This window comes from Rhinichthys klamathensis, unplaced genomic scaffold (genome assembly GCF_029890125.1).
Source record: "Rhinichthys klamathensis goyatoka isolate OS25496 unplaced genomic scaffold, OSU_Roscu_1.1 h1tg000329l_1, whole genome shotgun sequence".
NCBI classification, from domain to species: Eukaryota; Metazoa; Chordata; class Actinopteri; order Cypriniformes; family Leuciscidae; genus Rhinichthys; species Rhinichthys klamathensis.
In genome coordinates, this window is record NW_026606844.1 from 1,102,451 (window position 1) to 1,390,808 (window position 288,358).

A 288,358-nucleotide genomic window follows, 5' to 3' on the forward strand; every position below is an offset into this window, starting at 1 on the left:
ATTCGTCTCAGTATTATAAGGCTGATCTGAACAACAGAAGATTAAATTTCTTAATTAAAATATATACTATATAGTATATATTTGTACCAAAATGATACCTTAAATTGCATACCTCAGGAATCAGTTCACACATTACAAGGTCGATATGATCAAGCTTTTTTTCCTTCTTTTGCTTAAACACAATGTTGTCAATGTGTCCTAGAAGTTCCTCAACATGTGCTGACAAGGCTGGATGAAAGCTCTTTGGTTGTGACATTTTCCCAGTCTTCGTTTTGCCAAATATTTAATATAGCAAACAATATCTAGCCATTTTAAGTTTTGTAAAGTCTTATATGTACCTGAATTTCAGTATCACTGACAAGAGAACAAATTCCCTTTTTTTCCACCTCCTCGACTGTCCTATATTTTAAAAATCATCGATCTACTTGATCTATTACACTTTTATGTTGATTTATTTGAATGAGGACACACATTTTACACATACCTTTTATACGTCATATGCTGAACAGCATATGCTGCCATTGATGAGGCGTGATATCTTCTCAGATGCCACAGATCGTCTCCCTGTATCACCTCGTTTTTCATAGAGGTCCATTTGTCCCTCACCTCCATTTCTGCCATCTAATGCAATAAACACAGTTGTTAAAGTAATGTAGATAAAAATAAAATAAATAAAAACATTTGTTTAACTTACTGTACAAACCAAAACCCCACAGTTGTTAGAGTCAGCCAGCCTCCACTGTTCTGGGTACTCAGCAGTCCATTTTCCCAAGTCCCAAGTATTTCGGAAGGCATTGCTTTTGTACAATAGAAAAAAGAAATTAATACATGTACATTAGTAAATAAAGATAACAATTTTGACATTTACAAAGCACATGGCAAAGCGTTCTAAAATACAAATCTACCCTAATATTTTTGTAACGATCAAGTCCACTGGAAGCAAGTTGAGGTGAGAACCCAAACGCAATTTATTCCAAAAACAAGATAAACACAACAAAAGCATGACAAGGCATGGAAAACTCTAAGCTAAAACAGGAACACAAACCAAGACTAGCGAACAAGATACTGGAGCCTGGGCATAGAACAAACAATACTCGACCAAGACACAGGGCAAACATGAGAGTTAAATACATACAGGACTAACGACGAGACAAGGGACACCTGTAAACATTTAAACAATCAACCAATGACAACATGACACAACAGACAAGGGAACACAAGGCAAGATCACATGACTAGAACAGGGGATCACATGACAGACAAGAACAGGAACAAGACACAAAACCCACACCGTGACAGAGCCCCCCCCCTATGGGCGGCTCCCGACGCCCCTTAAAACAAAAAAAATACACAAGTTCCGGAGGGTGGTGATGCGGAGGTTGTCTTGGGGGAGGGAAGGAGGGACAAGTCTGTGCAGGGGAATGGGACCAGGGCATTGCAAGGGCGCGCAAACGACCAGGGCGGAGCATGACGCGCAGGCGACCTGGGCGGGGAAGACCACTCGGGCGGCCAAGGCGGTGAAGACCCCTCGGGCGGCCATGGCGGTGAAGACCCCTCGGGCGGCCACGGCGGTGAAGACCCCTCGGGCGGCCATGGCGGTGAAGACCACTCGGGCGGCCATGGCGGTGAAGACCCCTCGGGCGGCCAAGGCGGTGAAGACCTCTCGGGCGGCCACGGCGGTGACGAACCCTCGGGCGGCCACGGCGGTGCCGAACCCTCGGGCGGCCACGGCAACTCGGGAACAGACACACACACTGGCTCGGGAACAGGCACACACACTGGCTCGGGAACAGGCACACACACTGGCTCGGGAACAGGCACACACACTGGCTCGGGAACAGGCACACACACTGGCTCGGGAACAGGCACACACACTGGCTCGGGAACAGGCACACACACTGGCTCGGGAACAGGCACACACACTGGCTCGGGAACAGGCACACACACTGGCTCTAGTGTGTGCGCAGCCCACACACACCACATGGCTGTGGCCATAATGGCCAGTGTTGCGGTCACTGAGGGTTCAGGTGGCGCACACGTGGCGTGACCAGTCTCTGGCTGAGCAGACGTGACGTGGACAGTCTCTGGCTGGGCAGACGTGACGTGGACAGTCTCTGGCTGGGCAGACGTGACGTGGACAGCCTCTTGCTCGGCAGGCCTGACGTGAACAACCTCTTGCTCGGCAGGCGTGACGTGAACCACAGCCTCTTGCTTGGCAGGCGTGGAGTCGGCCATCTTGTCTGAAGACACAGGCTCAAAAAGAGGAAGAGGATCAGGCTCAGGATCAGGATTGGCAGAAGTGATGTGAAGCTCAGTCTCTGGATCGGCAGAAGTGACGTAAAGCTCAGTCTCTGGATCGGCAGATGTGACGTGAAGCTCAGTCTCTGGATCGGCAGAAGTGACGTGAAGCTCTGGCTGGACGTGGCTGACGTGAAGCTCTGGCTGGACGTGGCTGACGTGAAGCTCTGGCTGGACGTGGCTGACGTGAAGCTCTGGCTGGACGTGGCTGACGTGAAGCTTCCCAGGCTCAGCGGATACGGTGGGTTTGTGGGGCTCATCTGCAAAGCCCACAGTAAATGATGAGCTGCTTAACAAAAGAGCAAAGTCTATATACTGTACCAGCGTGCATTGAGGGGTATTGGCAGGCATGAGATCATAAATGGATGCATCAAGTCCATGGTGAAACATGTCTTTCAAGAACTCATCATGGAGATCAACCCCATGACAAAGTCCGCAAAACTCCTCCACATAATTCTCGATCGGGCGACCATCTTGGCTGAGGCGATAGAGACGGATTGCTGGGTCCATGTTGTGGTCGAGGATTCTGTAACGATCAAGTCCACTGGAAGCAAGTTGAGGTGAGAACCCAAACGCAATTTATTCCAAAAACAAGATAAACACAACAAAAGCATGACAAGGCATGGAAAACTCTAAGCTAAAACAGGAACACAAACCAAGACTAGCGAACAAGATACTGGAGCCTGGGCATAGAACAAACAATACTCGACCAAGACACAGGGCAAACATGAGAGTTAAATACATACAGGACTAACGACGAGACAAGGGACACCTGTAAACATTTAAACAATCAACCAATGACAACATGACACAACAGACAAGGGAACACAAGGCAAGATCACATGACTAGAACAGGGGATCACATGACAGACAAGAACAGGAACAAGACACAAAACCCACACCGTGACAATTTTAATTGAAGGACAAATCATTTTAAATCAAGAACAGGTAAAATATTTAGGTGTCATATTGGAACCAAATTTAGGCTTTAAAAAACATATAAAAAAGTTATCAAATACAATAAAATTTAATATGGCACAATTCAGATACATTCGAAATTCCCTTACAATCGAGGCCTCAGGAGTCTATCTGAATGCAATGATAGTTCCTCATTTTCGATATTGTATGACAAGTTGGTCACAGGCTACTAAAACTGCCCTCAAGCCACTTGAGTCATTATATAAAACCTCTCTAAAGATTCACGATCAGAAAAGCAGACGATTTCATCACTGTCATATTCTTGTAAAATACCAATTTCTCAGCTTTGAAAATTTGATATTCATATCAATCTGTGTTTGATGTATAAGATCCTTTATGACAACGCTGCTCCTCCTCTAAAAGAATTTATCTCTTTGGGCTCTGAAACAACAACTCGAGCCACTAGATCTACAGTGCGAGGGGAATGCAGGATCCCTAAACGCAGGACAGCATTTGGAAACTCTGCTTTTTCTGGTGTGGCCGCTCGTCAGTGGAATATGTTACCTACAGAGTTGTTTAAAAGCACAAGTTCTTACACGTTCACATGCCAGGCAAAGAAATGGCTTTTATTAAATCAATTTTGTTCCCATATGTGACCAGATGTATGTATGTGTGTATATAAGTGTGTGCTCTAAGGTCTGTATATGAAAGGTGTGAACATTTCCTTTTGTACATTTTTATTTTGTCATTGTAAATCGTATTATTCATGTATGTTTTTTATGTATCTTAGTATAACATCAGCCTGCCCAGGGACTACGGGTGAAAATTAGCTCTTGAGCTAAAACCCGGTACAATGCATCTTCCCCCTTGAGGTTAATGTTTATTGTACGCTGTCCCTGTTTCTCTTAAAAAAACACACAAAAAAACAAACATAATACCATAGTATAGCCAGGTCCATCGCAGAAATTGACTTGTAGTTGCCAGTGGTGTCGTAAACGCGAATACGATTCAGCAAACCATCCAAGACCTTTACAACATAAACAGAAACCGCTGTAACCAGAGTAACAACTGTTGAGCAAAAACGTAAAAAAAAATGTATCCACACATACCCACAAAATGAAGTGGTTTCCCTTTTCGGGGCTCTGTCCACCAACAATTCTTGGAATAAGGACTGTGTCAATCTCACCAAGGTCCTTTAAAATATTTTAAAGTAAATAAGTAAGTAAATGTGTCCCCTGCCCCTGAAATGTATTTGATAGATTTTCATTTACCTTCAGACAAGAAATGTGACTGTCATCCACATGTTTCTTGATAGTGAAGGATCGCCACCAGAGAACGAACGTGTGCACCTGTAAAGCAGTTCCACCATGTGCTTTACAGAGCTGTGCAATCCTTGTGTCAAGAATCTAAAAGAAATAGTAGATATCAATAAAAATTTTGTTGAATAATATAAGAAGTACATATAGGAGGTTCGTGTACAAACGACCATACAAATAAGCTGCCATTGGACGGATATGGAGGGCTCGCCTGAGTCCCAAAATTTCTCCAATTATGCATTCATGTCTATGTCTCAGCACCCTCTAACAGAATCCACGGTTTCGAGAATATCCAAGAAACTTTCTTTTTCGACCCAAAAAAACTATAAGGTGTACTTATAGATATTTTGGGTCTAAAAAAAAAGTTTCTTGGATATTCTCGAAATCTTGTATTCTGTTAGAAGGTGCCGAGACATAGACATGAATGCATGATTGGAGGCTCTAGAGCCTTCCAGAGCTGAGATATGGAGATCCCACAAAGCATTTATTCCATTGGGGCAAATAGAGACTCGCATACAGTGAAATTTTGGGATGAAATTTGGCCCTTTTGCAGCTTTTTGTTTGAACAAAGACATCTCACACAATGTCATATTTGCATTAAAAATGTCATAATTGAGCGAATGACACTTAATGACAGTTGTCATAAACATGCATAAAACTCCTGCATATTCAATGGTTGGACTAGCCGAGGTGGGCTGTTCCAGGCGGGGTACTTGAGCGCTGAGCGTCCGGTGATCCCTCGGATCTCACATCTCCGAAAACGTCAGATCATAATTTTAAATAGGCGCTATCTGTATAAACAAACAACATATTTGAGATTGAAACAACTACATTGTCGACTGAAAAACTCTTAAAACTACATTTCATACACAATAACAGTAGTTTCGCGGTCTTTCTCCTCTGCTATTGACGCAACTTGAGATTTTAAATATTAGATATAGAATATACACAATTTACATATACAATATGCAATTTAATTTAATCTTACCTTGCATGTAGCAACGGGAGTTAGCATTCTACATAAAGCTACCACATAATAACACTAAAACAGCTCACGTTAGCTACAAGTTATCGCGAGAACAGATTCAGATCAGGCATACTACTGGCATACTGATGGGGTCCTACGCCCGGACTATTCACACCGAGTAACCGGATTATTCACCACACCGGCACGTCTCAGCCGGGTTCGTCACTTATTTGGTTCCCCTGGAAACATTTCCGTTGTGCTCTGTGTTATTTGCAGCGCGTTTATGTATTTGGTGGTGTTGTGAGTATTTGGAGCACACGTGTGTTGTGAAACTGATGAAGATGTTTTCTTAATTTGCAGGTGTTTTTTTTTTATTTGCACGCGTTTTTTTCTATTTGCATGCGTTGTTTTCTATTTGCATGCGTTTTATTTTATTTGCATGTGTTTTTTTCTATTTGCACGCGTTGTTTTCTATTTGCATGTGTTTTCTTCTATTTGCATGCGTTTTCTTCAGTTGCAGCGCGTTGAGCTCTCTCGGCCACCGTAGTTTTGGGTGCCCGAAAACGCAAACTTTTGAAAACGGGTTTCATCACCATCTAATGGCCTGGCAGCAGAATACAGGGTTTTTAGTAGTTTTCGTGGATCTGTGTGAATGTGAATCGGTTTGACAATGGTGTCGTCTGTACGAGGAAAACTAGTGAGTAGAATAATTTACCTGTTCAGCTGATGACGTTTAATGTCCCCATCAACCTAGTCCTAGTCCTAGTTCCAGTCCCATAGTCCAAGTCCCATAGTCCTAGTCCCCCTTTTTTCAACAGCGCTGGTTCAGGACGTAATTTATTTCATTAATTTCTTCCCATAGAGATTTTAAAATAGTCTTTGTTAAAGAGTTATAAACCATGAACCAAGCCAATCATCTACGAAATGAATCGCAACACTACAAACTTTGATTTGAAGCAAAAAAAAAATTGAAAATTGGACAAAAAAATAAAGGTTCAAGACAGTGTACTAAATGGCTTTAGTGAGGAAAAGAACAACAATCACATGAAGCATTGCGAACAGCATAATCGGATTAAAAACAATGGAGAAACATAAAACTATACTCATTTACAAATGTTGAGTATGTGTATAAAAACAATATTTTGAGTTTATTGCAAAATATGCATATATATATATATATATATATATATAAAACATTTCAGTAATTTGAGAACAGGGACATCGACTCAATTCCTTGATTCCCAGTGCCTCATGGAAGTGGGTGGAGCTAAAGAGCTATTTTGGAGCGTGTTGCTGTTGTCGACTCTCTTATTGGTGTAATTTTCTGTATAGCATCACGGGTAACACAGTTTTTCACCAGGAATTCCACTGTTAAACACGATTATTTCAAGTTTTAGAATGTGCTTCGGTACAGTATAAATGTTTTAGTCAATCCCACATTCAACATCTAGTTTCAGGGAGTATTTTGCGGTTTAATCCTAGACGGTTCTTTGTGTTTTCAAGGCAATATCCTTCACAGGAGAGTCTGCATATGACATGTCCTGTAATCCAAGCTGTTTATGGCATGGCTCTAATGACATGTTCTGAAAGATCCACAAATCATTAAGGTCTGAATATGGATGAATAATGACTAAATTCTTCCTCTTGTGTGACAAGGTTTGTTACTGCCCCATTTTTTTTTTGCAACTGTTATAGGCTCCATGATTTAAACCCTTATTTTTTGGCTTTTTAAAGAATTAATTATAAGGCCCCGGCTGCAGTATCTAGTGTGCTGTATATCTTTGGTCTCTATAGAGACAGTTTGGAAGAGACAAATGATCTGGTACTTCCTCTTCAGGACAGGTGGGGAGACTGAATTTTTTCCCTATCAGCTTGTGCATGAGCTTTGAGACCTGATGGAAATACATAAACATTAGCTAAACTAGGATTCTGTGGTTTTGTATGCCAGTAGTTTCATTCATGAACCACATATTAACTATCCCATATGTAAAGTATTTATTTTATTCAAGGGGGAATCACACATATTTTTATTTGACGTTCTAACAATAAATCTACATCAATATTTCTCCAATTTCTGGCTGAACATCTGGATTCTATTTGGAGTTCAGTTTGTCACTTTGACTTTGCATGTTGAAACGTTAGTAGATGGCCAGACTGCAGCTATAGATCTATGCTTTATGAACATTCTTGAAGTTCAAAATACCATTGGCCTTTTTGCAATAAGTATATGTAATGAATCAGGGTCTAAGTGTCAAGTGATATTTTTTTAATCTAATTAATTTACATGGTGTGCTGATTAATTAATCACACATCAAATTTGGCAAAGACATTACCCCTAAAAGATCATTTAAAGTCATTATTGTGATAAATGAGAAAAGCATGAATATACATTAGAAAAAGGTCCGTGTATAATCCGATCATTTGATTTCCAATTTGAAATGAAATAAGCAGAAATGAGAAAACGGCACCTTTATTCGTTTTTTCGTTTTCCACATGTGATGGTCACGAGATGCCCCCTTCCGCTGATTGGTCAAGTAAATCTGAGCATGTGATGTCATCAGTCGTCGCTCAGGTCTGTTCAGATAATAGTCCTCAATGGTAATCTACCCATTAAGGATGTAATTTGTCTTTTTGAAAACCCAAACAAATCTTTAGAATCTACTGGTAACTTCCTTATCCTTGTGGCAAACTTTTACTTTCACAAACAAAGGTTTCTTAAGAAAATGCCTACTTTTAAAGATTTCTTATGTGAAGTAAAATATTTAATCAAATCACTAAGAATAATTGATAATAGAAAATGTACTTATTTTTTTGAAGAAATATAGTTTAAGAAATATAGAGAGATAGTTTATGTACCATGATTATGATTAATATCTGTTTGCTGTTTCTTTTTTTCCCTTTTTTTCTTCTTTGTTTAGCTCTTTCCACTTTTGTGCTATGATTGTGCACGAATGAGTTTACTTGTTTAATACATTGTTGGAAATGTTTTAGATTTCTAAAAGATGTGTGTTAGCACTATTGTAATTTTTTTTTTGAATAAACATAAATAAATAAATAAATAAATAATAATAGTCCTCTAGTACCACTTCTTAAACTGTACAGGGCAGGTCCTAGATTGGGCTTTCTTCTGTGCAACTTAACACGTTTCACAGAAATATTTACATCAGAAATATTAAATATTAGTCTGCCACCAGCCTGTTTTATTTAGCTGTGCGGAGTTAAATCTGTGTGGTGCTGTGCTAGACAGCGCAGAGCGGGTGAGGCACAGACCAGTGTTCAGTCAGCAGTCACAACTTTTCTTTTCGACAGTATAAGCTCCGTTTTGGACATGGGATGGTCATTGCAAATACTGTAATTATGCCAATCGGCTGAGGGCTTTGTCTTTGTTTTATTGTTTTCAATAAAATAATAGTAAACGGTTGACCACAAACTGAGCCTTCATTTTAAAGGGCAATTTCCAAATATATTTTATTTATTTGTTATAATATGGGTATTTTGGGTCATCCGTCTTATTAATAGTATATTTGGTAATAAAAAGTTGTTGTTTTTAAAAAATTGTGTTTTCATTAAAATTATAGGCCTATCATAACAACTTACAAAGATCAAAATCTACAGAAGACATTAACATCTTGATGTTAGACTATGTAGACATAGATGTTTGACATTTTGAACAAATTAAATTGAGTTGGGCCAACTCAATTTTGGAATTTTTTTTAATTCTAAATATGAATTATTGAGTTGGGCCAACTTAATTTTGAACAATTTAAATTGAGTTGGGCTAACTCAATTTTGGTAATTTTTAATTCTAAATATTAATTATTGAGTTGGGCCAACTTAATTTTGGAAAAATTTAAATTGAGTTGGGCCAACTTAATTTAATTGAGTTGGGCCAACTTAATTTAGGAAAGTTTAAATTGAGTTGGGCCAACTTAATTTTGGAAATTTTTTATTCTAAATTTTAATTGAGTTGGGCCAACTTAATTTTAGAAAATTTAAATTCTAAATATTAATTAATGAGTTGGGCCAACGTAATTTAGGAAAGTTTAAATTTTGGACATTTTTTATTCTACATTTTAATTGAGTTGGGCCAACTTAATTTTAGAAAATTTAAATTCTAAATATTAATTAATGAGTTGGGCCAAATTAATTTTGGAAAATTTTAATTCTAAATATTTATTGAGTTGAGCCAACTTAATTTTGAACAATTTAAATTGAGTTGGGGCAACTTAATTTTGGAAATTTTTTAATTCTAAATATTAATTATTGAGTTGGGCCAACTCAATTTTGGACATTTTCAATTCTAAATATTAATTATTGAGTTGGGTCAACTTAATTTTGGAAACTTTAAATTGAGTTGGGCCAACTCAATTTTGGAAAATTTAAATTCTAAATTTTAATTATTGAGTTGGGTCAACTTAATTTTGGAAACTTTAAATTGAGTTGGGCCAACTTAATTTTAGAAAATTTAAATTCTTAGTATTATTTATTGAGTTGGGCCGACTTAATTTTGAACAATTTAAATTGAGTTGGGCCAACTCAATTTTAGAAAATTTTCATTCTAAATATTAATTATTGAGTTGAGCCAACTTAATTGTGAACAATTTAAATTGAGTTGGGCCAACTCAATTTTAGAAAATTTAAATTCTAAATATTAATTATTGAGTTGGGCCAACTTAATTTAATTTACTGTAACGTAGCCGACATTAAAGGTTCTCTAAGCGATCCTGGGTGACGTCACTTCTTGTTGACGCTCGAACTATTGTCAAACAAAACGGAGGCTAGCTAGACCCTCCCTCCTCCTCATCCGCACACTAACCCCCCAAACCCTTCTTGTCGGTCATTGGCTGGAACAGATTGTTATGTTTCGTGGTGCGGGTAAGCCTAGTTTGTTTTTGTTGCCGTTTGTGGAGCCTGGGGTGTTTGCAGAGACCGCATTTTTTTACAGTGTGTTCAGGGGCTAGGCAGCTAGCGGATAGTGAGGAGATGTTTGCTGTATGTGACAAAAAAAGTTTTGGCCTAAAAAACGCGTGACATCGCTTAGAGCACCTTTAATGGGTAGATTACCATTGAGGACTATTATTTTGTCTGAACAGACCTGAGCGACGACTGATGACATCACATGCTCAGATTTACTTGACCAATCAGCGGAAGGGGGCGTCTCGTGACCATCACATGTGGAAAACGAATTTTAAAGTCATGTATTCGTTTTTTGCCTGTAAACTAAAAAATGAAAAATCAAGCCAAAATCTCGTTTTTTCGTTAAAAAATAAAAATAAAGGTGGCGTTTTCTCATTTCTGCTTATTTCATTTCAAATTGGAAATCAAATGATCGGATGATACACGGACCGAAAAAGTAGCTTTAGAAAGAAATATTTTATTTTAATTAAACAGGATTTATAAATGGTAAATGGACTGCATTTATATAGCGCTTTCACAGACCAATTCATTCAATGGAAGTCAATAACCAAAACAGTTTGGTTACCAACATTATCTACCAACAAAATATCTTCTTTTATGTTCTGCAAAAGAAAGTAAGCCATTCAGGTTTGAAACAACATGAGGTTGACTCGATTTATTTTTTCAAATAAAATTATAAATGGCTCTCTTTATGAATGGGCCAATTGAATCATTGGTTCACCCGATTTGTTCAGTAGGCTAATGTAACATCAAGATGTGGTGCTCGGAGACGCACTGCAGTTCTGCTGTGGCTTTATAGGTAATATTTTATTATTGTCAGACGTCCAAAAGTAGAGGCCTCTTTCCCCAACCTGACTGAAATCTCATCGTCTAGAGTGGTATTACGGGTCACGGTAGATTCAAGATAAGTGAACTTTTATTATTTAACTGAAAGCAATCCATGTTGGCAGCGTGTTACAGTTACAGTTGTTGTTTTTTTTCAAGCTGATTGAGAGCCCAAAAACATCACATGATCTTGAGAAACAGTCAAGCAGAGTTTGACCTCAGATAGCTGTTGAAGGCGAGTCAGTAAGATGCGGGCCAGGGCTTTTCCTGTGACACACAACAGTGAAGTGCAGCGGTAATTATCACAATCTCCACGGTCCCTTGTTCTTGTAGACTGTGGTGATCTTTGCATCCTTGAAATCTTGGGGAACATGCTTAGAGCTCCAGCACTTTAAAATGAGTTGATGGAAATGGCGGGCTAGTGTTCAATTCCAGCTTGGAGAAGCTCACCTGGTATTGCATCAGCCCCAGCGGCTTTACCTCTGCCCAGTCCTTGTACTGTGGAAATTACCTCATCTAGCTCTGGTTCTGCATCTAAGCAATTTTGAAGTGGACAGCCTTGAAGGTTAGCTAAGCATGGTGAAAATAGGCTATATATTGTAACTTATAGCTTTTAACTGAAAAAAACAGATCAAATTTCCAATGTAGTTCAAATAATGTCTTGTTTTAGATCTAAAAGAATATGTAAACTTGTATTATCAACTCAGAATATACATATAATTAAGAAATAGATGATGTTTAAGGCTCATTATTGGAAATACATTTTAATCAGGCACTTTGTCAAATTCACACAAAAAAAAAAAAACCTCTTCAAAAGGTTTAAGGTGGAAACTGAACAAAATTAAGTGGTTTCTGGTCATCATTAACCGATAAAAACACCACAACCTACTGTATCATCAATGCCCTTTGGATTATATTGGGTACAAAAGGTAAGGCAAACAGCTGGCCATTTTTTTGGACCACAGTGCTCTTCAAAATTAATGTAAACAAAACAAACAATATGAACAGTGATTCAAACATTGAGAAACTTTTTAAATGAACACAGAACAACTGAACATTATTTATTTTCCTTCAAGGCAGCATGAGTATAACATGTTCACAGTTACGAGTGAGGAATTGTTTGTGTACAAAAGTGAAGTATCTGCCATAAATATAGGATTCTTAAACAAGTAGAGAGATATCCTGTTAAATCAGGCTAACCTCAAAAAAATGAATCGAACAAAGCATCATTTTAACAATCACTTATAAACAAAACGTTTTTCTTCAATAGGCACTGTCAATTTTCATAATTACAAGTCGAGCCTTTCAATGGGCATCAGGGGGAAAAAAAGCATGCTGACTTTTTTTCAGCACAGTATGGTCATATGGCAACATTTACAATCATCTTTAAAGTATTCTAAAATAATTGACCGAAAATGATTCACAATCACTTAAGCAAATTAAAAGGCTACAAATCAATCCTGTTAGGAGAATGTACAATGCTGCCATTATATAGTTTGAAATATTTGTACTTTATCTTTTAACTTTAATGCAAACTGTACATTGTAGGTGTCACTAAAATCAAATCACCCTGCGTTTTCTAACAAATATGAGTTTCATTACATTATGGAGCCATGTAATTTACATACACAAAAACAAAGTAATCCAGAATTTTGTGCTATAATAAACTTAACAATTGTTTACCCACAGCAATGTATGAAAGATGCTACAAAAAATTTACCTATACAGTACCTTGACTAGGGAGTAGTGGAGTCGTGAGAGAATCTTTTTGGTCAAATTATGTATGTTATTAGCTTGATGTATTTATTCAAACATTAACATCCAGTAAAAATGAGTTTAGCATAAGCCAAGAAATTTGAACATCAAATTGCTATTTGGAGCCTATTTATTGTAATAACAACATAACCTTTTCACTGGCCTTGAGGATTTTGTTAAAATCTGTTTTCAAAAAACCACTTGAGAACAAACATGAAAACAAAAAAGGACAACACGTTATTTCCAGTTACGTTATGGTGGTTGTAAGTGTCAGGTATTCAAAGGTGCTGATAAGAGCTGACATAAAAATGTTTAACATTTCTGTTATTGTTATTTCTTTTGTAGTTAAAAAAAAATACAGATAGCTTGTGTTCTTGCGTTAAAGTTGTTATGCTCCAACACTTAAAAACAATGAAAAAGGCCTTTAGTGTGTTAATTAAGTTTTTAGATTTTGAATTTTTTTATATCTATAGCTTCATAGCTACAATTGTGTTCCCATTAGTCAAGCTAAGGGAGGGGAAGCAGCATGTAGAAATGAATGATCACTGTGGTCTGCAGCATAACCTTCAAAGACTGTACAGTGGCATTTTGCAGATACTGTAACCTTTTTTTATAAATATTGACAGCAAAACATGTTCCCCAAACATTTAAGAGCTTAATACTGAACATACTTAGAACAATTTAGAATGGCAACCGTTAATAAACTAGAACAAGATCTGATAACAAACATACTGTTACAGCCACAAATATACAAATATAAATGAATGTCAATAAAATCACAGGTTATAGCAACCGCTTGACATATGTCATTCCTTTTAAACAAAAAACATCAGTACAAAAATATAGAATACAAAAGTGTTTTCTCTTACAAAACATTGACATCAAACATAACTGTCCTTTAAAATGTGCAAATGCTGGGCTAATAAAAATGTCAGTTGATCTTCAGGATCATTAGAACAGCATTATAAAAAAGTCATTTTTTACAACTCAAGTCAGTATGTCTAAAGAAGAGTGACAAAAGCACCGAAACCTCTGGCCAGCCAGTGGGGCGACATTACATACAACATGATGTTGAGGACCATGCCAGAGGAGAGGCATTTTTAGAGAACCTGAGTCAGGTAGGAATCCTTTCGGGAATCCTTTGATTAGACTGCATTAAATCCTCAGTTCTGTCTCCTCATGTTCAAAGGAGTGGTCAGTTGTATTGATAATGGAGGACGAGTGACCACCAAAAGGAGCGATGGCAGGGGAATGTGCTGAAAGTGGTGAAAGCGATGGAGAAAAACTTGGAGACATGGCAATTGAGGAAACAGAGCCATCATGGTCAATAGGGGATCGTCGCAATGAGGAAAGGTGGGGAAATGTTCGGCCTACAGCAGGTTTTGGCAAAACAGTTTTTGCCCCTGGATGAGCTACAGAGGTAATTAGGGGAGGAGGGTCAATTCTGGGCTTGGGGTCAGTCTTTGCTTTGGGATGAAATGGTCGCCGAGAGTTAGGTGGTGCGTTCTCATCTTTTAATCGTGCAATTTCTGTGAAGACATTAGCCAGAGGCTGAAACTGAGGGCACCAGTCGAGGAGATAGTCCCAGTTGTAGCTGCCTCTCAGTTCCTCGTCACTAGCCACGATTGCTGTAAGAGAACCATCGACAGCAGGCTTACCATCCTCCGGGAAAGCATAATCTTTCGGATGTGAGATGTTAAGCCCCCGTCCAACCCCAAGATAGCCACCTCCTTCATCCCGATAAGTTGGCAACTGGCTTGACAACATTGTCCCACTTAAACTTCCCAGTTTCTTTCCTTTAAACCATTGGTTTGCATCCATCCCCGGCTCACAGGAAATGTCAGACAGCTGATCTGCATCTTGCTGGATACCAGAGTCAGGCCCGCGAGCAGCTATGTGTTCCTGCATAGAGGAGGAGATGCTAGAAACTCGTGGATATTCATTAATCATCCGAATCTCATCATCTTCTGCTGCTTCAGCTTCGGCGGAACCACGTCCACTAGAGTGAGATGGGTCAAGAGACCCACCACGTGTGTAGGTACCTCCTCCGTTCCCAGTCTGGTCTGTTGCATACCCAGGAAGGGTCTGATGATATAGCTTATCATCCTCTTGAACTTTCGATTCCTCAAGACTCTCAAGAACAGTCCCGTTGTTGACTATTCTGGTGCAAGTCTCTTGTTTTTTGTACCTTTGGGATCTCAAGAGGAATATCACCACAACAACTATGATCAGGAACACGATGGCTGCCAAGGAAGCTGTTATAGCACTGGCAAGTACCACATTCATATCTGTGTTCAAGCCAAAGGATGTATGAGTGACATCAATTGTGATCTGGGCAGAAGCTTTTCGGGAATTCTCCAAAGGACTGTGGGCAATAACATCCAACGTCATCTGACGTGTCTCTCTTTTAGACCGGCTTATATGACGATGATAGGCATCCATCTTGAGGGATATCACTCCAGTAGATGTGTTGACCTCAAAGTAAGGTGAACTGTTTGTGAGTGAATAGAGAACGATGCCGTCCACCCCTCCATCCTCATCATTAGCATTTACTTGGCCGATGCTTTGCCCTTTCTTGGCACCCTCAGGTATACGGAAGGTGAAATCTGAGTTCGTGAAAATGGGGTCATACTCATCTTCACCAGTCACAAAAACTTGCACTGTGACTGTAGAAGAGTAGTTGCCTGCATCCATTGCCATGGCAATAAAATTGAAAGTGTTTATCTTCTCAAAGTCGAATGTAAAGCGGGTTCGCACCTCACCGGAGGTTTGGTTCACTAGAAAGGAATCTTTACCATTGCCGGAATTATACATCAGTAAATATCTCAGTTCTCCATATGCTCCTTTGTCATGATCAATGGCATGTAATATGGTTACTAGCGCATTCTGGGGCTGGTTTTCACGAATGCTTGCTGTAAGTAATTTAAGAGGAAAGTAAGGCCGGTTATTATTGATGTCCTTGACCTCGACAGTTACAGGAGCAAGAGCAAAGTGGCCCTGACCATCCGAGGCCTGAATAATGAACATGTAAGAAGACTGTTCCTCACTATCAAGAGACCTCCGCAGACGAAGGGACCCAGTCCACCGATCTACAGAAAAGAGCTCAGATTCATCTCCAGAACTGATTGAATACTGAACCTCTCCGTTAGGTGTCGAGTCAGGGTCCACAGCAAAAAGTTTAAGTATTTCTGTTCCTGTTTCTGCCCTTTCATTGACAACAACTTTGTATTCCGCCCTACTGAAAGATGGTGGGTTATCATTGGTGTCCATTACAGTGATTAAAACTGGAACATTTGAGCTTTGTTGTGGTATGCCACGATCTGAGACCACAATAGTAAGATTGTAGCCATTCACAATCTCAAAGTCAAGCTTATCAACTAATATCAGCGCTCCAACTGTCTGAAATCCATGGCCCTCAAGGAAGCGAACACTGCTCTCAATTTGGAAGGCATTACCGATGTTCCCACTGGCGATGGCAAAATCAAAGCCACAGTTGTCCCTAGATAAGTCCCCATCCACCGCTTCCAGGGTTAGAATGGTCGAACCAGGAACTTCGTCTTCAGATACAGATGCTCTGTACTCAGTCTGGTGGAATACAGGGGCATTGTCATTGACATCAGACACATGCACCTGAACTGTGCTAAGGGTGCTCAACGGTGGTGTTCCACTATCACTGGCTTCAATCACCACCAAAATGGAAGGGCGCTGCGAGTCAAACTCAACCTTCTGCTTGATGAACAGAGTACCTATGTAAAGAAATTGCAGGATAAGATTCAAGGTGAGAACAGGGCTTTTACTATATGCTTTAAAACAGTGGTTCTTAAATGGTGGTTGAAAACCCAATAATAATAATGAAAGGGGTCATGGACTGTCATGCATCTAAGTCTAGAGTCTTTAGGCAAAAATGTATCTGCCCTTGGTAATATGGGTAATAGCAAGTAATCACACTACTTCTGTTGTTCATAATTTACTACATTTCCAGTGATTTTCTTTTTCTATTCATTCAGTGTTTTTGTTTGACTAATAAAATTGATATAGTGTTGGATTGCCACTTGTCTTCATACTTTTGAAGAAAAACCATCTGAGAACCACTGCATCAACTGTCTTGTTCCTTACAAATAAATTCTACAAGACATCTGACAATGATTTGGATGAAGAACAATAAACACAAAAGGATAACAACAGGAACAAAAGGATAAATTACCATTGCTTGGGTCAATGTAGAACATGTCCTTTGTTGACACGATCCTGTATGTTATCCTTCCGTTCTCTCCAGAGTCCTTATCTGTAGCAGTTACTGTGATAACTGAGCTTCCTGCTGGCGAGTGTTCTGCTAGAGTCACCTGCCAAAGACATAAATCAGCCTTAACACTGACTGCTTTGAGCAGAACATAGCATCAATTTATATTTCTTTTTACTTCAAGAAATATTTTTTAAATGTGGTGCTCACAGGGAATATTTTCTGAATACAAATATGTCTCTTTGACATTTAAATAAACTGCAAGTGCTTTTAAGGATGTTAACCAGAGGAACTGATTCATTAAACAGAGAATAGAGTATCAAAGCTTATGTAATCTGCTATTATTATTACTCTGGAGTACCTAATTCTGATTGGTCAAATAACTGTTCAATTATCTTATATTGGGTTTAATTTCAAAGTAAACTACAGAAATGAACTTTTTCTATCAATGTTCATCCTAAACCTGTGATCTCTTCTGACGTACCTCGTAAAGGTCCTGGGAGAAGACTGGAGCATTATCATTCACATCCTCCACAAGCACGGTCAGATTTGCATAACTCTGTTGCTTGGTGTCTGAGGAGCTGACGGTCAGCATGTACCATGTTCTCTCTTCAAAGTCCAGAGAGGCGGTCAAGGACACACCTCCTCCAAAGCGGTGTATTCCAAACTTCCCTTGAGTGTCTGAGTCCAGAAGAAGGGAATAGGAAAGAGCAGGCCCAGAGTCCACATCATTCCCTGTGACCTGAGTGATCACGGTCCCAATCAAAGTATCTAGAGAAAGAAATAGACAATCTTGATAACCCTGTGTAATATGCAATTAACTTGTTTCCATTTGTGGTTGCACCTTTCAAAATTATTAAGTTTTGCTGGAAAATGGCAATCATTATTGGACACATTGTACAACATAAGTGACAGGAAATAACCATTGAGAACTTTGGCGAGAAAAACGCCTGGTAATTGAGTATTTTTTTTAGCACGGTGTGCCTCATTGTTCGTCTGCCAGAAAAAATAGGAAATTTAGTTCATTGATTACAGCAATGATATTGAGTTCAAACAGCAGTCAACTTACTCTCAGGGATCCGGATGTCATGTGGAACAGGGATGGTGGGACTGTTGTCATTCAGGTCTACAATGATCACCGTGAGAGTGGCAGAACCTGCTAACCGAGGACTGCCTCTGTCTGTTGCCATAATAACCAGGCTGGAGACACAACAATAAAATTAGTGTCAGAGTCTGGACATTCTCACAGACTATTTTCATGTTGATGGGAAAGAAATGTAAGATGTTTTAAATGCAAATTCTAAAATAATTAAAATAAAAATTATTTATCAAGGTTTAAGCCACATCAGTGCATCTGCCTCTACAGAAGTGTCTTATGTCATTCCGTCAACAAATACATGAGCATGGCTTTTTTTTCTTAGCTATTCAATATATATATATATTTATATATATAAAAAATTTAAAAGTGTATTTAAGACTACTTTTCAATCACAATTTTTTAAGGATCTACAGACTCTTTGTTCTTAGTTAACCCTATGGGGACGGCAAACGCACCGGTGCGTTTTGGCAGATTTTTTTCACATAGCAGAAAAATAGACTTAAACTACTCCATTTCTGGTCATACAGAGTTAAGACATATTAAAAAATAAACTGTTAAATGTCTACTTTTTTATGTGCCCACCTACAATCGAAATAAAATATTGTGCTTTTGTAAAATAAAGAAAATAAACAGGGTGTGCGTTCTGCCTCTCCATGTCCGTGAACTTTTTTTCTGGAGCACGTCTCTAAACTTAAACAAAACTCAGCGAATACTATTCACCCAGACATGAGCAATATATGTTTATGATCATTTAAGTTTAAAACTAAAATAAATATTCTCTGTTTATGTAATCTATATAAAAAGAGAGAGGTGTCAGCCGTTCTCATTATCGTTCTCGCATCTCATTATTCCGCTAATGTGACACGCCCACGGAGAGCGCGCGCTATTCAAACGCTAATGATCTGAAGCTACACATTGAGACGTGTAAACGCCCACATAAACTCGGTAAACACACTATATTTAGTCAGATTAATGTACTGTCGTCTTGCGCTGCTGTGAGGAATAATCCTGGGACATTTACCTAGCTCAGAACAAGTGCTGGTTTATTTTCACTTCGAGGAGCGAGCTGAGTTGTAAGTGTTTTTATTCTTGTGCTTTGTTCTAATCGCGATATATAATAACGTTAGTGTCTGTAAACGCAAAAATAGCCTACTGTTTAAATTTGAATCATGTTTCTGTGTGTGTGTGTGTGTGTGTGTGACTAGTTTTGGATAGATTATAAAGTTTTAACTCTAAAATAGACATCAAATAAGCTTTTGTTAGCAGTTTCTGCTCATATGTTAAATATATAGTATGTTTTGTCAATAAACTAATCAACTAAGATGTTATAGTGTTTGTTCCAATGCAAGCTATATCAAAATAATGAATCCTTAACTTTGAAATATGTATGATAAAATGTATTGGCCTACTAAGACATTTATGGAAAAAGACAATTTTCTTTTCAAGATGTTTCCAACTCTAACTTTGAACCAATTCTGTAGAATGGCCCATATAACCTATTTGAACAGGATTTGTTTCCAGGTATGACTAAAAATGTGCTTTTGACTTTCATTTTGATTTTATTATATATATATATATATATATATATATATATATATATATATATATATATATATATATATATATATATATATGTATGTATGTATCTGTATGTATGTATGTATGTGTGTGTGTATATTATCCTTGCATTCTTTCTTGTGTGACACACCTGAATGAAAGGCTCATTAATATGCGGGTCTTTGTCTTCTCAACCACCTAATTATTCACAATGGGGTTGGGCCGTTCACGCCCATTCGCATATTGCCTTGGCTAACAAAAAATGTTTTTCACAATTTAAAAGAATCTATTGTGTTATGTGAATGATTAGACAGGATGATTTTCAGATCATTTTGAAGCAAAAACTCTAGGCCACAACTTCCATTAGTCAAAAGTCTTGTGGACACATATTTAGTATGTGTTTTGTGGCTTTATTTCAGAAACTTTAATTTTTTTTTTTTTCAATAACCATGCAAAAACAATATTCTCTCAAAAATACAAACATGTACATACATGTTGCTCACATATTACGGTAGCCCTGTTTGTGCTAAATAGAATGTAATTTCACCTGTGCCATTAATATGTTTATAAGCAACTGAAAAAAGCACAAATGTCAGGGCATGTCAAAACATCTCAAGGACCCCAAAAACACCTTGGTCCCCAGAGGGTTAAAAGCAAACAACATAAACAGTGGAAGGAAGAACTTAGTACTTAGTCTGTGTCCAGATCTCTCTGTCCATGATGGCAGCGGTGGATATACTGCCTGTGACAGGGTCGATCTTGAAGAGGCCACTCATGGATGATGACCTTATGGAGTAGGTCACCTGCCCATTCTGACCCTGGTCCAGGTCATTTGCCAACACCTGAGGAAATTACCGGTGAAATTGGCAATAAAAACACAGGCAGATTTGCAACAGCTGCTCGAACGTAACATAACCCTCTAAGCAATGTTGGCTTTGGAACTCAAATTATTTAAAAAAAAAGTTGAAATGGGGAATTGGTTGTGGCTATGTTGGACAGCTAAGCCTTTATTCTCACCATGGACAATAAAAACACTGTGGAAACGCAAAGGAATCTCTTCTAGCTTGCACTGAAAATATGCTGTATTTAGGCCAAGGGATGTTGTACTCAACAACTTTACACTTTTATGAACACTCAGCCATTCAGAAAAAAGACGGGAGATTACTGCACCTGAATGATAGGATGATCATAACCCTGGGCTTCACGAACATAAGCAACGTAATTGTGAAGTTGAAAGCGTGGTAAGTTGTCATTGACATCCTGTAGGAGAAGGTTGACTGCCATGAAGGAGCTGGAGGATGCGGTTTCAGCCTTGACCACCAGGCGGAGTCGTGGGTTCTCCTCAAAGTCCAGACCCATGGAACTTTCTACCCAAATCTCACCTAAAATAATTAATTTATTATGATTAATTGCGAAACATCCTTCCCAATTCAAAAATATTGATGCAAAGACTTAGATTTACTATCATACCTGTGTGGGGGCTGATGCTAAAGGACTGCAGCTTGTTGCCACTGAAAATGCTGTAGTTGATGCCACTGCTAGATCCATCAGGATAGTGAGCCTGTATCTGAACAACTGCTGTACCTATGAAAAAGACAAGACCTTTGATGATTAAAGGACATTTTCCATCAACTTGGCATGTATGAGAGATTGTAGTGATGCACAATATTAATCCCATAAAGGGTGTCATCCAATAGTGCAATTTTTTATTTATCATATCGGACAACATTGGATATTTAGCCGTGCAACTCATTTCCCTCATTTTTATATTACACTGGCATTATGACTTGCATGCAAAATATACATTTTATCAGCTGGGAATCAAACCCATGACCTTGGTGTTGCTAGCCTCATGCTATATAGTTTGAGCTACAGCCGGATATCACTGATGAACAGCAATTAGACATTATCGTACCTTTAGCGGCATTCTCCTGCAGGCTCACATCCCTAGTGTTGCGCGAGAAGCGGATGCCCTGGTAACTCTGCTCTCGGATGTACACGACCACCACTCCCAGAGAGGACTGCGATGGGTTACCCTGATCCATGGCCTCCACAATGAGGGTCCGCTGGCTCTGGGTCAGTGCATGGAGCTTCTCAGTGGCCTGGATGTCCCCCGTCAAGGAGTTTATGGTGAAGCCTTTGACAGGATTCGCAAACCGATAAAATACAGATCCATTTGCACCGAAGTCCTTATCTTCAGCTCTCATGGTGGCAAGCACTTTACGGTTGGAGAGACTACTGCTGGAGACATTGATGATGAGCGGGTCTGTGATGAAGAAGGGGGCATTGTCGTTTACATCTAAGACCTGGACGGTCACTTCAGCGGAAGTGTTACGGGGATTGGCAGCTGAGGAGTCCATGGCGTAGATTTGGAAGCTGTAGGAGGCCACTTTTTCTCGGTCGAGAGCTGCCGCTGTAATAATGCGACCTGTGTGTTGGTCCACAATGAACATACCTCTGGATTCGCGGCTCAGGAAGTAGACCACCTGGCTGTTGGACCCTTCGTCTTTGTCAGAGGCTGAAACCTCCAGAACAAAAGACCCTTCTGAAGCATCCTCTGATACCTCCACAGAGTAGCTGCTGCTGGGAAACACTGGGCTGTTGTCATTCAGGTCCAGCACATTGATGTCCAAAGTGACAGTGCTAGTGAGGGGCGGTATACCCTGATCTTGTGCCTCCACGGTGAGGGTGTACTTTGCTTTGGACTCTCGATCCAAAGGCCTAGAGGTGGACAGCACACCTGATTTCCTGTCCAGGTGGAAATCACCAAAATGGTCTCCCTCTGAGAAAAGAAAGATAAAAAAAATGTTGTCATCTGGCCTGTTCAATTCATCAACACTGATCTGTGAAGTGTTCAATATATATTCCATAATCTCTTATTCTCATAATCTCTTATTTCATAACTACTATATCCTGTAATGTAATAAAGGAATGGATAAATAAATAAATAACTTATTTATAGTTCAGATAGTTCACAATGTTTGGCTACCTTTTTGTGGAATAATGAATCTTTTCTGCAAAATCATACGAAAGATATTTAACCAAGTGACTAAAAGTACATTACCATTTAAACATTTGGGGTTGTTTGTGGAAAGAATACATTTATTCTGCAATTTCAAATAAATAATATTCTTTTAAACTTTTATCAAAGAATCGTAAGTTTTCACAAAAATATTAAGCAACACAAGTGGTTTCAACATTAATAATAATAAAAATGTTACTCGAGCACTACATCAGAGTATTAGAGTGATTTCTGGAGTAAAGGCTGCTGAAAACTTCAGCTTTGCCATGATGCCATCACAGGAATAAATTACATTTACATATATATATTAAAATAGAAAATGATTATTTTAAATTGTAATAATATTTGTGGTTTTCTCTGTATTTTTGATCAAATAAATGCAGCCTGGATCATTCACTTCCATTTAAGCAATACTAACCTAGTCAATGTTGTTGTCTAGAAAGAGTTCTGATGAGCTTGTACCAATTATTGCAACAAGGATTAATGGGTATTTGTAGAACTGAAAATGACTTTGGGCAATACAAAACATGTGTGAACAATAAGCGGTTTGTATAAAATATATAATCATATTTAACATATACAACAACAATAATATTGCTCATGGCATAATACCAGTGATTTTGTAGTGCACCACCCCACTGTCCCCGGAGTCTTGATCTGTGGCTCTAATTGTGAAGAGTGTCACAGGCTCCTGGTTCTCAGGCACCTCCAGACTGTAGTACACTCTCCCAAAAGCCGGCCTGTTGTCATTCTCATCCAGCACTGTGACGCGCACTGTGGTCTTGGCGAAATTGGGAGGAGAACCACCATCTCTGGCATAAACTGTTTATGAGAAAGAGGTTATAAACTGGCTAAACAAACGCGTGCCCAACCGTGACATGACATTGGCAGAAACCAAAAATAAAATAAAAATTTTGCTATAAAAAATTGCTATAAAAGCACATCCGAGAATAAATTCTCTGTTGAAATTGAGCAGTTGCATTCGGTCTGATGTACCTGTCACAGCATACACCCCTTGGGCCTCCCTGTCTAAAGCTTTGGAGGTGGTTATGACTCCTGTCACCGGATGAATACTGAAATCATCTCCTACAATGCTTCCGTACATCACGATTCCATTAGTCCCTATGGAAAAAGCATAAAGACATGACATGACAGACGAATCTGCACAGTTTCCCCAAATGCAAGTTCAAATGATCACGTCTGAGGAAATAAAAGCCGTCATTCTTAAGAGGCTATGTTCACTTTTTACAATAGACTTTTCTCACGGAATGAATAAACACGGCAGCACACCCTGTTTTTATTTGTTTGTAGTTAATTCCGCTGTCTAAGCAGTTGGTCTCAATCGCCCTCCCCCTGGTACTTGGATGGCAGATCGCGTGCAAAAGGCGAGCAATCTGGCAGAGTGTCACCTGTTTACCTCTCTAATTGTTCATGGAGAGAAAGTTTATGATCCTTCTGTTTTATTTGCCCCTGAGTAAGTCCAAGAGAATGCAGCACTCCCCTTCCACCACCCCCCGGCTGGCACCAATTAAAACCACACGCTTTTATTTGTGATGGGTTTGGCTGTGGTATCCAGTGTTTTTAGGGAAATGTTAGCTGTAAACAAACATTCGTGTCACGTTTAAAGAGGATGGTGTAACCATCACTACTCTCACAAGGTGGAAATGAACTTTTCTCACTCAATGCGTGCATTTACAGACAGTACCGTTTAATATCAGACAAGTATATCTGAGTTGTTGTGTGGCAAGGATACAGGGGAATGTAAACACAATTTATTTTTATCTTCATTCATTTAACATGTAAATTTAGTGTGTTTAAAAAAAGACCATAACGGGATACAAAATTACCGTAATTAATCATGCTCCTGACTCATATGTACCTTCTGTAATAAGGAATTTTCCTATCATCAGACTAATTAAAGATTAAAGTACTAACTTCATGTTTTTGTAAGTCTTATAAATGTGGCACTCATGGCGCGAGATGTGACATAACGGCCAAAGACATGGTTTAATTATATTAATTAAAATTAATAAAATATTTATTAATGAAAATTAGAAAAAGTATAACACCAATGGCCCTTATATATATATATATATATATATATATATATCCACTAGTGGCCCTTATACAAAACTATATATATATATATATATATATATATAGGAGTAAATGTTACCTTATATATATATATATATAGGAGTATATTTTACCTTGGTCCATATCAGAAGCTGAAACGACCAGCACAGTGGTTCCTGCAGGCTGATTCTCTGCAATAAAAGCTTCATATTCACTTTCCTCAAAGTACGGCGCCTCATCGTTTACGTCAATCACCTGGATTGACAGTAACTGGGAGCTGCTGTGCTGTTGTAAACCGTGGTCTTCTGCCACTATGGTCAAGTTGTAGAGGTCTTGCTCTTCACGGTCAATTGGTCTAAGAATAGACAAAGAACCTAAAGAGGAAATAAGCAAAAGTGTTAGGCTACCATATGATGAATGTAATAAGCTTTGTGTCTGGTATTTCTTGTGAGTGATCGCCTGCTGAACTGCATTTAAACAATTACACAGTAATGAAGCCATGATGTAAATTGTTTAAAACAAAACCACTCGCGCTTAAGCAAAGCCTCATTCACACGCTCGCACGACGAATGCTTTCCATCTTGTAGCACACTTTGATCTTGCATAAGCAACATCACAGCACGAAGAGTTGACGCCTTTCTGCTGTGTTACAAATGAGTGTAAGTCATGCGACGTATTTAAATAATAATTTTTTTCCCATGCGGAGCCCTCCCTACCTGAACACTCGCTGAGCCACTGTAACAGCTCAACTATCTGGCCGCAGTTTATGGGTTTTTTCCACAGCAAACACAAAGAGCGCATAAACAAGCACTCTAGACACGCAACGGCCCTGCCTGCCGTGCCCTGCTCAAATTTGGGGGTGCCAGCGCCCCTGTCGTTAGCCTACCACAAGCGAGCGGTGCTCCTATTGATCCAATCTCAATTTCATGCTTTTAAAGAACCAGACAAAGTGATTCAAAGCAGGCTGTAAAGGCATGATGGGAACTAGGACACTAGAGGGTGTTTTCGTTCTGTCTTGATTTATTTTTCCCTCTCTTCTATCTCCATAACGCTGAGCTAACATGCCTCTGAGGCTTTAATCTGGTTAGTATTACCAGCTTGAATATTTTCAGACAATTTGACTCCTCAACATTTGTGCTACGATAACGTAAGGAGACACCAAGAGGAAGAATGGAGATGTTTTGCTTTTCTTTTCTCATGTTAATAGCTGAGAGGATTAATAATGAGCTTCCAAAGTAAGTGAAAGAGTTTGCACAGAGGGTTTGTCATTTACAAAGCAGACAAATGTTATTTTAAAGAGACTGCTCTCCCCAAAATGAACATCCTATCATCATTTACTCAACCTTGTGTCGTTCCAAACACGTATGCTTTTTTGCTTCCATGGATTACAAAAGTTTGATGAAAAGTTGATGCAGATCTTTTCTATACAATAAAGGTGAATGCAGACAAACAGCTTTCAAAGCTACAAAAATGTGATAAAGAACCACAAAAGTATAATATAGTTAGTCTATCATAAATGGTATTCAGAAGCCATAATGACTGTAATTTCACTCCGTTTCTCACACAAACCAACATATGACTTCAAAATATTTTAAAATACAATGCACTAATTTTATGGTGTTTTTGGCCTGGTTTCAAAGACAGGGCTTGTTAAACCAGGATTAGGCCTTAGTTCAATTAGGACATTTAAGTAGCTTATGAAAGTTCCTTAGAAAAAGAAAGCATTACTGGTGTGCATCTTGAGACAAAATAACGGCAGTGACATATTTTAAGATATGCCAGTCCAAGTTGCTTTCAGTTAAAACAGCTCAAACATACATTTTAGTCTGGGACTAGTTTAAGCCTTTTCTGTGAAACCAGGTGCAGCTTGACAGCCTCTGGTGACCATTTACTGTACTTTCACTGCATAGAAAACAGGTTCAATCTCACTTAAAATCACTTTAAGCTTATATAATATTTGCCTATATTTCAAAATCTATTTTTTATATTTATATATTTCAAAACATTTTTAAATATTTGATTGCACAATTATTTCTGTTGTCTGTTATTGCAATTACCAGTACAATAGGTTCAAGCACTGTGACTACAAGGTAAAGTACAGACTTGATCTAGTTCAATACATTTCGGATCCTTAATATCAAGTGTGGTATATCAAGTATATCAAGGTCCACAAAAAAGCTATATGGAACAGAGAAACACAACCTGAGCTTTCTGTTAGTGGCAGAACATGCTGTAAATAGCTACCAGCTGAGTGGTGTATACTGTCTTACACTCCTGCTTTATGTCATGAATGATGCACTGATGCACTAATGCACACACACACACACACACACACACACACACACACACACACACACACACACACACACACACACACACACACACACACACACACACGCACACACACGCACACACACACACACACACACACACACACACACACACACACACACACACACACACACACACACACACACACACACACACACACACACACACGAGAGAAACTGTTCAGAACTCACAGCACAGGACAGCATTTCTCAGAATGGATGAGATGTTGAGCTGGCAGTTTTTAGGATTAAGAGAACTAAAGGGTATTTAGAGAATTCTGACTTGGGAGGAGAGGAAAGATGCGAGTCAAGCAGAAATGCAGAATCAACATGAAGGTGCATTTCGCATGCGATGCAATTTTCCCTGGAAGTCTGGAACGACATGAGGGTGAGGAAATGATGACAGAAAACTAATCCCTTAATGTCCTGTTCACACATCAATTTAATCACTGCTGCATGTCCTAATGTTACTGGTAGGTTGAGTAATTGGCCATAGCATTTGAAAATCACTGCAAGACATGCAATGCAAGACACCTCAAATAACAAGGTTTCAAAAGATAAATAAACAATATGCACAATTATGGTTGCATTAGTGCTTTCTTATCATTTTACATACCCACCACAGCATCTTTGTGGTGTTGAACATTGTTTTATAAATTAGAATAAGTTAAAATGTGCTTAAAATCAGTTATAATTTTGTATTGTTAAATATTTTTCAATATACACACTACGTTCAAAAAGGGGTCTATACATTTTTTTATACTTTTATTCAGCAAGGACTCATTAAATTTATCAAAAGTGACAGTAATAGTTAGGGGTGTAACAATAAATCGATATGGATCGTGCATTGATATGCATTGTGTAAACTTGGCACATAATATCTAAATATCAATCGATATAGTCCTGAATCGAATCGTAATCGTATCGCAGAATTTTTTGAGGAATCGGCAAATATCATATTGCTGGCTGAGAGAATCGATATCGTATCGTATCGTATCGCGATGAACTGTCAGATTTACACTCCTAGTAGCAATGATACAAAAGATTTGTATTTCATATAAATGCTGTTCTTTTGAACTTTCTATTCATCAAAGAGTCCTGATTTTTTTTCCCCATAGAAATAATAAGCAGCACAACTGTTTGCAACATTGATAAAAATAAGAAACGTTTCTTGAGCACCAAATCAGCATATTAGAATGATTTCTGAAGGATCATGTGACACTGAAGACTGGAGTAATGATGCTTAAAATTAAATCACAGGAATATATTACATTTTTATATATTTTTAAATAGAAAACAATTATTTAAAACTGTAATATTATTTCAGCTTTTACTGTATTTTGATCAAACAAACACAGCCTTGGTGAGCACAAGAAACATCTTTAAAAAAATCTTACCGACCCCAAACTTTGAACAATATTACGTTTTGTCAAAAACCTTCACTAGGGCTGCAGTAAAAAAAAAAAAAAAAAAAAAAAAAAAAATCGAAATATATAAACTAAATGCAATTTTTAAGAATCTTCAAATTGATGTAAGGAGTATGAAAAGGGAACAAAAATATAGTGAACATCACACATTTCATTCAGACTGAGTTTCTGATTGGTTTACCTGTATCTGGGTTAAGGCTGAACTTTGCTCCGGTGTTGCCGCTCTGGATACGGTATGTCACTCGTCCGTTCTCTCCCTGGTCTGCATCTACAGCCATGACATAGACCACGACAAAGCCCACAGGCTGGTCCTCCATCACACTCACCACAGACGGTGAGATGAACACAGGGCCGTTATCATTCACGTCAGTGACAAATATGCGGGCTGTGACTGTCCCACGGCGCCGCTGACTGACATCGGGGGCCGAATCAGTCGCCTGGACCACCAAGAGTAGTGAAGAGGTCCTCTCATGATCCAGCATCATTCCCAGAGAGAGAACTCCTGTAGTTGGATCCAAGAACAGGAGATCTGGGACGTTTGGCCACTGTTGAAGGATGAAATAGTGTACTTCACTGTTGGGTCCACTTCCGTCTTTATCAATGGCCTGGAAGGTGTAGATAGTCGACCCAGGATCTGCGCTCTCAGGGACCACGATGATAACGGGGTCTTCGGGAAACTCGGGAGCATGATCGTTGCTGTCCTGGACATCAATTACCACTGTTACAATGTGACTTTTAGGGAGGGGCATGGAGAAGTCATCCACCTCAACCTGGAGAGTGTATCGAGGAGCTTTTTCAAAGTCAAGCTCACGGGCCAGGTAAACGTCACCCGTCTGACGTTCTACCACAAAGGTGCCGTCAAAGTCTGTTCCTCCCACCACGGTGTACGTGACCTGGCCTGCTTCAGGAAGGGTCTGAGAATCAGGTGAACGTACAGACCCCACGATAGAGCCAGGTTTAGCTCCCTCCACAGAATTCAGCGTTAATGGTTGGGAGTTAGCGGTGGCCGATCCTTTACTTGAGCTCAGAACCTGTAAAGAAAGACATGTATGTATTAGATTACAGGCTGAAATGATGAATGCCAATCATTGCTAAATGTTCGGCATGTTCATTTGACAACAGGAATGGAGTTCATTGGATTAAACTAGATTTATTTTTACAACTGTAAAAAAAAAAATATATATATATATATCCTATTTAGCTTATTTGTCAGTTTTGCATCATGTTAGTCGTATGCAGCTGTGGTAAGTCAATAAAAAACATTTTTGTAGATATTTTACTATTTGTACTTTTTCCTTCAGTTATTATCATTAACTAAAACAATAAAAAAATTCACTGCTTCAAATAAAATAAACTGAAATAAAATAAAACATTTTAAAAAATGTTTACTATAAAAAACTATTTAATTTCAGCTCGACGACAAGGCAACATTTTTGCATTACAAGTACTAAAATAATTAAAACTAATCTTTGAAAAACACACCACAAAATGACTAAATCTGTAACTAAAATTCAAAAACAGACAATATGAAAATAAAATCTAATTACAGATATTGACAACTATAATAGTACATCAATGATACTAAAACAACACTGGATCTAAAACAGTACCAACACTGTTTATAGTACAAATATATACAAAAGGGTATTTTTTTGACTTGCCTAAACCACACAGGACTGATACTATGCAAAACTGACAACCAAGCCAAATAGGAATGAAAGTAAACAAAAATGTCACATATTATTTTTTATTACTTTAAACTACAAAAGATCTAACATTAGGTCTTTTGGTTTATTATTTGATTTTTATTTTGAGTTATTTTAACTACATATCAGAACAGACCTACACAACCCATTAGTCCTGCCAGTTGACTACAAATCAAACAAAACAGGAACATATTGCAGGCCACATTTTCTATTCTTTTTACAGAGAATGAAAAATAAAGCTGTTTTGGTGGGGGGTTACAAGCTCAAACAACAAACCTGCTAGCATTAATCAGAGTTAATTTGATGGGTCTGTGCCTGCCAGGAAAAATAATACTGGATTAAAGTAAACATAATCAGAATAGGAAACTGTTCAAATGTGCAAATATTCTTAATAAAAATACAGAATCCTCATAGATGACTCACTTCAAAGCAAAAGAACCTCACTTCCTAATATGGAAGCCTGCACAGTTTCTTTTCACAGATGAGACATTGTTTTGATAGTTACTAGAGACTGTGTACGTGTGTATGTGTACAGAAAGAAAGAAAGACAGACAGATACAGAGAGATGGAAACAAACATTTAGATAAGGAAAAACATATACAAACTCAGAGACATGCAAGCTACTAATCCTTAGAAGCTATGTGTTAAAAGTATGCACTGCAATACAGGTGCTCATGAATAACCTATTAATTTTCTACTATGACTAAATCATCATTACGCAGCAGTGTGATTAGTATATTGGCAATAAAGAGATTCTTGAGGCCAAGTCTTCTAATGAAACATAATAGGACAGAGGAGTAATTAATCCCACATTAAGCGGTAAATGACACGTCAAAGCACGTTCCAACAAAAGATCAACTTTCCCCCCCTTTTTTTTTTCGCACAGCTGCTTTTAAATCAAACTGTTGATTTCTAAAAGAATCAAAACTTTGCCAGAGCTCTTTTTATTCTAATTAGATATCAATTATAAACTTCATTATTTGTCTTGGCACATACATAACAATATTAAATAGCCACACAGCATAAATGTGTTTTCCAGGCATTTGCAAGTTGGAATTTACTACCGTTGATGTCCTTTGTGTCTGTTTCCACTCTGTTGACAAGTTGGAGAAATATTAATTTGATCACTGGGGTATTTCACAAGGAGATTTTCTGTTCTTCAAAGGGCTACTGAACTGTATTACGAGACTTTGACACCACATAGCAGAAAGCACAGCTGGCACTTGTATCGGTGCAGCTGGGAGACGGTCACTCCTACTTTGAATGTTTTACACCGTAATATCACGCTTAAAATGTTGCAGACAACAACGGCTAGGGGGAGAGGAAAAAAAGTCAAGGCTAAGAAATTCATCTTTGAGTACCTAAAATTAGCCAGCTGAGAGTATTTTTCCCGGCATTGCTTGGGGAAGGTTACAAGACTTGGACTAGGAGAGATGAGCTAGCTATGGAAATTTGCAATGCAAGAATGTAAGCCTTGATTAGGCCAACTTGATCATTCCATATTTCCTTCACATGCTGTTTAACCTGAGAGTGGATGTAAACGGATCCATTCCTGTAGAGAATAATCTACAAGTTCATATTTTCATATAACAGTATTAAATAAATCATTTCGCATGTTATGAAAAGGTGATGAGTAGATCCATGTGGCAGAAGGTGTTATTTTTAACTTACGATGAAGCCAATCTCTGATATGACCAAAGACCCTTGTATTAAATTCCATTTTTGAAGGTTTATAGCCATAACTAATCAAGGCACAATATACATTGTTAGGAAATTTGTCAGGAAACCTGCCAAAGAATGAGGGTCCAGAGGGGATGTTTAATCCATCCGTCAACCAGTGGATTCAATTTGCATGATTTAGATTGGTTCACAGACTCCATCTTAACCTAGCCACTGTTTCATATGTCCCATCTGATTCCTGGAGGGAGACTGACCTGTATTTTCAGTGTTATGGTGGAGCTCTGAGGGGGTGAACCTCGGTCCGAGGCCAGAACGATGAAACTGTACTCAGGCCGCTCAGAATGACTCAAAGGGGAAGAGGACCGCAGCTCTCCGGTGTTTGGGTTCAGAGTGAAACGTTCAGCTCTAGGACCTACGGCAAAGACAGGATGGAACGGGCAATAAAAGACAAGTTTGTGCGCATCACTGTATGTCCTAAACAGTGTGGGGAAAAGTGACTTTTAAAAGTAATGCATTACAATACTGCTTTACTCCCTAAAAAAGTAACTAATTGTGTTACTTGGTTACTTTTTACAGAAAGTAATGCGTTACACTTACATCAGCAATAAAAAAATTAAACACAAATATGATGTTTATCTAAAAGTCACTTTTGCCTATTCATATGGTTGAATTTGGCCATCAAAAGTCAGCAGCAAATACATTGGTAAATAAAGTGAGATTAAATACATAAAGTATATTTGTGTTATATTTAATTATAGCAGGTTTGTGTACTATTCCGATTTTGCATGTCACTGTTTTTATTCATTTTGAGGAATACTGAATCTATTTTTGATCAAGTGAGATGAGTAAATGCTCACATTCAGTCTAGAACTACAATAAGCATCATGTTCACACACAACACCTCTGCATCTCACTCCCGATTTCTCTCAACATGCGGAACTGAGAGCTGTCAGTCAATATATGGGAAAACAAAGTAACTTGCGTTACTTATTTGGAAAAGTAACTCAGATATATTGTTGCAAATTAAAAAGTAATGTGTTACTTTACTAGTTACTTGAAAAAGTAATCTGATTACGTAACTCGCATTACTTTTAATGCATTACCCCCAACACTGGTCCTAACCAGATAAAGAATGATTGGATAGACCATTATTCTACTGTACAAAGGGTGCATATGACTTCCGTGTTGTTAGAGATCCCATCTGGATTTGATTAATACAGAATGAAATAGTTATGTGTCAAATTCAGTAAATCTGCTACGAAACATATTTAATGATCTCACGCATCAACACATTACCTTCTACACTTCACGTCACGCTGCCTAAACTGATAAATAGCAGAATATTATCGCATGGTATGATGTATTTTTGGTACCAGCACACTTTTAAAGTATAAGTATGCAGTGCAATCTTAACACCAACTAAAACAGTAATTTTTTTCTTAAATCAGCTGCAACGGAATTAATCATTTTAAGTGCTTGTTTTCTATTTGAGCGGCATCACAATGGGTAGCCCCACCCCGCCCTGCCAGTCCCGTCCGAATCTCATTGGTCTGAAATGTCTCTTCACAACACATTTACCATTAAATATCCTTTGATTAGCTGGGACTGTGTCATATTGCATAGCAGTTTCATGTTCAGTAGTCAAGACAAAATGCTTACCGTTGTAAACTTTGCATGTGGTTACAAGATGTTTTTGATTAATTGATTTATTCACTTATGCATCGTTCTTACCAGACATAGAGTAGAAAATAGTTCCATTTTCTCCTTCATCAGGGTCTTTTGCATGAATGGTTCCCAGTAGAAATCCAGATGGTTGACCTTCTAGCGCCTGTACAGAGATTTCAGTTAACTTTCTCAATTAATGCAGCTCACTACTATATATGAAATCTGTATAATTTTCCCAATGTAGTAGTCTGTGTAGAAATGTTAGAGCATATGGTACACTACCATTAAAAGCTTTGGTCGATGGTAAGATTTTTAAAATAATTTATTTGAATTATTTTCTTATATTCACCCAGTTTGCATTTAGTTGATAAAAAAAAAAAATACTACTACAATTTCAAATAACCGTTTTCTATTTTACCGTATTTAAAATGTAAGTTTCCTGTGATGACAGCTGAATTTTCAGCAGCCATTACTCCTGTTTTCAGAATCACATGATCCTTAAAAAATAATTTGTATATGCTGATTTGGTACCCAAGAAACATTTCTTATAATTACCAATGATGGAAACAGTTGTGCTGCTTAATATTGTTGTTAACTTAGCAAGATGTAACATATCTCAAAAAATCTAATCAAATTAAAGTTTTATTGCTATTAGTCCATGTTTATTAGATTTAAGGCATTACATGCTAGCGAACTCCTAAAAGTTGACACAATTAACCTGTAGAACATATGCTGTACACATTATAATGTAGTTTTTCTATTCTAGAAGATGTAGCTCTGAGGATTATGAAGCTAATATTAGCTCTCATACCTGCAGCAAGAGCTCTCTTCCTGTCTGAGCATGGCTGAAGGAGGGCGCATTATCATTCTCATCCAGAACCGTGATGAAAGCAGTGCCTGTAGCGCTGCGTGCAGGGGTCCCACCATCCTGAGCCACCACAATGAGCTGGTAGCTGGACTGAAGTTCACGGTCCATGGAAAGCTTTGTGCTTATCTCACCTTTAAAAGAGCAGGACAGATGGAAAACACGGAAAACGGGTGAGAAACTATTTCACTGCAGAGGAAAATGTCAGTGGCAGAAGGCACAGATGGCACATCCTGACATCAACAAGAGGAACCCCCACAGTTAGCAAGCTGCCAGAAGTCTGGAGCTGTGTGATGTCCAGTATGCTCAACAGCTCCACATTAAGGATGGGTCAGAATAGTCAACTAGCCGTTCAACAACTGACTAATGGATTACTGAGGTTGGCTAGTTCATATAGATTTTCTTGTTTTAGCTTTATGTTAGCAGTTGTAAAAGTTCTAAGATAGCATGCTAACAATCAGTAAATAACTGTTTTTGTGAGGATTGTGATCTATAGCTTTCTGAAATGTAAGGTTATAGGAATTATTTTACCTATTTATTAGCTGAATATCTGTCAGTATCCATGCTAACTTTCAGTACCTGTCATCATGCTGAAAGTCTCTTTAGAAAGCTGTTATTTAACTTTTAAGAAATGCTAATTGACATGACCCTAAACCAGCCAAATTATACAGTGCTTCCTCAAGACCAAATAGTTGATTAATTCATAGACAACTCACCAACTGGTCAAATTTGAACATATGTAGTTTTGAAAAATTCTTACTCACATACAGACAAACATGATACCACAAACCACTAGAGAACTTGTGTAGGTGCCAAGTTGACCTTGTCACTCAAAGTCGTTTTGGTCTGTTGGACTGTCTGCCATACAGTATTTGATTCTCACCTGTGTGGGAGTTGATTTGGAAGTGGCGATCCAGATGGAGCAGGCGGTAGCTCAACCGACCGTTGAGACCAGCATCTCGATCGCTGGCAGACACTCGGCCGAAACCAGTGCCTACCGGCAGGTTCTCGCGCAATGCCAAGAATGCTCTTTCTTGGGTAAATCGTGGGGTGTTGTCGTTTTCATCCATCACTGACACACGCACTGTGGCACTACCCGTCTTCTTCAGCTGTCCGTTGCCTGAAGTTGCCAGTACAGTGAGAAGGTACATCTCTTTGGCTTCTCTATCCAAAGCACTTTTCACAAACAGCCAGCCGCTTTCGGACACAATGCCAAACCCTGCAGCATCACCGTCTGGGTGCAGGTGGTAGGCTAGTGGGGTGGAAAACGTAGAAGATGGTCCAGCGGTGATTCCGCCATCTCGGTTTACTGCACGAACCTGCAGGAAGCGTGTGTTGAGAGGTGTGCTTTCCTTCAGCTCTACTCGGTACGTGAGGCTATCGAACATGGGACCTTGGCCGTTCTCGGCTTGTACGTGGATGACCAGGGTGAAGGTAGAACTTAGCTGAGGTGCGCCGCTATCTTTGGCAATCACCTGCAGGTCATAGCGGGGTATGGTCTCGTACGACAAACCGCCAATAAGGCGGATGTGCCCGCTGTTGCGATCAATGCTGAAGGTTCTCTGGGCACCGCCGCTAAAAATGTCAAAACTCAGAAGACCATTGGGTCCAGAATCGCGGTCTTCTGCTTGGACCTTGTACACCACTGTACCCATCCGTGTGTCTTCAGGTAAAATCAGTGACTCGGAGGACGAGGGCAAGAAGACGGGCGAATTGTCATTGACGTCGGACACTGTAATTCGTACCCTAGTCTGGCCAAATGCCGGGGGGTTACCGCAGTGCGCCTGGACTTCCAGATTCAAGCTGGGTTGGGATTCGTGATCCAGAGGCAAGCTTGTTCTCAAGGCCCCAGTTTCTGAATCCACGGTGAAGTAGCCCATTGGGTCACCGGAGCTAATAGTGTAGGAGATTTCCTTCGAGACACCTGAGAACCAAGAGGCAAATGGCCAGAGACACATCAATTCACAGTGTAGCAAGAAAACAAGACGAAGAGTTATTTTTCAACACATGAGACCAGAATTTAGTGCCTCAAATATCCAAAGCAAATTGTTAAAAAAACCAAGTGGTGAAACAGAATCAATGATTAATGTTGATTGTAAATGAGGTATGTACAATGGTTCCATGCCTATTTGTACAAGTGGTGCACCATGGAGAAAAAAGCCAGAAGACGTCTGTCAGTGCACTTGAACACAGTCCAACGTGACTGATAAATGTGGGTATGCATTAAAGTCTATTTTGTGTGTTTAAACATGTTGAATTGGGTTTTTTTTTTAGGGGGACTGAAAAACCTCTGAGATTAGCTCACCCACCATTCTTAGTGCTGGCCCGCACAACTCCAACTTGTGTTCCACGCAGGGCATCCTCAGAGACCAAGAAAAAGTATTGAGCTTGTTCAAACACAGGGGGTGCAACCAGTCCTGCCACTATGCTGATGTTGACCCTGGCATTGATTGGAGCGGTAAGGCCCCCACCATCTTGGGCTGAGACCACCATCGTAATGACTGAGTTTGCCTTTCCATGTAGAGCGCGTGACAGTGAAATCACTCCTGGGAAATGCACAACCAAAATAAATGTTTCTATTAAGTTAAAAGGTATTAGAATACATCAAGCCATACTGAATATCCTAAAACCCATACGATTCAAAAGTTTGGGATCATTTTATTTTTAAAGAAATTTATACTTTTATTCTGCAAGGACACATTAAAGAGACAGTAAAGGCATTTTATTGTTACAATATTTCAAATAGATGCTGTTCTGTTGAACTTTCTAATAATCAAAGAATCCTGAAAAAGAGTCCAATTGATCAAACAAAGCCTGGCTAAGCATAAGAGATTTCTTTAAAAAACAATAAATAAATAAATTACTGACCTCAAAATATATTTATATGGTTTTAAAATATTGTATATGATAGCAAATGTGGCTAATGTTTAAGTGCACTGATTATGGTCCTTGAACTTGTACTTTGAACTTTAAATGAGGGTAGATCTAATCTTCTCACCAGTGTCTTTATTGAGAGTGAAGAAAGGTGAGCTCCCTCCAGGTACAGTACGGTACGTCACTCTTCCGTTCTCCTCAGCATCTGGGTCATGAGCAGTCACCTTCAGGACGGAGGTCCCTGGGGTGCTCTGCGTACTCAGGCTCACTGCATAGCTCAGAGGGTAGAACGCTGGTCGATTGTCATTTATGTCTATCAGGTCCACCCGCACGTATGTCACTGAATTTAGTCCACCCTAGAATAAATCGGTTAACACTTGCTTTAATGGTCATTAAAGGTCTGATTGCAGAATATACAATCAAATCTAACTAGATAATAAATTATACAACCAACTGATGGAGGCTGGCTACATAAGAGACTTAAAAATCTTAAGAAACAGAAAACGAAAACAATCCCTAGAATATCTGTACAACTAAAAGAATTACGGAGTTAACATTTGCGAGGGGAGGAAGTAGATTGATTATATTCCCTGTTGAGAATTGCAATCTGCCGAGGGTACAATGTACACATGGGATATGGTTCTTGTCGCTAAACATCTTGCTTGCCAGGCATCCCATATGGAGCAAATGGCATGTCAGGAAAAAGCCCCAACTTATTAAATATTACAAGATGGTGCTCTTTAGGGCCCAGCTGCCTCTGAGCGCTTTAATGTGTCTGCTGAAATTTCCTTTAAAGTATTAAGTATGCTTTAAAGTATTACTTAGGCACAGGATGCTAAACCACTACGGAAGAATTACTATACATGCAATTTTTTTAACTTGCTGCCAAAATGGACATAATTTGCTGCACCTCTGAAAACAATCCAGTCATATTTGATGTCACAATTGTATTGATGAGGGATGTGGCTGCTGAGACACCTACCCCATCAACAGCTGTAACGGTGAAGTCGTAGTTGGCTGAACCCTGGTCACGATCCAGGCTGGTGGTAGTACAGATCTGTCCATTGTGCTTGCCAACTGTGAACTGAGACGGGGTGACTGAGCCTGGACCAGATCCCAGAGAGTAGGAGATGGAGCCAAAAGACCCACCATCAGCATCAGTAGCTGTAACCTGGAAGAAGAGAGAACACATTAGATTAAAGTTCAGCCAAATGTAACAAAAAGCTTAAGCAGAGAAGCCAGACACTTTTAGTGTTTGGGACCATGGCTTCATGGGGATTTAATCACAGGTCCTGATCTTTGTTCATGTTAACCAGTAATTGTTTCAAAACTCAGTAGGAGTAATTATATAAGGATCAATATCCCTTTTTTGGGGGGTAGGTTAAAAATAAAATCTCAATATTTTCAGCCCTTTGATGGTATCCGATATAAATATGTATGCATTTGCTCTGAAATCATTTAAAAGGGTGATACTTTTTGTGAACAATAACTTTTTAACAAACTGTTGTCAATTAATTTAAAAATGATGAAGTCAAGTTGAATGTAAAAAAAAATAATAAAAAAAACGGGAAAATTGTATTAAATAATTTTAATTTAAATCCACCAATATGATAATAGTTTGAACATAAACATCAATATTTACCTACATATATTTTTAATTAAAACATTTAGGTTCATAAAGTGTCTCAAAGAGACTTTGAGAACAAACGCAAACAAATAATTCAATCTGATTAATTTAAAATCAGTTCATTGAAACCACTTGAACTGATTAGCAGAAATGAAACATTGCTACTGAAATTGAAATAAGTTGAGACGTAAATAAAACTAGATATTAAAACATCAGTCTTAAATGCTGTCATATTTGAAAATCGCAAGCCGAAGAAAGATTGTGAAACATCAAATGATGTGATAAACAGGAAACATAAACCAAATAAAGTGCATTAACATTATTGCAATACTCAATGTTGAATGAAGTAAAAAAAAAAAAAAAAAAAAAAAAAAGCCTATACAATTATTTTTAATTATATATTTGAATTATAAAATGTATATTAATGAATAATATTGTGACTATTCAGTATACTCCCCAGCTTTAGTTTTATTTTAAATGTTCATATTCCAAGGCCACTCAGCAGTTTCCTGTTACAAATAAACCTGAGACTCCACTGAGCAATACCACAACACATTAATCTGACTTGGTTCACAGCCCTTGGCACTCAAACACTGCTCTGGTGCTCTGCAGCAGGTACATATACTGCGGTAAACTAAGAGAGCACATGGAGAGCTCTTCGGCTACAGTTGGGTTTGATCAACCAAGCCAAGAGGAGGGAAGCTACTGGCATCTTGCAGACATAAAGACTTTCCCAGCCACAGCGAACAGCTCAGGAGAGAACGACAGACAGATAAACAAATGAAGAGAGAGAGACAGACAGAAAGAGACTTGTATAGAGGTGATGCCTATCTGGGAGAAAATGAATTGCCATTCAACTGCAAACACGGAAAGCGAAATGACTTTCTATCCAGCTTCTTATTCATCAAATAAAAGGAAAAATACTGCTTCAGCTTCTGAAATTTACTCTCAAATAACATTACACCTCGACCATGAGCCGTCTGGAGTGGATGACGGCTGTAACAGATTCTAATGACATTGAGATGAGGGCATCCGAGTCTGAGATCGGGCCCTGGCAGAGGCTGTGTAGGAAAAATAATCATCATGAATACAAGAAGTTCCAGCCCACAGCGGAGAGATGTTCCACCTTTTAACCATCCAAGGCCCTGAAGCAAACCCTGACATTTTACAACCGAGCAGGGAGGGGGGAGGGGGGGCATGATATTCATAAACACCACACTACCTATATCCTTATTCCCTTCACGATAGCTTGACAGAAGTTGGACGCCTGAGGCTTGAACAGTGAGAGTTTGAGGTAACAAACCGTGGAAGGGCGGTTTGACCAAGGATCTGCTTCATGGACAAAGCCATTTTCCATGAAAGCCTGGCTTGAGCAGAGAAAGCAGGGAAATGTCTGGGGGACTTGTGGGTCTCAATATAGTTTAAATAAAGAGCTCCAAAGCAGCACTGTAAGATAAATATTTCCTCTCGGTCGTTGCGCTGTTCGTAGCAGCTATTGAATGGAAGATGTATGAGAAAAGGAAGTAAGTTGGTCACAATAAGAAATCATGTATTTGTACTCAAACATCTGTCAGGTTGACTATATGCATGGATGGTACATGTAATAAGACGACAGAAAACAATCCGTATTAAGCATGTAAACCCTTCAAAGGTAGAAGACTGAAACCAGAAGTGGGATTGAGTTTCTTTTTCCATCTCTCCAACAAAAAAGGATTTAAATAAAGTGGCTTCTCAAAAATGGGGAGAAACCCAAGCTCATAATTTCTAGAGTGTGTTTGAATATGTGGTGAGATGCCGGTAATCATGATGACTGATTGAATGATTGTCTTTTCGGATCCTAAAGGGGGTACCTAAAGTGCATGCATACACAAAAACTTGCATATACGTTCACACACACACTAACACAGGAGCCGAGGGATTTGGAGATGTACTGTTCAAAAAGCGGGTTGCCTTTGCCAGTACAATAACAGTTCATAAGAAGTTTAGTGGAATCTCAATCTTGACTGAATCATAAGTGGGTCAAAGTGTGCTTGAGCTGCTTTCTCAAAATCTCTGCTAAATCCTCTGTGCTTTTCCTCACCGTAACTCATGGAGACACGCATACCCAAGACACGCCAACTGTGCACAATGCACGAGATGACCTCAAAAACTGAATTTCACCTAATAAATTTCTCAAATCATCTCAAAAGCTACATATATTACATCACAGTTGTCTAAAAAAGTTGAAATGTGAACCACCAAAGTGAATTACAAACATTCAAACATATTCTTCCCATCTGCAATTGGTTGGACAAACAGACACTGCCGCCCCCAAACTCACACTATTGGTTGAGCCCAACGTCGGGATGCTCAAACAAACAGAGGTTTGGTGTTTATGTTGAGTGTGATTTAATCGTCATACATAATTTATTTTCAGAGTGTGAAAGTGAGGCAAGAGTGAGAATATCGAACACGTTCTGCAGCTCTTACAGTTCCCTCGTCTCTCTCTCTCCATGTGTGAGCGAAAGATGCGAACCGCCCTGAACGAGCCAAGCGAGACTTTGGCTGGGCGAACTGTAACTGCGGAACAAGCCAAAGGAATCCAATGCTAACTTGTGGAGTTTTGTGGTTCACCCACCATTCCTCTTGACTCCTTTTTTAGGGGAGAAAAAGAAACATTCAAGTAAGCGAATACAAGATTAATAGGGAGAAAGAATAAGAAAGAATAACTTGTCCAGTTCTTGTTAGTTTTTGCTAATGCAATGGATCTGGTTTCACTGCATTGGGTTTCCTCAAGGCTACACAGCTCATTTAGTGGGTAAGCGACCTGGCTGATGCTTTTCCAAAAGGAAATGCTGTGTATGATAATGAAGTTTTTGATTTGTTAATTGACCACCTTGGAATGAACATGCAATACTTTTACTTGGATGTCTGTAAAATGTCTGTCGACAAACCACTGATTTAAGGTTACCTGTAAGTTGGTCATATGATCACAGTATTGCATGGAACAGTGATTGATAGAGGACTTTGAAACTGTTCCGTGGGACAATTTCCATGCAAATTATGTCTAAGATCTATGATCCAACAACAATGCAAGATGTGTAGATTTGCTAAGTGTAGTTCATTTAGCATTCAGAACCGCTTAATTTAAATCTGTGGCACGTTCCTAGTCAAACAAACCATCTTACAGAATTCAAGACCAAACCATCTGATCAGGAAGCTTTTGCAGCCAAACTAAACACTGCAGCCGACAGAACAGTTTGTGAACTTGCTAACAAGCCAATCAGAGTCTGTTTGACAAACACTTCTGTAAGACCCGTTCTGTACTACTGATCTTCTCAGTGAAGACATCAATAAACATAAAACCAAAGATATCACAAATTACATCACCCGAACACAGACAAAAACCCCAAATAACAGCAGTACAAGGCAGCAAGTTGGTGTAACTTGGCACTGGGGTCATCTGGAGCGGCGTCTCGAACACAAACATGACATGGAGAGAGTACAGTGGGGACTTAAATAACAAGAAACATACAGAGTGATCCAACTGAAACAGCATGATCTCACGCAAAAAGAGAAGCTCAGCTTCAAGCATCTTCTTTGCAGCTAATGTTCAGAGTTTTGACCGAAAGCAAGTTCCACATATGGGAGCAATGGATTAGTTGGGAAACTATAAATGAGAAAATGCAAAATATTTCCTTTTTTTCATGGAAGAAAGAAAGTTATAGACATTTCTAGATATAAGAGTGAAATGACAGGGTTTAAAATTGGGGGTAAACTAACCAACTAAGGCCTCTAGTTCTAAAAGTGTTTAAATACAGGATACAAGTCCTGTCTAAAATCTAGAGTCTCTCAGTATAATCCACAATATGGCTTTCATATTTTCAATCTGGTGCTATATCTCATTTCATTCCATAGCGGGGGAGATAAGAGATCAAACAGAAAACAGCACATTCTTTTCTCAGAAGGATACTTACAGACAAAGCCAAGCACACCATGAACATATACTATGCTCCCAATAATTTCAATACAGCATTTTATTGAGGCTATCATTCACATCACATGGCTTCAGACAGACAAAAACAGTGATGGACGATTCCCAAACCCATGGGAGGACACGCACAAACACTGATGGATAAATACAAATATGAAAGCAGGCATTGAGTGAAAATATAGATGGATGGAAGTGTAAAGAGATGTGTGCAACTGACAGACAGCGGTGAAAGGTGACAGAAAGACATGGACTGATATATTGAAGGACATGCTATGAGTTATTACAGCTGTTTATTGAGAGATCGCTCTCTTTCTTTCTCTTCTTGGCATCACTTCAGAGAGCTGAGGAAGAGGGGGAAACTGGATACCTCCTACTACTTTCTGGCCCTCTTGACCGGCGGCCGAGTAAAAGCCGCACATCCCTCCGGCTCATTACAGCTACAGAGCTGAAGCATTTGACATGTAACATGTCTTGCCTGTTCAAGACCGAGACTAGAAACACAAATCTACTGGTGAGCATGAACAATAGCTATTTTTTTCTTCCAAGTTGCAAATTTATTTTATGTGAAAAATCAGAATATCACAAATATATTCACAAATAAAGTTTCCATCCCAAAATTACCACTGGATGGATGGATGGATGGATAGATAGATAGACCATTGTATTAAATTCAATTATCCCATTTTATGTTCCAGAAATTCATATGGGTTTAAAATGACATGAAGGTGAATAAATTATGACAGCATTTCGTTTTGGGGTGAACAATCTCTTAAAATACTTCTGTTTATCACAGTTTTTTTTTGACAATCACGTCTTCCAATATTCTGTCAAAATCATAAAACATAACAGATTCACTGCATTCACTCCATTCCTCAACAATCACCAATGGATGTCCATTTGGACAAAAACGGCTAATAACATAACACAGACACGTGTTATGAAACATACCAGATGCATTCTCTACGTACTAAATGTTTTTTATGACGCCCTTTCAAGTGGCTGGCAGAAACCCCAAAGTCACCGTGACCTGCATCGACTGCAACTTTACACCAAAGAACAAGCTGTCAATGGCCGCAATATGGCGGTATCGTATTAGCAAACATCTCTTGTACATATTTCCTTTGAGTAATGATTCCGATGGTCAGCATGACATCATCAGAGCGCTCCTCCAGATCTGTGAAGTACGCGGCACTCTCCAGATGTCCATTAAAAGGGATCTGCAGTATAATGGGATGCCTGTAAAACATCATATACATGTCAAGATCACTGAGCACACTAATTATTTCTTCATGCAAGGAAGCTTGGCTTCAACCTAGGAGCCGTGCCGGTATGAGCCGCCCGCCAGGACACTGTCATCAGGAAATGTCCAGAAAAGGGTCAAAAAGTCTTGGATCGACACCGACTGGTCTTGTTTCGCGTTTTTATCAGATGCAGACTTGTATTCTGGTACTCAACCACAATTTATGTCAGGTATGGTGTAAAGGCCTGAGTTTTGGATGTAAATATTGGGGTTGGAAGACTTTTGAAAGGTGTTGGTTTCTAAAATAACACAGCTTTGAGCTTTTCATCTCTGGCCTTGACGGTGACGGGGAGGGGTAGCAGCAGGTACTTTCGGCTGGGGTAAGGTGCAGATTTTTGGCAGGAGATCACAGGATGGCCAATTCAGCATAAAGAGGACTAATGACACCAGGAGGACTGGTGCGAAGGGACAATAGAGTATGGTTTCCCCCTTTTCTCTCATCTCTCCATAACTGTGAGTGCTTGTCTTTCATCTGGCCCTCACAGCTGGAGGTGATTAAGGCATCAAAATATGTACAGCGAAAAGTGATAGATTGGGGATCTCAGCGAGGAGAAGCAGAGACAGAGGGGTTAATGGCTGCAAGAGGAGTAATGGGCTCAAAATGGACTCTGGGTAATAATAACTTGATATGCTTTCAGAGAACTCGACAGTGAAATAAATGTTTGAAAATGCATTTGAATAAACATTGATGTGTTGACAATCTCTGAGCAGTTTAGTCAAGAGATCAAATTAAAGACTTGAAAATGAAGATTCTGTCAGTAATTACTCTCCCTCAGGATGTTCCAAAAATGTTATTTTTTCCGTGGAACATCGAGCTCTTTCTATACAATGACAATCTATAATGAGCAAGTCCATTAGGTCCATTGAAATAGTCCATTTGGGGGATGTGCTACATCCCCCAAAATATAAAAATAAATATATAAATGTAATATACACCAGTCAAAACCCAAATATAGCACAAAGAACGCAAACACTGCATCTCTCATCTTGGGCTCAATGCTTTAGTACGCATATAGCAGACAGATCATTGTTTTTGATTCAAATCTTTTTACAGGCAGGTCATCCACTTGTATAAGATGTTTTTAAGAGCTGACTGTTTTTACCAGTGACCCCTAAGGTATACTGAATCTCAGAGTGAACAGGAAGCCAACCTAACAAAACTAAGACTCGTGCCACCTCTGACAAATTTTACCCTTGAGAATTTAAAGCCCAAGCGTTTCCAGTGGTCATTTTAACAGGAACAATAAACATGCCAAAAGCACCTCTGGAAATGTAAGCCTGGTGACCCTTTGCACTGACCCCATCACGCCTTACAGAAGAAGCTCTATGCTGGAGTCCCAATCACTGTCAATTCAATGGCCTCACTGGTTATTTTTGAAATGCCACAAACAGTAAGAGACATGGCTCTTTTATGCTTTCACACCAAAAAAAACATGTTATTTATCATACAGAAAAGGAAATTGCAAAATCATATGAGAATATTAGAAGGTGATTATTTTGGACAACTTGAAAGCGGATGTGTATAATACGTACATAGAATAAAATATAATAAATAATAAAAAATAAAAACCACACTCATTTGGAAAAAGTTTTGAAACAAATAGCTTATTTATTTCCGGCATATTGGTGACCATTATTGCCTTTGAAGCTGTAAACCAGCTCCGCTTTTCAGAAATTTGAATGAACCCAGATGAATTGCATTGAGAGTTTAGTGGGATGCTGAAGGGACGTCAGCAGAGATGAAATAATGCGAACCATGCCCGCTATGGGATCTAACGGTACTGATGTGGCTTATGGCACCGCTCTGCTGGTCAATAACTCCCTCGCAGGACTGCATGCACAAACACAACACGCACACGGTAGCAAATTCCACCCGCAGCCCTGCCGCCTGGCACCAGTGTCAGATGGGTTGTTGAAAGGCCAGTTGCAGAGAACACCAGGGTTTTTCCGATGCATTGTGGCCTTTGCATGGTCTCCTTGAAAAAGTCAGAGAGCACGGCTTTTATACGGGTTAAATGTAGTATGGTCAGTGCTTTAAAGTATGAATGTGGTAAAAGTTTCTGTGGCCTACATGGAATGTAAGTGGACTTGACAGTATGTCCACATTATTTGACTGCTAGATATATTGCTTTCAGTGAAATGTCATTTTAGACGTGGTCAGTAGGAGTCAGTGGCCACATCACTCATAAATGTAGTCAAGGCAAAAGCTAACAGCCATTCTCCTGCACTCAGTCTTTTAATGCTGCATAGCTCAGCAGAGGGAGCCAGATCTGGTTGTCTACTCTCTACTGTCGTTCCAAAGTCTTCTGTGAGTGGCTAACGGCAGCCTAATAATTTGCATATTCCTAGCCTGGAGATACTGGAATTGCATCTAATGGAAAGGAAGGTAGTTTTTAACTATTCCCCTTTCCCTCTTCTCCTTAAACGCTGAGCAATTTAAACAAATGGAATTTTTTTAATGAGCAAACCCATTGGAAATTTCTTTATTTTGTTTTGACAATACAATTAAAAATTGCACATATCAGTATATATATATATATATATATATATATTGACCAATATAATACACGCACGCACGCACGCACGCACGCACGCACACACACACACAAACATTACATATACAAAAACTACTCGGTTACTATCGTAACCTCAGTTCCCTGAGAGAGGGAACGAGTATTGCGTAGCTATACGCAGTGGGGAAACTCCTTTTCCTCGATTTACTGAAACCTATATGTAAAACGCATTTGCAGCTGCACAGCTAGCACACTGAGCGTCTGGCACGCTCATAGGCTGTGCTGCCGCAACTGCACAACCAATGGCGCGGGCGACTCTGACATGCAGCCAATGAGCTAGCTCAACGTCAGAGCCCGTCAAGGGGGTGTGGCTTAGCCTATAAAAGACCCCCGAATTCGCCATTATAGCAGGTTTATACGACTGAAGCGACAACTTCACCAGTTACTAAGTGCGGCCGGCTACGCAATACTCGTTCCCTCTCTCAGGGAACTGAGGTTACGATAGTAACCGAGTAGTTCCCTTTCGAACGGTCACTTCGTATTGCGTAGCTATACGCAGTGGGGACGCCCTGTAAAACGCCGCACCCTTAGTAACTGGTTGCACTGCAACTCAGGCCCCCTGAGCTAACAGAACAAGCCAGAACCCAATATATGAATATATATATACAACAGACCAGACACTGTCAGGCCTGAATAATATATAAGAGTCAGTAACAACCAACAGAATATACTAACAAACCCCGACACTCGGGATTATTAGTACAATTCATAACCGGCCTAAGCGGGTTTTATATGTATGTGATTATGCACAGTAATTTTTTGTAGACAAGACCAGACAGCATCGAGTCTTAATCATACTGAAAGAACCTTCGCCTGCAGGGAAGGCACCTCCATATTATAGAACTTCATAAATGTGGAAGGCGAGGACCAGCCGGCCGCATCACAAATATCTTGAATGGGAAACCCAGATGACCAAGCCCATGACGAGGCCATGCCTCTAGTCGAATGGGCCCTGACACCTATAGGGCAAACCTGACCCACTGAAGTATAAGCCATAGAAATGGCATCCACTATCCATCTAGACAGTCTTTGCTTGGTAACTGGACCACCCTTAGATCGGCCACCAAAGCAGACAAACAGCTGTTCTGACTGTCTAAAAGACGCAGAACGCTCCAGATAGACTCTCAGCGCCCTGACAGGGCAGAGAGGATTAACCTCCCCATCCTCAGCAGAAGGGGGAAGGGCTAATAGCGTGATAACTTGCGCTCTAAACGGCGTTGAGAGCACCTTGGGTACGTAACCATGCCTGGGTTTGAGAATGACTCTGGAGTCATCCGCTCCAAACTCCAAACATGCCGGACTCACAGAAAGGGCCTGCAGATCTCCCACTCGCTTGATAGATGCCAATGCCAACAGGAGAGCAGTCTTAAGCGAGAGTTTTAGATCCACCGACCGGAGCGGTTCAAAAGGCGGGCCCCTTCAGGGCCCTGAGGACCGTGGAGAGGTCCCAGGGAGGTACTGATGGGGGCCTGGAGGGGTTAATTCTCCTAGCGCCCTTCAGAAATCTTACCACCAGGTCATTTCTTCCCAGTGATTGACCAGCCACCAACGCATGATGCGCTGCGATGGCTGCCACATAAACCTTGAGCGTGGACGGGGTGCGGCCCGCGTCCAGTAGCTCCTGCAGGAAGGAGAGTACCACCGATACCTCACATGACTCTGGGTCAACTCGATTTTTCGAGCACCAGCTGGAAAAACCCGACCACTTCAAAGCATAAAGACGCCTAGTAGACGGGGCCCTTGCTTCAGAGATAGTGCTTAAGACCTTGTCAGGAAGGCCCCCGGGTACCCGTTTAGGGGCCACACATGGAGGGCCCATAAATCGGGTCGGGGGTGCCATATCGTCCCTTTGGCCTGTGTGAGGAGGTCCCTCCTCATTGGAACGGGCCAGGGGACCGTGTCTGACAGCTGAACCAGCTCCGGAAACCATGGTCTGGATTTCCAGAGAGGAGCCACCAGAAGGACTGGGCATCCGCTCTCCCTGACCCGTTCGATGACTTGTGGGACCATCGAGATGGGGGGGAAAGCATAAAGGGGGCGGTTGGGCCAGGGATGGGCCAGCGCGTCCCTGTTCTTCGAGAAAAACACCCTGCAGTGGGTGTTGGCTCTCGAGGCGAAAAGGTCGATTTCGGCCTCGCCGAATCTCTCCCATATCAGACTGACGGTCTGAGGGTTCAGAGACCACTCGCTTAGGGGAGTGTTGCCCCGTGAGAGCATATCCGCGCCCAGATTTTGGACGCCCGGGATGTGCGCTGCTCTCAGGGAGCTCAGGTTGGCCTGTGCCCATTGGAGGAGGTCCCTCGCCATAGCATGCAGGTTGCCCGACCTGATGCCACCCTGGCGATTTATGTAGGCCACCACTGACATGTTGTCCGTACGGACCAGGACATGGTGACCCCTGAGGTTTAACAGAAATGCTTTCAGGGCCAAACCAACTGCTTTCATTTCCAGACAGTTGATATGTAAGCTCTGCTCCGTGCTCGACCAGAGGCCGGAGGCAGGCTTGCCCTCGTGCAGCGCTCCCCAACCCAGGTTGGATGCGTCTGTAAAAACCACCTTCCTCCTGGAAACTATCCCCATGGTCACCCCCTTGCGGTACCAGTCCTGAGCCCGCCAGGGAATCAGTGTTCTTAAACACCCGTGATTCACCATAATGCGCAGGCTGCCTGACTGCCATGCATGGGTTGGCACACGGCGTTTCAGCCAGTGCTGCAGCGGGCGCATGCGCAGTAATCCCATGTGGAGACTGATGATGCGGCTGCCATTAGACCAAGCAGTTTCTGAAACCTCTTCAGAGGCGCGCGCTCGCGCGCCCTGAATGCGGCTGCCAGTGTCTGCACAGAGAGCGCGCGCTCTTGAGTGAGCCGCGCTTTCATTGTCACCGAGTCTAAAACCGTGCCCAGAAAGACCACAGTCTGGCTGGGGTTCAGTTCGCTTTTGGCAACATTGATTGTGAGACCCAGGCATTTTAAATGGCCAAGAATCAAATCCCTGTGAACTATTAGTTCGTCTCTCGACTGCGCTAGCACCAGCCAGTCGTCGAGATAGTTCAGCACACGCACTCCCTGGCTTTTTAGCGGGGAGAGCGCTGCATCCATACATTTCGTGAATGTACGGGGTGCCAAACACAGACCGAACGGCAGAACGGTGTATTGATATGCCCTCCCCTCGAAGGCGAATCTCAAGAATGGCCTGTGACCAGGGTCGATCTGAATATGAAAGTATGCATCTTTCAGATCCATTGAAACAAACCAATCCCCCGGGCGAACTTGCGCGAGAATTTGTTTGAGTGTTAACATTCTGAAAGGCCGTCTCATGAGAGCCCTGTTCAAACGTCTCAGATCTAGTATGGGTCTGAGCCCGCCGTCTTTCTTTGGAATTAGAAAATAGCGGCTGTAAAACCCCGAATACATTAGCGCGGGAGGGACTGACTCTATCGCTCCTTTTGCTAATAAATTCTGAACTTCGGTGCGAAGCACGTGACCCACGCCGCTTCTCACCGATGTCTCGATAACCGCCTGGAATTTCGGGGGTCTGCGAGCGAATTGGAGCGAGTAGCCTCGCTTTATAGTGTTTATGACCCAACTCGACACACCAGGGATGGCTTGCCAGGCCATCGCCCGTGTGGCTAGGGCTTGACACACTGAATGGGGGGGACCGCCTAACATAGGGGGACCTGATACCCTTACACTGTGATTTGTGCACATACTGAGTGTTTAACTGATTATACAGGCTTTTGCCCGGGGGGATTTCAGTCTTACAACAGGGCGGGGGCCGCCTAGTGAAGGGGGACCGTGAACCCGTGTGTTGTGATTGTGAAACATACTCTTTTTGTGCTTTAGTTGGGTCGCCGTGAAAACGGCGTTTGTTTGCAAAGACGCGCTCACTGCTGCGGGCCTGTTTACAATAATAAAATCCCCAGCAGCCTGAACTGAACAGGGAGCTGTGGGAAGTTTTGCCGGTTTTTTCGAGGGTGGTCCGGCTAGCGCGAGACACGAGCCCTCTCTCTTTCCTCTCCGTGCTAGGACAACTTCGGAGGCACCTGGTCGGCCGCGGCGCTGGGTCGAGGGCCTTGACGCCTGGGGAGCGGGTAGCGCTTCGCGGGCCTTGGCTGGCGTTGGCTATCAGCCGCAGGGCGGGGCTGAGAGGCCTGTTTCACCGGCTTGGCTGGATGAGGCGAAGGCGGCGGCTTGGGCTTGCTGGTCGCGGAGCTCGAACGTTTCGGCAAGAAGTGTCGCATGGCCTGGGACGCTTTCTGTGCCTCTGTGTACCTCTCCGAGAATCCTTTCACCGCCGGGCCGAAGAGACCGGAGCTGGACACCGGGGCGTCGAGAAACCTCGTTCTGTCGGCGTCCTTAATCTCGGTGAGGTTAAGCCAAAGATGGCGCTCGAGCACGACCAAGCTCGCCATGTTTCTTACGATGGCCTGTGCTGTAGCCTTAGTAGCACGCAGCGCTAAGTCTGTAGCACTCCTCAGGTCTCGAAAGGTCTCCGGGTCCGGGCCAGTCTCGTCCATGGACCGGAGGAGTTTGGCCTGGTAGACCTGCAACACGGCCATCGTGTGCAGGGCCGATGCAGCCTGACCGGAGCTCCCGGAGTACGCGCGTCCAGCGAGGGCTGAGGTGTTTCGGCAGGGTTTGTTGGGATGAGCGGCTCTAGCTCGCCAGCTAGCTGCAGTGCTCGGTCACGGTTGCCGTTGGCTGCGACGCTTCTTCTTCCTCGGAATGGAAAGCGTGGTTGAAGCGGCATCGCCGTCTCGAGAGAGAGCTAGCCGATTGCGCAGCACGGAGATAGGCATGCATTCGCAGGCCGCACATCCGCCGACAGAGAGTGCATTCTCCGCGTGGTCGACACCCAAGCAGGAAATGCAGCTCTCGTGTTGGTCTGCCTCGTGCAGACGGCCTCCGCACGTGGCGCAGGATGAACGAGGCATTCTGAAACAAACACAATAATAGAAAGGATATAGGATGTCGCCGGATAGCCACAGGTGAGACGGCGTCAGGAGACGACGGCGTGCAGGCGAAGTCTGCTGAAGAGAAGCTCGCTCAGGCTGAAAGGCTTGTTCGACGGCGAATTCACAGTAAAAAGCTCAGGGACATGTGTACTGTCGCTGAAGGAGTAAAATCTGCTATAATGGCGAATTCGGGGGTCTTTTATAGGCTAAGCCACACCCCCTTGACGGGCTCTGACGTTGAGCTAGCTCATTGGCTGCATGTCAGAGTCGCCCGCGCCATTGGTTGTGCAGTTGCGGCAGCACAGCCTATGAGCGTGCCAGACGCTCAGTGTGCTAGCTGTGCAGCTGCAAATGCGTTTTACATATAGGTTTCAGTAAATCGAGGAAAAGGAGTTTCCCCACTGCGTATAGCTACGCAATACGAAGTGACCGTTCGAAAGGGAACAACTGTTTTCTATTTTAATCTATTTTATTCCTGATGGGAAAGCTGAATTTTCAGCATCAATTCTCCAGTCTTCAGTGTCACATGATCCTTCAGAAATCATTCTAATATGCTGATTTGATGCCCAGTTATTAGGGGCCAAGCACCGAAGGTGCAGAGGCACCTATTGTAACTGTTCCCATTTTTATTATTATTCTTCATTCTTCCGACTGGGCGTCTATGGCAGCCCATAAAAACGTTTGCGGGAAAGTTGTTTTGGTTTGACATTCTGATAGAGGACAGTCCAAACATTCAATACACCAATTTTGGTATCTCTAACTCATTCCCTCTAGCGCCACCACCTGTCCAAAGTTTCACTTATATTATGCTAATAACTTTCAGGCCTATCAACAAAATTCTTTTTTCCTCTGATTCCTGAGCTCATGACGATTCGATCGCACCCTATGACGTCATTTTCCGTCATAAAAATATGGCCGCCATTTTGAATTGTCCAAAAAACCTACTTTTGCGAACTCATCCTTAGACGGTTTGTCCGATTTTCACCAAAATTGCACCAGATCATCTCCAGGCAGTGCCAACAAAAAGTTATTGAATTCAAGTTGATTCGCTTAACAGTTTTCGATAAACGCGCAAACTAATTTTACGTAGCGCTTGCGAAAACAGACGTAAGGCTGTATCTCCGCAACGCTTAATCGTATTTAGACCAAACTTGGTACATGTCATCACAAGCATGACCTGAGGCTACATGCTGAGTTTCGGCGCAGCGCCACCTACTGGTCCGGAGATATGAAAAATGGCTATTTTCGCTCATAACTTCTGAACGGTTTGTCCAAAAATCATGAAAGTGGTCTCGTTAGATTCAGGGCGTCATGCCGAGTCGACTGATATCCAATTTTCCCAGTTTGGCCAATTTGGCTGTCGGCCATTTTGAATTATGTGCTAAAACGCTGTATTTTTTGAACGCATGAACGAATTGTTACGAAACTCGGTATGGGTCATCAGTACGATGCCCTGAAGGAGCCTGAGAAGTTTCGAAACAGCGCCACCTAGTGGCCAAATTGATTTTTCAAATGCTTATAACTCTGGCTGTGGTTGACTTATTTTCACGAAAGTCATATTATTAGACTCCTGAATCCTTGCCGAGTCCAACGATACCAGACTTGCCAGGTTTCGGCACATGGTTTATGCAGCGTTGTAATTTAGCGCTTAAAAAACAAATACTAATGCCCAAATGCCAAAATATTGATAGTAAGGGGTAGTAAAATTCAATCAAAGTCACGTGTCAGTCATTTTTTACGTGTTTTTTCATATTTATGTCTATAACTCTGAGGCAAATTGAAATATTTTCACCAAATTTGGCACACACATGTATGGGCTCATTCCAAGGACACATGAAAAAAATTGTGAGATTTTGCCTCTTGGTGGCGCTATAATAGAACAAAACATGAAATTCCCATTGACTTCAATACAATTTTGTGATGTAAAATGCTATACTTAACAAATGCATTGCTGTAACATTGTGAAACTCAGAATTTGCCACCAGCACCATCCCCTGAAGGTACTCAAAAGATTTCGAGACAGCGCCACCTGTTGGTCAAAAGTTAAAATTAAATTTCCAAAAATGCTTATTGTAATGACACTGGTCTTACTCGATTCCTTGGGTCATGCCAAGAACATAGATACCAAGATTGACGTATTTGGACGAACTTCCTGTCCGCCATCTTTATTTACTTTCAAAACCTTCTTTTTCGAACTTCTCCTAGACCATTCGTCCGATTTTCACCAAAATCTAATCATATCATCTCCAGACCATGCCGACTAAAAGTTATGGATTTCGTGACGATAGACTAAACCGTTTTCGTATACCGCAGCAGCAAAGTTGAGGCATGCTGACAAAATGACTATTAAGTCTTTATCTCTGCAATGCCTTCACATTTTGACACCAAACTTTGTATGTGTCATTGCCACCTCACTCTGACCACATCAAATTGATTTCATAACTGCGCCACCTATTTGTCGAAAGTGATAAACCATTAAATCATCTTAAAAGTTACTGTATATATGATTTTTCAGCCATTTTGCCAAACTTCTCTTAAAATGTCTTTAATTGCTCCTTGCTGCAGTTGGTCTGCCACTCCCACCCATGATGGCATCTGTTGCCGCTTCTTGCGCTTGGCCCCGGTAATGGCTGCTTGCAGCTATATTTATCAATTATTATTGGTGCTTAATTATTAATAATGGTTACATTATAAACTATTTGTTTATCAAACAAACAAAGCATTTATTTAAAATAGAACTCTTTTGGAACATTATACATGTCTTGACTGTCACTTTTGATCAATTTAACATGTCCTTTCTGAATAAAACTATTATTATTATTTTAATATTACTTACCACAGACTTTTGAATGGTAGTGTATCAGAGTACCCCCCCCCCCCCCCCCCCCACCCAACACAACCACAGCACCACCCCCACCCATTATAATCTTATCTACTTCATATGCATATGTTTTGAGTGTGTTTTTGAGTTATAGCAATCATGATTGTGTTCCCCTCCTAAAGAAGCATAGATGCTGTGTTGTTTTCGCGGCCAGATGTCTTTGATTTGTTCATGGTTGTTTCCAATTTGTAAATCAACGTTCAAAGTATATATTTATGAGAAAACAAACAAAATCAACAATGCCTACAAAAATTAGGCCCATGCCTCTGTGGTATGGATCTTATATTTATTGAACAACTGCTATTATGAGTTTAAAGGAAACCATAAACATGCCAAGTTAAGTATGCATTTAAACATTTCAATCAAGAAAGATCTTCTATAAAAGATCTGTTGTTTTGACTTTACAGCTGTCATCAAACACATAATACATGGCATCACTATGGTGAGCATCACTATTGCTCTTACTTTTGAACAAACCTATAACCATTAAACCATTTAATATAATTCGTCCCACATTGTGAGATGAAAGTTGGCACTCAACTAAGATTTGGTACCTAGCAACCACCCAGAACTCCCAAGAAACTGCATATTATCAACACAGTAAAAACCTCACAGAAAGTCTTATAATTGTGTTTGCAAGTTTTGGGCAAGCACAAATCATATTCTCTACAGACAATGTAAAAATGTAGTTTGAAATACCTGTTGATTGAACTTTTTTGCCACTTTATTGCTAGAAACAGTGAGAGGGGAGACATGAAACAAGGAGAACTAGATCAGAAAAATAACAAGATCAACTCAAACTATGTCACAATGTGTCATTCCACATGCAAAAACCTCTAAGCTCAAAATACTGTGTATATCTATTCTCTTCTGACTGAATAGAAATATTCAGCTCATAAAAATCCACAAGATCTCATCAAAATGTCAGAATGATCTCAGCATATTCCATGGTTTGTACATGACACTCTGAAACAGTGTCCAACAAGCTCCCAAAATGGAACACAGTAATAAACACTTTCTCTCTCTCTCTTTCTCTCGCTCTCTGTGGCTGCAGGCACTTCATGGTCCAGATACAGATGACAATGGAAAGGTGCTTTACTGTTGCGCAGGGACCCAGGAGACACTTCACAAACATGCTCTTTAATTTCACTAGCCTTTAATCACAGTCTCTGCTGGAGAGCAAAGTACTTGCTTGCCTCAAGCTCATCACAAGCTGGCACACTGAGTTCATATTTGCTGCATAGTATGGGAATGGAAACTTCTATTTACACAGCATTTGTTTAAAAGCCCCTTTGGTTTGGTTTCTGTCTTCTGTGAAACCCAAAAGAAGACTCTTTGAAAAATTTCAGTTTTTTTGTCCATACTAAAGAGTCCAATGGCATGGACAGCCCGCTTTAAATCATACCACACACTTTCAATAATATTCAGGTCTGGGGACTGAGATGGCCATTCCAGAACGTTGTACTTGTTCCTCTGCATGAATGCCTTAGTAGATTTTGAGCAGTGTGTTGGGTCGTTGTCTTGTTGAAAGATCCAGCCCCGGCGCAACTTCAACTTTGTCACTGATTCCTGGACATTGTTCTCCAGAATCTGCTGATATTGAATGGAATCCATGCGACCCTCAACTTTAACCAGATTCCCAATCCCTGCACTGGCCACACAGCCCCACAGCATGATGGAACCGCCACCAAATTTTACTGTAGGTAGCAAGTGTTTTTCTTGGAATGCTGTGTTCTTTTTTCCGCCATGCATAACGCCCCTTGTTTTGCCCAAATAACTCTATTTTAGTTTCATCAGTCCACAGCACCTTATTCCAAAATGAAGCTGGCTTGTCCAAATGTTCTTGAGCATACCTCAAGCGACACCGTTTGTGGCGTGTGCTAAGAAAAGGCTTTTTCCGCATTACTCGTCCATACAGCAACTCCTTGTGTAAAGTGCGCTGAATAGTTGAACGATGCACAGTGACACCATCTGCAGCAAGATGATGTTGTAGGTCTTTGGAGCTGGTCTGTGGGTTGACTGTGACTGTTCTCACCATCCTGTGCCTCTGCTTATCTGAGATCTTTCTTGGTCTTCCACTTCTGGCCTTAACTAGAACTGTGCCTCTGGTCTTCCAATTCCTCACAGTTGAAACTGAGAGCTTAAATCTCTGAGACAGCTTTCTGTATCCTTCCCCTAAACCATGATGTTGAACAATCTTTGTTTTCAGGTCATTTGAGAGTTGTTTTGAGGCTCCCATCTTGCCACTCTTCAGAGAAGATGCAAAGAGAAGAAATACTTACAATTGGCCTCATTAAATACCCTTTCTCATGATTGGATTCACCTGTGTATGGAGGTCAAGGGTCACTGAGGTTACCAAACCAATTTTGAGTTCTAATAATTAGTGCTAAAGGTATTGAAATCAATCAAATGACAAGGGTGCCTAAATTTATGCACATGCCTAATTTAGTTTAAATAATTCTTGCACACTTTCCATAAATCATATAAACTTTATTTCACTTCTCAAATATCACTGTGTTTGTCTCCTATATGATATATTTAATTGAAATTTCTTATCCAGACAACCAATGATTTATAAAAGAAAATCATGAAAATTTACAGGGGTGCCCAAGCTTTTTCATACCACTGTAATATTTGTTAACAAAAATAAAAGTATTAAAACATTCTGCTTATTTGAAATTAAATATAAATATTATATGTTAAAATTAAACTGAACAAGTTCAAGCACTAAAAATTACTAACTGGAAATAAATGAAAACTGAAACTATAAATAAAAATAAATAAATACATAAATACATAAAAAGTAAATATATATAATATATATATAATAAAGTACCATATTCTTTAAATAAGCTTTAAAGTCTCATATAATGTCTGGTATTTCTTGTCCTTCATTAAGAAAAGTTCTCATTACCAATTCTACAGCTCCTTTATTCTTTCATTATCATTTTTTACCCACATCTTTTTATCCAAAAAATAATACATGTTGGATTACAGTGTAGGACGACCCCTAAACAGTTTAAGAGTTGAACCAGCAACATTCAATATAGAGGGGCGTTATTGTGTGTGGCGTGGCTGGACGCTATCGTTTTAAAATAACTGTTTAGGTCACACAGTTAATATCAGCTCTCTGGAGCCATCCCTATAAACACACATGGGCCCGTGCCACTGGCCGATAAACACGGCTTTCTGTGAGGCCCGCTGGGGCTGGTTACTGGCGTGTGCCAAACCGTGCTACGACGCTCTGGGCCGCAGCCCTCAGACGTCTGTTTTTAGAGCAGTGGGACGGTCCCGGCGGAGGTCATTCCTCCTCCGGTTCAAGCCGGGGTCGAGTGTAGAAAAACACACAGTTTAGTGAAGGAGACGGCACAGGCTAGAGAGTGTTTAGATCAATTTCTTCGGTTTCGCTGGCACTTGTTTGCGCAAGTAAACAGGCTATTCATTTAGCAGCCTACACACTGTCGCTAGAAGAATAATAACCTCTGTGAAAAATGACAGTGGACTTGCTTTTAAAAGCGAAACAGAAAAACAGAATCTGTTTGGGCCAAAAGGATTACAGTCGGTAGACATCCTGTAATAAAAAACATGTAACAGAGATTCCCAGTTGCTTAGAGCTTGGAAAGTATTAATGTTTGGCATATTATAAGGTGTGACACGGATCTGGGTGGTGAACGTTATGATAGATGAGGTGACTAATGCACATTTGTATGTACAAGGCGAGCACAGCTGCAAATGCGTTTGAAAGCTTAAATGAAACCTCGCTTCTCCCAGATATAAAATAATTAAGCCGTCTGCATCAATGGACCCATTTATGAACTTTTGCATGTATGTATGCATTGTGAAATATTTAACTTAAGCCTCATTTATTATGATGTTTGTAATTTATGTAACAGTCACTCTTAATACAGGTACACATCTTCCAGTAAACTCTAGTCTTTCACCTAAAAAATTTAGTTAACTGCATAATGATATTATTAAAATAAGCTATACATCATATATAGCATTGAGAGGAGAGAAATAAATCATTCTCTTGACAAATAAATCCATTAAACCGGATGTAGCCCATCAACAACTGTGCAGTTTGATGCCTTCTCTCTTATTTAAGATAATGTTTTAGTCATTCATGTTACTAAGTCTCACTGTATTGACGGGTGAAAAGAGTTTACGGCCTCTGCTATGTGTTAACTTCTGGATTTGTAACCAAAATGCTATTTTTAACACTCATGAAGATCTCCAAAAGCTCCAAGGCTCAACTCCTACAGAGTTTTTGCTCCATCATCTGCACAATATTCAATCTTCTGCTAAAAAAAAACAGGCTTGGTGGTCTTAGATGGTCTCAGTTCTGGCCCAGGTTCAGTTCTGGTCAAGAACAATCGCCAGCTGATGGTTATGCTGGGAGACGATTTGACCAACCAGCTAAAAACCAGCCTGCAAGGCCTGGAGACCACCTAGACCAGCTTAAACCAGAGCAAACAAACAATCTTATGTTTGGTTAAGCATGTGTCATGTGACATTGAGACGCACTTGCTGGTTGAAGACGTCAACATTACATCACTGGTGAGGAAAACTAAATGTTTAGTGGTGTGATGAAATGAATAAACCAAATATTCTGTTTTTTGTTGTACAGAACAAGCCTTCAAGGCAGATAAAAACAGCCTCCTCAGTGAGAAAACAAAAAAGAAATGCAGTGTGTTTTCTTACGAAACAACAGCTGGTGCCCAGATATAACTGCTATTTCCAGCCACTGCGCTCCAGATCTGAAATATTTAAACATCTTTTACACAACCTTTGACTCTTCCTGCAAGCTTTACACTTATGTTTATATTGGGGTATATATATCTTAGCGTAGATAAATACAAAAGCAATGCAGGAGACTTTGGACGGTGAAATCCTGGAAACCCGGAAATGGTTTTCTATGTTATGGGGATTTTTGCCATGGGGGATTTCACTCATAGAATGAAGACAGGTCTTTCTTATAAAGATAGTTAAAGCAACAATTAAAATTATAACTTGTTTTAAACTGGACAGGCTTTCTTCTGTGGAACACTAAAGACAATTTTTTTCATCAATGTTGGGATCCAGAAAAAAAAAAAAAAACCTTGATCCCCATTGGCTTTTACTGGATGGACCAAAAAAAAGATAATACACAGACATTATACACAGACTCAAAACAGAATATTTAAAAAAATATATATATTCTCTTTTGTGTGTCAAACAAAAGCCCTATCTGATAATTCACTTTCAGCCACGTTCGAGATGATCAGGGTTATTTTAGTTAGCTAAAACTACAAATAAAACCACATTGGTACTAAAATAATACTGCTGATTTTGACCATTTGAACCCTTTCAGGACTGCTTTCACACATCTTATTTTGTGCACAGAGCAAACTGGTGGAAAATGCTGTTAGCCTTTGCATGTACTTCACCCTAAATCAACTAGACAAGCCCATCGAAGTCTCTACATCACTTAATTCACCCCCTGTTAATTTACAGCACAGTTATAGTTGAGACACTGAGATGATGCACATCTTGAGGCATTTAAAAAAAATAATCATCTCTCCCATCCTGGTCCAGATCTACATAAAACATCCTCAAATCCTTAGCATCCTCCCATTCCATCACGTTATCACTCCAGGGGGATTTTCTAAATATGAAAAAGTATCACTAACATATATTTTACACTTAGACGGAAATATATATATATTTTTTTCTCTGTAGCACTGTCTTATGTTTTCTGTCTGTATATAGATGACACACAGTAACATGCATGCTTTTCTTCCATTGATACTGATGAGTATCCTAAGCATTGACCCACATCTGATGTATAGGCCTACTTATACTCAAATAAACAGATCTGATTCTGATTCATGATTCTTGTGGATATGGAGTTTGTACATACAAACTGCCTGCTAGTCTTTCAAAAAACGAAGCCAAATGCACTTAACCCGAGGGTCAGCCATGAGTACACGATGGCAATAAATACTTTTGAGTTCAACTGTAAAAGGATATGACCGTTATTATGGGTCTGTGTCTGCAATATCCAGGAGATGTCTTAAAGATTATTTTTTTAGCTGCAAAAACAATTAAAAGAAAAAAAGGTTCACACAGAAAATGAATGACTGAATGAATGAATTAATTTACTATTACATTTTCTATCAGTTTTCATAAAAGTAGTTTGTTTCATTTACATAAACACTAATAATTTAAACACTTTTGTCATTTCTTTAAAATTCTGTAAAAAAATGTTCAAGTTAAGCTTAAATATCCCATTTTTTGATGAGAAAAGTCTGAGAAGCAGATCATCACAGTATCCTTCTCAGAGGAAACTTTTGACACTTACAAGCTTTCGGGATTCATGTTACAAACATAAGCTTATCTACAGCCTAGTGTTTTCTGCTGTGTGTTTTCGAGGAACGTCACACACTGTACGCTTTAACACTGTTTCCTCTGAGGTTCAGAGCTGCCCGCAGTGAGAGATGTAACAAACCTTCAGCATAAGTTTATTTAATAAGAAGACTGTGCGCTCTGCATCATTTATTAGGTTGCCTAATGGTATATACAAGGGGTGATAACAAATCCCCTATGATAAACAAACTGAGGCACACCAGGGCGTCCACACAGTCAAACCTAATTTATCACAGATCGAATGATATAACATTTATCTGATCGCACATGTCCAGAGAATGTGTCGGACACAAGTGGGGATTGTGATATCACACATTTCCAAGATAGAGAGATACGTCACTAAAATTGTTCTGGTTATACGTGCAGACGGAAGAATAGGAACGATCTGTGAGTTATCAGATTGGCTCATGAATATCAAGGTGACCGTGTTCGCTTAAGTAGTTTTTGCTATTTGCTAAATAGTAATATATATTATACATTTTCAACCATAATTGATAGAATATCATAACTATTATCACATAACCCTAACCCACACAAACCACAATCTCATCTAATACTTTTAAAAAGACATAAATATTACTTGACAGTGTTTTTGACCATTTATTATTTTTTAACAGATAAGGCATGTCAGGGAACTGAATAATGAACCCATTTAATGATATAAAACTATTTAGCTGCCACACTGCTAAGGCTAAGTGCTCACAGTTATGTTTTATATTCGCTCCTCGTGGCAGATTTTCTACACAGATGCATAAGCGGGGTATATTCCCTCTAATCTGATCAGTCAGTGGGTGTGACTGCCATGTGAGGTCTGAGATCAAAGGTCACCTAAACGGCCACCTGCCCCCCATGACCTTTCACCTCAACACTATCCATTCTGTCTTTTATGTGTGACCCAAGCATGTACCACATGTGGGCGTCTATACCTACATTGAGATGGGATAGTTGAGACGTCTAGATCAGTTTATACAAATGAAGGTAACACACACAAAGTAATATTGTGAAATATTATTCCAATTTAAAATAAGAGTTCTCTACTAAAATATATTTTAAATGTAAATATATATATTAAATATATAATAAATATATATTAAATAAATAATACATATATTTTAAATATATAATAAATATATTTTAAATGATATATATATAATTTAAAATATAAAATATATTTGATTTGGAAAAAAGTTATAATAGGACTCAGCTTGTGGATTTGTACTGGGTTATACACTACCCATTTTATGATTTTTTTCCAAATCAAATATTCTTCCATGAAATACAGCAAGCAAATCCATGGTAATATAATGATTTATTTGATCAAACTTTCAATTTTTAAAACTAAAATGCTATTTTCACAACCTTGTTATTTCCATCTGCCTCTGTAATTAGGTGTATGTAATATCTCATGCCTCTAAATAAAGCAAATGATCTTCATTATTAAAGGAGAGACCCGGCAATGGAAAGTTTTCAGGGAGCAAAAATACAATTTTTCAGCCTTAATATGAAACAGTGCTGTTTAAAGCCTAATCCTATGGTGGAACCATCAGAATGATTTCAGAATCCTTGAGGATTGTCTGAACCACACAACCCCATCCCAGGCTGGGATGAGATTCAACTGTTGCTGTGCCGTTTTTCTGAAGTGGCTTTTTTCAGTCTAAAAGCATTTCTTTTTCAATGAGCCTTGTGTTTCTCATAAATCAAAGTCTCTGTCACAGCCTGCTCTATTGTTATGAGTGAATCGTCACTCAAATGACTTCAGGCAAGTGACAGTTTTGAGTTAAGACATCTGGGCCTTTTAATGTCAGGGCATATATTGTTATCTCCAGAAAAATATTAAATGCAGCAGCTTAGGCATATGAAAGAGATGACCATAAAAATCAAGTCAGGACGCGCGTGTTTGATTTTCAATGTTGACAGGGTGCACGCAGTGACCCATGGCAGGCTGAGAAATTTGTCTTTATGACCATATCTGTCACAAAACACTCAAGCACTACATGTACAAGGAAAATAAACATGCACGACACACACCTATACACACAACTAGAGGTCGACCGATAGTGGATTTTACCGATACCGATATCTAGGTTTGACCGTACATGCCGATAACCGATAATTCAACCGATATTTTTTTTTATGGATACTGGATTAAAAACAAACATCATACTCACAATAAAACAGTGCTGAACTGAAATGTGCTCAATTAAATAAATAAATATGAATATATTAAAACTTTATACAGAAAATAATTTAAACATTAAAATATTACAGGTTTCGTTAGCTATAACCTAGAAACATACGTAGATTTCATAGGTAACACTTTGCAAGTCCCATTTATAAACAAGGATGTATTAACTAGCTTTCATGAACTATATGCATAATGCAATATACCTTTTTACTGCATGTATTAATATGAGCAATACAATTGTACCTTTATCATTCATGTTAGTTCATTCATAGTACATTAACTAAGGTAATAAAAGATAAAATAAGAATTAAAACTCCATTTCAAATGCATTAGTAAATGTTGAAATTAACAAACTACCGTAACAATGAATAATTCTTCTACAACTTGTATTAACCTTATTTAATGCTAAAAATGGAATGTTATTGTAAAGTGTTACCATTTCATATTATATGATTCCAAAGGGTCGTGCTTAAAGATGGCCATTAAAATGTAATCAAGACCTGTAGTATCATGTATACGTAATATAGCCTCTATAGTCTCTCACTTTATTTGCTTCTATATTTTAGAACACTTGATGATTATCTAATCAAAATAACAAGATCTATTGTAGTGATTAAAAAGATCTTAAATCGAACGCGTTTCTGATTAGTTTACGTTTCTGTCGGCTGCATGAACATATCAATGTTGAGAAAGCAATCACGTCACTAGTTTTAAATATGCAACTTCGTTGGCTAATGAATGCATAAAAATGACCAGCCGGATAAAAATAATGCAAATAGATGGTAACAATTGCGCCATAAAACATTTGGGTCAGGTCTGCGTGTGTTTTTGTCACATTGCATTAACGGTTGACTGAGGTAATAGTCCTCACAGCCTCAACGGCAAACTACTGTTCTTTCTCTGCTGATGCAGCATCTAGTCAACAAATGAATTAATTTGTAATGATATGGCAATATGTAGCTACTTTAGTGTTATGTATTCATACCGTTTCGCTGTCGGTGTTTTAAATGTCAGCGCTCTCGCTGCGTGTTCTAAATGTCAGCGCTCTCGCTGCGTGTTCTCTCCGTGCTGCGCGCTGCCTCACGTGTTAACGTAAACAACTCAGCCAGTGATAGTTTGTTATTTGTCCTCTAGAGGCCGCTCTCACTCTGTATAATGCCAGCAGTCTCTTCTGTTCTGAGCGCTCTCGTGCTGTGTAATGACCGCGCGCACTTCTCAGCCACTCCAGAAACAGACGCAATCCGGAAAAACTATCGGTGTGAATTTTTGCCGATAACGATAGTTCCACCAAACAACTATCGGTCCCGATTAATCGGCAAAACCGATGAATCGGTCGACCTCTACACACAACCTCAATAACCAATTGAATTAATTGACTCTTTCCCCGCCAACATTTTTTTAAAGTTGCCAGTCACCGCCAGCATTTTTGATTACTTTCACAACATATTCAAGGCCCCCAAAATATTTTGATGTATGAATATTTATTCTAACGTCATGCATTCTTTTTTTAATCAACACTTGAATGTAGGTAGGCTTAATAAATAAAAAAAAGCAACTATTTTGAACAAAAAGCTGAGAATCGCATTTTTGTCAGACTACAACATGCTTCTATCACTTGTTTCTGCTTCTTTTTCGCCTGTGTTTTGCCCCTGAGATTCTCTACTCTTTCAGAAGAAGCTAAATTACATCCCCCACCGTATAACATGGATTGCCGGGAAATTCCGTCATTGGTGGGGAGGCTTTGTGACATGAATTATGGAAAATTCTGTCGATGGAGGGGAAAGAGTTACGTCTAGTTCTTCCTCATCTTGACTTGGCTAGGACACATTCTACTCTGCACCCCTAAAAATAAAGGTTCTTTACTGGCATCGATGGTTCCATAAAGAACCTTTAAATGTAGAGTAGGTGATTTTCGAAGCATCAGATCCCACCCTCCCTTCAGAGCGTATCCAAAGCCATGACTCCTTCAAAACACATGAATGGGTACAGCAGGGAACAAACAAAAGTGTCACAAGAGATAAACTCATGCATGCGTCGTGGCGCTCTCGTGAACTCACATCAGAGGCCCACACAGAAGAAAATGAATCGTTGAATAAAGTCGTTATTTTAGGGGTTTTTTGCGCACAAAAAGTATTCTCCTCGCTTGATAAACTTAAGGTTGAGCCGGGTTTAAATTCGTCTTTGTGCTAATGTCATAGGATGTGACGTTTTCTTGTACCATAATATATCGATGACTCAACTGTGTCTCATAATTATTCATGAGACTGCGTGTCCTTATCCTTACCCTTAAGGACTGTTCACTGAAAGGTTCTTTGGGGCACAAAATATGGTTCTCTTATGACATTACTGACCACCCTTTAGAACCTTTATTTTTAAGAGTGTATGGAAAAGCTGAAGTTAAATCTCTACCGGTTGACACACACACATTTTCATACCACCCAATCCAGCATACACACGTTCAAAAGCTCGCTGACAGCCGGCTCGCAGCTCTCCAGGGACTTGACCTGTAACTTGACTCAGTGGCCTATTCCACTTCTGTTTAATTGAGTCGAGATCCAATAATGACAACATGTCCATGAGGTTTATGCTGACTAAGACCACAATAAATACCTTGTGTTTGCTTCAAAGAAGCTTTATATGAAAGTATAATGCTGAATCACAAGAAATCCTTGTCTTAGATCATAAAGACAACAGGAAATGTAATTGAACTTGCATAATGAGACGTATTTCCAAATGAAACAAAATAATCAGTGATGAGTAAAGTTATAAAGACTTATTTACTGGGATTTGATTGGAATTGGATTTATAGGCTACGACATTGTTGGTGGAAAATGGTTATTGGTTAATAATATTTCGCCTCTCCCACATGACCTTGATTACGTCCACAGAAAAAAATGGCTTCAGAGAAAGTTATTACACTTTGATGAAAGAAAATAAGCATTTTTATTTCATTTACAATATTTACAATTTTGATTGTTTTTTATTTGCACAGCATACTTCAACTAGACATAAAAAAGGAAAAAGTGGCAAAAGTACCGTTTCTGTTGACATGCTCCATATCTACCTCAACCACTTGATTTTCCCTGTCCATCTCAAAATCTTTGAGATATTTTTATTCTCCGTTCTACTTATTTAAATCATCTTATTTCTAACCACATGAATATGTATATTACAATGTAAAAGCAATTATTTTGCTAAAATGGATTTAAGGTGAAAATACGTTTTATTTAAAAAGAATAAAAGTTTTTATTGAAGAATTTTTCGTAAAAAAAACAAACATATATTTTAAAATAAACTAAATGCAATTTTCAACTGAATTTATTTGCTTTATTTTTTCAACTTTGAGGGGTCAGTAGGTTCAGCTAAGACCACATTCCTACAAGATCATCCTTTTTGCTTCCTCTTTCCCTTTCATCCTGACATCCATCCATCTGTTCTCAGGTTACGCAATACTGTGAATTGCATTTTAAGACTTCAAGCACAAGCATAAATGTGCATAACAGAGAACGTGGTCTCAAGACAGGAAGATTTATGCCGTCTGTAATACACCTCTATATGGACATCCACGTGAGGCCACATATGGTATTCATATCAGTAGCGGTAAACAAGCTAGATTTCTAAAGCACCTGTAACATGAAAGGCGTCCACATTCGCGTGTGTTTTGCTCTGGCTTTGTGGGGGCAGCTTCTCAAGCCTCTTTCCAAAGCAGGCCTCTCAGTATAAAACTGTCAAATATGCTTCCACATCGCGGATGAAGGCTTGCTATAGTGCAATATTCAAAGGTTTACTGACCCAAACCATCAACAAGCAGAGACAGATGAGAAAAAAAAAAGGATGAAGGCATTGTTTTGTTTTTAAATAAAAGCATATTTAATTTAAATACTTTTTATAATATATATATAATTTAATGTACTATTTTAAACAATGTATAAACATAAGTTTATTTTTGGTAGATCAGTATAATTTCAACAAACAGTAGACAAACTCTAAAATATGAAGCAATAAAGGAAGAAAGGTTCCAACTTCCACTTGGCATTGCAGACATTATAGTTCTTATGGGAAGATTTGAGAGTGTTGGACTGAAATCTACAGAAGCTTTGCTACACTTTAGGGAAATTATGTTTTTTCTATTTTTCCGGCTTACTGGGGAAATCTGCTGATGGGGCAGAGAAAAGCCACTAGTTACAGGCACTAAACCACATTAAAACGCAAGTATGTGACCCTAAATTACATGGAGCCAATATTAGGTTGAGGTTCACTTTAATAATTTAGCAGAAATTGCAAATCTACAGCATTGCATTTTCCAAAAAGGAGAGTAAGAACCATTTATGTAGACTACTGTACGCATTACGCTGCATTTAATTGCAACTTTAGCAGTGATAATCATCATAGGTCACTAACCACCACCTATAAAAACATGGCAGATCAGTGAACCTGGGAGGTCCAGGTCTGTGTTTAATAAGACATGAAGCATCTTTTTTTTTTTACTAAAATAACATGTTGCGAATAACATAATTTTGGATTAGTTTATTAAACCCAAAGCATCACCAATAGCTAGTCGCTTCTTAAATTAAAAGTATGATTCTGTTCCAAAACCTTGTTGTGAGCCATACATGTGCATAGAGAAAATAAACATTAAAATACATAACACAAAGTGGGTAAAACAGTACATTTTCAACTAGATTGAACTATTTTGTATCGAAATGTTTTAGTACTGAATTAAATGTGTATTTTTTCTTTTTTTTTTTATAAAAAAAACATCAATACTTCTCTTGACTGATCTCCCTACAGTGCATTCTGGGATTGTTTTCTCAGCAAAAACATGCAATTCTGTTTTAGATATTTGTCAAAAGAAGGGTTCTTCAAGAACAGCCTTCGCATCAGGATTGCTTCTGATGATGCCTTAAAGGGATAGTTCATCCAAAAATGAAAAGTTGCTGTTCATTTACCCACTCTCAGTGTTTTTTCTTCAGTAGAGCAGTAAAGAAGATGTTTAGACAAAAAATGTATATAATTCATATAATGCAAGTCAATGGCTACAGTCACTTTGACAGTCAAAAAAACATATACAGGCAAAACAAAATTAGTTCATAAGATTTCAATGCGTCGTCAGGAGCCACAGGTATTCATTTTGTTTTGCATGTCTATGTTTTTTTGACTATCAAAGTGACGGTAGCCGTTGACTTGCATTAAATTAATCACCAAGGACTACAGTTTCAGCTAAAAATCTTATTTACTGTATTACTAAAGAAATAAAAGACACATACATCTTGGATGGCCCAAGGGTGAGTAAATTAACAGCACAATTTCATTTTTGGGTGAACTATCCCTTTAAATTATGCCAAAAGCCCTATTCGCACGGGATAAGTATTACCTGGTGACCTCTAGTCATTTGTAATAATTGCGGAGGTTGTCTGTGCGAATCGGCATCTCTGTGATTTGGCGGGGTCCTATATAATTTTTTCAAGGTTTTTGTTTCTGGTGCGCTTTTTTATCCATCTTTCGCGAATAATGGAGTGTTTTGATAGTATTTTGGGTGCTGGGTCATGTCGCTATACACCATACAACTATACAATTTGCAGAAAGAGAAACCTGAAAACCATCAGAAGAGCAAAAACGAAAAGAATGATTAGATGGAGATGAATGACATGTATAGCAGCATCCCAGCACATGTATAGAGGTCCCCAGATAATACTAATCCAGTGTGAATAGGGCTTAAGTTGGCAGCTCACTATAGGGCTGAATTTGGAACAGAATACTACTCTTACTACCACTGCCATATGATATAATGTAGTATAAAAGATTTAGTACGATTAGTATCAATATATGCTCTTCCAAATTCAGTTATTTGGAACGACACTGGAGGGGGTCAAAGGTTATGAAGGAAATCGTCTCAGGTTACGACTGTAACCGTAGTTCCCTGAGAAAGGGAACGAGACGATGCGTCACTTGACGCTTTGGGAACGCCCCCAGCGTGCATGCGTCTGAGCATCAATGTCAACTAGTCCAATGGAAAGAATGAGCGTCACGGGCGGGTGACGTCATGACCAGGAAGGGATAAAGGCTCACCCGGTGAAACGCGGCATTAGCTTCAAAAAGTCGAAGCAAGCCGATCACAGGGAAGCAGGAAGTATGGCAGGGTGACGCATCGTCTCGTTCCCTTTCTCAGGGAACTACGGTTACAGTCGTAACCTGAGACGTTCCCTTTCGAGGGAACTCTCGATGCGTCACTTGACGCTTTGGGAACGAGAATACCCAAAACGCCAGAATTCCAAGTACCTGAGTGTCAGTCTGTTGAAACTAAGCACTAAGCACCTGAGAACCTGGGGCAGCATCCAGGTCTAAGCTGTAAAACCTAACGAATGTGAGCGGTGAGGACCAGCCTGCCGCATCACAAACGTCTTGAAGAGAAACTCCAAATAGTAAGGCTTTAGAGGCCGCCATACCCCTCGTAGAAAGAGCTCTGACCGCCAAAGGACACGGCAGGTCAGAGTACTCGTATGCAAGTGAAATAGCCTCAACTATCCACTTACTAACCGTCTGTTTAGAAGCAGGAAGACCCTTCTTAGGTGATCCAAAGCAAATAAATAACTGGTCGGACTTCCTCATTGACGATGTCCGATGAACATAAGTATCCAGTGCTCGCACTGGACACAAGAGGTTCAGCCTTTCCTGGTCCGCAGATGTAAAAGGAGGAGGACAGAAAGCCTGCAGCACAATAGGCCTCGGAGTCAAGGTCGGCACCTTAGGGACGTATCCCTGTTTTGGATATAAGAATGCCTTGACCATCCCCGGTGCAAACTCAAGGCAAGTGGGGGAAACCGAAAGGGCCTGAAGGTCTCCAACTCTCTTAAGGGACGAAATAGCTAGCAGAAAGATAGTCTTAAAGGTAAGAAACTTCTCTGAAACCGAATCTAAGGGCTCGAATGGAGCCCTAGAAAGGCCTTCTAGTACTAAAGCAAGATCCCAAGCTGGCACCCTAGTGCGAGTTGCAGGCCTTAGCCTCAAAGTGCCACGAAGGAAACGTGTAATCAGGGGGTCTCGACCCAACGATGTACCCCCCACCAGGGCGTGGTAAGCCGCAATGGCCGCCACGTAGACCTTGAGCGTGGAAGGACATAGACCTGACGTAAAGCGCTCCTGCAGGAACTCGAGTACTGTGTTCACAGAACAGTTAACTGGATCCCACTGATGTCGGTGACACCATACAGAAAAAACTCTCCATTTAAGCGCATATAGTTTCCTAGTAGCTGGAGCTCTGGAGCTTAGAATGGTCTCAGCAGCCTCAGCTGAGAGACCACTCTCTATGAGTTGGGCCCCCTCAGAGGCCAAACCCACAGGTTCCAAATTTCTGGTCGAGGGTGAAATATTGTGCCCCCGGCCTGAGACAGAAGGTCTCTCCTGATCGGGATCTCCAAGGGAGGACCGTCTAAGAGATGGATCAGGTCCGCAAACCAGATCCGACTCGGCCAGCGTGGTGCTACTAGCAGTAGGCTTATTCCGTACTGGCGGACTCGTTCCAGAACTCCTGGGAGCAGAGCAACAGGGGGAAATGCGTACAGACGTAGCCTCGGCCACGTCTGCACCATAGCATCCAGCCCCAGGGGGGCTGGGTGAGTAAGGGAGAACCAAAGTGGACAGTGCGTCGTATGCTGAGACGCAAACAGATCCACCTCTGCTTGGCCGTAAAACTCCCAAATTTTCTCCACCGCCTCGGGGTGGAGTCTCCAGTCCCCTGGCCTCAGCTCCTGCCTCGACAGGATGTCTGCCCCAATATTCTGGTCCCCAGGAATATACACTGCCCTCAGGGAGAGTACCTTCCCCAGAGACCACAGGAGGATCTGGTGCGCCAGCTTGCAAAGCGGACGCGACCGCAGACCCCCCTGACGGTTCAGATAAGAGACCACCGATGTGTTGTCTGTACGGACGAGCACATGATGGCCCCTCAGGTCTGGGAGGAATTGCTTCAACGCATTGAAGACGGCCATCATCTCCAGGCAATTTATGTGCCAAGAAAGATGATGACTCCTCCACCGACCCTGAACCGAGCGGCCTTCCATTACCGCTCCCCAGCCGGTGAGGGAAGCATCTGTCGAGATCGTAACTCGATGGCAGAGAGCTCCCAACACCGGACCCTGGGTTAAGAACCAGTGTTTTCTCCATATAACCAAGGCACGAAGGCATCGCCGCGTGATCTTGATCATACGAAGTGGGTTTCCCCTCGGGGAGAACCCTCTGGTCCTGAGCCACCACTGCAAAGGTCTCATGTACAGCAGGCCAAAAGGAATCACGTTGGACGCTGCCGCCAAAAGACCCAACAGTCTCTCGAACTGTTTTACAGTGCGTGACTGGCCTAGCTTTAGCTCTTTGGTGGCTGTCAGGATAGCAGCTACACGAACGGGCGATAGAGTGGCCCGCATCGTCACTGAATCCCATACCACACCAAGGAAAGTGGTTCTCTGTACTGGAGAAAGCACACTTTTCTTGGCATTGAGCCTCAACCCCAACATCTGCATATGAGCGAGAACGACACCTCGGTGCCGAACCGCCAACTGCTCTGATTCCGCTAGAATCAGCCAGTCGTCGATGTAGTTCAGAATACGTATGCCCTGAAGCCTGAGAGGGGCTAGAGCTGCATCCACGCATTTCGTGAACGTGCGGGGTGATAAAGCTAGACCGAAAGGAAGAACCCGATATTGGTATTCTTTGCCCCCGAAAGAAAACCTTAGGAACTTCCTGTGCTGAGGGAGGATGGAGACATGGAAGTAAGCGTCCTTCAGATCTATCGTGACAAACCAGTCCTCGGATCTGATTTGAGTCAAGATCTGCTTGAGTGTCAGCATCTTGAACTTGAGTTTCTGTACTGAACGATTTAACAGACAAAGATCTAAAATAAGACGCAACCCTCCATCCTTTTTTGGAACAATGAAATAACGGCTGTAAAAACCCGACTCTCTGTCGGGTGAGTACACCTGTTCTATAGCTTCCTTTGCTAACAGGGCCTTTACCTCTTGCTCCATTACCAGAGCCTGCTCGGGATGCACCACTGTGGGCAGCACCCCGTTGTAACGAGGAGGACGAGAACCAAACTGGATTCTGTATCCTTTCTCTACAATCTGCAGGACCCAACGAGAAATATTCGGCAGAAGCTTCCACGCTGCCAGAAAATTTACTAAGGGAACCAGCCTCTCGAGGCTGGTCTCTGGTGTTATCGAGACGGCTAATTCCGGAGCCTGAAACATAATGGCAGGAACTACCTGAACTGGCCGCTCTAAGGCCCCCCTCAGAGGGCGCGAAACCGATGCTGTGCCGCAGCATAGCATCAGCGACTCGCTGGAGACCGCTGCGCCCTGAAGCACCGAGGGTGGCAGGGTTGGCAGAACGGTCTCGTGAGGACCCCGAAATGGAACGGGCACCGTATAATGAGGTGTACACCGCTCCACTTCGGTCGGGGCTGTCCTCACAGGCCTGATGCATGAACATCAGGACCTTTTTTTTTTAACCGAAGCCTTCTTCGCCTGAAGAACGGTCCTCAGATCCGGCTTCGACTTAGAAGACTTCGGTTGAGAGGGTTGCGTCCGTCTCCAGTCTCTACGTGGAGGTGCACGAGACGCAACACTCTCTTTCTGATGCACACGATATGATGAGCTCGACGGCTGGGGCTGCTCACGCCCAGCAGCCCCAGGGGGCTGGACCCGGCGAGGGATAAACTTTTTAAAAACGTCAGCTTGTTTCTTTGACTCCTGAAATCTCTCGACGACCGCGTGGACTGCGTCGCCGAAGAGACCAGAAGGTTCAAGCGGAGCATCTAATAAAAAAGCTCGATCTTTTTCTTTAATTTCAGACAGATTTAACCATAGATGTCTCTCAGTAGCTACCAAGGCTGCCATAGACCGCCCAATTGCTCTGGCGGTCTCCTTAGTAGCCCTGAGAGAAAGATCGGTAGCCCGACGAAGTTCACGAATATCGTCATGACTGACTCCCTCACTACTATCCAGATCCCCCAGCAGGTCAGCTTGATAAGCCTGGAGCACTGCCATAGTATGCAGACATGCTCCAGCTTGACCTGCTGCCGTATAAGCTTTGCCCACTAACACCGAAGTGGCTTTGAGCGGTCTAGTGGGCAAAGCCGAGGCTTTCAGAGACGATGCGGGACCAGGGGAAAGATAACTGGCTAAATTCTCTTCCGCCTGGGGCATCGCCTCATAACCATACTCTTTCAGCCCTCTTATTCTCGAATAAGTGTTAACTTGAGGGCTGAAAAGACATGATGAGTAAGGTTTATTCCACGATTTAGATATTTCATTGTGCAAATCGGGAAAAAATGGAAGCCCTCGTGGTGGAGATAATGTGGTGGAAGATAAAAAGCGCTCATCTAATTTGCTTTTAGGACGAGCGCCCTTCTTCTCAGATGGCCATTCAATATTTAATTTCTCTACAGCCCGCGACATAACATCCACCAGCTCATCATATGCTGGGGAAATAAATTGTGAATCTCTTTCCCCCATGTGTGTGCTTTCACTCTCCAAACTCATCGCATCAACCTCCTCGGAGAAAGAGCAATAAAGTAATGGAGGGCTCTCTCCCCGGGCGGAAGAAACCGCAGAGCGTGCTTCCGACACCGGGGGGAGAGCGTTGGATCTCTCGGGTAAGGAAGGAGAAAGAGCCCTCGGACCCGTCTCCAACCCCTCCGAAAGTTCCTTTTGCGATCCCCAGGAATGCAATCTCCGCGCTGCCTCAGCAGACGCGGGTCCTGATCCCTGCGGATCGCGAGCCTGCCCACTCTCTTTATCAAAGAGTGACAGGCGAGAGCGGAGCATGCGAAGCGGTAACATCTCACAATGCTGGCACTCAGCCCCCTCGAAGGCTGAGACCACATGCTCCACTCCCAAACAAACGACACAAAGCTCGTGTGTGTCCCCACCCGTTAAATAACGCGGGCAGGGAGAAGCACACTGTTTGTACACTTGTTTAGTTTCCATCCTTTTCCGCAACAGACAACAGTAAATAGACAGAGACAAAATGACACAGATCGCTTGCTGAGACACAGAAGCTAATGCCGCGTTTCACTGGGTGAGCCTTTATCCCTTCCTGGTCATGACGTCACCCGCCCGTGACGCTCATTCTTTCCATTGGACTAGTTGACATTGATGCTCAGACGCATGCACGCTGGGGGCGTTCCCAAAGCGTCAAGTGACGCATCGAGAGTTCCCTCGAAAGGGAAGTCAAAATCCCTGCTATTTAAAGTGTAAATTGCAGGTTAAATTTTTCACGAAGGTAATGCAATGTGCTTACTAAACATAAAGATAAGAACCGCCCACAATTGTTTTTTATGTTTTTTTTATACCAAAATGATGCATATAATATGAAAAGTTGGTACGTTTTACAGTGGTTTAAGCACGCCCCATCCCTTCCACTAGGCTCATAAAAGGGACTCCAAGCTTTTACTGTCTATGCCTGGTCTATGCTCCAAGCCTAGAGTTACCGTTAGTCTAAACGGCAAGTAGGCCGTTGAAGACCTAGCTAGCAAAAATGGTTAACTATTGTGTTTGTGCAGGATGTACGAATACATCAAAAACGGGGGAGAGGCTCCACAAGTTCCCCAAGGACATTCGACTGATTCGTGCCTGTAAGTGTTAGCATACCCGAGGACGAGGTAGATCACGGGTATGCAAGCCCGACCCTACCCGAGCACGTTGTGTCCGAGCCCAGCCCGGCCCGACACATTAACTGTAATTATGAGCCCGAGCCCGATTTAAACCCGACCATTATTTAATACGTGGGTCATTAATATACCTGATTTCTCAACTAATTTCTATGTTACTTTCTCCCGCCTGCAACATTTATGTTTTGTCCCGCTCCCGCCCGCAAAAAGACTTTTTTTCTGTACCTCCAAATACTTTCAAGTTAGCCTACGTGTCGCCACCATACACATCAGCATAAATGCTCCTAATCAATTATTTGTTATTAAAGCATTAACACACAAACCACACTGTTATAACATAAAAACAAGCAGGCTAACTTACAGTCATGCATGGTTTGGCATGACTGCGCGCAAAGTGCGCTCCCATAATAATTCCTAAAAAGCTGACATCAGTTCATCGCGATCTCACACATCTCTGTTATTATCAATGAATCTTTCATAATATCTACACTTTGTTTGTTATAATTCGAGGATTTGCCAGCATACAGAATTCAGCACTGAACAAAAAGTCCGTTTTGAGCGGTGAGGGGAGTCTATCGTAAATGCTTCTGATTGGCCATTGCGTTCCTAGAAATCAACACATGTCTGTGATTGGCTACATCGCTCAATGCTGCAAACATGTTAGAAATAGAAACTCTGGCCTGTAAATCGTTTCTATTTTGTTTTAGTTGTTATTGTTGCTTTTCTGCAACAGATGAATAAAAATGTATTTGTTTTTATGTTTTATTCATAGATATTTCTAGTTTGCGGGAGTACCGCGAATCGTTTTATTCTCCCTCAACCCGAACACACAGAGTGAGTGCATTACCGCCCGCGCTCCCTCTTATGACGTCATCACCCAGTTACTGTAAAAAACATGCTACCTTTGAAGAAACCCCAATAAATGTTATTTTAACGCATTTTAAGACAGACATTTTTAAATATATACATATTGAGCACTTTAATTTACACATTAATTGGTTGTGGTGGTTAACCTGCAATTTACACTTAAACTGCTCTCTGGAAGTTTAAGTGTAAGTTTTTTTCTTTTTAAATTCTTTCTTTCAGCTAGATGCAAAGTGTGTTAAAATGTTCAATTATTCTGCATCTATAAGAAATTATTTTAAAAAGTTCCTAAAACACAAACAAGTGGAATTAAGGTCCTTATCCATATGAGCAGCAGTACTGAGGCTAATGAGGGATTTGTACATGCATGCTGTAAGACAGAGGGAGCGCTCAGGACAGGGGAAGTGTTAAGTAGAAAAGCTGAACTTGCTCAAAAAAATGTATTGTACTTGTAAGCGAAAGAGAGCGAGAGAGAGAGGGAGGGAGAGAGAGAGAGATGAAGAAAACGAAAGGAGAGGCGGATTTATAATGAATCATGGGATCTAGCGGACTTTGCCTCACCAGTAAACCTAAGCTCATTTGATGGGTTAAAGATTCAGGTCTCACATGATAGCCAATGTTCTTTAGGTGGAAAAAACAGCAGAAAGTGTGTAAAGGGTATGGAGAGGGAAAAGGGCTCCAATCAATGACTAACCAAGAGGATTACGTCTCATTTCTAGTAGCCTACAGGCAGCCCGACACCACCAGATAAAGGCTACGAGGAGCTAAAGAGTTGAGGCTCGACTTTTATAATACGTGAAGACAGAATGGAGGGCCACAGCTGTCATCCCGGCGGTCTGGTTGCATTAAAGATGGGTTGAGCTGACATAAGTCCAAACTTTTGAGCCTTCACGACTAATCTTAACTTCAAAACCGCACGGCGCACGCACCATTTAAAATCAAACTGGGCTGTTTCATAAGCTACAGCGAGGTTTTATTTTTCATAATGGCATAAAGACATACATTTGAATTTGAAATAAATTCAGCATTTAACGATCTGCAATTGCAATACGCTTTGTATCCCATTAATAATCTGTGCCCAGAGAGCTAGCTCTTTGTTTTTGAAGACATAAAGGCCTAATTAGAGCCAGTAGAAGTGTGAAAGTACTGTTTGAATGGCATCTACTGTACTTTTAACAGTGTGTGTAACACATATTCAAAGCAGAATAACAATAGGAAGACTTCTTACACCTCAAATACGAGTTCCCTTATTTTTAAACCGAATAGTTCTTTCTCACGATGTTTTTTTCAACATGATGCAAACATGAAAAGATTTTCTGGGTGGTGTGGATGGAATGTTTCTTACATTTTTTTCTCCTCATCAATCATGAACACAGCTGACACCACACTTTTGTCCATTCACGGATACATCCAAAAAGAGATCTATCCAAGGAGAGCAACATAATGTGAATAGAAACCGCTATGGTAGGGAAATCACTTTAGTTCTGTTCCTTCGCCTTTTCTTGACAAAGTCACGGAAAAAAAGCACTTGTCCTGATTTATTTCTGCTTACAGAGACTATTTCTGACAGCCTATATCTCACGTTTAACTACACATTTAAGGAGGCAGGACATATGCAACTGTGCTAGCAGTCCTCAAACAAATCTTTTGTACGCAATGGCCAAAAAAAAAAAAAATTCCTTGGACTGCCCAATATCCACAAGTGCAGAGTTAACCACGTTTCCCATAGAAAACAGTACAGTTTATCCACTCTTCTTGATCCATGTTCAAAGTTCTCTGGTTTTACATGATATATCAAAAAAAATACTAACATAATACTATTTTCTTGTCATTTGAAACTGCCTATACCAGATATTCAGAGAGAAACATTGTTAGTTGCGGTAACACGCTTATGTAAGACTAGACTCCATTTACATACAATACACTGTACTAAAATCTGTTGTGCAAAATAATAATAGTAAAAAATATGCATCCTAGTGGGAAATTTTCCTTTCATATTTTTAATTTGACACATCCTAAAATGATGCTGAACAAAATGCAAATTCAAGTCTGCCACAATATCTATGAATTATCTTCATTGCGGCATTTTCACATCAACTATTGACTATTGTGATTATTTTAAAATAATAATAATATAAGGTACTTCGTAATTTGATTCAAATTGTTCAAATAAACAGTAAATGGCAGCCGAACAAAATATTTTAGACATTTCTATTTATATTTTTGCTACATTCAAAAAGAAAATCTAAAATATATACAGAATTTGTCAGTTAAAACTAACCTTTAACAAAAACCTTCTCACCTGTAAACATTTATATAATCATCATTCCTTCATGGCTTTTGCAATCTGTCTTGTGCAATCTTCATATGCTTTTTTCTTGTTTTCTAAAGCAACACGGTGTTGTTCAAGATCAAACTGCTTATTAAACAGGCTTTTGAGAAGAAGATGAAATCACAAATTGGCAGAGAGCACTGGGTACAGCGGTCAGTGAAAACCAACAGGAGATTTGGCAAGGGCGTATCGGTGACAAACGAAAAGAGTTGCAGGTACACTAATAAAAGCATGTGTAGATATGTTATGACAGGTGAGATATATCTACTGGGAAACAAACCTAATACAAATGATGCAAAACATGTCATAACATCTCAGGAATATGAACTAACCACAATTTATTGAAACCCTTGAACCTGAAACATGAGCGGCTATAACCTGAATCTGGTACAAATTAGATATTAAATAGCCCTTAAAAATGATAAATGAGTATTTACATCAGCTCCTACACGTTTCTAAATCTGTATGGTATGTACTCAAGCTATTGAAAGTGCATGAGGTAATCTTTACAAACAAAACCACAGTAAACCCAGCGTAACCTTTCCTGAACTATCAAGCCAAGTATATTCTCTAAACAACTTCCCCTCCGAAGACAACATGACCTCTTGCAACCTTTCTAACAGGAATGTGAATAATGTTCACTTAACTGTAATCAGTGACGTGAAGAATGAAGATGTATGCTACATTTTGTATTAAGGCCTATGCAAGCATATGCCTTTCATAAAGACTTGGGACAACTCCATGAACACGGTGATCCAAGATTGGGTTCACTCTGGGTTCAGGGAGTCTTGCATTGTAAATAATCCACATGTAAAATAAGGTCAACGTGAATGGAAATATGGTCCCAAGTGTACTTGAGACACTGTTTGTCTGTACTCCCAAAGATCCTGGAGGTAAAATGGGAGGTAACTGAAGCTTGGTGGAGTAAAAGGGACAGTATCATGAAGATAAATTCAGCTTTTAAGTAACTTAATAGCAAAGTTTCATCTGCGGTACACATGCAACAAACCTGAGTGTTCTTTTGACCTTTCTGTACAGCACATTAAATAATTCTCAAACTTGGCATTAATAAGAAATGTTTCTGGAGCAGCAAAACAGCATATTCGAATAATTTCTGAAGGATCATGTGACACTGAAGACTGGAGTAATGATGCTGAAAATTCAGCTTTGTTATCACAGGAATAAATTACTTTTAAAATATATTCACAATCAAACAATTAACCTATTTTAAGTTGTAGTAATAATACTTAACGATATTACTGTTTTTGCTGTATTTTAGATCAAACTACATTAAAAGAAAGTGACAAAAGAGAGAAAAACTTTGAAGTTGGCTTGAGAAAGCCTGACCAGAAAGTTTAAAGAAGTTTTAAAAGCTTTGGTTTTCAAAAGTTTTCAGTTTGAAATAGTTTGAAGTAGAGTTTGCAAGACAGACGGAAGGACAGACAGACAAAGAAATATTACATTTAAATTTTTAGGAAAACCGTAAGTCGGATCAGTTAGAAAAGATCAGAACAGTCTGAAAGTCTGAGCCGAGTTTGGAGGTTGTAGAGTTAAAGATCTAGGAGGTTTAAATAGCATTTTGGTAACTTGCCTTTCTCAAGCCAACTTAATAAATGCAACCTTGGTGACTTAATAGAACATAAGAGACGAAAATATTTTTAAAATCTTACCAACCCCAAACTTTTGAACGATAGTGTATATTCTTTTGTGTACTACAGAGGAATGTCCAACAGGTTTGGAATGACCTGAGGCTGAGTATAACAGTTTAGGGAAACAGTAGGAAACATAATTTCAGAAGTTAAATTTAAGAATGGTCAATCCAAAGTGTGATCATGCGTGAAACCACAGTCATGAAACTTTGGTGGTGATGCCGAAAATTACACCATAGTTCTCCCATTCTGTAAAGACCGAATTAGGTTATAATTACAGCTGACTGACCAGTCTTTGAACTTCAGTATCCTTGATGGCCGTGTACAGGAAGAGGGGCTCCAGATGTCTTTGGCTTCATTGATTCTCCAGATGTTACATATAGAATGGATTTGCTGGCCCTGAACTAAAATCTTCAGAATTTAAAGTAACCAGCATCTAAAGACATACAAATATGCAACCTCTCCAAGGGATGGGTTTTAATAACATGCAAGTCAAAAACGTATTTCCAAGAAAACACTGGCGCTTTGGTGCTAACTTACACCTACACTGGCGTGCATCAATTCATATACATTTGCATATGAACTGAATGTTAAAGCAAGGCCCTTTGAAGCCAACTCTCAAGCTAAAGTACACAAGGGACTGTTTAAGAGAACAGAAACTCCTCTGTCTTTCTCCAAACCCTGGGAAATGGCCTTCAGAAAAGGCAGATATGAACTGTAGCATTACACCAAATTCTTTTGATGCACTCTACAATGTCTGTATTTTCCTTTATATCTCTGTCCTACTCACACACACACACACAAACAAGACCTACTCATTTGCTTATTGTAGAGCGCTGTGAACTCGTGGAAAACTGCCCAACCTATATCACTTGGGACCCTCATTTTGTTACACTGTAAAAAGTGAAGTTGTGACCTTTAAAGGGCCATTTTGAACCAATCCGACCCATAACTTTTGTTTGTGTAATCTAATGCAGTTGGATTGATTCTTTATGAATGCTCGAGGTTATATTTGAGTTAAGCTCTATCAACCAATCATTTCAAACTGTCTCTCAGTTTGGAAAAAAACAAAACAAAATAATGTGCTGACAGTTACGTGGTTACAATGGAAGTCAAACGTTCAATAGCCACAAAGACTTCCATTGTAAATGGATTTCTGTCAACACGTTGGTTTGTTTGTTTTTACAAACTGAGGGATTATTTACTGTGCAGTCGAAATGAATGCATTACAATGTGCAACAACAAAGTATGTTTCTGATCCTAAAATCATTTATAAAGGCCATATAGCGCTTGTCAGAACAACGACAACAAAAAATTTCAAAAAGCTTTCTTTCAATGGTTACATATAAGAATGCACACTCTTTATTCTACCAAAGGTTGGGTTCATTTTACCTCCCAAATGCTCTTATATTTCATATTTTGTGTCCTGAATGCATCAAACCCTACATTAGCTGTGTAGGGCCTCTTTATAGCAGTCATTTTACACTATCAATGCCAAAGAGAAGCTTATCCCAAACAATACAATATTCATTCCTGAAATGTTTAGTAACCATTTTGAAATGTCATTAATCTGTGTTCTGAGAAACAGCAATGAAACCCTATAACCGCAATACATTCTGGAAGCGTGAAAGCGCTTTATGCAATTATAATCTCAAATGGGAGGATTATCTTAGAAGAACTAATTAAAATGCCTGAGGAAAGACCTTGATTTGAAGTCATTTAGAGAAATATATAAAAAAAACAAGGCAGATTAAGTCCAAGTATCAAACTACAGGAGAATGTTGAACAACTTCACAGACTTGCACTGAAAATTGGGTTGCACTTGTCAAAATAAATGTCAAATAAAGATTAACATCAGAATCTGACCCTCAGAAGGTAAAGTCCTACAAAATGGTTTCATGTCACAAGTATATATGCCTGTATGTCTAAATATGAAAAGTTCATTCAACTGGTTAAACAAGAGTCTGCTCAAGTGTCTCACATCTGTGGTAGTTTCTTGTGTGTTTATGTGACTCATGGGAAATCTTTGGATGTAATGTAGCCTAGTGTCGGTTTGAGGCGACTCACAACTGTGTTACATCAACCAGCAGGAGGAGGCAGGGGAAATGTAATCCAATCAGTCTGGTTTATTTTGTGTTTTTAAATAAACTTAAGTGTGTCTCAAACAAAAGTCCAAAAGGAACAAAGAAATACAGGGTAACAAAGTGTCCTTACCAGACCCAACATGATAAAGTGATAAAAGTTTTGTCTCTACCAGCAGTGACCAAAACGAGTAAAATGAACCATTGTAAAAGAAGGAGATAAATGTAAAAAAGTATAAATGTGAATGTCTGCAGGTTTTGTGACATCAGCAGTGAGTTGCTGTGGTAATCTGTCAACAGTTGCCAGGGCGATGGGTTGTCATGCAGAGGAAACAGGCAGGTCTGCCCAAACTAGTGAACCATGATGATGAACACACACAAAAGCACCTTTTTTTGCAATTACTTCAATGAACAACGCAGATTCCAAGAATTCCTCTTAGAGAATGGATATCATCTTGATGGACATGTAAACGGAGTAATAAATCACCACAGCGATGTCCATTTATCACAATTAAAAGATTTTCAGAATAACCATTGCAAAATTCAAACCCATATTTGCACAGCCCCTAAATACCTATAGAATTAAATTAAGGCTTTCAATGAAGAAAAAAAAAAATGTATGTGGTACACCAGTTAATTGACTAGATTAAATCACAATAAAATAATATGAACTATATCAATATTACTACCAAATTGATCATCTAAAAAAAACGAAAGCATTTAATATACATTAAATCCCTTATATTTAGTACAGACATGGCTTTTTATCACATAATTTTAATGATTTTAAAAATAAAGTAAAAACAGCAATATTTCTTCAATATGTTTTCTATTTGAATAAAATGTAATTTATTCCTGTCACATGATCCTTCAGAAATTATTCTAATATGCTGATTTGATGCTCAAGGAACATTTCTTATTATTATTTTTAATGTTGAAATGAGTTATTGTTATATGTTAGTTAATATTTTTGTGTAAACCATGATAATTTTTTTATGAATTTATTTGAAATAAATGTATTTTGTAACATAAATATAAATGTCTTTACTGTCACTTTTGACCAATTTAACGCATCCAAGCTGAAGTATTAATTTAAAAAAACAGCACACAAAGCTAATCCAGCCTAAACATCCTCATATATGTAAACTGTTTTGGAATCATCTAGTAGCATGTGTTGGGTAACATTGTAAGCTATTTCTGTACTAATGTTGTTTATCAACGCCTTACCTGACAGCCTTGCATATTTAGTTGCTCTTACTGCAGGGTTTGTGGTGAGATGAGTGGGTTTAATTGTCAGGTAATCTATGGTTACAGCATTCCACCGAGATGAATGCAACACTCTGGAAACCAAGCAAGCCATTATTCTCAGGTCAGAAGAACTCTTTGGGGCTCCATTCTCACACGTAGAGCTCTAGAAAGTGTGTGTGTGTGTGTGTGTGTGTGGTAGTGTTGAGTGGGAGAGCAAGAGAGTAAATGAAAGAACAGAAAGAGCAAGATCTGAAAAACGTCATCTATATTGCAAATACGTCAACATGTCTAGCTGGCAAATCAGCTCTTTTAATTAATAAAACAACATCAGAGAACCCATTGTATGTGTGTGAATAATTGGTGTGATCAGAAACCTTGGGGGTTGTTAAATAATCATGACATTACTAAATCAAAGGCTCAAAGAGACCATATAGAAGTAACAGCACCAGTCCAAATCACAAGTCCCATTTGTTTTCAATCACATAAGTCAACTTTCCTTTCATTACATTTACACTTAGCTTTTTGGGGTTGGCAGCGGCTGATTAATCTACCACAGTAAAACCAGAACAAACAGCCCGCTTCCGAGCTTGCTTCCAGCGGACTTTGACAGTTTCCCGGGCCAACAAATTAGGGATGGATGGCGTGTGTGCAGAAATCCTGTTAGGCTTTCTGTTGATGGCTTGAGACTTTGTGACAGCGGAGACAATGGCTCTGCTCTCCGCACCGGGGTCATTTTCATCAATTAGCCCACGTAGTGCTCAAAGGCTAATCCAATAGCACGCTAAAAGTGTTCTCACGGTTACAGGGGGCTGTCTGAATTAGCCCGGTGGGCTGGCGGCCCAGGAGACGCAGACACACAACAATGCAGTCTTCAAAATGAGAGAATAAATGAGATTTGGACAGAATGAGAGAGCGCTGGAGAGGAAATACAGTGGCCACAAAACACATTGGGCACTTAAAGTATTAGTTCACTTTGAAAAATTTTTTTGCTGATAATTTACTCACCCCCATGTCATCCAAGATGTCCATGTCTGTCTTTCTTCAGTCGAAAAGAAATTAAGGTTTTTGATGAAAACATTCCAGGATTTTTCTCCATATAATGCACTTTGCTGGGCACCAAACGGTTTCAGTGCAAACTGCAAACTGTTCAAATGGCTTTAAACGACACCAGACGATGAATAATGGTCTTATCAAGCGAAACGATCGCTCATTTAAAAAAGAAATAACAAAGTTTAAGTTTATAAGCTCAAATGCTCACCTTGCTCTGTTCTGTGTGACTCTCCTGTTCAAACTCGTTCATCAGAATGAACGAATCTTTTTCCGAGTCAATTCATTCATTTCGTTCGTTAAATTAACCAAATGACTCGAAAAAAGATTTGTTCATTTTGATGAACGAGTTCGAACAGGAGAGTCACGAACGTGCATCACAGAACAGAGCAAGGCGAGCATTTGACATTATTAAACTTAAACTTTGTTATTTATTTTTGAAATGAGCGATCGTTTCGCTTGATAAGACCATTATTCATCGTCTGGAATCGTTTAAAGCCCTTTGAACAGTTTGCAGTTTGCACTGAAACTGTCTTTTGGACCTTGAACCGTTTGGTGCCCAGCAAAGTGCATTATATGGAGAAAAATCCTGGAATGCTTTCATCAAAAACCTTAATTTCTTTTCGACTGAAGAAAGAAAGACATGGACATCTTGGATGACATGGGGGTGAGTAAATTATCAGCAAAAGTTTTTTTTTAAAGTGAACTAATCCTTTAAGCCACAATTAACAATAGGGCTGCAGGATTAATCAAAATAAAAATCAATTAAATATTACAATAGTAATATTTATTATTTTCTGTAATATGTTAGAAGTCATTTAAAAAAAAAAAAAAAAAATTAACACATTGCAGCAATTACACCAAACCTGGAGCTTAAACACACACATTGGATTTTCATGTTTTATGGGGACTTTGCATAGACAATCATTTTTATACTGTATATTTTATGTATAATTTAAACTGTATATTCTATGCCCTAACCCTACCCATCACAGAAAACTTTCTGCATTTTTATATTTTAAAGAAACATCACTTAGTATGATTTAGCTGTTAAAGGACCAAAAAAAATTAAAATACTAATAAATCCCCACAATGTCAAGGATTTCACAATTAGATTTTTTTCCCCACAAATCGCGCAGCTCTACTTAACAATGCCCGAATCTCACTGGATTACGCGAAATGCATATTTTGTATATTTAATATGATACTACTTGTAATGAAAAGGCATTCATGCAGTTTTAAGTGTGGCTTTAGTGTCCAAATACTTTTTGGGTTGTGAAAGAAAAAGAGCTCCAGAATGAGTCACACAAACCACTCTTGGTTTTTTTATTTGAGGATTGTGCAGAGGTCAGCCGGGGTCAGGCTGACGTTTGCCTCCAAGGCAATAACTCATCTGCACAGTCAATCTAATACATTGAATGAATTGATTGAAAATGATGGAACACTGAAATCTGCCAATGAAAATGATGCTTCAATGTCTACTACTTTTGAAACAAGGAACCAGTCATCATGAATGTCCCAATTGTCCTTTTTTTTTTGGCTGGCTAACGAGACTCTATTTACAAAGGCTGTGGAAACAGAAGATAACTTTTGGAGTACAGCCCACTTTTTTTTGGAAAGACGTTAGGTAAAACACTGAGTCACTATGTTGTATCACTCAGACTGGACCAATACCATATTACTTCACTTTTGCAAGAGCAATAAATACATTTCCAATCAACACAATTACAGTATAGGAGATTCTAGATTTAAACCTGTTAGCATTTGGCTAAATATCACAGAGAACCTAACAGAACCAGGATAATAAATAACTTTCAATTATTTGATCACTGATTCACATAACAACTCCAGATTGGAGCAATGCATTGAAACAAGGCATGCAAGGCATTGATGGAAATCTTGCTTGTTTTTAGCATCACCGCTAAAGCTGGCATTACAGTGTGATGCACTCCCAACTTCGTGCAAAGGGCTCGACGGATCCGCCAATCTGGACCAGAATATGCAGGCAGCTGGGTCTGACTGCGTGACTGCCAAGCTAACAACAATGCTAACTGGCAGGCACAACCGCACAATTCCTTCCAGGAACTGAATAATTTGTGTTACTCAACAAGTGTCGTGGCATTCAAGGCCAGGTGCTTCTTTCCAAAGGCCGCAAAATTAGGTTCGACTTGGGCGAGTATAGATGAATCAGATTCTGTGATTTATTAACAAAGCAAAAGAATAGCGGGATTTGGTAGTCAACACGTGAAGCTCAAAGGATTTTGTTTGAGAGCAAACAAGGCCCAAATCAGTGAGCTGGGAAATTGCATCAGTCTGTTATTTTAGAAATCTAATTATTACTGTTACTGGGAATATTGATGATCTTATTTATTTCTCTGCAGACATCTACAGGAGGTATTTCATTCAAAACTTTTATATGAGTTCAAATAACAACCAGACTGTTACATTTACTAAAGGGAATGCAAGTAGTTAAGATCGGTTGTTGCTAAAAACACCCAGATCAATGTAATAAGTTGCTATGTGGTTGCAAGAAGGTCCTGGATGGTTGGACATTACTACTATAAATGGTCACTAAGTTGTTCTGAATGATTTATCATCATGTTGTTTTGCAAATTATTCCAGGTGGTTACAAGGGCATTGCTATGTGGGTGCAAAAGATGTTTTTTGCAAGTTGCTGTGCAATTGCAAAAGTGTTATGGTTGCTTACCGGACCAAATCAAAAGCAGCATAATTTGAGGTATCATTCATCTCATTGTGTGAGAGAGTTGCATTCTGAAATGTAATATTTAAATAATTTTATTTTTTAAACGTGAGTATCAGTAATAGTGATGTTCACCGTATCAAGCACCAACAAATAATGGTGAAAAAGGCAAAAAGGTGACGCCTTGACAAAGTGAATTAAGATTTGTGAGGACAACTACATTGCACTAAAACGAATAAAGCAGCAAAAGTCAAAGACTTCTAAGATAAGGCTGGACTTTATTGCAATGGCTGCACTGAAAAACCTCCCACACACACACTTTATCAGACTGGTGTATCCTGAAGATACCAGTTACAACTGAATAATTTGTAAACAAGCTGAGAGAAAGCAGAAACAAGACATTTGCAAAAGTATCTTGACGGCAAAAAAATTGCTTGATTTAAACACAAACATTGTGATTTGATCACAAACATTCAATAGTATTTCTATTTTGTAATCCAAAGTTCAGTCGGGGTCATGGGAAGCCCTCAGTGTGGCTCTCAACTGAAGTGTTTGAGAAAGGCGGACGCAACTGCCAAGCAGTGAGAGTGAAAAGATTAAAATCAGCAGAATCTAAGCCCTGCGGAGAGCCTCGAGCGTATCGCTGGATTTGGACACGATTTATAGGAATGTGAGGAAGCTAACAGACCAACTGAACCTGTCGGACAATCTTAGAAAAATATTGTTCCCCGGTCTAGTCAGACCACAACAGGCAACTGGACTAACTCACTCTGACATTCGCCGCTTATATGCCCGTTCATCCACTACCCCCGCCAGACCACAATTTGAACCTGTGGGATGATAGTTGTGGGTCGCAGACATCCCTCCTCTCCATTTCAATCCTCTGGGATTCGTGCTCTCCTAGCATTTCATAAACAAGCTCAAGAAGTGTGATTCAGGTTGTGGGGGTTGGGAAGTGAATGACACCGTAGATGAATGAAGACTAAGAACGGGAGGGCAGCACGGTTCTCAAGACCCAAGAGTTTGAAACCCAACAACAATCTCTCTTTGTTAGGCATGAAATGCAAAGAAAATTCAAACAATTCCCATTCAATCTATACACTCAAGCTGTTGACTGATATGTTTGCACACTCGTTAACACACTCATTTGTAAGCGGCTTAGCAAAGGTGTGACTGAAGTGTGTGTGTGTGTGTGTGTGTGTGTGTGTGTGTGTGTGTGTCTCGGGATGTGTGAAGCCGACCAAATGTGTCGCTGTGTGTGGTCATATCGGCTACGGCATGTGTGTGCCTTTGTTTGGGTGTGGCAAATGATCTGCGCTACATAATAGCGCACACATCCCACCAGGCTGAGCTCAGACGACCAGACACAACTGCATGAGCAGGCCAAGCACTGCGTGATGAGACTCATATTAAAAATCTGAGCTGAGGGAAAAACACATGCCTGCTGGGGGAGTAAGAGTCAGGACAGCTGGCCTCGAAAAGCCTTCGGACGCTCAGACTGTGTTTCCGTGCAATCGCAGAGAGTTATGCTAACCTTTCCCCTGAACAAACAAAATGAAAAAGAGGTCAACACTCTTGAGGTTGACAAGTAAAGTATGTTGTTGAGGTGTTATCTAGTTAAAGGGATAGTCCGTCCAAAAATGAAAATACTGTCATCATTTAACTCACATGCCGTTCCATATCTGTAAAACTTACTTTCTTCTGTGGAACACAAAAGAAGATGTTTTGAAGAATGTTTTAGCGTGTTTATTCTTTCTTATTTGAAAAACTACTGGTCACAAAAAACATATTATAAATGCCCTAGCAACCTCACAAAATCCCTAGAAACCACATAGCAACATCCTGGCAATGCACTGGCAATCACCAGAACACAAAGTCTGCATGAAAATCTGTTTTGTAAATGCATGTTATAGATCCTATTGTGAATGATTCACTCATTTTTGTGTTTCATATTTTAACATTTTCTTTGACCTCGTAATTTTTAAACACAATGTCCACATCCTACATCTTTTGGATAATCCATTACACAATATGTAAGAAAAGATGACATTACTTATATATAAAGACATATAAGATCTGTCTTGATCACACACACACAACAACAACCATCTAGAAAGAGCTACGGTAAGGTCACTAAACTTGTTGTGAAATGAACTGCAATTATGCATGCTGTTTGCTATGTTATTCAGTTGGAATTCTCAATTCTATTTTGAATGGCACATAACTCTACACTGTAACATGAAACGTTTGATTGTTTTGCTTTAGAGAAAGGTACGAACATATGCACTCACCACTGAAAAACCTGACCCCTGTCTAAAGGAAGTTCACTGCTTCCATGGAAGAATTTTGTACCTCCTTCATCCATAATTGCTCATGACAGCAGAACCACTCAAAGCTGGGTGAAAGTGGCCTTCTTGACGCTGTACGCTCTGGAAAGTTCTCGGAGGGTTGAGTATCACCCAGGCTAGTATAAGAAAAGAAGAGTTTCACTCCACGGAGGATTGTGGGAGCACACAGATATTATAAACCAGAGGGAGATTTTTGTGGTACACATTGGTGCCATCTCACATGATGTCTGTCACTTGGAGGTCAAGGCCTTTAGCGAAGGATATTAACCTCTGGCACTGCCTGGCTTTCCCCAGGAGATATTTAATAAGGAAGGGGAAATCTGTGCACCATCTCTGGTTTCCATGCCAGGCAACTGAGTTTCTGACATGGCTCTATACTCTCTAACTAATCTCAGAGGACCATCTCTGGCCTATTGACTCTCAGAGCTTCGGCAAGGAGGGCCCTTGCATGCTCGCTTTGCCCAACTCATTTTGGGCGGCTTTGCGAAGAGACTCTTAATTTCCTCCCAAGTGCACAACTAAGAGCAGACGTCCAGTATCCCACAAACCCCAGGGGCAGGACTGCACTAAACTTCCCCCGTTCTCCTTGATGAGGAACTTTCGAACGGCTCACATCGGATGTATTTGTGAGTGTCTCAGACAGATATTAAGTTCAGAGATGGGCGTTTTATCTTCACACAAGACCCGTTCATATTACTTGGGATCCTGGTGCTTTAGGTCTTTCGGGCTAAGCGGATTTGATTGGCTCATATCTTTTAGATAGCTACAGTCCATTTTAAACTTCCACAATCCTTTGTGGCATTAGTTTTGACCCAGATAAATTCAAACTATAAGACGTTGAACTTTCTTCCTCCGGTTTGGCTCCATTGGAATTTCGATGCTAATGCATCGCTTTGATGTCAGTTATTGTGTTTTATTTTAAAGCTAGCGTACTATTGATTCTATAAAACGTTATCTTTAAAAACATCCACATTTAAGATTCACAGACATTCGGCTTCTATTTAAATATTAATATGTATAATATATATGTATTTAATATATCAATATGAATTAAACAATATAAAAAATAATATTAAATTAACATATGAAAGTTTATTATCATCCATTTATTGGCTTTGGCATTATAAATAATAGTCTATATTTTAGTGATTATGGCTGAGAGACACTAGTAGATCAAAAACAAAAATCTCAAAGTACTGCTAAAGAGCAATACTGACCAGGATCTCTAAATAAGGATCCCATCTTTGATCTTCTGCATGCCATTCATCAAGGCTTGCACCTATTCACACTGTTTTCTCAGGAGCCGCTGCAATCCGTGGGCAATTTAATTCTACTCTAACCAAACAGAGCATGGTGACAGCCTGTCCAACATGAAAAGGCCGACCCAATCAACTCCACACTCAGTGTAGGACTAAATTAGACTCATTACCCTCACAATCCATTGTTTTCTTAAGAATAATGAGCAGACAGTTACTGCTGACCAGAGGTTGCATGTCGCATTAAAGAGGTCGAGTTCGTCTTAAAATAAACACACTGCATTTACAAATCCAGACCTGCATCTGCTTCATCCTAAAGCAATTACATGCAAATGGCAAAGCTGAGTTGGTGTTTTTCCATTTTAAAAGATCATCTATTTCTCCCCATGCTTACACTCAACGTCCTGCCCCCTTCCATAGGCTTTTTTCACTATTCCACGGGCAGATGACAGTTTCTGATGAATTGGACTGTGGTTGGCTGAAGCGGGCTCACAGAAAGATTGCTACCAGATGAGAGGGTCTTAACTTCTGCCTGGAGATAAAGTCATCGGCCCCCTGCTTTCCTTCAAGAGATGGTACACTCAACTCTCAAATATCAAAATGAATGGTGTCCCGACTCGGCTCGCTTTAGTAATGAAATATTTAGGCAAACAAAACCCCCATTTTGGTGGAGCCACGTCTAGTCCACAAACTCAGACAGGCTTCCAGGGAAACACATTATGTGGCAGGCTTCACAGCATTTAGTTGACTGGAATAGCATGCTAAATATTCATAAAGCTCATCCAAGAATTTGCAATGATGAAACGTACTCACAACCTGCGGCTTGAGAGGATTTTTAGGAAGGTGTTAAGGAGAAAACAAAAAGACAGTGAAAACAGTTCACTGTTTGAGTTGGAGAAGTCAATAAGAGGTGGCAGAAGAATGAAGATGGTGACAGATATTCCAGAACTAGACCAACAATGTAAGAGAGGATACTGGCAAGGGGTTATAAAGTAAAATGAAGTACTTTTTGGAGTATCTGAGGCCCCATCCACACTACTGCGTTTTAGTTCAGAAACGGATAATTAAAACGAATACGATCTCAGTCCACACCAGCGTTTTAGCTGCGTATTAGAATTGATCTCCGTCCACATTAAAACGACTGAAAACGCGGATCACGTGACCATTCACCAACACTGGGCATGCGCGTGCCGGTGTAAACACAACTTCATTGATAAAATTATGCCACCATGCTCTGGGTTAACCCCAAACCGACGCTCCATGTACGGTCAACGCCGCCGCTGCACACGGGAATTGTCACAGATCGCTCGAATAATAGCTTGACTCCGGCGCATGTAGGCAGTTATAGCGTTGTAAAATGCCGAATTTACTTGTACAACAGCTGCTAGCAAAGATATACGCCATGACTGATGACACCCAATCATAGAGCCGAGCGTGAGCCTCTACTACGTCATTGTTTCTAAAATCCTCCGTTTTGACCCGTCTACACTAAAACGCCCTCCGGAGATTCAAAACGAAAAACAGATCGGCAGCGTTTCTAAACTTCTCCGTTTTGGGTCTCCATTTTTGACGTTTTAGTGTGGACGGGAGGTGCAAACGTAGCAAAAGGTCTCCGTTTTTAAACGAAAACGCAGTAGTGTGGACGGGGCCTGAAACAACCAAAAACTATCCACATTAATCAAACGACACAGAGGAAAAACACCACAGCAAATCAAAGAAAGACACAGAAAGGCAGACACTCTAAACCATTATCTACGTAATGAGATCCAACTGTTCATAGGACTGCACAAAATGTGTCTAACTGAAGAAGAAATCTATAGTTTTCAGGTCAGATCGTAAAGAATACATTTGCAAGTATGTATACATTTGCAAGAGCAATGATTTTGGGTTACTTTTTGATGTTTAGCTTATGAAACAAAGGGTAATATCACTTTGATAACAACCGGATACGCAATACATAATTCTCAATGGCTTTAACTGCTAGCTAGCAGTAGCACCACTGATCTATATAATGTCATTCTATATAGATCAGTGAGTAGCACACATTGGCATTTATGTATTTTTAATATAAATATACAAATTACATGTTCAATCATTTTGTTGCATTATGTTTTTTCAGAAAAAAAAATCCTTGTGTTTCACAAACACATGTTGTAAAAACCCAGCAGTCCTTCTTTAAACACATACAGACAATCAAAAAAGCAGTGTCAAGATGACATACGGAGAGAAATGACATATTGTCCATAAAGAGCTAAAGGGATCCAGATGTCCCTTGGAAAAGAGGAGAGAAAAACGGCATACAGCCTCCTTAATCCACTTAAAATCTAAAATTTCCAACTGTTATGAAAATATTTTTCCTTTAAATGCATTCCATATGAGGAAGCATACAGTTCTGTTGCATTTCCCTGCTGCATGGACGTTAACTGCTAAAATTCTCTAATGCTACCTGGCATGCCCTAATGGAGTAAACAAGTGGCTCAAGCCAAATCTAAGTGAAAGACTCTTTTCTACTCATACACAAAAACCTTTCTTTTCTGATTGAAAGCTTATCTAATATGACGTTTTCCTTAATGCAAATCAAATGATGCTTTCCTCCAGCTGTTTCCTATGAGAAGAACCTAAAAGCAATGTTGTAAGTGATGAAGTCATCAGCTGAAGGGTCACCGCATCCACGCTGGGTTGTGTCAGGTGGAACAGGCCCCTCAGTACAGAAACTGATGCTATGCTGAGCTTTTTTTTTTTTTGCCTGCTTTAAAAGCCATGAGTATCAGTCTGACTCATTTTATCCGTTCACAGCCTGCTGGGTAGAGACTCTTTAAGCAAATGTTGGACCGTTCCTCTGTGACGTCTCTTTGAACCTGGGTTAGGAAGACTTTCTGCTCTGCTGCTATCTTAGCCATTTACAGAAGTAGATACGACACTACACCATTAAAAATAAAGTTTCTTTATTGCCACCTATAGTTCCATGAAGATCCTTTTACATCTATGGAGCCTTTCCAGCTTTTCTTTATGGTTGCTGAGGCTGTTGTATTTCTCCACTTGGGGGTCTACAACTACTGAAGAGGGGTATTTTGCTTGCGTTACACCCAATAGACAGCACTACACTCCTAAAAATAAAGATTCTATGGTTCCATGAAGATTTGTTTACATCCATAGAACCCTGCCAGGTTCTTTATAGTGGAAACAGGTTCTTCCAATTATTAAAATGTTCTTCACACTAAAAACAAATAAACTAGGAACCAAAGGTTCTTCTATAGCATCACTGCAAACAAAAACACCATTTTGGGTTCCCCAAAGAAATTTTTAGTGAACAGGTTTTAAAATAACCACTTTTTTTGAAGAACATTTTAATATTCTGAAGAACCTTTTTCCACTATAAAGAACCTGGCAGGGTTCTATGGATGTAAACAAATCTTCATGGAACCATAGAATCTTTATTTTTAGGAGTGTAGTGCTATCTATTGGGTGTAACGCAAGCAAAATACCCCTCTTCAGTAGTTGTAGACCCCCAAGTGGAGAAATACAACAGCCTCAGCAACCAGATGGTTTTGTGGTCTGGCCCCTCCCGCTGCTGGGGCCCGCCTGAGTCGGGGAGTGTGGCGCCTGAGAGGTTAGCGGGCGGCCCTCATCAAGACACCATCTCCATCCAGAGTCTATTTTTATTTCAGTTGCTATCAGACCACATACCCCTCTATTTTCTTCAGTTCTCGCAACTTTCTAGCTCTCTCACTCCTCTTTATCCTGATCTCGTGAATTGGGATTCAGTCTCTGAAATTTTTTTTAAAAAAAAATTGGTTTCTGGATCCCAATACATTTTAGCAAGTATTTATTTTCCTTGCCAAACTTTCTCTCAAACTATCTTGGCAGCTGTAGCTGAGTAAATACATTACATCGAGTTCTGCCGCACTGCATGCGCTGATGACTTTTCTGTCGGTCTTTCTCGACGTCTATGCTCCACAATGGTGTGCATTCACCAAACGAGGGATGTCTCAAAACTTCCGCATGTGGCATTTTAAGTGTACGCTTTCAGGGTTGCCAAGCACGCCGTTGTGATCGTCGATGGTGTGAATGGTGCGGGGAAACTGAGCTGGCGGATACTGAAAGGACCGTGGTGGCCTTTTTTGAGACCCGCATTCAAATGCGTTAAATGTCACGATTGTGCGTCTGAGGGAAAGGATCACTGTATTTAACCAGCTAATCCAACATGAGGAGTCAATTCACGTACAATGCGGTTATGTGTATGACCCCAGTTGGGGGTCCCTCTGCTTTCAGACGGGATGTTTACCATCACAATATGGCTGTCTTACATCCATTCGCCTGGGAGACCGAGACAACCTGGTGTTAGTGGTTCAAATATAAAGGTCTAAACAAGAGATTTACCTCACTTCAAATTATTTCAGAGTTGCGCATGTCATAGTTTGTGAAATTATACGTTTCGACAAAATTTGTTGAGGTAAATTTCAGCCATTTACAGATCAAATCCACTTTTTGTATGAGAAGTGGATTTGTCACAGCACACTCTTTGTGCCAATGAAGTCTTAGTATTGTGTGTTTAAAGGATCATGTACACGTAACATACAGCTCAGGATTTAAAGTTCTCATTGTTTGCAACAGGGTGAAAGGTCATACTTGTGAGGCTCAACAGGGAGCATTGGAAGTAAAAAAAAAAAAGGTCCAATCGGCAGAAATCTAAAATCTTTAGAGTTTTATTTGAAATTATTTATTTATGAAATGGTCTCATAATTATCAAAAGCAGCAAACTAATGAGCTCAAATCAAAGAATGTAAGATCTTGAGATCTTCTTGCTGTCGCTTGAGAGACATATTCACACAATTTACACAACCCTTCAAAAGTTCTGGATTTAAAAAAAAAACATTTTTTAAATAAATGCTGTTATTTTAAACTTTCTATTCACTAAAGAATCCTGAAAAAAAATATTAAGGGATGTTTCTTGATCCGCAAATCAGCATATCAGAATGATTTCTGAAGGATCAATGATATCAAACCCAAACTTTTGAAAGGTAGTGTACCTTTAACATATATACACATAAAAAAAATAATAGTAGGGAATAAGGAATTTATGTGATTCCATTGGTAATGTATCTGACAACCTCTAAATAAGGATTTACCACTGATTCATCTACACAGCCATGGTAAATAATGCAAGAACAGAACTCTCCAATGCTCACTTGCATTCAATTAGCAGATTAACACTGAGCTTATACATGAGGAAAGACCAATGCAAACAATTGAAATGTAGTTGTTTGCTCCTCATCAAAATAGTCTCCATTGATACCATGCCCAAACAGACTCTCAAGCTCTGAGAAATTTTAAAAGTGGAGCTAAAGAGAAGGGGCTTGGGTTCGGCTGAATTCATTTGAATGAATTAATTATGTTGTAAGAAACACTTGCTGATTGTTCTCTTCATCACGAATAAAACAAGTGAAAATAAATGCAACAAGGAAGAGACTGGGGCTAGTTGTCACCCTTTTTACTCCACTTAATTCTCAAGGTGAGTTTATGTTTGAAAGACCATTTCTGTGGCATATAAAGTCTTGTCTACATGAAAGTTATTTTTTTAAACAAATATTGCCCACACCAATAGCTCGGTATGTTGTCGGATTATATGGAGTAAGCAAAATTGAAATGAAAAATGCACAACAGAAGCAAATAAAAGGCTGTAAAGTAAAAAATAAATTAAAAAAGTAGGAGTAAAATCCGATTTTTTGGCAAACAAATATTATAATATTAACATAATATAAAAAACATTTTTTATATAATATATGTATTACTATAAAATAATATAAAATATTTTATTTTTCATGTTTATTTTGTTGAGCTAAATAAAGGATAATACAGTTATTTTGGAAGACAAAATTCCCCAAAAAATATTCTATTAAAAAATAGTTTGAATGAAACAAACATAAATATTTGTGTTCTCTAATTAGACTTGACAACTTATGTGACAGCAAGCCTTGGTCTTTCCTATATGGAGTCAAAACCATGCCACATAGATTATTTGCTAAAGAATAAAGTTTTGCAAAACAAAAATAAAGTATTGAGCAAAAAAATAAGTATAAAATAAATTAGTGCAAAAATAAAGATATAATTAATAATTGCAATACTTTAATCTTTTGCAAATCTATGTCAAATCTGACTCATCCCCTATATTTATAAAATTCATATAAATAATTAAAAATTATTGATATAGTACAGTACATACTCTGTTATTTAACATGCCCCATTAAAAGTGCTAACATCCTTTGCTAATGCTTGTCCTTTGAAGACGAAGAGCAGCCACTAATAGTGTCATACTACAGAGAGAACGCAATTCTTTCCATTGTTGATCCTCTGACGTAACTTCGATAATACCGTCACCACACCACCCAAGCTTTTCTCAAAGACCACACCAAACCCTGGTGTCTCCAGCATTACAGAATCTAAGCTACCAGTTGAATTTAATGAGCTCTATTATTTGAGCCAGCCATGGACAGTGATATGGAAAAACGATAGGTGCTTAGCAGGAGAAAGCGGTCGCTGCCAGTGCCACCACCGCAAGTCATATCAAAGCACCGACAGCAAAAGCAGAGTATGAAGTGTTCATTAAAACTGTGCTAGTCTCACGACTAAAGCCTCTGAGGCTAATGAACTCAACAGGGAGCATACACATACAGTGGAAAAAGAATGTGACATTTTCTTAAAAGCTTCTAGGACTGCATTTCTTATTATATCTCAAATAACATTAGTTCCCCAATAGTATGCACTTCAAATCACCTGCTTGCAGGAAACAAAGAGGCAGCTTCTGTAAATGAAATAAACGAAGGCATCTTCAAGTAAGAAAGAATGAATTAGCTAATCTGTGGTAGTTAGAGGGAAAGTTTGACTTTAACTATCTTAAGAAAAATCTCAGAAAAAAACGTCTACTCATACAATGGGTATTAATCAACAGTCTGCATTTTACTTGCAGGTCATGAAAAAAAAAAAAGAACTAGGCTAATCTTCTACAAAACAACAATTTGCCTGCATCAAAGGTAGCTTGTAATTTATTAGCTACCAAGTGCTATACATATTTAAGAACATCTCTGATTACAATCAACACTTTCTCTGAACAAATTAAAACAGATGGTCTGTCTGATGATCTGTGCAAGTATCTTTTCTACTTCTAAATGTCCAGTGCAAAAAGAAATGTCCATGAGATGAGAGCTCAACTGTACTAAGGAATATTGTCAGGGTCTCAGGCCCGTATTCAAGTCCTTGACTAACAAAAGGTGACATATAATCAAATCACTTAAGCTTCACTGGTTTCTCTCCAGGGAGAAATTCAGAGAGCTAATTAAAGGATGGATTGTGAGGTGTTTCTAATGGTCGCCAACTCTATAGCCACCTTGATTGACACTCTAGTCAAGTGTTTATCATGCCAAAAAGTCCTCACCGGTTGTGTGTTTTGGCCAATCTTTTGACAATGTTCATTTGTGAACCCAAAGTACAGGCAGCAAGGAAAAAGCATAACTCAATGCAAGCTATGGTGGAAAACAAAGGTCTAGCTAACAAGTCAATATTGAATTTGGTGTGCTATTGAATCTGCCACCAAGAAGCATGAAATACCACTGATATTATTGACATATGTCAAAAAAAGAAAAAAAATCTTCTCGATAGCGAATTGTTTTCAATTGAATGACTCTAAAAGTGTAATGTGGTGTAACCATCAGGTAAAAAGTATCAAAATATTTCTAAATAAATCAAAAAATCTAATAAAAATACGCGTCATAACTTTGACCCATCACCAACCCTACAGCTGGCAGTGTCTCATCAGTGGACACGAATAAGAGAGACTACATTATTTAGGTGTGAGATTAGTCTCTTTCAAACGTACAAGTGTTGTCTGCTCCAATAGTGTCTCATTTCTTCCATGTCTGGCGGAAATCGGATAATAAATTTAATCTAATCACGCTGGCACCTCATCAGACCACCCAGATCCCTTATCAGGACCCCAGGGAGACAGATCCGCCCGAGACAAGGAAGTCGCCTCGTATGTACACAAACCAGAAACAAAGAGGAGAAAGAAGCAGAGGAGGAAGAGAGGGGGGAGGATGAGTCTGCCGGTGTGTCCTTTGAGTTTGGCTCTCAGTGACCCGTGCCCTGGTGCTGCCACTGTCGGCCAGGCATACATCACACATACTAGATAAACACACAGGGCTCTCCAAACGCAGCAGGCTTTCCTTCAGACAAACCTTCAACAGACTCAACAAACGTATGTGCTCTTAAACAGCTCATTGATTTTCTGTAGAATAAACTCACTCACTTAGAGACACAATCCACTAATAGCTAAGCAACCTTTGATGAGTGCACTGAATTAGACACAATGATAAACTCCCCAAAATGCGGACATTAGCCACAGTGAAGCATAACTAACAAACAAAATCACAAGAAATGGCACACTCAAACTAAGAATTAAGTCCCTATCATTCACACTCAGTGGGTCTGCATTTATTTGATCAAAAATACAGTAAAAACAGTACTATTGTGAACTATTATTATGATATAAAATAACCATTTTCTATTTTAAAATGTAATTTATTCCTTATATTTTCAGCATCATTACACCAGTTCTCAGTGTCCTTCAGAAATCAGAATTTTCTTTCACAAACTTTTGAATGGTAGAGATGAATCCTGATTTCTGCGTGAAAAACACATACAAATAGAGAACGAGTTCCAGTAAAGTAGCAAGCAAGCGGCAAAACTGCCAAAAAAGAAAAGCTAAAAAAGAAAAACCTCTACAGGAATAAATTGGTTGGCAGAAGACACAGACAAAAAGTCTGTTCTCATTGTCATGGCAACCAATATTGCAGCCCAAATCCTAAGATAGCTATTTCTCATCACAGTGAGAAGTACCTCTACCTTATTTTCTCTTCTATTCTCTAGCTGTGCCTCCATCAATCAGTATTGATCTTGTCTTTTTGGAGCCTTCGTGACTGTGTGCCAATCTCCCTTCTTCCTGCTCTTTGTTCTGTTCTCTCACATTTTCGGACATCCATTTTTCTCTTTGTTCTCTTTGCCTTCAGCGGCCACTCCATGAACTACCGGTGCCGAGGTACGTCATGTGCCCGTGTGCCTCTTCACATGATGAATAGCTGTAGTTCATTTCATCGGTGGAGAACACAGATTAATGGTTATATTTAAAGACTTTACTTGTGTTAAAATCCATCGTGAGACACCAGCAAAAACACCCATGAGCTTCTCTTTTAACCCACGTCATTAGGCCCAGATTCAAACATCCCGCAGCGGCACCTCTCACTCAATCATAAACCTTTTCAGCACAGCCGCCAATGGTCATTTTTCCTCCAGGCGTGCTAAATGTGGTTCTCTGAGAAGACGTGCTGACAGAGCTTCAATTAAGAGTGGAATAAAAGGCTGAAACGTCTTCTTTTTTTTTTTATCTGTATACTTGACCATTTATGTGCGTGCAAATCAGCAACTATAACAAACCTTTTCTAATGTCGTTCAAATGATCTGGACATTTGAATTGCGACCCAAGGTTCATATTTTCCTTCTCAGCAATGAAAGGAAGCATGCATGGAGTTTATGGATGATACTTGGATAAAGAATAAATGAGAAATAAATGCCTCTGTAATGGATCCTCCAGGATACTGAACTCGGAAAGCTAGGAGAGAGAAAGCCAGAGAACGAGGTCATAAATAATCACATTTGAGTAAGCATAGATGGTGGTTAGCAGTGTTAGAGTTGATAGACAGTGACACCACAGTACAGATTTATGCCACACTGACTTATAGAAAAGTAAACCGGTCCCTCTGCCGAAGCGTCCAAAGCTTTCGAGTTACACTGCACTGGTGTGTTTACTGTAATACAGTTATAAGCAGTGCATGTTACCGCACAGTCACAGCACTGAATGCATCTGAAATATTGAAAGTCAACATGAAACGCCATTCATAATGTGACATTTCAGACCGAAGCAAGACATTAAACAAGAGAAATTACTAGTGGTAGACTGATGTTGGATTTTACTGATAACAATAACTAGGTTGGCCCACGCTGGATTAATATGGCCCCATAACGGATTAATCATTAATCAACCGATAGTTTTTTTAAATGGATACTGAATTTTAAAAAAAACATACATAAAATAGTGCTGAACTTTATTACAAAAATTTAAAAACAGTACTGAACCATGAAAATATTTTTTACTTATACTTATACCTTGATCATTCATGTTAGTTAATTGTGCATTAACTAATGTTGAGATATAACTTTAAAATGTAAAAATGTATTAGTGAATGTTAGTAAATGAAAATAAATTCTGTCATCATTTACTCACCCTCAAGTTGTTTCAAACCTGCATGAATTTCTTTCTTCTGCTGAACAAAAAAGAAGATATTTTGAAGAATATGGGTAACCAAACAGTTGATGGACCCCATTGACTTCAATAATATGGAACAAAAAAATACTATGGAAGTCAATGCTATGGAACTGACATTCATCAAAATATCTTCTTTTGTGTTTAGCAGAAGAAGGAAATTCATACAGGTTTGGAACAACATGAGGGGTGAACTATCCCTTTAAAAAATGTCTAAATATCTATTTGGCTTTGGGTTCACTTTAACCAAAGAGACCATGCTGGGCTTTTCATGTGATGTCAATGAAAAAAAAAATGGTTATTAGTTATTACATTTTGATGAAAGATTACAAAGACAAATATTTTTTTCTTTGAAATGAAGAATTGTGAGCAAAAACACCAGAAATGTGTATAAAGAAAGTAAATAAGGTCTGTTTTGATTTCATGTTGAGAGATTCTGGATGTCATCCAGGAGATGAGGTGATCAGGTTCGTGTCTTGACTTAAAAACATTGAGGATGCTGCTAAAAATGTCAGAAGCACTTCTCAAACAGAAAAGGAAGGCTTTGATAAAGCAGTCAGGTTTACACTTGAACCAGACTTCAAACAGAAAGAAGAATCGCTATTGCATCAGAACCCTGTAAGTCCGCATTTCCATCCCTGAGTCAAACAACAGTATTCTGACAGGATTAATGTTTTTGATTAGAGACATTTGAAAATCTGTGCCATGTACAAAGTCCATTAGCTATGCATTAACCATTTTGTGTGGGATACCTCACACCTCTGATGTGAGAAATACATTTGAATGAAAGAGTTAGGTTGATCAAAGAATCTAAGAAAAAGCTTCAGAATATGACAGTGCACCGAAGATTTTAGTCTTTGGATTCCAGTGGGGCACCTGATGGAACACATTTCTAATTTCAAAATTATATGCAATTTTAAAGGGTTAGTTCAAACAAAAATTAAACAATTGTCATCAATTACTCAGCCTCATGTCATTCCAAACCCGTAAGACTTTTGTTCATCTTCGAAACACAAATGAAGATATTTTTAATGAAATCTGAGATATTTCTGTCCCTCCACTGACGATCTACGCAACTACCTTGGTTCTTGCAGAAGCTCAAACGTGCTGCGTAACATGAGAATGAACCCCATTGGTTCTTGCAGAGGCTCAAACGTGCTGCGTAACACGAAAATGAACCTCATTGGTCCTCGCAAGTCAAGCAGGCTTGCTTGAGCTTCCATTTAGCATATCTGATGTGTTGATGAATGTTAAGGCTATATGTGAATAAAAGCCTAAATTTAATCTGGTCTTCATATAAAGCGATGGTGTCTCTTCAGAAAATTTGGACTGAACCACTCAATTCAATTAAATAGTTTGCTATCTCATGTACTGGCCATTGGCCACCCTGCTCTCTAAGACATTAGTTATTCAAAAAATATTGGTTGACCACTAGTTCTGATTTGATCACAGGCGGAAAAAAGTTTGAAAAGGACTGCATTAGACAGTTCATCTACTCTCCAGCACTCCATCATAAAGCCCCAATGGACTCTGACCTGAGAGTTGTTTCAGAGCTGGAAACATACGTCCAACCCCTGCTACCCTCTCAGCAACACTGCGCCAGAATCATTTTTTACAGAATCATTGACAAGCCCTATGCGCTCTTGGCTACCGCCTCCAGTTTTCTTTAATGGAGCTGAGGAGGCTTCGAGGAAGATGAAGGTGCTGTCATTGAAGACCACGTTTCTGGGCAATGCACCATGAAGTCCTTCGAGGCTGACTGTACTGCCCTGCTCGAGAAAGGGAAGAGGGAAAACAGTTACTCAAACACCTAGTAAAATCTCATGAGCGGAAGGTCAATGGTTTTCCATTCGATCGGTGAAAAGTCCTAAAGAACCTTCCACCACAAGGGGGGACGGTTTAATTCCCCTTGTATTTATGAGCTGTGAGGGAGGGCGGATGTATCATCGCTTTCGAGAGAGAAAAACCTGAGCGGCTAAGATCACTAAGCTCGACGCTAGTTCATTCGCAAGCTTGCAGACTATCTGAGGAGGTTCCCTGCTTACATAAATCCAGTTCTCTCCTGGATTCCTACTGGACTCCCACAGATGCATTTGAGTCAATCTACTGAGGAATCTAGGGCAGTGATTATGATGCCTCTTCCCACTTTTATACCCCTTATGATTATACAAATCACTTACAAAGAGACTCGTAAGATATCTTCTAATGATGATTTATAACACAACAATATGATTTTTTTCACTTCTGATTTACTGTGAAACTATATGCATTTGATTTACAGCACAATTATATGTGGTCTTCGTGGATTCACTTCTGCTATGCCAGAAACATCCTTGGACAATAGCCATTTGGTTTCTGGAGCAGCAGATAGACATTTTTATTAATATAATCAAAAAGCAATGCGAGCTGTGAGTGCACAACCTCTAAAATACATAAAGAAATCAAGTGTAAAATACTGAAATGTCAAATTTCCCGTCTCCTTCCTCCTGTTCTGACACAGGACATCTTGAGTGTGTATAGCGGCCCTAATAAACCTTTTTCATTGCAGCTGAGATTTACAGATGTGCTTCGCCCAAGTAAGCAACACATTTGCAAACATCTTATTCTCAGAGTTATTCAACATCAACCTTAACTCATAAATGAAGCAAAGTCAAACAAAATTATGTTCTTTCACCTTTACACTAACAATTACTCATCTCACTAAACTCCAAGTAATCCTATTCAGAATGAGAACCAGGAACATCCGACTTTGGTTCAGTTCCCGAGCGCCGCCTGCTTGGTAGCATTATTGCATTCTCGTTATTGCAACTGGCAGAGTTTAATCAGGGGCCTGAGGTTGCTGGCAGACATAAGGGATGCATTCTTTAAAGCAGCGATGCTCTGAATATGGAGACAATTTGCTCAGCGGTTATGATGTTTAGGCCGGAATATATATAAAAAGACAAGATGAATTACGAGAGGGCACTTCCATAAAATTACAGTGCAACAAGATGTGCCTAAAATGTAAGGAAGCCTATTTCCGCCCCAGAATGAAATATAAAACAGATAATTCTGAGATCTTTTTTTCTATTTTTGGTGAGACAGAATAAGAAAAAAAAAGTCCAAATTATGAGTAGCATTTACCGGTTTCATTTATTTATTTTTTATTTTATTTAGAGGTGGAAACATGCTTCCAAAAAAAGTATTATCCATCCTTAACAATTATTTCTTAAAGTAAATTTACATTGTTTAATACAAGATATTTTTTTGATGGAAAACACGACAAAAATATGAACATAAAAAATATGGTTAAGAAAAAGATTGTTCCTGTGAGAAAAAGTTGGTGAGTGAAAAAAAGGAAACATAAATAGATGCCACACAGACATTTAACAATTGGTAAACTCCAACTCCAGCTGCTGGTTTGAGGCTTCCCTCCAACTGCTCAGACACCACTTTCCCTCTAGAGATGATGCTTGCATTTTCCTTTCCCTCTTTTCTATCTCTCTGTCTCTCATCCATCACTATTTTCACAGAAACTTGGCGGTGATCTTTAGAGGTGCTGCTCACCTGCTAACTAGACCATCTAATACAAGCAGGACGGACACTCACCACCTAAACAGCACTACCATGATTCCAGATGTGAGCATTGGACCCCCAAAACCTTAGTAAAATCCTGTCCCTCAGCAGCCATAGGCTTCAAGAAAAATCAGATATGAAAGGAAAAACTACTGCAAATCACACTGGCATCAGGTTTAGTGGTACTCAGTAGACCTTAGTCTCTGGGTAGACAGCATATTTAACTTGATGTCAACAAGTCTGTGAGGGACAGAAATATAGTTTGTTCAATTGGCTGTAAAAATTCTGGCCAATACGGACAGGTCGATAATTATTTTCATGTTATGGCTGAGAACTAATAAAAAATAATGGTTTTAAATGCTACACGTAAGCATCACAACATTATAATGTACAGTATAAAAAATGTATTCATTTAGATATTTGCTCAATATTACATTAAACTTTCATTAAATTATTAGTTTTTAGAGATGAACTAAGTTTGCGTTAAAACTAGACTTTAACTAGACGTTAAAAAGAACCATAAGACAGTACAACGATTTGAACGGTACTCCTATCCCTCACAGCCTCATTTTCATTTGTGTCAAACTAAATATGGTGTCTACCCTCACTAAGGGCTAAAGCCTGACAGTGAATACCAAACAAATATAATGAAAACACAGAACAAACCACAAAACAATGAAAGACTTACTATTCAAAAATCGCTAATACCAAAACCATCACATAGTCCACAAGTCTGTCTTCTCCTTCTTTCTTTCTGTTGTCTTACCACAGACACACATCCTAAATTTGTCACTGTTAAGCAGTGCACTTGAGCACTTTTCTTCACACCCTAGTAAGTCACACATTTCCCCCCCTGCTACAGTTGGACAGATGCATTGGATTTGAATTGATGGGCTCTGCGTGCTATAAAAACATAGGCAGTTGCCTCAAGTGGAGCAACTCTGACCTGGACACCCACAAAATGTCCAGATGTGTGTCCATGTTTATATTCGCTTCAGTGCGCCCGCTTGGCCTCAAACAAAGTGCTCGAGGAAGTATTATATTTGCAAACACATTAAGTAGTGCATCTCGTTTCCTGCAATTTGGCTGCTCTGTGTAAATACAGTGCTAAACCACAGAGCCAGGGTAGCAGGGGTACGGCAGTTAGCGGCAGGAAAGAGAAGCACGGAGGAGAACTAAAAACAGCGGAGGCTTGGCCCAGAGCAATAGAGCTCCTGCAGAGGAGAGGACAGAAGTATGCCACCAAGACTGTCTGACTGGCTTTCCCTCTTCTTGTATTTGCTTAGCTGGTTACACTGATTGCAAGGTATGGCTGTAAACAATTGCAAACAACTAAACAGGGAGCTCAAAAGTTAATATTAGCAAAGCGACATTCAACAACATGAAGAAGAGCACTTGGAACTGTTCGATGGGCCATTTTTTTCTGTTTACGAAAAAGCATCTACAAAACTTGCAAATATTTGGAGGCTACTTGTAATTGTTTAAAAAATGCCTTGTTTAACCTGCATTTTAGCTATGTGCAAAATTGCAGCATTATATACACACAATAAATATCAAAACAAAAACAAAAAAAGCATGAAAATATAAACAATCCAACAAATATTGAATCAAAAAAGCATAATACAGAAAGCAAAACATTTGATAAAAAATTTTAAAAACTAATTTCAGAAAAAAATATATAAATTGGTCAATAACTAGTTGACCGTTGTGTTTCATCATTATCGCATTTAAGCAAATAAACTGCATTCAAATGCGTCAATTCAATATGAATTTCTTTATTCTTAACAAAACGACTCTATAAATAGTAAACTTCTATAACCAAAAGTGGTCATGTTGAGCTCTCCTGGCATTTTCTACTCAGTTTAAGAAATTGTATCCCAAAAAAAATAACAAATACGGTTGCTATGATTCTTTTATTGAAGGCCATTGTAAAAAAGAGCACAAACTATGCAAAGTTGTCTGGCATCAAACCAGACAAGAGAAATGATCGCCTTTTGTGTGCACTGAAGCAGTGTGACCAAGTCATTTGAAAAGTGGAGAATGGCTTTTGGAGACTAGTGGAAAAAGGCAGCATCTAAGGCATATTCTGAAACAAAAAAACTGGACATCTGATCAAGAGAAAAATGCCATATGGTAGTGTGTATGCAGCTTAATGAGGCATGCAGACATCCACTCCTCCTCAGACCAGGAACCAGGTCCATGCAAAGGCCTGCTGAGCTTCGCTTGTTGATGTTTTGAGTCTCGCATTCAAAGAAGAAAAACCAAAGAAGAGTCAGTGAGTAAAAGCACAGCAGTAACATCAATGTAAATTTGTTCCAAGCATAAATCTTGATGCAATAGGCTACAACAAAATAGATTACATTTAAAAAATATATATAAAATATTTATAGCATTTAACAACTTTTGACCATATTCCTTCAATGCATATATGTATTGAGTAATGAGTATTCCTTTAGAGTGCCTAAAGACAATATGTCAAATTAATGTAAGGCCAATACTGTGAAGATTCAGAAACAGACACACACACACAAATAGATATATAAATAGATAATAAAAAGGCCTTATTGTATGTCCTCTTTATGTTTGTTTATATGTTTCGTAGTCCGGCTGCATTATGGATCTGCACCGTGTTCCGCTAATTGGTGTGTAAAATAATCAGGTATCAGGAAATATCAGGTTTTTGGGGGGGCAGATGCTGTCAGTATTCGGAAACCTCTTTCTGCCTCTGACATTTCAACAAGTTGGGTGATTTAATGTCTAAAGATGCAGGAAAAAAGGCACAGCTGGAGTGCACTTGTCTGATGCTGTGATATGAGTAATTTGCCCCAAACTGTCCCGGACACGAATACACCTTGGCAATGAAGCAGAGAGATTTAGTGCTGCCCTTGAACAAAGAAAGCCCTGCAAGTGTATTTTTTAAAGCACAGGGGCAATCAAAGACTGTGGAAGATAAATGGAACAATATCAGTGATGTCTTTTCAAGGACATTGCAGGACTTGGAGTTCACTTCCAGCAGAGACTTGCCAAGAAACGACTGAGACAGGAAACGTCTTTGAGGCTAAAGGGAAAACTGATAGACGCACAAGTTGTCGTCAGAGCTCTGAAACGGGCAAATGCCAAAATATTTTGGTTTGGCTCAAATATTCGGACTCTCAAGTTCTTAAAGGGCCTTCAGTGTTGACAGATCTCTCTAAGAAGGATTGGGGGTGGTGTGGTTGTACTGACACCTTCTTAATGAGCTGTGAAGTTAGATCAGATAAGAAGCTGTGGAGGCACACAGCTCCCCATGAGGAAGGAAGAACATCCCTAAAAGTCAAGTTAACTTTTGCCATTACACCTTTTTAGATGACTAGGGCTGAGAAATCAAAAATCAAATCAAATCAAGAAATCAAAAATCAAATCAATACTTTTTTAGGCTCTTTTACAAAAAGTGCAAGGAAAAATAATGACCAAACAAAAAGTGCAAATGCAATCAAATCATTGCAATCATAATATTGTTTAATTTTATAACACCTGCAAAATCACTGCTTATATATTGTAAATAAATATTCAATATATCTCCCAGCCCTACTGCGCATGAGAACAGTACTGTTTGCTTGAGCCCATATCAAAGAAAAATAGAGCAACAAGCACAAAGATGAGTGTTTCAATGAAAAAAAAGAAAAATGGCTTTAGAAATAAAATGCAGCGCTAACAAGACTATGCTAACTGATGATTGTTCAAGGCGTTCAATGAATCTGAATGGGACAAAGGCCTTTCCTGCCTTATTGTGCTGTGGAGACCTGTGGAGCAACCACACTCCATCTTTTTCACAGCTCTCTCAATTCAAATCATAAAGAAAAAGGAGACTTGACTAGATGTACCAATTATGCAGCTGCCTCACACAGAGTGAAAAACTGTCGTCATCCCGGTGGTGAACATGTCCAAGACCGCAGTTGGAGTGTGTTGTGAATAGCCTAAAAAAGTGAAGTGTCCTTGCAGAAGACAAAACAGCAGCTGAGCTCAAGCCATTCTTACGCATGTACCAAAGAGAACCCTTTCATCTGGGTCCTCCATTACAGCTCCAAACTTTCCAAACGGTTAGAGGGTTCACAATATCAAACAAAAGCAGGGATGGGATTTGGAATGATACCAGCTGGGGGGAGCAATATTTAGGTATTAATAAATTACCTCGATTGATGAAATGACTGTTGAAAAAAGTTTACAAAAGTTTGTAAACTTTGTTTGTAGTAATTAGTACAGCACAAAACATAAGAACATATTCTACGTGATATAATAAATAAAAAGAAAAACTAGCATACTAACTAAAATAAGATAAAAATAGCAACAAAAATAATTTTAGTTTTGGATACACAATATATTATAAAAATGTATAATGCGCCTCCATTAAACATGAAAATGCTACTAGATACAAATAACACTAGAAAGTGCTGAGAAATTTAAAATGTAAACATTTTTGAATGATACCAGTTAGCACATTAACTTTGGCAACCCTAAAATTCTGAAACTAAAATAAATAGTAAACATTCTGAAAGTATAAAACTATAAAACTAACAATGATATCATGAAAACTAGTGAAAAGTAACTTGAGGAGACTAATTTAAAATAAAATGAAATAAAATTAACTAAAACTGACTTGATAAAAACATTTATTAAAATTATAAACTATAAAAACCCTGCCCAACCCAACACTGATTATCAACTTAGTTGTATGCCTTATAAATAATAGAGTAATAATTGAAAGCAGGGTTTTGGCCATTTTAAGAATTTAGTAACATGTCTTATAATTTTAGACACCCTTGATTCCAATGCCACAAGTCTTTTGCATGTTATCTTTGCGGTTAAAACAAAACTGGAGAGAGTAGCTAGAGTTTTCACACTACAAAGAGTGGAAATTCCACCAAAAGAGAAATAAAACCAATTTCTCCAATTCCTCAGCCCAACGGCAGTGACGCACAAGCAAAGTGACAAAAATTTTAAATGTAGTAAACCGCCAGTGCCAGTACAAATTAAACTAATCACGCTCTGCTGAGGGATACACTGGAAAAAATGAAATCAAGTACGGTTCAGATGTTAAATGAATGATCACAATAGACCCATTGTAATGGCATTTGGACAGAAGCTTTGATTCAGAAAAAGGGAGGCGGTGGGAACTCTGCGCACAGGGATCTCTGATGAAGGGAAAAAAGCAACTCATCAAGTGCCGTGCTGTGATGCTTGGATGTGGATTTGGCAGTGATTTCTGCAGTCTGTGCATCATCAAACTCCCAACTGCTCTTGAGTGGCATGCCAGCTCCCATCTACAGCAGTCGTTTGTGCCACAGCCTGAGAGACAGTTGGATTGGACCTCGTCCTTGGCAAGTTTGCTTTGATGGTTGTAAGGATAGACTTAGTAACTCCTTATATTGTTCTTATGTTGAAAACTCAAGTCTTTTCGCAACTGTCTGTGAACCATTAGCACTCATTGAATGAGGATGAAAACTGACAGCAAGACGGGAGCCACAATCAGATTTGATTTGCACTTGATTTGTAGACCTGAGTGCTGCTGATCCGATTCCTAATTCCGAACTTAAGTAATACCACTATAAACTTCTAATTTTACTCCCAGACCTCCCACTTGACCCTATGCAGCTCCTATTCCCACTCTGTAGCAGAAAGCAGTCAGTCAGTCCCAAAATCTCTCCCAGGCACGATCCTCCCTCTCTCCGGAGAAACCCCAGGGCCAAGTTCCCGTCTGCTGGGCCCTCTGTCAGCTCGCTGGAGTGTGTCTCAACCCCCGCCAGCACAAATCCACCACAGAGAAAGCATTAATGTGCCTTCACTTGATATGTGACCATGTGAAATTACACATTTTGATTTACTAGGAAATGTATTACGAGCTTTGTATTTGCCTGTGGAGAAACTTATTAGAAAAACACTTTGAAGTCCCTGTACAGACATTGATAAAACGCAGAATGTGCCTTTTATAGTAAGCAGACAACAGGGACTAAGAATTCTTGGCCAGATGAGACCAAAGTCCAAACCTCAACTGACCCCTCACACTTTATCCAATGTCATTTTCACATGAAAAGTCAGGTTGTGAATCTAGAACCGGTTCTTTGTAAATACCAGTACCAGAATTATTTTGCCTTTAAATGTGCACTTATCTGAATCACCTTATGCAATACAGAAAAACCATTGAGAAGTGTAAGTAAGAACAGCTAGTAAAAAACAATCTCCCACAGCCTGAGGACAAGAGAGTAACTCCCTACTGAAGTAGTCCAACCCAAACAAAGCTTACTTAAGCTCACTCTTCAATATCTTACAATTCATGATGCTGGTTTCCAAGTCAATTTCCTAAAACGACTGTTTCCATTTACTTATTTTACACACTGTAAAAGAGCACTCTAGCAATATGTCTTAAATATACACAAGTCATTCCACATTGGGGGTTTCACACAGGTCAAAGCCCCAACATTTGGCATATTAATCAATACAAATTAAGCATTTGAAGACAAAGAAATGATAGTCCTACCTCCATGAAACAGGTCCCTGCTGCGGCGTTCTCCTTGATGGATGCATTGTAGAACTTGCTGGCAAACACAGGTTCGTTATCATTAATATCCTGTAGGATCACTTTGACCACAGCTGTAGAAGACAGTGGCGGTCGACCCCTGTCATTGGCAACAACAGTTACACTCGGTATAGGGTCAGTTTCATAATCTAGCTGGGTCAGGGTGGTGACAATACCAGTAATTGTGTCAACACTGAACCAATCTGAATGAGTTCCTTCAGTCTGTAGGATGTTGTACTGAACATCCCCGTTGGGTCCCTGGTCTTTGTCCCGTGCTGTAACCTGTACAACAAAACTTCCCGGAAAGGCCACCTCTGGAATAACCTGGGTGTATTCCTGCTGGTCAAACAAAGGTGGGTTGTCATTAACATCTGTGACTTGAATGGTAAATGAAGACTCTGCCCGTAACGGAGGGGTGCCAGAATCTGTGGCCATGACTCGGAGTTCATAGTGGTCTTGCTCCTCACGATCAAGTATCTTATCCACGCAGATGAGATAAATTATGCTGTCCTTGGTGGTCAAAGCAAACTTTCCATCGCCCCCCTCCAAAGATACATTCACATTGGCATATTCTCCATAATCAGGGTCCGTGACTGAAATCCTAGCCACATACTGTCCCGGCTGTGCTCCTTCAGAGATGTGTGGAGAACCATCCTCACTGAGGAAGATGATGGTCATGGTGGGCTGGTTGTCGTTGTAGTCTCGCACCTGGATGGTCACAAAGGCGTTGGTGATCTCTGGTTGACTGGCATTGTCCCGAGCCTGTATCACAAGCTCATGAACTCTTCTCATCTCAAAATCCAAAGGCTTGTTCACAGTGATAACTCCAGTTCGAGAGTCAATGACAAAGTAGCGATCAGGATCACTCTGTCTTCTGTTGATGTCATAGAGAACCAACCCATTGTCACCTTCATCGGCATCTGAAGCAAACACCTGCAGTATATTGTTCCCAGGTTGAAGGTTCTCGGAGATCATTGCATGGTAACGACTCTGGTTGAAGACTGGGGCGTTGTCGTTGATGTCCTGCACAGTCACGTCCAGGATCATCTGTCCTGTCCTCTTGGGTGAACCACCATCAAATGCTTCCAAGAGTAGAGTGTACGAAGATCTTGTCTCTCTGTCCAAAACCGCATTGACCACCAAATCCAAGTAAAGGACTTTGTTTGATCCTCGTTTGGTTTCAAGAAGAAAAGCTTGTCCTACATTTCCATCTGTTATGATGTAACCTTGCGTAGTGAGCTGGTCCTCATCTGCATCCACAGCCGGATCAAGAGGAAACTTGGTGCCTATGGTTGTCTGCTCTGGGATTTTAAAGGTGGCTCTTTTTCTGGGGAACACTGGTGCGTGATCATTGATGTCATTGACTAAGATGGTGACTTCTACTGTTATACCGGTCATGGTGACTGCTATGAAGCTGTAACGGTCCCGTACTTCTCGGTCCAAGACCTTTGCTGTTTTTATGATCCCTGTACTCTCGTCGATATCCAGATCAGTGCCAACACCTGTACCCTGATGATCTGAGATGAAATAGTGGGTTGCAATCATGTCAGGTGGGAGGCCAGCACTGATGTCACCTACTACAGTTCCTGCAGGCTGTTCCTCATCTAGTTGGAGCTGCAATGTCCCTGGCGCCATAGATGATTGGATGGTCATGAGGTGTAGTGCCACATAGAGAATCACCAATATCCACCACTTCAAAGTCCTGTTTTGATGCAATGGATCCATAATTGTCCTTCCTTCTCTCTTCATTGAAAATTCTTCTTAAAAAACCTGACAGGACGAATGGAAAAGGACATTAGTTAGAGAAACAAAGATAAGTGAACTAAGAGAAAGCAGTCCAACATTATCAAAAAAAGAAGCATGCATTACAGAAAGATGGATTACACAAGCAGGCTCGGTTACAGTTATGACAAGAATGCTTAAGTGGCTTTCCACATGTTGCATGGGTTCTCTTTTTAATAATGCAGCAGCACACCATGTGCACACATTGTTCCTGCATTTTACTGTCAGCTAATAAGTCAAGACGTTATTGCTACAACTTATGCGCGAAGCTTCTCTAGTCTGTACTAAAATGAAAAGAAATTCAAAGTCTTATTGTTTTAGTCATAGTTTGTGTCTTTTGATGAACATATCCTTTGAATTGAGTTAATATTTCATCCTGTTATATTGATTATTTTAGTAAATTTTGGCATGTATGTTAGAGAGATCCAAGCTTGAAACCCTCATTGAAATACTCAGTACATCAAAATAGAGACTGTGGCTAACATGAGCCCCCCTTTTTAGTAAAACTATACAACTGCAACCCACATTGATGCAAAAGAGAGCCAAGAGTACCCTTTAAAGCCAACTCAGTTTTAACCCTGTCATATATTAATGCCAACACTAATGCACAAAATGAAGCTAGAAAAACGCTGGTGGGCCAATTCTAATATATTAAAACCACAAAGGTCTCCTCTGAGTGTTCCTCCAGCTCCTTTTTAAATTAGCAATTCCTCATCCATAAAATTGTAGCTTGTGGACCTGCAAACTATGACGACCTTATTGCTGAAATTATGAAACAAAATCTTTTATAGATGATTCCTGGAGTAGGATCTTTCTGGGTCCAAATGAATTATAAACATTCTGTAAGACACAGCTTAAATATGTATGCTTGTTAGAGGAACTTGACTCATCTAGGCCAGCTTTTCAAGTATTAAGGATCTGCAAAGCAGAAAGGAGATGAAATTTCGAAAGTTATGAGAGAGCTTATTATCCGAGGAATAATGAACTGAGTGGTTTTCTGGTTCCTTTTGTGGAATAAAAGTACTACAGGAAAATTGTATTCACATCCAAAGGTACAACTGAAGCCCATATTTGACTGCCTTTGACTAAATCTCTTGAAACAACACTGTAAATCACACTGACCCGCTTTATTTACAAAAGCAAGCTAGACAGAGGTTACCAGTGCCTTTTAGATTTAAACAAACACATTATGGACTGTATGCAGACTCATTTTCAAAAGCTGCATAATTTCAAGCTACTGTGTGTGTATAGAGTATATATATATATATATATATATATATATATATATATATATATATATATAAACTGTTCATGTTTTCATTTTGTCCTCATGTATATATATATATATATATATATATACATACATATATATATATATATATATATATATATATATATATATATACATATATATATATATATATAGAGGCATGATGACAAAATGAAAACATGAGCAGTTTTAAGATGAGCCTGTCACCATCTGCATTACTACCAAAAGCCACAAAATTCAATTTCAGGCAAAGGGAAAAAATCATGTCATTCTCAATCACTTCAAAAGAAAAATAACTTCACAATAAAATTCTTTACTATAAACCACAGAATTTCACGTTTTCATAAAGTAAATAAAAACAGATTCACAGGAAATACGTTTGCTCTGTCATACTGTAGGAATCAGAGAGGCTCCCTCCGGTGGTGGACTCCAGCTATATATTTTTTCCCTTCTGCAAAATTCTAATGCTAATTCTTTTCACTCTCTACCCCACAGGGTATTTGTTTTAAGTAGGCAAGTATTTCTCAATGTGTGTGTAGGTTTAACTCGATTAATTTCAGAATAACTGGTGGTGTTGAATCTTGCACACAGCTGCACATGTGGTTAATCTAAAATGTGAGTGAATGAGTCTGATGATGCAGGTGTCCATATAAAAGTGCGTGTAAGCGCCAGTGTGTGTGAGTCAGATCAGTGCGTGCTGTGCGCCTCATTGCGGTAGACTGTCAAGTCTGTGGTAGTGACAGTGTGTGTGTGTGTGTGCCTGAGCGACGGAGCAGACCAGGAGGGCTCCACACAGTCTGCCCTGCACCCTCTCTGGCTTTGCTGCATTGTAATTGGGGTCTGCTGGAAGCCTGCCCTGTGCATATGGGAATCCAAAGCTAATTTCAGTCTGTCAGCATCACAGGGACTGAGAAACACACACACACAAGCAGGAACACTCTCATATGTTTAAGAAAGTACAGGCAAGCACACACACACACACACACACACACACACACACACACACAATACCTCCAACGTAGATTATGTGCACCAAACCTCTAAATACAACGACCATAAGTCTTTGTGTGTGTGTGGTCTGGGTAAACCCTACGTTATGGGGACAAAATATCCCCACAAAGATGGCAATATCCGAAATCCCTGTCCTTGTGGGGAAATTTTTTGGTCCCCATGAGAAAAAGAGCTTATAAATCATCAAGTGATGTATTTTGAAAAGCTACAAATGCAGAAAGTTAGCTATGATGGATAGGTTTAGGGTTATAATACAGTTTGTACAGTATAAAAATCATGTCTATGAAATATCCCCATAATACATAAAAACCCAACGTGTGTGTGTGTGTGTGTGTGTGTGTGTGTGTGTGTGTGTGTGTGTGTGTGTGTGTGTGTGTGTGTGTGTGTGTGTGTGTGTGTGTGTGTGTGTGTGTGTGTGTGTGTGTGTGTGTGTATTTTTATGTATAGCCTATGTTAACATAATATGTGAATTCGGTAACACTTTATTTTAAGGTGCTTGTAATAAGCAGTAATTAACAGTTAATAAGACACTTATAAGACCTTATAAGATGCATATAAGATGCATATAAGCATTAACTAATTATAATAAATAAATTAAATTAAATAATACATTTCTCAAGTATCAATACATTGCACTTTTAGAACAGCCGAACAAACATAAATGGTAACACAAACTCCCAGGCCCTTAAAAGTTGACCTTCCCAAGAGGGAGTAGTTTCCCTGATCTCTTCAGGGCCTGGACCTTTAATTAACCCTTATATGAAGTAGTTAATGCTTATATGCATCTTATATGCATCTTATAAGGTCTTATAAGTGTCTTATTAACTGTTAATTACTGCTTATTACAAGCACCTTAAAATAAAGTGTTACTGTGAATTCTATTTAATTTTGTTTAATATGTGAATTTTATTTATTAGGCCTAAATAATTGACAGAATATATTTTAAACACACTGTACATATTCACTGAGGTTTCAAAATTAAAAATTTGACTGTGAACAAAAATATTATGATTTGTTCTCCAGACAGTCCAAAACATTGTCAAAGGCTGAAAGCAAGTTACACAGATGTGTTCAATGGGCACTGCCACTTTTACTAACGGCTGGAGCAGACCTCCAAAGGGCTGGACATGTACCACAGCAAACGAACCTAGACAACTGCTATTTTGTCCAAGATAAGTTTCTTATTCTTGCATTTAATGCCTCTGAATCCAAGGGTATTTCTCTCTCCTCATAAATCTAAATATAAAGGTTGACTATAACATATTATTCATAAACCATATTTATAGTAAGGTGCATACAGATCAAACCATTCAAGACGTTGGCCATACAGTATATCTTAATATTTTGCTACTTTTATAATAGCATGTTAGAGGTGTTACATCACTGTTTCTGACTTTCCATCTTTGGGCATCTTTCCAGCGTTCTGGGTCATATGTTTAACCCAGACCACTTAATATGATAAAGGGCTCATGGTTTAATTATAGAAAATGGCCCATTTGAAGAAAAAAGAAAACACTTTGTGTGAAAGGCACAGTCTATCCCTTGACACAATCTGACACAGATGAAGTGAAAACAAGTCTGCCCTATCTAATTTAAAGAATGCCCACAATTACATTTAATAATGGTCTCCAAGCTGTTCACACCTGCTGATTCCAAGCACCTCAGGGCAGTTTTGTACTTTTTTTTTTTTTTAAATAATCTTCCATTCCAAAGAAGAGAAGATAGCAGGTTTGTGGGTCTCTAGACCACTAATATTTCTGACCAAGTGTTGCAGCCTTCCTCCATTAGCCAGAACTTGCATTCCACACAACAGTTCCAAAGATCTGACAGAGCAGAAAACTGGAGTTAAACAATCCCAAAGAAGCTGCTCTGTTAAACGCTGAAACCACTTTGGCCAAGACGCTGGGGATGAAAACAACCACAGCTGGCCAGACCAACACTGATCATCTATCACTCGATGTCCAAAACGTTTTCCCAACCAGTGGAAGACGTCCACGTTGCTCACGACACCTCAAACAACACTCACGCTGGAAGACTGTAATGACTGCAAACACGGCTTTAAAGAATTATGTTTTTTCTAAAGTTCATTTTGGTTAGATTGAGAGGGCGAATGAGGTAAAGACAATACATTGGCCCCTTCAGTGTAAATGATGAGTGAGAAAAGGCCCTGAAAGCCAAAAAGACCTAAAAAAAAGAAACCCTAAGCAGCCATAAAGTAACACCATCAATCTCAACATTGGGCAACTCAAATATTTCCATTTTAAAGCATGTTTAGTGCTGGGCCAAATTAACTTAACGTTGACTATCATTTGATCTCAAGCAAACATGCTGTCACACTGGGATTATTTTCCTAATATTTTTTTGCTTTTACAAGATAACCAAAAGAAATCAAAGAAAACAACCAACCTGGCCAATCGTGATCAATTCCAATACAACTTCTGGGTGTTTGAGCAAATCACTCAGATCCAGTGAAACTTGGCAAGAGAAGCCTCATGTTGAAGCACTTATCCACAATAATGGAGTATCTTAAAGATCTGCAAACACCACCCACGCACACACTGCGCCTATAACTAGGGTTGGGAACCAAGAACCGATTCTTATTCAGAACCGGATCCTTATAAAACAATGATAATAATAATTCAGGAACCGACTCCCGAACGAATGACTCTTTTTAGTTCATAAAATACAAATAGCGCAACCTGTGTAGTCTGATTAAAAAACTAATAAGTCTAATGAGTTGATTCTTTGTTGAAGCCAAAATCATACAGCAGAACCAGTACACTCCAATGGGGGTACAAATGAGGTTTTTTTTTTTTTCAAAAAGTTTACTTTTTTTAATACATTTGTGTGCAAATATCTATTCCTTGCAAATACTATAAGAATTGTGAATATAACCAGAATCATTAAGGCAAATCAAAAAGATTTATTTGTGGCGGCCGCCATTGCGCTCAAACAAACTAAAATCAGAAGTGCGATAAGGCTTTGTGTCCTTTTCAAAAGACTGTCAGTTTGCGCTGCGCAAAGAGAAGTGTGCACTTCCCTCACGTGATCAGCTCGGCGTCTCAGTTCACAGTGAATGAATGCAGTGAACTCTATCTGTGCATGTGCTGAGTTTAGCGTGCATTTGGAAACACAGCAGGCACCAGTTACGCATTATTTTCACATTCGCATAGTTGACGATTGCAGCATTTCACTAGATTTGTAATGAGTGGCGTTTGTAAACTTGTTTTACGCCAAAATAAAAGCTTGACTTTTGACGGCAGTTTCCGTTAAATTAAAAGCTCACGTGTTTAACTCTTTCAAGTATAGAAATTTGGACAAAATTAATTATGAAAGTTTTATTTATTTTTCAGTGCATTTGTTTTACAATATATGGCTATCACAGTCATAATAATAATAATAATAAGTTATTCCTTATTATTCCTATGTAGTGTAATCAGAGGTGGGTAGAGTATCCAAAAATTGTACTCAAGTAAAAGTACAAGTACTTATAGAAATATTTACTCAAAGTAAAAGTAAAAGTAAAAGTAATAATCTTAAAAGTTACTAGAGTAAGAGTAAAAAAGTATCCAATGAAAAAACTACTCAAGTAGTTAGTTACTAGTTACTTTGGATCACATAGGCCTATATATATATATATATATATATATATATATATATATATATATATATATATATAACATGATATTATTTAGATATTTTTTCATTTAAATGACTAAAATTCTGATAATTAGATAAGCTATCTTTGCAAAAACAGAAGAGACAAACATTATTTCTGTATATCTGTATATTATATCTATAGCCCGAAAACCATTGCCTGTCCTTTGGTTTGTATAATAGTATAATAACGTATACAACTACATTAGACAATGTCGGAATAAAGTGACTCTATGGAGTTTTGCATTCAAATGTAAAGGGATGGCAGTCATGTCATGCCCAACACAAACAACGATCAAATGCAAGGATCTTCTTCTGTCTGTTCTCCAAAATGTATTTAAATGTAGGCTATATTTATGAAAGCATCTTTAAACTGGTTAACTGTGTCTAATAAGGCAGGCAAAGGCATTGGTTTTCAAGTCGAGTTCGCACGCCACTGCGCAATACACACATTGTGTGTGTACACTACACACATTCATAAACTGGACGATGGTAGCTTATTTAATGTATAACTATAAAGTAATGTATATGTCCAAAAAAAGGGTAATGTCATACTTTGTAGTAGTGCTATATGGAATAATAATCTGTTTGGTTGTAAAATGTACCTGAATGAAATCGAATGTATCGTCTTGTGGAATAATTCATTCACAGACAGCTTACGAAGTAACATACGAAGATGTTCAACTAATAAAGATCTTCATCGCTGGCAAAAAATATGATGCATTTGCAGATTTACTTTCTAGACTGTAGGCCTACTGTAGACTGTGGATCGCCACTTCATACAACGCTCTTGATGTTCTTAAATCTTCCTGTTACGACTCCGAGACGATTCAGTGCGTGCAGGAAACTGAACCGATCATTCAAACTGATTCGCGAACCGATTTAGACATATCTGCCCAACTTGTTTGATGAAGTCTTTGAACAGAATCGACTCAAAAGAGTGATTCATTTGTGAATTGAGCATCGCTCATGCCCAGAAAAAAGAGAGAGCGCGCGCTTAGAATAAACTACGCTTTTAACAACATATTGCATTCAAATAAAGTAACGAGAGGAACATCGCCCAACGTAACGAAGTAAAAGTACTGTTTTTTCATTAGAAATGTACTCGAGTTAAAGTAAAAGTACCCACAATTAAATCTACTCTTAAAAGTACAAATTTTCCCAAAAAATACTCAAGTAAATGTAACGAAGTAAATGTACTTCGTTACTACCCACCTCTGAGTGTAATGTAGACTAGACTGATACAATTTCACAACTAAAAAGAGGTTTGAGACTCCTTTAAAGTTCAGGTACAAGTCAATTACTTTTTCTTTGTTCAATTTGCACACTGAATATGGGTTGGAGCTCTTAATTTTGAACTACCAAAGTGCACCAGATTGATGAATTTAAATTTTTGCCTTTAAAATTTACTAAATTTTCAGACAGGGGGGCATGCCTCCAGACCCCCCTAGAGGAACCAAGGTAGGGGTGGGCGATATGAGCAAAAATTCATATCACAATATTTTTCACTGTCCGGACGATATTGCTATTATATTGCGATATGAGAGAAAAAAATTGGAATCACATTTTAGTACACCTTAGTTAAATTACAGGCAAAATATGTATTTTAACCCAATAACTAGAAAAAGGTGAAGGATTTAATTGGACATAGACCTGAAAAATCTTTTTTTTTATTGTGCCATTGTTTTTCTCAAAAAGTGCAAACGTGCAAATTGAGGTAGGCCTGAATTCACTTATCTCTTTCCACTTTTTATTTTGCGGGGGTCGTTAATAATTCGTAAGATGAGTAACGCTGGAGTTTGGTTTATTGAATACGTTGTAATCAATAAATATGAAATAGAGTGATTTCAGAGAGGTTTGACACTTAGGCCTAATTGAAGACAACATTATGTTAACTGAGAAGTTTTTGTATACTGACCAAAAGAGAGAATTTAATTGTTGTTTTTATTTATATTGTTGTCCATTTATCGAACTTCCATACCTAGTAATTATATATTACTATGTATCAATTTACTAATGCTCGGACACACGCGGTCTCTCTCGCTGTCGCTTGCGGAGTTCGCTTCGCTTTTATCGCCTTTTATCCAGTCCGGCGCCTCATAGACAGACGCTGTGTGTGTGTGCGTGTGCGAGAGGCGCGTGTGTGACAAGACGGAGTGATACACTGTCACAGTGACAGAGAACGAATACACTGCGTGTTTTAAATAGCGTAAAAAATAATAATAATAACGAAACGCATTATATGGCGGCCGGTGTTGATTCTGTGCATAGATATGGATTCTGTGGCGCACAGCCACAAATTAGTCTGTGAGTGGTGGGAAACACTGGACTGTTACCATGCTCTCAGTGTTTGATTATTAATGCCTGTGCATCATGCGAGTTGGACACAAGAGGAAAAGGTTAAGTCGCAAAATCCATATCATGGTACCACATAATACCGGTAGTCACTTTCATACCGGTATAGCGCCCACCCCTAAGGTCCACCCACCACAGATTCACAAAATCCTGTGGGAAACTGCATTTTGCGCCACCATCCCTTTACCTTTACTCAATGGTTGAGCTGATCCCACGTTCTCAGTACAGTAGTCCAACATAAGCCATGGTAGATGTGCACCACAGGAGCTGGTGGGAAAGAAGAAAACCACCTGCAGGCCTCAGATACGTGCACTGCTAATCTACATCATATACATTTGTGCCATGGAAAAAAAAAACAAGGCCCTATCAGCCGTGGTTTGGCCAGCATTTAGGATGTTCTGGCTTCAGGGGACCATCTTTTTCCCACACTCTCCAACCTGCTGAGTGTGTTTGTGGAAATGTTTGTGGAAGAGGTCTGCGCGCTGAAGAAAACAAAGAACCACACGTGCTGCTGGGTCCTTTGAACATGACACCAGCTGATACAGCTTCGGTTACGGTGCGAAATTGGAAACATCTGGCTGCAGCAAGCGGATGAGTTCAGTACAGAGTTTATGAAATTCACTGTGTGTAGTTTTAACTGAACACAGACTGTACCATCCCATTTGCGGATAATTTCAAAGAGAGGTATAGTGTCCGGTATGCCTGTTGCCATATGGAGAACCATATATATTTGAGTTGTTGTACCCACAGTCAAACAAATCCATATCAGGTTGGGACGTACAAGGCATAGCCGCAATATTTTGTCTTCCTCTCTCCCTCTGGAGATTCAAGTTACGCCTATTACAAATGCTATTTTGACAGTTATCCATTTTATGTTTATGTACCATCTTAGGCTAATGGTGCGTTCACGTGCTATGGTAATTATGGTAAATACCAAAAGCCGACGTGGAAAATGCACATGAACACCCCCTCATGTGGTATTTTCCACTGGGCAGCTCGTAGAATATTTTGATGCACGAGTTGCCGAGATGAGATTACCTTTGACCTTTTCAAAATGGCGGAGAGCAACGCGAGAGTCGTGAATGGTAAAATATGTACTATTCATGATCTAGAAAATATACAGCATATTATTTACCGTTTGAGTTTTGATAAATCATTTTCTTGCTGTAGCAGGCGACTTAAGCAATCTAAAATAGTTTTAGCTAAATAACAGGTCTGGATCTCCATCTTTTTACCACATTACGACAACAAAAGCACTTGAACTAAACACACTGGTAAATACCAGTTCACAAGTGGAAAATATCATATTTTCCATAGCACGTGAACACACCATTAGTCTTTGTCGCTTGGAAAGACAGCTACAAAATACATTGTCATCAGATTTTTTTGCACTGATTTTGGAGGCTAATCTGCAGAATTCCACAGAAATCAACACGAAACAACATTCACAAACCTGATATATTTCATGGTGAAAGTGAATTTTCAACAAGAAAAAAGCATTATGAATTAATTAGACAATCATATGAAGTCATAATAAATCATAAGAGATGGCCTATAAGAAGTTGGGTTGTGTATCTTTGTAATTCTGTTGATTTGACTCTGAATCATTACAGAAAACATGTCAGCCATGTATTAGACTTGGCCCTAGAAAGTACAAAACCATAAATTATTGCAATAAATTATTTATCAAAGGAATAGTTCACCGTAAAATAAAATTTAAGTCATAATTTACTCATCCTGGTGTTGTTCTATTGGCATATGTCCTTCTTTCCTTTATGGACCATACAATGAGAATTTTTATTTAAAATGTATCGCTCACGCTCATCCATATAATGGCAGAACAGCGACCAGCATCAAGCTTTTTAAAAAAGACGCAAAAGTATCACAGAATGATCCCATGCGACACGTGCTGTAGGCTATATTCCAAGTGTTCTGAGGGTATACGGTAGGGTTTGGAGAAAAAGTAACTTTTTGTACATTAAAGAAATATAATGTATTATTTAATGAAATTCCTGACCTTGGCCATTGGTCTTTTGTGCACGGCTATGGTCCCAAAAAAAGCTTGTGAGAAATCAAGATTATCAAACACGCGACAGGAAATACAGTCCATGTACCCATATCCTTTGTGTTTGTCGTAACAACAAGAAGTTAATGCATTCCGTTCACACCTGTCAACTGTCATTCTGAACAGACTGTCATTAGACAAATGGAATATTTACCTCAGTAAAGAAAGTGCACGGACACTTGCATTTCATGTCATGTAGGCTATTTATTAGTCTTGATTTCTCACAACTTGTGTGCTTTTTCTGGGCAAGGAGTAGTGAACTGCGGCTCTAGTGGAGTCTCATGAACGCACACGTTGCATAGCCATGAACAGAAGACCAATGGCCAAGTTAAATAATACATACAATTTCCAAATCTCCAAACCCTATCGTATACCCTCAGAACACTTGGAATATATGGCACATGTCGCATGGGATTATTCTGTGATAATTTGCATTAATAATTTTTAAAAAGCTTGATGCTGCCATGCTGGTCACTATTCACTGCCATTATATGGACCAGAGCGAACGAGACATCTTTTCTTTTTTTTTTATTCTCCTTTTGTGGTCCGAAAAAGACAAGGGATAAGGCATTAGAACAACACCAGGGTGAGTAAATGATGACTTAAAGGGGTCATATAATGCCATTTTTGTACAAGTTAATATGAATGTTTAGGGTCTAAATGAAAACTTTGTAATATACTTTTATTACAAATTCTCATTAGTATTTTAAGAAAAACACTAATTTTACCTGGTCAAAAACAGCTCTTTTTTCAGCACGCCGTTTCAGTGCATATGACTTTAAATGATAATGAGCTTCGCTCACTCCGCCCCTCTGTTCTGCTGGCGTTTTGATACAACGCACGTGGAGTGTTGCCTTGACAACAGTTGAGGGTATATTTTGGAGAAAGAATGGCAGCGGGAGTCCCTGAGGACACATCTGTGCAATCGTATCAGTTTGAACCGGAGTCGCACCCGGAACAAGATGACAGCCGCAAAGAAGTTCGAAAATTAAGGCTCGAACAGGACGTTTCTGAATGGTTGGTTAACGTAATGTCACTTTGATCTATCTTTGTATGCACTGGCAGGGTAGAGTAACTTAATGAGATGTACGAACGCTATGTGTTTACTGATGTATAGGTTAGTTCATTGACAGATTGACATTACAACTAATGGTCATGAAAAACTTTTTTTCGCGATTTGCAAAGATTAAATATAAAGGTTAATAAAACTTTTCACTTACTTCTTCTGGAGGTGCAGAAGGAACATAAATAGTTGCTACCGATTCTTTTTTCATGAGCAGCTTCTTAGCAAAACCAGCTTTAGACTGACCCTCGTTTATAAAGCAGTCTGGTGAGAAATGATTTGCGCAAACATGAACGCATTGACGTTGATCGTGGGGAATATTCCCTTCGAAAACAAAACTCAGCCACTGTGTCTTCAGCGGTTCGGATTTAGGAACAAAATGACTGTGTTCGTTATTACACCCAAGAACAGAACGCCACAATCGCTTAGACGCCATTCTGCTCCAGCGTATCAACAATGACGGACTATGATGACAGCTCGCTCAGTGCGGGTCTGTGTTGAAACGCTGCTGTCAATTAACAATCGTGGGAGGGGCGTCCGTTTTATTGACGTCACAAAAACTAACGGCTCAATTTGAGGCAGGGGAAAACATTTAAGGAGATTAAACACACATTTCAGTACAAATCAACTTGTAAAAGTGCATGTACCATTATATGACCCCTTTAAAATAATGAGTAAATGACTGACATAATTTTCATTTTAGGGTGAACTATACCTTAAATAAAAGTTGCAGGGCAGCGTTGATAAGTTTCTGTACTCTTGAATGTTTGTGTGTGCGCAGCATGATCTCCCATCTCTCTGTTTCAATGAATGTATAATTCATGCCATAATTATAAGGCATGCTAAGGGCAACAGACATGTACTGTATAACTATGCAAAATCCCAGCTACAGGTGTTCATTATCATATTACAGTTGTCATAAACTGTACACTTACTACAGTGGCAGTCCCCTTAAAAACAACCAGCAGCAGGGCACAAAGGCATTTTTTCAGTAAATACAAGAAGGTCACAAACTGACCCTACATGGCTTTATAGGACATGTGTACAGACACACCGCCCTTCAGAACCTAATGAGAAATGCAGATGAGGGGCAAGAGCCCTCTGGCATGCAATCTCTGCACACCACTCTGGAGACCAGATGCTGCAACTGCTTACGGTTTTAGAGCTCCACCAGAGACCTGTAAGGATGGGTTTAACTACACCACAGCAGAGGTACTGGAACTGTCTGATCATCAGAGAATCCTTTCCTGAGCCAAAAGCATGAGATCAAGAGTGATGTAAAGTTGTGAGTGTGTGACTGCGCAACGACCCCGCTTTTTTCCCCCCAACATCCGCATGGATCTCAGCTCACCCGAGACAGTCCGAGGTCAGGGACGGAGCTGAGAAATTAACCGATCGTCCATTGGGATGAGAGTCTGGTGACATAATCCCTGGAATGTCTTGAAAGCCCTTCAGCATTCGATCTGGTTCTGCTCTGTCTGAGGGTCAGACATCAATTCGGCTGCTATTTTCTTAGCAAACTTTATACATTTCGCTTAGTCTAGAAACTAATAAAAAATGGTTCAAGCTCTAAACCTTTCCTCAGCCCGGCTTGCTCCAGATTCAACTACACTTCCTGTCTAGCACAGTCGCCTTCTAGTTTTATCTTTGATTTATTAGATTCTCAATGTTTCATTGTGGCTGTTGAATCAAACATGTTGTTCTGATTTAAACACCATTATAAACGACCTGATGCAGTCTGCTTATTTGCGTGAGGAACACGATTCATTTTCAAGCTCATGACTTCACCTGAACAAACTGAAACATGAATTAACTTGGGGTGTGACTGACTAATCTTATGGATAGATCCCAAAACCGTGAGTGCGAACATGTGGAGTTTAGCAAACGGATGGTGATGGGCGGGTCGTTATAATCTAATAGCCTCAAAATTCAACGAGAGAGGTGGAAACAGTAGCTTTATATCTGCAGTATCGCACTGGCAACCAACGAACCAGAGAAATGGAAGTCAACTGAGCTGAATGAGTGAAAACAACCTTATTATCTTGATGAATATTAATTATTCTCATCCTCAGAGGGAGATTTGGAATGTGGTCTAGATGAACCCCAGCCAGTCACCAACACAAAAGCACAGCACTTCTCTATGGCTAACAAAAGAATTCCACTGATCAACCAATTTAAGAGGAATGTCTTGCAAGGAGAGAAAATCTATATGCTCTGCCGTGTCAACCAAGTTAAATAAATGACCACTGGACATCTGCCCCTGTTATTCTGCAACTGATTTCCTCTGAGGTCAAACACATTGCCAAAAATATAATCTGAGATACACTGGCCAAGAAAGGTCAGGCTGTGGGTGACATTAATAATACATTAAAATTGCAATTTAATTGGAAATTTTGCATGTGATATAGTGGATGCAACACTTTTATTTGTTGAATTTGAAATCAGATACATTCATTTTGTAGGGATTATTCTTTAGTTTGATAAGTAACCTTCCGTTTTCTATACACTGGAGGCGAGATTTATAAAACTCACCTCTCAAGGTATACACACAGGCTGCCACAGCTGCTCCTCTGGCATTTTATGTATTCTCTAATTCATTCTCAAAAGCAAAGAACTAAAGTTATGCAATACAAATCACCCCCTCAATGAAAATAAACGTTTGGGAGGCTTTTGCGGCCTTGCACATGGGTTACACCAATACAAGGCTAGATTAAAAACAGCAGTGCAGAATATACAAATAACTGTAGCTCAGTGGTCAAACTGCAGCAGTGAACCACAGAAAATCTCTTAACCAACCGACTTCTACTGTGTATTGTGAGTCATGGTTAAGAAATATAATAGCTCTCTTAACTTAGTATTGATATTAATATCAGCTCAGCATTATGACAGATTGTCTTAAGATTAATTGCATTGATTCATTACTAACAGTATCGGTGCAGGTCTGATTCATTCCAAGAATTTTTTTTTTTTTTGATTGCCTAACCTCCATTTCTACCCCGTCTACAAGAAACAAAAACAATGCATGCACTTCCACTTCAGAAGGATTACAATAACCATCTTACACATTTACGATAACCATACAATAACCACAATAACATGTACAATCACCATAACCATCATAAATATAAACTATAGATGCAAACAACTGACCTGAAGATGTATTAAGCACAAAAAACAAACGCAATGTACTCAAACAAACAATTTTCTCAAGTCTGAATTACAACTTCTTCCTTGACATCTCAATGATCTCACCAAAGCTTTGGATTGCACATGAAACACTGCAGTAAAACTAAATGCATGGCCATGGACTTCTAAACTTACGACAATGCTCAATAACCGCAGTGATTTCAATGTCTATTGCAATGAGAAATTCAAAAATCTGTGTTAATGTATTACAGGTACCCAACATGCACAGCGACAAAATTTGACATTATTCTATGCTTCCATTCTAGTCCACAAAGTATACACTGCAAGCGACTATGGCAAGCTGTGTTAACATGTATTCCTTAAAACTCACTAATATCTATCTTTAAGTTACTATTAATTTAATAAATACTAAGTAGTCCAATTGCACATAAAATCTTGTAATTTTTGTACTAATAAAATATTCAAATTGTTGACCGGACGTTACTATTTCCAGTAACTAATCATGAGGTCTTGTTCTTTAGTTAGCTATTCGTTATCTATAGGCCTACTCTTCTACACGATCAGGGTTTTTCCAATTTTTACCGGTTATTTTTTTTTAAGTTACAGTTGCTTTATTTAAGACTGCTATTTGTAACAGTAAAACTGGAATAGTTATGGAACAGTCTAACTGTCCAAGTTAATAAGTAGCAAGTATTGTCCAAATAGTGTCCAAATTAATAAGTGGCTTATTAGATAGATTGGGTAACTATTGGCTTATTGGGCTATTTAATACAAGACAAAATATAAGTATTAGTAATATCAAGATAGATACTAGTCAGTTTTCAGGAATAAGTGTTAAAACGGCTTGCCATAAGCGCGCGCGTGGACTAAGATGAAAGCGTTGTAGTTTTGTCGCTTAATTATGGGATTTAAATTCAATTTAAATGACCATGAAACACTTACACTCATCTGTTCGTGCTTTTCAATGAGAGAGATCCAGTCTGTTTCAACGTTCAACTGCAGGAAAACCACCCAAAAATGAAATGTCGTTTCAAAAAATCCGTTTTAGATTATATCCATCTTCCCACAAGTTAACTTTCGCGTGCCACAATAACTTCCACTAGTATATTTCCAAGTTTTTTGTATTTCCCTTGTTGTTGTCAAGCTCAGAATACGCTGCACCAGGTCAAAACGGCTCTGTCCTCCGAACTGAGCGCAGACAGGATGAAATCAGTCCGTCAGCCTCGACAACAGCATCCAACTCCAGAATCCACACTTCCAACACACGCTCCCAACCTCCTGGAGTGAAACTCGACACCAGCCGTCCCACTCCCGCGTGAATATTCATGAAGCACGTGCAAGAGCGTGGTAATAGCGTGACCTCAACGAAAGGGGGCGACAGCGAGCCAAAACATTGTGACGTGATTTGCTCAGACTTTGGTGCCACCAGTCTTTTTCAGAAGGAATTGAATGTATGTCTTCTTTAAATTTAATCTAAATTTAAATGAATTCCATCTATCTATCTATCTATCTATCTATCTATCTATCTATCTATCTATCTATCTATCTATCTATCTATCTATCTATCTATCTATCTATCTATCTATCTATCTATCTATCTATCTATCTATCCTACCTGACAAACTTTTAATTTCACTTTTAGTACTGTTTATTTGTTCAGAAATATTACCAGTGAGAATATTTTAGTTCACCTTCTGATTTATACTAATTCAAACCATGCAATCCATATTATATAATACACAGTCATGACATGACAAAAATAAACACACAAATTCAAAATATATAAGAAAAAAAAGGTGTAAAAAAAAGTAATCTTGAGAAATCTGTCATACAGGTTTGCAAATTGCGCTGTGGTCTGGGTGAGAGTGAGCGAGAGAAGGCCAAGACAACAGTCAGGTCATGTAACTTCCTCCCATCTGGTGGTTGTCTAAGAGAAGCATGCTGAACGCCCTGGAGGACGTTTACTTTCATCTGCTGCAGAGCTGGAGCCATGACCTTGAATCACTTTCTGACCCTATCAATCCTAAGAGACAACAAAAGTACAAATCACTGTCTGTTTGCATATAAATCCCTTTGACACAGATAAAGGCAAAGTACTCCTAAGGACCTTGTACTGTACAGAACCTACTCAATAGTTTCATTATGGTGCAAAACACCTTTCCAAATATTTGTATCAATACATCCATCAGAAATGTATTTTAGCCTCTTATAGGAAACCTCACTGCAGTCTTACTTGGATGATTTCCCATTCAGTATGTATTAAGAAAAAAAATCATGGAAAGTTCCATTCATCTTATTTAAACTTTAAATTGACAGATATTTTGTTCCATATACACTGTAAAAAGTGATCAGTTGACTTAACTTGACAAAAATTGAGGAAACCCGTTTGCCTACCGTAATTTTTTCAATTAAGCATTAAGTTTATTTACTTAATTTTAAGGCAACGGGTTTACTCAATTTTTTTCAAGTAAGTTAACTCATTCTATATTCTAAGTCTTTCAAGAATAAATATGCAACAAACATTGGTTGTGAATTTGTGTAAAGCCTCTTAAAGAAATAATGGTGCAGTATTTCATGTTTTATTTAAAACATGAATGTATACATAAATAGTTTGGAATCAATTAATATTTAATATTTCTCCATTACTAAAAGAGTACAAACAAACCTTGACAATGACTTGAATGCTCAGAAGCGATATGTACTGCAGTCTACGTGGTATATCAAGTGATAACGTTTAAGAGCCCATGGGATCGCAAGGCCATGCCAAAATCTAGATACAAAAATACATTAGACAGGAGATGAAGTTTTCCTGAAAAAATATACTATATAGTTTATTTATATGAAAGGAGTTTAGGGAGAAGACAGGCTTGGCAGTCAGCTAGGCTGAAAGATGAAGAAAAATCTGTCTCATACACCCTCGAGTCCAAAAAACCTGCAAATTTTCATGTGTGCTGATGGGAAAGAAAATAAAGATACAGATGCTCTTCCTTCGGCTGAGAGACATCTGACTATTATGGGGACAGGAAACAAGGTCAGAAACCTTTGTATGTTTCACTCAGTTATACTCCTTAACAATATGTTTACTTAGTGGTGATGTAACTATTATCGACACAAGGCAATAGAGCTGTTCAGTTCGTAGTTTTATAAGCTTAGGATAAGAAAATAAGTCTGTGGTTAACATTACTTCAAGAAACTTTTCTGTTTTATTCTACAGCTTACACAATCATTCAAAAGTTTGGGGTCAGACTCTTATGCTCACCAATGCTGCATTTATTTGATCAAAAATAGTTACATTTGATTTCAATTTAATATATTTGAAAATGTCATTATTCCTTTGATGACAAAGCTGAATTTTCAGCAGTCTTCAGTGTCATATAAATCATTCCAATGTTGAAAACAGTTGTGCTGCTTAATATTGTTTGTGAAAACATGCAGTTGCAACATGCTACAATAACATGTTAAATAGAAAGTTCAAAAGAATAGCATTTATTAATATTTTGTAACATTACAAATGTTTTTACAGTCACTTTTGATCAAATTAATGAAATCTCGCTCAATAAACGTACTGTTTTTCAAAAATAGAAAAAGTTGGTATACTGTTAAACAAAAGTTGCTGCCTTAAATTTTTGAGTACAATCAACTTGGATTTTTAAGTCATTTCAACTTAAATTACATTAAACTGACTTTAAAAAGTGAGTTGAATCTTGTATAACATAAAAAAAAGTTAAAGCAATGTAAAAACATACATTTTAACTTGGTCAAGCACGTAAATGCATCCTTGTGGTAGTCCTTGTTAGCATTTACATTATTAAACCATAAACCATTTCAAAATTAACATTTGCTGTAAATAGGTGTCATTTATAACTATCTTCAAGTAATGTTAACCACAGACCTTATTATTCCTATAAATTAAAAACTGGTATGCTCAAAACCCATTATAAACTCCCAAAGGAACAAAATAGCTTTCCAAGATAGCCTACAAATTGACGTCAACACTGAAAAGCCCAAGGTATGTGCACCAGGTTAAAAATGGCCTCCAAAACAGCTATGAATGTATCTGAGCTAATGAACGTATGCCCACAATTTGGTAAACTCTCAATTAAATGTTTACAACATGACTAAATGTTATTGGGATCTGCAGAGAAACCAGAACATTTGTATCTGGGTGGAGCGGAACCCATCAGGCAAACAAGACCAAGCAAACCCATAAGCTCATTTTCGGCATGTAGTTGATTCACGATGTCTGAGCGACCACAGTTATTTCCTGTTGAATTCAAAACTGTCATTCTGTTGTATTTATTTGTTTGCGGGTAAATATGTTAAAACTGAGGCGGGGCAGGGTCATTCTTTTACTCTGTATGATTCGGATTATGACTTTAATGGCAGTTCGCACACTACACTTTGCACAATGAGGTCATGTTTACAATGTTTATTACATGTCAGCTTGATGCATGCTAGAAGGGAGGGTAATGGGTGCAGAGAAAAGTACTTTCAGTACAACATCTTTGATTTGACCGAATAAAATGAAGTGGAAATTAAAATGTATAATTTAGCAGACATTTATCCTAAGCAATTTACTGTAAGTCAATTGCAAACACAGTCCCTCTGAAGCAATTTGGGGTAATAAAAGTCTTAGTTGTTGGACTAATATCACAAAATAAATCCCCACCAGCACTGCACAAACCGCTTTAATCAGAAGAATTCAATCCAGGCCCTCTGCTGACAGGAGAAATAAATAAATAATATAGACTTAATATAGATTTTTTAGATAGATTGTCACACCAATTTTAATTTCAAAGCTGAACCATCGTAAACAGGATACTATGAAAAACCGAAAAGATTCGTCAGTCTAACGTTGCCGCCAGCAAACTACAGCAAGATACAAAACACACACTGAAAGATTAATCTTACGTTGGAAATGTTTACGGTCTGCACAATGCTAACACTGATTAGGATGATCTATCAGGGGAGCATATGTAGCCAACATGTCAGAGAAGTAGTGGAGACGGCCGAGCTCTCGTGAATCTGCGCAACTGTCTCGAAGCTGTTGTGTAACCACAGGAAAGCACAGTTAAGATGCTTTGAACACATTGCAATGTCACTGTCATTCCTGGAAAAACATTTAAATGCCCTTCCACAAACACATAAATATAAGCTAATTCCTTATCAAATGTATAAAACCAACTCATATTCAGTGAGAATTCTTTGCTATCTGTTTAAATGTGTTTATATTGGCTGATTTACATCTCTTACTGGTTGTCAACAACATTTTTCCATTGCCATCTTGGTTTTTTTACAGCAAGGAATCCAAACAAACTCTGTTGCTTATTTCGAATGTTCACATCTCATGCATTTATCAGCCAAACATCGAGACGTGCAAAGCAAAATTGTTTGTTAACTGAGGGATATTGCCCGTTTTAGCTTATAAACCACTCGAGTGGAAAAGCCAGGTAATGTTTTGAAGGATCTGCCGCAGTACTTTGTGGTCAGTCCTTTGGCCACATCACACAATCACAGACTTTGAAATTGCTCCACCATGGCTATTTCTGTGACAGTGGTCTGAATTATGCTGGTGCGCTTATGCAAGGGTCAGTTGTGATCGGTGGTCTGGCCTATTGATTTGTGATGATATGCTGAGAGATTTATTACAAGGGAACATGAAAAGTCATTTCGCTAATACATTTGGTCAATTATTTCAGTCTTGTTACCTCGCTGTTCTTGGCTTGGGATTTTTTTTTTTTTTTTTACAAATCACAAAAGTTCAAATGTCTGTTTAAAAAAGCCTCCAAAGCACCTGCTAGTCGAGTCCCTTCACATAACATCAAACTGTCACTTACCTCATTCAAACTGGCTCCCTTTACTGACTGTTTTTCTCTTCTCTTGGCCAGTTTCCCTGCAGTCCACAGCACTGGCGGGTGTGTTTGAGACGACTTTTCATAAGAGAGTGCCTGAAACCTTCCCATCTTGCTGTGAAATCACAAGAGGTAGATTTAGATGTCACTTGTGAACATGTACAGAAAAGGTAATGAAGTAATGTTTAAACATATCAGACTTTTTAACAAACAGTTCAGTTTTATTCTTTTTAATATTACCTTAGAGAAAATGGTCCTTACATGCTGCTTGAGGCCCTTATTTGACGGCTCTTCTGTCTGTTTACACAATCCCTGTCATATCAGAGAGACACATCCCTGGCAATCTCAACAGGTCTGTCTGCAGTGATTTACAACTCTGTCAAAATACTGTAGCTTAATTGATGTAATGGATACAGTGTGATCCAGACAGGCTTGATCTTGGTTTATATTTCATTCTTCTCTAACTATGCAATAATGGAACACACCAAAGTCTTGCCAAGCACCCATCTAGTAGTATTGCATTCAACCGCAAATAGATGTAGACTTAAACCTTAAATAGTGGGGCATACTGTCACAATGTCATCATGTGCTTTTCAGCTAAATATAAGTAGGTAAAACAAATATGAATCAATAATTTATGAAACACATGTTGGAAACACATAAAATGAACAAATTATGTAAATCATAATATTCAAAATAGATGTGACAACTTTACTATTGTTATAATATAAAATATAATATTGAAGTTTGTACAAAAATGTAACAAAATAATTACAGTTACAATAACAAAAATGACAGTTTTAAAGTAGCTTGAAACATACAAAACCACTGCTACCAAGCAAAATGAAAGCAAGGCAAAGCAAACCAAAACAAAACAAGTCTAGGCAAAGCGAAGCAAGTCTAGGCCAAAAAAAGCAAAGCAAAAAAAAAAAAAAAAAGCAAAACAAAATAAACTGCAAAGCTAAACAAAAACAAAACTAAACAAAATAAAGCAAAGCAAAACAAAACAAAATGGAAAGAAAAAAACCGAAACAAAATGCAAAGCAAAACAAAATGCAACACAAAACAAAATACAAAATACAAAAGCAAAACAAAATGCAAATCATATCAAAACAAAAAAACAAAACAATGCAAAGCAAAGGAGAACAAAGCAAAACAATGCAAAGCAAAACACGTGTAGTTGGACTTTTAACTCACAACTGAAATATAACTATTATTAATATTATTAAGAAATATAAATTATTATCAAATTATATCTAACTCAAATCATTACTGAAATAGCCAAGTGTGACAAATAGCCCTGTGCAACAGAAATATAGGCTAGTGCATGGTCAAGCATACCATTTTAGTAACAAAGACAACAAAAAAACAGCCAGCTGCAGTTTGTACCTATAACATTATTTATGACAAGGAAATTTGAGCTTGGGTCCATTATTTCTACATGCTGAAACCAGGAAACACATATTTAAACAACAGTATGGTGGCCTGGGTAGATAAAAAAGGCAACACCTGCCCTTTTATCTTTACATTAGTCTTAAAAGGGGTCTAAACAGTGTACTGCATTCATCCACTGATTGAACATAAATGGTAGATTCCATTTTTAAGTGTAAACAAAAGCCATTCAAATGTATATTTACTAGCAAATTACCAAGTAATGGTGTATGTGTGCGTGTCTGCATGTGTTGACAAAGTACATTTAAGCAGGGGAAAAAACCTTAGCCAGACCCCAAACGGCACATGGGTTCACAGCTGGCTCAAATCAAGGGGAACCGTATACCAGCCCTCGTGTCATCTTTTTGTTCTCCGTCTTTAGACGAGAACACTTTTACAGACTCCCTGTTTAGTGTTGCTTTACTTTGGCTCTAGAAAGTGAGGCACTAAAATTGAGCCGCCGTATTTTCTAAAAGCCATTACCGGGGTAAATACATATAATGAATGACAAATGACAAGTAATCATGAATAGACAAAGACTATAGGATGAAAAAGGGTGGGGTGGCTTAAAAGCCTGAATATTGCACTTGAATACTGTTATTTCCAGATGCAGTTCATGATTAAAGCAAATCCTCCATTCTGACCTGAAGGCCTGATAATTTGCCATCATTTTGCGAGTGCTGCATGGAATATTTAGGTATGGATTTGATTTGTAGCAGGATTAAAGTAGGCTAAGCAAAGAGGGTATACAATTAACACTGCTTGTTTTCAATGCACATGATGCAGAAGTGCTTAAAATGTCCTGGCCTAACGTGCGATTAGTTTGCCCACTTTAATCAAGGGCTAAATGTTTTGCTAACCCTATGAGAAGGGTGAACCAAAAGCGCTTTTACATTTTGCCTGCCAAACCAAAAATGTTCCAGCAAACATGAAGGATAATCAAAGTCATGTAACAAATGACATATGACATATTTTCTCTTCACATGGTTTCACAGACCTGAAGAAAATATTCCTACTGTCCTGATTTCGGCCTCTTCTAGTTATTCCAGAAAAACAACTAACTTCATTATTTTATTCTCAGTTATCTTGGGCTGTTGAAACAGGAGAGAATTATTGTTTCCTCAGTGAGGGCCAGGCTAGGGTTCAGTTACGTTTGGATGGAGATGTAGAGATCGCCGTTTCACAAACCCACGAGGGCTTTGCATCACTTCAAAGCGTGAGGCTTATCGAGTGTATGAATCGAATGGCCCTTCCTTATTTTGTTAAGATATACAGTAGGTTAATGCAGAACATATAAACAAACACTGTAGCCTGCTGTTATCAATTTATTACAAAAATACTTTTTCCTGTATGTTTTTCTTTCCATAAAAAAGTCTAGTTTTTCAGTAGAACAGTATATGACATTGATAACACTTTACAATAAGGCTCAATTTGTTAAGATTAATGCATTAGGTATAACAGACAACAACAAAAACCTTTAGAGCATTTATAGGTTTATGTTAATTTCGACATTCTCTATACTAATAAATTTGTCATTTTTCAAGTTGCATGAATTATTATGAATTGATTAAAGTCACCATGAAATCAAAATTGACCATTCTTTTTCTCTATTTGTATGGAATATTGCGATATTTATTATCATTTATCTGTGCACACTTTATTGATTTATTTTATTTGTGCCTTTGTGATATTTAGTCAAAATGACTTCCACTCCCTCTTCTCTGCAACTTCTCTTCTCTGATGACCTATTACTGTTATTCACATGAGATGGACCAATAACAAACCACAACCATCCAACGATCCAATCAATTCCACATGGACCAGATCAAGTCCCGCCTTACATGTTCGAGAATCCGTTTCACTTGGAATAAATAGGGAAGAAATCATGCCAACTTCAATTTAATATTTTTAAAAGAAGCCTCTTGATCAGCAGTACAGTAAAAACAGTAAAATGGTGAAATATCATGATATAAAGTAACCAATGTAATTAAATCCCCATTATTCCTTACAACTGTTTACGAGAAGCCAGTGTCTGCCCTCATTCCCTGAAGTCAACAGGTAAATTACACTGGTTCTAAAACAATCTAAGAAACTAAATGGAGACAAGATCCTCAAATACATGTTGATTAAAGTGCATTTGTTCCTATTTTGTGCCTTTCACTTAATTTGTATTCTAAACAGACATTTCTCTCTCTGGGTTAGGGTTTCTACAGGACTCCCATCTGTTTGTGACTAAATGGATTGCAGAATTGGCATTTCAAATGGATGCCTGTTATCCATGTTGGATGATCATGGAAGGACTTCGACTGATCTTTCCCGCTATTGGCTCATATAATCCCCTACCATTTCAGTCATTGTCTTCTCAAGTGTTCTGTTGGCTGGACAAACAGACCTCACAATATCTGACAAGGCAAAAGGAGTGTTTCAGAATCAGCAAGATACATCATCCAGATGGCTGGGTTGATTCGGTGCAACTATATGCTCTTGATTACCACATGAACAATGCCATCATTATGATGAACTAACTTGGCCAAGTTAATAGCCTACCGTGAAGAGTTCTGTGTTTTATTTTACTCTTGAAATGTAAACAACGACCATGAGAACGCTGTGAAAATATTGTCCATATGGCTTCGCTTTGTATTGAGGATCTAGAAGTCCTTACTGGCTGATATCACAGATCTGATCATGAGCCCCTTTCTTTTCCAGGATTCCATAAAGAAATATGTCCGGGAATCAGACTACACTGGTCGTGCTGGTGCTGCAGGTTTCTGATTCACTGATTCTTTTTTTACAGTCTATGGAATATGTATTGCTGCAGTTTATGATTCACGCTCACAAGAGTCATTTTGTTCAGGAATCGGAATACACTGGCAGAGATGGTCGTCTTATTGGTATTGTTGGTATAGATACGAGTGTCTGTGGCTCTACCATTGGAAAAAGCATAACGGCTAACTTGGACCATGTGTGCCTTGATAACCAATCAAATTACAGCCTTGATGTCACTGGCTGCATCTGGAAACTTAGACAGCTGACTTATAGGCAATGACTCTGAAGGCAGCGTTTGCGCACGAAGGCACCTCACGAAACGGACAGACTTCTGAGACAGCGTAACGGTTTAATGATCTACAGCAAAATAGAGAGAGCTTTGGTGAGAACTAAACAAATATTTAATTACTACCAGGGCCGGCGATTGCTATAGGCGAACTAGGCAATCGCCTAGGGCGGCAAATGTGTTGGGGGCGCAGGCGCCCTCTAGTGTCGCCCTTTGCCTACTTTCCATTAATCATAGAATTAGAATGACAAGCGAAATAAAACATGTTTATTAAACATGATCATCATAAGGCGCCCCTCAGCCACACGTTTAATTACTTGTCAACTTGATTATTAGATTGAATTGATGATTATTGTCGATCATTTCCTAATGGGGGGAGGGGGGAGTTGCGTTGCGTTAGGTTAGGCAAGTGCTGGCGCGTTGATCGAAAATGAAGCGGTCAAAACCCTCTGGTGCACAGGGAAGAAAAGGAGAAAGGAACAAGATAAAAAGAAAGCCCAGTATAGAGGTAAGTCTTCTCATCTCAGCCATTAAGGTGTCAAACGAAATAAATTTACTTAGTATTGTGCAAAGGCATGTACTGGCCATCGGGACTACCGGGAGATTCCCGGTGGGCCGACGTGCTTTCTGGGCCGATACATCTCGAATACTTTTATTTAATTTTAATTAATTTATTTTTTGTTTGAACGGCCCATAAAACTCGTACATCGGCGGCCCATTCGTTTTGTTTTGTTTAATTGGTGGCGCTGGGTTATAACTTGTTTTCAAGTATAGAAATGTGTACAAAACTTATTAGGCTATGAAATTTTCCTTTATTTTTATTATTGCATTTGTTTTACAATATATGGCTATTACTGTCATGGGATTAATATTATAACTATTATTATGCAGTAGTGTAATGTAGACAGACACTGTAACAAAATAATAATAATAACCTTTATTTTATAAAGCGCCTTTAAAAGCAGCTTCTCAAAGCGCTGTATAGGCCTAAACAATGGGCAATTGTTAAAAAAAAAAACACATCAACAAGTGAATGCAAGTTTAAAAAAGTATGTCTTAAGTTGACCTTTAAAAATGGTAAAAGACTGGGCTTCCCTAAGTTCAAGAGGCAGAGAATTCCAAAGGACAGGTGTTAAATTCATCAATCTGGTGCACTTTGAGAGTTCAAAATTAAAAGCTCCAACCCATATTCAGTGTGCAAATTTAACAGAGAGAAAATTAAAATGCACAAAATTTTCTTAAACCCCCTTAGCCTTGTAGCAGCCCATTAGATTAGTAATAATGGTGGTAGAAATTTATCTACTACAAGTTACATGGTCAGATAAAATGTATTTGTACAATGCAACTGGGGGGGCAAAACTCAATCTCGCCTAGGGCAACCAAAGGGCTAGAGCCGGCCCTGATTACTACAGTAGTGATTTTTCGTTAGAAATGACACCAGAAGTGGAAAACATTGGTCAAAAACATGCAGTACATTTACAGACAAACTGACCACCAATCGCAACTTTCAGACGCCATCTTTATTTTTTAGCTCAACTGTCACAGAAAGGAAAGAACAGAATTGTGGGATATCAAAGGCAGTGAAGGATACATCTATGCTGCCTTCAAAAATCAATCAGATGAAGGTCTCTTAGGAGAGAGGAAGTGAAGTTAGGTTTGGATTCGGACGTGCCCTGATGCCTTCCTACCTAGTCTCGCGTAGCCAGACCTTCAGACTGACGGCTGAAGGCCTGGAATTCATAGCAGCTTTCTTTGGCCAAGGCCCGCCCATAAGGCCGTTTGACCGACATGTCAAACAACCAATTACAGTTCGTTTCGTTCAGAGTCACGTTTCGGGGCGTGGAAATGTCCCCACAACAACAGACCAGCGTGCAACAAGTCAGTCAGCATAGAAAATCAAAGAAGGAGAATAAAACTTCAAGAGTCTATGCCCTGAACCCAGGGCCGGATTAAGAATTCAGAGGGCCCTGGGCACAATGTCTGGTAGGCCCCCCCCCCTTAGGCAGGCCAAATGTAGTTTGTCCAAGGACATTTTAATTTGGCATTAACTGTATTACTGACTTAAAAGGAACTTTGTTGTACATATTACTTCATAAATGATCTGTGTTTCCCATAGTATTTTCTAAAACTATGTTGGGTGGAACTCTATCCCTCTAGGGGGGTTCGGGGGCATGCTCCCCCGCAAGAAAATTTTGTACATTTTAAGGTTAAATGCATCAATCTGGTGCACTTTGAGAGCTCACAATTAAGAGCTTCAACCGGCTTTAACCCATGAACTGTGCACATTGAACAAAGAAAAAGCATTGACTTGTACCTGGACATTAAAGAGGGCTCAAACATCTTTTTAGTTATGATATAGAGTCTCAGTCTGCATTACATTATCACTGGTGTTTTAGGATGCCAAACAATTATTATAATAATGATTTATATAATTATTCCTATGACGTAAAATCATATACCTCCTATAAATGTAGCCTAAAAGTATTTTGCATTACATTACACAGTATAGGAAAAGTACAATACTTTTGTCCTAATTTCTTTAATTGCCAGAAATAAACCCTTGAGCTTTCATTTTGGAGAAAACACCAGATCACCATGCTGATCACGTGAGCAAAGTGCGCACTTCTATTTAAATCACGCAGCACAAACAGAATAGGCTACTTAAAGTCTTTTGCTGTTTTATAACGGCACGAAGCAATATCACAGTTTCAATTTGACTTCGTTGGCAAAATATAACGCTAAACAGTCGAGACCTTTATGTTAGGCAACTGCTTCTCCATCACAAATTTCAGAGCGTCAAGTCACGCGACGCGAGTCGACATTATAGCTCGCTCTCGCTCACTGCGCAGGAATACAGACGCTGTTTTTGACGCGATTTAACATTATATTTTGATCGAATGGGTTGCAAAAATATGCATATAATTAGGAAAGTGAGGACTGCGTTTATAACGTGATCTAACATAATATTTGACGGTGCGCAGGGCCCCTTAGATGTCATGTGCCCCTGGGCAAGTGACCAGTTGCCCTAATGGTTAATCCGTCCCTGCCTGAACCTCGCATACTTTTGAGAATCCTACGTTTAGCTGATCTTGATAAATGCTCAGTGTCACTCATGTAAACACAACAGTTTTTCTTCCGCAATCACACGTCTGCGCTTTGTTTCCCGGCGGACCGAAAATAAATGCGACACGCGCCCCCCGGAAATCCGATAAAATTCAACCAATCAGATGACGACTTCGACGTTCCTGAAGTGTTTCCAGTTAAGTGTACCATATGCATCAGACGTTTAGCCAACGTTCCGTGGGCGTGACGTCTGAGGCTGAGACTACTTCCTACCTTGCAATGAGTCATCCGAAGGCAGCATTTTTAAGCTTTCGGACCCAGCCTAATTTTTGATTCACTATAAAGAAACGGCTCATTTGAGTCATTTTCTTGGTCATTCAAGCTACAATCATCACAATGCTGTTATGAATTAAATATAAATATTAAGAAAATAAATCATTCTCTCCATTTATTCTCACCAGAAACAATTGAGATGTCTAAGGGTGTATTCACACCTGCCTTGTTTGGTTCGATTGAATCGAACTCTAGTTCGTTTCCCCCCTTGGTGCGGACCTTTTGGGCAGGTGTGAATACAGCAATCGAACTCGGGTGCGGACCAAACAACCGAACCGAGACCCAGCTGAAGAGGTGGTCTCGGTACGGTTCCAAACGAACTCTGGCACGGTTCGTTTACGGTGTGAACATGAACCGACCCAATTGCAAGAAAGCACTGCGCCTTTGAGTTAACAGGCTTCCGTAGTCGGAGATTTTGGCACAATGGTTTGTGTTATTGTTGTTCAAGTGCAAAAGAGAATTCCATTCCGGCGCGCTGTCTGGCCACACGATACTGTTGCGCGTCTTTCTGCGCGTCGTGTGTACATCATTGGAATGGAATGAATGAATGAGTGTGTGCATCAGGACATTCACATACAGAGCGTTCTCTTCAGTCTAATCGCGCATAGATGCAAAAAAAGCTTTTGCAGTTCATATAATGTAACGATAGTTACAATACAAGGATGATGCTGCGTTAAACTGGACAAACTTAATCGCAAGCGTTAACATTGACAGCACTTGTTAGCAGTATATACAATAAGAATCTCATTATTTGAATGTGTGAACATAGCCCCTCTCTATGAATGAAAACTTTATACCTTATCCGTCTTCTACGCAGTTTCTTCATATTGCGTTTGTACAGAATAACACAAAATTAGTAAAATAACAAATATTGCAGTACGAAATGCTGAGCCTTTTTTTGCACTTCCTGATTTCCCTACTTGAGAATCCTTGTCCAATGAATGGACGACCTTAGCACACGTGTGGTTTTGTTTACAAATTTTGGTTCACTTGCAAAAAGAGCAGTGTGAAAGCGAACCATACCAAAAAAAAAAAAAAAAAAAAAAAAAAAAAGATTTGGTCCGGACCAAAGCAAGTGCACTATCGGACTTTCCTGGTGTGAATACACCTAAGAGATCTCTTTTTTCCTATTGACACTCAGCAACTGGAAAAAAATATCACAGCATTTCTACCAGAAAGACTCGGGAGAATAAATACTGTAACAATAAATACATTTATTGATAGCCCAGCAAGCAATAAAATTCTTTGGCGTAGGCCCCGTCCATAGCTCGCAATCCGAGGGTCCGTACTCTGCATTTCCTGCCTGAAGACGAAGGCAGGGGCGCAGCCGACCCCCCGTGAGGTATAGGAAGGGGCCATCCTGGTGGTGGTGGGGAGGATGGAGGATGGAGGGGAAGGGACCATCCTGGTGGTGGTGGGGAGGATGGAGGTGCATGAAAGCGTCAGCATCTGCGAACTCAGACATGTGTAAGTACTGGTCTTTTATACCACAAGTCTTAGACACGATTGGATAGATGAGAAGGTAATAAGTGTGTCACGGTTCATGGATTCACTGTCTCGCCCTCGCGCTGTGAGTATGGTTATGTGTATTGGTAGGCGTGGCTCGTGATTGAGGTTGATGAGCGGATCAGCGTCAGCTGGTTCTCATCACGGCACCCTATTTATTGTGTGTGAGTTTGTCCTGTCTTTGTCAGATCGTTGTCGAGGCTCTCTGGATTCACCCTTGTCTTTTGTCCAGTATCCTGTCTGTTCGTTTGCCCGGATCGCCTGTTTTCCCTGCCGGATTGCCTGGAGTCTGCCCATCTGCGTCCCTGCGTTGCCAGTGTCCTGCCAGAGACTGAGACTTCCATCTGAACCTACTACTTCTATTCTTTTGTGAATAAACAGTTGTTCATTGCACTTGAATCCTATCGTTCTTTCTGGTCCCCCTGACAGAACGATCTGACCATTATGGATTCAGCAAGCACAACGGAGCTACAGAATTTCCTCACGAGCAGTGCTGCACGGATGGATCATCAGGAGGAACAAGCGACGGCGACTGGTCGTGCCATGCAAGCACTGGTAACGCAGGTGTCCGAGCTCACCACTCAGATCCAACAAATGAGAGCGTCCCCTGCGCCACCCCCGCCGACCGTTCCCCAGGACCCTCCGAACTTCCATCTGCACGAGCCGCGCATCCCTACCCCTGAGAGATATGCGGGTGAGCCCAATCTGTGTAGAGCATTTTTAACGAAGTGTTCCATTTTTTTCTCTCTTCAGCCACTTACCTTCGCCACTGAACAATCTAAGGTGGCCTTGGTGATGACATTGTTGTCCGGACGCGCGGCTCAATGGGGAACGGCGGTGTGGGAGAATCAACATCACTGCTGTTCTTCGTTCCAGGCACTCGCGGACGAGATGAGACGGGTGTTTGACCGCGCGATCGTGGGCCGCGAGGCGGCGCGCAGACTCACTGAGTTGCGTCAGAACAACAACACCGTTTCGGACTATTCCATCGAATTCCGCACCCTGGCGGCCGAGTGCCACTGGAACGAAGAGGCGCAGTGGGACGTCTTCCTGCATGGGTTGGCTGACCGTGTTCAAAGAGAGATTTACACCCTGGAGTTACCGAGGAGTCTCGATGAACTCATCAGCTTGGCGTTACGCGTGGACGCTCGTCTTCAACAAGGAGGGAATCGTTCACGTCGGGGTTTGGTTCCGGAGTTTCCGGAGTTCGCCAGCGCCAGAGAGGAGAACACGGTCAGCCCCTCATTCGATCAAGAACCCATGCAGGTTGGTCGAGCTCGGCTTTCCCGGGAGGAGAAGGAACGTCGGAGAGCTAGAGGGTTATGCATCTACTGTGGCAAGGCTGGACACTTTCTCGTCAACTGTCCAGTAAAAGACCCAGCCCGACAGTAGAACGGAGGTTACTGTTGGGTGGGCTTTCAGGTATTAAATCCTCATCAGCGACTCTCCTCCCGGTAAGACTGCGATGGGCAGACCAGGCCCACACCTGCCAGGCCCTGGTGGATTCTGGAGCGGAGGGCAATCTGATGGACTATGCTCTGGCTAGACGTCTCCAGATTCCGGTCATCACACTCCAGCACCGCATCACCGTTAACGCCCTGAACGGCCAGATCCTTCCAGGGATTACTGAGGAGACCGGTGTCCTTACTGTCATTACCTCTGGTAACCATACCGAGAGAACTTCATTTTTACTCACTAACTCTCCTTTTGCACCTGTGGTGTTGGGTCACCCGTGGCTAGTACGGCATCAACCTAGGATCGAGTGGGGTCAGAATTCTGTGTCGGCTTGGAGTAATCATTGTTATGCCTCTTGTCTTGTGTCTGCGTGTCCGTCTGTCTCTTGTTCTATGTTGCAGGAGGAGTCGGTGAATCTGTCTAACGTGCCCCCGGAGTATCTCGACTTGAAGGAAGTGTTCAGTAAGTCTCGGGCTGCTTCTCTTCCTCCACATCGTCCCTATGACTGTGCTATAGATTTAATGCCAGGTACGTCTCCGCCTAAGGGCAAGTTATACTCGCTCTCCGTACCTGAGAGGGAGGTCATGGAGAAATATATTTCTGATTCTCTAACAGCTGGGATCATCCGTCCTTCTTCATCTCCCGCGGGCGCAGGATTTTTTTTCGTGGGTAAGAAGGATGGTTCTCTGCGACCGTGTATTGACTACCGGGGGCTGAACAACATCACGGTAAAGAATACTTATCCTTTGCCGTTGATGTCTTCAGCTTTCGAGCGGTTGCAGGGAGCGTCTCTTTTCACGAAATTGGATCTGCGCAACGCTTACCATTTGGTTCGGATAAGAAGGGGGGATGAGTGGAAGACGGCATTTAATACCCCCAGGGGGCACTTTGAATACTTGGTTATGCCGTTCGGCCTGTCCAACTCCCCCGCCGTCTTCCAAGCACTCGTCAATGACGTGTTGAGAGACATGGTCGATCAGTTCATTTATGTTTACCTGGATGACATATTGATATTTTCTTCGTCTCTCCAGGAACACGTTCAACACGTCAGACGAGTACTCCAGAGGCTGTTAGAGAATGGGCTTTTTGTCAAGGCGGAGAAGTGCGCGTTCCATGCACAGTCGGTTCCATTCTTGGGGTATATCGTCTCGTCCGAGGGAATACGCATGGATCCTGACAAGGTTAAGGCTGTGGTAGATTGGCCAATTCCGGATTCCCGCAAGGCCCTGCAGAGGTTTCTGGGATTCGCCAATTTTTACAGACGTTTCATTCGTAATTTCAGCCAACTAGCCGCTCCTCTGACCGCCTTAACCTCCACCAGAACGACGTTCAGGTGGTCTAATGCTGCTGAAGCGGCATTTACCAACCTCAAGAGCCGCTTCGTTTCAGCTCCCATTCTCGTAGCCCCTGATCCTTCACGTCAGTTTGTGGTGGAGGTTGATGCGTCGGAGGTGGGGGTAGGTGCAGTTCTATCCCAGCGTTCTTCCTCGGACGACAAGATGCACCCTTGCGCGTTTTTTTCTCATCGATTATCGACTGCCGAAAGTAATTATGATATTGGTAACAGAGAGTTGTTGGCAGTCAAATTAGCATTGGAGGAGTGGCGCCACTGGTTAGAGGGTGCGGGGGAACCTTTTATCGTCTGGACCGATCACAAGAACCTTGAGTACATCAGATCCGCTAAACGACTGAACTCCAGGCAGGCTCGGTGGGCACTTTTTTTCGGTCGTTTTGATTTTTTACTATCGTACCGTCCGGGTTCTAAGAACATCAAGCCCGATGCATTGTCTCGTATTTTTGACCGCTCCGAACGCCCAGCTACTCCCGAGTGCATTCTTCCTGAGAGACTCGTTGTCTCTACACTCACATGGGAGGTCGAGTCGAAGGTCCGCACGGCCTTAGAAGGGGTAACACCTCCGCCCGAATGTCCACCGGGTCGGTTATTTGTGCCGGAGGGGGTCCGGTCAGACGTAATACGGTGGGGTCATGGTTCCAATGTGGCTTGTCATCCAGGGGTTAAACGTACCAGTTTTTTGGTTAAGCAACGATTCTGGTGGCCCGTGATGGCTCGCGATATTCGGGAATTTGTTTTGGCTTGCTCGGTTTGTGCTCGTGGCAAGACTTCCAATCGTCCTCCAGATGGGTTGCTCCAACCGCTGCCTGTCCCTTCGAGACCCTGGTCTCACATCGCACTTGACTTTGTTACGGGTCTTCCACCTTCTCAAGGTAATACAGTCATTTTGACGGTAGTGGACCGGTTCTCGAAGGCGGCACATTTCATCCCCTTACCCAAATTACCTTCAGCTAAGGAGACAGCGGTTACTGTGGTGAATCACGTCTTTCGCATTCATGGCCTCCCGATTGACGTGGTTTCCGACAGAGGGCCCCAATTTATATCCAAATTTTGGAGAGAGTTTTGTAGATTGTTGGGGGCGAGTGTCAGCTTGTCCTCTGGGTTCCATCCCCAGACCAACGGCCAAGCGGAGCGAGCCAACCAAGATCTTGAAAGGGTATTACAATGTTTGGTGTCCCAGAATCCTTCCTCCTGGAGCCAACAGATCTCTTGGGTTGAGTACGCTCACAACTCGTTGCCAGTCTCATCCACGGGCCTATCTCCGTTTCAGTGTAGTATAGGTTACCAGCCACCCATTTTTCCTGGTCTGGAGTCCGAAGTCGCGGTCCCCTCTGCTCACGCCTTCGTCCAAAGGTGCCGCCGCACTTGGAGAAGAGCCCGTGAGACTCTCCTCCAGGTGGGAGCGCGCACCAAGGCTCAGGCCGATCGCCACCGGCTGAAGCCCCCCGTATACGTCGTTGGTCAAAAAGTGTGGCTTTCTTCTAAGAACATTCCTCTCCGCTCCGTCAGTAATAAACTAGCTCCAAAATTTATTGGCCCGTTCTCTGTCACAAAGATTCTTAGCCCTGTGGCAGTCCGCCTCAAACTTCCTCCGGCGTACAGGAGGGTTCATTCCGTTTTCCATGTGTCCAAATTGAAACCTGTATTTCATTCTCGTATTAATCCGCCTGCACCGGTTCCCCCCCCGCCGCGCCTCGTAGATGGGGAACCAGTTTATTCGGTTCGTCGTATTTTGGACGCTAGACGGAGGGGACGCGGATTTCAGTACCTGGTGGACTGGGAAGGTTACGGTCCGGAGGAGAGAAGTTGGGTTCCGGCTAGAGACATCCTGGATCATTCCCTTATTGATGTTTACAATCGACAGGTAGGTTCTCCTGGGAGCGCCAGGAGGCGCTCCTAGGAGGAGGGGTACTGTCACGGTTCATGGATTCACTGTCTCGCCCTCGCGCTGTGAGTATGGTTATGTGTATTGGTAGGCGTGGCTCGTGATTGAGGTTGATGAGCGGATCAGCGTCAGCTGGTTCTCATCACGGCACCCTATTTATTGTGTGTGAGTTTGTCCTGTCTTTGTCAGATCGTTGTCGAGGCTCTCTGGATTCACCCTTGTCTTTTGTCCAGTATCCTGTCTGTTCGTTTGCCCGGATCGCCTGTTTTCCCTGCCGGATTGCCTGGAGTCTGCCCATCTGCGTCCCTGCGTTGCCAGTGTCCTGCCAGAGACTGAGACTTCCATCTGAACCTACTACTTCTATTCTTTTGTGAATAAACAGTTGTTCATTGCACTTGAATCCTATCGTTCTTTCTGGTCCCCCTGACAAAGTGACGTAGCAATTGAGTCTTCCTGGCAGAACTTAACGCTAGAGCTTCCATTTCCATAGATTTACTGACGGTAAACAGTCATGATGTTAATAGCTCACTTTAGAGATCACGTCCTGCTTTGATGTTCATTACAACAAAAAGCATTCCCAACCAACCGCAGATGCCCCCTGTCCTCCTCCACCACATCCTGACAGACAACATAATCCCACTCACAACATAAATCATCACCAACCTCCACAATGAGAATCGTCACCGGATTCATAAAGCATAAACAGAGGGACAGAAACACTTTACTCCTGCGAGGGGGAGGCTATTAAACTCAGGAAAGCTTATTCTGCCTCTTTGTAGTAGCCTACTTCATACGGGCTACAGATGCCAGCACTTCTCAGGGTGAGACTAACAGTAGAGGAATGGTGGGACGGAAGGGAACGATTAACAAGCTCATGCTCTGCTCAGCATCTGTCGATTGATTCTGACTAACTGCCACTGCTCTCTACATGGGGCCGTGGCGTTCGGTTGTGAGCAACACATTCGTTTGTACCTTTACACCTTTAATTCACAAGTTCAGGTTTCAAAGCCACTTTATGGGGAAACTTAGTAAGGTGTTGCATAAAATGCATGTGTGAACATAAACAGGGATAAGAGTTAAAGCTTGAATGTTTGGAGGACATGCTTTCATGTGACGATAATAAAACTGGAAGCTCACAGAGCACTTCTTTGAATGTAGGGTAGAACGGGACTAAAAACATCCCCCTTGTAAAACATTGTTTTTTTTTATCTGATTTACATATACACATATATCTACATATATCTGCAACATTTAAAAATATTATTTATATATAATATCATTTGTATGTATGTGTTTACTGTATATATGATATTTTATTATAAATAAATATTTTCAATCGCAAATTTGATGTCTGTTGCTTTTAATAGTGTTTTAAATAAATTCAATTATGATCAAATAAAAAAGAATATTATATTATAAAAAGAAAATGTATTATTAACTATTATAGTTCTATATTATAAATAATATATTTATTATTTACTTTATTTAAATAAAAAATTTTGTTATAAATAAAACAAATACAATACTACAATAAAAATGTAACCATAATTTTGATAATGGTGTCTCGTTTCTTTTTAGAGTTTCAAGAGAAAATAAAATAATTTGATATTTTATTACGAAATAAACAAACAAACAAACACACAACCAAACAAACAAATAAATAAATACATAAAATGTTATCACAATTTTGATATTATATATCTGTTTCTTTTTAGAGTTTCAGGGGAAAATAAAAAACATAATATGTTATTAATATATGACATTTAAATAAATACATTTTAAGTGAAAATCTAAATAATAGTTATAGTACTGTATTTAAATGTTACATTTTATTATAAATAAACAAACAAATACACAACCAACAAACCAAACAAATAAATAAGTAAATAAAATGTAACCACAATTTTGATATTGGTGTCTGTTTTTGTGTGTGTGTGTGTGTGTGTGTGTGTGTGTGTTTTGGGATGAAAAAACATACAAAAAACTTTAACCCTGTTGAACCCCACTTCATTTAGAAATGTTTTTTCCACTAGAGACTAACAGAGAATTACAGATGTGGACTTCCGTCATGTTTCGAAACTTTAAAGGTGTGATTATTCCTGCAAAGAAAAGATTAATGAATGAAAAGGGAATTCAGTGTTAAATAAACAGGACAGTGGAAAGGAGAAAAAGAAAACACGTTCAAGACTTCTCTAAACACATCATGCTAAGAGCAAGCAGGAAGAGAAAAAGTAAATACAATGTAAGTACTATTGCATGAGTGCCGTAATATACACTGACTGGCATGTGAATTGAACCTTTTCAGAGAACGTATGGAAAGCCTCGCAGGAAATGTATATCAGCTCTCAAAGGTAAGAATTCATGAGCAACGATGCCTCTTCGAAATATTCGGACTGGTAAAAAAAAAAAAAAAAACATACAGCTGGCAAAAAGAAGACTAATCAACTTCCAATCTTTACCCGAAATGCATTTTTCCATCATGATTGCCAACAGTCCTCTGATTGACAAAGCAAACTGCAACACAAAACCTCCTTCCACTAATGCAACAAACCACAATGTGGCATTAAACATGTTCCACAACAATTTCTGCGTTCCCAGTGCTTTTGCAATTTATTTTAATATGACACATTTGCTCTTGCTGAAACGGGTGATTCGATTTTCCTGAGCAAACGTCACAGGACATTAACATACTCAACAACATCGGACGGTTTCCACTCGAGTTATAGTGCTTTAGGCTATGACGGAAAATTGATTTTAAAACTGGTCAAAAGGGGTACAGGATAGTTGTTTGAGTTAATTAAATACTACTTGGAAACGATCATCTTTAATGAAAAATGAAATAAATTGGAAGAGTCTGCAAATTTAGCACAAATCATCCTGATACCCAAAACTATATGCTTCTGTGATCAGACCTTCCAGTCTCCTACACAAGTGCATCCAGGCATAAAAACATATAAGGACTGTTTTTTTTGTTGTCGTTTTGGGCATCCAGACATAAATTAACCGAAAGAAAAACAAGCAGCAGCATGTATGACTAACATCCTCATTTTGCTACTTACAAGATATATTTGAATATACAAAATGAGACAACGACCTCTGTGTAGCAGTATCCCAGACGGATGCTCCAGCACTCATGGCTGTCCTGGGTCACTTGCATGTGTTGGTAGGTCTGCGGGGATCTGACTGAGTGATGTGTTTTTGGCTGACTCCCTGAGAGGAAGGTGAGGAGACAGATGTGAGTGGGGTGCTGAGAGTGGCTGGAGGACTTCCTGAAATTAAACCTAATCTATTCCTTAATCCAAATGTGCCGTTCTTATCTGGAATGATAAACTGTTTGGTATCCATGTGTACAACTCCATTATTATTATTATTTTTTTGTATAAATGCATTTGTTTAGATGCCGGAAGACACTAGCCTGGCATGCCAGACCTACATCAAGATGTTAGGTCTGGGAACTCTCCATTGACATGCCTCAATCCGAGGGGCGGGATAAACGGTTACCTTTCAAAATCCCTCTGCACGCAATAGGATAACGCTACAACCAACCAGAGCAACGAACGGTTGTGGATGAGTGAGTCCCATGCGTTTTTCCACCAGCGGAGCTAATTGATATATTAAACTTTTGCCGTATCAGGTCGGCAAAACTCCGAACACATCTTCCTTTTTTAAGAATGACTTAAGTGGCGTTCTCTTAACTCCAAGTCCTCCAGAGTCGCGGCCAAAGCCGATTCGAAAGACCGCTCATTGTTTTCAAGTAGCAGGGAAATCACCTATGGAAATCACGCGGAACGTCATGAACTGTGCCGTCATTGTGTTAAGCCCGCCCGCCGACTCTATACACGATGTGATTGGCCCGACCAGTTTTTGGTTTTCCAGCTCAAAAGCCTATGGAGAGTTGCTAGACCACACTGGCTGCGAAATAATTTTCGCTGCCGCTAGGGTGCGTCTAGATTTCTAGGCTAGGAAGACACCGCAGGTTTGTACACATGCACTTTGTTTACTAGAAGAGTGGCGTGACATGAATGAAATACTGCATGTTTTTGTGTACGGAAGTACGTACATTTGAGCGTGAATTATGTGCAACAAAATGAGGGAGGTTGGGTAGAACATTTTCATTTTAAGCAGGTAACAAACAGCCTAATACATATAAAAATGAGAAAAGCGTCCAAATGGCGGTTTAAAAAAAAAAAGTGCGAATAATCAAAATAAAAGCAATTAGATTGAATTTGATAAGAGAGTTTGCCCAAGTAATTCCTTACTCTAATTCGTGGTATGTAAATGCTAGTGACTTTAAATACTTTAGCATTTTTTTGATGTTCAGAATGACAATCCCCATATGATTTTTTTTTTTTTTTTTTTACTATAAACCACTTTAAATATATTCTGTAAATAGTGAGGCTTGAGGAAAGATGGATGGATGGATTTACGGATTGGACAGATATTCCAGAGGTGCTTCGCCTAGTGGTGCTACTATTTCAACATCCATTTAGACAACTGATTTTTTTTCCATTCACATAATTAGGATTAATAAATGAGAAGAGACAACAGTATGTAGTTCAGTAGATTTCAATATCAGATTTAAGACTTAGATCATTTGAACTGGTCAAAAAGCTTCGTGATCTGCTGTGCCAGTTCACTGTTAGCCACGTCATGCCGTCAGCATTACCCATAGACATGTGCGGCAGCAATGGAGGAGAGCAGAGGAAATCACTCCTGTAGCAGTCCATGGATCATATATTTGTTATTGTGTTCTTCTAACCCCCTGTAGAACCAGAGCCACATATCCCAATAAATCACAGTGAAAGCTTTTATGTCTTTTACTTAAATCCAATTTCGGATTTAACATCCAGCCAAACATTGTAAGCAAAGGGAAATCCTTGCACAATAGTATTAGCAAGTACATGCAATCTTTATCCCTGGTGTTCAAATAGTGAACAATCACGTTCCATAAAGTCTATGGAAATTAATGGGATTTTTTTGGATGACCATACCTTAATGTTCAAAGATGTTTATCTAAGACGAGCTGGTTTGTTGTTTAAACCAGTTAGTATGTATGTACTGTATGTGTGTGTGAGAGAGAGAATGGCATTGGTTGCTCTTTTCAATGCTTTCAACATTTAAAAATAACCATAAACCTTATCAAAGTGGTCAGAATTCCTATACATTTGAATTGATGTATATTATGGTTTTGTGAGGAAAAGCACTGGGCTGCACCGTTCAGAACCAAACAACCCTGTTAGCTGTGCATGTTGGACCTGAATCCAGGGTGGGGTTGAAGTAAATCTAATAGACAGCCCATGGGAAGTCCACTCAGTCACGTCACGTAACAACATTAGTCATGCACAGATGTTTTTATGAGCAGCGCACTTAGACTGCATTACGGCTGAGGGCGAGTTGGTTTACATAAATACTATAATCAGTAGCAGTCAATTAGGTCTGCTGACCAGGCCGATCCTAAAAATACATATCCTGTGTCATCCGTCAGAGGTTTACCTACGGTCCTGTAAACATAGGATGATTTGAAAGGAGATGCCGATGTAGACGTGGACACAAATCAGAGAATCTTTGGACCATTGATGTCAGGATGTCTATTTTCCCTCCACAGTCTTTCAGGGTTTTGGACAGTGCTGCAAAACATGAGGAGACGGGAGCCATGACTCACTACTTTGGAAAAGCATCATATCTGGCGGGCCAAGCCGTAAACAAATGAAGGGTTTCGGTCATGAAGGAGATCAAATGGGCCAAAGATCAGAGACGTGTATCAGGGGTCGGCGAGGGACGTTTGGTTATCTGCCAAAGTCATTATCTGAGAGAATGACTGCCTTTCTCCAAACAACGTACATTTCAGAAAGGAATTCGAGAGGAAGAGAAAAAAATCTTTAGGGGAGGCTGGAGTAAGGTGTGCTATTTTTTTAAGTTGCCTAATATTTCAGGATGTGGAAAGCATCAACAAAATACTAGGGTTAATAAAAATATAAATGATAAAAAAATATTTACTAATGCACAGTCTATTATGAAAGTCATATTGATGCACATAAGTCACATAGCCATTAATCAACCAGGAAAAGGTTCAGTATTTAGAATACTATGTAGGGACAATTTAAAAAGTTTTGTTAAAAAAAAGGGAAAGTTCACTAACAGTTGATCCACTAACACAGCATATCCCAAAGCATATGACACATTAATATACAGTAACTTACTTTGACATATTATAGCATAGCATAGCATAACATATAGCTTAGCATATAGCATAACATAGCATTGCATAACAGCATATCATATAACATAACAACATAACAGCATTTAGCATAGCATATAACATAGCATATAAAATAACATAATATTGCATAATATTACACAACACAACACAACATAACATAACTCATAACTCATTTTAGCATAATAATTGTGCTCCATCACAGCTGTGGAGCTACATATATGAATAATGTAAACACATTAATACTACTGCTACTACTACTACTACTAATAATAATAATAATAATAGTAGTGGGTTCAGAGATTGACTTGTGCTGTTCTTCCTCCTGACCCAGACACTTGGGTAATTATTCTAATAGCCCAAAGACAGAAAGAGGTTGGAGGGACTGCGGAGAGAAAGAATAACAGGGTGTAATATCCACCAAAGTGTTTTTCCAATCCCTACAGGGATCTTACAGAAACGGAAGAGCGGGATCAGCCTGGACCGGATCTGGTGCAAACATCACTCATGAACAGCACATTAAGGTACAAACCCTTCAATGAGGTGTAACGCATCTCATCATGTCTCCACTCATCCCGACCACAACACTTAGTTCTCAATGAACACAATCTAATCCAATTACATTAATTATAGCCTGTAGAATTATTTACACATGTTGGAAGGTAATTTTGGTTAATGAAGTACAAATGAAAAATATATAGTAATGCTGAAGGACAAATTGGTTGTACACATTTTACAAATAATAACAAAAAAACGATGCTTCAGAAATCACTCTAACATGCTCAAGAAACATTTCTTATTATTATTATTAAGGTGGAAAACAATTGCGCTATACTTAATATTTTTGTGGAAACAGTGATACATTGTTTTCAGGATCTTTGATAAATAAATGTTCAAAAGTACAGCATTTATTTGAAAAATAAATATTTTGTGAAATTATAAATGTCTTTAATGTCAATTTAATGCATCCTTGATGATTTTTTTTTTTTTTTTTTTTTTTTTACATCTTGAGAACTTAAGACCAGATTTCCCACACATCGGACAGTATGAATTCAAATTAGTCCGCAGGTGTTCGTCTACATCTCATGTCTAATCTAACATGCATGATATTTGAAAAAGATAAATTAGCACTGTACAGCAGGAAGGTTGCATAAGGTAAACCCATAATCAGATATATTTGAAACAGGAAGTCACCTCGGTAATAGCCAACACAGGGAATACTGATTTGGCTACTTTTTATGTCCTTTGAGACTCAGCAATTTCAGGAATTGACAGTAACTTGTGGACTGATTGAGACATATTGGAATGATTTCATTTGCACCTGCACTTCATTAGATTCCCACTTGCACCTGTGAGATTTCCCATCTGCATTAATCCAATTTAAAAACATGTCTAGTCTCGAATGGGAAGTGCTTAGCAATTTTGAATAGAGTGAAAGTGAGACAGAAACGAGGAAAAATATTATTGAAGGCAGATGAAGTTTGGGAACATAGCACTTGTACTGGTTCCTGCAGGTCAACTGGAGGAGAATGGCACTACAAACACCATTGTCCTAAGTTTTGACAACAACACTTTCAACGGTAGCATTGTTGACATTACTAAATTTTGCAAAATGAGTCAATGTCAAATCAGTTTGAAAATGGAATTGAATCACATCAATCACTTAATTGATGCTAACATTTAGCATTATATGTTGTTGCTCACTCATACTTCAGCCTGATCAAATGCAAGCCTAGCAAAACAAAGCCAACAGTACTGATGTAAAAATCGCAGATTCTCAATGTTGTTTTGCTAAACAATCTTGATCAAATGAATGATTCAATTCAATTGAAATCAATTCAATTCTAATTGAATCACATTCTCAGTTGCTGTTTGTAGCCTGTCCCACAGCTTCACATGCAAACTGGGTGTAGCAAAACAATCTAAATTTAAAAAGTACTTCAGACAAAAGCACAGTTTGCCTTATGGTGGTCTGAGAAACAGCAACATCTGTAACTTACGTGAGATGGACCTCTTCACATCTGGACCGCATCCTGATGGTTTTAGCGGTGTGGGCATGGCCTGACATCTGTACCCAGCTGACGCCAGATGTTGTAATTGCAATGTGTTGGGCTGTTTGTTAGGAGGAAACTCATCTTTGATCCCTTTTGCAGATTTGGCTGCCGTGTTATCATGACAGGACCCCAGCTGCACACAGTGGAGGCAAAACAACGTCACTGTAAAACTAGTGGTACACTGCGATCGGGACAACTGCTTCTGTGGTGTCACTTCCGTTTACAAAGAACACTGCCTTCTGAAAAGAACCAAGTGTTTAACAACAAAACTGCAGAGCCTGATTTCACCAAGTGCAACATGTTCCTGGATCAACATTCCAATCAACCAATCAGATTTTTTTTTTTTTACAGTTTATGTCAATTTTAGGTTTACAAACAGGGTTAGGTGTTTCTTCGTCAGTGTTATTCACCTATCATTTCCCTCTGATGTTAGGGATAACTTATGGATAGGGTTAGGATTACATTTTCGGACAGGAATGTTGTTCCAGGATCAACAAAACATGTTGACCCAGGAACGCGTCTAAAGCCCTATTCGGACGGGACTAGTTTTCCAGGGGGTCGTTAGAGAAATTCGTGTTTCACAGACGTTCTTTGCGATTTTAATTCCGTCCGAATCTGCCAAGTCAGTGTTTTTCTCACACAACCTCTGCAAAAATTCCAGAGCAAATGACCTACTGTTTTTCGGCAAACCCAACGGTCCTCCGAGAAATCTAATCCTGTCCGAATGCAAATGTCTGTGATTGCTGATGTTGTTTTATCCTAACACTTCTCCTCATGTGTTTTTGACCTACCAGAGCTACCGTTTGCGCATAAATCTTCGGCATGCTTTCATTTAGTTTCGGATGGTATCCGACAAAAAATAACATATACAATCAATAAATAGAGCCAAATCGAGGAAACTGCGAAGACTGCCCATTTTAAGAGTAAGATACTTGTCTAGATTTCTCTGCTCACTTATGCAAGTTTATTATAAACAGCCACTGCTATAAACTCGTGAAGTTTACTTAAATAGGTTTTTTTTAATAATAAATTAAAATCATATAAACAAAGATTAAATTAAAAGACATATACGTGACTCACGCACAGCACATGCCATTCTGTAACGCCCACATCTGGAAAACACACCAGTGTACACTCCCACTTCTGTAATAAACATGGAGATGAAATGAAATCACAGACGTCAAGTGATAAGAATTGGAACTCAAACGTTGTTTAGAAAACTAGCCCCGTCAGAATAGGGCTTAACTCTGCAAAATCAGGACGTGCAACAAAACTAATGGCAAAAAAACAAAAAACAAAACAAAATGGATTTGGTGTGGTACTTATAATTAAGATGACAATCACAATTATATAAACAAAAATTTAAAATTTTAAATTTGAAACTGTAAGTGCAAAACTGTGGGGCATTAGAGTTAAACTCAAAAGAAAATACTATGCCTGCAAAAGATCCATCCCAACTGGGAATGGAAATCATAAAGAATTGAATGATTCTGGTTCCTTAATGGTACCAATTAAATCTTTTAATACTTGTCAGGAATAAACACTTACAAATACAAATGATGAAATCATTGAAATCATCATACACTCAAAACAGTTATTAAATTATTAAATAACTTTCATGGTCATTTTTGATGCAATCCAATTATTGGCCATAGCTATATATTAAACAACAAAACAGAAAAAAAAGAGGTAGCATTTAGTATACACCACTGCCAAAAGCGCACAGTGTGCATCTCAAATTTCGTTGTAAACTGTATGTTTTTGATTCCCTAAAAAGAACCGGTTCATAAGAGTCATTCGTTTTGATTCACTAAATGAATCAGCTTAGTGTCATTAGTTTGGGAAGATTCAGATGAAAGTGTTGTGACATCCCTGAATAATGAAAGCAGGAAACTGTCAGAATATTTCAGCAAAACAGTCCTTTCTGCAGTTCTTAATAAAAACCGGTTCTCTGTTCCTGCTCCCAAAACTCTCACCAGATTACAACATGTCACTTCTCAGACGTTCTAAATCCGATTCAACATGTTCAATCGGCGAAAACAAGCTCTGACAGACGCCAAATGGGGTAACGCACACTGATCCAACAAAACCCGATGAAGTGTCTGTTGCAGTCTGTCGTTGTAGAGTGAATTGGCCTAAACACTACATAAACTCTTTTTAATTTTAACTTCCTTTTCTTTTATTCGTTCTTTCTCTACATCTTATGGTAGAATGGTTCGAGCTTGGCAGTCTTTCGGCGCGTGGCATCTTGTTTTAGAGAGGAGATATTTCTGGAAGAGAGCATCGAAAATAAATGCAGCGTTTACAGGCCGGAAAAGGCTGCACAGGCCACACGGTTTCCTCTGGTGTAGGGCTTAAGAAAACACCTCCAGGGCCCTTTGGGAGGCCTGAATGCTCTGGTAACAGGTTCTAATGAGGCACAACGGCCAGGAGCGAGACATAATGATGCTTGGCAGAATTACTCACAGCTTGAGTATTTACTGTGGAAGATATGAGATCACTCATCGCAAGAAAGGTGTGTGGGCATCCAAGACAGTGACTGTAGAGGGTATAATAGCAATAATAGCAAATCACCATCTGTTAAATAGAAACTATAAACTGAGGAAAATGAGTTTAAAATGGGGCAAAAATACATTTAGATTCATATAGGAAGGCGTTTAGGATTTCGTGCAGGATTCTTTTTTTTTCTTGCCAACACAATTAGCGCTGGATTGAATAAACAGCTTGAGTCCGGAACTGTTAGTCTAGTCTCAGAGTTTCACTTCCAGGATGATATTTCAACCTTTCTTCCACCCTGCTGAAGGGAATGTGTCATGCTGATGTGCGTCATAAGATCTCATGCTGTTTCTAAGAAGCTAAGACATCATCCCCCGAAGATCTCATGCTGTTTCTAAGAAGCTGAGACATCATCCCCCGAACTTTCCGCCAGCTTTTTTTTTTTAATCCTGAGAAGAGTCAGGATTTTTTTTTCCATTTATCGACACAAAAGGCATATTTAATATTTGCTAATGTGACTACAAACGTAGGTGTTCCAAAACTATTTCAAGTGAACAATAAAACACCAGTGTTCTGGCTGGAGGAAATGGTTTTGGGGAACAAAGGACACATTGAGGTCAGGAGAAGATTGAGTTCCATTAAAGTGGTATTTATTTACAAGGACAATCTGCTCTAAATGCATGGTTCTGATGGAAAAAAATGAACGATGCCCAGGGAATGAGACTCTCAATTTAACAGCTCTGTTTAATTTGAACGTTTTATGACTTCCAGCATCTTCGAATCCTTTTCACCGCTGGCTGCATGGACCATCGATACTCTACTTCCTTGTAAGTGAATCAAATGGGACTTTCGTTCAGGATGGAAAATAAACTGATAGTTAAACTAAACCAGCCACAAAATCCCAAACTCCTAATCCTGGACAAAATTGCACATCCTTCTCTCCTTGTGCATGTTCATAGGATTAATGTTGAAAAAAGTGAGCGTAAAAAGATTTACAGCGGGGTGAATTTGAGGGTCACTCTGCAAGCTCTGCTGGTCCAGACCTCAGGTGGTGGGTCTACAAGGTCAACAGCCTGTGAAGCTCATTTCCACTGCAAATCTGCTGGAAGAGGTGCGACGGAGGGTTATGGAGGAAGAGATGGAAATTAAATAAAAAGAGGAGGAGTGAAAGGATGACTTAAGAGTGAAAGTTCAAAGAGTCAATGGTATGGAACAGGAAGATCAACGTGTGCTTGACCAAATGCCAATCACAGGGCCTGTGATCCTGAAAAGAATCCGAATTAATAGAAAGAGAACAGCCTCATGGAATGGGAATCATTAAAAAAGAAAAAAAAAGAAAAAAGATTTGAACCATTCTAGTTTCTTAACCGTTTCATTATCAATTATTTTAGTTTTTTTTAAAGCTCCAGTCCGTAACTTTAAGTTAAAAATAATCCAAAATATTTATATAAAAAAAAAACGTATTCTGCCAGTGGTCAAAACTATTTGCTTGCCATAGCTAGATTCAAAACGGTTAGCTTGTAATAATGATTTTAATTCCAGTGGTACTGGTGGGTTTCCGCGGGAAATTCGAGCATGTTTTTGCGTCATTACGTCACACCCGTACACATAAAGAAGGAGTTTCGGCTAGCCGGCTATACTGCGCGTGACGAGATGTTTAGATGTATAAGCTTTTCTCGCAGCACTTTACATAATTAAACTTATGGCATCCAGAAAGATACAAACAACAATCATCAGTGTCAACTGGAGATTCAGCAGTTATAAAACCCAAAAGACTTCGTACTTCGGATTTAAGGTGGCTAGAGAAAGAGAAAGAAACCGTCTCATGCGAACACAAGGATTTAAACATCGGCGGGGCTTTTGAAAAGTGCGTGAACTCCGTGTTTTGAAGGGGTTCAAAACGGAAGAAGAGACGGCTTTTTTCTGCTGAACAAGTAAGACATTTCAATAGTTCAATCGTGTAACAGTACGTTTTCTTAATTCACACAGTTATGGAGTTTCCTTTGTTGTGCCTTTCTCGTTTTGCTATTATGGAGAATATGAATTCTGAACTACACAGGTAACCATAAAACACATTAAATTTAACATTAGTCACGCAATGCTGATGTTGTTAACATGAACAATTTGAGAACAAAGTAGGCTATAATTTGCACGGCTGCTGTAAATCGCGTTGATTAAATCTAACGAAGCTTATCATGTCGAATGCTTTTTTCCCCTTAGTTGGTCAGAACAAAAATGGATGTTACTTACTTGTTCAGAAGACATTTTCTTATGAAAATTCTTATGTTGGTCAAACTTTCAAAGAGTGAATCTGTGATTCTGAATGACAGTAGGCTATCCACACAGCGCGGTGACTGACAGCAGCACTCGCCTCGCCTCAAAACACTGTGTTCATCCGCGCTGTTTCATGCCGATTTACAACCCACGTAAAGATGATAATTCCGCGAATCACTGCAGTTACAGATTTCGAACAGAGAGATGGCGACAAAGAGGAAAAGCTACGGACTGCAGCTTTAAATAACTGTATATAAATATTTGAAAAAAGATGAGATAGCCATGGAAGTTTTTTTTTTTTTTTTATTGCGACTATTTCTCAGAATTGTGAGATAAAAAGATACATACCTTTTTTATGCCATGGTGGAAACAAGCTTCCATAGAAAAATATAATAAAAAAAAAAAATTAATTAAAAAAAATTCTGGAAATTCTGCTGACAGACTTTTAAATTACTTTTCAGTTGTTTTAGATGCAGCATACCGTAAATACAATCTAATAATTGAGCAAACAATAATGTGCTAACTTATTTCATTCATTAATATTTATAAAATACTACTGACAAAAACACAATGTGCATCTTTAACTACCAGTTCGTAGGCACAGTAAGTCTCTAAATTAACCCCATTCAGACCCTGTGACCATTGCAATGGACATCACATGGTTTTTGGTTTAAACCAATAAGATATTATGTTTTTATAATACGAGTACTGCCTGGTCACTGATTAGTCCCTGAACCAATCACAATGAAAGTATGACCCCTAACTTAACTGAAATTCAGGCATCACGTAAGACGTGCATGACTAACCAGCTAGACAGGAGGAGAAGGAGCTCCTTTTTACCTTTTATGCAGATTTGTGTTTATGGTAGCATCATCAATTTGCACCTATTATAATCGTCATAGTTTCAAGTGATAATATTAAAAGTTAATTTGAAGATCTTTAAGAGCTGTAGAAAACAAGATCTTTTTCAAGTTCAATGTCCATCGCAATGGACATTAGGTTTTATTAAAATTAATTATTAATATTATTAATATGATTTTGTCTTCAATGTTGTGACCATAAACTGTCATTACGTTTTTTATTAATTCTAGTGAAAAACAGCAGATGTGAAATGAGTGAAAAACAGCAAGACACACTATTAGACACATGCATTATTCATGTCAGTAGTAGAACAAACTGCAAAAGTTTAATACTATCACATCACACACACACACGCACGCACACGCACGCACGCACGCACGCACGCACGCACGCACGCACGCACGCACGCACGCACACACACACACACACACACACACACACACACACACACTGATGCTATATGCTCACTATCAGCTATTTATCAAACCAGCATGTACACACAAACACACCAACAAACACCCACAGAAATATACACACATACTCAGATGCAACTATCAAAAACAATCAAACAAGTTTTTTGATACTTCATCTTACCTTTTTTCTACATTCTTATTGCGTTGCTCATTGTTACAGTACATGTTCTTGTCAAAATCTTCAATGCTAGTTTACATACTGTGTTTAAACTCTTAGTTCGTACTAAATGGTTAAAATAGTTAGTTTGTTTTTAAGACTCATTTATACATTAGAGAAGAGCAAAGTACGGTGAAAGAGAACCATTGATGGTTCAGCAATGTTTGCAACACTGTTTTAAGTAAGTTTTTACAATTCTGTAACATTGCAAATAAAAAAAATATATAAAAAAATCCACCTATTTTCTAAAAAAAACAAAAAAAAAAACAATCATGTCTAAGACTGATGATATACATGTACATATAACTCTTCAACTATTTTCACTTACGAATGCTATAGCTATTTGCCAATCCACCACTAAAAATTACATTTGAATGCCACTCTCTGTATTCTTGGGTTAAAATACTTAAAGCTTTATCTAATGTGGTTTTACAGCTGCTGCTAAAAGTCTGCCATGACAACAGTCCCTGAATCACTAGTTATTAGATAAAGAGTCTAGTCTAAAGCACAGCTCCGGGATCTGGCTAAACAGGACCCTTAATTTGTTCAGTGTGCTGGGATTGCAAAGAGGATATGGGCCTATCAAATGTCCACTCCACATCACCGTCCCCCTTTAGGATCTTTCATTCACCTCTCCATCAGGTCTCATTCAGCAGAGGGCAGCCAGAATCAGGCTAAGAGGGTGGATTAGGGCAGCTCACAACGGATGAAGACGGTCTTAGGTTTTATGTTGTAAGAGTGGTAATTAAACCATACTTTATCTACTCTCTCGGAAAGTACAAATGTACTGATAGTCTTAGATCATGGGGCCCTGATAGTATAATGGGTTAAGATCAAGACTACAAACACAAAGGTTTGATTCTGGGTGGGACAAATGGCTGGGTGACCCATGAAAGAACATTCTCCAGAAAATGAAAAAATAAATAAAAAATTCATGCCTTAAAATAGTTTGAATTTAACTCTAAACCCTTCATTCATTTAGTATATGCGGACCCATGAATTGCATCCTCTCGGTCAACTTTACTTTAGTAAACGCGGCACAATGGTATCACTCTTTACAACCTCAGACACATAACGGCAATAAATATGATTCACTTTTGCTTGACTACGTTAACAGCTAATAATGTGTTGCTAATGTTACACAAACCATGTTCCTGTTCGCCATCGCTGTTTGCCTTCTAAAAATCAGCATCCTTGGAAACGCTTTGAACAACTTAGCATGTCAGCGGAGAAAGGCATATAGTTCATTATAACATCGTAATATACATCATATACATAATTCACCCGCTATATTGCTAAACGTACCCGATTTTTCATATCAACAGAAAAATATACCGGGATAACCTGGCTTCTCTTGAGACTCCCATGACTCAAAGCATACTAGCATACTGAACAAACTGTTTTCCAGAGGAAATTTGCTTAGCTTTGTTTTATTTATTTGTGTGTGATTTCAAAAAATATTTGAGTGATTCAATTTCCGATTTATTTTTTCATTTGTCTTTGTGGTCCCATAACTTATTTTACATTCAGGTGACATCAATGCAACACAAATATGCTGAAAGTTCAATTTGTCCTGAAAAAAAAGAGGTGTGTCAATTGTCTGTGCACAAAAGGGTTGATGTTTTACAAGCTTTTTTAGTGAATAACACCAGACGGAAAATTTATTGTAAAAATACCCTTAGGTCTCTGAGGGTTAATGATATGCTAAAGTCTTCCCACACGTTGATGGGATTGGTTACAAGGTAGTTTCTGTCTTTGGTTCACTGTAATACTCAGAAATGGTGTTGACTAATGCATTTGCACATGGTTTGTCTTACTCTTAAAGCACCACATGCATAAATAAACAACATTAAAAACTTGACTTTCACCACAGGGGGTCTTTAATATTTAGAGCTATGAAAACGTCTAACATAGTAATATTCATCCTTGCCATGGCAAGCAGTATGGGACGGATATAAAAATATTCAGAAGTGCCAGACATTATGGACATACAGTATGCATTAATTTGAATGGCACTACAAATAAAGGAAACACAATTCTGAGCAGCTGCCTGAAAGCAGACCATCAGGTCACAAAAATAATGACTATCACATGGAGAGACAGACCTAAATGTGGGAAAACATGACAAATATTAAACAGATATTAAAGCTACAATATGTTTTTTTTTTTAATCGCCGCTAGGGGTCGCTAACCTCTTACAATAACAAAGTAGGCTGATGACGCAGTGAAAGCGGAATGATGGGATTTGCTGTCAAGCTGATGGATCTAATAACGTTTATGGATGAGTGAAAACATTCATGTTCTCTTACGAGAGTATCTCTCGTACTGCGTAATAGCTTACGCTAGGGGAAAAACTCTTTTCCACGAGATATTGAAGCCAAAAATTATCCTTAATTTTTTATTAATGTAAAACGCTTTGCAGCAGCAAGCAGACATAGGCGAAACAGCTCGCGCGCGATCCGGAGTGAGAAGCCGCGCCGTCGAAACAAGCATTTCAGCGGGACGAGCTCTGGAGTCGCTGGCCTCACCGCCTTCAACTGCCGTACCTGCTGCGCTTTCCGGCGTTCTATATCCTTTTATACTCTGTGTGTATTTACTCTGTTGAGAGTGTTTGCTCGCTTACTTGACGCGACTCACACTTCTCTCACAAAAGAGCTGCGTCTTTTTAAAGATGCCTTCCTGTGGCTCGTGCCGCGCCCCGCTCAGCGATGGAGACCGGCACGTCATCTGTGTTTCCTGCCTGGGTGAGGATCACGCGGCTCTCGCGCTCGCTGACGGCGGATGCCCTCATTGCGAGCTTTTGCCTATGGTGACTCTGAGGACTCGCCTGGCATCATTCTCCGAGCCTTCACCGCAGCCCGCCGTGGTGCCGCGCCGCAAGAAGCGTCGCGCCCAGCGCGCTCCCGAGCTCTCTCCAGCCCGCCAAAGCTCGCCGGTTCGCCCGCCAGCTTCGCCGGCTTCGCTCGAATCGCTCACTGACGGACAACGGCCGCCGCCTGCCGCCGCGTCCATCCACGAGTTTGACGAACCCACCAAGGCGTGTTCTCTTCTGGCATCCGATAGCGAGGATTGGGCGAGCTCCGTGGACCTCCCCTCCGCTAGCGTTTCCCGCCAGACCACTGGTAAGAGAGCCGGCATTGAGACTGAGCTGATGCGTCTGCTCTCTCAAGCCGTGGAAAGCATCGGCCTCGATTGGGAGGCGCCCGCGCAACAGGCGAGCTCTGTGGACCTCCGCCTTCTGTCCGCGAGTCGTCAAGGAAACGGGCCAGCATCAAGACCGCGAGCCCTAAAACCGCGGCTAGCTTTCTTTACGTTATAAGAAATCTACCCCGCCCCCCATGGGCGTGCGTCACCGGCAAATGAGAAAAGAGTGTGTTTTAGTCCCCGCCGAGGCCGGACTAATCTCCATTTCTTAAACATTTCTCAGCTCCTAGTTTGAGCGGCTGAAAATGTCATTATTGCAGCAATGAGCCTGTTGTATAACACGCACACCTGCATATAAACGCCGACACACACAAAACTGTGATGACGCTCTCTTATCTGCTTGCGCTAGTGTAGTTCTCCCTGTGGCCCAGTGGCGGAACCCGAAGCTTTCACGCGAGAGACCCGTGTTCGATCCCGGCTCTCGCAGCAAATAAAAATTTAGTCTCGCCGCGGCCAGACTTCCACCAAAAACTTTTCGCTCGTTCAGTTCCAGAAAATGCGACTGTTCCAGTGTATTTTGCAGTAAACAAGCTGGTACCACGGCCCGCTTGCCTGCACATAAAGGCCGTTTCCACGGCGACCCAGAAAAATCATGTAATCATTGTATTTCTGGTTTTCCGGCCACAGCCGATGGTGTTATAAGTGTAATAAAATGCTCACAGCCCAGTGTTCATTTCTACACACAAACACAGCCCGCCACGGTACAGGGCTCGCACAAATGAAATCGACCCATGTCAATTGTGCATTAAATGTAGTAATTGTGCCCACAACCCAGTGCCCACAAACACTACCACGGTTTCTGTAAAACGAAACCAACACAAGTCTTCCTAGCCTCCTAGGAAATCGACGGTGTTTCAGTCTCGCCGTGGCCAGACTTCCACTGAAATTTTCGCTCGTTCAGTTCCAGAAAATGTGACTGTTCCAGTGTATTTTGCAGTAAGCAAGCCAGTACCATGCCCGCTTGCCTGCACACAAATGCTGTTCCCACGGCGACCCAGATAAATCACATAAATGGTGTATTTTCTGGTATTCCGGCCACAGCCGATGGTGTTATGAGTGTATTGAAAATGCCTACAACCCAGGGCTCATTTCTACACACAAACACAGCCCGCAAAAATGCAGGGCTCGCACAAACAAAATCGCCTCATGTCGATTGTGCACTAAATGTAGTGAATGTGCCTACATCTCAGTGCCCACAAACACTACACACCACATGTCCCACGGGTTCTGTGAAAACGAAACCAACACGCATTCAGTCAGCTCAGGCCGACGGTGTTTTTCAGTGCAGTAAATGTGCCCGCTGTCCTGCGCCCACATTCACTCACAGACATGTTAAGCCCCACGGGGCTCGCCCCGCTCTCTCTCCCTGCTCTCTCTCCCTCAGCAAACTGCTATAAGGGTTTTGAGCGCGGCCAGGCTGCCCGCCGCGATCGGCGCGCCCCCCGCCTCACACACTGTAAACACAGTGTCTGCGTTACAGCACGCCGGAGCTCTCTTGCCGTCACTATGTCTCGGCCAGAGCCCAGATCTCATTCTACCCCTAGCTATTCACGCGAAAGTGTGGGCACAGCTTCCTGGGGTATCAGAATGTGTGCTGAACACTATAAATAGAGGATATTCGCTACAGTTCGCTCGACGTCCCCGCCGTTATACGGCGCGCGTCGAGACGACGGTGGAAAACGAAGTATCTCCTCTACTTCGAGCCGAGATAGCGAAACTACTGAGCAAAGGTGCTATAGAACCTTTATCTCAAGCTCAGAGCAAAGGGGGCCTACACAGCAGATATTTTCTGGTACCGAAAAAAGATGGAGGTCTCAGACCCATTTTAGATCTGCGACAGCTGAACAGAGCGCTTGTGAAGCGCCAGTTCAGAATGCTTACGACCAGGAAAATCTTCGCGCAAGTGCGCCACGGGGACTGGTTTATGTCAATAGATCTGAAAGACGCCTATTTCCAAATACAAATTGCGTCCCATCACAGGCGATTCTTGAGATTCGCTTTCGAGGGCCAGGCTTATCAATACACAGTCCTGCCGTTCGGCCTGTCCCTAGCACCTCGTACATTTACGAAGTGCATGGACGCGGCGCTCGCACCCCTGAGACTTCAGGGCATGCGAGTCCTGAACTACTTGGACGATTGGCTGATTCTAGCTCGATCACGATCTGAGCTCATAGAACACAGGGCCGCATTACTCGAGCACCTCGAGGAGCTGGGCCTCACAGTCAATTGGGCGAAGAGCTCACTGTCTCCCAGTCAGAAAATTTCCTTTCTGGGAACCGTGTTGGACTCGCTGTCCATGACAGCACGCCTGTCACCAGAGCACGGGCTAAATATTCAGCGCGGCGCGAAATCCTTCCGCCACGGCGCGATAGTTCCGCTCAAAAGGTTTCAGAAAATGCTGGGGCTGATGGCCTCAGCAGCCTCTGTACTCCAGTTGGGCTTGCTCCGCATGCGCCCACTGCAGATGTGGCTGAAAGCGCGGGTTCCACCCAGGGCATGGACAGCGGGTCTGTTTCGCCTCAGGGTCGACCTTCAGTGTGTTTCAGCTCTGGAACCTTGGAAAATAACCGACTGGTATCAGTCAGGTGTGAGTCTGGGGACCGCTTCGAGTGTGAAGGTGGTGTCTACGGACGCCTCCACCTCGGGGTGGGGAGCGCTGCTCGAGGGCAGACCGCTAGCTGGCCTGTGGTCAGAACGGGAAAAGCTCCTTCACATAAACTGCTTGGAGATGATAGCAGTCGACAAAGCGCTACGGCGTTTTTGTCCCCAGGTAACAGGCCACCACGTCTTGGTCCGGTCGGACAACATGTCAGTGGTGGCATACATAAATCGCCAGGGTGGCGTCAGGTCACGAAACCTTCACAGGCTGACGGAACGCCTCCTGGTCTGGGCTCAGCACAACCTGCTCTCACTGAGAGCAGCGCACGTGCCTGGTCACCTGAATGTGGGACCAGACAGACTGTCCAGGAACAATGTTCCAGCAGGGGAATGGTCGCTGCACCCGCAGACGGTCCAGCTGCTGTGGAAAACGTTCGGCAGAGCACAGGTGGACCTATTCGCGTCCCATGAAAACGCTCATTGCCCGGGGTTTTTCTCGAAAAGCAAGGACGCGCTGGCTCATGCTTGGCCCCGCTGCCCCCTATATGCTTTTCCTCCTGTCTCGCTCCTGCCTCAGGTGTTGGAACGAATCAGGGAGAACGGATGCCCAGTGCTGCTCGTAGCTCCGCTCTGGACAAACCAGACGTGGTTCCCTGCCCTGATGCAGCTGACCAGCACTGCCCCATGGCCTGTACCATTGAGGAGAGACCTCCTCTCAGGCGGAGGGCTCGATTTGGCACCCTCGCCCGGAGTTGTGGTCCCTGCACGCATGGGCCATCAACGGGTACCCGCTAGCCTCCCAGAAGGAGTGTTAAACACGATCGCGCAGGCTAGAGCTCCGTCTACCAGGCGGCTCTACTCCTCGAAATGGTCTGTTTTCTCTGCATGGTGTCAAGCCCAGAGCTTTTCACCTGTGGAATGCGGGGTTTTGGAAGTGCTTTCCTTCCTTCAAGAGCTACTGGATAAGGGCAGGACCCCATCCACGCTCAAAGTATATGTGGCGGCCATAGCAACGTTTGCAAAACCGGTGTCTGGCCAGTCGCTGGGGAAAAACAACTTAGTCGTGCGTTTCCTTAGGGGAGCTCGGAGGCTGAACCCTCCCAGGCCCCCTTCAGTCCCGACGTGGGACCTTTCCACGGTACTGGAGGCCATGAAAGGCGCCCCGTTCGAGCCAATCCAGCTGGTGGACATGAAACACCTGTCGTTCAAAACAGTGTTTCTCATGGCTCTCGCTTCAGTGAAGCGCATAGGGGACTTACAGGCGCTTTCAGTAAGCGCGTCGTGTATGGAGTTTGGGCCTAATGACTCGAAGGTCATTCTCAAACCAAAGCACGGGTGTGTCCCGAAATCCCTCAATACACCGTTCAGGGCCCAGGTAATTTCCCTGTCCGCCCTTCCGGTTCTCAGTGAGGAGGAGGATGCGAGTCTCCTTTGCCCCGTCAGGGCATTGAGAGCTTATCTCGATGAACCTTCCCTTCGATGAAGGGAGCGTACGCAGGCACGTCTGGCTGCCGCTGCTCACCGGGAATAGAGTCCTCTTTTTAGATTGTTTTAGATTGTTTTATATCATTTTATATTTTACTTGAATTGTTTTATGTCAAGCAAAGTTCGACCAACTTGTAAAAGCCCTCTGTCAGTGTTTTCCACGAATTCGATTGGAGTCTTTTCGATTGTTTATACCTGTCAAAGTTCGACTAACCTGAGGGGCTCTCATTGTCATCAGTCTGCGGGACTCATGCACGGGGCTTGCTATCGGTGCTGGCACACAAAGACGGGCTATAGGAAGACAGGCTACCTTGTCGGCCAGCGGTTAGCGAGGTTAGGTTGCATCTGTCCGTGTTTAGCATGGCGTTCAGTTATTCCTCCTCACAGCTCCACAAACTCAATTCTGCATTCACTTCAGGACTTAACATCCCCATTATAAGTGAACTCAGAATTTTGCGTCGCTCCCGTTATGTCCACCGGAGTACACGCAAATGCTTTGTTCACCATCAGCAGGCTGAGCAATACATTCCGTCAATCTGGACGCCCGTCGCAAAACTGACACGTCATCAGAGCGCTGCCACCAAGAGGCTATTTCATTCCAAGCAGGACATAAAACGCGGAGTGGATCACAGCCTACTCCGGCCCCTACAGAAACACTCTGCTACCCTCAACCCAGCACCCCCAGTCAAAATTGAAATTTTAAATGCACAATCCGTTAATAATAAGGCATCTTTTATCCATGACCACATCATCAATGAGCACATACACTTCATGTGCCTAGTTGAAACCTGGCAACAACCAGAAGTTTATTCTAGTCTAAATGAAGCCTGTCCCCCTGGCTATACCTACCTAAGCAAGGCCCGCACCACTGGCCCCCAGGAAATATCATCATACTTGGCGATTTTAATATCCATGTAAATGATCCCCAATCCTACTCGGTAGCTGAATTCACTAATCTTCTTGATAGTCTCAATTTCATTCAACACGTCGATGTCCCAACACATTCCAGAGGCCATACTCTTGATTTGTTGATCACCAATTCCATCTCTATCAGCAATCTCTCGGTGCACGATCTGGGTGTGTCCGACCATAAGGCCATTTCAATGGAGTGTCCCATCCTGTCCCCCCTCATTAAGTCTAGCAGACAAATCAGTTTCAGGAACCTTAAAAACATCAACCCACTCACCCTGACTATCGACCTCCATCATCTTTCTGCTGCTAGCCCCCTTTCAGTCATTGAATCTGTGGATCTTTACAATTTATCACTTAGCACCCTCCTAGACCGTCATGCCCCAGTCAAGTCCAGAACCGTCACCTTCAAACACTCAGCCCCCTGGTATACCAGGGAGCTGCGGCTGCAGAAGAGAACAGGGCGTGTCCTTGAACGGCGTTTCAAAGACTCAGGGCTTGCTGTTCACAAGCTAGCGTACCGGGAACATCAGAGGGCCTATAGCAAGTCCCTCAGTGATGCCCGGTCCCGGTTCTACTCCAACATAATCAACAATAGCCCTGGTAACTCTAAGCAACTTTTCTCAACCATAAATCATCTCCTCAAACCTCAGATCCCCCTATGCTCAGAGAACATGCAGGAGCGTTGCAATACCTTCATCTCCTTCTTCAAAACAAAAGTTGAAAAGATCCGTTCCCTTCTCTCCAGCCCCCCGGCCCTCCAGCCCCCCGCTGTATCTGCTACCTCGCACCCGCTCCCTCTTCTCCCTAGCCCCTCTGCTCCCCCAGCTACATCCACTGATCATCAATCTGGGACTACACAGCTCCTCTGCCGTTTTACGGATATCACTCAGCATGACATCGAAGACCTTCTAAGGAAGATGAAGCCCTCCACCTGTGACCTGGACCCATTTCCCTCAGCCCTGATAAAAAGTCATTCCTCTGCAATAAGTCCCATGATCACCAAAATCATCAATCAGTCTCTCCGATCTGGCCATGTCCCTAAGTCTCTGAAAACCGCGGTCATCAAGCCAATACTCAAAAAGCCCTGCCTTGACCCCGAAGTACCTGCCAACTACCGCCCCATCTCCAACCTCCCTTTTCTGTCAAAGGTGCTGGAAAAGGTAGTCTCTGCTCAACTTCACAATCATCTAATAACAAACAGTCTTTATGAGAAGTTCCAGTCTGGTTTTCGCTCTGGCCACAGTACGGAAACTGCCTTGGTCAGGGTCACCAATGACCTGCTGATGACGGCTGATGCTGGCTCTCCATCACTTCTCATCCTTCTCGATCTCACCGCAGCATTTGATACCGTGGACCACCATATTCTTTTACACCGCCTCCACTCCTCCATTGGACTCTCTGATATTGCTCTGGCCTGGTTTACATCATATCTCACGGACAGATCTGAGTATGTAGCCCTGGGTGCTGCTAAATCGGACACACACTCTGTCACTTGTGGTGTCCCTCAAGGATCAGTCCTTGGCCCCACCCTCTTCACGCTGTACATGCTCCCCCTTGGTCATGTCATCAGCCGGCATGGAATATCTTTCCATTGCTACGCTGATGACACCCAAATTTACATCAAAACAAACCCAAACCCCTCTGCAGCCCCTTCCACACTTTCAACCTGCCTGGAGGAGATAAAGACGTGGATGGCTGCTAACTTTCTACAACTCAACAGCTCAAAAACGGAAGCCATCCTTGTTGGCACTCCGCACCAGACCCGGTCATCCACCATCACCAGCATCACGTTCTCTGGTCATGACATCCCCCTCTCATCCTCAGTCACAAACCTTGGTGTTAGAATGGACCCTCACTTGACCTTTGAGGCCCAGATTAAATATCTTTGTAAAACCTCCTTCTTTCATCTCAGGAACATTGCAAAACTCCGCCCAATGCTCACTTTCCCCGATGCCGAAAAACTTGTCCATGCCTTTGTTTCCTCCAGGCTGGACTATTGCAACGCACTCCTCATCGGGATCCCAAGCAAGAACATCAAGCAGCTGCAGTACATTCAGAACTGTGCGGCAAGGATCCTGATGGGTGTGCGGAAGTACCACCACATTACTCCCATCCTCAAATCGCTCCATTGGCTTCCTGTCCAGTACAGGATTGAGTTCAAAGTCTCCCTTCTGTCTCACCAGTGCCTCCATGGCACTGCCCCCCTATATCTCAAACAACTCATCACCCCCCTTTCCTCATCACGTCATCTCCGCTCTGGACAGGCCAACCTCCTCCAGCCTTTGAGGACAAGGCTTCGTACTGTGGGTGACCGCGCCTTCTGTTCAGTTGCTCCCAGTCTCTGGAATGCTCTCCCTGTCCATCTAAGGGCCCCACAGACTGTGGACTCTTTTAAAAAAGGCCTCAAAACCCATCTTTTTAGAAAAGCCTTTTGTGGCTAAAAGTATAATTTTAATGTTTCTGTTTTTATTCTGTTTTGCATTGTAGCACTTTGAGGTCATTGAATTGATGTAAAGTGCGTTATAAGTTAAATTAATTATTATTATTATTATTATTATTATGTGTCACGCTCGTCTGTTTTCAGACAGACGGAGCAGCTTTTTGTTTTGTTTGGCGGGCGTTCCAAGGGACTCGCCGCCTCAAAACAGAGCCTATCCAGATGGATAGTGGATGCCATTGCGCTCGCTTACTCTGCGAAGGGCCTACAGTGCCCCTTGGGTGTCAGAGCGCACTCCACGAGAGGCGTGGCCTCTTCGTGGGCGTGGTCGAGCGGGGTTTCCCTGCAAGATATCTGTACGGCCGCGGGCTGGGCCTCGCCGTCTACATTTATAAAATACTATAACCTGGAGGTACCCGCCTTACAAGCTAAGCTTTTGGCGGTCTAAAATTCAGTGCTATCTGCCCCGCTGTGCGGCCCAGATGCTGAGTTTACTGCAGCCCCATGAGTGTTGACACACGTATGGCCACCCAGATCAGGCTGAAAGCTTTCACCCTGGCTGCGCGTTTTATTGTCATATGATAGCCCCGCTGGGTGCTTTTTTATAGGGAATGACGCTTCCAGCCTCTCTTCCTCCACTCTATGTGAGTTTATGGTGATTATGCACTACATGAGCCCTGGGCTTCGGCCCCCGGGACTTTGGTGTTGGATCCCTGTACGCACGGCGTGTTGCATTGTGTTCCCCTAGCGTAAGCTATTACGCAGTACGAGAGATACTCTCGTAAGAGAACGTACTCGGTTACTAACGTAACCTCGGTTCTCTCTAGAGAGGGAACGAGTACTGCGTATCTTGCCGTGCTTGGAATACGCTCTGGTTCGCTTCAGCGATAAAAAACAGCTTGTACCAGCCTAACGAGCATATTTATAGGGTGAGACCACGCCCCTTCTGGCGGGACGTGACGATATGGGCGCGAATTGCCCCCATTGGTCATTACGTCACGCAGAGTCTCTCTCGATAGGCTGCTGCATTTGCTGCAGAGCAACCAATAGGCGCGCGAGCTGTTTCGCCTATGTCTGCTTGCTGCTGCAAAGCGTTTTACATTAATAAAAAATTAAGGATAATTTTTGGCTTCAATATCTCGTGGAAAAGAGTTTTTCCCCTAGCGTAAGCTATTACGCAGTACTCGTTCCCTCTCTAGAGAGAACCGAGGTTACGTTAGTAACCGAGTACGTTTTTTAACATTACAGTGGTATGAAGCACGTCGCGATTGCTAAAGAGACAGATATCACACGCGAGTCCCGCGGATATAAAGGAACAAGGACATTTAATTCTACCGAACTACCCGCAAGTCCTGAATTAGTACTAACGTTACTCACAATTAAAAGAATTAAACTTGTGAGGTAACGCAGCGCTGTTTCATTTGGTCTAACACATTACACTATCATACTAAACAGCATTTGAGTGTGTTGAAAGTTATAATGTTATTCTGTGTGTTAGTTTGTTGGCTGTATGAGACTAGCAGTGAGCTAGATCAACATTAGAATAACGTTAACATACTGATCATATTCTAACATTTCATCATGTTGAGCTCATTGATTTGTTTTATGTACATTTGCTCACCTGTCTTATAAAGTAGGCTAAGTTACATGCAAGAGCAGTCTCTGTCAAGTTCAATTAGTCGCGGAGGCGGAGCTCTCGGCATCTCGAAAACGCCACGCTGATATTGATCCTCGTTTTAGTTCTCTTTTTGTCCCAGTCTGCTTTCCATGGTCCATAATGTTTGAAAGAAACAACAACAGCGTGCCGCTAGACTTTGCACTACGCAGTTGTCCACGTCTGTCGCCATGGTTACTATGGTAGTACAAGCGGAATCTAGTGATAACGCGGATATTACGTCATTGATAGGCGAGAAGTGAACAGGGACGGGCACTTTTAAAATTGTGAATTTCTCTGAATTTACAAATTCTTGGAAACATTTAGGATAATGGAAATACACAATTAAAAGAAATATATAACACTGTGGAAGTGGTTGTATTTTAACTTTACCTTTAACTTACCTTGTCTCATGCAGCAAAAAACTATGAGAGTCAAAAGTTACAGTGAAGATATGTATGTTACAAAAATATTTCTTTTTTTTTGTTGTTGTTTGTTGGTTTTTACAAAAATAATTGATAATAACCGAGCACCAAATGAGCATATTAGAATGATTTCTGAAGGATCGTGACACTTAAGACTGGAGTAATGATGCTGAAAATTCAGCTTTACCATCACAGGAATAATTTACATTTTCTCTCGAAAACATTAAAATATCTTACAGACCACAAACTACAATACTGTATATCAGGCCTGTTTTCTACTAGTAAAAAAAAAAAAACAGACTTCAGACTTCATTATACCACAAGTATTTTCAGATCCAGGCTCATGGGGAAAAAAATGTGACCACAATAATTATATTCTCTGTCAACCACTAACAGATATCATCTTTGCTACACAACAGGAGTGTCAGCTATCTTTATCATTGTGGGCCAAAAATCTTAAAATAGAGCTGGATGTGTGCTGAATCAGCACATACCCAATGATAAGATGATAGATGTAAAACTGAAAGCCACTGATGGCAGCTAACTGCAACTGCAAATCTGGCATGTCTGTGGTTTTCTGAAGCATTCCTTGACGAGTGAATAGATTTTGGGGTTGCTTTTAAATTTCAAAAACCCTTAAACTGATTTGAAAAGCCAGTCAGTGGCCACATTCTATTATTTCTCTAGAGCAAATGCCTGGAATTGTAATATTATGATCAGAGATGATTCAATATGACACAGTTCTGTTTGGAAAAGAAACCCCTTTTGTCTGCCTTTGCGGTCTGTTAAATAAGCCTGCCAGCGAGTTTGCCAGGAAGATCAAGAAAATTGTCAGACTTGTGTTTGTCATACCCATTGCTATCTATGATGCCAATTTTTTAGTGGTTATTAAGAAATATATTCATATTACTTGTTCCATTCTCATTTCTTCAGATTTAATATGAAAATGGCAGATAGGACTTCAAAATCTTCCAACAGACTGCAGCTAGTAAAGGGCAAGTGTTAAGGCTCCACCTGCTGTTCATTAATAGACATTTCTACACAACGGATTGTGAAATCAATTTTAAGATCAATATTTACATTTTCTGAAGAAATAGCGAGTGGCTGCCTATGTAAAATTTGTCACTACGATGCTAGGGCATTCTAGGTGATCACTATCAAGTCAATATAATATATGTTCAAATCTTTCCTTAAACATTTTTTGTTTTGTTTTACAGTCATTCAGGACAAAAAAAGAAGTCTGAATAGTCAGCTGCACATTATTTATGTCAGTTGAACAAACTGTGTGTTATGTGCAAAAGTTTAATATTTTCAGTATTATCAGTGGTTTGTTTTATTCAAACATAGTGCATGTCTTGGCAAATGTCATGAATGTCACCTCTGCATGAAATTACTTTCCATCTTTTAATAAAAATTAAAATATATAAACCATTTTTACATATACTTTACATATACTGTTTCCACTGAACGTTGCTAACTTCAGTACTTTAGTAGTACAATCAAGTACAAGAATAGTACAAGAAAGAATTTTTAAAATGATAGCAGCAGTTGTAAAAAGGTGCATACCTTGCATATCATTTACAATTAGAGAAACACAGTAAACCAGTTAACCAGAAAGCAAAAACATGCCATTTGCTTTCTCTGCCAACACAGTGTGAACAGTACTTGCATTACCCATAGTTCTCAACCACTTGAATGCTGGAATTGTTCTTGTGTCTTAACTCACATTTAGTGTTTCACCAGGAGAGTCACACTTTTCCCATCAGCCTTCCCTTAGCCCATCCAGTAACGCCTGGGTGTCAATCATCACCAGCTCTTCATCATGCACCCACTCCTCCTCTCCCGGTGGGGGACGCGAGGCTCGAGGTGACTCATTCTGTGGAGGTTTAGGAGTCACAGATCTCCTTGGAGGATTAAAGGTGTTGCTAACACAGGGAGAAGCTCTAGTTTTCAGGGGGATGATTGGTGGAGGGGACGGGATACGTGATAAGTAGTCCAAACCTTGTCTTCTTTTCAAGTTTTTGGGGTCTTTTCCCTCACTGTAACTTGCAGACACAGGTGTTCTTCTATTCAATGGGGTGAAAGGCGAGAAACCGCTGCTTTTCTGCTGCGGGGTTACCTGGGAATTTCAACACAGGGCATAATAGATTTTTTGCATCTAATGAACATACATGAGTGCATTTATAAATATTGGCCATTAAAAAACTTAAAAAGATTTAAGTCTATTATGATTATGCTCACCAAGGCTGCATTTATTTGATCAAAATACAGATAAAACAGCAATATTGTAAAGTGTTATTTACATTTAAAATAACCTTTCTATTTTAATAGATTTTAAAATGTAATTTATTCCCGTGAAGGTAAAGCAGAATTGTTTATAGCATTACTTCAGATGTCAGTGTTCACATGATCTGTCAGAATAATTCTAATATCCTGATTTGCTTCTCAAGAAATGGTTTAGTATTATCAATGTTGAAAACATTTTGTTTTTGTGTAAACCGCAATCGTAAAAAAAAACAAAAAAACTAATAATATACTATTACACTAGTAAAACACTAATAATGTTAACTATTAATGATTATTATAATAATTATAACATGGTTAATGTAAATTATAATATTAATTTATTAATATTTTTTTATTAGTAATTGACAACAGTTACAACTACATTTTTTGAAGATGTAGGAGCTTTCATGTCTACAGAACAAACAGTGTGGAACAAAGTAATAATTATAGTGAAGCTTGCCTTAACGAGCACCACTAATAAAACCAATACTTCACCACATAAAAAGAAATGAATACTAACCCTGCCGTTAATTTTTGGATAAGACTGCACACTAGGGGTTCTTGGAGACTGAAAACAATCCAAGACACCTGAAGGAACCACATCTGAGACTTTCTCCTCCGCAATGCTGAAAAACTCCTCACAAGTCTGTGTAAAAAAGCAACAAGTCTAATCAGCAAAAATAAAAGACATGAGGAATCACTCTTTGATACTGCATGTACTTAAATACAAAAGTTTAAAAGCTGATTCATTAACCTGTGCAAAAGTCTTCAGATGGGCCATAGCTTCTTGCAGATGGGATTCCTTGGGGTTTACGGAGAATAGTGCTTGTTCTCCTGCACAAAGGCTTGGCACAGGTCCAGAGAGCAGTCTCACCTGAAGATTACTAAGAGCAATCAGTGCTCGCGGCTTTACCAGCTCTTCTACAGCCACTTGCTCCAGACTACTGTAGGTTCTCACAGAGACCAGATCGAAGTTCTCATCCACAAGATGCAGTACCGGGCAATTTCCTGAGAAGACATTTAAACAGTCAAAATGTGTCTGAAAATATTAAGGATTGATGAAACATAGTTTGAGGAAACAAAAACAGCTTTTACACAAGATGACAGACGTTTTAATGCAAATTAATGCAACTAACCTTGTTTGCCCACTATGGAGACAATATATCCCACAATGTCCACCTCCCCACAAGGAGAGCTGAATTGAGAGTTTTGAAGTTCTCTGAAGCGTACGCACTCTCGAGCACGGAAATGCTGATGCACCCATTCCGGAGACACCTGCATCAAACAGATTTTTTGTAAGACCATTTCAGATGTAATCATTAAAGAGAAAGTAATCAGCCTGTGGTGAGAACAAAGTTGTTCAACACTTAGTTTACCTCAATATCCTGAAAGAGTGTTTTCTTGGTGGCAGTGAGTTGTATGTGAGCAATGCCTGAGCGTTTCTTCCCCTCAGATGTGGCGAGGTGATACGCCCTGTATCTGTGGCCCTCTCTTAGCAAGCCATACAAGTCCCGCGACGGGCGCCAGATATTCAGCGTGTAAACTAGGAAATGTATGGCACCCAGCCATAACAGGTTAAAATGGCTACTACAACATCTAACCAAAGAGTAAAGAGGATATCCATTTGGCTCACCACGGTCGTTCTGCAGGTCATTGGCGTCGGTAATGCTGAGCTTCCAAACAGGAGTGACATCTCGATTGGGACACCCACCCTCAGCCTCTTGGGCTTCCAATACAGCCTTCTGCACACGCTCCTGCAGCTCCGCCTGACTTCTTTCCTCTAGACAGCGTCTGTACTTACTCACCGCCTCCATCTGCCTCTCACTTACATGGGTCTACTCAATAGAGTTAAATCAATTATCTTTTATTAAAAGGATCCATGGTTTGACACAATGCCAATTTATTTGTTGTTTCTTTGTTTGTTTACTTTCTAATGTCAAAAAAATATGCATCGGTATAATGCACTAAAATTAACTAAACTTCACCTCAACAGCAGGATCCTGTTCCATTGCCTCATGCAACTCTTCCCCATCCTGCAGAGCTTCAATCTCATGTCGACTAAATGTCCTCCTTTGCCTTCGACCTTTCTTATTACCTTTTACATGGAGGAAAAACACTCATCAAAAGTTCTTACATACAAACCTCCAGATAAAGTTTAATGTCTAAAAATTCAAGTAAATATAATGAACCCCTACCTTCCATTTCTTTTTCGAACTGGGTCTGTATTTTAGAAATAACGAGATCCATGGATTTGTGCTTTGAGTTGCTGTGTTTTCTGGCTTCTCGCTCTTCAGCACGATCGTTGCGAAATATAAAGACACCGTTGGGCTTCTTCTCCATCCACTGTTTGATGAGAAAGTCAATCAATTGTTTGGTTCATAAGCAAAATTATGCACTCAACCTTTACAGATGATAATGTCTCATTCAGAGCTGTTGAGTTGGAGCAGACCTGAGTGGGGTAACTTCTCAACACCACAATGTTCACACAGCTCACAACACCGCCAGCAGGGTACATTGAGGATAGCTGGAGCCTGATAGGCCGAGGGTCACGATAATACCCCAACTTAGTGTCCCATCGAGCTCGTCTTGTGCTGTTGGCTGAAATCTGAAATTAAAAAATGACAAATCAAACAAAGTCTGACAGGATGTATATCACATGGATCATCGTTGTTGAACTCAAACTTTACCTTTAGCCTCAGAGATTCAGGAGCTTCCAGTGGAGAACAGGCTTCTTGGGAACCAACCAACTCTGCTCCACTAGTAACAATCTTATCACCGATTCGGAGACGGCCCTTGTTCAGCATGGCAGAAAGCGGAGGGTCCAACATGCCTTTGATGGCGTACCAGCCGTCTGTGAGCCAGATCACACAGGACTCCATCTTTGCATTGGGTGTTTTTTCATCTTTCACTGGCTTCTCTGGATTTTGACAAGTTTTAGCAACACCACATACACAAAGCACTAATGTCTTAGCTGGAGTGTCGTCCCTCTCCATGATCCTCCTAAGAGCAGATCTCTGACTGTGATCCACCTCCACATCATATCTAAGTGCAAATATTAAACAGTTACAATGGTTTCATTTTTGGGTTCAAAAATATGAGCTTTACAAAGATTCAATACCTGAATTTCAGCTGCAGAAGTACTTGCTCTGGAGTCAAACACAGGCTACCCATCAAAACGGGAAAGGATCTTTCCATGGAGGCCCCTTTCCATACAATCCATCGGTAGTGGTTGAACACCCAGGCATCACTGATCAGTTTGGGGTCAACACCAGGGGTGTCACACAATGCACTGCCAAAAAAAAAGGTACTAAATGGTACACAAACTACTTCAATGAACAATGTTGTTGTGCAAGATAACAGTGCCTTTTAGTATGTAGATTTCATTGTGCCGTTGTAAGACCACAAGCTATTATTTGTAATGATAAGTGTTAAATGCACCATATGCATCAGCATATAATGTGTTTACCTATAAAATTCGTCTCTGCCCACAGTACCCTTACTGTCTGGAACCAACCAGCCTCCATCTGCCAGCTGGACAGCACCAGACTCAATGAGAAGCTCACGTTTGAAGAAGTCATTACAGTCAAATCGGAATGATTCAGCATTTTCACTGGTTATTTTTGAGACTTTCTGATGAACACCATGCTGATAAAGCTAAGATGGACAGAGGGGAAAAAAAGTACAAAGTGTAATTTTTCAATGCCTTAAAAACAGTAAAATAATTAGCACAACAGTATCGAAAAATGTACCTCTTCCTTTGTGTATTGACCAGGACATTTGCATCCAACTGCAAATCTCAAACCTATTCTGGGGACACCAGAAGTCTTAGCAAGGTAAAGGCTGCCAGGTAGAGGACGAATAGTCTGCCTTTTCTTCTTTCTTAGCCTCATGTCTTGCATATCCCTGGCTAGGTTCAAGGTCTCCTGCCCTACCTCAGGGTCTATTAACATCCCAAGAAAAAAAGTATTGCTGTATTAAAATGATTCATTTCTATCTCTACATTTGTTTTGGACACTGCCGTACAAATACCCTAAGATTATGAGACATTTATTTGGAGAGATATATTAAAAAGATAAAATTAGAAGAGACAGTAAATGCATACCTTTCTCTTCAGAGTTCATGATTTTCACTACGCTTTCCACTGAAGTGGTTGATTTAGGCTTAAAACCCTCATGTAGGTCACTGTCACTATGTGATGTAGAAGCCTTCATCTTTTGGTCCATCTGATTGCAATGATCAGTTTTTTCTTTGTTTTCCTTCTTGAAAGGTGGCATAAAACCACTGGACACTTTAGAGACATTTTGACAGTTTGATGTACCAGTCATCATAACCTCCTGAATAGGGGACACAAACACCCCTCCTTTGGTGTCTGAGTTGCGTCGGTTTTGGACAGACACAGTAGAACAATGTTTTTCGAGGTCATTTGACTTTTCGCCAACATGATGCCTGCATATATAAAAGAAAATTTGTAAGAATTAAAGATGTCTGAATACTCTGAATACTTAACTCTAAAACCAGTAAAACATACAACCTACCAATCGGGAGCAGTGACATTCGGCTTGAGGAGGACATTATATTTGAAGACACGTCTGTCTTTTAGAGTTCCTGTAAAAGGGAATTTATGAAGAAGATATACAAGTTAGATAGTTCTTTATCATAAAATAAACAGAAGTAATATATCTATCAAAAAAAGAAAAACTAACCATTCGGACAGCTTTTTAGTGGTTTGAGGCCAGAGGATTTTGCATCTAAAGTCTGGTCAAATTCAGAGAGAAGTTGTCTTTTCAAAGGAGGCTGCCCTGAATCTAAACAAAGTATTTAACATAATGAGAGGTTAAAATATCAAATGTATTGATTCATACAGTTGTATGAATAATAACATAATAAAACCGAGCCATACCTGCTATACTGCAGGAATCAAACTGACGTTTTCTCCTCCTGTTCAGGTCAAAAGACCCCTGTGTCTGTCGATCATAAATAGATAGACGTTTTTGGTAATCAGTGCCCTCTGACATCACCAACTTGGCCGAATCATTCAGGTCATCATCTGCCAGTAAAGCTTCAGTGCAAGCCATCGCTTCCTGCTCAAAGTACTCCTGCTGGGTGTCTGTGCAACTGTTAAAATCCAAAGAGTTCAAGTCTAGTTGTGCAGGTATATTTTGAGTAACTTTAGATGGCAAAGGATGTAGAGTGGTTTCGGATCGTCTCTCTTTATGTTGAGTACAGTGTTTTGAGAAATCACTCTGTAGCAGTTGGTTATCAGTAGCCGTTACTTGGGCATCACAGTCTCCGAATAATTTAGAAGCTTCCTCAAGGGCAACTTTTGATACAGACACACCTTTACCACTAGCAGTGCTGAAACCACAGTTTTTCTTTTTTAGTTGTTCAAACTTTAGGTTTTCATCCACAATGTCCTCACTTTTTCTATGAGAACTCTTAGTCTGAGGCAGGACTTTTTCTGATGAAAGTTCCATAGATGCGACATTTTCCTCTTCACAATCGTTAAAGAGACTTTTGGCCCTGTGAAGTGCAGTAGCAGAGATGGCCACCTTCTTCCCACCTGCTGTAGAGAATCCAACATTGTTTCCTGAAGAGTTTTTAGGCTCATGACTGTACAAGGCATCCTCACAACCTGCAAATGCCGCTCTAACCTCCCTCAGTGCATTTTCAGAGACAGTAACATCTTTGCCACTGGCAGTGCTGAAACCTTTACAGCCTTGGTGCTGAAGACTCCCAGAAGCTAAATTCTCCTCTTCACAATCGTTAAAGAGACTCTTAGCCTTCTGAAGTCCATTGGCAGAGATGGCCACCTTCTTCCCACCTGCTGTAGAGAATCCTACATTGTTTCCTGAAGAATTTTTAGGCTCATGACTGAACGAGGCATCCTCACAACCTGCAAATGCTGCTCTAACCTCCCTCAGTGCTTTTTCAGAGACAGTAACATCTTTGCCACTGGCAGTGCTGAAACCTTTACAGGCTTGGTGCTGAAAACTCACAGAAGCTACCTCCTCTTCACAATCGTTAAACAGACTCTTGGCCCTCTGAAGTGCAGTGGCAGAAATGTCCACCTTCTTTCCACCTGCTGTAGAGAATCCTACCGGTTTTCCTGAAGAATTCCCAGTTTCAGGCTCATGGCTGAAAGGGACGTCACTGGAACCTGCAAATGCCGGTTTTACCTTAATCTGTGTCTTTTCTGAGACATTGCTGAAACCTCTACAGTTTTGGTACTGAAGATCTTTGGATGATAAACTCTCCTCTTCACAATCTCTGAAGATATACTTTGCCCTTTGTAGCCCAGTAGCAGAGACAGCCACCTTCATCCCACCTGCTGTACAGAATCCTTTGTGTTCTCTTGAGGAAATATAGTCTGTTTTGTTATCGACAGCCTGCTTTGTCTTTGGAGAACTATTAACACATTCGATACCATCAACTGACTCAGAAAATACATCCTTAGCTCTCTGTAGTGCTCCAGCTGAGATGGATACCTTCTTACCACTGGCTGTACTGAAACCACAGTTGCCGTTAAGAGGAAGCAACTCAGAGTGATGCTTAGAGAATTCATTTTGAATGCCTTTTTTCTCACATACTTTGTCCTGAGGGGGTTGCTGGTGAGAGGGTTGCAAAGAGGACTGCAATGAGAAGTCATTAATCAGATCAGTGTCCCTGAGAAAAGTTTTGGCCTTCACCACATTTGAAAATGAAACACTTTTACAATTTGAAATGGATGCATTTGTTTGTTCAATGATTTCAACTGGTTTGTCATTCTTTCCCTCCATATTTGCAGATTCCAAGCTGTTAATATTTAAATCACAGTCTTTGAATATGCCCTTTGCCTTCTTAAGGGTGCTGGCTGAAACAGAAACTGCTTTCCCACTGGCGGTCTGAAAACCATAGCCTTGCCCTGACTGAGGCACAAAAGTTTCTGAGGGAAATATATTTGCACAAACTTCTTTAGCATCATTGCTAGATTTTTGTTCTTGGAAGACATTCTCACTGCTGAAGGAAGGAATATCCGGAACATCAGATATTTGATTTACCACCACGGAGTCTGGCTGATTCATTTTTATAGAGGGTTCACTCCAAGAAACAGCTTTTGTTTTCTGAAGGCTAGTCGTTGACATAGAGGCATCGTGTTTTCCAGAAGCGTGGAGAGCGAGTACGCAAGTTTGCGACTCAAAGCTGTCAACATCGTTAAGTTTTCTTGCTTGCAAAAGCGCCTTTTCAGACACTTTCAGCTTCGCTCCCTTAGCTGTAATAAATCCAAGATGACTATACGAGTCAACACAAACAACACCTGTTTTTTCACCTAAACAATTCTGCTCCATTCCTGCTTTTACTGCCACTTGCTCATTTATCTCTTTACAAGCTGCATTTACATATACACAGCCGAAATGTGAATTTTTTACATTGTGGGTTTTATTTTCTGTGCTTACACTGTCAGAAGTATTGGCTGAAAGCTTTGTTTCAGAATACTCAGATTTGACTTCTTGATCATCCTCTTCAAAAAAGTTATTTGCTTTGTTTAAACTCTTTTCTGAGATGCTTATAAGTTTCCCTTCAGCAGTTTTAAAACCAAGGCAGTGGAACTGAGTATTATCAGTAAAATTAGACACATTCTTCAATCCATCAACTAAAGAATTGTCTTCAGTCACTGACAAAGGCACAGTACCATTCCGTGTTTCCTTTGACATGGTGCATAATTTGGCAGCATCTACAATTTGAATATGACCAGAACTGTTTACCAAAGAAGCGTCTTTCTTGACTGGATGCTTTCCTTTCATAAAATCACAGTTAAAACTATCATCAAAGTCGATGCCGTTGACTATGTCAGGATCCCACTCTCTCTCTGCAGTGGTGTTGTTCTCAGAGCCAAGATTTGTCGGTTTGAACTGGGTAAATTCATGTTGACTATTTGCTTCCTCCAAAAGATTGCACAATTCTGTAACATCAGCCTTTTGAGAAGCTGTCAAAGTGCCATTCTTCTCAACATCATCACGGCTGGAGTCCACTGCAGTGGGTTTGTGTGTGCTGTTAATGTTGGACACAGTCTGTCTTTTAGCACTTCTTTTAAAATCCAGTTTTTGATTAACGCACTTTGATGAATCTCTCCACAATTTCTCTTTCAAAAGAGTCTCTGTTTGAAGGCTAACATCTAAAGCTGTACTATTCCTCTTTGAACCCATTTTATAATCAGATTCATTTGACTGTGGTGAAGAGTAACTTGAAATGTTCATTTTAAAGCTATTTGGACTGTCACTTTTTGGCGCATCACTAACACACGTTATTGATGCATGGTTAGGGAAGATGAACTGTCCTACAGGAGATCTGGTTGCATTAGTGCTTCCTGAAACGGAGTTGCACAATGTTTCAATTGTTTGATAATGTTTTGGAGTTGTTTGATTTAAAGTGATGCTCAAACCGTCCCCTGCAGCTTCATCCAATGATGCTTTAGCCTTCATTACAGCCTCACTTGGTACGAAAATGGCCTTGTTGTTTGCAGTTTGAAATGTAGGACAAAACTCCTTGATGTCTGCGCATGAGGCTGTCGTACCATCCAAATCTGAAAAGGTGGTGGGGCAACCACTGTCATGACTGATATCAAAAGTTGTGAGCATGACCGTTGACTTGTTTGGGGAGTTGACAGACATTTCTGCTAAATTAGAGATGTCATTGTGATTCCCAACTTTGTTCTCCTCAAACTCAGCTTTAGGTTGCACTTGGCCATTTTGGTCACTCTTCACAGGCACGTCAAGCAGCAATCCAGGCCTTATTTCTTGTGTGAAATCCTCTGCAAATGCTTTGGAAAGCTGTGTCATATCCAATCCGGGGTCGAAATCATGGGGTTCTGTAGATAACGGTTCGACGGCTTGCAGCTGTGTCTGATTATTGATTGCATACTCACTGGCGAATCTGGATTTGTTAAGGTCACTAGACTCCTTTTCAACTGAGGAATTTTCTGTAAAAAGCAAAGTGAAAAAGCCGTTCAATAATATGTAGGGCTGGACCCAAATATTCGAATATTCGTTCGGTGGGTTGGTATTCGATTTGAAAATGTGACATTCGAATATTCGGGTTTTTTTGTGTTTTTTGCACACCTGGCAACCCCCTCGAAACGGTTCTCATTCGCGCTTGAATATGTTTTACACTATAAAATCTGGTGAAATATAATACTTAACATATAACTTCGTTATAGCTACTAGTGCTGCACGATTAATCGTATCGCAATCGTAATCACGATGTCAAACCTATGCGATTATATAACGCAAAATGCCGCGATTTTATATGAAATAAACAAATTAGGGCTATTAACACCGCATCTCTTCTTTTTTGTCATCCTTTAGTGTTACATGATCCCGCTCTTATTCGTGCAAATGCCTAAAAACCATTTTGCACGAAAAGAAGTCAAAAGAGAGCGCGCTGCCTGTGAATGTCCTGAATGTGACTCACAGAATAACGCGCGCCCGTATAATGCGCATGCACAGACCGCATGCCAGAATACAGTTCTCTTTCGAGCTTGAACGAACAATAACACACAATTATGCCAAAATGTCGTTTTGTCGATTATCTTCATAACATAAGAGCAGTCTTATGATGGACGAAAAGAGTTGTGCTTGTGAGAGAATGAGGCGCGTGTGAGATACGCGTCTCTGTCAGCAACGGCTGCTCTCAAAGGGCCAGCAGCGAATAAAGCGTTCCGTCAGTAAAGTTAATCAAAGAACAAAGGGAACAGAAAATTACTCACTGCTCTTGACTAAAGAAGTTTTGTAGCTTTAATAAGGATTAGTCTATATATAATTTATAATTCATGCAGCGCAGACTGTTTGATAACTTTATTCAATTTATGTATATAAATCTGTATATAAATCCTCAATCCTACTTGTTAAGACAGGAAGGGCACAGGTAAATATGGAATTTATTATGGGTTTATGTGAGGATTGTTTGAAGTTCACTTAATTTAAAAGCTGTTATTTTTTTTAAGCCTAATAAATATTTTAAAAGTTGATAGCTTTCAATTATATTGATGGAATCACTGTAATGTTGGATGGCTATAATTAACGTTTAAAATGTGGGGGGTGTCGTCATTTTTACATCAATGGCTTATTGATCATTATAGGTGTTATCAATCATTTAGTTGTTGTTGCTAGTTTGAGTTGAGAAATACACATTAATACACAGAATGATCACTAATCTGTGTGTGCATTTTACTTTAGAACCAAGCAAGTTGACTCATGAAACCATTTGTTTATTATATCGCAATCGCATATCGCAATCGCAATATTGACCTCATTAATCGCAATATGACATTTTCCCCAAATCGTGCAGCCCTAATAGCTACTTAATAAATATATTTGCTTCTTCTTGGACTACTAAAAGTGTTCCTGCAATGGGTGTATTCTCAGGCTAGAGCGCAGAACAGCGGAGTTTGTATGGGCAGAAGTGCATGCCTGATGAGCTTGTGTTTTGGGTTAAGCTGCGTTGCTTTGACATTGTGGAAAATAGAATAATAGAAACAAAATGTATTTTCCTTTTTACCCGTTATTATCAATCTAAATTAATCTACTGCAAAATATTAATAGAAATTTGTGATGTTGTTATTGAAATTGTTATTGCTACCGTGTTCTTTATTTAGGCTATTACAGTTCGTTCATTTATTTTTCGTTTGTCTTTATTTAAATTTCTTTTTTATTTATTTAAATCTACCCGACTTTGTCAGTGAGAATATTATAAGACTATACCTTATTAAAAATATTGCTTAAGTTAAAAGACCTCGTGTGTGTGTTTTATAGTGTCCATTCTCGGAACATATAAGCCCTGCTCGCGTGAGGCGCGCCGCTTCTTTATTTAAATCTACCCTACTTTGTCAGTAATTTGTTAGTGAGAAAAATTATAGAAGGCTTATTAAAAATATTGCTTAAGTTAACAGACCTGTTTGTGTTTTATATAGTGCGTGCAGTGTCCGTTCTCGGAGCATGTAAGCCCTGCTCGCGTGAGGCGCGCCGCTTCTTTATTTAAATCTACGCTACGTGGTCAGTAATTTGTTAGTGAGAAAGATATTAGACTACCTTATTAAAAATATTGCTTAAGTTAACAGACCTGTGTGTGTTTTATATCACTAGCAGTGTCCGTTCTCGGAGCATATAAGCTCTGCTCGCGTGAGGCCCGCGCGCTTCCCGCTTGCACTGTTCTGTAGTTTATTAAAAGTTTATTAATTCTGAACGTGTCGCGTCTCGCCTGTCTATATCTATATTGCACCAAATACGACACTGCACTCCTTGTGAAGTCGTTTGGATGAACGGTTCTCGAAATAATCAAAATGCAAATGGACAGACAGATAGAGATTCCGAAGCTTCGAATATTCGATGTTCATTACTACCGAAGCTTCGAAGCTCAAAAAATGGTATTCGGACCAGCCCTAATAATATGTACACAGTACTACACACACAAAATTTGTAAGAGAATTTAATACAAGAACAATCTTACCTTTGTCAGTATGGTCCGAACATACTGGTAGAGCTGCATTGTGCTCAATTACAGTCTTTGACAAATCGGAACTTGGCACTTGATACACAAACTTCCTGGACTTTCTAGTGAGCATGAAAGCAGGTGATTTCATGAAAGCAGGTGAAGTCTTCTGACGCTCAGATTCTTCTGGATAAGATCTGAGTCTTACACTCTGTGAAAAAGTTTGGCTACTTTCTCCAGTGCAGTTGAAAACAGTAAAACCATTAGTTTCACTGGATGCTACAGTGTTGTGATTGTTTATCAAAGACGCCCCCGAACAGTCTCCGTCTCCATTCAATAGAATAGATTCTGATAAACTTAGTGGGGTCCATTGAATGATGTCTTTAATATTGTTTAGGCTTTTTGTTTCTACATCAGCCTTTAATATCTCTTCTGGCTCTGTAGTTAGAACAACCGATTTGACATCCTTTGAAGAATCAGATATTCTCCTTCTGATCCTCTCTTTGGTTTTGATTCTCCGCAGAGTTGAAGTACTGTTGCTGAAGAATATTGATAACGCATCCTCAGCACCATCAAGAACATTCTGCACTGTGGTCCGGACATCCCCATCCTCTATAGCGCTGGGAACAGTCTGCTTCCACAGACCACTTGTATCCAGAGATGCATTTGAAGAGCAAACAGGATTTTCTCCCAAGTCATCAACCTGAATAGTCTCACTTTTGGCTATCATTGAAGAGAAAAGTACAAAATAATCCCAATTATTTTCTAATCAGAGTTACTGGTATGTGTATGCATTTCACAATAAAAAACAAAAACAATAATACAGTGTCTCACTCACCATCTTGTTTTAATGTTGTATCATTTAATGATGCAGTGCTTGCAGAGACTTTTGAAAGAGATGGGAACAGTTTCCGCACAAACTAGTGTGAATAAGGGAATGAAAACAAGCCATCAGCCATCAGGTAATTCTATGTAGGTAAAAGCAGAATCTCAGAATATTAGGAACCATAATACAAAAAGCAAAAACACAATTACAGCCATAGAACTTCAGAACTTCAGATTTGCACTTACAATTGCTTCCTTGTCTTTGAGGCCACTTGATGAAGGACGGCGATCCTCTGTTTTTGCTAAAGCAAAAGAAGAATAGCTCATTCGGAGTAGCTCATACCTGATCAGGAGACCAGGGTGTAATTGTAACATATTTCTTCAAATCACAAACATGATATAGTGACAATATATCTAACATACCATACAAGATTTGACCTAGTTGTTACAAGATGTTACACCAGTTGTCAAACAAAATTTGTGTGACAGAATTGAATCTTTAAAAATTTTCAAAGTATCTGAAGCATTGATTACCTTTTCACTCGTCATTTGATCAATATATATATAAGGTTTTTAACTTATTTCAAAATATATGTTGTTGCCAATTGTATCATTCTAATGTAGGACTTTTGAAATAAATTTATATTATCCCTGACAACCTTATAAAGGTAAAAAACAGCCGAGAAGCTGTAGAACATCTGCGGCAAATACTGAAAACGTTTGTAGATACTTTGATGCGTAAGCTCAAAAACATATCAAGGTTCAACAAGAAGAGGAGCTCATTTGGACTCGAAATAATGTATTTTTTGGTAAGAAATCTTCTACTATTATGTGTGCGATCTCATCTTCTTGTTGAAGCCTAATAAAGGTGAAACATATTCAACAGTAAGTATTAATAAAAAGTTATTAAATTACAGCTGTGGATTAACAGTGTGGAAATAATGTGGAGAAATTCGACATTATGATCTAGTGTTTTTAATTGTAAACCATAAATTATTCACTTCTAAAGAATATTCATACATACGCAATATCACGGTGGGAGTCAAAGATGATGGTGTGTTAAAGGAGCTGGTCCAAGATAAGTCAGGGTTGATTTGTGCCCCAAGGCTCTCAGATATCAGCTTTGCTGAACGTGCCTGGAAGAGATCAAACTCAACATCATGAATCATGTCTAGAATGCCTTCTGAAGTCAATGTGAAACTGTGTTCGCAACCAGTTTTCTTTATTTTTTTCTGTAATGTGACACGTTCCTAAAATGGGTGGTTGAAGAGGAGGGTTTGAAAGAAGAAGAAAAAAAAGAGGGCTTGGTGAACCAGCCAAAATGAAAGTTTTAACATTTTGATGAAAGGCATTTTTTTTTTCATTAGATAAACATGCATGCCATGAAAAGCATGACCAATAACATGAATTAAGAAAGTAAATATGATATGACCAGTTTTGTGATTTTGTGTTGACTTACCAAAGACCTTTTTGGTGTCTCCAGAAGGCCTGTGATGTCACATATGGAAATAATTAACAAATAAAGTACAATATTTAATATTAGGACAGGCTTATTTTTTGTTTTACTTTTAAAGAAAAGAGGAAAGATAATCTAAAACTTTCTTACCAAAGCAATCTCTAGGTTTTTCACAGGATCTATCAAATCTGTGACCATAAAGGAAAGGAGAGAAACTTACATTTAACCGTCTGCTTGACTTTCATATTTTACATAAAATTCATAGAACTCATAAACATAATTACCTGTCTTTGGCTGAGCCAAACAAACAAGGGCTCGATTCTGACCAGGGAAAAGCTGATAAGTCTGCATTAGTCACAGGGTGGAAAGAAAACAATTGTACAGTACATGGCTATGTCCTTTATATACACATACGTCATACATAACACTGCAATTACGATACCTTCATAAGGTGACTCTTCATTAGGAATGGAATCAGGGGACTGAAAGTGTTGTTGCTTAAATATTTTGGGTGTAGAATTCAGCTGACTGGCCAGGGCTGATGTCTCTGGTGCTTTGACAGTGTCCTCTTCCCACTCAGCTTTCAAACTGTCAGGACGTCCTTCATCTCTGGAAGCTTTTGCAGTCAACTCCTCAAACCAGTCTGGATTGAGGGGTCCAAGCTCTTAATTCCCAATAAACCAGAGTCAATCATTTAAAAATAATATGACTATAGTTATAATAACACTAGTAATAATCATAATAATATATTATACGTATTCATATTATTGAAGTGTCTACCTTTGTCAATTTGATGATAGAAATTTTCAAACATGCTGCCATGAGTGTGATGGGGTTAAATCTGAACCAAGCACAATAATATTGTCACTGGACCTACAGATAAACAAAGAAACACACTTAAAAACGTAATTGAATGTAACATGTATCTCTAGCATCAGTGTCTCTGACTTTTATATTACGTAACTTAGTTCTCAAGTAACAGTTTGTCACTAAAAGTAGCAGTTCTATCTCATGATATTACTATGTTTACAACGCTAGCTACAATCAACAGGAAACAGAACTGGAAGTTCTATAACTTACGACCGTAAATGAACATGTTGTCCCAAATAAAAGCTTTTTGAAACTTTTGACTTCTCGATATTCCTGGAAATGTCTTCTTCATCGCCGATCGAAAATATTTTATTCCCTGAAGTCTTCTGAGGGGATCTGTTTATTCTGCGCGTGCATAACGCTGGTTTAACACATCCCGCCAATAAGCGCAGTGTCGTCAACGGAAGAGCAGTTGTCTCGACCAATCAGAACGCGCGCCTGAGTTCAGGGGCGAGCTTACGTGCTTGTGTATTTTATAAGTATATTAAAGATGGAAATGAGTCAACTTTGTGTTATTTCAGATAGATATGAAAAACTATATTGAGTTACTACTTGGGTTGAAAAATAGTAAAGCAAAACGTGAAGCTTTTACGCTATTTGTATGATGATCTCATCCCTGTTCCCTTTTCTGTTTATATTATTTTCTTTCTTTCTTTTACTTGTATTATTATTTTATATATTCTGCTGTATATTTCCTTTTTATATTTTTTGTAGTCAATATTTGTTAAATATTTTTCATACTATATGTTGGATACGACTATTGTCATGTTCATTGTTTGTAATGTGACTGGCATTTAATTTAAAAAGTATGGAAATGAGTGTTCATATTTTTGGACAGTGCTTGCTTAAAATATATTGGTAGTTTATAGTCAGCAAGACCATTCACACTAAGTAAACGTCAAACTTGTTTTTTATTCTCATTTGCAGCACATGTACAGTATACCTCTTTACAGATTAATATTTTATTATCACCTGTTATTTTACTTGTTACTTCTTAATACTTACAGCTTATTCCAAAAAATATTTTATTCTAACAAAAAAAAAATAAAGTAATTTACCAGAGTTTGTTGAATTTAATGCTAGTTTAATTTTAATGTAAGATAACAATGGATCAAACACATATAAAACAATGTTAATTGTCTCTGTAATGCAGTCTTGGGCCACCAAAATTGACATAGTCGTGGAACTTGTCAAGTCACTGTCAAAAAGCACGGTTGTTTGCTGTTCCACAACTGGCAAAAAAAAAAAAAAAACTTTTGATCTTGAGTGTCTTTATAATTTCCATTCTGGTAACACCAGAGGGCGCACAACCATAGAAAATAAATGAATAATAATGCATTGCTAGAATTCAGTTCTGATCCTGCCATTTAAGATTCCCTTTTGTAGAAAATATGTTAAACATTTTGTAATTCATTCCAGAATTTAAAACAAACAAACAAACACGTAGATGATCATAAAAGCATGGACACTCAATCACTCTCATTAAGTTTTTGAGATGTATTCAAATAATTCAAAACTAAATTTAAGAACTGTGACTATGTTCTTAATTAAATTTAGATTTGTATCATTTGAATGTATTCAATAAGTATTTAAATAAATACAAACACTCCATGACTGAGCAGATATTAATTAATATTATTTATTGTTCTATTTATTGCATGCACACTTTCATACAGCAGACAGCAAAATAAAATCATAAAAATAAAATCTTACAAGTATGGGCTACACTCCCACTACTATGTACAAATGTATCTTTCATTTAAAATATTTTTTATTCCATAAATATCTCTATTTTGTCTTATGGTACATACCTTTGCATGCTTGGCCATTTCAATAGACAGAATAGACATAATTCTATCCTATAAAACTATACCATTTTATGATAATCAAAGCATGATGATCTTTCTTTTGAGAATATAAATAAATCTACTAGGAGCAACTAAACAGTAGAAAGACATTAGTAAAATCAAACACCCCCATAAATACAGTAAGTGCTGGATGACCCCTTTTTGCATCCAATTTTCTCTGACAGTAGCATTGTATTGTGTTAGAGACATTCTATCTGTATGGGTAAAAGCAGATGCAGGGAGTGAAAAGTCTGATCTTTCGAAACCATTTAGAAAGCCACATTAACAACGGCTTTCGGCTTTTATCTGAAAAAAACTAAACAAAAACAAGAACAGAACATTTCTGTATCATCAAGTAGCCGAGAGCACAAAACATTCTCTCTAAGATGAAAAGTTTCACTTGGTGTGAGGCATTGCACATTTTCCCGTAGCATGTATAATGGTAGATGTGGGCAGGAGGAGCCATTCGTGGAGCTTTGGTATACATTTGATGCCTGCAGTAGTAGAGGCCCCATTTCAGAGGCAGGGGGCGGCCCCATACATACATACTAGTGCAAAAAAGCCAAGGCGTCGACTTTTTTACTGTCCCCTGTTGCATTTTTCCCAGCTATTTAAGCTATACATCCTGCCAGCTCTTAAGCAGGACAGTAATGCGTGTGCTAGGGGAGAACAATGAAGGCAGCAGCATCTTCAGACAGGAGTGGTGGAGAGAAAGCCAATGCCGGCCTGATCCCTTAAAGTGCGCCTCAAAGGCTGATGCCGGTCACGCTGGAGTCAGGGAGGAAGGCAGTGATGGCCCGATAGCCCTGCGCCCTTCGAATCATGTCTCGGATCTCGCAGTTAAGCTCAGTGAGTCGGTTGCAGATCTCAGACAGGTCTTGTTTGGAGCCGACCAGGGCAAAGGTTCCTGTCTGACCCAGAGTTTGGTGCCGGAAATAGATGTTGAGCAGAGTCTGGATCTCATTCTCGGAGCTGCTGCCGAAAATGTCACTTGGCCACATTTTCCTGAAAGATGCCATTAGAAAGGTTATTATTTATTTCAAATAATTAAAGAGCAAAGTACTGCATATAACTCCAAATGCTTTATCTCACTTTTAATGCAATAGTTCACCCAAAAATGAAAATTCTGTCATCATTTACTCACCCTCATGTTGTTCAAAACCTGTATGCATTTCCTTCTTCTGGGAATGATAAAATAAGATATTTTAAAGGAATGTTGGTAACCAAACCATTTCGGTTCACAGTCTTCACACAGACTTCCATTGTTTCCCTTTCGAGAGGTTCCTCTTATTGCGTAAGTAGCTTACGCTATGGGAAAACTCCTTTTCTCGAGAAATATTGAAGTCTTTATGTAAAACGCATTGCAGCTGCACAGCATACAGCAATGAGCGAGGGAGCTCGGTCATTGGCTGTGCTGCGGCAACTGCACGAACCAATGACGGGGCGACTCTGAACCCGCTTCCAATGAGCGTGCTTCGCGCCCGCGCGCGTCAGAGCCCGCCAAGATGGGCGTGGCCAAGGGCTATATATTGAGCGCCCCGTCGTCTGAGTTCTTTAGATTTAATCTCCTTCAGCAAAGACCTTCTCTTCGCTGGATCCTCCGGATTTCTTGGAGTCTTTTCGCCGCCGCCGTCGACAAGCCTACAGCAGGACTGCTTCGAGGACGCCGGCGCCTTCAGCCGCCTTCGATCGCCTTCTGCTAAGCCATCCGGCGCGCATCATCTCATATCCTTTTTACAAAGCTTTCAGTGTTTGCCCCCGCGACACTTCTAAAAGAGCAAATTAACAAGGCGTTGTTTCAAATGCCTTCCTGCGCCTCGTGTCGAGGCCCTCTTCAGGACGGGGATCGTCACATCATTTGCGCCCGCTGCTTGGGACCGGACCACGCAGAGGCTGCCCTTACTCGAGGCGGATGTCCCGAGTGTGACGCCCTGGGCCTCACCGAGCTGCGCGCTCGCTTCGCCGTTTTCACCGCGAAAGAGCCCACCTCTTCCGTGCTGCCATCTCCTCTGGTCGAGCCGCGCAAGAAAAAGCGCCGCTCACAGAGGCCGCCAGAGCACGCGGTTTGCAGTGATGTCACGCCGGGCCAATCCCCGCGTGCTTCACCACCACCCGAAGACTCCCCGCCGCCAGTCCAGTTCACACAGGCGGACCAGCACCCCTCCAGCGGAGCGATGGGGCTCGTCTCGTTTGGCGCGTCAGGGGATGACGATGACAAGGATGACAGCTTTTCCTGTGATGCTGCATCAGACGACTGGCCGGGTTCGTCCTTCGACCCCGCGCCATCGACATTAGCGGGCACGAGCGCGGGCTCCAGCATGGACTCGGAGATCGTCCGCATCCTTTCTAAGGCCGTGGAAGACCTCGGGCTCGATTGGTCTTCCCCGGAAGAACCCGCCCGCAGCCGACTGGACGAGTGGCTTCTGCAGGGGCGCCGGCAGGCCCCTCGACAAAGGCCCTCCCCCTTCTTCCCGGAAGTTCACGACGAACTCACGAAGTCGTGAAAAGCCCCGCACTCCGCTCGCCTAAAACCTTCTTTTTCTTTGTCGCTCTCCTCTGTGGACGGCGCGAAAGAAAAAGGCTATGAGGGGACTCCGCTCCTCGAGGAGGCTGTGGCCAATCATCTGTGTCCACCCTCCAACGCTGGATGGAAAGCTAAAGCTTTTCATCCCTCGAAGCCTTGCCGGTCTACTTCAGCTCTCGCCGGTCGCGCATACGCCGCCGCCGGCCAAGCTGCATCATCGCTTCACTCTATGGCTGTCCTCCAGGTGTTCCAAGCTAAACTTCTCCGCAGTATGGACGAGTCTGGACCCGATCCTGAGGCATTCAAGGACCTGCGCAGCGCCACTGACATAGCACTGCGAGCTACAAAAGCCACCGCCCAATCCATCGGCCGTGCTATGGCTAACCTGACTGTCCTTGAGCGCCATCTGTGGCTAACGCTAACGGAGATGAAGGATGCAGATAAGGCGTCATTTCTCGACGCGCCTATCTCCCAAAGCGGCCTGTTTGGACCAGCGGTGAAGGAGTTCGCCGAGCGCTTCACCGAAGCCCGTAAGGATTCACAGGCTATGCGTCACTTCCTGCCCAAGCGATCTAGCTCATCGCAGAGCCGCCAAAGGCCGCCTCAGCAGCAGCGAGCTAAGACGGCGCCTCCCGTCTCTCAGCCCAGACCTGAAACGGATTTTCGACGCCGCTCGCGCTCTGCCAACAGGAAGCAACCGCCCGAGCGACGGGGACCTCGGCCCAAGATTGTGCTGAACCCAGAGCCTCGTAAGTCCTCCTAGCTACAGGGAGAAAAAGGGAGAGCGCGTGTCTCGCAAGAGCTGGACCGTCCTCTCCAAAACGTTTAAAACATTACCCAGTCCCCTTACAGGCGGCTGGAAATGTCTATACAGCAGCCAATGTGCCAGCCACACAGCTCGCCCACCTGCAAACAAACGCCGTTTTTACGGCGACACACAGAAATCACATAAAGAGCCATTTTCTGCCTGTGTCATTAAAGGGTCACGTGTCCACACCAAAGTGCGCATTCCCACATATCAAAACTGTCAACGCAGTGCCAAATGTTTTCCCGGCTCAGGCTGGACGCCCCATGAATGTAGATTGTGTGCCAACTGTCACGTATGCACCACTACACATAAGCACTGTTCCCACAGTTATAAACACTTCCCCAGTAAAAGCGGGAAGTTCTATAAGAGTAGTGCGTGTGCCCGCTGTTATGCACTAACCCCAACTCACAAACACTGTTTATATGGCCAAAAACCTCCCGCCACGAGCGGGAAGTTTTATGAAAGTGGCGCGCGTGCCTACCACAGTCTATGCACCCCCACCCATAAGCACTATCCATACAGTGTTAAACATTTCCCCATCTCACTCTGTGAGCATTACGGCGAGCGCGCCTGTAATCTCACACGCACCCCTGCACTCGGCATTCAACAAAGCTGATCAGCGCGCGCCCGCGCCGCTGAGAGCTGTAAGCTCAGTATTAGCACAGGGCGATTCGCTGGCGGGAGCCATACGTCACTGCGACACGCCCCCAACCAGCATTCAGCCCATATCTGTGCGAGCGAAAGCTTGGGAAAATATCCCCGACATGCCGAAATGGGTTTTGAACATAATAAAACACGGTTACTCGCTTCAATTCGCTCGCAGACCGCCCCGCTTCACAGCAGTGGTCGAGACGAAAGTGAGAAAAGATGTTTCACATGTTCTACGCACCGAGATGCTCAAACTGATAGAGAAAGGCTATAGAGACAGTTCCTCCCTCTATGAGCGAGGCAGGTTTTTACAGCCGCTATTTTCTCGTCCCGAAAAAGGATGGCGGTCTCCGCCCCATTCTAGATCTCAGACATCTGAACAAAGCTTTAATGATTCGCTCGTTCAGAATGTTAACAACCAAGCATATCCTCGCGCAAGTTCGCCCGGGGGATTGGTTTCTATCAGTGGATCTGAAAGATGCTTACTTTCACATTCCGATAGCGCCTCATCACAGGCCTTCTCTGAGATTCGCTTTCGAGGGACAGTCATACCAGTACACAGTACTACCATTCGGCCTGTCACTGGCACCCCGTACATTTACGGAATGTATGGATGCAACACTTTCCCCCCTGAGACAGCGGGGAGTGCGAGTACTGAATTATCTCGACGATTGGCTAATCCTATCACAATCAGAGAGCCAGTTAGTGACACACAGGTCTTGGATTATCAGTCATCTAGATTGCCTGGGTCTAAGAATCAATTTGGCAAAAAGCATGCTATCCCCCAGCCAGAATATTTATTTTCTGGGAATAGTGCTAGACTCAGTGCAGATGACGGCGCGTCTCTCATCAGAGCGCGCGCTCACTATCCGGCGCCTTGCAACATCGTTCAGAGCGGGTGCGCGCGCCCCCGTCAAGCGATTTCAAAGGATGCTCGGTCTCATGGCCTCAGCATCAGCTGTACTCCAGCTAGGATTGTTGCACATGCGTCCTCTCCAACGCTGGCTCAAAAGCCGTGTCCCCACTCACGCGTGGCGCTCGGGCCACTTTTTAATCAGAGCAAATCACGGCTGCATAAAAGCCCTGACACCCTGGAAAGCTGTCGACTGGTATCAGTCCGGGGTGAGTTTGGGCGTGAACACAAGGAGAAAAATTATCACGACAGATGCCTCCAAAATAGGCTGGGGGGCCCTTTACGAGGGCAGGCCTGTCTCCGGCTTGTGGTCAAACCCGGAGAAGCGCCTACATACACTCACCGACCACTTTATTAGGTACCCCATGCTAGTAACGGGTTGGACCCCCTTTTGCCTTCAGAACTGCCTCAATTCTTCGTGGCATAGATTCAACAAGGTGCTGGAAGCATTCCTCAGGGAGTTTGGTCCATATTGACATGATGGCATCACACAGTTGCCGCAGATTTGTCGGCTGCACATCCATGATGCGAATCTCCCGTTCCACCACATCCCAAAGATGCTCTATTGGGTTGAGATCTGGTGACTGTGGAGGCCATTTTAGTACAGTGAACTCATTGTCATAATCCAAGGCACTCGAGTTGTGTATACAAAAAAGTAAAAAGCCTTTATTAAATCATGGCTTCTATCATTAAAATTGGTGACAGATACACCTACGCGTTGCGGCTATCGCCTTCGTCAGGGTGTGTGTAACAAACAAAGTCACAAGTGCATTTTAAATAGCAGTTCATTAGTCTAAATAGCAAACACCTGGTCACACACTACGCAAGGTAACCAGCAGGGAGCAGAATTCAACAAATGAAATAGTATATTGCATAATATCAAGCCAAATCAAACTCAAAAAAAAAAAAAAAGATATATACATATACATATATATATATATATATACATACACATACATATACACATACACATACATACATATATACACATACATACACATACATACATATACACAAAAAAAAAAAAAAAAAAAAAAAAAAAAAAAAAAAAAAAAAAAAAAAAAAAAAATTATACATATATATACATATACATATATATACATATACATATATATATACACATACATATACACATACACATACATACATACATACACATACATACACATACAAAAAAAAAAAAAAAAAAAAAAAAATACAAAAAAAAAAAAAAAAAAAACTTTAATTGAAATATTTTCAGCAATATCTAGATTACATTATACAAATCAAAACATAACAATAAAATAAAGTAGAGCAAAAAAAACATATCAAAATATACACGTCAATGGATGTATACATCTAATGGTACACAATACAACTAATTTCATGAAAAATTTCACAGAAATGGTACAAAATCTAATTCTCCATTTAAACCTGGAAATGTGGTGGCTTTCAGTGAGTAAATCCAGAAAGATTCTCTTTGTAGTAACTTCTTAACCCTATCCCCTCCTCTTATGGACTTGGGGATGTGTTCAATACCGATTATCTTGAGTGTATTAGGACTACCATGGTTTGTATCTCTGTAATGAATGGCCATAGGATATAGAGGGTTACAGATTCGAATGGCGTTTTTATGCTCTGATAATCGTATCTTTAGTTTTCTAGTCGTCATCCCTATATAGAAACATCCACATGGACACTCTAACCTGTAGATCACAAATGAGGTATTACAATTAATGAAAGATCTTATTTTCAGTTCGGAGTCAGAGGTTACGTCTCTAAATGTTTTTGTCCTGATCATATTATCGCAGTGATTACAGTTGCCACACCTGTAATTTCCTGCACTTGAACTTAACCAGGTATTGGCTTTCTTAGGAGAAAGATGACTTCTCACTATTTTGTCTTTAATTGTTGGTGCTTTCCGAAATGCAATGGAAGGAGATTCGGGCATGACTTCCCTGAGATAAGGGTCACTCATAACTATTTCCCAATTCTTCTTTATAATTTTCTTAATTCTGTTTGCCTCTGTGCTATACTGTGTCACGAAATATACAGAGTTATCTGGATCCTGTGATTTACGTTTTTGTTGTAATAGTTCGTCTCTACTGATGTTTCTCACTTTATTGTATGCTTTGTTAATCACGCTATTTTTGTAACCCCGTTCCTTAAATCTTTGAGTCATGTCTTGTGCTCTGATGTTAAAATCTTCTTCCTTATCACATATTCGTTTCAGCCTCTGGAACTGGCCAACAGGAATATTCTCGGTCATCCATAAAGGATGAAAGCTATCTGCTCTCAATATAGTGTTTCTGTCAGTTTCTTTTCTAAATATAGTAGTATGCAGCGCACCACTACTTTCTTTGAAGATTTTTAAGTCCAAGAAATTAATCTGAGTATGTGAATAATCAAGACTCAGCTTCAGATTTACATTGGTATTATTAAGATAAGCGTGAAAAGCTATTAAATCCACCTCCGATCCTGTCCATATCAATATAATGTCATCTATATATCTGCCCCACCACTCCACATATTTTAAATATGGGTTTAAGTCAGAAAATACAAAATTCTTTTCCCAAAATCCCAAAAACAAATTTGCATAATTAGGGGCAAAACATGCACCCATAGCTGTACCTTTAATTTGTTTATAGAATTTATCTTGAAACAAAAATATGTTGTTTTTCAATGTCCATTCCGCTAGTTGTATAATAAAACATGCAGGTGTCCTTTCGGTAGATGATCTCATATCCAGATAGTATAATAGTGCTTCCAGTCCATCTTTATGGTCTATGTTTGTATACAGTGATTCAACATCCATGGTCACCAAAATAGATGATTCAGTAGTTTTAGTCTTTTTAATGGTATTTAATACATGGGTAGTATCCTGAATAAATGAAGGAAGTTTTCCAACCAATGGTTTGATAAAACTGTCAACAAATTTTGAAGCTGGCTCTGTAATAGATTCATTTCCACTAATTATAGGTCTCCCTGGTGGATTTTCAAGATTTTTATGTATTTTAGGGAGCATATAAAATGTAGGAATCCTAGGATTTTTACAGGAAAGAAAATCACATTCATTTTTTGAAATCCATCCCTCATCTTTAGCATGTGATAAAATATCAGTCAGTTCATTTGTCATTACTTCTATTGGATTGGATCTCAGGCACTGGTAGTACTCACGGTTTTGAAGTTGTCTCAAGGCTTCTTCAATATACTGATCTCTGCCCCATACAACAACAGCACCTCCCTTGTCCGCTCTTTTTATTACTAGCTCTTCATTATTAGAAATCCAGTTCAAAGCTTCTCCTTCTTCTTTTGAAAGATTATATTGTTTTCGTTTTTTTGAAGTGAAGATCTTGTCAATGTCATACATTACTTTCTTGTAGAAGGAGTTCAAAGTTGGATTAGATGAACCTGGCATGAATGTTGACTTGGGTTTGAATGTTGTTGCCTTCTTGTCATAGGTACGAGTAGCTGCTTCAGAAGTGTAGTACAAAGCTTTCAGTTGAAGACTCCGATGAAACTTGAATAGGTCCACTTTAGTTTGAAAATCTTTGGCTGTATTTATAGGGGCATAGGACAAACCTGAACTCATTGTCATGTTCAAGAAACCAATTTGAAATGATTAGAGCTTTGTGACATGGTGGAAGTAGCCATCAGAGGATGGGTACATGGTGGCCATAAAGGGATGGACATGGTCAGAAACAATGCTCAGGTAGGCAGTGGCATTTAAATGATGCCCAATTGGCACTAAGGGGCCTAAAGTGTGCCAGGAAAACATCCCCCACACCATTACACCACCACCACCAGCCTGCACAGTGGTAACAAGGCATGATGGTTCCATGTTCTCATTCTGTTTACGCCAAATTCTGACTCTAACATATGAATGTCTCAACAGAAAGCGAGACTCATCAGACCAGGCAACATTTTTCCAGTCTTCAACTGTTCAATTTTGGTGAGCTCTTGCAAATTGTAGCCTCTTTTTCCTATTTGTAGTGGAGATGAGTGGTACCCGGTGGAGTCTTCTGCTGTTGTAGCCCATCCGCCTCAAGGTTGTGCGTGTTGTGGCTTCACAAATGCTTTGCTGCATACCTCGGTTGTAACGAGTGGTTATTTCAGTCACTGTTGCCCTTCTATCAGCTCGAACCAGTCTGGCCATTCTCCTCTGACCTCTGGCATCAACAAGGCATTTCCGCCCACAGAACTGCCGCTCACTGGATGTTTTTTTTTTTTCGGACCATTCTCTGTAAACCCTAGAGATGGTTGTGCGTGAAAATCCCAGTAGATTAGCAGTTTCTGAAATACTCAGACCAGCCCTTCTGGCACCAACAATCATGCCACGTTCAAAGTCACTCAAATCAACTTTCTTCCCCATACTGATGCTCGGTTTGAACTGCAGGAGATTGTCTTGACCATGTCTACATGCCTAAATGCACTGAGTTGCCGCCATGTGATTGGCTGCTTAGAAATTAAGTGTTAACGAGCAGTTGGACAGGTGTACCTAATAAAGTGGCCGGTGAGTGTATAAACTGTCTGGAATTGAAAGCGGTCGCTTTGGCTCTCAGAGCCCTGCTCCCGTACTTGAAGGACGAGCACGTCTTAGTCCGAACGGACAACATGACGGTAGTTTCGCATATAAATCGTCAGGGTGGACTCAGATCGAGCTCCCTGCACTCGATGGCCAGGGAGCTCCTCCTATGGTCCCAGCACAACCTGCGCTCGCTGAGAGCAGCGCATGTGCCAGGTGCTCTGAACCAGGGAGCGGACATGCTGTCCAGAGACAAAGTTCTCCCAGGAGAATGGTCTCTCCACCCCCTGACGATTCAGTGGTTATGGCAAACCTTTGGCAGAGCAGAAGTCGACCTCTTTGCCTCCATGGAAAATGCGCACTGCCCTCTCTTCTTTTCGAAGAGCACAGACGCGCTCGCCCAAATCTGGCCGAGCCGCCCGCTGTATGCCTTCCCTCCGGTCGCGATGCTACCTCAGGTCATCAGTCGGATCAGGGAGGAGAAATGTGCAGTGCTCCTGGTAGCCCCACTCTGGAAGAACCAGACGTGGTTTCCAGAACTGATGCAGATGATGCAATCTGCCCCATGGCCGATTCCACTGAGGCTAGACCTCCTCAGGCAGGCCAACGGGATGATCCTCCATCCCCGCCCCGATCTGTGGGCCCTCCATGCGTGGCCCCTCAACGGGTTCCCGAGAACCTCCCCAGTGGAGTGTCGAGAACCATCACTGAGGCGCGAGCGCCCTCTACGAGGCGCTTATATGCCCAGAAATGGAAGGTGTTCAGTGACTGGTGTAAACCCAGGAACCTGAACCCTGAGACATGCGAAGTACCGAGTGTGCTCGTTTTCTTACAAGAGCTGTTGGAGGCAGGCCGAACCCCCTCCACGCTCAAGGTATATGTAGCTGCCATAGCGGCATCACACGACCCTGTAGAAGGACGCACACTAGGGAAAAACTACCTAGTCGTTCGTTTCCTGAGGGGCGCCAGGAGGATAAATCCCCCACGCCCCCCCTCGGTGCCGATCTGGGACCTGGCCACAGTCCTGGACGCACTCAAGAGTGCCCCGTTCGAACCCCTCCGAACCGTGCACCTCAAACAGCTCTCGCTCAAAACTGCTCTCTTGCTGGCTCTCGCCTCAGTCAAGAGAGTGGGCGACCTGCACGCGCTGTCATCAAGCGCTACCTGCCTGGAGTTTGGACCTAATGACAGCAGGGTTGTCCTCAGGCCAAAACACGGGTATATTCCTAAGGTGCTCTCTACACCTTTCAGGGCACAGGTGATATCTTTGGCCGCGCTATCGTCTCCAGCAGACGAAACCGACGCTAATTTACTCTGCCCGGTCAGGGCGCTCAGAGTATATTTGGAACGTTCTGCCCTGTTCAGACAGACAGAACAATTGTTCGTATGCTTTGGCGGCCGCACCAAAGGTCTCGCTGTTTCAAAGCAGAGAATATCGCGCTGGATAGTTGATGCTATAGCGCTGGCTTATGAGGCCAAGGGCCTTCAGTGCCCCTTGGGCGTCAGAGCTCACTCTACGAGAGGCATGGCCTCCTCGTGGGCGTGGTCGAGTGGGATACCCATTCAAGATATTTGTGCGGCGGCAGGCTGGGCCTCGCCGTCAACATTTATCAGGTTTTATAACCTACAGGTCCCCTCTTTACACTCCAACATACTGTCGGTCTAGCTGTGCATAGGCTGGAGTGTGTACATGCTGAACATTATCTCCTCCCTTATAGGGTCCGTCTCTGACTGACTTAGAGGATTTTTCATACATATCAGTACATGAAATTGTGCTTATGTGTGTTTCTCTGGGCGCCCATTGGGCCGTTCCACATTGTCCCTTATAAAACCCGCCTTCGGCCGGCTCGTGGATAATTACTTTGCTTAAAGGCTCAGGCATCTGCCTCCCGCTTATTAGAGCGAAGTCAGCACGCACGGCGTTTTACATGGCGTTCCCATAGCGTAAGCTACTTACGCAATAAGAGGAACCTCTCGAAAGGGAACGACTCGGTTACTAACGTAACCTCGGTTCCCTGAGAAGAGGGAACGAGTATTGCGTAAGCTGCCGTGCTTGTGCTTGGTCAGTTCGCTTCAGTCGATTGAACCTAAAGAACTCAGACGACGGGGCGCTCAATATATAGCCCTTGGCCACGCCCATCTTGGCGGGCTCTGACGCGCGCGGGCGCGAAGCACGCTCATTGGAAGCGGGTTCAGAGTCGCCCCGTCATTGGTTCGTGCAGTTGCCGCAGCACAGCCAATGACCGAGCTCCCTCGCTCATTGCTGTATGCTGTGCAGCTGCAATGCGTTTTACATAAAGACTTCAATATTTCTCGAGAAAAGGAGTTTTCCCATAGCGTAAGCTACTTACGCAATACTCGTTCCCTCTTCTCAGGGAACCGAGGTTACGTTAGTAACCGAGTCGATTTTTTTGCGCATACAATGGAATTTAATGATGAACCAAAACTGTTTGGTTACTAGTATTCTTTAAAATATTTTGTGTGTGTGTGTGGTCTGCAGAAAGATATGCAAACAGGTTTGGAATGACATGAGGGTGAGTAAACGATGATGGAATTTTATTTTAAAACATTTATGGTGGTTCCATTATAGAACAATAAGTTGTAGTCATTTCTCCCGGTGGGAAGTTTACCTGCATTCCTGTATATAACGGATGGCTCTAGAGAACTGGTTGGTTTTCAGGCTCTCTAGAATGGCCTGTACAGCAGCCTCAGAGGAGCTGTAGGGGGATTCAGTGGTGGGATCTCTCTGTTCGGCTGCTGTCTCACTGGCCACTGAGGCTGCTGCTGCCCGCAGGTTACTCCTCAACTCACTCAACTCTCTGGACATATTCTGCAGCTAGAATGGACAGCAATTACACATAAATGACAATCAAATGGACTCTTTTGTGAGAAAAAAAACTATTTTAGAACCCTTCCAAAAAGATACAGTGGCGGTACCATAGTACAGTGATGATATCAGAGTACAGAATGATTACTATATTCATGTATGATGGCATTTATATAGTACGCCAACAAAGTTCAAAGTATAATGGTATTAACATTGTACATGTCCAAAAAAAACAACAATGCTAATTGGTACCTAATTAGTAACTAGTAAAAACATTACAAACATACACAATGAGCAAATATTGCTATTTTAAGGAGCCCCGCACATGATATGAAAAAAAATAATAATAATAATAATTAAAAAAAAATACAGATATTGAGGCCAGGAGTTTTTTCCCACCATTTATCAGTTAGTACCCGCATTTTATTGACTTGTTTCCTCATTTGAATTATCTCGTTGCGACATTATACTAATTTGTTTAGTAATTCAGTTATATTTGTTTAGTAATTTAGTTAAATCGTGGCCATATTGTACTTATTTATTCCCTCCTTTTATTTTATGGTCAGATTTACCAATAGCTTGCGCCTGCGCAAACCCTCTTTTGGCGTTAAAAAAATACTGTCAGGATTTACTTAAAACATGCAGAGAAAAATTTGCGCTAAAAAGGCATGGACAGGGTTATTTTTTGTGGCTGACCTTATTGCATATACATTTGTAGGAGTTTCCCTTTCAGACGCAAAATGAACGGGGAGGAGAGTATTTAAATGAATCACGCAAGGTGATTTACTAAAGTTTGTGCTAGTCGATTTACTGGTATTTGCGCCATTATTTTCTGCCCAAAAAAGCATGTCTTGAAGCAGAATCAAATTTGCGCTGCTCTTGGTAGATTGTTTTGGTTATTATGGAAATTATCTGACGATTATCTGCGTCTGTGTTCTTTTATGTGTGCGTCGTCAGTAGATCATGCACAGATCTTTCCACTCCCATTGGCGCTTTTATGGGATTATGCTCTAATGCTAATTTGTTTAGTAAATCTAGACCTTAGTTTCTTAGTTTTGGACACAAGTTTACAAAAACAAGGGAACAAATTAGAACAATGTGGCCATGACTGAACTAAAACAAGCAAGCTAATGAAGCTGTGGGAACAAATTCTTAATTTGTGGCCACAAGATTTCCCCATTTCATGTATGGGGCTCCATTCTATTTCATAAAGATTTGCAAGCTAGACTTTTCAGATGAGAAGACACTGATATCCACATACCTCTGGTATAGAGTTTATAGCGTGAACTTGGCCGATCAATTTACAGTAAGACTGAAAAAGCAGCAGCAGTTGAAAGTGGAGTTTGTAGAGTCTTTGACAAAGCTCCAGTTGCTGTGAACAAACATACATAAATAGAATAAATACCAACATTTGGTTTAAGACGTCTCGTAAGTTTCTTGGGATATAAGAAAGAACTACAGAACAGTTCTAGCATAGAAGACGAAACAAATCATTAACAAGGATACAAGCTTGTTAATGTTAGCAAAACAGCATTTTCATTTAGAAAATATGAGACCTTTGAAAGAAATCTGATTTGCTTTATAATATTTGGGAGTGCTCGTATAATATGGGTATTTGGAAGAAGGGAAAAAGAAGATGTGACGTTAACAAAAAAGATTTTGTTAAACTTACTGCAAGAGATTCCATTTGCTATAAAGCAGGCATTGCAAGACAAAAGGTGAGAAGTGAGAGAAGTATTGAATATACAGTATTGTGAAAACATGCAGCCCAGTGGCACTGGCAATATAAAGCATGAGCAAACAACGGCTCCAACATGCATGAGCAGAAAAAGTTCATGGACAAGCAGAGAAAGAAAAAAAGGCTCACAACTATGTCCTCTTATTTTTATTTTTGCATGGGGACTGTGCTGGGTGACAAAACAAGATGCCAATTATTCACAAATCCTAAATGCCTTTTTTATTGAGAGCTTAGTGTTTTAACTGGTCGTCTTTGTGGATCTTGAAGGGATGAAAACAGTGGCCGGTTGCATAAACTGCTTAGACTAGTCTTAAAAGTTAGTCATCTCATTTTTTTTTAATCTTCCAGACTGGTCCTATCTTTTTAAGGTCAGTTAAAGAAAAAGGTAGATTGGTCTAATTGGAAAAGTGAGACCGATTACTCTTGTCTAACTGCTACTTGGTCAGACTAGTTCTTAAGACACAGTCTTAGCATAGTGCTGGCTAAGTTATTGCAACTGGTCCCTGGTCTATAGAGTCAGGGAAAAAACCTTTTCAGGGTTTTTGCAAACTTCATCAATGCCCAGCAGAGAATAACCCCCAAATCAAACATAAGAATAAGGGGCGTTGTTGTGAAGTAACACAGCTAGCATTTGAAACAGGCGTAAAGTTAAAGAGCAGACAGATAGAAAAGAGATGTCACTCACAGAGCTATCACAGAACAATCGAAACGCAGAAAATATAAGAGGGACATTGAAATGGCATCTGAAACATTTGATTCAACTAATCTCACTCATATCTCAGGACACAATGGACATTACACTGGCATCAATCAGTAGACAATGCAACCACACTAAAACATTCACATAGAGTATTACTGTATATTTGCTTTAGGAAATAAAGACAGAAACGCATGCAATATTTGTGGTACACTGACGCACTGCCGTTTTAAGGTTGTGTCAGCTGAATTGTTAGTTAAAGTTCTAGTTTGAACTATATTATTATTCTTTTTGGAATGGCAGACAATCTAACTGTTATGATATTGAAAAGGCAGAGTTTCATACCTTCTCCTCTGTTTCAGCGGGCTGGTAGGTGATCACTCCATCTTCAGTGCATTTGGGGAAGCTGGCCTTGCAGTTGCGGAGCCACTGGAAGAGTCATAGGCATAACAAAAAGTTGAAAGGAACAAGCTGTAGCATTTTTATTTAAAACATCTACAAAGATAATCATATATATATATATATTGCTTATATTTGTATATATAATCTTATAAACTACCGCTCAAGAGTTTGGGGGTCAGTAAGATTGTTTTTAAGAAACGAGTACTTTTATAAGCATTCTTTATTTTAGAATGATTCCTGAAGGATCATGTGACACTGAAGCCTGGAGTCATGATGCTGAAAATTCAGCTTTTTGCCATCACAGAAATAAATTACAGTATTATATATTAAAATATATATATTTTTTAACTGTTTTACTGTATTTTTGATCAAATAATTGCAGCCTTGGTGAGCATGAGATACTTATTTTAAACATTAAAACAACATTACATTTTACAATTTAGAAATTGTATTTACTGAAAAAAATAGAAAACGACCAAAATATTGCTTTTGTAAAATAATGCTTGTTGGAACATACTGATATGACTCCCTCCTTTTTGTTGTTGTAGGTCTCTAGATACTCCTGCAGCTCTAACACACTGAACTTCATCTTCTCCAAGAGTCCATAAGACACAATCTGAAACACACATTTAAGAGATACTTTTTGTAATAAGTGCTTTACAAAATGGCATGCACACATATACAAATTGTGGTTGAAAGTGTACAAAACACTAGGGCTGGCACTTAATTGATTTGTATTCTAGATATAGCATGCACATACATATATAAACGAGAAACTCACAGTGTCTGCATCGACAAACAACGTGGGACATTCAGAGCAGGATGTCAGCATCTGGGACGACCTTACAAACTTCGCTCCAATTCCACGAAGGCCATCGCCAAGGTAACCAGCAGCGTCACATGTCAAGGTGCAGAACTTGGTCTGTATACTCTGGAGATCAGAAACAACATATCCTGTTTAATCAGCCCCACACCAGCATGCTGACAGCATCAATAAATTACTATCAAAGACGCTGCATGTCTTCCAAAATTTTGGCACTACTTAGTTGTCAGCTTTGTGTGATGAACCAAAGAAAATCCAAGTTAATGAAAAAAAAAAAAAATCAAGATCAAGAAAACAGCCAACAAAAACAGCTCTTGCCACTATTAAGATGAACCACATCAATTAATCATTTATGTATATTATATTATGTATATGAGCATAAGTTGCAAACACTGAGTGAACATGGTCAGTCAGGTGAAAACCCCAAACGCCAACAGGGGTAACACACTGATCAGGCAAAACCCATCAAACGTGTTTGTTGGTGTTTTGTCTGTGCGGTGTGAATTGGCCTTATGGGTTACCTGAAAAAGTGAGGAGAAGACTTGAAAGGTGTAAACTGCACAGGAACCATCCGAGTCGGCCACCAGCTGGTTGAGATGATTGCGCCAAGCCTCCTCTGCATCATCACACACAGTCGGCTGGAAGGCGGCCAGGATGGCGGAGAAAAACGGAGAAGGCGGAGGGGAGGAACGGGACTCTAGCAACAACTCTTCCTTTTCCTCCTCTGCCTGTGCCATAGAGCTGAGCTGGTCTCCAAACCCACTGGAGGAAGTTAATTATGTGGTCAGTTTGACTTTTCCAGACTTTTCTACCAAGACTGAAACAGAATTATGCACGTTGGGAGTTTGAACCTCACATACAGTACCTGGGTACACGGCTTATCTCATCAATAAAGCAGTTGTCTTCACTTTGTGGTGCGTCCCCTGTTAGGATGTCAGAACAACTGCAGGTAGGCGGCGACTCACAAATGCAGAGCGAGATATCGTTCTCATTAACAATGGCTTCCTCTTCTTCAGCTGAATCCTCAGCCTAGTTTGGGACAGGAAGTAAGAAAATCTTAATAAGTATAAAGCATTTATGGCCAATGCAAATGCATTACAGATTAGTTACAGGAAAAAAAGCTGTGGCAACAAAATATATTATTTTATAAATATAAATATTATTATGAAAAGATCAGATTATGTGGCTAACTTTCTCAGTCTGAGCAGTAAGTTGAAATATGGTGATCTTGGCCAAAATACAGAAGTCGATAAAAAAACAGAGTAATAAAATAAAAATAAAAAATTATTAAAAACAACAACATAATTTTACAGATAGATTTCACTGACCTTTCAAAACTAAAACTCTTCATGACGAGAATTGGTTCTCTTTTTAGTCTGTGTTTTTTTTTTTTTTTTTTTTTTTTATAATGTCAGATTCAGATATATTAAGAGACCTTTAAAAATAAGGACCAACACCTGATTGGTCTGGTCTCATGTTTATGGCCACAGGCAATGGGTACACTCTCTTTATTTGCACCCCTAGCATTTAGCATGTGAGTGATGTTACAGCCTTGCCACCCAGAGAGAAGCCATACACATTGCTCTAGTGGCTCATCCAGAGCCTCTCTCTGAGACTGTGGTAGGCAGTGGTAGGCCTCAGAGACGAAAAGCAGTTAGCGGAGAAATGGTTAGCAGATAGAAACAGGGAGCTTTTGAAGAGCAAGAAGTACTTGCAACTCTATGCTGCTTTGCACATTAATCTAATGCCCCATTCTAAAAAATTTAAAAAAGCCTGCAATCGAAAAAGAGTATCAGCCAACTACTACCTAAATCATTTAATGCTAAAAGCAGAGCCAGACAGATAAAGCAAGCACAGAAAGATATTATTCTTTTTTAGCCATGTTAATGGAAAAACTCTAGGACAGAGGTACGGTATGAGTAAGAATGTGTCTGCCCCCAAAGGTCAGCCATTTTGAAGCTCTTATTCACCCGATGGTTTGAGCCCTCGGGTAGTGAGATCTCAAAGCTGGGTGTTGGGGTGGAAAGAGGAATTGGGTCAGCTTGGGTGTTGTCAAAGGAGATAGGCGGGGAGTCCATGGGGTTAAGTTCCTCAGTAGGAGACAAGCTGACATTCTGAAATGAGAAATAGAGTTTATTTAGACTTTATAGAACAGTGGCCGAGATAGCTCAATGCGCTGCAACTGAAGAAAACACATGCAAATAGAAAAAACACCAGCAAATTAAGAAAACATCTTCATCAGTTTGGCAACACATGTGCTGCAAATACTCACAATGCAACCAAATACAGAAACACGCTGCAAATAGCACAGAAATGTTTCAAAGGGAGCCCAACAAGTGATGAACCTGGCTGGGACTGCGTATTGTTCAGTGTGTACTTTTCAGTGGTGTTGTCAATGACCTGAGTTTTTGTTTTATTTTAACATCCTGATTGTATATGCATTGGCCCTCATTTATCAAAAGTGCATACACCAAATTTCCAGCGTACACCTGGCGTACACCCAAAACCACGGTGACTTTGAGATTTATCAAGATGGACGTTGGCGTACGGCACGCTCAAATCCTACGCCAGCTCAGGAGGTGGTGTATGCACGTTTTGAGTTAGTGCGGGAATGCGCAGAAAAACAATTCCTAACACCACAAAATGCACTGACAAACTAAAAGATATTATATATTATGACCCACTGTAAAACAAAAAAACAACAACATAGTAATTATAAACTTCAGTGTTTATTTTTGTGCAACATGGACTTCAATGTTTAATTTGTGTGACTTTACCAAAGCATTTGATTTGTAAGCATATGTATTCCTTCAGTTGCGAGCCTGTGCGCTTTACCCTGACGTTTCATGGTTAGGCCCGGCAGGTGCGCACGGACTAGGTTCGGTAACGAAAGGCTTTCAATGACCAAAAAATAATTCAGACTGACAAAATAATAAAAAATACATTCTTCTTCTTCTTTTAAATAATAATAATAACACAAATAATAATAATGACATTCTTCTTCTAAATAACAATAAGCGTCATTAATAATACAAATCATACTAATAATAAGAATATTACAAATTGTCATGCAATTATTAATGTGAATGAATGGTAGGCCTACTCCACATCACATCATCATCATCACTATTGTACACCCCAATACATGTAACGTGATTCGAAATTGAATGCTAATTCAAAAGACGTGCTGTAAAATATTGCATTGTGATAGGTCATTTCGGCTCCACGTCAGAGAAGTTTCTCTTCTTTGCCGTCTTCCGTGTGTACATGGCGTAAAATGAGGGCGTGGGGGAAGCGGAGACTTGAATATATAGGGGCGTGTTATTCTAATGACGATCGTTTTCAGCCGCGGGATTTATCAAGGGCAGGCATTGCGTACACCTGGATTTCAAAGGTACGCACAGCTTCATAAATCAGGCGGTGAGAGGAGTGTAAGCATAATCTTACGCCAACATATACGCCCGTTTCTACGCAAGAATGATAAATGAGGGCCATTGTGAGTATTTGCAGCGCGTTTCTGTATTGGGTTGTGTTGAGAGTATTTACAGCGTGTTTCTGTGTTGGGTTGTGTCGTGAGTATTTCCAGCGTGTTTCTGTATTTGGTTGTGTCGTGAGTATTTACAGTGTGTTTCTGTATTTGGTTGTCATGATAATTTGCGACATGTTTCTGTATTGGGTTACGTCGTGAATATTTGCAGAGTGTTTCTGTATTTGGTTGTGTCGTGAGTATTTGCAGCGTGTTTCTGTATTTAGTTGTGTCGTGAGTATTTGCAGTGTTTTTCTGTATTTGGTTGCGTAGTGAGTATTTGCAGTGTTTCTGTATTTGGTTGCGTAGTGAGTTTTTGCAACGTGTTTCTGTATTTAGTTGTGTCGTGAGTATTTGCAGTGTTTTTCTGTATTTGGTTGCGTAGTGAGTATCTGCAGTGTTTCTGTATTTGGTTGCGTCATGAGTATTTGCAGTGTTTCTGTATTTGGTTGCGTAGTGAGTTTTTGCAACGTGTTTCTGTATTTAGTTGTGTCGTGAGTATTTGCAGTGTTTCTGTATTTAGTTGTGTCGTGAGTATTTGCAGTGTTTTTCTGTATTTGGTTGCGTAGTGAGTATCTGCAGTGTTTCTGTATTTGGTTGCGTCATGAGTATTTGCAGTGTTTCTGTATTTGGTTGCGTAGTGAGTTTTTGCAACGTGTTTCTGTATTTAGTTGTGTCGTGAGTATTTGCAGTGTTTCTGTATTTAGTTGTGTCGTGAGTATTTGCAGTGTTTTTCTGTATTTGGTTGTGTAATGAGTATTTGCAGCGTGTTTCTGTATTTGGTTGCGTCATGAGTATTTGCAGCGTGTTTCTGTATTTGGTTGCGTCATGAGTTTTTGCAGCGTGTTTCTGTATTTGGTTGCGTAGTGAGTATTTGCAGTGTTTCTGTATTTGGTTGTGTAATGAGTATTTGCAGCGTGTTTCTGTATTTGGTTGCGTCATGAGTATTTGCAGCGTGTTTCTGTATTTGGTTGCGTCATGAGTATTTGCAGCGTGTTTCTGTATTTGGTACATGAGTATTTGCAGCGTGTTTTTGTATTTGGTTGCGTCATGAGTATTTGCAGCGTGTTTCTGTATTTAATTGTGTCGTATAAATTTATCCCCCCCTCAAAGTGATCAGTGCTACTACACTAGTGGCGAGACGGATCACAAAACTTATTACGGATCCGTGGTTTGATTAAAGTCAATTTTATTTTAAAAGGCGCTACTTTGGCTGGCATTGACATAGCTGCCGGCCTGCCGCAGCCTCTCTGTAATCACCACTCTGCAGACTTGCTCAATGTCCCGCCCACGGCGCTATCTGATTGGTTACACCTCACGAGTAATAGCCAATCAACACTTGCGAGACGGTTGCAGGTCCGCTGGGCAGTGGAGCTGTGTGTCGAAAGGAAGCCAGCATATTCAGAATAAACATCACAATCTGATTATCTGTTTCTATGATGACAAGCAGAGTTAGTGTCCCAGTCACACCACTGAGAATGGCCGAAGTTACACATACGGTGTTTCACTCAATTGAGGCTAAAGCGAAGATTTTTTTATTACTCACTCACTCTTGAGCATCTGGCGCGAGTGATTTCAATGTTAAGTCAATGTAAAGACGCGTTTATGTGCGTCTAGAGGTCTTGCGGCGCGAATGAGGCGAATTGACTAACACAGATAATGCATCTGTCTTTTCTATCATTTCACTGTAGCTCAGCATCAATCCGTGGTTCAGCAGAGGCTGATATATAGAAGTAGCCAAGCCTATTAAACTAAGTAAAGCGCTGTTATGTGAACTGTGCATGATCAAGTTCATATGTGTGGAGAAAGATAAGCTATTAGAGTAAAAATATTGCGTTAGGCTACTTCATGAGTTAATAAGAAAAAAGATTTTACAATTCCTGCAAATGCAGTGATGAAGTTCATGTTCATTTATTTTTATAAATAAAAAAATTTCAAAACATCCCCCCCCCCCCCCCCCCTCTTTTTTTTTCACAAATCGCACCCTGGTCGTGAGTATTTGCAGTGTATTTCTGTATTTGGTTGCGTCATGAGTTTTTGCAGCGTATTTCTGTATTTATTTGCAGCGTGTTTCTGTATTTGGTTGTGTTGTGAGTATTTGCAGCGTGTTTCTGTATTTGGTTGCGTCATGAGTTTTTGCAGCGTGTTTCTGTATTTATTTGCAGCGTGTTTCTGTATTTGGTTGCGTCGTGAGTATTTGCAGCACATGTGTTGTCAAACTGATGGAGATGTTTTCTTAATTTGTTTGTGTTTTTTCTATTTGCATGTTTTCTTCAGTTGGAGTGCATTGAGCTCTCTCGGACACCATCTTATAGACATAAAATGGACAAAATCCTATGGATAAAATCCTCCCTACATTATTTTCCACTGAATATTCTGTTTAAAGTTGGAACAAAATGGAAGTTGTGATAGTCTTTTCTTTCCTATATCTGAGTGAAATAGCTTCTCGGACAAGAACAAATGGGGTGGGACTTAATTTTGTCCATCGAGAATAGATGGGATCATTGCAGTATGCTAATGCTGTGATCTCATGTGAGTGACAGGTTATCCCACCCTTGTGCCGGTGAACACAACACCAGAAAAGAGATATTGTTGCAAGATTTTAAATTCATGCTGAATTTAGGCTAAATGTGCTAGAAAAGGCATGTTATGCTTTGTCCTCAACTTTAAACAGTTAATCTGAAAGCAAAACTATGTAGGAAAACCAAATTCAACATTACTAGCTGTGAGGCTGTGAGGATCTGGCTGGCTGTGAGAGACTCTTCCTCAGAAGACTCGTCAGAATCATCATGGACGATTGGAAACAGGCTTGGTGAACTTCCTGAGAGCTGGCTGTCCTCCTCCATTGGGTGGGCTTCAGCCTGGTCCAGACTGTCAATGGAACGCCTACGCGCACCCCAGTTAAAGCTGTCAACTGTCTCACCCTGTCAGAGAAAGAGTGGGAGAAATAAAGAGTCCTCTGAATGGGTATATTGTGCAAAACCATATTTCAAAATGGACAGTCATAGGCTACAGCATGCTCTATATGTGAAGGTGCTCAGTCAGTGAGTTTGTTATATAAGGCCATATTTCATATTACATATATCTCTCTCTCTCTCTCTCTCTCTCTCTATATATATATATATATATATATATATATATACTGTATATATAAATATATATATGTATATAAAGGATTAAAACAGTAGTGAAACAGCAATACAGGAACACATTTGTGTATCAGTAAAGTAAGTAATAAAGTGCCTGAAGGCCATTTCCTTTGGAAGAGGCTCAAGTTATCACTGCAGCCACATGCCTTGACATCAGAGTCAAGAGTCAACATTTACATTCCTACACAGATCCAGTTCAGCAGTTGGCAGCTTGCTTAAACACTGAACGTAAATGCAAAAAGTTAGGAGTATACTTTCACTGCACAGTCATTTTTAATTACTTTCTTTTATAATCATACTTGACAAATACAAAAGGTTTTGATACTGTTACATCTAAGTTTGGAATGAAAATATGATGGCTTCAAACAGCCATGAAATAAAACTCTTCAAATTTATAAGGCTGAATCTGCCTTTTTGAATGTGTCTCTGCGGCATTGCAGCCTCAGCAAATTTGCAGAATGACCTCAATGCACTGACTCGCATGATTTCATAAGACAGCCAAGCTGTTAAAATGCAGACATGTTGAAATCTAATAAAAACTGCATAAGGGGTGACAAAACATTTTTTAGATGTTACCCACCAGTTAATTCTTAAAGTTTCTCAAATACACTATCGTTCAAAAGTTTGGGGTCAGTAACATTTGTTATATATAATAACATGATCACCAAGGCTGCACTTATTTGATAAAAAATACAGCAAAACCAGTAATATTGTGAAATATTATTACAATTTAAAATAACTGTTTTCTGTTTTAATTTTTTAATGTAATTTATTCATGTGATGAATTTTCAGCATCATGACTCTAGTCTTCAGTGTCACATGATCCTTCAGAAATCATTCCAATATGCTGATTTGCTACTCAAGAAACATTTCTTATTATTATCAATGTTATCAATGAAACTGTGATACATTTTTTTAATTAATAGAAAGTTCAAAAGAACAGCATTTATTTCGAATAGAAATCTTTTGTAACATTATAAATGTCTTTATGGTCAGATTTATGAATCCTTGCTGAAAAAAAGTATTCATTTACACTAATTTGACATTGTGAGTTAATGGGTATATTATGAATGTACTGTATAAAAAAAAAGAGAAACAGGACTTACTGACCCCAAACTTTAAGTGTGTTGTAAAGAAATAATTCATAAAAAAATAAATAATTCTGTGGGAACTTTTGCACATTTCATTGGTGAGGAAATGGTCAAAATCATTTATGTTTTTGTAACGCAACACAACATTAAGTTTCTAGGCAGTATTATGGACATGCATCACAATATGGTCTTGTCCTACTGCACACAGCACAACACTGGAGGATTCCTGGGCTTACCTGCATCTCCTTGATGGCACAGACATAGACAAGGAGAGGAGATTGTATTACAAAGAAAGTTAAAGAAAGTTACAGTTGTATTGAGCAAACAGCACAATAGTTTAACTCTGACTAACGCTTTTTAAAAGTTTAATGCATAGCATTGCTTTCCCCAAAGATTCACTTTACTGCAGTGAAAAACAAAGTTCGACCCAAGTCATTTGGAAGTCAAAAGTCTTCACAAGCAAGAGGGATCAGATTGTTTTGGTTGAATTTTTTAAAATATGTTCTCACCTCTCCATCTTCCAGTTCTACGTCCAGGAAGTCAAAGTCCCTGAATACACGAAACTGCTGTTCTGAAGTGGTGTCATCCATGTTTTCTGTGTCCCGTGAGCCGTCCTCAGAGGACACCAGACTGGGCTGGTGCTCAATTAGGTCCAGTTCCCCACAGGATGAGAAAATCACCTGTAGGAAGTGCTTCAGTATGATTTCTCAAATAACACGGTGACATTGATACAATGTTGAGTTTTGATCCAAACCATTATTTTGGTTGAGATTGACATTTAAATTTTTAAAGTGTGTTGGATCAGCATTGAACTTTTTATGAAACCCAGTAGCACACATGGGTGGAGACATTGGACATAGCATTTAACTAACAGTGATTTGTAGTTGATGACCACAAGATCATGCAGGTTTGTATCTCTGCAGAACACTCGTGGGTGTTTCTCAATTAGTGGGGCATTTTCAACCACTTTACCCGATTTGTTCTAATCCACTGGGGCTTGGTTTAGGGGTGGCCTTCATGATTTTAGCAAGTCTAGTGAAAAATTGTTGAAAACCACCAATTGTAGTTTGAAAATGCGCACTGATGTGCATTTCTCAGTAGTTTAACTGATGCTTTCTCAGTAGAGAGAAAACACGGTTGCATCCTATATTGAAGTCTTGTTTGTTGAACCACTTGACATACATGACTTCTATGGGTTTCAAACAATGGTGCATCTATCTTATTATTTATCTGTTTCTTTGTTTTGCTTGCTTGTTATTTTCTTTTGATTTATTGTTACTGAATCTAATGAAATACATTAATTCATCACTTCATAACGTTGATTTAATGACATTAGAATAGATTTTTTTTGTTGAAATCTCACCATTGTTTCAACATTAATTGTGGGTGCAAAAGTGATTTTAAACCAACATCACTTTGTAACATTAATTCAATGCAATTAGCATTGCCGAATCAACATTGACTTTGCGATCTGGTTCTGACATATTTTCTAACATTTAATACTGGGTGGATAACATTTATGTCACTTACAGATGGGTTTTTGGTGAGTCCAACTTCTTGGCCACACAAGGTTAATACATTCACCAACTTCTCACGAGTCCGTTTCTAAATTGGGAGATAAATTACACAAAAATAAATACATTAAAAATAATGAACAAAATAAATAAATTAAATTACATTTAAAATAAAAACAATTACATTTAAACAAATTAAATAAAATAATAAATAAAACATTCAAATATAGGGAATATACAAATGCAAAAGTATGTTTGCACTGTTCTATAGCAAACTTTAGAAATTCAATGAGCGTATCTGTGAGTGCTCACCTGTGAGGACTGGGGTCGTTTCCAGCTGACAGGCACCAGCACGTGGTTGTTTTGATAAGAGCCCGAAGATGTAGAGGAGGTACTGCGAGTCACGGCAACCCCTCCTCCGTTCTTCCCATCTTGCCTCGGGGAACCGTGAAGCTCGTCATACCGCCGGCCGATCACCGGTGTCTAAAACACACACAAACGCACCATTTAAGCCCAGAGATTTCACGTCTGCTCTTTTCTTTTCATATCCTAATATTGTGGCCCTCGGCCCAAGAGTCTTTATTTCAGAGCACTCCTTTTGATAACTTCAAGTTGCCTCAGATCCCCACCAACAATTCAGAACCTGCTGGAAAAAGTGGATGTCTTTTCTCAATGGTCCTGCTCCTCTGTGTCTCGTTGAGATTTAGAAAAAGAGAACTTCAATAAAGCAAGCCAAACAAAGCTTGTGGGAATGTCAGGATTTCCTTATTGAATTCACCTGCCCTTAATTCCTGTGAAATCCTTTCTGCTGGGATGGGATCGAGCTTGTTTTGAGTTCCCTGTCAGAACTGAGGTTTTTTTTCTACTGTCTCGCCCACTTGCAAGAGCCAAAATGTGTCCCAGAGGTATTTGACAGAGGGCAGAGGAGTCTGCTTTAAGACTTTGGAAGGGCTGTCCAGCCCTCGCCGCTCTGGATGCAAAAACGCCACAGCCGGAGTGACATCATTTCCTGGAATTCATGCATTACACAAATAGCTCCCTGTTTGGTTCCCAAACTTTAATGAGACCAGGTCGTTGATATTTCCATCAAGTTTCGAACAGAAGACCGAACCTTCAGAGTTTGCATTAAAACAACTGTTACTGTAAAATAATATTAAAGGAGAAAACTAATACAAAGGAGAAACAACATAAAAAAAACTGCACAGCTCCACCTTGGAAAATGTGGACAAACCCAGAGAGGATGCCAGTATTTGGTGGTTTGCTGGCATGACTCACTTTTACAACCTTTATACCAACTCTCACTTCACTAACTTACATCATACGTCATCAACGTACATCACCACTCAAAAGAACATCTTTCGAATTCTATAAAGTAATTTTTAAAATGATAAAATTAATAACAAAAATATTATTTAGTGTTTTTTCGGTCTTAGAATTTCCTGTATTGTACAGCGCTTTGAGAGTGTGAGCAATTAAAAGCGCTATATAAATTGAAATAATAATAATAATGATAATTACTTTGCTAATGCTAATTAATAACTATTATTATTATTTTCATTATTATTAGTAGTAGTAGTAGTTTTATTATTATTATTATTATTATTATAAGACAGAGAAAAACTATTAAATAACGGAACTATAAAAGGAAATTATATTGTGATGAAAAATATTTTTAGCTCCTTCAAAGTCACCACCCTTTTCCTAGAATCCAGTCCTGCACAACCAACTTTATGAGGTGCATCTTGGGATGGTTTATAAACAGTATTAATATGCATGCTAGGTACTTTTTGGTTGCTACAAAACTAATTTCAAGCTTTGAAGGATAAGTCTTAGGGTTTTACAGATCATGAGACAAATTAATTCAGCCAAACTTTTGACTTGTACTGTATAATGACAATAAAGAAGGACAGAGAGAAATGTCATACCTCTGAAATGTCAAAGTGAAAGTCAAGGGTCTTTCCAGGCAGGGCTTTGGAGGGCGTGTCCCACACACGCCTGACATCCACTGTGGATGCGTTACTCAGCGGGGACGAAGGCGAAACCAGACTAGCCGAGCGGGAGACCACCAGCTTTAATATGTTCAAGGCTTCCTTCCAGTGTGCAGTCTAAAGTCACAGAAACAAACACAAAACAGCTAAGTTATTCCTTAAGGACGAAACATGCTCACCTCCCAAAGCATTACATACAGTCAATCCATCTTCACGAGCAGTAGCCGTCTCTTCTTCTGCCGAGATAAACACACGAGCCCGGCGAGAGCAGCAGAAGTTCAGAGGAGCGTCTTTGCTGTGAGGCCACACTGAAGGCCTCAGTAATGTGGACAGCAGCCAATAGGACTGACTGTTTATAGACTGCTGCTGGGTGTGCCTTTGGATTTATAGCCCTGGCACAAGGTTGTGTTTTTTTTTTTCTCTATTTTTTTCTCCCTTTGAATGAAAGGTTGAGAGATGGAAAACCAGTGGTTTTACCAAGGATGTAAGACAGCTTAAAGTTTTACAGTAGAAACCCTATAAAACACTATTATGCAATAAGTACATTTATTTAGACTAGATGATATGAACCAGTTAAATGTAATCATTGAGACTAATTTTAGAAGCACCCACAATAAATATGTGATTCTCAGAGAACACACAAACTGGTCAAATGCACTGTTGTTATTTTGAAGTAAAACTATTCAAATTGTTTTCATTTATTGAAATAAAGATCAAAAAGTCAAAAATAAATATTAGCTGAATAAACTTACACAAAAAAGTAAAAAAAAAAAAAATAAAAAAAAAAAAAAATATATAAAAAATGATGCCTTGGCAACTAACTGAAATTAAAAAAAAAAAATTAGAAAATAGAAACTAAATAGATAAATAAAGAATTAAAGCTAAACAGAAAATGTAAAAAAAAAAAATCTATATTAAAATACATACAAAATAAAAGCTATAATATTAATCAATAAAAACAATAGTATTTTTCTATAATTGTACATAATATAACACTACATTGTAGGTGGATAAAAGCATCTACCAAATAATTAATTTTATAATATATTTTAAGTTACGAAAAAAATTCCATAAGTAAATTGTGTATGTGATAAATTAGCGGTGTCACACCTGAACAAACTTCTCTATGGTTGTTAGAACCTCCATGTTGAAGAGTTTGGCTTGAATGCCACTCAGGTCCATGTGACTCAGTAGACTGTAGATGATTTGCAGAAGAGTTTGTTGCATGCTGGGTAATCCTTTCTCCAACAACTGTTTACAAAACACAGAAAGTATTATAAAGTAAAGTTTCCCTAAACGCAAAGAATGTGCATGTCCGCAATTCCTTCAAATTCTTGTCTTATAAACACTTTTTTTTTTTTTCTTAAAATTTTAAATGTTGTATAATTCACTTTTATTTGCTTCCTACCTCCGACATGTAAGTAACCATGCTGAGTGTGCTGTCGCTGAAGGCTTCATGTAGGTAGCGGCACACCACATTGACCCAGGAGAAGCAGTCTCGGGTATAAGAGTGTGTTTTATACAGTGTCATCACATGGGCGAGGTTGGACAGCTTGGAGTTCTTTTCCTCAAGGCAAATCTGTCAATCAAAATGAGTGATTTTCAGTAAACAAATGTGCTGTAGATTCTGATTCTGAGGTATAAAATTATATAGTGTGATTTAAGGCCAGAGTAACAGGAACAGACCTGGGAAATTCTCTCAGCCACGTCCTTACAGAATTGAGTAGGTGAGTCAAAGTGTAACACAAGATGCGGGATGAGGCAGAGCACATTCAATGGGAAACCTGAAGGGTAATAGCAGATTTGCTTTCATAATCCCACTTAACATGAACCTTGGTGGATTAATAGAGAATTATTTTAGAATGATACATTTTTCTGGCAGTATAACAAAAGGTCTACCTATGGCTTGGGAGGTGTCCACCACTGGTAGCCGTGAGACGGGTGTGAGCTGGCTGAAAAGCTCCAAGGTAAGTTCTGTAGTGTTCGCAGAGGTGAAGCCCTTCAGAAGCAACTGCTGAAGCCCAGAGAACTCCTTCCATTTTAGCTGGATCTGGATCTTCTCCAGCTTTTCTTTGTATTCCTGCTTATCTAAAGAAATGTGGCCTAGCAGCTTCCCTAACAACCTGAGGGACATGTGGTACTCAAACTCAAAGTCTGACTCCATGAGTGACACCACTGCCCAAAAGATGGTGGCTAGCAGGTTGCGAGGATGGTTGGCGTTGGCTGGGTCGGTGGAGACCACGTTGTCCCTGGAGGAGGATGAGGACAGGGATTGGAGCTTGGAGAAATTGCTCTGGTGATGGTGGATGCGGTCTAGCGTGGCACTCCGGGGAACCTCAGAGGAACGCTCAACCTCGCCAAAGCGCTTGGGTACGGAGTAGCTACGCTGGTGGCGTATTCGCTCAGGAGTCATGCCTGATCCTGGAATCAGGTCCAGCTGACTGGTGCTCTTACGGTTTAGCGTTAACTTGCCACTGGATGGAAGATCTGGTGAAGATGCCCTGCAGGAACACAGACTTATCACCAACAGGGAACAAAGCATCTTGGATCATATTAGAAACACAAATTTATAAACCCTCTTTAGTTTTGCTGAAAAAACTGTTGTAGCCAGGTACAAACCTTCTGTCATCTGATTGATAGTTTATACTTTTTTTTTAGCAAGTAAAAAGCTTTTTAGTATAAATGCAAAAACATACAGTTTCAGGTAATGTTACATGTTAGACGTTACACGTTGTTAGTAACATTTCAACATGAACACTTACTGGACTGAAGTAACCTGTGTTTGCTTTTGCTTGATTATCCACATCTAATTTTTTTTTAGAAAAATCATATTAAAATGTGAGTATCAATTATGATACACCAGGCTTTTGAGGAGTTTATTTGTACATCTCTCAATCATAATTGTATTGCACTGCATCATATGTTTTGCCCCCTACAATTAAAACTACAAAGCTTTGATCATAAAGCATTTTAATATTTTATTAAGACATAATATTCAGAGATATATGACAACTGATATTTAAACATCATGTATTTGCATTACAAGCTACCAGAATTTTAACTTACATTTTGGCAATATAAATGTCAGTAACTGTACCAAATTGCATATTTTTGCTCGGTTTGGCCCCCTGAATAAAATGTGGTGAGCTCCATATTCTCCTATATCATACTATATAAGCCATAAAGTCTGCTGTATGAAATATGATACTCAACACAAACACATATGCAAACAGTTTTTGTTTTAGAATTAAAAAATTGTCTAATGTTTCAATAAACTTGAATAAAAAATAGATTTTTTTTGTGTCATGTGTCAGGTTTTACAGGGTTAATGTTATACGGCAGAAACTTACCGTAGTATGACAAATAAGTCATTGTTCTTCAGACACTCAGCTAGATTATCCACGACTGACTCAAGAGTGAGGAGAAGCTCCATCACATAACCCTGTGGAGAAGATGCATTGTGAGTTTATTCACACACTGAATCTGTCAAAACTGTCATTAAGGAGCCCAAACCTCACCTGAACCTCCTCTCCGTGCTCCCCGACCACCTCCACCAAGCGTGAAAGCAGGTCGGAGACGGCCAGCGCTGAGAGGGGCTGCTGCAGAGCTCTGAACACCTGGAAGGAACGTCCAGCGTAATGCCTGGAGGAGCTACACAGAGCCATCTGCAACGCCACTTCACTCAACTGCTGCTCAAGCCGAATGTCTACAAACATACAGAACATGCAAACAGACATTCAGTAGTGGCCAAAAGTGATGTCTAAAGGGGATATTTGTTTTTAATGACCCTACAAGAATATGAGGAAAATATTTCATTTAAAGTATTTATCTGATTAAATTATTTGGCAAAAAAAGGCAAACTCAACTACAGGTTTTATTTTACTATGCAAAAAAAAAAAAAAAGGGAAAAAAAAGTGTACAACAGCATTCATAATTCCTTTGTATGACAGCCTGGCCAAAATTTATTTTTATTTTTTTTGTACTTTTTTGCAAAATTTCACATAATGCTTTCAAAATCTTAAACAAATTTGTAATAATATTTAAGTAAAGAGTGAAGATGTCAAATTGTCCTAGGCTGGAGTCGGACATCACTTTTGGCAAGTACTGTATATTATAAATAGCAATAAAATGCCACAAGCTGCACCCAGGTAATGTAGACGAAGACTGGAATGAGTAAAGACAAATGTGGCTTACCTGATTTGGACTCTTTGAACACAGACATCACATGTCGCAGGAAGTTGGTAAGTTGCTCTGTGCTTTTTGAGTGTTGATTCTTAGGAGTGATATCCTCATGGCTCCATAACGGCCCAAAAGGCCTAAACAAACCATGCAAATATCTTTTTAATCTCTTACATATTACAATATAAATGATGTTGATGACAGGAAAAGCTACTTTCACCTTGTCAGCAGAGCCATATATCTGATTAGTACTTACGTGCCACTAGATGGCGGACTAGGCTGCAAGATTATATTTCCCTGAGAACCAGCAAATGTGCTTTTGTGTTTGTGGTGCATTAAAGATGAGCTTATAGTTTTCTAAATAATCAGACAGCCATTGCGGTATTTTAAACACACATGATAGAAACCTTTTAGAGAGTATGTGAAAAATAGTTTGAAACAATATTCAAGTGAAAGAAAATAAAAAAGTTGTTTCCCCATCCTGTACATGTGGACTTGTTCACACTATCAGCTCAAATCCAGTCTTGTTTCATGTCCAATTCAAAACTTTTCTCTGTTCACCATGTCTGTTGGCACCATAATTATAATCCCAATACTACCAGCTTGATGCAAGATTTTATTGCATAAGAAAGTCATTTGGTAGTTTGCAAGTAACATACAGATCCATGTGCAAATATATATCAGTGCTGCCAGTCTTAAAAATGGGCTTTGCAAAACTGTTTGGAATTGTCTGCAGTGTGAACATAGTCTGAAAGAACCCACACCAGGCACCAGCATCAGACGCCCGTTTAAACCGCACCACGGCGAGAACCGCTCTGATGTAGACTGATGAAATACATGCAACATACAAGTCTGTAATATCCTGAGCGATGTCAGATGTAAGACGCGTCAGACGTGTCATTTCTTGAATCAGTTCCTGAACAGCTCTGGAATATTCACATGAAATGACCTTTCATTTTAGTTACAGTGAAGATAAACTGAAAAGAACTCAGATTAATTTAACAGCGAAGCTTTCACACTTAAAGCGCAGCCTGTATGGAGGCTATTTGGCCAATGTTAAAATGTATTTAATATTTAAACACTTTATTATGTGGATTTCACATACTGTAAGTTCAATATGATAAAAAAAAAACATTACAGCATTTATCAGCCTATCGCACTACCATTTAAAAGTCAGTAATATTTTTTAATGTCTTTGAAAGGAGTCTCTTATGCTCACCAAGGCAGCAATTTTTTAATCAAAAATACAATAAAAACAGAAATACTGTGAAATATCATTACAATTTAAATAACTGTGCTGGCAAAGCTGAATTTTCAGCATCATTACTCCAGTCTTCAGTGTCACATGATCCTTCAGAAATCATTCTAATATGCTGATTAGGTGCGCAAAAAATATTTCTCATTATTATCAATGTAAAAAATGTTTTTGTGGAAACCATGATGCATTTTTTTTTTCAGGATTCTTTGATAAATAGAAAGCTCAAAATTACAGTATTTATTTTAAGTAGAAATCTTTTGTAACATTATAAATACAACAAAAAGTACTGTCCTTGAACGGTAGTGTAAACATCACAAAATTGATTTACCGAGATCACAAAATAATTCTAGTTTTGTATACCTGGTAGTGAGAAACTCAATGAGTTTGCTGCTCTTCTCATCATCTTCAGTGCTGCTCTCCATTTGCTCCACCTCTTCCTGGGTCAGATGAGGCAGGTTAGAGCTGCTGCCCCCGAGGCTCAGGCTGGACGAGGTAGAGGAGGAACTGAGGCCCGAATCTGGCACTGGAGATGCCTGGCCATTCCGCAGGAAGTCCACACCACCTGAACACCACACGTAGGGTGAGTAAAAAGGTTTGGAACGGAACGAGCTCTGAAGACGAACCTACATTTTAAGTGATTTTAGGCAGGTCAAACAAACAGGGTGATAACATTCCTAAATGAGCCAAATCACAGACATTAAAGAACAATACTTCTATAACAACGCTGTTATGACAGCAGGGGCTGGTGACTGACATCGTATCAGCATCATATTGACTTTGCCTAGACATGCTTTAACAGCATGACAACAGTGAGACCACCTTCTGGCGCAAACCAGTCTCCCCTGGGCCTGATAGATGGTCCCTTTGGAGCGAGAAGATAAAAATAGTGCATAGGAATGCTCTAATCAGACGTTTAGATGCTCTGTGTACATATAATTGTTTTTGGCCACTCTTCCAGAAGTTGTTCTTGCACAGATGAGAATTCTCACCCTCCACCCCTCTACAGGATTTCAACATGACCGCACTCTCCAAAGCTATGTGTCAAATACCAAGGCCAATGTGTAAGTGTTCATGCAAGGAGGGTGTGATAAACAGGATTCATGCAAAGTTGCTAAATTTATCTTGTTGACAGCAGAATTTCACAATATTTAATACAATGTAGTACTTTGCAAAGTGCAAAACATTCATCATTTCAAGGTCTAACAGTTATAATAAATGTAATTTATATAAAAAATGAATACAACTGCATCATAGTTTCAAAGTACTAATTTGAACTTATCTAAGTTGTATGTATCCTTTTTGATATATGGCTTGTGAAGGCCTCTACAGCATATCTTAACATGATCAATACTTTCCAGGAAAACGTTTGAAAACAATCTCTTCTGACGGTCACAGTGATTTACCAAGTAAAACATGTTCCTGGATCAACATATTTTGTTGATCCCGGAACAACATTCCTGTCCGAAAATGTAGTCCTAACTCTATCCCTACCCCTAAACCTAACCCTACCCATAAGTTACCCCTAAAATCAGATGGAAATCAGGTGAATAACACTGATGTAGAAGCACCTTGTCCCTTAAATCTGATTGGAATGTTGATCCAGGAACATGTTGCACTTGGTGAAATCACGTTCACTGTCTTCTGACCCCTGGCACTAATATCCATGCTCTTCAAAATGTAGAATGATTTTTAATACATTTTACAAAATGTCAGCCTCTGTGTTGTGATGCACATGCTGATTTTGATAAAGTAATGGTAAGAATAACTTTTATAATGTTACTGATCTTAATGTTACATTTTGTAATATATAAAATGTTGTATATACACTCACCTAAAGGATTATTAGTAACACCATACTAATACTGTGTTTGACCCCCTTTCGCCTTCAGAACTGCCTAACCCTCTATGGTACGCAATATGATATCAGTGAGAAAAAAATTATTTGTTATGTTTTTCCTGCTTAAAATTGGACACTATAACAATATCAATAAACATTATCATTATTTTTAAATTTATTTATTAATTAAAAGTTTGTTGCCTCAGGGCAACATTGTACCACAATGGACAAATTGAAACATTTGACATTTTCATGAAGAAAAAAATTATAGATTTATTGAAAACATCAATTTATTTAACTAAACACTTGAACAAACACATTTATCAAGTTTTTAATGAATTACACATTTCATATTTAATAAAAAGTAACATTTATTATCCACCTGTTGCCCTCAGGCAACATTGTACCATCGTGGAACGCAAGTACTACAAACCATCATATCAGGTTACCATATCAAAACATTACAATCGGTGTTGTTTCAGGGTAAAACATTAACAATCACCATAACCTTTTCCTAATATGAAGGCCAGGCCTGAACAACAGCAAGATCAAACATGTGGAAGACCTCCCAGGCCGACCTAATGACCCGTGTGAGGTCAGGGGGGCCTGACCCCCCCAGGGGTCCGACGGGAGCACCTCAAAATCCGAAAATCCCAGAAGCAGCGCCGCCTTCATCCTGTGTGGCACCACACGCCCCCGTCCCACTCACCCACTATTTGTCCAATTACGCACTATAGTGGCCAAATGTCCCGTTTGACCCAACTGAACGGTCCAAAGCCACGACCCCGTCCCACAAACCCACTATTTGTCCGATTACCCACTATAGTGGCTAAATGTCCCGTCGACCCCGGCTGACCACTCCCAAGCCACACGCCCCCTCCCACTCACCCACTATTTGTCCGATTACCCACTATAGTGGCTAAATGTCCCGTCGACCCCGGCTGACCACTCCCAAGCCACACGCCCCCTCCCACTCACCCACTATTTGTCCGATTACCCACTATAGTGGCTAAATGTCCCGTCGACCCCGGCTGACCACTCCCAAGCCACACGCCCCGTTCCACGAACCCACTATTTGTCCGATTACCCACTATAGTGGCCAAATGTCCCGTCGACCCCCGCTGACCACTCACAAGCCACACACCCGTCCCACGAATCCACTATTTGCCCGATTACCCACTATAGTGGCCAATAGTGACTGTCGAACCATGCTGAGTTTTCAGATTGTAAAAATCCAGATACATTTAGATAGTTCAAACTCTTTTCCTTACAATTAAACTATAATTGTATTCAAACCTAGTATGCCTGGTATGGCCTTATGTGATTCCATTACGGTACAATGTTGCCTTGAGGCAACATGCAGTTTTATGTAATTCCCTATGATACATGTGATGATATATAATGTAATGTGTTTGAAAATACTTCTTTACTAACCAATGAACGTGACTAAGATTTTTTGTAGTTGATTATCTGGACAGAAATTAGTGAAAAATGCCCTTGCCAGTGGAGAAAATATGGAGCCATGTGACATGTGCACTTGTGCTTAAAGAGGGAACACAATGGACCCCTGTGGGTCATGTTACCACTCTTTTGCATTTTCATTGGTTAGTATTTGAGTTCCCCTCCCCTTAGAGAGCATTGACAAATAAAATTGTATTAGTTTTTATTTAAAAAAAGCTAAAATAGACTATGTTGCCTGGAGGCAACACCGTACCATAGAGGGTTTTAATTCTACGTGGCATTGATTCAACAAGGTGCTGAAAGCATTCTTTAGAAATGTTGGCCCATATTGATAGGATAACATCTTGCAGTTGATGGAGATTTGTGGGATGCACATCCAGGGCACGAAGCTCCCGTTCCACCACACCCCAAAGATGCTCTATTGGGTTGAGATCTGGTGACTGTGGGGGCCATTTTAGTACAGTGAACTCATTGTCATGTTCAAGAAACCAATTTGAAATGATTCGAGCTTTGTGACATGGTGCATTATCCTGCTGGAAGTAGCCATCAGAGGATGGTGGCCATAAAGGGATGGACATGGTCAGAAACAATGCTCAGGTAGGCCGTGGCATTTAAACGATGCCCAATTGGCACTAAGGGGCCTAAAGTGTGCCAAGAAAACATCCCCCACACCATTACACCACCACCACCAGCCTGCACAGTGGTAACAAGGCATGATGGATCCATGTTCTCATTCTGTTTACGCCAAATTCTGACTCTACCATCTGAATGTCTCAACAGAAATCGAGACTCATCAGACCAGGCAACATTTTTCCACTCTTCAACTGTCGAATTTTCGTGAGCTCTTGCAAATTGTAGCCTCTTTTTCCTATTTGTAGTGGAGATGAGTGGTACCCGGTGGGGTCTTCTGCTGTTGTAGCCCATCCGCCTCAAGGTTGTGTGTGTTGTGGCTTCACAAATGCTTTGCTGCATACCTCGGTTGTAACGAGTGGTTATTTCAGTCAAAGTTGCTCTTCTATCAGCTTGAATCAGTCGGCCCATTCTCCTCTGACCTCTAGCATCAACAAGGCATTTTCGCCCACAGGACTGCCGCATACTGGATGTTTTTCCCTTTTCACACCATTCTTTGTAAACCCTAGAAATGGTTGTGCGTGAAAATCCCAGTAACTGAGCAGATTGTAAAAATACTCAGACCGGCCCGTCTGGCACCAACAACCATGCCAAGCTCAAAATTGCTTAAATCACCTTTCTTTCCCATTCTGACATTCAGTTTGGAGTTCAGGAGATTGTCTTGACCAGGACCACACCGCTAAATGCATTGAAGCAACTGCCATGTGATTGGTTGATTAGATAATTGCATTAATGAGAAATTGAACCGGTGTTCCTAATAATCCTTTAGGTGAGTGTATATATATATATTTTTTTTAATTATTATTTTTTTATTAATAATAATACATTTATATGATTTATTTTTAACCTGGTTTTATCCTTGGTTGGCACTGGCATTAAAACTTTAAAAAGTACCACAAGGAAATAAATAAATAAATTTAAAGCAATATATTTTTTGTTCAATAAATAACCATTAAATCCTGATGTATGAAATATAATATATAAAAACAAACATTTAAAAGAAATTGTCCTGACATATTTTGAATGTTAAGTCTACTACCTGTGTAGAACTCAGGCTGGTAGATGGGTTTGAAGGTCAGGCTCTTGTTGCTGTTGGCATCTCTGGTGTTTAGCAGAACGGAGGCAATGAGGCTGAAATTGTTGTTGCAAGATAACGTGATGAGAAGGTGCAAGAGGAGCCTCTTACAGTGTTCAAACACCTCTGGGCGGTAGTGGTCCATACCTAAAAAAAAGAGCCATTCTAAAGGTTTACATTTGTATTTGCATTCATTCAGTATTGTTTAGGGCCATTTGGGGGGTTGTGGGTTAAGAGGGAATATCTGGTTCGAGAATTTATTTTTTCTTTGGTTTTTCTTTTTGAGTCTGTCAACACTCAACACCTAAATATTGTTTTGATTTGAAATTAATAAAGATCTCAATCCACAGGGATACATTTCACATACTTCTAAAAAAGACGTTAAGCTACTGCTTGTACTGACAACATTGTTCTCATAGCAAGCCACATAGTTATAGTCATAAGACACATTCAGGGATGCAATGGTTCAGATGAGATTAGATAAAAAAAAAAAAAAAAAAAAGATATGACAAAAGTAAATCCATTTTGGAAATAAATACCACGTATTACAGTAAAAGCAGTACTTTTCATCTGAGCACACCTGACTTCTGCATTGCAGCCTTAATCTAGAGGGTCTAATCCCTGATCAAATGTCCCGCATTGTGATGAGAACAGAACACAGAGGCTCTACTGACCCAGGAAACAGGCATGGAGCAGTAGAGGGAGGTGTAGGGCCCAGTCCTCCTTCACGCTGTGATCCACCACCAGCTCCGTCATGAAGATCACTGCTATGTTACACCTGAACCAGACAAAACACACTGCTCTTTCAGTACATGAACAAAAAAAAACATACCAGCAATGACCTTTCAAAAAGAACAGAACATATTCACAGCTGTGACTGAGTGACAAAAAAAAATCTTAAAAGGAACTATGTTGGTTTTGTCATTACATTGACGATGGGCATTGTTATCATAGTTCCTACGTAGACGTTAAAACGAACATTGGTAATGTGTTATCGCGGTTTTTCGGGTCAAAGGGGGTCTGGCGACAGCACTGCAGCTTCCGATCATCTATTTTCCATCTGTCTGATAATTGCAGAGTGATATGCTTTAAGATTCCAGGATTATATAGTCTGCGGGACTGATAAGAATTGTGTTTGATGAGAGATTAAATTAAACCGAGTCAAGTTACAGTGCTTTAAAAGACAGTGTGTAATTCTAGACTGGGTGACTGACTAGACGTTAACAGTGAATCTAAATCTGAAGAGGTTGTTACATAATATGAAGAAGTAGAGAGTATAGAGTTATTTTTGTAACTTAATGACTGCTTAACGTAAATTAATAAATCATAAAAATGCAACTATCGCTATCTATCACTTACGATAGAAATCTATGGCTGGAAATGTTAACGTGTAGAAATGTTACGATCATATTTTGTTAAAGCATTTTTATAAATTCTTCAATAACGAATATGTGATATTTGTTATAAAACAGCAGGATATGACATTGTCTGGCTGAGGTGGAATTACTTCTCAACATAACATTTCCTGTGGGTGACGTTTGCTTCAGGTATCCATGTAACATGTCATTTCCTGGTATATTTGTGCAGGTTTACCAGATTTACATGGTCACAGCATGAATTGAAAGCTTTGTTATAACTAGTGTTAATGTCAATAGTGAAATCGATGAAAAAAAAACATTTTCATTGGCGACCTTTTTTTCCCTATGACCAAGACTAGACGACAACAATGTCATTAAACGATAAACTGTGACTATAACTTATAATTTTCACAGACATTTCTCCTCCTCCATTCACCTCCAGTAACAAGTATAAAGTTTATGGTTAAGCTTTCAAAATATGAAAACTGCTTTAAAAATAATAATAATAAATAAATAGATAAAGAACACGAAATAAATTAAATAATAAAAACTACTACTACTACTACTAATAAAAAAACAATAAAAATAATAATAATAAATAAATAAAATAAAATAAAATAAAATAAAATAAAATAAAATAAAATAAAATAAAATAAAATAAAATAAAATAAAATAAAATAAAATAAAATACTCCGGAAGCTTGACCTGTGGAGGGGTCCTCGTGGAGTGACAGTTTCGGGTAAATAATCGACCAGCGGTGCCCAACAGCCTCCATTAACTGGCATGGGAAGAGGAAGCGGCTGATTGGTTTCCAGCACACTTATAAGCCACATGGCATATGGTGGGAGCGGCTCACCTGCAGACAAAGCAAAAAGAGTCAAAACAACACGCCATGCCTGACAGGTATGCCTTTCATCTGTAAGACTTGTAATAAAACAGCATTTTACCCTCGAAGTATGAGTGGTATGTAGACAGACAAACTCCACAACTGTCAAACCTCATGCGTAATGCAATCACGCTCAAAAACCATTAAGCTTAAGCTATCTCAAGCTGAAATGTATTACCTGAGCCGGCTATCAGAAATATCTCAAATTCAAGAAACAAATGAGATGGTCTACACATAAAAAAAGTTATTTTTTAATAATATTTAACGCCCTTGGGCCAGAACTGTCTCGACATCTATGGCCAAAGGGGAATCATCACAATTTAGACTTCAAGAAATTGAACTTAACATTGCTCAGAAGCTCCTCCATTCTATACAATAAATATCAATCATTCCTGAACTGTTTTGGTCCCTCAGTAGGGTTATGAACTTCACTCACTCTTTTCCTCGTCGTAGGAACCTCCAGAACTGCTGCTGTACCGAGACTCCAGGCGGTTATGTGCTCGTAAGATGTTGCTCAGCCTTTGGTGTACCGAAAAAAAAAAGTATGCATATGTATATGATGTATACTTTATGATGCAGTTGTAGAATCAAATTTAAACATGCAAAAATAATTTTGTTATTGATCAAGGCAGTTAACCTTAGGTTGCTCCAGGGGAAATGTATGGCAAGACTCTTTAGATAAATGTTTGTAATGCTCATTGTGGGTTTAACATCAAACTATCATCAAACATGAACAGGGAAAAGAGTCGTATGTCTTACATTGTGTGGTTTGTGTGATATACCTGTCATCACATTCCTTTGTGATTGGCGAGTTATCCGTGTCAGGGATGTTTTCCTGGCCACACGCTAATGTTTTGCAACTGGAAGGTGGACCTTTAGAGACATTTATTAATAGAGCATGTGTCATGTGATATACAGTATATGATCAACACATGATCACTATTTCACCTTCATTTTGCTTTTTACTCTTTTGCCTTGACGGATATATACAATTCAGTTATATTCAGAATACAGTATTGTTCAAAAGTTTTGGGTTGATAAGATTTTGTAATGTTTTTAGAAGAAGTCTTTTATGCTCACCAAGCATTTATTTGATTAAAAATATCGTAATACAGTAATATTGAAAAATATTATTACAATTAAAAAAAAATAAGTAAAATTATTCCTGTGATTTAAGCAGCCATCACTCCAGTCATCAGTGTCACGTGATGCTTCAGAAATCATTTTAATATTCTGATTTGGTGCTCAAGTAAGATTTCTTATTAACATCATTGTTGAAAACAGTTGTGCTGTTTAATATTTTTGTGAAAAACTGTAATACACTTTTTTCAGGATTCTTTGATGAATTCTTTGAATGAACGGCATTTATTTGAAATAGAAACCTTGTGTGACGTTATAATTGTCTTGAATGTCACGTTTGATCAATTTAATGCATCTTTTCTTTTCAGAATAAAAGTATTACTTGCTTTAAAAAAAAAAAAAAACCTTACTGGACCCAAACTTTTGAACAGTAGTGTATATATACACAAATTCTCTTTATGGTGAGTGACATATTGTAGATGATTGTAATGCATACCGGAAGTGGTGGTGGTAATTTTGCTTGTGGCTGAAAAGCGGTAAAACGGAGGATTGTCACAGTGCACCACAACAGGGTTCACAGGATCTGTCTGCTGGAGTTCATAAAGCAGCTCCTCCATGGTTTGAATGGTGTTGTTGCGACACAGATAGATCACCACCTTCTTAATCTGAGTATAAATAGAGGACAGTCCACATGCTCAAACTTGACAACCTAGCTTCCATTCTTTAATCAAATGACCTGCTTTATCAATAAAATCTTGACATCAAACCAAACAATAATGAAATAAATAAATGTAGGACTTACGTGAGGCAGGAGAGAGGTGTCGCTGCTGACTCCACATAAGCTGATGAGGAATTGCAGGGTGGTGCGCAGGTTATTAGTCCACCGTTCATTACTGACGAGAGCGTTCCAGGCATTCTCCATTTCTGCACCTGGGACATCATCACCATACTAGCACACACAGAGACACACAACTCAAGATGCTGTAGTTTTGTGTAGGTTAGCAAAGACTAAAGTAACATGGATTCACTGTCATACCTTTGCGGTCATGAACATGAGGTTGTTTAGGACCAGAGAAGAGGCCTGCATTGACCCCCAGCCTGTGCCACGGAGCAGGTGAGGTGCTGAGGTGTTGTGAGCGTATCCCTTCCTGTTGTCCCCAGGGCTGTTCGAACTCGAGACTGTGGGCAGCAGACCTCCATCCACCAGCTCAATGTTACTGAGCCAAGGGAGCAGGTAGGTCAGCATTACCTGACACCCGTTTGGATGAGTGGTGGGAAACCTCTGACTCACCTCTAGAGATGAGAGATACAAAAAGACAGAGCTTCATAAATACATATTCAGAGATATTAATGAAGTTTCTACATGTTTGGGTAAATTTGCTGTTGGCTAAAGGAATATTCCAGGTTAAATGCACTTTAAGGTCCAAAAATCTATAATTTACTTACAATGAAAGACTATGGTGTAACTGTACTGGAGAGGTAAATGTGCAAAAATATGATGACTATTTTAGTTAAAGTACTTTTATGAATTCTTCACTACCAAATATTTGATAGTTGTTAAAATGTGTGTGAAATATTATATAAAATATATTATGAAAGTCGTACAGTTGAGGTGGAATTACTTTTCTAGGTGGGGAAGTTTGCTCCAGGTATTCATGTATAATATTTTACAGATCATATTTTTTTTAATAATATTTAACAAGATTTCATTTCCTGGTATCTTTCTGCAGGTTAGCCAGATTAACACAGTCACAAAGATTATAACTTTACACATTTCTCCTTCAGTTACAAGTATAATCTTTAAGAATTATGGTTATATTTTAGAAACAATGTGACAACTGCATATTTTAAATGGAAATTATTTAAAAATTATTTTCTATGATAATCGACATCATGCCACAGGAGTTGTTATCGTTAACTAAAACTAAAACTATTCAAAATCATGTTTATTAATTAAAATAAATGTGAAATAAAATAGATGAAAAACTTTTACTTAAATGAAAACTAGAATGTTGCCTTGGCAAGCAACTTAAATATAATAAGTTTGAGTACTAAAATTACCAGTTAGTATTATATAAATAGTATATATAGTAGTATATAAATAATATTAAATAATACTGTGCCACAGATGCTGTCGATAGAGCTTAAGCTGTATTTAAACCATAAATAATTCCTTTAAGATTACATTTTGCAGTTGATAGTTTACGGTTTGAAGGATTTTCAGCTATAAGAGTGTCATTAACAGCCATCTTTATCCTTCCTTTTAGTACCTGAGAAAAGGGGCAGGGTAAGTTCAGGGTACATCCTGGCAAGTTGCTTAGAAAGCTGGGTAACAGAGAGACTGTAGAGGGGAGGAAGAGGCCCGTGTGTCCCATACAGGATAGCACCACTTTTCTGTTCCACAATCCTCTTAGAATACACAGACAACATGGCCTCCAGAATCTATTTAACCAGAAAACACACACACACACACACACATGCAAGCATATGAACAGATTAGCACACAAACACACCATTTATTATTGTAACACTTGCATTAAGCACTTGCACTTGCACTGACCTGCATTAATTGCATAGAGATCTCGTAGATCTCCCTGTTGGTGTCGGACGCTTTGAAGAGAACAAGATTCAGCAGAGTCACGATATCACTGGAGTAGTTTCTATGAAGGAAAACAAAAAGGTTTTGCTAAATATCTGAATGAGGGGCTTCATTCCAAAGATACATTTAGTCTTGGCACTAAATATGGAAACAAATCATCATGAGAAAGAACACCACCAAAGCTCTACAGAACGGGGTTTTTATCTGCTGTGGGAAATCTGGCAAAAGTAAACATTTGAAGAAACCAAACTTTATTCTTGAGCAGCAAATCAGTATATTAGAATGATTTCTGAAGGATCATGTGTCAGTAATGATGCTGAAAATTCAGCTTTGATCACAGGAATAAATTACATTTTAAAATACATTAAACAGGAAAATAGTTATCTTTATAGATTAAATTTAAATTGCAATATTATTTCACAATATTATTATTTGTGCTGTGTTTTTGATCAAATAAACGCAGCCTTGGTGAGCAGAAGAGACTTTTTCAAAAACCTTTTTCAAACTTTTTAACGGTTTAATGTGCATTAAACAGAAAAAATGTATATTAGCATACTAGCATACCTGCTACCACAGACAGTGGCAATGGCTTTGAAGCAACCAGAGGCCAGCTGGCAGGAGCCGGTGTAACATCGGTCCACGGCCCAGTTAAACAAATTCACCTGATCTGGGTTAAGTTCCAGCAGAAGAACCACCACCTCACAGCCCAGCTGATGCACCTGAGGAGGATCAGATCAGAGGATCACATTTGTTATCTATTGAAGTAATTGGTGATTCAAAACCACCTTAGCTGGTGGAGAAACAAGGTTACTTTGACTGGTTGACCATCTTGACCATGGTGGCCAACAGGTTCTGAGCTTAGCTAAGATGTTTTACCAGTGCTAAGCTTGACCTTGGCTTCACTAGTTGGTACAGTAGTCAAACTGTTTGACTAGTACATAAACCATCTTAGACCAACTTGGACTGGCTAATGACCAGCTTCGACCAGATAAAGACCATTTAAAACTAGCTGCCATAAGGTTTCAGAAGGATTTTTCAGCATGTTTCCATGTAAAGGTGTGTCAGTATAATTGGTGTTGAAACATCTTAAAACAGTCTAAGCTGCTTCTGGTCTTAGCTGGCCAAATCAGTTGGGTCAAACTGGCCTGGTTTGCTGGTTTTAGAGGGGATGTGGCACTTATCCAGGCTGTAAGACCAGTTAAACCACTGTATACCAATGAAAACAAGAAAAACAGCTACATTTTTTTCAGGATAGTTCCAGTCATGAGTTTCATATAATTTACTAAAGGCCTAATATATATATATATATATATATATATATATATATATATATATATATATATACCCTAAATTGCATGATTAATATTATGCATGAAATTGCATGAATAATAATCACATTTAACCACCAAGTTCACTGTTTCCAATGATACACACAACTATTCAAATGTTTGGGGTCAGTAAAGTGACAGTGAATATATTTATAATGTTTAAAACTATTTTGATTTCAAATAAATGCGGTTCCTTTGAACTATCTATTTATCAAAGAATCCTGAATTTAATATATCATGGTTTCCACAAAAATATTAAGTTTTCAACATTGATAATAATTGATAAGAAATGTTTCTTAAGCATTAAATAAGCATATCAGAATGATTTCTGAAAGATCATGTGACACTGAAGAATGTAATAAAGAGTAATAATGGCTACTGAAAATTCAAGTTTTGCCATAACAGGAATAAAATATACTTTAAAATATATTAAAATAGAGAACAGTTATTTTAAATTGTAATATTTCACAATATTACAGTTTTTCCTGTAGTTTTGATCAAATAAAGGAAATCTTGGTATGCATGACACTTCTTTCAAAAACATTTAAAACATCTTTTTGACCCCAAACTTTTGGCCGGTAGTGTACCGTCTTGTTCTAACACAAAAAATGTCAGGGCTCGAAGCCAGACTTTCACGTCAAGAACCAACATTTGCAGAACAATGAAAACAAAACATTGCTCATTCACAAGCTGGGAAAGAGAGAGACACATCAGTGGCTTATCCTATGAAAAGTCCCTCAGGAAATTTGCACTGGGTCAAAAGGCACAAATCATTTTAAAGATGGTTGTGTTGGTATAGCGCTATCAACACCAAAGCAGCGAGTGAGAACGTATGTGGGTCAGGAGTGTTTGGCTGCATACCCGCAGATCCTGACAGGCAAGGATGTTATCCAGCCACTTATAGAGGTAGCCATCAGGAGAGAGCCCTACGTTGTCGAACACAGGGCCACAACAAAGCACAGTCGACATGGCCTATGAAAGGAAGAAAAAACAACAACATTCTTTCATGCAAAGCTTTCATGAAAAACTTGGAATTTCCTGTTTTGAGGAAATCACGTCCTATCGTGTCTAACAGAACAAAAAAAAAAAACTTCAAAAGAAACAGTGAAGAGGCTCAAAGGGCTCATATCATGTTCTGGATGTTTGGATGTTTTAATGACGCCAGGGTCTTGAAATTACAAACCTTTTACAACTGCTACAACATTATATATGATCGTCTTACAACACCCCATTTCCATTATGGGGAAGGGATTTACGGCAAAAGAAGAATCTACACATACACGCACAAACAATGTAGCTTTAGAGGTGGGTGTCATTTTTCCAGATATCCTAACCTGTTACCTGAAAAACCTGACGTGAACTATGTTTACACGTCGTCAATCTGCACAGAGGCGACATTATGTGTACAAGGTTTCCACAGACAAAACAGAGCACACATGCACTGTCATCACAAGTGGACTCATTCGTCACTTAATGGGCCCACTTTTGTCTCTTTGGCATGTGTCCACAGGTCTTGCGCTGTAAATGACTACAGCACATCCTAGGCTATAAGTAGACCTCTAGAGATCAAATTAGTGGTGTATATGTCAACACAAGCAATGTTTTAAATTAGAGCCATGATTAAACATCATCCTGCTCCATTGCTTTTACATGCAGATTTTTCCAAGCAATTTTTATTATTTAAAAGTATTATTATTATTATTATTATTTATTATGATAATGTTCCTTTCTAATAAACCCAATCTTTTTGAATGAAATTTTGAATCATATATACACATTTTTGCACACTGTTAAACAAGTATGCATCCAATTGATCAAAAGTGACAGTAAAGACTTTTCTAATGTTACAAAAAAAATCTATTTTAAAATAAATGCTGTTCTTTAGTATTCGTCAAAGAATTCTGAAAAAAAAAAAATGATTGCGGTTTCCAAAAAATATTTTGTAGCGCAGCTGTTTTCAACTTTGATAATAAATAGAAATATTACTTGAGCACCGAATCAGCATATTACAGTGATTTCTGAAGGATCATGTGACACTGAAAACTGGAGTAATGATGCTGAAAATTCAGCTTTGATATCACAGGAATAAATTACATTTCAAAATATATTAAAACAGTTATTTTGTATTTCATTTTATAATATTTCACAATATTACTGTATTAACTGTATTTTTGATCAAACTTTTGACCGGTAAAATGTTTTGAATAATATAAATATTAATATTTAATATTATTTATGAATAATGCACTTTTTTTAACCCATCTAAAAAGAAATACTGTGCAATGGACACTGAGACAACATAAAAATGGTTATCAAAATAATGTAAAATTATACATTATTTCAGCGTTAGTCTGTACTACCTTAAGAGCACAATACTGGTATCGAGTGATCTGATGGTTCCGGTCACTATAGCGGTCCAGGGGCGTGAACATTATACTGAAAGGCCCAGCCCATTGGCTAAAAAGGATAAAGAGATGGTGTCGAAGGCTTTGCTGAGGGAAGAGGAAACGCCGATGATGCACTATGATACAAATAAAAGAAAAAGAGGGGAAGAGAGGGATTAGATCTCAAAAGAAGGGAACACTTGAAAAAACACTTTATGACTAAACAATTTGAAACTATTTAAAAACTGAATGGTTTTAGTTGAGCTTTTTCAGGGAGAATAGGCAAATGGCTGGTCATTGTACAACTCTTTTCATTTGCCCATGAAGTGGCTCTCCATCTAATCTACTGCTATTTTGGGCAGTGCCTCCACTAGGGAGTCTAAATCAAGACAGACGTCAGGAATACACCGTCACCTAGCAATGAATTCCATTTCCTAAACAAAGAAAATGTGGAGCACTTCCCAGAGCGAGATACAGCTTCAAGTCCGCCAGTATGATGTCATTACTTAATGTGGTGAATAAATATTTTAAGTAGGAAAAACAATATTATGACTATTTATGAATTAAAACGTGTACCGATAAATTGAGAGCACAAACAGGAATGTGTATGGGATAAATTTTGATTTCCCTTTGACATTAATTGTATGTTGAGTTTGTGAGACATCTTTTGCTTCCTGTTCACCTGGGACACACTGTATGAGGTTGGCCACCATGGCGCTGAAGTGAGCTCGAATATCTTTAAGAATCTCCACGTCTTTGTCATTCTCAGCTTCCAGAAGCATCCGGGTCAGGTCCACATACTCAAGAAAGAGAGCGCCCAGGGCCAACGTATCGCGTTCCAGAGCTCCATTAGTGCTGAGAGACAGAGAGGCGGGGATCATTTCATGTTTTATAGCCTGTGAGTTCATAATGAGACGCAATGGAGGAGTCCAGAGAACAGAATCCATAATAATAAGATCCTTCTCACCTGTCACTGATGACACCGGCATCCGCCAGCAGCTCAAAGATCCTGAGGAGCTGGAGTCTCAGCAGATCTCTTCTCTCTCGACGTTTTTTATTCTAGCAGACACATTACTAGAACAATTACTTTACTATAAAAACTTTCGAGAAAACTTACTATAAAAAAAGAATTTTTGTCGTTTACAAGTCTGGGAATCCAAATTTTTAGAGTCTGTGACATTTTAAGGTTTTCCGTGATCGTAGGAACCCTGCACTGAGGTAATTTTTTTGCACTTTTTTGTTTTGCAAGATAAGTCATGTATGCATAGCTTGAGCGGGCCATTTACAATACAACAAGTTATGGCAAAAAACAGCTGATCTGACTAAACAACATAAAAAATGATATAACTGACCTCAGGTCTTCTTTCCAAAGCTTCCTTCATCAAAGGGTGCAGTTCCTCAATCAGCTCTCTGTACGAGACATAACAAATATAAAATCAATAAGGCTAAAGAAGAATCAATAATGTGCTTCTAGGGTTTAATGCAGTAATTGCTCCATTTCCCGAAAATACTTTTAAGATTCCAAGAATTGAAATAAGCAGACATAACTAATGTAATATGGCATCTGATTACTGCTTTGGAACAATTTATAGTTTGTTCAGATTTATGGATGATCTCAAAATTGTGTTGTGAAAATCAAGAGAAAATGGAAAAAAAGGAAAGCTTTTTAAAATATTTGCTTATTAATAAAACAACAAAAAAATGTACCAGCACAATTCTAATTACACCGAAAACTGAACATTGTTCTATGACTGACATTTAAATTTTTTATTTGCCTGGCCATTCATGGTAAAAATTATATGCATACAGTGTTTGTGCATCGCCTTATCAAACTCAAAGAATTCAAAAACCTGACAAGCGCACAACTGAGGTATGACTAGAATGTGAACATCAGATTTATGCTGCTCTTCACATCTTATCTTTACAAATCTTACACTGGACTTACATGACACATTAAAACAGGTTATTTAAACATTAAAACACCGTATGTTGTGATATAAAATAATCAAAAATGACAATGAGTGGACTTCAATCTGGTAATGTCATGGCACTATGAGAAAGTGGCGTCTTGTAGGAACTTGAGTCAACTAAATATCTACAATGGTTTCGGATTTCACCAAATGTGAGAAAACCGTTCAGTTATGTCATCAGAGATCTTAAATATTTATATATGTGCAACATAGTACCTGAAAACCAGTGAATTTGTGCGGCCAAATCCAAGCACCAAAGATTCTGTGATCTCAATGCTTTCTGAACGCATCAGAGGGACCAACTGCTTCAGCAGCCAGGCCACAGACGGGGTGCCCAGGATCTAATGAACAAAACGTAAATCAGAGATTCCATCCAGTTATTAAATGACTGACTGGGGCGTATGGCTGTAGACATGACTGGTGCGTGATGCTAAAGACGCCCCACCCACCTTGTTGTCATAGCTGTTGTTGTTGTCTGTACTGGGAGTGATGATCTCAGGGGTGGATGCTCGAAGATGACCCGAGCTCATGATGCTGGGTTTGGCCACACCGAAACACAGAATCAGATAGTTTCTCCACAGAGACGCAAAGGTGTCTGCTGAACCAGCCGAGCTTGTCTTCTTAGCGTTAACTGGGTTGCTAAAAGATGAAGGAATTCAAATGAATGAACTGACTGATGTAAAGTTAAAAACAATATGCAAATAAAAACTAGATATTTGTTGAACAAATTAACTCTCGTTAAAACTTCAGATAGAATTATACTACTGTTCAACATTTGGTCGGTACGATTTTTTTTTCAATGTTTTTGAAAGAAGTCTCACCATGGCTGCATTAATTCGATCAAAAAATACAGTAAAACAGTAATATTGTGAAATATTATAACAATTTTAAATAACTGTTTTCTATTTTAATATAATATTTTAAAATGTAATTTATTCCTGTGATGGCAAAGCTGAATTTTCAGCATCAGTACTCCAGTCTTCAGTGTCACATGATCCTTCAGAAATGATTCTGATATGCTGATTTGCTGCTCAATAAACATTTAATATTATTATTATTATCAATGTTGAAGCAACCGTTGTGCTGCTTAATATTTTTGAGGAAACCATGATACATTTTTAAGGATTATTTGATGAACGAAAATGAATTGTGTTGAGTTAACATAGTAGTAGAGTAGAGTAGTAGAGTAGAAGAGTAACCGAAAAAGTACTGTGCAGAGTCTGCTATCAGGGGCAGAACCACTTAAGCAAGTGGAGTAACATAATAAAGTAGCTATGGGAGGCCATTAAGAGCTTAAACGTAAAGATAGAGATAGCGTTAATGCTTAAAAACCTCCTGCACTTTAAGGTTTAAGCCTGGTCAACTAGATTTAAATGCTTACATAACCTATTAGACTGTCACAATAGTTAAAGATACAATGCAGACCAATCAGCAGAGTGACCTCTCAATGATATATAGATGTAGGTAAAATGGACATCCATCCCTCACCTGGGCTCAAGTAAAGGCATGAGGAGCTGCAGGCGGGTGAAGGCGTAGGGCCAGGCGTAACTGAGCGCTGTGGGACAGTGCTTGGGTAGGTACTCCTGTCTCAGAAGGCTGAAGAGGCACAGAGCCCAGGGTTCCTTCAGAGACTGTGCCAAGATCCACACACGAGACGGGCTCCGCACGTCATAGTGGCTGCCGAGCAGAGATCCGCTCCACTCCACCAGCCACTGCAAGTCTGCCTGCTGCCCGGCGGCGAGAGACGCCTGTGGGGAAGTGGAAGGGGAGAGATCATAGTGGCAACTAGGGAGCTCAAGATTTGGGGGATTTTTGGAGGTTATTGATGTTACAGACAAAACACAAAATGGATTTACACTATATTTAGCTCTTTAACATGCCAGATTAATACTGGCGTCTGGTATCTATGTGATTCTGAATTTACACAAATCATTGTTTGTCTAAGTCCCACCGCCTAATAAACTAAACTCCAAGCTCAGAGAAGTAAAACAGACTTTCTTATAAACTCAGAACAGAAGACACTTTGTAGATGTCCTCCGAGACTCGCCTGTGAGTGAAACTGCAAAGGACCGAACACAGAGGCACTCACCGAGTCAGCCACCGCCACGTGGGCAAAGCTCTCGAGCACCACTGGGCTCAGCTGGTCCAGTACATCTATCATGGGCCTTTCATCTTCCTGTGTAGACCATATTCAACCATAAAATGAGCGGATGTATACTCAAAGGCCTATATCTGATCAAGTCAGGCTCCAAGCGGCTCTTACCTCAGTCTGCCCGATGGTGAGGAAGATTTGGCGGACCTCTCGCAGGATGGACACGGCTAGTTTGCGCGTGCCTGTCTGGCAGGAGCACAGCAGCACTAAAGCGAGACCCTCAACAGCATGCAGGACTGTAGAGTGAGGGGTCCGTTCAGCAGGCAGCCTGGAGCCAGAGCTATTCTGTAACAACTAAAGTGCACATACACAGCTTTATTTATTATATTATATTATTATATTATTTTACATTAATATTAAGCCTCACATTGCTCTAATTTTTTTATTACTGTCTAGAAGAAACACCTGAGATATCAAAGAGATCTTTTTGTGATTTTTTCTTCACTGAAGGCAAAAAAACAACAAAAAAACATTGAAATAAGTTTTTTTTTTCTTGTCACTTACTTCAGTGGAGCAGATCTTCGATGTGTCCAGGCTCTTGCTGGTGCTGAGAAGAGCCAGTTTCCACTGTGTGAGCAACTGCAGCAGTAGTTTAAGTGAGGAGTCCAGCAGGGTTTGGTGTGTGTCCTGAACCTCTCGGAGCAGGAAGCTGCAGTAGCCCAAGAGCACTTCCTCTCGCCAGTCTGAGAAGTCCACCAGCAGGCTCTGCAGGGAATTCTGGGCTATCAAACGCAGTTCATCATCCATATGGATGGTTAACCTGCCAGTAAAAAGATCACAAAACATGTTCCATATTTGTCTCACATATATATATATATATATATATATGTATACCGTACAGTATCTCACAAAAGTAAGTACACCCCTCACATTTCAGCAAACATTAGTATATCTTCTCAAGGGACAATACCATAGAAATGAAACTTGGATAGATTTTAGAGTAGTCAATGTGCTGCATGTATAGAAGTATATATTTACTGTCCTCTGAACATAACTCAACATACAGCCATTTTTGTCAAAATAGCTGGCAACATAAGTGAGTACACCCTAAGTGGTAATAGCTGTACGTCGTTTAACCATGCAAAGTCACATGTCCTATTCATCATGTTCATGTTTTTGTTTGCATGACAGGATCATACAAATTTGTGTATCTTGTATTAGAGCAATTTGTGCCTTGAGTACAATTATCTCATACCACTGGATGTTCAACATGGCACCTCATGGCAAAGAACTCTCTAAGGATTTGAGAATTAGAATTGTTGCTCTCCACAAAGTTGACCTAGGCTATAAGAAGATTGGTAACACCCTGAAACTGAGTTACAGTACAGGCCAGGGTCATACAGAGGTTTTCCAAGATGGGTTCCACTCGGAACAGGCCTCGCAGGGGTCAATCAAAGAAGTTGAGTCCCCGTGCTGTGCGCCAGGGGCAGAAGCTTCAAAAAACAGACGCATAATCGTGCCAGCATTGCTTTAGAGGTTGGAGAAGCGGAAGGTCAGCTTGTTAGTGCTCAGACCTTACGCCGCACACTGAAACAAGTCGGTTTGCATGGCCGTCGTCCCAGAAGGAAGCCTCTTCTGAAGCTGGCTCAGAAGAAAGCCCGCAAACAGTTTGCTGAAAGCAACGTGTCCATGAGCATGAATTACTGGAACCACATCCTGTGGTCTGATGAGACCACAAGATAAACTTGTTTGGCTCAGATGGTGTCCAGCATGTGTGGCGAAGCCCTGATGAGGAGTACCAAGAAAACTGTGTCTTGCCTACAGTCGAGCATGGTGGTGGAAGCATCATGGTCTGGGGCTGCATGAGTGCTGCTGGTACTGGGGAGCTGCGCTTCATTGAGGGAAACATGGATTACAACATATACTGTGACATTATGAAGCAGAACATGATGCCCTCCCTTCAGAAACTGTGGCGAACGGCATGATAACGACCCCAAACACACAGCCAAGATGACAACTGCCTTACTGAGGAAGCTGAAGGTGATGGAGGAGTTGTTGAGATTTTATTTGTAATGCGCTTTTCTAAAACCCAAAGCGCTAGGGCACAATATATATATTCTATATATATATATATATATATATATATATATATATATATATATAGAGAAATGTATGCAATACATTAGATTTTAAATGAAAAAATAATAAGTATAAAATAAAATATATCAATTATCCATTCAATTTTATATAAAAAAATGTATTACTATTTACTATATATATTTTTATTCAGTATATATTTAAACGTTAATTTTATTTTTTTTATTTTTCCTGAAAGTGTTAAAAAAATGTTACTTTTAATGGGGTCATCAGATGCCCATTTTCCACAAGCTGGTATGATTCTTTAGGGTCTTCATGTAAAGTTTGTAACATACTTTGGTTAAAATTCCTCAATGTTTGTAGCCTGGGAAAACCCAGACAACTTCCGGCAAATTTAGATTAGCTCTGAAAGTTAGTCTGGCAAAGAGCTCATTCAAACCCATTTCCAATCCGTCGAAATCGAGGCACCAATCAGAAACGTTGGGGCGGGCTTTACATGATGACGACAGCGCTGGGATTTTGAAGCAGATTTTGTAGCCTACATTACAAAGATGGATGCCGCCATCGAACATCACTCGTTCGAATCAGCTATCGCGTCTGTTTTAAGCGATTTGAACGTTTCCTTATTGTTAAAAACCGAGCAAAGAACAACACTCGGAGATGTTTCTCCACCGCTCTGCATACGTCATCTCCTTCATCGCTCTGATTGGTTTTAGGTCTATCCGCGACGTCCGTTGGTGACGCCCCTCTGGAAATGATTTGTCTATGACGCTTTGCCAGACCATAACTCAGTTACAACTGAGAATGGTCTGGTTTTAACCAGGCTACAATGGTTGTGTAAAACAACACCCTTTTTAACTCCTCAAAAACAGCTCTATTCACAGTGACCCGTTTCGGTGCATGCCTCTTTAAATTATAATGAGCAACTGCTCACCCCACCCCTCTCTTCCGTGGGGGGTGTGGACACAAGAATGCCTTAGAAACCTGCATTGGTGGACAGTATACAAATGGCTGAGGGCAGAAATATGCTAATACGGGACAGTCCGTAAGCGGTCGTGGTTTATTGCTCAGAAAATCCAAACAGCTTGATTATTGAGATTATTGAATGGATTTTTTTCATTATATGGTGGTTGTGTCCACACACTGCAAAGACACATTTATATGCAAACACCATATAAAAGTGAATTCTGCATCTGACGACCCCTTTGAAATGTTCTCCTACATATCTAAATAGTACCATGCACTAAGACTCATAAATAATCTATGTACTTTTCAAGATCTTTCACTGCAGCGAAGAAGCCACTGCAGCTCCAGTGGTGAAAGTTCACAGAAAGCCTGAACTAGCTGGCTGACCTAATGGCTTAAACATGAAGAATTAAGTCTGATTAGACCAGACTCAGATTGCACTGGGACATCCTATTCAAGCTGGGGGCAGGGAGGGATCACATTACTGAATCTCTAGAAAACCTGACCATCGGGCAATTCGTCGAAGCAAATGTTTCCTGCTCACATGCCCATGCACACATCGAACAAATACACTCACCGAGCCAAAAGGTCTATGAGCTCAGACTTGGACATGCCATCGGGAAGGATGCGTGGAATGGCGGCCATGCATGTCCTAAAGAGGTCAATCTTGGGTTTCCTCTCACCCCTGTCAGCATAGAGAGAGGTCACATAAGCTCAAACAGAAATGAGTGCACTGATAAGCTCAAGATTAGTTGGACTGATGGGTTGGACAGGTGTGTGCAGAGTATCAGATGCACCAGATGAAACATTACTGGATATAGACAAGTGTCATGTGTGACATACGTAATCATATCCTCGGGTTCCTTATTCAGCATCTGTGCGTTACTCAGCATCATACAGCGGCCAACCTCCTTATCCAAATGTCTGAGGATATTGTCTAAAGCTTTCCGCACTTGGGGGTAATATAGGGACATTCCTAAGTGTTTGGAAAGACAAAAACAGTGGGGAAAAAAACTGTGATAGACAGTCATGTTCTTCAATAGTAATAGAGTTTAATGAGAAAATGTCAATCAATATCATTAAGAAGACTTTCTCTTCTTTATGTTTTTGTATTTTCATTTCAAGCAACTTATTCTTCTGTTTGTTATCCAGTTCCACAGACAAAAGTCTTGATTTTATTGAAATGATTCTTCTAAAAGTTGAACAGATTAACTCACCTATGACTTTAGCCTCATCTTCAGTCAGAGGTTTGCTCAGGAACGTCTTTTTGACTCGTAGTGTGTTTCCAGAAGGGAGCGTGGCCCCCGTGTTCGGCATGGGAGGCTCGCCATCTTTCTGCTGCAGCTTGTCGGCAATGACCAGGAATGCTCTGAGACCTATATTCATTCTCTACAGAACAGGCATACACAAAGTCAAGATATGAGTGCCATAACACTGAGATAAAGCTGCTACATCTACTGTAATTTAACAATACTTTACCTCTGGATTAAGACTAAAGGCTTTTGCAGGTTTCCCAACACACAGTAGGTCAAAAATGACTTCTTTCATTGTAAAGTCAAGTCTTTCCTGTAAGATAAATCAGACAGAGGAAATGCAACTTGCATTTGCAATGATGTAGTATGCAACAAATGTAAATATTTTAACACATGCTGCATCAGAAACACAAAAAATGTGTAGAGTTGCAAATAATGATGGGAATCTAGCTGTCACTGTGTATTTATTTTGGTAACAACACTAAATCCTTTATCCTTAGATGCATGCACAGTTTGCACAACAAATGAGAATTAAGTCTTGTATAATGGTTTAACTGCTAACAAGAGATTAACACTGAGGTCTTAGTTTTAGATCTGACTGATATTTAATCGCAGACATACCTGTGCAATAAACTGGACAATTTTAACAAATATATTGAAAGGCATATCTTTAGGAACCACGCTGCGGGATCCTTTAGGGAACAGGGTCGTCACAATAGAGTTGAGGCGGCTGTGGGGACAAGATTGCAGTCTTCAGCAATAACAAGTTTTGGACAAGGTCAAAGCATAATGACACAGATAGCTTGTTATAAGTAGCATTCCATTACAGTGGCAGTCTTGAACCTGGCCTACTTGTGGAATTAGATTTTTAAGAGAGGTTTGTCCTCTTTAGGCTTATTTGTAGTGGTTGGTAAACCCCTAAGTCACAGCTTCTTAATATGTAGCATTCAAATCCATGGTTTCTGATATTTATGACCTGCTATAATGCAATACATCCCTCTTGCAAGAACTATGAGCTGACCGTTTTTTCTGCATCATTTGAGCCTTTTATTATCCTTGTGGTTCCAGAACTAACTTCTCTCTCCCGTGCTTTAGATATCTAATATCATGCCAAACTTTGTTCCTCCTTAAATATACACTACTGTTCAAAAGTTTGGGATCGGTAAGATGTTCTAATGTTTTTGAAAGAAGTCTCAGTAGTGCACAACACAAGAAAAATTAAAAAAGCAATGTTAATGTAAAGCTACAACATAACGAAAATGCTCTCGTTCATTTCTCGGCCCCCAGAGTTAAAGTGTTGTGGCATGTTTCTGTTGTGTTGTTTGCTGTTTAAATGTTGTTGTGCTGTGCATTAATGTGCCACTGTAGAAATGAAATGCTATACAGTATTTTTTTTATTGAGGTGAACAGTCAACAGAAGTTAAAATACAATTTTGGTGGTATGGTAAGGTTTAAGGGTGGGTTAATGGATAAAGGAAGGGTCAACAATGCAATTATAGCTGTAATTACAGAAATTACAGAAAAACAACAAAAGTTAAAATACAATTTTGGTGGTATGGTTAGGTTTAAGGGTGGGTTAATGGATAAGGGAAGGGTCAACAATGTAATTATAGCTGTAATTACAGAAATTAAATACAGCTGTAATCACATGCAGGTATTTTTATGTACAATGTAAGTACAATGTAAAAACATGCATGTACACAATAATTGCATTATATCAGTTGATTAATTTAAATGTTATTACATAGTACTTAAAGACACTAATATAAAGTGGCACCGTACTTTTATATAGTATGCATTGTTCATTTCAAATTATGCATAAGCAATAGCCGTCAGTCAAAAAACTATCACCACAACTTCCTTTTCTGCTATTGAAATCCTCTAAGGGCTTGTACACCCTTTCCCAAACAACATCAACCATATATCATATTATCATATTAATCCTTATTAATCTATTGTGGATTAGCTACATAAGACATCTAAACTTGTCCACTGTTCCTTTTTGGCCCTGAAGATCAAACAAGGGTGTGTATATGGTTTAGTTTGCCAAGCTTTCGATTCCCAGAGGAGGATTTTGGCGTTCCAACACCCATGACCACCAGCCTCCCTTCTAGTCCTTCTCCTTTCTCCACCCATTTTTGGCAGCACTGTCAGTAATTACCAAGTCTTCTACCCCTCCGCTTGAGGCACGACGACTGTAATGGATTGCTTGTTTACTCGCTGCCACTTAAAGGGCTGAGAGGTGTGGTCACACCCCCGGCTCTGTGGACTGGCGGCCATGGGAGGGGCAGGGTACAGACTTGTTTTTATTATTATTACTTCTTTTCAGCCTTCTTGAACTCCATCAAGAAAGCTGGCATTCATAAGATGGACTATATTATGTAAAATCAGTTTACTGCAGACCTACCCACAGCTTGACTCTGGGGCCCTCGGATTTTGGTAGTGGCTTTAAAACACAAGTAACTACAGAACAGGGACGTGCTTACCCCTGCGTCGCAGTGTTGCTCTCGCATTTGATGCGGATCATGTAGACCCACAGAAGTCGGTAGAGGGACTCTAGCGCTACCCGTGCCATTTTAGGGTCCTTGCTCTGTAACGACAACGTTTATTTAGTGAGCAATACTGGTTGCCATTCTGGTTGAATTACAAATGAATGAATAAAGAGAAACTATAACGCAGTGAACCCATATATACCTTTAGATTTGAGAGGCAGTTGTTAAGGAAGACATGCCATCTGTTGAGGAAGAACTGCTTTTGGCTGACACACAGCAGACATGTTACCAGTGGGTACAAAGCCTAAAAGACCAGGGAGGGGTACGTAATGATCAGAGTGCCTTCAAACAGTATGAAATACTATAGCTTATGAAAACCAGACTGACCAGAGAATGTTTCTTTCTTGTCGAAAGGTCCAAGGTGGTCTCATACAAGCTCTCCACAAAGTTCCTTAAACAAGGAACATTCACCTCATTCTTGACAGCCTATTAAAAGACCGAAAAGGCAATAATAATGAGGATCAAAATGTATTTAGACATTTCTAGCAAAGTAAAGATTAAAAAAGAGTGACTTACACACACACGATAGACAGACAGACAGACAGACAGACAGACAGACAGATAGATGTATATGTATATATTAGGGCTGTGCAAAGATTAATTGCGATTAATCGCATCCAAAATAAAAGTTTGTGTTTACATAATATATGTGTGTGTGCTGTGTATAATTATTTTGTATATATAAATACATATGCATGCATGTATATATTTAATAATTATTTGCACGTAAATACTGTATATATATATATATATATATATATAAATACATAATCTATATTATATATAAAATATAAATATTTTATATATGAATAACACATTTTCTTAAATATATGCATGTGTGTGTATTTATATATACAAAATAATTATACACAGCACACACAAATATATTATGTAAACACAAACCTTTATTTTGGATGCGATTAATCGCAATTAATCTTTGCACAGCCCTAATATATATACATACATACGTACGTGTGTGTGTGTGTGTTATTAAAACAATTACTGGAGTGAGTGGTGTGAAAAATGCATGTAAATAAGACATGTTGAAAGATCTTAATAATATCTCTCTAACCGCTGCTACAGGAACTAGAATTTCCACAAAGAGTCCAGCCAAAGCGTGTTTGATGTCTTTGTCCTTCACTTCCAGAAAATACTGTGCACACTCCTGTGACAGAAAGGAGCACAGAATCGTGAAACACAGGGTTTGCTTTCAGTATAAATTAATAAATAATTAAATAAATTAGCTTTGTGAAAGGAAGATTATCCAAATGTCTTAATTTTCTCTGTGTACCTGCATGAACTGAAAGGAGGCTTCAAACTCCTCAACAGGATACATCTTCACCCGGAAGAACTTCACACCCATTATGAGGCTGATGGTGCTTTGGACCACGTACGGGCTCTGCTCCTTCTGACGGAGCTCCTTCAGCTCACTTATGAACCTCTTTTTAACAGCAGGAAATCTACAAGAAAAAAGAAAAGAAAGATTGGCAGATAAAATCACTGGCTTGTGGGCAACACAAGTTTTACTCTACACAAGCACTCACAAATATCTAAATGTTAGATTTAAAAAAACGTTTCAGATTTACTCATTTCAATGACATTCACTGATATTTCCAGATTTTCCATTGTAGAAATCCTGTTTAAACTATTGCATGCTCAAAGTAGATATCAAAAACAAAACAAACACAAAACAAAACAAAAAAATAAATGGATAAATTATTCACTGGACATTTTCACCATGTTGTTTGGTAAGAGTGTACACTGTGGTTGGAAACGAATAGCACTGCTGCCGCTGCCCTCTCATTAATCAGACCCTGCGCTGTCAAATAACACAACCAGAGACCTGGTAACATCTACTGAAAAACCAAGGACCAACAGACCAATGTTCCCCAGAATATTTCACTCAGGCAGAAATAAAACAGACATGCAGAAACAACTGTTCTACCACAACGATAGGGGCACAGTTGTTTTGTAGACAAACGCACACATTATGAGAATGACACTACAGAGGATGCTAAGCATCCAGACCACTTGAAAGCTATGCTCTTCTGAAGATCTAGAAACTCACAAAAGCTGATTTTCAGGCCTAGTATGCTTTTTCACATGTTACAAAAAACACAGTTCAACATTGCTAAATAAAAATAACGTTGACTTTGTTGGATTGACGAGCACTTACTTTGCTTGTGCTAAAACTCCAATCACTTCGGCATAGAGATCAGCTACGATGTGCATGTTGGCAGTGTTGGGACCATGATACCTGGTCATAATAAAACACATGTAAAAATGTATAGGTTTCTATTAATTCATATTACTAAATGTATCCAATAGAGAATTCTAAAGTATCTTACCCCTCTTTATATTTAAAGTGCTTAAAAGCCAAATGAATGACTTCATGAACCAAACCATCCACAACTGGGTGGAGGGGCATCTGGCCAAATGGGAAAAACACAAACAGTATCACATTTAATAACATGGTTCTGTGGAATACCTGATTCTGATTGGTCCATTGTGGCTTTCTTTGATTTCAAATACCTTTGTATAATAACCAGTAAACTGTACATGCAATCTCTTCTAAGGTGGAATCTACTGTATTGCTAAATTTGCCATTTTGGGTTAGGGTTAGCAAACAATTTGTCAAAGCAAACAATAAATAGCATAGATTGTGTTCATTACACAGTTCACAATTGTGATAGTAACATTTAGATTCATTTATATTTTCTGTATGGGTGTCTGGCAGGGCAGTAACACCATAGATACTTGGTGATGATCGACAGAACAACTTGTGCACTCTAACATATTTGATGTCTGTTAGTTATTTGCATGTAAACTTTTTTTGATGTGAATCAAAGTGTGTGTGCCAGTTTGACGTTACCTGTTTCAGAACCTCTATGAGCACAAGAGAGAAGATGAAGTCGATGGCTAGGTCTCTCCTCTCGAGCAGATAATCTTTTTGCTGCTCATCACTGGGAAATGGAAAGAGAGAGAGAGAGAGAGAGAGAGAGAGAGAGAGAGAGAGAGAGAGAGAGAGAGAGAGAGAGAGAGAGAGAGAGAGAGAGAGAGAGAGAGAGAGAGAGAGAGAGAGAGAGAGAGAGAGAGAGAGAGAGAGAGTGAGAGTGAGAGTGAGAGTGAGAGTGAGAGTGAGAGAGAGAGAGAGAGAGAGAGAGAGAGAGAGAGAGAGAGAGAGAGAGAGAGAGAGAGAGAGAGAGAGAGAGAGAGAGAGAGAATGTAAACAGATCATGTAAGCCAATTTTGCTCCCACCCTCTCACACATTCACAGACTAAAGTATCATTTGTCAATGATGAAATGGAGTTTTGCACTCCAGCTACAGGAAGCAGAAGTCACAGAAGCATCAACACCCAGTTGTCTGTCTGATGTCACTGGGCTATTTTGGCATGATTGTGTCAAATCATCCAGTTACGACAGAACTTATCAGGCCAAGTGACAACATTGTATTGCTGTCTCATTGCTCTCTTTTCACATTCATTAAAGGCCCTATGAATTGGTTATTTACACTACCATTCAAAAGTTTATGGTACCACTTTCCTTGAAGGGGTGTGCATAAGACTGACATGACACCTTCATAATCATGACATGACACAAGTCATGAATATGAAGGAGGTTTTATGCATGTTTATGACAACTGTCATTAAGTGTCATTCGCTCAACTATGACATTTTTACTGCAAATATGACATTGTTTGAGATGTCTTTGACAGGTTATGATCTATTGGTTTATGTCAAGGTGTCATAACAGTGTCTTTGTCATGACAACTTGACATTACCAAGACAACATAAATTGTCATAAATACGTCATAAACATGACATAGCAGAATAATTATCAAACTTAAGAAACCACTTAGCTTTATGGGTTAACATTACATTAAACTGTCAGGTAGTTAGTTTTGACATTGGCTGTCATGAGGCCATTATAACCTTTTAATGACAAATTCAATTTGTACCACTGTAGTTGAGGTCACGAAAAATATTCATTAGACAGTTATAATGGCCTCATGACAGTCAATGTCAAAACCAACCACATGACAGTTTAATATAATGTTAACCCATAAAGCTAAAGTTTCTTAAGTTTGATAATTAATCTCCTATGTCATGTTTATGACAGATTTATGACAATTTATGTTGTCTTGGTAATGTCAAGTTGTCATGACAAAGACACTGACAGGTTATGATGTATTGGTTTATGTCAAGTTGTCATGAAAAAGACATCTCAAACAATTTCATATTTGCATTAAAAATGTCATAATTGAGCGAATGACACTTAATGGCAGTTGTCATAAACATGCATAAAACCTCCTTCTTATTCATGACGTGTGTCATGTCATGATTATGAAGGTGTCATGTCAGTCTTATGCACACCCCTTCAAGTAAAGTGTTACCCAGTTTATATAGTCTTATGCTCATCCAGGCTGCATTTATCTGACCAAAATACAGTAAAAAAGTTAAATTGTGAAATATTATTACAATTGAATAGAACTGTTTTCTATTTATATATATTTAAAAATGTAATTTATTCCTGTGATGGCAAAGCTACATTTTCAGCATCATTACTTCAATCTTCAGTGTTACATAATCATTCAGAAATCATTATAATATGCTAATTTGCTGCTCAAGAAAGAATTCTTATTATTATCAATGTTGAGTTGTGATGCTTAATATTTTTATGGAAACCTTGATTTTGTCAAAGCGGGGTTGAAGAAAGGTCAAATAAAAAGGCTGGATTTAAATGCAGCAGTTCGACTTCATTTATAAACCCAAAAGAAACCAAAATAATGCATAGAAATCAGACGAGAACAGACAATGAACAAACACAGGGTTTAAGAAAAACTTAACTAATCAAAGAAATGAATGACAGGTGCACATGATAATCAAATCAACAAGAAACCATAGAAACAAACTCAATCACAGGAAACAGAAATAAACGCATGCAAAAACCTACAGACATAATAAATACATAAAACACTATTGGCCGCTGGAGCGTACGTCAACGGCGCCGCCATATTGCGGAGTTTCGTGTGTTGCTTGGGGCTGTACAAATCGCCACACAATTGAAAACAGGTCTTGAGGAATTATCTTTCACAAGCAAGACAGAACATTTGTTTCTGGTTGTATTTGGTCATTATATAATTAGTAATAGTAATGTTCAGAGGAGAAAAGCCGCAAAATTTTAAAATACTACTGTTATTGTGTCACAAAATGAAGTTTTAATAGCTTTTCAGTTGTCAATGTAGTTGTTTAAAGCTCAAATCTGTGGTTTATTTATAAAGATAGCGCCTATTTAAAAATTTGATCTGACGTTTTTGGAGTTGTGAGATCCAGGCGATCACCGGGCACTCAGCGCTCATGTACCCCGCTGGAACAGCCTTACCTCGGCTAGTGCTTCTGACATTGGCCGCTGGTTCTGACGTCTCTAGTCTAGTGGTTAAACATGAGATATAATTCGTCTTGTGAATATCTAACGGGCGATCTTTGGTCTCACAAAAAGAGACAAGGTTGTGACATTTAATTTTATATAGCCTATGTAGGAATATTTTAAAATATATAAATTACTTTATATATACATTCTCTTCACTGTATGTAGACCAATATTGTTTGATCAATGTTTCCTATTTTTCATATTGTCTATATTATTCTGCAATTGATATTACATTGTATTTGCTGTTCTTAATATTATTGTAATATTATACCACTTGCAATTATCAATCTATTACAGCTATGCTGTTAAATGATTGTACTATTCATAGTCACCATTTAACTTATTATTTTTATTGTATATATCCTGTAATTGATATTTCTTATTCCATTGCTATTATTATAGTATTATACATAAACTATATGCTATTATCAATATTTATATTATTATATTATGTACTAATGATATTATATAATTATACTATTCATTACTATTTTATTTGCCGTATACTGTTTGTTTGTTTATTTTATTGACTAAACTATTTACTATTACTTCTCACTTTATCTTATATTTACTATTTGCATTGCACTGTAGTTGTACCATATCATATGTATAACCATAAAGGATCCATCAGTTATCTTTGTTATTGCTAAAATCGGGTCAATCACAAAAAATGCTTTTTCCACAATAAGAAAACTTTATTTAATTTAATGTAAAAATTAAATTATATCTTCACAATTCTTATCCAAGAATAAAAAGCCAGATAGCCTACATGACAAGCCTGAGCTTTGACAATTTCTTATTAAAAAAAATGTTTTATAAGTCTAACTATCGGGATTTTAAATAACCAGAGATGGAAAAAGAATATCTGCATATACAGTATATGTATGCAGGAGTAACATATAAATGGCTCTAAAGTTAATGGATAAAACTCCAATTCTGAATTCATGGGTCTTTAATACGCATGAAGCAGACTTGTTTTTACTAAACTGCATTACGCATAATTAAGTATATCATACTGTATCAAGCTTAAATGATCAGCATTATCTATATGTACCAACAGGACTCACTTTTTGGGCTTTGTATTTGAACGCGGTCTGTACTCGTGGGATTCATCGTCAACTCCGTTCTGTCTTTTGTACCAGTCAAACAGGGTGCGCAAGATAGATGGTAGGCAATACTCGGCCAAAGAACTCATTGTGCTGATCAACTGAAAATGAAAGGAGAGCATGTATTAAATCACCACATAAACAAACTAAAAATATACCTAGAGCATAGTACTGTATATAGGCCATGAATTTTATAGTGCATCTTCAGGAGAAAGTCATTTTGAGTGTGGAGGTGGTCTTGGTGAAAGCAGGGGATTTTGTGTGAGTATGTGTCTTAAATGTGTCTGTACTGTAGGATGCAAAGAAAGTCTGAAAAGGGGAGGGAGTTGGGGTAATAAGTGCAGGAAGGAAAGGCGGTCCCTGGTGAAGACTCAACACATAGGGTAGGGAGGGAAAAAGGGCGGTTTCAGGGGCTCAGGGTGAACACAGCAAGCACTTCATTCCCTGATGAACCCTGGGAGAAGAATCCCCTCTCAGTGAGGCTCCTGAAAAGCCCAAGGGATCATGGGTACAAACACAGCCCTGTGAGCTCTGAATGAGGCTGCTATTCACCTGCCTCCAACACACACACACACACACACACACACACACACATATATATATATGCATACAGAAACAAACTTACAAACTCAGGGCAGAGAACACACACTCCACCCAAGCCAGCTATAAAAAGCCCTTTCATTCTAGACTTTCAATGCATTTACTCAAGGGTATCTGAAGTAAAATTCTGTTTTTTAGACATTTCGTACATTTATTCATTTTGCAGATACTTTTGTCATTCATTTACAAATGAGCTCAACAATAAGGATTTTTGTCCTGCTTTCTCAGTCTGGCTATTGGTTCAGAATTTTACTTGCCTCACATGGCCTCCAACTCAAAAGTATATATACTTTCTAGATGAGCCAAATGACCACCTGGCTAATATTCTGTTGGCCAACCGCATGCCACCAAACAGCTTCGACGATCCAAAGCATAGACTCTACAAGAGCCCTGAAGGTGTCCTGTGGAATCTGGCACCAAGACATTAGCAGCAGATCCTTCAAGTCCTGTAAGGTTGAGAGGTGGAGCTGCAGTGGATCCGAATTGTTGGTCAAGCACATCCCATAGACGCTCAACTGGATTGAGATCTGGGGAATTTGTAGGCCAAGGCAACACCTTGAACTCTTCACCATGTTCCTCTAACCATTTCTGAACAATGTGTGCTGTGTGACAGGGTCCATTATCCTGCTGAAAGAGGTCACTTCCACCAGGGAACACCATTGTCATGAAGGGGTGTACTTGGTCTGCAACAATATTTAGGTAGGTGGCACATGTCAAATTTAAGACCAGACGGGATACCCTACATTGGCCTTGTTCATCAATGAGCCTTGGACACCCAAACCCCCGTCACCGATTTGTGGTTTGTCACACTGTCCGTAGGATCACACCACTGCTGACTGGGAGCAACCCACAAGGCTTGCCCTTTCAGAGGTGCTCTAACCCACCTGTCTGGCCGTAACAATTCGGCCCTTGCCAAAGTCTCTCAGGTCTTTACTCCTGCCCATTACTCCTGCCCACTAACAATCTAACCTACTCAGAAAATGTTAGGAAATGATGAACATTTTTCGCTTCACCTGTGAGTGGTCATAATGTTTTAGCTCATCAGTGTATCTAGTACTGTATATATCACATTTTTGTGTGTGAAATTGCAAAGAAAATATGCAATAAAAAATTATATAGTTATTATAATTTACATTTACATTTACATTTACATTTAGTCATTTAGCAGACGCTTTTATCCAAAGCGACTTACATCTGAGGACTAACCAAACGAGTCATCGTGAAGAGACAATAACAACTCAAGAAGTGCTCAAAATACAAAGTTCAAACATTGCTCAGAGTAGCATAAACCAGACAAGTGAGGATTTAAGTGTTTTTTTTATTTTTTATTTTTTTATGTTAAGTGCTCACGGAAGAGATGAGTTTTCATATACAGGATACTAGACAGAAAAAAATTCTGCAAAGTAATGACACGATCAATGCAAAATATATGATCAAAGAATATAAGATATAACAGTGTTTCAATACAGTGAGGGACTGTCCTGAAGCTCTTGCACTGCCCCTGGGTCAAAATACAACCCTTATTGTTGAGCACTGTATAAAATAACATTGTTGAGCACTGTATAAAATAACTAGAAATGATGTGCAAATTATGGAGAAATAATGTCTCACACACTGCACAAAATGTTTTGAAGACAAGATGGAATACACAATGTCTCCTATGTATCGTGAATTTCAGGTATAAAACTCTCTTATCTAATCTATAAGAGATGCAAATTGACTTGTTCATTCCCAGACAGCCAGACAAGCCAAAAACCACATCAAGCTTTTACAGAGGTCACTCTAAATGCTTTAAAGGCCAGACAGATCCATGAATCTATTTTAATAATTCAAAAAGTCAGATTAATTTTTGGCACAGCTGGGCTGCTAAAAAGCTGTCTCTTGTCTTTCCGCTGGGACACCTGTCCACAGACTAGACGTGTGGACGTGCGCGTGCAATATGTTTGGGGGGGGGGGGGTTTCAGAAAGCAAACTGTACTTACTTGGTCAAACTGGGGATCTTCACCCCTCTGAAGAGACTTCATCAGAGGTTTTTCCTGTAAAAACAACAGAAACATAATTGCTAGAGTAAATATTATTCAGGTAATTCTAGCTAAAAGTGATTCCTTATGGTTTCCTTGATTAAATGCAGCTTTGTTCCAACATCGTGCATTTTAGCAGCTACTGTACACTACCATTCAATAGTTTGGAGTCGGAAATATTTTTTTTAAATGTTTGTAAAAGAGGTCTCTTCTGCTCATCAAGGTTGAATTTTTACAGCAAATAACTGTTTTCTATTTTAATATATTTTAAAACGTAATTTATTCCTGTGATGGCAAAGCTAAATTTTCAGCATCATTACTCCAGTTTTCAGTGTCACATGATTAAATGTTTCTTGAGCCGCCAGAGTCTAGCTGCTCAAGAAACATTTATTATTATTATCAATGTTGAAAACAGTTGTTTCATTATTATTTGATGAATATAAAGTTCAAAAGAAAAGCATTTATTTGAAATATAAATCTTTTTTTTGTACCAATATAAATGTATTTACTGTCACTTTTGTATGACTTGTACAATAAAAGTTTATTTTTTATTTTTAAATGACCCCAAACTTTTGAACAGTAGTAAGTGCATATACACAAACAGGGCCGCCAGCATAGTCTTACAATGTGAAAAAGCTGATCTTAGCAACTATCATGGCCGGTCCAGATGACCCGCTGATTAAGCAACACAGGTTGTGTAAAAAAAAAAAAAAAAAAAACTGACCTTCATTCTGTACTCCTACTCTAGTAAGATTTTTCAATCGAGCACAAGAATTGTGTGTAACTTCTTTTAAGGCAACAGCAGAGTTGATTAACTGATTTGAATATTCAAATAGTATTTGTATTTTTATTTTAATGAACTCCAGGCCCAGAACACACCGTCTTCTCTGACTCTTAGAATCTACAGGGCTTGACAAACATAACACTTTTAGACCGTGTTCAATTTAAGACCCCACTGAAGCACCCCTTTCAACTTAGGTTAATAAATATTTCAGTGGCTGAAGTCATTCGAGGGAGAAACAGATGAGGGGGCAGACGAGGACAGTGCAATATCCCTCAAGGCTTTCATAAGAGGTTAATGGATCACCTTATGCTCTTGCAGGACTTTTCTCCACTACTGAATTAAATGACTGGGGTATAGTTTAAGACATGTATGACTGACTCATAAAAACATCCAGTTGTGTCCGAAGAGATCCTTAAACAAATTTAAAAAAGACACTGCAGCTATAAATCGCTCAATTTACTGTCCAAATCCAGTAAGAGGGATGTATAAATAAACCGGTCATAATCAAGGTCATATTCTTATGTATTAAGTGTATTATGTATTATCTGATCTTGGTTATTGGTTCATTAAAAATTAGAGTACAAAAGATGAGCTCATCCTGATAGCAGCAGGGACACACAATATATCTGTCCTGTGAGGGTTAATTAAAACTAGTCTGCCTGCCGGTAATGAAACTAGCAGCTTGCTGTTAAACACGTGCAGGTGAACTTGCCAGTTGTCTGGGAAATACTAACAAGGCTGGCTAAGTGTTCAAGGTCCTTAGAGATAAACAATCTGTTTTGTATAGAACAAGCATTGTACACTAAAATCTCATCCGTATTTTCAATGCCCGGCAGATCTAAATTTCATTTCTATTAACAAGGATCATACAGGGTCACATTAAGGTGAAAGCTCCTGAGCTGCATAAAAAAAAGGATTAGCCGGATTAGCTTATATTTCATTGATATCTTCTGAACAAGTCAATCCCACAGTGTAAATGGTCAACCCTCTCCACAAGAACACTGATTTGTCTCTGAGGATTTGAGTGGTCATAGGTCTTCAATAGTTCAGAAATGTCACTCACCAGAGGTTCGGCCATGACAATGCGTATTTTGCGCTCAGAGATGGTGGTGAAGTTGGCAAAGAGGCTCTTGAGCACGTACTCGCCCGGCCGGCTCTCTGGGTCCACGCTGATGGGCATCATGGCGGGCGGCCCCTTCTCACCCTGTGAGCAGCAAACCGGGGGGACGGGAGGCTTGCTGTACCCTGGCGAAGCTTCAGACAAAAAATATAAAATATTATTAATATTATAAATAAATAAAACATAAAGGAAAGATACTAAATAACATACTGTCAAATATTGTGATTTTTTTTATTAATAATAATAATATTAATAAAAAAATTATTAATCTGAAAGGCAAGCAAATGGAAAATGATTGTAAGAAGTTTGTATTTGTCTTTTTCAGAAAACCAAAAATTTAACATCTGCCTTTTTTCAGAATAAATCCGAAACTATTTGAATGAATTGTCAAGTATTGTTTTCCAGACAATGACAGTTTCCTAATCCAGACAGTGAAATCAACCTCAGAATTTCCCAAACCTTCCCATTCTGTAGCTTGCCAGCAACCTGTGTACACAAAGTAACACCTAGCTTTCCTCAACACCAACTAAAGTAACACCCTAGAAGCAGAAGGTGCAACTTTATATCTTTTTTTTCCACATAACACACAGAGAAGTTACTGGACAGACTGTACTGTAAGTAACGGTGGTCAAGTTGCAGAGGGGGCATGTGACAGTCACAGCAGTGTTCATTTTGACAACAAATTGTTATCTAGTTTTAGACACTTATCATATGTTGACGAAAACAGACTTCACATGGATTAAACTGCGTTTTGCTTTCCCTTAAACAGAACATATCTGTGTGTCACCTACAGCATTTCACCTCCAAAAACATACAACAACAACAACAACAGCAACAAACACACAAGCAAGTTCATTTCTTCTTTTTACTAAACTTTTTTAATCTAAAGTCTACTATATATTAATATATTTAATAAAGTTTAAATACAAAGTTCTGTCATGAAACTCTAAATGGTGCGTGCTGATAAGTCCTTGACTCAATCTGCTTGCAATCACATCATTCTCTAATGGGCACAGCTGATTAGTTTCTGCTGTATTAGTAGCCAATGAGCTCGCTGCTCGACATTCAAATAATACATATCGCTTTCAGAAACCCTCCACCTTCCCCAGCTCCACCTGTATAGATCTGCTAAGGGGTGATTCATCCATGCATGTACAGCAGCAGCACATAAGATTTTCAAAATGTGAGACTCCGGCTCTGACGTTCTTCAGAGCAGGTTTGGTCACTCTTAACACACCTCACACACCACAGGAAAATCTGATAACATAATCTGTAGAACCATCAAGATAATCAGGACTTTACTTAGGATTGTCGAAAGGGGAGAAATCGGCCCCAATATCTTGTGTTGTGTGTGTATTGGCAGTGGCAAGTTCCGTATTTGCTCTACAGCGGTGGCAGCAGCGTAGCAGATCTATTCTGCCAAGACCGAAAGAATTAACATTGTCATACCCATTACCATGCCAGAACTGTATTAATTTATAAATATTCAATAATAAAAATAAAAATTTTTTTACATTGTATTAAAATTTCTTGCATTTTATTGCATTCAACATAATTGCACAATCATTCACTCACATACAATGCACCTAAAAAGGTTAATTTCATCAAACCATCTTAGACCAATATATTTCTTCAAAATGAACAGCCACTGTGACAGGAGTCTCTTTTTTTTTGCTATAATATTATCTAAACACAAATTAAATCTCATGGACAAATCTCTGAAGCTTGCTTTGCACTCATTCATTTGTCTCCGTTTACTAGTTTCATCTTCACTCACAGATTCTCACTTCGCTCTCTCTTTTTCTCTTTTGTAGCACCTACCCAGGCCCTTGATGAAGTTCACCATGCTGGTTTTATTCCAGCACATTGCTGTGCTATCCATAGTGGGGGAGTAGTATATTTGATCCAGTTTTCCAAACCTCACACGTCCTTATCAATCATTCCAGTGATGGCGGGACCTTCTCCGGTTCGCCACCTGCCCCACTGTAACGTCCCAGTGCGAGTTGAAACAAGTCAGACAATTGTGTGATAACAAATCCAGACGTGTACTCGATTCTTCTGAAGGCTCTCTATTGCAGTGTAAACGTCCACTGCCTCTCGAGACTGAAGGTCAGCCTGGAATTTTTAGCTGAGGTCTGGGCAAGTGTGCAGGACTGACATGTTACAGTGGCATAGTTGCAGGGCTATATTTATCCCTGTGTACACACTATACGTCCTGATCTCCCCTCTGCCACTTACCAACACTGTAAACATCATTTGATTGGGCACAGACTCACTCACTCACTACTCACTCTCACTCCCTTGTCTGCTCGTACGTAAAAACACAGACGGCGTAAAGCAAGATAAACTATCTGAATTCCACTGACTGACTCCATTACACAATCTTGCCTTGGGAAAACAGCCATGGGCAGCAAATGGGATGCCAACAAGGCTTGGAAAATTCAATAAAAAATATTGTAAACAAAATGCAAACAGAACTCATGCCATCAAATGTCAATAAATAAAGAATCAATAAACAAACTACAATTCCATGACGCTGACGTAATCAAATAAAAATGACAGTATAATATAAAACCATTACTTTTTAGTCATTTAATATCATACAAATATATGCATAATACACATACTACTGTTCAAACGTTTGGGGGTTGGTAAGATCTGCATTTATTTGATCAATAATACGGTAAAAACATTGTGTAATATTGTGAAATATTATTACAATTGAATATAATGGTTTTCTATTTTAATATATTTTAAAATGACATTTACATTCTCCTGTAATTGCAAAGCTGGATTTCTTTTGGTGTCCTTTTGGTTGCTCAAGAAACATTTCTTATTATCATTCATGATAAAAACAGTTGTGCTTCTTTTGAGGAAACAGTAATACCTTTTTTTTCAGGATTCTTTTGATGAAAAGTAAAAAAGCAGCATTTATTTGAAACAAAAATCTGCTGTGACATTATAAATGTCTTTATTGTCACTTTTGACAAATTTAATGCACCCTTGCTGGATAAAAGTATTCATTTATTTATTCAAAAAATTACTGACCCCAAAGTTTTGAATGGTAGTAAAATATTAAATAAAACAATCAGGACGAAAGAGCTCAGCAACGACTGAGTCTATATATATATAGCCTATATATGAAGTTTAGACTTGGTCGTTGCTGAGCTCTTTCGTCCTGATTGTTTGCCATGATTCTCTCACTTGGTTAGTGTAGCATTAACTGAAAAAAAAGTTTAAATTGCGCTGACATGACTTCAACATAAGCGATGAGTCTATCTTGGAAAGAAAGATTCATTCAGAGTCATTAAAAAGAAAATTCTCTATGGAGTAAATGAATGCGATTCCATCAGGTTGCTAGGGAGACTGTCATAATAAGTGAAACCAACTAGCAACAGAATACCCTAGTAGCAACCACCTAGCAACTCCCTAGTAAGTATTTTAACACCTATAGAAACTGGACAGCAATGTTCTGGCTAACACCCAGACATTATGGCGTCATTTTCTTCAGAAAACTAGTTTTTGACAGAAGTGGTAAAGGGGTCACTCTGTGCTCCAGTGCCAGTCTAGATGATTACGGCAGCCTGATGCATTACATGTGATTCTGCAAACAAAAGATGGGCTCAGACAGAGCATTACATCAGCGTTCTGCAAAGGAGCCTCTGAGCATTGGCTCCCAACAGGGACAATATAAGACATAGAACAACGCCTCTCTATTTCACAAACACATTGACATGAGACATATACATAAACACAAATACAGTATCCAGACATATGTTTAACCTCTTTTTTCCTTCTAAAACAAATCCTGTTGTGTCCTCCCAACATTTTTCTTGCTCAGGGATGGACAACAAGCATGGAAAAAACATCTAACAAAATCCCCCTCTGATGTAAAAATACATCCAGAGACCCCAACTGTGTACAAAAGATCCCTGGGGACAACTGACATAACTGTAAATGGGACCTATAAAGCCTCATTCATTTGCAGATGGTTATCAGGCTGTTAGCATGCAAAGCCCACTCATCTCCCACTGGTTACTTTCATCAACGAACAGAGAAGAGTTCTCAACGAGAAGTGATGTGGAATCTGCAGCTGAAACTCGAAGGCTACGTTCACACTGTCAGTCCAAGTCGGATTATTTGTGTATCCGATTGGAATCCGATCTAAAATCTTTGACTGTCCACATTCGGAGTATCGCCTGTATCACAGCAACTGTTCAGATCCGATTTGTGTGTCCCATACTGCTTACTGGCGTAGGTATACACCACCAACAACAACAACAACAACAACAACCGCAACATAGAGGAGTTTGCAATACCGTGTTTTTATTTACAACATGGCAATGTATAGCCGCTCTGGACTACTGCGTTTTATAAGGCAGCGGCAGTAATGTAGGAGATTGGTATGCGTGGCTTTATTCCGTGCAATCATCTCTGCCGGTTTCAAAACATGTCTACATTATATTGTCATTTTCTGCTCGTCCAGAGCTTTGCAACAACACAACCTTGATTCTGGAGCGACTTTCGGCATGTTCCCTATAACAACGTCACACATTTACGTTTTACGTGCCGTGACAAAGTCACAGTCTGAAATCCGATTAGAGCGGTCAGACTGAAACGGATTTCCAGAAATGCGATTAGAATAGTATGTATTTCAAACCACAAATGGATGTAGCTCGAAACAGATTTGTAAAAATCACATTTTATGTGATTTCTTGCCATTCACACTTGCTATATCTGATTGGATTTCAATTAGATATGCACAAAAATCGGATTTGAACTGACAGTCTGAACGTAGCCAAAATCATCTTACTGACGCACAATCCCAAACTCTATAGCGGTATTTTCCCACCAAAGTCCAGTTGGCATCCTGACACTTCACACTGCGAGCATTTAGTGCTCAATTCCAATTTACTGCTCAGATCTGATTTTTTTTTTTTTTGTACAGCTGTTCACCTTGTTGTTTTAAATGTGGCCAATATCAGATTCCAGTGTAAACAGATCATAGTCAGGACTGACACACATGCGCAAAAGAATGAGAAAAAAAAAAGACGTCACGCAGCACGCTGTAAACACAAGCGTTTATTTTTTGTGTGATCTGCCATGGAAGCCAGCTAATTTATGAGCAGGTAATATAAAAACCAAAGACGAGGATGTGAAAAAAGAGTTTTTAAACATTTATGATGTTTTTCTTGTATATAGAGCTCCTCACTGACTACCTTTCGCAACTGTTTTGATAACTTCATGTATGTAAAATCTTTGAAGTGACTCACATGAGCGCAGAATTGTGACAAATGTTGATCTAGATTCTAGAGTGACGTAAAAGTCGCATGAATTACAATTTGACTGTTCAGACTGAGGTCACATTGCAAAACACCTGTATCAGATTTAGGACAACACATGAAAGGCTGCATCAAGTGGCCCAAATTGAAAAGATCAGACTCCATGTGGTTTGTGCTGTTCACACTGTTATGGGGGGGGGGGAAACAGATCTGAGTCACATGTGAACATTTGGGCCACATTTGACTGCAGTCTGAATGTAGCTTTGGTGCCCTAAACAAGAAACTAAAGACACGACCAATGACAAAAAGTTATTTTTAAACATACAGAATAAGGGTAACTCTGAACAACACGGTTTCATTTGTTAACATAATTAACTAAATTAGTTAACATGAAATAACAATGAACAATACTTCTACAGTACTTATTAATAATGATAATCTCAACATTTACTAATCAAAATTTGTATAGAACATTACTTGATGCACTGTGAACAAACATCATTTTGAGCATCTTTATTAACTAACATTAACAAAGGTTAAAAATATATTATTGATCAGTAGTTAATGCACTAACTAATGTTAACAAATAAGACATTTTTGTAAATTGTTACCAGACTAAAGCCCTTCAAAGAATAGAAGGCAAAAAATGACATCCAGAGGTCACATCAGTCGCTGTGGGCATCCACACCTATAGTATACTATAACCCGAAGAAACAGGATCAGGTTTTGTAAAGTTGCCCGAACACACTGTACCGATTGAAGAGAGTTGGCTTTCCCTGTGTCATATAGAAAGGTCAGGATTACAAACAGAAAAACTGAAAGATGAGATACGTTCGCAGATATTTGAGCCGTGCTGATTATGACAGCTAAATAACAAGGACATTTTTCCTGGATTTAGCCATTAGGCCTAAGGACACTCGCAGCTCTAAACCTCTGAGCTAGAGCTAAAAATATATTTGGTACACTGTGCAGAGCACATTTGATTTAGTGATTAGAACGATTCACCCATTTACTCTGAGGCAGAGAGAGAGAGAGAGAGAGAGAGAGAGAGAGAGAGAGAGAGAGAGAGAGAGAGAGAGAGAGAGAGAGAGAGAGAGAGAGAGAGAGAGAGAGAGAGAGAGAGAGAGAGAGAGAGAGAGAGATTATGATTTGGTCTAAATTATTATTTCTATTCATGTTTGATATCACTCTGGCTTGAAAAGAAGATGTTTCGTAATTCGTAGAAAATATATTCGCTTCTAAATGACAAAAAAAGTCTGTAAAAACAACATATAAAACATACAAATGTGTGAGGAAAATGCAACTTTTATATATACACTCACCGGCCACTTTATTAGGTACCCCATGCTAGTAACGGGTTGGACCCCCTTTTGCCTTCAGAACTGCCTCAATTCTTCGTGGCATAGATTCAACAAGGTGCTGGAAGCATTCCTCAGGGAGTTTGGTCCATATTGACATGATGGCATCACACAGTTGCCGCAGATTTGTCGGCTGCACATCCATGATGCGAATCTCCCGTTCCACCACATCCCAAAGATGCTCTATTGGGTTGAGATCTGGTGACTGTGGAGGCCATTTTAGTACAGTGAACTCATTGTCATGTTCAAGAAACCAATTTGAAATGATTAGAGCTTTGTGACATGGTGGAAGTAGCCATCAGAGGATGGGTACATGGTGGCCATAAAGGGATGGACATGGTCAGAAACAATGCTCAGGTAGGCCGTGGCATTTAAACGATGCCCAATTGGCACTAAGGGGCCTAAAGTGTGCCAGGAAAACATCCCCCACACCATTACACCACCACCACCAGCCTGCACAGTGGTAACAAGGCATGATGGTTCCATGTTCTCATTCTGTTTACGCCAAATTCTGACTCTAACATCTGAATGTCTCAACAGAAATCGAGACTCATCAGACCAGGCAACATTTTTCCAGTCTTCAACTGTTCAATTTTGGTGAGCTCTTGCAAATTGTAGCCTCTTTTTCCTATTTGTAGTGGAGATGAGTGGTACCCGGTGGAGTCTTCTGCTGTTGTAGCCCATCTGCCTCAAGGTTGTGCGTGTTGTGGCTTCACAAATGCTTTGCTGCATACCTCGGTTGTAACGAGTGGTTATTTCAGTCACTGTTGCCCTTCTATCAGCTCGAACCAGTCTGGCCATTCTCCTCTGACCTCTGGCATCAACAAGGCATTTCCGCCCACAGAACTGCCGCTCACTGGATGTTTTTTCTTTTTCGGACCATTCTCTGTAAACCCTAGAGATGGTTGTGCGTGAAAATCCCAGTAGATTAGCAGTTTCTGAAATACTCAGACCAGCCCTTCTGGCACCAACAATCATGCCACGTTCAAAGTCACTCAAATCAACTTTCTTCCCCATACTGATGCTCGGTTTGAACTGCAGGAGATTGTCTTGACCATGTCTACATGCCTAAATGCACTGAGTTGCCGCCATGTGATTGGCTGCTTAGAAATTAAGTGTTAACGAGCAGTTGGACAGGTGTACCTAATAAAGTGGCCGGTGAGTGTATATATATATATATATATATATATATATAGAGAGAGAGAGAGAGAGAGAGAGAGAGAGAGAGAGAGAGAGAGAGAGAGAGAGAGAGAGAGAGAGAGAGAGAGAGAGAGAGAGAGAGAGAGAGAGAGAGAGAGAGAGAGAGAGAGAGAGAGAGAGAATATTTCATTTTAATAGCTAAAAATATACTTTTTGGTTTGGATCATTTTATAAATTTTCAGTCAATTTTATTTGTATAGCGCTTTTCACAATACACAGTTTCAAAGAAAGAAAATGTAGAAAGATTTACATATATAACTTCTTTTTTAAACAAATACTTTTTATTGTTTACACACCAAAAAGTATGTTTAAGCTATTAAAAGTAAATCAACATTGATTTCTAAAGGAGACACTGCTGCTTTAAGCTGATTGGCAGAGGGCTGACCAGCCCTCACAGATGATTGGTCGGTTAGGCTGGTGAGAACAGGCACCTGACATACACTGCTCTTGGGAGCATACTGTGTACCACAACACCAGGACAGGGATTACTAAGCAAAATAAACACAAATGTCAGCCAAACTGAAAATTCAACCATGTCATTCCAAACCTGTATGTCTTTCTTACTTCTGCGAAACACACACAAAAATATATTTTTTGAAAAATGTCTCTGTGCTTTTTGTCCATACAATAAAAGTCACCGGGGTGTTTTGGATGCCAACATTTTCCACAATATCTTCTTGTCCACGGGAGAAATTAATTCATACACAAAGTTTAGAACAACATGAGGATGAATAAATGACCTTTATAATAAATGAATTTTGCATGAGCTATCCCTTTAAGCCTGATTCATAAGCATCATTTGACCACACGCACATACAAAAAAAGTAAAACAGAGATAGCAATGCATGCCATAAAATCCATATTATGCTGATCCCCATGCGTACTAAATAAAAGAGGACAACAACACCAGAGCACGTGTACCAGAGCAACAAACTCGCATGCAAACTAAATCAGGATCCATCCCGCCAGCCCTGGCTGTGATCCCGCAGCTCTGAGCGCCAAGATACTCACTGCTGCTCCAGGACTTCAGAAGGGACTTGATGCTGATCTCAAAGAAACCCGAATCCTGCTGGCTGGCCATATCTGCCGGCGGATAAGTTGGTGAAGTCAGTCCGAGGATGCTGCAGTCCTGTACATTTCCAGAATAGGCAGGTGGAATCCACTGCTATGGGAGAGTGATGCTGCCACCAGAGACTGAGCCAGAACAGAGCGCCACAGATCCGCTAAGCTCTCCCCCTCCTCCTCGTCCTCCTCTCCAACACACCCTCCCTCCCTCCCTCTCTCTCTCTAGACAGGTTCACTTTAAATAACCCATCGTCGGAGGCTGTGAGCAGTGCAGGGAGAGCGGGGAGAAATCCTCTTAGCCCCGCGTGGTTAATTATAACCTGTTTGTTTGCATCCCAAGTGAGAGAGACTCTCCTGACTGTTGTCCTCAGCTTGAGTGTGTGAGAATAGCCATGAAAGAGACATCTGGTAGGTCAGTATCCTGATGTGCAGGGGAAAAAGAAGCCCCTGATGATATGCCACAAATGTTTTTTTCTACTAGCCTACTGTGGTTTATGTACCTGCGTGTGTTCCAAATAGCAATAGTAGCACTTAGCAGCCACCGATGCCTCTGGATAAAAGAAAATAAAAGACAAAATCTAAAGCCGGTCTATTTTCCAAATAATATTACTACAATGGTCTTCAACATATTGGAGAATTAAAACACTTAGGCCCTATATAACAATTAAAAATGTCTGAATGTCATTGCATTAGAAAATATGAAACCAAGTGGTATCTAATTCTGCAAACAAATGATGATAAAGCTTCACATTACTTTTACTTTTAACAAACTAGTCATAGGCTGATTTTTAAAGGAACAGTTCGCTCAAAAATAGTTTGCTGATTATTTACTCACCCCAAGGCCATGATATCTCTTCAGCTGAGGAAAGAAAGTCATATTGATCTTGGATGGCCTCGGGGCGAGTAAATAATCAAGACATTTTCATTTTTAGGTGAACTATTCCTTTAAAGAATGCCTGAAGTCAGTTTATCTCAAGATAAAGGTGTAGTTCATGTCATTAACTAAAGAAATGAATACTTTTATTCAGCAAGGGCACATTACATTTTTCAAAAGTGACAGTAAAAACTTTTAGATTGATAAATATAATGATAAAAAAATGTTTTTTTTTGGACCAAAGAACCCTGAAAAAAGTATCTTAGTTTACACAAAAATAACCAGCTAAGCTTTTTTAAACTGTAAAAAAAATTAAAATAATGAAAATAATAAAAAATGTTTTCTTGACCATCAAATCAGCATATTAGAATGATTTCTGAAGGATCATGTGACACTAAAGACTGAGTGCTGATGATGCTGAAAATTCACATTTGCATAACAGGAATAAAATACAATTTAAAATATATTCAAACAGAAAATGTTTTTTAAAATGATTCCAAACTGTATTTTTGACCAAATGAATGCAGCCTTGGTGAGTTTAAGAAACTTCTTTCAAAAACCGTTAAAACCAGCTCTAAACTTTTGAATGCCAATTTATCTATTATTTTCTTTTTTTAAACCAGACAAATGGTGTGTGTGTGTGTGTGTGTGTGTGTGTGTGTGTGTGTGTGTGTGTGTGTGTGTGTGTGTGTGTGTGTGTGTGTGTGTGTGTGTGTGTGTGTGTGTGTGTGTGTGTGTGTGTGTGTGTGTGTGTGTGTGTGTGTGTGTGTGTGTGTGTGTGTGTGTGAAATGTTTAGCACTTTTCTTTAAATAAAATGTCACTTGGTTTGTTATTTTGTAATATAGAACACATTCATTCATTTTTATTTATGGCTTAAGAGTTGAAATACTTTTTTGGGACACTGTTTATTCCAAAGCCTTGTCTACTCTTTGTGTGGCACCCATGACCTGACTTCCTTGACTTTGAATATTGGTTTTGGCTTGAACCAGTACTAAAGTCCCCATTCATCACAAGTGTCAGTCAAGTATGAAGAAAAGGGCTGAAAAGAGACAACTGCAGGGCAGCCAGAACAATAATGTCAGCGCATTTTCACATGCTATTTTCTTCATTTCTTTGCTGAGAAACAAAGTGCAAAGCTCACAAGAAGTCAGCAAAGGTCAAACGCAGTGCAATCAATGCAGCGGTGAACAAGTTTGAGACATTTGTAAGCAAAATTCTCCTTCACAAATGCACTTTAAACACAAATGATATCAGCATGGTATGAATTACTCTACCTGTCTAAAATACAAACATAAACAGCATATTTCAGATTCAGCACGCACAGAGCTTTGGATGTTACACAGCTGATTTGCTGGCAAGCAATGCACATCCTGAGTCTGAGTCACTCCATAATCCCATCATGCCCCTCTCTATCCCTCCGATGTCAAGAACTTGCCCTTAATTACATAATGCTCACACTCTATTCATCAGGCCAGTTTAGAGTCGCCCATTTGTGTTCTGCGGGAAAATAGTCTATTAATTCATATATAACATCAATCTGAGTGGAAGCCACTGAATTTAATAACAGGAGTGTCTACTTATATGCTTCTGATTCAAACAATTGTAGATATAATAAGATACAGCGTGTTTTAATAGAAAGTTGATGAGTCAGTTTTAGCACATGCTTTTTTATATTTTCATATGCAAATACCCTAGACAGTCCAGACAGTAAGCTATGTCAACAGTGCCGCATCTTTTCCTCTGACTAATTCACAACTAGGATTTGCCTACAGGGAACAACGGATTCGGTGCTTCCCTGTTTTTGTTTATCTTTCAAACATTAAAGCATTGCTACAGCGGAGGGTTATAGTGATAACATTATGGCAATTCAACAATCATTTATTTCAAATGTAAACTCAAAATATATACTTATCCCAGTAACATAAGATCGGACACGGTAACATTATGAGATTGGAGCTTACATTGCATAATGTCCTGGCTGAACTATCTCTCAACCTTTCAACCAGACCATTAACACCCCGCAGTGCAAATGGAGCGCTTGATGGGTGGAAATGCCCAAAAAGCTAAAGGGCACAAGCCTGAAAGCATCGTATTGGAAAATGGCTCAAGGGAATTACTCAAAAAGCACTCAAGTGAAATCAAGCTATCAAATAAAATAAAGTAATTGATTAGTAACTGATTGTATCTGATGTTTGGGATATTTGATAACCTTACAAACAAAAATCAATTTTCTCATCACAGGCATTCATTGGCAGGTCTTTTCTTTCGGACAGAGTAAATATTTAGTCTTAAGCCTTCAGGGGGAGTATGGGCAGGTTGTTCGGCAGGTTGAGTCCCATTAAGAGCCTATTAAAAGCATTTTCAAGCTCTGATGAAGTGATGGAATGTGAGGCATGTCTCACTGATGCAGGCGTCACTGTGGATATCAGTACCAGCTCCGCACTCCTCTTTTTTTCTGTCTACTTTTCCTCCCTGTGCTGGTTTTTTCTCTCTCTCCCTCTCCACCCTCTGGCCCCTCTTTCTCCTCTCACCTTATCCTCCTTTTCAGACTACTTCAAGGAAATGCACACAAAGACAAGGCTCAAGTAACATTTTCAGTGTCTCTCCTCATCTAAGCGGTCTCTGTGCGTCCTGTCATTTACATCCAACTGTTATCACATTAAACACACATTAAACAATCAGGATAGGTACTGTGGGGTCCAAAAAGTCTGATAGCTTTACGGAATTACAAAGATATGACCAGCATAACAATTTGAGTTAAAGTTCAAATTAAAGTTATCAGAATGCCTTAGTATTTAGTTGATGCCGCTCTAATGAACTTTCTACCGTATTTGTTTAAAAATCCTGAAATGTATAAATGCACTTAAATCATTTTTAATAATTAAATAAATAAACGTCATGCTTAATTGAAATTAAATAAGTTATGTGAAATTGTCAAGTTTCCTCTTTAATTTTTTTCAATTACGTGAAGTTTTTTTTACTTAATAAGTTTAGACAAAGGGTTTCCTCACTTTTTTAAGTCAACTGATCACTTTTACAGTGTGGTTTCCACAAAAATATTAAGCAGCGCAACCATTTTCAACATTGATAATCAAAAGTAATGTATATGAATGCTGAATATTCAGCTTTGTCGTCACAGGAATAAACTAGCCTACATTTTAAAATATATTCAAATAGAAAAAAGTTTTTCAATTGTAATAATATTTCACAATATTCTCTTTGTTCTCTTGATCAAATAAATGCAGCCCTGATCAGCGCAAGATACTTCTTTCAATAACACACACTCATACTGAAAAAATCTGAAAAAAATCATACTGACCCAAATCATTTAAACAGTAATGTAAGTTTCTTTCTTTTAACTTTCTTTTCAACATTTCTGTACATTTCCAGATTTTGAATCCCAGACTTTTGGACCGCACTGTATGTCAAGTCTTGCCAAATCATTTTAGATGATCAAGGACTTCCCTGTCATAGAGTAACAGCAATCCAGCAATTCAGTTCTAAATTCAGATGAAAATTAGGGTGACCGCCACAAAACACTTTGATATCCATTTCCTCACGTTTCAGCACATCACTATGGCAGTTTTCACGGCACACATTCTGTTGGCTCATATACAAATGTGATAATCTGAAAGCAAAGTCTATTTTAACAAACATGACGCCAGATTCTTGAGGTAACCAATAAATATCTATAGACGTTGAGGCATTTCACACATGGTTAATAGAAAAACTTATGAAGTTGACCACCCTAGCAAAGCAGCCTCTAATATTTGCTCCAATCTCTCATTTCATAGCAGACAGTGACAACAAATGAACACCAATCAGCACCTACATGCCAGAATAGTGGGCCTTTTCCTGCACCGGATCTTCTTGAACTTCCCGCGAAAGTCACCGCTCAGCATCAGGTCTTCAGGAAAGCTGGCCATGCTCACCACTTCAATCCCATCATTCTCCTGATGCACCGGCAGCTCCTTGCAGCCACGCTCGCCGATCGGCATCTCCAGTTAACGTCAGGCTTTCCACAGCGGGACCATTGAACTTGTGATTTTCAGTTTGTTTGCTCTCCTTCTGTTGCTCTTTCTCTCGTCGTTTCCTTCTCACAGAAGGATCCTGATCCTGGGCTGTTTGTTATCCCAGTGTGTGCATGGGTGTGTGTGTGTGTGTGGTGTGGAGAGATGCAGCCAGATATGAGCCAGGCTCCACGCTGCAAGTGTGTTTTAACCCCCTTGCGCTTGTCAAAGCAGTTCAGCCAGTTACAGTACAACGTATGAGAACAGGCAGGTGTAGGATTACTGTGCCGCCCAGTGACAGAATACGAAAGGAAAAGGAAAACGGAGAAAAAGAAAGAGACACAGGAAATGCTGCAGTGGGCAGCTCTCCGTCGTCTGTGAGTAGTTATCACAAACAAGCTGCTTCCGTCATTCGGTGTAATTGAGTCCTCATCCTGTGATAGTCCAGAGGGTGGGATTCCCCAAAGATAATGCAGATCCTTGCACGGAGAGGCATCCCCAAACTCCGCTGGGATGGAGGAATCATTTGTGCCTGTAATTTGCATTTGAAAGCTCAGATGTGGATTGTCCTTATTAAGTCACTTAGAGAAAAACTTAGCACAGACTATGTAATGGGAATTGTTGCATCATGGGTGTAAACCCTCAAAGGCTTAATAAGAAATCCCTGTAAAAAAAACAAAAAAACAAAAAAAAAACCTCTCTTACCTTCTGACGCTCATTTGTACTTAGAAATAGCACCAGAAATGGCCCACACCTACGTGAATGGATTTTTCCACTGTTACCATACATGAGAAATACAAACCCACTTTGTGTGCACGTATAGGCGTTTTCTGTTTTAAAAAGTGAGTCTGTTTAGCCAGCTAGTACACTGAAGAATAGATAGACTGTATGCCACAAGAAAAATACAATTAGTGTTTTTCCCCTGCATGATCTGGGTTAGTCACACCCTGTAATGTTGCGTAATACATTTGTACTATTCAAATTTGAAGAGAATAAAATAGGGGAAAGGTTCAGCTTGTGAAAAGTTCCTAATGGAAAACCACAATTGAATTAGGAGGAATGTAACCACACAAAATCACTTAAGCATTCAAATTACAGCTATGAAAGGATTGCTGGCGTTTTTGGTGAAAAAGTCAAGTGAATTTGAGGGCGTAACTTCATGGATTTTTAGGATGTTCAATTTTGCATGAACAGCTATATCAAATGTATAATACTGTTCAAACTTTTGGGTTCGGTAAGTTTCTCTGAAGACATCTCTTATTTTAAATTTTTATATATTTTAAAATGTAAATTATTCTTGTGATTGTAAAGCTGAATTTTCAGCATTATTACTCCAGTCTTCAGTGTCGCATGATCCTTCAGAAATCAGTCTAATATGATGATTTGCTGCTCAAGAAATTATTATTATCAATGTGGAAAACAGTTGTGCGGCTTAATATTTTAGTGGAAAACTTTTTATCGGGATTCTTTGATGGACAAAGTTCGAAACAACAGCATTTGTTTGAAATAGAAATGGTTTATAACATTATAAATGTCTTTACTGTCACTTTTGATCAATTTAATGCATCATTGCTTAATAAAAGCATTAAATTATTTTTTAAAAGTCCCCAAACTTTTAAACAGTAGTGTATATGTTTTGTTTAAAAGAATATGGCAGGGTTTTTTTTGTTTTGTTTTTTGTCAAATCTGAATTTCAAAACCAATGTTTTAAAAGGTGACTTTTAACATAAATTGTAACATAAGTTGCACCAATGCAATGTTTGTTAAAAAGGTCTTGTGAAATCTAGAAGAAGAAAAATGGGGTAACTGCGCCCTCTAGAGTTAAAAGTAGAAACAAGCATATGCAGGACTGCCACAACTTGCAACTCAAATGTGCACGTTTAAAGAATACCATAAAAATCCATAAGAAAGGACATGATAACATGTCATACATATGCCTACAAATGGAGTATATCATATCAAAAACTAAAGAAGATAATGTCATGCCTGTGATAAATTCATTGATCGCAAGAGCATGCTTTAAAGACCGTCTCCGTTTATAGTCAAAAGCTGTTTCATAATCTCCAGAAATGCAGAGCAGGTCTCTGTGGGCAGAGAGAAGTAGGCGAGAGTTTGGCGAAGAGAGTCAACACCTCCGGGCACTGGGAGAATTCAGCAAGCTGTTGCCATGGCGAGGGACATCTGAATTTGCATACGCAGAGAAGGGCCTGGTGAATAATTGATAAATGCCTATTATTAGAATAAACTCATTTAAAGTTAATTGTACTCTGATGAGCCTTCTGTAAATTCCAGAGAAAACAAGGAGCAAATGTAAGCAACAGCAACAAACATCTGCCACACTGCAAATTATCGACTCGACACTCTCATCTGGATGAGTGTGTACTTTGTCTCTGTTGACCCATATTTCTCAATCATTTGCATCAAACGCTTTGGAGAATATGTGCTTATTGAGTTTAAAACGCTGTAGTTCAACACAAACTCTAGAAGATCAATTGCTCAAATGATTTCTGAGAAAAGCAACAGCAAAATGCCATTAAGGGGAAAAAAGCTGAAAACATGTTAAATAGTTTCGGACTAGTGCATTGTTCCAGGCAATAATAGCTTTAATGCCTGGAGATGGTGAGAACATATCATGTGACTCATCAAAGCAGCTCTTCCAACCTGATCTCATGTACATCCACCCGTCTAAGTGCTTCATCTGCCATCTGGAGCTCAGAGACTCCGAGCACATCGAGAGGCGTCTACGTATCTGCTCCCCATCGCAACACACAAACCCCAACTGGACATTTAACACTGGCTTTACACTAGACACTTTGCATTGAGCACATGGCTGTTTTAGGATTTCGTGTAGATTTTTAAGCAGTTCATACTAGGATTTAAAATTAATTAAAAGAATAAGAATTAATAACAAGCCCTAATGCTTTGCAAATATTAGGCTCTGCTTCTGTAATAAAAGCCGTTCTTTACTAGGTTTTGTGTTTACTTGATTTCATGCATTGCTATTATGTATTACTGTATGTTGTACTATATTACTACTACATGTTCTGACTGATTTTAGCACATTGCTTTGTAGTTTAGCAGTATTATTATCTTTATACTATTATAGTATTCATCAATATATTCAATCAGCTTATATTGCAATACTTTGAATACCTTTTTAGTCATTTTTTATGCTTTTAATTCTTTTTTATTTCAGTTTTAGTCATTTTAGTCATTTTTCCCCCTCCATTCCGTCACAGATGGAGTTTAGGTTCCTTGCCACTGTCATATTTGGCTTGCTTATTTGGGGTCACTTAATATTCAACAATATTATTGATCAGACTGTAGGATGAGAACTGAACTGGGCTGGACGATGACACCACTGTTTTCTACAGAGCTGCTTTAGTCCAATTGAACTAATTTAATAATTAATGATCTTTACAACGGATCTGAATCAACACTGAACTGACTTTAGCTGAACAATAACACTATTTTCTTTTAGAGCTGCTTTACAGCAGAATTGAATTCTGTTTGCATCATTATTTCCCCGTTGATCACTGTAAAGCTGATTTAAAACTATCTGTATTGCATAAAGCGCTATATAAATAGAAGTGGCTTGACTTGACAATAATAAATATTTCTGTAAATAAAAATGAAATTTTAAAATATATATATATTTAAATATATGTATTTAATTATTTGTTGAAGAAAAATTATTTATTATACAAATAATTCTATAGCATTAGCAAGCAAAAGGTGCCAATGAATGCAGCATTCTTAGTTGAGACTGGTGTTCGCTGTATGAAAGTACCGGTTCTTTCTGCTCCACTGATAATGGGGTCTTTCAGGGCATCTGGGTCCTCACCCTGCACCTGTCCTTCTAACTGCTCGTCTGTTAGCAAACAGAGGCACAGCTCATTTCTGACATCCAATCAGACAGGTCAGAAACTGCTGATGGGCGGAGCTTACATCTCATCACCCTATGGCATCGAAGAAAACCGGTGCCACTGACGCTGCTCATATCTACGCTGCTCGTATCTGGTTACGGCCAGGTGATTCTGATCTTTTTTCGTTCCCGGCATCGATACGTATACACAAACGTTCATTGTTCAGCTTTCAAGATGGGAAAAGGAAATCAGCCGTTGGCTCGGGTTCAACAATCAAGCGTTTGACACTCACAAAAGACCTCCGTCTCAAGTGACACATGAAGACGTTGGTGTTTGAATGTCCCTGGGCCTCGGCCATTGTCTGAATGGCAACGTTCAAGCCAAGTCATAATTGAACTGTATGCGAACAGGATTCAGGCTAATTAGATGATGCTTGCATGTGCCTTTGGATGAAACGCAATGTGTTGGCGGATGAACATGAAGAATATATCAAATTAAAAAAGAGAAGGATCATGACTATGTAAAGACACCAGATCATAAAGCTTCCTGCCCACCTTCTCGCATATTTTTAGTAGCGTACTAAACCAGCACGGTTGCCTGAGAAACAAGCTTCTGTGGGATGTTCTTCAAACAGATGTCTGGGAATGTTCTTGTCAGAATGATTCAATAAACTCTGGAATGACAGCTAAAGAGAGTGAATTACAGCAAATCATTGCACTGTCATAAAGGTCAACTCCATTGGTCTCTGATAGCTTCACTTCTATTAGCTATTCTAAGACAACAAGAATTGTTATAAGCAAATCACAACCATTTGTATGGTTCACAATAGCACTTTTATATAATAAGGTTTGGCAATTCCTCCAGCAGCATGGGCTCATTTACATAAAAGCACGCCTATACAGAACTGTTGCATATTCCTATTATATTATTTATTGAACTATTTTGCTAAAATGGATTAGTCAACACTGCTTATTTACATATTATTTATTATTTACAACAAAATTATTTGTAATATTTCACAAGCAATCAGCACTCTTTTATATTCAAACCTATATGAATTTATTTCCTCTGTTGAACACAAAAGAAGATATTTCGAAGAATATGGGTAACTACAGTTTCAGGTCCCCATTGACTTCCATAGAAGGAAATGAAGTCAATGGTGCCCCACAACTGTTTGGTTACCGACATTCTTCAAAATATCTTCTTTTGTGCTCAACAGAGGAAAGAAATTCTTACAGGTTTGGAGCAGCATGAGGGTGAGTAAATGATGAAAGAATTTTCATTTTTGGGTGAACTATCCCTTTAATAAATATTGTTTCAAATCACTGTTAGTTCATGTTAGATCAGCTCTATTAAATAATATTAACATATGCAACCTTTGATTGTAATAATCTAATATTACATTGAGTAAACTTATTGTAAACTGTAACCAATTTGTTTTATTTTTAGCTTTTATATAATAATGTTTGGCAGGCCCTCTAGCAGCATGGGATAATTTACATAAATGCACGCCTACATACAGTATGGTTGCATTGTGCTATTCTATTCTTTATTTAACAGGAATAAGTGAATGTATGAAAAAGCATCAAAGTCTGTTCATATTCTTTATTCTGATCTACTCCCTAAAAAGAGGTAATTCAATATTCTTTGGTAGGACAGCTGTAGTCAAAGAAACCTGCAAATAAAGGATTGGTCAGTAATAGTATACCGTATAAAATGTTAATAGTTGCATTTTATCTCAGAAGTATTAAATAATCCCTGGTTAATGGAGATACGTCAGAATTTGATGCGTCCCAGTTTATCCAAAAATAAACACATGCGCAACATGTTGCAAACCTCATCACGCATAATTAGGCTACCCACGAGTCACGACCATAGTAAACTTTTGTTATAATCCTTCATGCAGATACCCTATACAGAACGATTTCTGGGAATGTAGTTCAAGAAACGTGAAGGATAGAGTTCACGAGATGAATATTTTATAGGCTACAAAGTGTGGATTCACAGAGGTGACAGATAAACCGCTCCAGATGACAGTCGCCAATAAGTGAATAGACGTAGCCTACCTGTGAGGAAAGGACTTTTCTCGACTACTGCTCCATCCTAAAGTTGCTGCGGCTGCGATGAATTCTCGCACTTGCCTCGAGGTATGCGGAGCCTCTGCCTCGTTACGACTGTCAATCAAACAAGTAGTGTGAAGTCGTAAGCTCCTCCCATTTGTTAAGCCCCTCCTATCGGCAGCCCTGAACCTAGCGTGTTACAACGAACTTACCGGTATTCTATTTGTCAGTCATTGTGTCTTTACTTCACAAACATAACTTACTCCAAAACGATATAGTTATAAGTTATTGTGTTAATATATGAATGATGTCCACTCAGCCGTTCGATGTAGAAAAATAAACACTTTTCCACCTTGAATGGGTTTGTTTTGAAAATGACCGTGACCGGCTAATTATACATTATTATCCAGCTTATTACACGGCTACTTAACAAATACATGGACATTACATATTGATATCTTTATTTCCATACTTTTAGCTTAAAGCTTCATCTAAAAACGTTCATCACAACAACAAACACTAATTAATATTTAATTCTCATCGACCTTTTTAGTGTCTCTTACCGGTTCCTTATTCTCCTGAGTAATGTTTTCGTTTTCTTGATTAAACTGGAGAATCCTTTTATCAAAAGTTGTATGCTGATTATTATATAAATTCACAAGATCCGAGGCCTTTCTGCAGTTGGTAACGTTAGTCGTAGTAACCGTTTTGAGTCACAAGGTGGCGGCAATTAAACGTTGGGATGAAAAAAAAGGGAGACGGTCGTCACTGCAGAACACGAAATCCAGGGGGAGGAGTTGGATCCAGATCCAACTCCTCCCACCTTACATACCTAAACCTACCCATCTCCACCCCCTGATCCCTAACCCCACCCCTAATCCTACCCATCTCCACCCCTTAGATCTGGATCCAACTCCGCCCCCTGGATCTCGTGTACTGCAATGAGGTGCTACTGAAAAAAGGAGACTGTGAAGTGAAAACGAAAAAAAAAAATGGTTTGCCATAAATTAAGCAGCTGTGAAATTTGAGGCCATTATACAAAAATATTTTTTATAGTGGGCTAATCATTTTTTAACGTAAAGGGATCCACCGGTTTGTTTACTCTATTGGTATACACACCAATACTCTCTAATGCGCGTAATTTGAATTAAAGAAGTAAATGAGAACACAATTGTTGTAGTAATTCATTCCTGATTTTAAATGTTACATTAACTAACGCAGAGATTTCGGTCTTTCCCCATTCAAACAGATTACGGGGGCGTGGCCTAGATGATCGCCAGGTTGACTGACTTGGCTGATACCCATCACTGTGATTAATAGCCTACAGTCTTTATTATGGCTGTTGGCTGATATTAAACTGCTATGATGAATTTCATGATTGAATGGAAGAAGTAGGTAGCTCCATTTACTATTGCAAGTGAAACAGAATTTGTCTTTATTTTTTGACGCAAATACAATACAAAAAAGGGAACTGTACATCATATACATATGCAAAATACAAATAGCATGCATGCCCACTGTTGGTTGTTAAAAAACAACCCTCTGTCAAAGTAGGCTACATCTTACAAGATCAGTGTATGGTCTTAAAACCTATTGACTAGCAGGGTCATAACATATTCAGCGATTTTAAAGATTTTTATGATGTAGCCTATACTGCAAGAGTAGTGTCAGGCAGGCTATCTTGCACTTTGTTTTATCATTCTTGTCCAACCATAACATGTAGATATTTGATCTACTGTATGTCTTTAATATGGCATCTGATTACAGTCAGTCCATGATTCTGTGATTAGGATCACCAGCAAAGAGGCTCTACCAGGACATCGTCTTTAAGTGCTCCGGCTCTCTGAAAACTCTGTAGATACACTACAGACAAATGCAATGTCCATAATATAGAATATCCTCATCTATAACTGGCATCTATGACTAAGATAGATGTATGTGTGTGGTAGTAAGAAGACCTCAAGGGATCCATGTAAATAACAGAGCTGGTGAAGCTCTTGCGGTCCTGTTTGAGTCTTGGCTGTCTATGGCACCATAAAAGTTCCACCTGCTCTCTGAAGTAACTGGTGGTCAGCGTGTACAGGATGGGATTCAAGGCACTGTTGATGGGAAGGATGAAGATCACCACCCATGATGTGATTGTTCCTGAGAGAGACATAAGATAAGAGATATTTTCCTTTAGTAAAATATTGAGTGCATTATTGTCAGGGTTCTGTCACTTCTGTCTGGTTTATATCTTGGTTTGGTGACAGAGCTCTGACACTCCCAGTTTGTCATGTGTTTGTGTATAGTCTGGTTTGTTGAGCACATGGCCTGTCATGTGTTTCCTTGTGCCATGTGCTCTCCTGTCAATTGTCTAGCCCCTCCCATCTTGTTATCTGATTATTGATTAATTTGCCCCACCTGCCTTCTTCCTTACCCTCTTTTGTTTGCTTCCCTATTTTTTGCCAGATGCCTGTCTCGTTTTCGACCCACGGGGAGTTTTCGTTTGTAGTTTTGTTTTGTTCCTTTATTAATATTCTTATTCCTGCACTTGAATCCTCGCTTCACTATTTTACCATTCCATGACAATTATATGTTTGTTTAGTAAGTCTTTTGTGTAGTTTTAGTAAAATCTAAGTGGCACTTATAAGTTCCTCATATTAATATTTGTGAATGCATTTTTGCTTGTATACCTTTTCTATATGTACGCACATTTTTGCGCCATTTAATTTAAGGACCAACTAACCTGGTATCTTAACTTCCAGCAGGGAGAGGATTTTGACCAGGAATATGGGAATCCAGCAGAGGGCGTCAGAGAACACGATGAAGAAAAAGCGATGTGCCACAGCCACATCCCTGTGCAGCCGTCCACGCAGCTCTGTGGCATCAATGCCTGTTTTGTAGATGGAGTAAAACATGCTGGAGTAGGAGACGACAATGATGAGGAAGGCCACCAGGTTAAGTCCTATAAGTATAAACATAAAACTCTGATTGAAAAACAGCAAAAAGCATAATGAAAACCGGTCAAGGCCATCTCTGTACTGTGACTAAAGGTTTCTTAAAGCTGTTGTAGGTAACTTTTGTAAAAAATATTTTTTACATATTTGTTAAAACTGTCATTATGTCCTGACAGTAGAATATGAGACAGATAATCTGTGAAAAAAAAATCAAGCTCTTCTGGCTCCTCCCAGTGGTCCTATTGCCATTTGCAGAAATACAAGCTCCCGGTCAGAAACAACCAATCAGAGCCAGGAGGAATGTCTTAGCAGTGTCAATCACGCTCGTGTACGCGCTGATCACACCCCTCTTTTGCACAGCGCGAGCCAAATAGAGGTCTCTGCAGACGGTAATAAGAGTTACCAGATCAGGGGGCGAGGCCATAAACAGAGGGGCGTTTTCAACCGCGTTACCTGATTTGCCCACGTCACAGTGTGGGTAGGTCTTAGGGGTGGGGTCGGGAGAAGGGCATCATTTTCATTGCATGATTTATTAACACCCACCAGTGTGAAAACACCCACAAATTTAGAAACACCCACTTTTGTTCCGCAGAGACCTCCTACTCGCGCGAGCCGTCGTTCAAACTCAAGATTGCCGGTGTGCCGCAGCTGTGCTTATGACGGAGAAACAACCTAAACTGCCAATTCTCGAGTGACACCTGCTCATAAAACAAAGAGGTAAAAGGAAAAAAACCGATGACGATAAAGAAGCGAAAAAGAAAGAATTACACAGAGCCCATTGACTCGGTGTCAAAACTCTAGCCGCATAACATGTAGATAAAATGTCACGCACTCTGCTAAGCAACAATTGAAACCTGCTAATTCACTGGCTTGTCATGTTGCTGAAATAATGTACTAGCAAACCTTATCAAGCATTATCTATCGCTAGAATAATTACTTACATACTGTAACGTTAGTTACCGTTATATTAACGTTATCTTACTAGCTATTTATAACTTATAGAAAGAGTGCAACGTTATAAAGTTACATGTAGGCTATTGCAAAATACATAATGATTTGAGGACCAAGTTTGTAGTCAAAGTATGGCCAGGCCATAGTCAATGTAAAGCATATTATTGACGTTTAGTCCCTATTAGTGAATGTGCCATATAACTTTTTATCCGCTGTTATCGGTGGCCCTGTTTACTAGTCTGCGTGTTCACGACAGGCTCCGCTGTGGGGGAGGAGCTGTGGAGGGAGGGCTGTAGCGCAGCAGAGAGCAAGGGGGTGGGACCTGTAAGTTGTGCTTGTTCAAATTTTCAGGCTAAGTCAACGTTTTCTCAAAACTCCCTACTGCAGCTTTAAAGCAGAGCATATAAGAAAAGGGAGGCTTGCAGACCTGGAGCAATTGTCCATAAATCATAAACGATTGCTGAACAATAACTATAGCAAATAATTTAATAACCCCTTATATTCGTGTCATTTCTAGATTTGGTCTGGCTCATACTGTACAGCCTCCCCCTACTGGACGCAACAGGGGTGTATATTTGCCTGTTCCAGGTCTGCATCCTCCCCATTTAAGAGAATACAATTCAATGCAGGACAATAGTTTTCATCAATTCAGTATGGTTGGTTTCATTAATAAACGAGTGCCGTCAGCAGCAGCAGTTAACAGAATGTGGCACAAAAACAAGACAGATATTCTTCAGACTATTGAGGTTGAGACATTTCTCTGTTTTAAAGAGGCCATATTCCACAATTCTTTTTTCTTTTCTTTTTTTTTTTGGTCCACATTTGTTAGTCAAGGTTTCCTGGATCAAAATAGCCAAAAATAAATTTTACATGACATCACAATCTTACAGACCTCAAACTTTTGAATGGTATATTCTTAACAACAACAAAAAATCCACTTAACCTGTCAAATAAATGTGGGCGGTCATGTTAATGTGACATCAAGCCAGAAAGAGACATTTGTGTAGCTCATTTTTTTCAATAAATGACCTATGTGTGCTGGGAAGGCTATTGGATTAGAGACACTCTTTTTATTTCAAAAGAACAAGGGAAGCTATGACTCCTTTAATCTTCATAACTAAATCAAATATTTTTCACCATTGCCAGAACTCACCAAGAAAAATTCCAGTGGAATATCCCTTTGCAATGGGCTTTTCCAGATGCTCAGAGTGAAGAGGGAAACACACTCCATTGTGTCCGTAATAATTCCCAAACATGTCCTCATTAAGCAGAGGCACTGCAGCTATAGAGATACCTAGCAGCCATATAGAAGTCAAGACGGCAAATGTTTGGCACTTGCTTGGTCGCAGGTGGCTGAAAGGGAAAACAATGACTAGGAATTTCTCTATGGTCAAGTAAGTGAGCAGCATGACGGAAACCTCGGAGGACAGCATAGCCAGGAAGCCAATAGTACGACACTCCAGGCTCTCCATCCACAGCTTAGCGTTCTTGTTGTACTCGCCACGGAACTTCACATCAAAGACCCCCACAAAAAACAGATAGACCCCCATCAGGCAATCTGCACCTAGGGATAAATGAAGCATTGTGGTAAATAGCTTTAGCTATTACTCATTAATGAACAAGTAGCTTCCTAAAAGCCCAGATTTACAATTTGGTCTTGTGCCAGAATGTTGGAGCATTTCCTGGCTGCACATACAAATTGTTATTTTTAAAAGATAAATCACAACCCCAGCAGGCCAGAAATCAATTTTTACGAGGCATAGCACAGGTGCGTGACCGAAGCACATGGTAATAACATCGCAGGCTAAAATAGGAGCCTTTCCCATGCCAAACATGGGTGCATTGATTAATGGCACCAGCCCAGGAACTCCAGAGTTAGAATTGATGGCTGAAGGTGATTGTAATAGAGAGCGAATCCTGTGTGAATAGAATTGTTACAGGTTTATTGATTTCCCGTCCGATCACAACAACCTTTCAAGCTGAATGTCAGGCGGGTGATTGTCAACCGTGGGACACTTTGGTTAAAGGAGACAGACAGCAGGAGGACCTGGAGAAAAGGCTTTTTAAACATCTCAAACAGTGCTCTTCCAGAACGAAATAATATTGTCAACTGCTCTCTCACACATCCCTTTCTGAATGCGGAAAGCATAAT

At 39.7% G+C, this 288,358-nt stretch overlaps 4 protein-coding genes across 9 annotated transcripts in view; all 4 read right to left on the reverse strand.

The window, feature by feature from the left end:
- Positions 1–12,269: 12,269 nt before the first annotated feature.
- Positions 12,270–128,731, reverse strand: dchs1a (dachsous cadherin-related 1a). The gene is made up of 21 exons (XM_056271967.1): positions 128,399–128,731; positions 111,068–112,876; positions 38,520–38,708; positions 37,662–37,893; positions 36,973–37,209; positions 35,547–36,587; positions 34,610–34,797; positions 33,865–33,961; positions 32,388–32,545; positions 28,929–29,778; positions 25,125–25,364; positions 23,911–24,036; positions 23,527–23,736; positions 21,808–22,674; positions 21,363–21,476; positions 21,063–21,274; positions 20,583–20,734; positions 18,306–18,436; positions 17,721–18,007; positions 17,201–17,339; positions 12,270–16,742 (listed from the first exon to the last, which is right to left on the reverse strand). Exons 2-21 carry the CDS (start codon positions 112,853–112,855, stop codon positions 14,152–14,154), a joined length of 9,849 nt encoding a protein of 3,282 aa, XP_056127942.1. The 5' UTR covers positions 112,856–112,876; positions 128,399–128,731; the 3' UTR covers positions 12,270–14,151.
- Positions 128,732–176,153: 47,422 nt separating this feature from the next.
- brca2 (BRCA2 DNA repair associated) lies at positions 176,154–191,537 on the reverse strand. Its single transcript, XM_056271963.1, has 26 exons — positions 191,445–191,537; positions 191,107–191,328; positions 190,949–191,009; positions 190,815–190,852; positions 190,668–190,696; positions 190,233–190,344; positions 189,455–189,510; positions 189,222–189,303; positions 188,402–189,106; positions 181,821–185,876; positions 181,624–181,725; positions 181,456–181,525; positions 181,023–181,366; positions 180,670–180,860; positions 180,387–180,574; positions 180,039–180,209; positions 179,608–179,962; positions 179,370–179,525; positions 179,116–179,263; positions 178,906–179,015; positions 178,554–178,755; positions 178,297–178,463; positions 178,057–178,195; positions 177,675–177,928; positions 177,441–177,566; positions 176,154–176,753 (listed from the first exon to the last, which is right to left on the reverse strand). The coding sequence occupies exons 1-26, from the start codon at positions 191,476–191,478 to the stop codon at positions 176,397–176,399; spliced, it is 8,475 nt and encodes a 2,824-aa protein (XP_056127938.1). The 5' UTR covers positions 191,479–191,537; the 3' UTR covers positions 176,154–176,396.
- A 1,620-nt stretch (positions 191,538–193,157) lies between these two features.
- On the reverse strand, positions 193,158–276,679 carry frya (furry homolog a (Drosophila)). 5 transcript variants are annotated; one of them, XM_056272018.1, is made up of 63 exons: positions 276,213–276,679; positions 262,544–262,734; positions 260,658–260,711; positions 258,037–258,176; positions 254,411–254,501; positions 253,887–253,966; positions 253,715–253,795; positions 252,830–252,998; positions 252,611–252,703; positions 251,866–251,964; positions 251,681–251,782; positions 251,473–251,576; positions 249,608–249,716; positions 249,213–249,299; positions 248,951–249,122; positions 248,577–248,709; positions 248,311–248,418; positions 245,235–245,490; positions 244,842–245,024; positions 244,668–244,754; positions 244,067–244,326; positions 243,028–243,217; positions 242,795–242,919; positions 241,961–242,018; positions 241,576–241,667; positions 241,291–241,463; positions 240,585–240,745; positions 239,086–239,196; positions 237,461–237,615; positions 236,858–236,957; positions 236,568–236,739; positions 235,334–235,590; positions 235,100–235,246; positions 234,794–234,962; positions 234,000–234,090; positions 233,654–233,736; positions 233,037–233,187; positions 231,648–231,751; positions 230,938–231,120; positions 226,331–226,532; positions 225,561–225,638; positions 224,728–224,849; positions 224,052–224,239; positions 223,884–223,975; positions 222,433–223,034; positions 222,220–222,317; positions 221,942–222,112; positions 221,644–221,784; positions 220,471–220,650; positions 218,858–219,028; positions 218,562–218,636; positions 217,541–217,711; positions 215,512–215,715; positions 211,236–211,379; positions 210,131–210,294; positions 209,787–210,027; positions 209,224–209,373; positions 208,960–209,058; positions 208,386–208,469; positions 207,278–207,295; positions 206,867–206,977; positions 205,409–205,614; positions 193,158–194,386 (listed from the first exon to the last, which is right to left on the reverse strand). In XM_056272018.1, the coding sequence occupies exons 1-63, from the start codon at positions 276,376–276,378 to the stop codon at positions 194,128–194,130; spliced, it is 9,258 nt and encodes a 3,085-aa protein (XP_056127993.1). In that variant the 5' UTR covers positions 276,379–276,679; the 3' UTR covers positions 193,158–194,127. The 5 variants fall into 5 exon arrangements, with proteins under 5 accessions (XP_056127993.1, XP_056127994.1, XP_056127995.1 ...); XM_056272019.1 differs by lacking the exon at positions 225,561–225,638 and having other exon boundaries at positions 276,213–276,677; XM_056272020.1 differs by lacking the exons at positions 225,561–225,638; positions 276,213–276,679 and adding an exon at positions 271,452–271,645.
- Positions 276,680–283,994: 7,315 nt separating this feature from the next.
- rxfp2b (relaxin family peptide receptor 2b) overlaps positions 283,995–288,358 on the reverse strand; it is a 23,880-nt gene continuing 19,516 nt past the window's right edge. Inside the window, exons 16-18 of one of the 2 annotated variants that reach the window (XM_056272024.1) lie at positions 287,360–287,764; positions 285,045–285,263; positions 283,995–284,461 (exon numbers count right to left, since the gene is read on the reverse strand). In XM_056272024.1, the coding sequence (XP_056127999.1) occupies positions 284,217–284,461; positions 285,045–285,263; positions 287,360–287,764 (869 nt within the window). In that variant the 3' untranslated portion in view covers positions 283,995–284,216. Of the gene's footprint in view, positions 284,462–285,044; positions 285,264–287,359; positions 287,771–288,358 lie in introns of both variants that reach the window. The other variant, XM_056272023.1, reaches the window with a different exon arrangement.

Bases quoted from the DNA above. Each gene is read 5' to 3' on its own strand.
- dchs1a (XM_056271967.1), bottom strand. From the start codon at position 112,855: ATGAAGAGAGAAGGAAGGACAATTATGGATCCATTGCATCAAAACAGG. The intron at 24,037-25,124 runs GTAAAATATACT...CTTTTTCCATAG, and splicing joins AGCTTCTGATATGGACCAAG to GGACTAATGGAATCGTGATG. The intron at 22,675-23,526 runs GTATTATGCCAT...TTCTTTTCTCAG, and splicing joins GGTGCACTACAAAATCACTG to AGGGAGACCATTTTGGTGAT.
- frya (XM_056272018.1), bottom strand. From the start codon at position 276,378: ATGCCGATCGGCGAGCGTGGCTGCAAGGAGCTGCCGGTGCATCAGGAG. The intron at 241,668-241,960 runs GTCAGTTATATC...TGTGTCTGCTAG, and splicing joins CTTTGGAAAGAAGACCTGAG to AATAAAAAACGTCGAGAGAG. The intron at 234,963-235,099 runs GTAAGTCCTACA...ATTTATACTCAG, and splicing joins ACACCTCTCTCCTGCCTCAC to ATTAAGAAGGTGGTGATCTA.
- brca2 (XM_056271963.1), bottom strand. From the start codon at position 191,478: ATGTTTGAAAATTTCTATCATCAAATTGACAAAG. The intron at 190,697-190,814 runs GTAAGAAAGTTT...GTGACATCACAG, and splicing joins AAAACCTAGAGATTGCTTTG to GCCTTCTGGAGACACCAAAA. The intron at 189,511-190,232 runs GTATGTATGAAT...CTTTTGCTTTAG, and splicing joins GACTCCCACCGTGATATTGC to CAAAAACAGAGGATCGCCGT.